We start from the raw sequence: 248,931 nt of genomic DNA, 5'->3' as shown, positions 1-248,931 counted from the left end.
AATAATTCATTTGATTATTTATTGACATATAATATGTTCTTAGATGTTTAAATACAGGGCAGAATAAAATGAAGTTCTTGCGGAACAAAGAAGGCAGGACACACGCGCAGAAGCACAATTGTCAGGAATATTTACTTGTATAAACAAGCCTGTGTAAAGTTTTATTCTGAAATTATTAATAAGGGGGGAAGGCGGGACGGAGGAAGGAGGAGATGCATGAAGGATGATGATCCAGAGTTACTTTTATGACTGTCATGGAGCTGTCGTTTTAAATCCAGATAACCGCTTCAGGAATTTGAAACGATGTGAAAATAAGAGCAGTTCAACTAGCATCAGTTTATTAAGGCAGATACCATAGGTCTTCTATATCAGGAGGAGGACACAAAAATGAATGAGGCTTGGTCCATGCCCTCACTCACCTTATTCAGCCTCAAAACAGCCCTAAGAAAAATAATTATCCTTTGAAAGAGTTTCCCTTTCTAATTTTCCTATTTCTTTTATAGTAACATCATGCCAAGTTTAAAACCAACATCTGCTGCTTCTCTATCCTTCATCTCAAATACTATTGGTTCTGTCCTCAAAAATGTCTCTTGCATCCAATCTTTATTGTCCATAGCTGCCCTAATTAAAAGCCTCATTATCTCATAATTTGATTTTTAAAACTCCCTTAACTGAATTCCTTTCCTCTAGTTTCTTATCCCTCCAAATTATAGTAAACATTTTCAAATTTTTTTAAAACATCAGTTTTCTCATTAGTTTGTTGCTCAAAATTTAAAAAAAAATTCATCTCATTATTTATGTTATAGTCTAAATCTGTCTTAAATTTCTACTATTTGACTTCGCATACCTATACAATTTTAAGTCCCACTATTTAATTCACATAATATTAAGTGCTTATCATATACAGAATATTATATTAGGTGCAACAAAAGATTTTTTTATAAATAGATGAATAAGATGAGATTCCTTCCCTTATGGAACTTATAACTTTGCGGAAAGAAAATAGCATTCGCAAATAAATATACTATAAAATTAAACATGCCAAGTACTGAAAAAATATACAAACAAAATGTTAAGTGAGATTAGGAGCAGAAAAGAACATGGTCAACTTAGAGATCAAGCAGGGTCTCAAAGAGGAGGTAATATTGAGACATATTTGGAAGAATGGGCTGACAAAAATAATTATTGGAAAAACTCTGGGAGAACAGGTACACTATTGGCAGAGCTGTGAATTGGTCCAGCCATTACAGAAATCAATTTGGAACTATTCTAAAAAGTCATTAAACAGCATTTACTCGGCCCAATGATATTACTTTCAAGGAGGATAATTAAAGTGATGTCAATAAAGGAAAAGAAAGAAAAGAAGGTCCCTGAAACATTTTTAAAGCACAAAATACAACAAGGGAAAAAGCAAAATAACTTTGAAACTAATGTGTTCAATGTATTATATACTTTTTAAGAAGATAGGCAGTTTTACATATAAACTTCTTTTTCTGTTCTTTGGATAGTCTCTATGGTCTCTGGGGATTCTTGTCTCAACTCCTTATACTGAACAGGAGCTGTTAGATATCTTCTAACATTATCAGCTTGAGTCTCCATTTAATATGCTCTTTCCTATATCTCTAGTTACAGTTGGTATTGTTCCCATATAATTTATATCTCCTGCCCAAAAAGGGGGGGCATGCTACTTCTATCCTCCTTAATCCCAGGGGAGAATGAGTTCAAACTTAAAGCAATTGCTACAAAGCATTTGTCTTACCAAACCCATCCAGGGGTCCTCAAACTTTTTAAATAGGGGGCCAGTTCACTGTCCCTCAGACTGTTGGAGGGCAAGACTGCAGTAAAAACAAAAACTTTGTTTTGTGGGCCTTTAAATAAAGAAACTTCATAGCCCTGGTGAGGGGGATAAACGTCCTCAGCTGCTGCATCTGGTCCTTGGGCATAGTTTGAGGACCCCTGCGAAACACTAGATAATCTCCTTTGTTGCCTCAGTGGGTCAAGCAGAGCATGCTAAATATTTGAGGTAAGAAATAGCATTGTTAACTGAAAAATCAAGAAAGTTATTATAAAGGAGGTGACATCTATATTGGTTATGAAAAATGAATTCTACCTCACACTACCTCAGTTATTGGGAAAATGACTTGTGCTTAGCTACAAGCAAACTTTAGTATGGACTCCAACTCCTGGGACCCTGATGGTCCTACAAAATTTAAAAGTTTGCAGATCAATCTGTTTTATTTTGTTTCTTAATATTGCTTAATCTAAGAATATGAAAGAAGAAGCACATCAGGGATAGAAATCAGGAGCAACATATGCTTATAGCTTCTTGAATTCTAGTGATAAAGTCTGAGGCCCTAACCCATTGATTTGGCAGTTCAACCCACCACAATTCATGGTCTTCATCCTAATGAAGCCATCTGGAGAGCCTTTTGCAGGAACCTAGTACCATTTCAGTCACCAATTATATTTCTTCACGATGTAGTTAGATAGGATATAACTGCTCTGAATAATAGAACCAAACTCTGTTTAATTAATCAATCAATGAATACGCATTTATTAAGTATTTACTATGTGCCAGCTGTGTTAAGCCCTGGAGAATACAAAAAAAGGGAAAAGATAGTATTGGCCCTCAAAGAGTTTACAACCCTATGGGAGAGACAGTATGCAAACAAATATATATAAAGCAAGCAATATACAGGATAAATGGGGAAAAAAATTAAAGACTAGAATTAAGAGGATTTTATTGGAATTAAAAGGCTTCCAGTAAAAGATAGTATTTTATTTATAACTTAAACTTTATTTAGAACTGACAGGTCAGTAGTTTGTGTGGAAGAAAGAGAGTGTCCCAGACATTAAGGGTCAGCCAGAGAGAATGTTGGAATTGGATAAGAGTGTCATCAATTACTTTCACCAAATTAAGTTCCTCCCAGGACTTCCTCAGAAGTTGTTGTGATATCTCTAGTAGCCATTGAAGTGTGGTCTTGAAAAGCTACTTTTTAATGGAATATTATTGTTCTATATGAAATGATGAGCAGGCTGATTTCCAAAAAGCCTGGGAAGACTTACATGAACTGCTGCTGAGTGAAGTGAGCAGAATCAGGAGAACAATGTACACGGCAACAGCAAGATTATGTGATGATCAACTGGGATGGATTTGGCTCTTTTCAACAATGAGGTGATTCAAGGAAATTATAGAGAGAGCCATCACAAGAGAGAGAACTATGGAGCCTGAATATGGATCAAAGCATAGTATTTTCACTTTTTTTTATTATTGTTGTTTGCTTGGGTTTTTTTCCTCATATTTTTTTCTGCTTTTGATCTGATTTTTCTTGCACAGCATGATGAATATGGAAATATGTTTAGAAGAATTGCACATGTTTAACCTATATCAGATTTTGCAGAGGTTGAAAACTATCTTTTGTATGTATTTGGAAAAATAAAATGCTATTAAAATTTAAAAACTAAAAACACGCAAAAAATCTACTTTTATAAGTTTTTATCTGTTTTTTAAAAACACAGAATTAAAAACTCAACAAAAGACAAGGGTGAAGCACATGTATATTGAATAAAATCTGACAGAAAATTGACTAAAGCTGGGGAAACCAGCTCATAGCAGTATTATCTAATCCACAAAGATGTTCTGAGTATGGCTAGTGTCAGAAAAAGCACTATGATCATTGGTATTACAAAATGAAATCATTAAAATTATTCTTTGCCCCACTAATTCACAAAATACTGTGCAAAATTCTAAGATCTTTTTCCCTCAGTTTCTGGAAGTATTAAAATGTTCTTGTCATTTATATATACATATATGTATATATATATAATTCAAAATGATAATCCATCTTATTCTTGTATGATGCCTCTATTATATAAGCCCCTTAGAATGTTAATTGCACACCAGCCTATATCTCTCTGGAGCATTCTTGCATGAGAATAGAGTTGAATATTAAGAATGTTTCTATCTTGGGCATTTTTTGGTGCTATTCATAAGGAATCTTGTCTAAGACTTGTTCATACACAATATACTGGTAAACTATCTTTTTCAACTTCTAAAGAAGATAGAAGCAGTCTTACTCACAGATGAAATGCCTGATTCGGATGTTAAGAACCATTCCTCAGCTTCCTATATATTTTGGAATTGTATGGTATGGATCTGTACTTTGTTTATTGTGTTATGTCATCTCTTGTCCTTAATATTGTGGCAGTTGTTCTCACAATACTTCTTCACTACTGAAAAAGGATTATAAGCCATTTTCTAAGGAGTATCCTCTATCTGGAATTTGTCAAGTATTTGTGAATGATTAATTAGGTCTCTAATTCATAGTGCACATTCTTAATGAATTGTCTTAGCCTTATCCTTATATAGACAATAATCTCCTACTTTGTCCTTCAAGACTTGTATAACATCTCTTTCTATATCTATCATGCGCTGACATACAAATCTCAGTAATATCTGAGAGATGTTAGCATTCATGAAGATTACAGTGCTTTTCAAGTATGACACTCCTCATGTTATTGACCTACAATGCTAACAATTGATCTATCACCAAAGGAAAGAGAAAAAAAATTACTGAAATTATAAATAGAAATCAATTTATAGAGGAAGAAAATGAAAAGAAGAAAAAAAAAACCATTAAAACAGAAGGTAGAAAACCTTACTCAAATAGTGATTTTCTAAAAAAAATGTTTTTAATATAAAGCATATATTATAATAAATGGCTGATCTGAAAAAACCCATTTAAGGGAGATAATTTAAGAATCATTAAAACCTCAAAAACCAAATTAAAAAACTTGGACACCATATTTCAAGAAAATCTAAGAGAAAATTGTTCAGATTTATTAGAATCAAAGGACAAAGTGAAATTAGAAAGTGAACTCTAGAAAGAAGCCCCAAGCTGAAAATATCCAGGAATATCATAATAATCAAGATACAGACTTAAAAATTAAAAAAAAAAAAGAAACTTTAAATACTCAGAAAAGAGTTCCTCCATAAACAACCGCTATGCTGCAAATGCATTTTAAGAAGAGAAAATCTAGAAATACCGTCTTTCTAAAAGGCAAAAAGTAAAAGTCCTACAAGAATAACTTAACCTATAAAATTGAGTATAATCCTCGTGGGGAAAAATATACTTTTAAATTTCTGATGAAAAGGCCAGATACGAGTATAAATTTTGAAATACAAAAAAAAAAGGTCAAGAAAAACTTTTAAAAGGTAATTACTACTTGAGAAATCAGAAGGGGGTGAACTGTTTATCTTGTAATGGAAGAGAAGGAAGAAGTGTGCTTTCAGAATCCCAGTGTTAGCAATGAACACTGAAGGAAGGAATTAAATAGAAAACAAAACAAAATAAAAATTAGATAAGAATTTTTTAAATTTATCTTTAACATTATTTTCTTTTTAAATTGTGAATTCCAATTTTTCTCCCTTTCATATCCACTAAGAGAGCAAGAAATATGATATCTATTATATATGTGAAATCATGAAAAACATGTTTCTATACTAGCCACATTCCAAAAAAAGAAAAGGAAGATAAATAAAGAACTGGAGAAAATTATACTTCAATTTGCACTCAGAATTCATCCTTTGCTTCTCTGGAGGTGGTTAACATTTTTCCATCTTGAATGCTTATATTAATCAGAATGGACAAGTCTTACATAGTTGATCATCATGACAACTTTGCTATTATGCACGATGATCTCCTGGTTCTTCATTTCATTTTGCATCAGTTCATATAGTACTTGTCATATTTTCCTGAAACCTCCTTGTCATCTCTTGTAGCACAATAATACCCTACCTCAATCATATACCATGAATTGCTTAGTCATCCCCTCATTAGTCAATGAGCATCCCTTTAATTTCCAGTTCTTTGCTACCACAAAAAGAACAGCTACATACATACAGGGAGATAGAAATAGATAAATTGATATGTGTAGATATATAAAATATCTTTTTCCTTGATCTTTTTGGAATATAGACCTAATAGTGATATTTCTGGATCAAAGGGTATGCAGTTTTATAGCCTTTCAGGAGTTTCAAATCGTTCTCCTGAACGGTTAGACCAATTCATAACCAACAACCAACAATGAACTCATTGGTGTACTTATTTTTCACTTATCCCCTCCACCATTTGTTATGTCTGATAGGTGGGTGATACCTTAGAATTGTTTTAATTTACATTTCTCTAATCAATAATGATTTAGAGCATTTAAAAATATTTCTATAAATTGTTTTGCTGTCTTCTGAAAACTAGCTGTTTATATCCTATGACCATTCATCAACTGGAGAAGGGCTGTAATTTTTATAAATTTGATTCAGCTCTATACTCAGCATAAATTTGGAAAATGAAGCTTTCATGAAAATGAAAAACTTGTTCTAAATTTTTTTGATATTGCTTCATTTTCTCGTTGCATAATATAATAACAAAAGGATACTTTTTAGCATAATGTAATTTCCTTAAATATCTCTTTTAATTAGGTCTATTTTTGTTTTTGCTTTGTCTGAGATCATGATTATTGCCCTTGCCTTTTTTATTTTAGCTAAAATTCTTTATTTTAGCTGCTCTGGTCCTTTATTTAACTGAGAGCTTAAAAAACTAAACAAATCATTCTAGGCAGCTAATTCCCTAGAAATAAAGGATAATATTATTAGCTAACATTTTCATAATGTTTTGTAAATGTAATGCACTTTATATTCATTATCTCATCCAGTTCTCTCTACAACTTAGTAAATGGACAGTAAACTATTATTCCATTTTACAGTTGAAGAAACAGGCTAGGAAGAGAAGTAGCATTTCCAATGAAAGGTTAGTAAATGTACATGCTGGTTACAAAATACCAGAATTGAAAGAAATCCAACAAAAATTCTACTTTAAAAAAAAAAGAGAGAGAAAGTGTTTGTGTTCAGTTCCTTCCACTATTGAAAGGAAGCTAGAATAAGTTCTCTCCATATCATTTGCTTGTCTCCCTAGCTAAAGGATTCCTCTAAATCAGTGCTTTTTCAAATTGTACATTAAAAAGAGGCATTCCATGATGAAAAAGTACCTGTTGGGGGTCTATGTTCTTGGGATTTCTAGTCCAGACTGCCATAAACCTTAACATCTTCCACTATTTGGGCAGCCTGTGCCCTCGGTCTAAACTTTAATAATATCCCAACAAGCCTTAGTTCTTCAGGCAGCCTTGGCAACCTCAGCTGTAGAAGTGCCAATTCTCTAAGAGTCATTTGAAAAGTTATGAAACCTGATGCTGAATGAAATGAGCAGAACCTGGAGATTACTATACATGGCAACAAGTCTATACAATGATCAGTTCTGATGGATGTGGCTCCCTTCAACAATGAGATGATTCAGGCCAGTTCCAGTTATCTTTTGATGAAGAGAGCCATCTATACCCAGAGAGAGAACTGTAGGAACTGAGTGTGGACCACAACATAGGATTTTCACTCTTTCTGTTATTGTTTGCTTGCATTTTTATTTTCCTTCTCAGGTTTGTTTCTTTTTTTTCTTTCTAGACCCGATTTTTCTTGTGCAGCGAGAGAACTGTATAAATATGTATACATATATTGGATTTAACATATAATTTAACATATTTAACATGTATTGGACTACCACTATCTGGGGTGGGGGTGGGGGAAAGGAAGGGGAAATTTAGAACAGAAAGTTTTGCAAGGGTCAATGTTGAAAAAATTACCCATGCATATGTTTTGTAAATAAAAAGATATAAAAAAAAGTTGTTAAACCATAACACTCATTTGCTCAACTCTATCCTTCAGCCTCAATTTGTGTTAGAGTAAAGGGAAAATAATTGCATATTAATTTTTAAAAATTTTCAATAGTATTTTATTTTTCCAAATATATATAAAGGTAATTTTCAATAATCATTTTTTTTTCAACATTAAACTTGCAAAACCTTGTGTTTCAAATTTTTCTGCCTCCCTTCTCCTTACCCTCTCTCCTAGATGGCAAGTAATCCAATATATGTTAAACATGTGCAATTTTTCTACATATAGTTCTACAAATATCATGCTGTGATGAGGTACAAATGATGAGGCTAGTGGTCGAGAATTGGGGTAGGGAATCCCCCCTCGTGGGTGCAAGTCCAATGTGAAAGAATTCGCAAATCTGAAATCTATTTGTGGCAAAAGGGATTTTTATTGGCACTGAGAAGCCAGCTTTGCTAGGAAGACAGACTTCTTAGTGGGTAAAAAGTCCTTTTAGGGAAGTAACAAAGGTTAGCACTAAGAAGAGAGTATCTTCACAGTGGGCAAGAGTCCTGGCAGAACAGTTTGCCAAGACAGCTTCCTTAGCGAGCATAATCCTGTTTCAGACTTCTGCATAGATTTGGGGTTCAGAGTTGTAAGCCTTCTGAGGATTGAGATTTCAATGTTGTCAATGCCTGGCCCAGGGGCTTAGATCTCTGATTGAAAAGAGATCACTTAGGAGTTGAGCGACTGGGAGACGCCCCAGACTAATCTCCAGGTGAATAGAGGGTGTGACCACATCTCTAGCCAGATAACTGGGTGTTGTCTGGGAAAGGGGATACAGTTTCAGGGTTCTCCCCCATCAACTGCACAAGAAAAATCAGATCAAAAAAGGAAACAAATAAGAAAGAAAACAAAAAGCATGCAAACAACAGAAAGAGTGAAAATGTTATGTTGTGATACATACTTGGTTCCCACAGTCCTCTCTCTGGGTGTAGATGGCTCTCTTCATTACTGAACAATTGGAACTGGTTTGAATCATCTCATTGTTGAGAAGAGCCACGTCTATCAGAATTGATCATCGTATAATTTTCTTGTTTCTGTGCACAATGATCTCTTGGGTCCTGCTCATTTCATTCAGCATCAGTTCATGTAAGTCTCTCCAGGCCTCTTTGAAATCATCCTGCTGGCTCTCTCTCTCTCTCTCTCTCTGCTGAGGAACTTGGGGTTAAGTGACTTGCCCAGTGTCACACAGCTAGAAAATGTTAAGTGTCTGAGACCAGATTTGAACTCAGATCTTCCTGCCCCATTTCTCATAGAAATAATAATATTCTTATAGAACAAAGTCGTTTCTTATAGAAAAATAATATTCCATAACATTCCTATACCACAACTTATTCAGCCATTCTCCAACTGGTGGGCATTCACTCAGTTTCCAGTTTCTTGCCACTACAAAGAGGGATGTCACAAACATTTCTGCACATGTGGGTCCCTTTTCCTCCTTGAAGATCTCTTTGGGATATAAGCCCAGAAGTAACACTTCTGGATCAAAGGATATGCACAGTTTGATAACTCTTTGGGCATAGTTTCAAATTGTCTAGCATTATTCTTGAGACACAGTACAAACCTAACAAATATTCATTATCTCTTTTAGTTCTCATCTACTGTACTGAAGATTGAAGGCACTACAACTATTATCCCTAAATCACAGAGAAACATCCAAAGAGGTTATGTTCCCATGGTCATACAACTAGTAAATGTTGGAGATGGGATAGGAATTTCCCCAGGCCAGGTGGCCCACCCTCCACAAAGATCAGAGGGACACAGAGCCCTATTACATCAATGGCATCCCCTCCCTAATGTTCTCTTCAAGATAGGATAAATAACAACAATCCTATTTGCAAGTTATATATCATCAAAGTTATCAGTTTGACCAAGGCAATGCCCATTAAGTGATTAAGGCTAGGTAAGAAATAAGGCAAAGAATAATCTCTTTTACCTAGTCAAAAAAAAAAAAAAAAATCAATCTGTAAAGTTAATTTTAACCCAAGGGATTCTCTTCATTAATTTGCATATCACAAAATTCAGGTGTTCTCTAATACCTCAAAGATTCCAAATCTCTTGTTCTTCCAAAAGGAGATAGAAATCTGCACCATCTTGTTCTTGCTAAGGAAAATTCCTCCTCATTCACACTTGATTTCAACTTCTCCAGGAAATAGAGATTCTCCTGTCATCCTTATTATCTTACTCTTATTATTATCGTAAATTTCCCCCAATTTACTGGTGCCCTACCTGCTACTTACCAGTATACAGCTTCCCACTTCTTGAACTAACCATCTCTATTAACTATCTCTCTCTCTCATTTTTTTTTTTTTACTATATTCCTTGAGAAGACTATCTTACAATAGGTGCCTCCACTTCACTTCCTTTCACTCTTTTTAATATCCTGCAATTTGGTTTCTGATCTCATCATTCACCTGAAGCTGTTTGCTCCAAAATTACTAACAATTTCTTTTTCAAATGAAAAATGAAAAAAATTGGTTTTCAACTACATATAAAAACAATTTTAACATAAATTAAAAAAACATTTTAAGTACCAAATTCTTTCCCTCTATATTCCCTCTCAAGAAGGCAAGCAAATTGATACAGATTATACATGTGCAGTCATGTAAAACATATTTCCATGTTAGCCATGCTGCAAAAGAAAACAAAAGTAAAAAAAACAAAAAACAAACCCAAGCTCTAAGAAAAATAAAGTTAAAAAAAAAAAGGCTTCTATCTGCATGGATAGTATTTTTCATCATAAGTCTTTCAGAATTGCCTTTACTGAGAATAATTAAGTCATTCACATTTGATCATCATCAATATTGTTGTCAATGAGTACAATGTTCTCCTGGTTCTGCTCATTTCACTTTGTATCAGTTCATATAAATCTTATTTGGGTTTTTCTGAAACCATCCTGACCTTTCTAAAATCAACTTGTTCATCATTTTTTATAGAGGTTCCTAAAACTTTATGCTGAGACATCAAAGAGAGACCTACTACCTTCAACCAAGAAAAGGTCTACTACTCCAAATCTCTCTCTCTTTTTTTTTTAAATAGCCTTTTATTTACAGGTTATATGTATGGGTAACTTTACAGCATTAACAATTGCCAAACCTCTTGTTCCAATTTTTCACCTCTTACCCCCCACCCCCTCCCCCAGATGGCAGGATGACCAGTAGATGTTAAATATATTAAAATATAAATTAGATACACAATAACTATACATGACCAAACTGTTATTTTGCTGTACAAAAAGAATCAGTCTCTAAATATTGTACAATTAGCTTGTGAAGGAAATCAAAAATGCAGGTGGACATAAATATAGGGATTGGGAATTCAATGTAATGGTTTTTAGTCATCTCCCAAAGTTCTTTCTCTGGGCGTACTACTCCAAATCTCAAAGGCCCAGGGAGTTTAATACTAGGTTCAAGTCAGAACAGTTACTCCAGGACCTAGGACAAGAAGAAGAATCCAAGCATCCCACCCAAAGCACAAAGGGGATTGAGGGAGAAGAACTTGGTCATAGCATAAAACCTTAATTGACAAATTGGAACTACAGCTGGAAAATTAGTAAATCAAAGAAAACACCAAGGAGTATTCGAAATTATTCCAAATTTAACTCTTTTACAACTGTAAGCAAAGACATGGCTTTCCATAAAGATTGCATGAATATTTAGAAGGAATGAAGTAGAATATAAAATATGAAAAAAAGAATTACAAAAAAAGCTTCTTATGGAAAAAAATTGGGAGGAGAATAAGTAGGTTAGAAGAGAAAGAAGCAAACCCAACCACTGGAATCCCTGAAAACTAAGTTAGATAAATCATAAATCAATGATGCCATATAAAATAGCAAGATATAATAAGACAAAATCAAAGCATTGAAAAATAAAAGGATAAAAATGGTCATCTACCTGATATCAAATACAAATGAACTAGAAAGCAGTTCAAAAAGAGAGCATTTGACTCCCTAAAAACCATGATTTAAAATAAAAGCCTGGTTACTGTTTCTAGAAACCATGAATGAAAACTGCCCAAATTGATTAGAGTTAGAAGGCAAAGTGAAAAACAAAAACAAAAACAAAAAACAAAAACTAATAATCTAAAAGAAACCCAAAAAGAAAAAGTTCAGGAATAATAGTGTTCCAAAATCAAAGAAAAAATACTGCAAGCATCCAGAAAGAAACAGCTAGTGTATCAAGGGATCACGGTCAAGTATGCAAAATGTGGAAGTTTTTTACCAAAGATCAAAGATCTTGAAAAACAATATTTTAATAGTCATAGGCTTATAAACAAAAATAATTTACCTTACAAAATTGGATATAATCTTATGAATGAAAATATATTTTTTTAATGGACTAGAAGACTTTCAAGTATTTCAGACAAAAAGACTGGATCTAAGTGGGAACTTTGATATACAAAAACTAAACAAAAGCCAAAGACTCCCAGAAAACTAAATTTATCTAAGTTATTGAAAGAAGCTTTATTTATGATATAATATTAACATTCTAATTCTATATAACATAATAATTCTAATAGGGAGAAAAGAAACAAGTGGCCTCTCAGAAAATTAATATATTTAAAGAGTATTGGAGAAGTTAAATAAGAAAAAGGGGAAGAGGAGATTGATTCTGTTCTGAGGGTAAAAGGAAGAATATATTATTATAGAAAGAAAAGAAAGGGGATAGAATTTGCTACTTCTTATAATTTGAGATATAAGGAAAATATGGAGGAATCTTTGGGAGGAAAGAGCATCAGATGCATATAAAACACTCTTCATGTTCTGTTTTATCTATCTAAATTCTTTGTTTATGTTTAAATTCAGAATTACAAATTAAAAAGAAAAACAATTGATTTTTTTTTTTTTTTTTTGATAAAAAGAAGTTTATTGGGAAGTCAGCCTTTCCTATGCATGAATAGAAAGGCTGAATTCCTTAGTGGCAAGGAACCTGACAGGGGAATAAAGTAGTGGAGGAGTCCTGGCATAGAAGTAAAGTTTCTAGTAGAGAGATCCCAACAGAGAGGTAGCAAATCTTATTAGGGAAATAAGTGAGGGAGATAAAGAGAGGTTAAATGCTGAAAGAGAGTATCACTCCAGCATATAATGTTGTTGATGAATTTTCTCGGAGGTCTCTGGAGCAGCCTTCAAAACAATTGATCTTTGCAATTGCCTGAGACAACATGTGCTTTCTATTCTATCTCATTATGCTCATATAAAACCTAAGGGAATGGGTTAGAATGAGGAAGTGTGAAGATGCCCTATCCCACTGAATGGACTAGATTTAGTCATAAGACTTGACTTACAAATTTACAAGAATATAAATTATTACCAAATTGATAAATAATCAAAGGATATAAGCAGACAGTTTTCAGATGAGGAAATTAAGGCCATCTACAATCATATGGAAAAATGTTCTCAGTCACTTGATTAAAGAAATGCAATTTAAAACAATTCTGAGATACCCCTTCACACCTATTAGATTGGTTAAGATGGCAGGAAAAAAATAATGATGAATATTGGAAGAGATATGGGAAAATCAAAGCACTAATGCTTTGTTGGTGGAACTGTAAACTGATCCAGCCATTCTGATAATAAAATTGGAACTATACCTCCAAAACTGTAAAACTGTATATACTCTTTGATCCAGCAATGTCACTATTGTCTATATTCTAAAGAGATCATAAAAGAGGGGAAAGGACCTATGTATGCAAAAATGTTTGTAGCAGCTCTTTCTGTGATGGCAAGGAACTAGAAACTGCATGGATACCCATCAATTGGGGAATGGCTAAATAAGTTATGGTATATAAAAATAATCGAATATTATTGTTTTATAAGAGATGATGAACAGGCTGATTTCAGAAAAGCCTGCAAAGACTTAGATGAGCAGATGATAAGTGAAATGAGTAGAACCAAGAGAACATTGTATACAGCAAGATTATGTGATAATCAACTATGATAGATTTAGCTCTTCTCTAGCAATACACTGATACAAGACAATTCCAATAAACTTGGGATGGAAAATGCCAATCATATCTACAGAGAGAATTATGGAGATTAAAAAATGGATCAAACCGTACTATTTTCACCTTTTATTTGTTTTTTCTTTGTCTTTTCTCCACCACAAAGAAATAAAATAAGACTTATAAAAACCAATTTAATAGATTTTTATTGATATATTTTATCACTCAGACTTCCATTCCTTCTCCCCTTCCTCCCTCTCCTGGAGAGTCATCCCTTATAATTAAAATTTTTTTTTTCTTAATAAGCAGGCTGATGTCTGAAAAACCTAGAAAGACTTACATGAACTGATGCTGAGTGAAATGAACAGAACCAGAACATTGTACAGAGTAACAGCAAGATTATGTGATGATCAACTATAATGGACTTGGCTCTCCTCTCCATCCCCCAGGAATCTGTTCAACATTTACCAACATAACTGATTATTTTATGTACCATAATTTGTTTTTGCATTCCTCAATTGATGAACATCTGCATTGTTTACAATTTTTTGATACCACAAAAAAAGTCTGTTATAAACATCTTTGGTGGATATGAAGCCTATTTTGCTCCGTGATCTCCATAGAGTATATTCCTAACAATGTAATATCCGAGTCAAAGGGGGTATTTTTAGGCACTTTATTTGCATAATTTCAAAATGCATTCCAGAAAAGTTGTACCAATTCACAGTTGCACTAACAATCCATAGCATGCCTGAATTTCCACAATCGCTCCAAAATTAACTATTCCCTCATGTGTCATCTTTGTCAATTTCCTAGGTGTGAAGTGACCCGATATCAAGCAATCATTTATTAATCACCTACTATGTGCTGATGATGGGAAAAGAGGCAAAAAAATAATATTTGTCCTCAAGGAGTTTACAATCTAATGAGAAAAATAATATTCAAACAATTAAATTTCAAACAAGATAAATATAGCATAAACCTGATTCTCGAGAGTTTTAGTGTTTCTTTGTATCCCCAGCACCTAGCACAGTATCTGACATATAGCAGACATGTATGCTTAATGATTTGACTTGATACCTTTCTAAAACTGGTATTATTGATAGTGAAAAAGGTCCTGGATATAGATTTGAATTTTGATTCTAATATTTATCTGTGATCTCCCAGGTTTGTGTCTCTGCAAGTAGAGATGAAAAAAAAAAATTTTTAATGCCCTATCTCGGAGTATTGTCATGCAGAAAAACTTTTGCAAAGACATATGAGTTGTTTGGATTTTGTAGCATGGAGGGGGAGGGAAACGTGTGTTGGGGGGAGGGAAACATGTGTTGGGGGGAGGGAGGAATGGTATGTAACGTGTGTTGGGGGAGGGGGAATTGTATGTTTGAGGGGGGAGGGAAACGGGTGTTGGGGGGGGGGAATTGTATGTTTGAGGGGGGAGGGAAACGTGTCTTGGGGGGAGGGGGGAATTGTATGTTTGAGGGGGGAGGGAAACGTGTGTTGGGGGAGGGGGAATTGTATGTTTGAGGGGGGAGGGAAACGTGTGTTGGGGGGGGGGAATTGTATGTTTGAGGGGGGAGGGAAACGTGTCTTGGGGGGAGGGGGGAATTGTATGTTTGAGGGGGGAGGGAAACGTGTGTTGGGGGAGGGGGGAATTGTATGTTTGAGGGGGGAGGGAAACGTGTGTTGGGGGGGGGGAATTGTATGTTTGAGGGGGGAGGGAAACGTGTCTTGGGGGGAGGGGGGAATTGTATGTTTGAGGGGGGAGGGAAACGTGTGTTGGGGGAGGGGGAATTGTATGTTTGAGGGGGGAGGGAAACGTGTGTTGGGGAGGGGGAATTGTATGTTTGAGGGGGGAGGGAAACGTGTCTTGGGGGGAGGGGGGAATTGTATGTTTGAGGGGGGAGGGAAACGTGTGTTGGGGGAGGGGGAATTGTATGTTTGAGGGGGGGAGGGAAACGTGTGTTGGGGGGAGGGGATTGTGTGTTAGGGGCAGGGAAGGGAGGGGGAAATGGTGTGCTTGGGTTGGGACCGAGGCTGGCATGCGCTTCTGACTGGGGAGCCCTAAGCTGATTTGGAGAACGAGGAACACTTGGGCAACTCGGGGCAATAAACACTAACCCTTAGGTACTCGGTAACGGAGGCCGAAGCTAGGCAGGGCCGGAGATAGTTTAGAAGACCTCAAGGTTTAAAGGTTTTTTCCCTCCGTGGTGTATGCATTCCTTCCCTCTCTGACGACTTCGGAGAAAACAGCCACATCTAAACGAGGTAGATCAGGCTTTTAAATTCAAGTACTCCGTATGCCTTGAATGACTTTTGTTCATTTCACTTTTTGCACTGGTTTGGGAAAATTTGAAAGAAAAAAAACTACCTGTTTCCCGTGGCCCGTACGGGGATCGAACCCGCGACCTTGGCGTTATTAGCACCACGCTCTAACCAACTGAGCTAACCGGCCACTGCTCGTGAGCGCGTCTCCTTGGCGTCTAGTAGAAGACTCAGACGCTTCTGTTTGTTGGTCTTTTTTCTTTAGTTTTCGAAGCCGTGGCTGGCACTGTTATTGTTTTTCTAAGTAATCTTGGTGTCATTCAGTAATCATTTGGAGAAGACGCAACTGTTCTGACTCGGATAATGGGAGAAGAAGCCGGAGGCTGGTGTGGCCCGCGGCGGTGGAGCGGGCGAGCCCGGGAGCCCTGCGGGGGATAAGGAGGGCGCTTCCCCAAAGCAGCAACGCCACGGCAGGCCCCGCGCCTCTTCCAAGGGTATCCTCGCTTCTGCTATTTTTGCGTTACATTGTAACTAAAAAAGCCGCCTCCCGCCACGCCTCTTCTAAGGAGAGAGAAGCGCAATGTAGTTAAAAACGTATAAGCCTTCTATAAATGAAGGCTGCCATTCTGGAAGGTGCCACACATTTACCAGTCAATAAGCATGCATTAAGTGCTTGCTGTATGCCGGGTTCTCAAACAGCTCTCAGTCACACGGAGCGGACGGCATGCAAGCGGTATAGAATAAAAGGGAAACGCAGCATAAATGGGAGTGTGTGTTTTGCTTTTCTGCGGTTCCTCCGCGCTTAGCCCAGTCCCGGCACCTAACAAGTGTCTCTCGTTCAGTCCTTTTTTCCCTCGTGTCCGACTCTTCGTGACCCCGTCTGAAGGTCTTTATTGACAAAGATAAGTAGAACGGGCTGCCGCTTCCCTCTCTGATCGTTTTACAGAAACAAGCGGTCTGAGACTACATTTGAGCCCGAGATGAGCCTTCCTGACTTTGGGACCTGCGCTCTCCCCTAGCTGCCCTGAGCATCTAAATACATTAAGCAGGGGCAGGCTCTGCTCCAAACCCTCGGCAGGTCCTTCGGGGACTAGGACTCCGATTTAAACACACACTCACACACACATACGCATATATACACACGAAACAAATACAAAAAACAGCCGAACCTTTTAACCGATCTCCGTGCAAAGTCTGCTCCGTCCATCCTCCACGGGACTTCTTCCCACCGCACAGGTTGCACCAGCCGACTCACCTGTTCATTGAGCCTGGCTTCCTGTGACCACTAGGTACAAACCCAGCGTTGACATTTTAAGGTGCTTTCCAAACAGAACACGGCCCACCGCCTGTTTTTGTACAACCTGTGAGCCTAGAAAGTTTCGCTTATTTATTTATTTGCATTTTTCAGCTGTGGCCGGATTTGTCCCTTGGGCTGCAGTCTGATCCACTTGAAGAACACTAAAATCCAAGGAGTTACATGTCTTATCTATCATATTCCTTTTGTTCCTCCTAGAAAGAGAAATTATTTTCTGTTAGGTTTTCTCTTAATTCATTAGTGAAGCTTTTTAACTTGAATCTTTTCTCCAGGGAGTTGAAAAAAGGAGTTCGTTAATACTTTCACCTGGGAATAATGGAAGTTAATCAGGGTTCCTCTGAATTTAGGGTTAGACTGGTGGCAATAGGACAGAAAAATGAGAGAATAAACCCATGGGGATCTAGTGCAAAAAAGCTGTTGAAAGCATCCCAACAGTCTGTCTGTAGATACATTTAGATTCAAGAATTACCCTTCTCTTGCTGAGTTTCTCTCTTATTGGGCTCAATCCATCCTCCCACCTCACTTTGGAGATCTTTGAGGAAATATCTACTGGAAATTTATATAATTCCATCCAACTGCTCTGGAAGAAGACAAAAGCTGGAAAGACAAAGAGATTGCAGAGTGGTTTTTTGAGATGCAAGACCTTCAACGGGAAGATCTGATATGAATGGAAAGCATGCTGTCCATTCTAAGGCAAATATTGTAAATAAGCAGCTACAAAGTTTTCCTGAATTATTTGGAATGGGGAGGAAGGAGAGGGAGAGGGAGAGGGAGAAGGTGGAGAGGAAGAAGGAGAGGGAGAGGGATTTGCTAAACAAACCAAAGAGTTCTTACAATCACCTAAGGAGACCTTTTGGATGAAAGATTTACTGAATTTAGGAATAAAACAAAATTTTAAATAGACTAGAAGCATTGAAAACCCTAGAAGGGGTTCTTTATAATGAACATTTCTAGCACTATGACAAATAATAATGATTATATTAGACCTTTTTGCTTTGCTCCTTATCTTATTGGAAAGTGTTCCAGCCTTTAGATTAATGCTAGATAAATATTGCTTATTAAGAAAAGACTCAGTTATTCCTATGCTTTTAATATTTTTTTTAACAGAACTGGCATTGTATTTTGTTAAAAAGCCTTTTCTATAGCAACTGATTAATCATGCAATCTTTATTATTTTTCAGCAGATAAGGATCTCCCTGTGTTTATAGTAGTCATAATATGGAAAAAACTCTGCATTGTTAATATAAACCCAACCCAGTCTTAGTGTATAATTTTTAAAAATATGTATCTAGAGCCTCTTTGGTAATATTTTAATCAACATTTTTGCATCAATATTCATTTGAGAATATCCATAGTTAAATTGAGTGGATGCCTATCAGTTGGAGAATGGCTGAATAAGTTATGGTATATGTATGTTATGGAATATTATTGGTCTGTAAGAAATGACCAGCGGGATGATTTTAGAGAGGCTTGGAGAGATTTACATGAATTGTTGCTAAGTGAAGTGAACAGAATAAATCACTGTACACAGCAACAGCAAGACCATATGATGATCAATTCTTATGGATTTGGCTCTCTTCAACAATGAGATGATTCAAACCAATTCCACTTGTTCAGTGATGAAGAGAGCCATCTACACCCAGAGAGAGAACTGTGGGAACTGAGTGTGAAACACAACATGGCATTCTCAGTCTTTTTTGTTGTTGTTTGCTTGCATTTTGTTTTTTCTCATTCTTTTCCGCAGCAAAATAATTGCATAAATATGTATACATACATTGAATTTAACATATATCTTAACATGTTTAACATATATTGGATTACTTGCCATCTAGGGGAGTGAGTCGGGGGAAGGAGGGGAAAAATTGGAACACAAGGCTATATGATGGGGTTAATGTTTAAAAATTATCTGTGCATATTTTTTATCTTTTTTATGTTAAACATGGTAGAAATATATGTCAAATTCAATATATGCAATATATTTGTACAATTATCATGCCACACAAGAAAAAAAAAAAAGAAGCAAAATAAAATGTGAGCAAACAACAACAGAAAGGGTGAAAATGCTATGTTGTGAACCACACTCAGTTCCCGAAGTCCTCTCTCTGGATGTAGATGACTCTCTTCATCACAAGATTATTGGAAGTAATCTGAATCATCTCATTGTTGGAAAGAGCCACTTCCTTAAGAATTGATCATCATATAATCTTCTTGTTGCTGTGTACAATGATCTCCTGGTTCTGCTCACTTCACTTAGCATCAGTTCATGTAACTCTCTCCAGGCCTCTCTAAAATCATCCTGCTGATCGTTTCTTATCCAGAGAGTAGGAAAGGCATGCAACTTAAAGATGGCAGCAGCAGCATTCAAAGGGGTGCTGAGTGTCAGAATCAGTTGGTCAATGGTATTCAGGCTGAACAAATATGTCTGGGCTATGTGATGCGGTTTGAATGCCCTCAATTCCTGGTGGTCATGGGATTAGGGCAATAAGAGAGTTATTATAATATCCTCTTAATTGGCTACAGGTTTAAAGGTGAAAGAATCCGCTTATTCCATAATTATTAGTTGCAAAATGAAAGTTTATTGTTGGATAGAAATCAGTTTCTAAGGGACTGACTTCTATAGTGGCAGAGTTCTATTTGGAAATGGAGTTTTGGCGCTGAGAGAATGCTCAGCGGGCAGGGTCCTAGCAAAGTGCATGGGCCATCTATAAAGAATGAATCTGGACACTGTCCTTTTTAAGGAGTCCTGGGGCTTCAGGAGCTGAGGTTCCAAGACATAGATTCTTATCAGTATCCAGCCTAGATCTCCTATTGGAATTAACAATGCTTCAAAGGGGTGCTTCTTGACCAGGATTTCTAATTGAATCAGAGGCTCTAGCATCCTGGAAAGATAACTTATCTGAGGGGGATATGCCTTCCCCAGGAGGGGCTGAGACTCTGAAAGGGATCACAGATCAAAAGGAAATACATTTCTTAAAGGGAACACAACTTTAGTAAAGGAAACAGTTCCCTCCTGCTTCAGTTGGAAGTTCATAACTTGGAGTCTGGAGGAAACAAATCTCACAAGAGGTTAAAATACAGGGGCCAAATATGAGCAAAAAAAAAAGAATTAAATATGGAGTTAGTATGGAGGTTACTAGGAACAGTAGCCAGGAACCCCATTCAGGGGAAGACTTGGGGGATAGATAAGGTTATCATGAATGTCTCTCATCTAGACAGCTTTTCCTAGGGTAAATACCAAAGATCATTTCCCCAAATCCCTGCTTTTGTCTCCTCAAAGGAGATGGGGTAATAGGTAGAATAGTGGCATTATATACAATGAAGAGTGTTCAGGTGGCCTGGAGTGCAAGCACCATAATGTTTAAAAGGCATTAAGCATTGAGTAGAGAGGTTGACATGCAGAGAGGAGATAATATTAAATGGCTTTGATTTTCTTTAGCAAAAACCTCTGAGCCTTTCTTAACCAGTTAGTAAAGGTGACAACAAAAACCAAAAGCAGTTTGAAGTTCTTGAGAGGAGGCATGTATAAAATCTATGTGTATCCCTTTTATGGGTGGACTTCAGGAGAAGCGGGGTTAAAATCCCTTTCAGAATTTACTTGGGCACAAACTGTGCAGAGCTGACAGATCTGTTTGTTTCTCCTAGCTTGTGACTAGTGAAAATAGGTTTCACATGAGATTGAAGAGCATTTTTTTTTCTCCAAATGAGTGGCTTGGTGTAGGCCATAGAGAAGTTTCCACTCTCTGGCTTCGGGATTAGAAGTTGGCCTGAAGGTGTTTGAAATTACCTCAGAGGAGAAAGTGTGTACCCCCTTTCTTGAGAGAGGGCTTGTTCCTGGGAGCTATGAAAGAGTGTAGGAACTGGGGATCTGGGGAATTAAAGGTGCCATGGTCAGAGGCAAACAGGGAACAGCATGGACAACTGAGTCTGAAAGCCTGTTTCCCTTGGCCTAAAGTGAATCCTCCTTCTGGTGTTTTTACAAAACATAACTGAAACCTCTCTAGGTCCATGGACAGCTTGCAATAATTGTAGAATTTCCCCTGAATTCTATTTGTTTATTTATTTGCTTTTTGCTATCAAAAGTCCCTTTTTTCCATATTGCCCCATGAGTGTGCAAAAATATGAAAGGCATATTTAGAATCAGTATAAATGTTTATTCTTATTCCTTTCCCCAATTCTAAAGCTCTGTGGGAGCAAAAATGCTCTGAAGCTGGTTGGCTTAGGGTGAGCTTAGAGACTTCCTCAATTAGAAGGGCTGTGGCAGCTCTAAGGCAAGAGGGCCACCCCAAAAACGCCAAGTTTCTTTGAGAAATAGGCAAGGGGTCTAGTCTAGGATAAGATCCCAGGGAGTGAGTCAAGACCCCTAGAACCTGACCCCACCTTTAACATACAAGGTGTAACATACAAGAGTAAAAGGCTTTTAGGTAGGACTAAGTCTGGGCAAGAAATTAGTTTAGCTTTCAGGGTTTTAAAATCAGGGCCTTATTCAAGGGAATTGTGTCAGGGCCTTGAGTAGAATCATAGAGAAGCTTGGCAATAATTAAAGTTGGGTATAAAATCCAGCTATGCCCAGGAAAGAACACAGCTGTTTCTCTGAGGAAGGTTCAGGGGGGTGATAAGAGGGCTTCCTCTCCATTTGCTGTGAGCAAAAGGGAGGTAGCAGCTAATTCATGGCCGGAACAAACTGATAGGTTGTGTGGGCCTTCAGACAAAGAAACTTCATTCATAGCCCTGGGTGGGAGAAGGGCTGGAAGTTAGGGGTTTGTATGGCTACAGCCAGAGAAACCTCTCGGGTGGGGCTGCAGATCAAGATATTATCTCTATATGGATAGCCAGTGTCTGTGCAAATGTGTGGGGGCTGTCACAGAAGCCCTGAGTCATTAACATGGCTGTCCAAGTTAATTGGTGGGGGTACATTCTCCTAGACTTGCCCCTTCAGGGGCAAAAAGAAATTGTGAATCGATATGCAATGATATGGAAAAGAAAGCATCTTTAAGATCTAGAGTAGAGAACCATTGTGTCCCCTGGGATACTTGTGTTGGGCTCATGGCTTCTACTGACCATTTGCTCTGATTATAGAAATTTTCTAAAAGAGGAAAAAGCAGGGACATGATAATAGCATCAAAACAGGTCCTTGAGGCCTCAGCCTGAGAGCACATACATGACAGGATAAAGCATCCTTAGTTCTATTTAAAAGCCAATCATACAGTAACAATTCCACCTTATAATCAGACTCTGGAATAATCAAGTGGGAAACAAAGAAACAGAACTGAGAAACTGAGTCAGAAGGATCCCGCCATAAGCAGAGGCTAAGATTGTGCTTCCATCTCCTGCCCAGAGAAGATGTCTACCTATGACAGTTCAGGAAGGCATTCTCTGAGTAATTTATGGCATTTCTCTGGAATAATGGACTACCGGCTTCATGATCAGGCAATCAAATTCAAAACTCAAAATATTATCAGTTATGGTCCCAAGAGATTTTATCTGTAATAGCAAATTCTACTAATTGCAGCTTAGGGCTACATACATTATTTTAAAAGTCTACAGGACTTTCACACATGAGATTTTTGTTTAACATGTTTTATATGTTTACATTTGTCCCAGTTCAAAGGATCACTCAATCATTAAACAAACTAAAAGATTCTTAGTAAGCACATTCCTTGTTTAGAAACTATAAATTCTAAACAGGCTCATTTCTCAGGGCTGATGACCTTGCTTTAAACCTTGCATTCAAGAAAACTGGCAAGCTTACAAATTAAGGGAGGGAGGAGGTTGACAGAGACCCCAGAGAAGAGGCTGAGTTTGCTGTTGCTCACCCCAGCTATTCTTAGTGTTTTCATGGGCTGTGCTGTTTGATACCTCCTCCTACTCTATGAAGGGGGAAAAGATGTTACATACCTCTCATACTTGGAGGTGAATTGATAAGGCTTTCATCTCATCCCTCTTTTTTCACACACAGTAATTACCATTTTTAGGGTTAACATGATGACAATAACTCCAAATAATTTAGCTAACAATTTTAGAATTTTCCTAATAGCCAAATAGTATCAGCTGTAATTTCTATTCCCTTCAATAGTTTTTTTTAGTGAGAAAAGAAGACAATTCTTAAAATTGAGAAAGAATAGGTTTTTTAAATGGCTTATCTTTAGTTAATGAGATACCCTAAATACTGATTGAATGTTCTAGACAAACTGAGTTGCTATTTGATTATTTTCCACTTCACACAATCATTTCTCTTTCATGAACGAGGAAAAGGGTAAATATGCCAGTTTTTACTGACAGGGCCCTTGGAAGTCTGACTCTAAATAGTTTATAAACAGGCTGTTTGTAGCCAGAGTTTTAAAGTAGTACAAACTGCTTTTGTTTTCCTAAAGTTCTCAAACTCTTCTGTTAACACTATTGTGCAAATAGATTACAATTTCCACATGCCTTTAATGGGCTTTAATTAGAGTTCCTTTAAAATTGCTTTTACTATCATATCTCAAACAAATTTCCAAATTACTTTACACACACATAGAAATCATTTTTCTGTTAGTCACATTTAAAAAGCCCATAAAATTATCAAGTATGAAGCAACTATATCTAATAAAGCAGTTAACATTCATATAGCATGTTTTATGCTAAATACTTTTGCAATCATGGTTTTCACAACAATTATAATTTCTCTTTACAAATCAGAAAACTAGGCAGAGGAAAAGTAATTTGCCATAAATTACATAGCTAATACATATCCACAATTGAAACAAAATGGTGGTCTTACCAAATGCAGAGGTTGAATGGCTTTCTCACCTCACACTGTCATGTTGGGTGCTGCCAGAAGCACCCAGATTATTTCCAGGCAGTTGCTGGACAGAACCTGCTGAAGGCTGGAGTGACAGGTGCCAGGATCTTCCTTTGATGATAGTTTCAGGTGCCAGGGTTCAGGGAATGCTGACCATGGAACTTGACCCCCTCTCCATCCCAATTCCCCCAAACTAGGTTGTGGAGGTGTTTGAGCAAGGTTGTGTGGGGTCCTTATGACTGCTTTCTCTATTTCCTCAGGTGAATCAAAATTTGACTTTCCCTACATACTTTAGCATTCTCTATTCTTAATCTAATCTGAGATGAGAGGAGTTAGCAAACAGAAGGATTTGGACTATACTGATTTGGTTAGCAAACCCCACAACTGGGATACACTCAGGACCGCTCTGGGGAGTGGAGTGGTGGAAAAGATCCCTTAATACCTTCTGGGGTGCTTCCCCAAAGGAGCAGAGGAGATTTGGAAAAGACAGGAGTCAAAGAAGGTTTAACAAAAAGTTGCTATTTACCTAGTTTTTGTTTTTCTTTTCCTTTTCCTTCAGAATGGGGTAAATTCCTGGAATTATCCCCAATGTTTCAGTTTTTCTTGCCATCTTAAAATGACTAATTGCTAAACTTCTTAATCATTGCTTTCAAAACTTTGATAATTTGGTAAGATGTTATTTTAATTTTAATTAGCTAACGTTTTTGTGTAGCCTGAAGTTTGACCAGAGTTGGTCTATAGGATAATTTAGGCTTTTTAAGAAAATTTCCCAGCATTCTAACTACAGCATAGAGGTTTTTTTCTTGCTGGCTGCATTTTAAATCATTCCAGGTAACAAAATCTAACTCACAGAACAAACATGACACAGGCACAGAAATGCAGACATAGACAAAAATGACATGAAAGAGGACTGTTCCATCTTTGTCAAAAGTCACAAAATTTTGCCAAAAGCCATTCTATAGCACTTTGTTCCCTTTGGCATCCCAGAGAAGCTGAAAAAGTGGCAAAGATTCCCTAGAAACTTTGCCAAAAATTGTAAGAATTTTCAAATTTGGACATCCTCAGTCAAGGTAAACTTGCTAAGCATGGAGCTCACGACCACCTGGACAAACCTTCTCCCAGTGGCTTGGGGTGTCCCAGCTATAGGATTGAAGGAGAAAAAAAATTGGGGATTTGCCTCAACAAGGAAGGTATCAAACCAGGGGAGGCCAGACTCCCTTGTCTGGGCCACCAAATGTTCAGATTGGGAAGGGACCCCAAAAGGTTGGGATTACAGACTGGTGTCTTGAGGTATCTCAAAAGAATTTCCAGGTTTGAACCTATATCCCAAGTTAAGGGGCAAAGTTTATTATAATTGTAATGTCACTTGAAGCAGGCTGAAGTCCAATAGTTTATCAAGAAACCTGAAGCAATGATTTATCTAGTTCTTCATGTTATTGATATACTAATTTTATGGCCTAGAGATTGAATTGAGGAATAGTGTTGGGAATTTGATTATCATTGACCAGCAGACCTAGGACTATCCTAAAGCCAGAAGACTTTAGAATCATTGACAGACAAGATTGTTAGACAGTCTCAGGATCATTAATATATCTTCCCTAAACTTTAGGAAGAAATATTATATTATTAGACCAGAAGACTTTTATAATCATTGACAAAACAATAACATTCTTAGATCAGAGGGCCTCAGGATCACAGATTCCAAAGCCAGAAGATTTAGAATCACTGACAGTTTGTTAGAACAGAAGCCCTCTAAGAACAAGAGACCTTAAAATTATTGCTCTCTTCCCCAGAAGCTATATTTCATCAAAACTATGCATAATGTTTAGATCCAGCAGCATCTCTACTGGGTCTGTACCCCAAAGAGATCATAAAAAAGGGAAAAGGATCCACATGTGAAAAAATGTTTGTTGCAGCTGTTTTTGTAGTGGCAAGGAACTGGAAACTGGAAACCTGTTATGGGCCAGAACTTTGAACTTGAAACAAAGGATGCTTACAAGGTGCTAAGTCAGTGGAATTGATAGAAACAATAGTTACCTAATTTAGCATGGTTCAGTATGACTGATTTAATCCTATAAGGAAATGTTATGGGCCAGAACTTGAAACAAGGTACTAAGTGGAATTGAGGAGACAATGGTTAAATCTATTGATTTAATCCTACAACAATGGTTTCCTAGTGATATAATGATTGGTGTGTACTCAATGCAGAGCATATAAACTAGAAGCCTCAGCCAGGGAGATTCAGAGACAAGCAGGCTGGAGGCTGAAGGCTGGAGCCCAAGTGTAGTGTTCTCTTCTTTTTTATAATATATGATGGTTCTCAGGGAACAGGTTTCTTGGGGAGGTTTTTTGGATGCAGCCTTAGTTTCAGTTCACAGTAATAATCACCCCAAATGCAACCAAGTGTTAAAATCCAAACATTTATTTTCTCCTTCTTCTCAATCTCCCAACTGAATTCTGGCTCATAACACCCAAGCCCTTGGACTCAGACAGATTCATCTCATCTCATACTGCCTTGGTGGCAGGCTCTTCTCCTTCTCTTCTCCATTAAAACCAAGACTCTGGAAGGCCCCCAGAAAACTAGCCAAGACCAAAGTGAAGGAGATAAGACTTTGAAGGAGACAGTAAAGGATTTGGACTTTAACATTTGGCTGTACTTGTGGTGGTTACTGAACTGAAACAAAGGCTGCCTCCAGAGACCCCAAGAAAACCTCAACCCATAACATTACATTTTATTTTATTTTTTTATTATAGCTTTTTATTTATAAGTAATATGCGTGGGTAATTTTACAGCATTGACAATTGCCAAACCTTTTGTTCCAATTTTTCCCCTCCTTCCCCCCCATCCTCTCCCCCAGATGGCAGGTTGACCAATACATGTTAAATAGATAACATTACATTTTATTTTATTTTTTTATTATAGCTTTTTATTTACAAGTTATATGCATGGGTAATTTTACAGCACTGACAATTGCCAAACCTTCTGTTCCAATTTTTCCCCTCCTTCCCCCCATCCCTTCCCTGAGATGGCAGGTTGATCAATACATGTTAAATAGATAACATTACATTTTAGAGAGAACATTACAGATGCCTATCAGTTGGGGAATGATTGAATAAATTATGGTTTATAAATGTTATGAAATATTATTGTTCTGTAAGAAATGATGAGCAGGTTGGTTTCAGAAAATTCTGGAAAAATTTACATGAACTGATGCTAAATGAAGTGAGTAGAACCAAGAGAACACTGTCCAGAACAACAATAAGATTATATGATGCTCAATTGTGATGGACTTGGCTCTTTTCAGCAATGGGGAGAGTCAAGACAATTCCAATAGACTTGTGATGGAAAAAGCCATCTGCATCCAGAGAGACTGAATATGAATCAGATTATAGTATTTTCAGCTTTTTGTCAGTCAGCATATAGCTAGTTCAGATAAAGGCATTTAATGACATAGTAAGAAAAGTAGAAATAAAATGTTTATCACAAAACTGGGGAACAGTATCCCACAAATACACACATCATTAGAAATAACATACATGAAGAACATATATGAGAAACGTGTGACCAGAGTGCCTGCATGGAGAGACACAGATTTGGGAAACACAATATGGAAAGAGAACTCCAGCCTCTAATCATTTAGAATTAATATCTTCTAGTAATGTCACTTCACTGTTTCTGCCAAGCCTGTTCCCCACTTGTCTCTGCCAGACATAAGGTCTGTATGAAATAATACTACTCCACTTGGCATATTATCTTAGACAGATGTTGATTTGTTGGTCAGGCAGTTTTGACTGAATGCTGGTAGGTCCTAACTTACCATGAGGTTTTCAAACTAGTTCTCACTTCTTACTTTAGTAAGTAAGTGACTATAGTGTCATCTCTTCTTTATTAGAAAAACACAATTTCTTTTTTAGTTCAAAATCTGTTTTAGGAAAGCAAGTCCTTGGCCATGAACTAGCAAATGAATGGCTTCCTTAGGAGGGTAAAAAATTCCAAACTTTCTCAACTTTTTAAATAACTTGTACCCTTCTCAGTTTTGGCCATAGATTCTTAATTCCTGCGGAAGATTCTTAATCTCAGGCATCTGGGGGTTTGTATTAGTAGAAAGATTTAGTTCTTTCCCTCAGAGTTTATGGTGAGTGAATGCTCTGATATTCAATCACTGGAATTCTAGACTATCCCTGTTATCATTCAAATAAGGATATCTTTTCTTTGTTGATTATTGCCAATTTTTTTTCTAGCTCCATTGTTCATTGTTGTTTAAATGCAGTATTCTAGGTATACATATATTGTGTTTAACATGTACTTTAACATATTTAACTTGTATTGGTCTATCTGCCATCTAGGGGAGGGGGTAGAGGGAAGGAGGGGAAAAGTTGGAAGAAAAGGTTTTGCAAGGGTCAATGCTGAAGAATTATCCATGCATATATCTTGTAAATAAAAAGCTATTAAAAACAAAAAAACAAAAAAATAGTATCCTATTCCTCAATCCCTAAAGGCCAGGTAAGTTAGAACCATTTTTTCTCATTCTCCTATACTCTTAAGGGGATTAGGGAATGTTTTGATTCTTTTTCGCTCGGCCCCAGCCTGTTCCATGGTGTTCTTTCAGTTATAGGGAATGATCCCCAAATCTCAGTCCCATTAGCCATGAAAGTCCGTTTAGCTTCTAAACAGAAATATTTGCTTAAAAGGTGATCAAAAATATATAAATGTATTCCCACAACATGTGGGGAAGTATAATTTTTTTCTTCCTACTTAATATCACCTCAGTCTTTGGAAAAGAGGGTTAAGTTTATAGTTTAGCTCAGTTCCCATTGAACATGGTTCCATTTCCATGTGCAAAATGCCCTCTTGATCTCTAGTATTTAAGAAAGTATGGAATGCAGTCTCAAGCTCAATTAGAATATTCCTTCATAGGTATCTCAAGTGGCTAAGTCTTTAACCATTCTGATCCATCCTTTACAAGGTTGGCAAAATGATCTGTAAATGTCAAATGTTTGTTGTATCTTCCTACTCAATAAACTCCAGTGGCCACCATTACCTCTAGGATTAAATATATTCCATCTTAGTTTGACATTTAAATCTCTTTACAGCCTGGACTCTTCTTATCTTTCCAGGCTTTTTATACATTAATTCCTTACCTCTGATGAGATTCAGCTCCCCTGGATTCCCGGTCAAGGAACCAAATGATGAGGTTCAGCACCGGGCAGGGAGTTGTGGGAACCTCCTTCTGGTGGTGCAGGTCCTTCATAAATGAATTTATGAACCTGAAAAGTTAAACTGCCAAAAGACGTTTATTATTTGAAATGAGAGGTCAGATTTTGCTGGCTGACTTCCTAATTATTTTTTCATCAGGAATCTCCTGCCTCTGGCAGGGTTATAGATTACTTTCATAAAAATTTTGTAGAGATGGGAATGTAGACATATGCATCAGTAGTTTAAAGTCAGTAATTAAAAGTCAGTAATGAATCAATGTAAAAAGCATTGATTAAGAGTTTACTATGTGTAAAAATCTGTGCTAAGTATTAAGGCTACAGAAAGAGAAACAAGATAATCTCTGATCTCAAAAAGCTCACATTCTGAGAAGGGAGGACAACACACATAGGTGGTTTTGCTGCAAGTCAGATTGAAAGGCCCAGTGGTTTATAGGGTGCAGTGGCAAAGTAAATGGTAATATGTCTTCTTTAATGGGCTTTCCATTTATAAAACTCTCTTTCCAAAGATGAAGTTCTGGGTCTTGAGCTGAATAACCCAAAATCGGGAAGAGGTGTTTACACATCAGTAATCCATTGTAAGTAATACAATAGCCTCCCCAACTGGTTAAACAAAGAAACCTCAAAAACTCGAAATAGATAACTGAGTTATCTTGTCAGAGTTAAGTCCAGAAATAATGGATCAAAACCCATCTCATTGCTGATAGGGAATTTGAATATCAACTAGTCTCTTATTCCCTAGGAATCTTCCTTTCTCTTCATTAGCATGAATCAGAATCAGTCCTAATTAGTCCTTAAGTTTTAGGTCCTCATTCTCTTCCTCCAATCTCTGGTCTCCTTAGACCCAGATAAGAACCATGTATAAATTCACCATTTCTGGGTTTGGGAAAGCATGCTTCCAGTGTTCTAGCAGGGTGCTCAATTCCAATATTTCTCAGTTTTCTTTTTGAAAAAGTCATTCATGTTAAAGTCATGATTGTCTACTATCCTTTGGCCCCTCTTTCTTATTTCAAAGACTTTTTTTGTCCTTCCAAACCTTTGAAATCACCAAGTGTTAGAATTATTTTACTTATATACACACATACATACACACATAAGGACATGTACATACATATAGACAAAAAATTTGTTAAGATGAATAAGATGTTAGAAAGTTTTTTGCAGAATGTCTTAACAAAATTTCTAGAACAGATGCACAAAATGTCATTACATTCATCATGCAGGATCAGATGAGAATCTAGATGAGTATCTCAGAAACAATATTTGGTTTATCCTTCAGATGTATAATAAAATCAATTCTGCCAGCTCAATTGGGATTAAGTGATTTGCCCAGGGTCACATAGCTAGTGGTTACTACATTTTTATTCATCTTTTACCTGCAGCTATAAAAGACATATAATCAGCTGTTCTTTTAGCATTGTTTTATTGTATGATCTTTAATATTCAGGTCGCTTAACCTTTTAAAAATATTTTGTTGTAGAATTTGATATAAGAGGTTGGTCTAACCTTTTGTTACTATACTATTTTCTAGTTTTCCTAGCAATTCTTATCAAATAGAAACTTCTTTCCTAAGTAATTTATGTTTTATAATTAATCAAACACTGAATTATCCTCCTTTAATATCTCTATAGGGACCCATCTAATGACTCGAGGGCTTTCTTTTGCGTTTTTAATAGAATTGTGCATATCAATATGGCATATGAGCAGTCCATTTGTTGTTCCTTTTTCTTGTTATGTGACCTGTTTACCTGTTCTTTTGGTTAAGCATCTCTTGGTGATATTGTTATTATTGCTAACATGCTATAGCATCTTTATATCCATCATGTGTTTCTCCATTGCCTTTTGAGTGATCTGCAATTTTGATTTCTAAATATGTGAAAAATACAAAAGAATAAAGCAAGCACAACTGAAGAAATCCTTCAAGAGTAGACTAAAAAGAAGGTTGGGGGCTGGATTGCATTTGAAAAAGTGAGTAGCACTTCCAGTAATCCCAAAATTTGTTATTTGATGTGAAAATAAACCCATCTTTTAAATGCGGTTTTTTTTTTTCCAAGTCAAATCAACAAGGATTTATTAAGTGCCTCGTATATGCCAAACACTGTGTTAGGTGTTGAGAATACAAAGTGAAAAATAGCCCCTGCTTTCAAGGACTTCACAGTCAAATGTAGGGAAGACTATATGTAAACAATTATGTACAAAGATATAGACAGGAGAAATTGGAAATAATCTCAGAGAGAAGACATTAATAGTAAGGGCAAGTATTTATACAACACCTACTATGTGCCAGGCACTGTGCTAAGTGATTTACAAATATTTCATTTTATACTCCTAACAACCCCTGGAGGTGGGTGATATTATTATCCCCATTTTATAGAAGTGGAAACTGAGGCAAACAGAAGTTGAGTCACTTGCCCCGGTTACATACCTAATAAGTATCTGAAGCTGAATTTGAATTCAGGTTTTCCTGATCCCAGAACCAGAATCCAATGGACCACCTAGCTGTCTAAGTGTCTGAAGTTGGATTTAAACTCAGGACTTCCTGATTCCAAGTCCAACCTATCTACTGAACAATTTAGCTGTCCCAGTAGCATCAAGGGGATCAGGATAGGCTTCTTGCATTTGCTACAATTTTAATTGAGACTTGAGGGAAGATAGGAAGCAGAGGTGAGAAGGGAAAGAATTCTAGGCATGGATAACAGCTAGTGAAAATGCCTAGAGTCAGGAGAGAAAATGCCTAGAGTCTTCTGGGGAAAAAAGTAAAGAATCTAATGTCACTAATGGTTTGGGGGTGAGGGGTGGGAATGAAGATTAAGAAGAATGGAAAGGTAAGAAGGGACAGGCTGTCAAAAATTCCCAAAGTCAAAGAACAGATTTTCTGTTTTATCCTAAAGATAAAGAGTCTTTGGAATTTATTGAGTGGTGTAAGGGGTAGGGGGGGAGAGAAGAAGGAAGGAGAGAGAAGGGGAAGACAGAGGGGATGACAAGGTGAAAGGGGGGAAGAGAGAAAAGGGACAAGGTGGGGGAGAAGAGAGAGAGAGAGAAAGAAAGAGAGAGAGAGAGAAAGGAAGAGGAAGAGGGAGAGGGAGAGGAAGAGGGAGAGGGAGAAGGAGAAATGGATAGCTTTGTGCTTTAGGAAGATCAGTTTTATAGCTAATTGATGAAAAGAGTTTCTTTAAAAAAAAAAAAAAATCAGACTCCACTACACTCTCTTCCCACCCTTTTAAAACCTTTTTCTGTAATAAATATAGCCAACAAAAACAAACCAATACAATCACCACATCTGATAATATGTCCCTCAGAATAATGACCATTCTCTTTTTCATCTCCCCACTTTGGGTACTGAGGCAACAAATATTCACCTTCTCCCCTTGTGAATACCAATTCATTTTGTTAAAAGCTATCTATCTCTATGTCCCTTGGTGATCTTCAGTACTATATCATAATTGGTCACTTTATTGATCAGAATTCTGAAGTCTTTTAGTATTGTTTTCCTTTACATATATTTTTTAAACTGCAATTAGGATTGTTTTCTTGGTTCTGTTTACTAAACAGTATTTTTCTATGCTATATGGATTAAAATAATAAAACACCACAATGAGCAAGTCATTTAACTTCCTTAGGTCCCAGTTTTCTTATCTTTACAATGAATTATTTTGGAAAGAATTTTAAAGACCTGAATAAATTTTGAGAAAAATTAGGTATGGTTGATCTTTGGTAAATAATAAATGAATGAAAAGGAATATACACATTCTCACCTGTACACAGAATCTTTATGAAAATTTATGACAGGACAGAGTATTAAAAAAATTGAATACAAAGGCAGAAAAGCAAAAATCTTTTTAATGACCATAATTCAATAGATTTATATTAAATAAAGGATATTTTAAGAAAGGATTAAAATTTAAATGGAAACTAAGTAACTTAATCCTAAAGAATGAATCTAAGAAGCAACAGATAATTAAAACTTAAAAAAACTATAATGTTGAAATAAAATTTTAAAACAAAAACAACTTTTGATACACAACCCATAGCCCTCCTTAAATTAATTTTAACACTTTCATCAACATTTTCAACCTTTAAACACTTTCATCAAAAAAAAAAGAGAGAAAAAATACTATTTGATGTTGTTCTAGAAATGCTAGCAATAGCTATAATAGAAGAAAAAAGAACTTGAAGAAATCAGAATGAGCAATGAGAAAATAAAATTTGGGAGTACATAATTTTATAAGATAATGGAATGTCAGAGACATCTATCACATATTACAAAGATTTGCCATTTATTACATGAAATAGCTCACAGGTTCAACCAAATATGACTAAGCAAGGCAGAAACAGATTGACTGAACAACATGCTTTTGTGCAGAATGACTTTTAAAGTCTCAGGGGAAAAAAGGGGCAAAGGCATGATCCAGGCAGGAGTTTGGTTCTTTAAAGCTATGTTAATTAAAAAAGTCTCAGAGGTTAGAGACAGGATTGATGGATTAACAATGAACTACAGCTTCATATTATTCTATATTAAAAAGACAGTCTGGGAAAACTGACCTGATTATGATTGATAATAGGAACAGGATGGGCTTGTTTTAGCAATTCCTGAAAATAAGCTGATTTAGAGTTCACATAAATGTGATAGTATAGTTGGAAAAGTATAGATTCAATTTTAAAAATTAGATGAAACAATAATTTTAGCAAAGTAGCAGAATATAAAATAAACCCACAAAAATCATCAGCATTTCTATATATCACCAACAAAGTCCTGCAAGAGAGACAGTAAGAGAGATTCATTTAAAATAACCCAAGACAACACAAAATACCTGAGAATATACCAGCCAAGACAAATCTAGGAGCATGAACATAATTATGAAACACACATTTTATAGAAATAAAGTCAGATTTGTTTGATAAGAAATGATGAGCAGGATGATTTCAGAAAGGCTTGGAGAGACTTACATGAACTGAAGCAAAATGAAGTGAGTAGAACCAAGAAAATATTGTATACAGCAAAAATAGGATTATACAATTCTGATGGACATAGCTCTTTTCAATAGCAAGGTAATTCAGGACAGTTACAATGATCTTGTGATGGAGAGAGCCATCTGCAACCAGAGAGAGAACTGTGGGGACTGAGTGTGGATTACAATATAGTATTTTCACTATTTTGTCATTGTTTGCTTTCATTTTGTTTTTTTCTCATCCTCCCCGCCCCCTTTTGATCTGATTTTTCTTGTGCAGCATGATAAATGTGGAAATATGTATAGAGGAATTGCATGTTTAATATATATTGGATTACTTGCCATTTAGCAGAAGGGGTGGAGGGAAGGGAGGGAGGGAGGAAAAAAATGTGGAACACAAGGTTTTTTAAGGGTGAATGTTGAAAATTATCTATGCATATGTTTTGTTTTGTTTTTAATTATAGCTTTTTATTTACAAGTTATATGCATGGGTAATTTTACAGCATTGATAATTGCCAAACCTTTTGTTCCAATTTTTCCCCTCCTTCCCCCCATCCTTTCCCTCAGATGGCAGGTTGCCCAATACATGTTAAATATGTTAAAGTATAAATTAAATACAATTATACATGTTCAAACAGTTATTTTGCTATACAAAGAGAATCAGACTTTGAAATAATGTACTATTAGCCTGTGAAGGAAATCAAAAATTCAGGCAGACAAAAATAGAGGGATTGGGAATTCTATGTAATGGTTCATAGTCATCTTCCAGAGTTCCTTTGCTGGGTGTAGATGGTTCAATTCATTACTGCTCTATTGGAACTGATTTGGTTCATCTCATTGCTGGAGATGACCACGTCCATCAGAATTGATCATAATATGGTATTGTTGTTGAAGTATATAATGATCTCCTGGTCCTGCTCATTTCACTCAGCATCAGTTCATGTAAGTCTCTCCAGGCCTTTCTGAAATCATCCTGCTGGTCATTTCCTGACACATGTTTTGAAAATAAAAAAGCTTTAAAAAAAAAAAAGTCAGATTTAAATAATTGGAGAAATATTGTTCATAAATGGTCCAAGGCAATATAATAAAAATGAGAATTCAACCTGAATTAATTTAGTTAGTGCCATCCCAATTAAACTGGCAAAAATTATTTAACTTAGCTAGAAAAAGTAATGACAAAATTAATTTAGAACAAAAGTTTAAGACTATCAAAGGAATTAATGAAAAAAAAAAGTGAAGGAAGGCATCTAGTGGTACTAGATTTTAAACTGATTCAGACAGAGATCTTCAATTGAATAAAATCACTTAACTGGAAGTTTGAACTGCTGAGAGTTGTTTGTGGCAATTCAATGGAGGGTGATTGACCAAGATCTCTGAATGAAACCACTTAATTGGGAATTTGCAGGCTTTCCCCAGGGTTTGGGAGCTCCCCAAAGGGGATATGGGCCCCCCCAAAAGATCTGTTTATATCACTTTGACCCAGAAATACCACTGTTAAGTTCCCAAGGCAATCAGAGAAAAAGACTATATTCTAAATATTTCTATAGGTTCTAAAATATTTATAGCAGTTCTCTTTGTGAGAGCAAGAACTAAAAAATGGGGAGATTTACAGCAATTGGGGAATGGCTGAATGAGTTATAGTATATGATTATGATGGAAATATTATTGTGCTATAAAAAATGACAAGTAGACTGGTTTTTAGAAAACATGAAAGAACTTTTAGGAGTAATATGATTCAAATCACCTACAAAGGACTTTATGAATGAAAATGCAATCGACTTTCAGAGAAAAAAGTGATATCTGGATGTATTTTATGTTTTCACATATATATCTGATGAGGTGTAGCTCCTAGGAAGAATGTAACAATTTCTGAGAAACCCTAAGGCTACCTGGCCTTGGGAATGCCACAAACAATATTGGCTGTCAGAGAACAATCTGTGTCAGTAAGCTATAAGATTCAATGAGGAGAGCTGCTCCACCTCTATTTAATACTCTTCAAGAAGTCATAGAATTCAATGATGGGTGCAACCCCACACCTATCATTCCTTAATTGCATCTCTAAGCCATAAAATTAGTATATCAGTGACTAGAACTTGATCTTTGTTTCTCTTTCCAATAAAATTATCTTCCTTTTTCTAATTGCTAAATTCCCTTGGAACTTAGCTCACTAGCAACAAGGTAATAATAAATCTTTGCCTCTTAACTTGGAGACAAAGTAAGTTTGAAAATTCCTTCATCATATCTGGGACACCAATCTGGGGACCCTAATATTGTTGGGGTGTCTTCTGCCTCAACATATCTATATCAAATATTGGTCTTCTCTAATAATGAATTAGGAGGAAGGGAAAGAGAAAACTCGGAACTCAAAATACAACAACAACAAAAAAAAAAACAGAGCAAGAATAAATAATAAATTGAGCATGCAGCTTAAAAGGCAAAAAAGCAACAAACTGAAGAAAAGATAAATGTGAAAAATCAAATTCCCATTGAATTGTTAAATAATAATAGCTAATGTCTATATATTTATATATGTGTGTGTGTGTGTGTGTGTGTGTACAACAAAGCACTTTACATTATTTGATTTCATTTGACAAAGATAGAAATTGTTTTTAAAACAATTTAATAAAACATCCTTAGTTAATCTAATTTTTAAAAAGAAAAGAAAAACCAAATTGCAAATTATACTAGTCTGGTTAAATCATAAAGCAAGTTAAAAAGAAATGTATAAGAACAGTATAAAGATAAGAAAAGGTAATGATGGGATAAATAAGACTGCAACAAAGAGTTGGGTAGGTCATAATGAGGTGTATTATCTGGAGAAAACCTGAATTACTATATACAATCTGGAAGTCAAACTATTCCCTGAGACAAGTAGGGAGGAGCACTAAGAGGATTATTTTGGGGGCCTTAAGTGGGCCTTTTGTTCTTAAGTAGACCTTTTATTCCTTGCAGGGACAAAATTATACTGACCCCTTAGTTTACTGTATCCAATCAGAAGTCCAAGTTATAATATCAATCCCCTAGGTTATACTTTCCCTATAAGAGACCTAATTGTATTGTAAACTTATTTGCTATATTTCTTCAGGAATTTAGCCCATCAGTCAATGGCAGAATCTCCTTCTAAAACTCTTTCTTTAGAAAGTTAGCCCATCTTATGGAATTCACATTCATGGAAACTTGCCACATCATTAAAGTGTCTTCTTCCTTAATGGCATCTTCTCCTGGTTAATTGTGAATTCTGCTAGAGAACTTAGCTTTCATTTTTCCTTGTTAATTGGTAAAAATCCCATAAGAATTTAGTCTGTTGTTAGCATTGTAATAAAACCTTTGCCTCTTGAATTGGAGATGTCTAATCTACAAATTGTTTTGAGACACTTTGTGACACTAATCTGTAACCCTAATATATTTTTAAATTAAATTAAATTAAATTTTTTATTATAGCTTTTTATATACAAAACATATGCATGGGTAATTTTTCAACATTTACCCTTGCAAAAACTTCCAACTGTTCCAACTTTTCTTCTCCTTCCCCTCACCTCCTCTCCTACATGGCAGGTGGTCCCATACATGTTAAATATGTTAAAGTATATGTTAAATCATATATATATATATACATATACATATTTATACAGTTATCTTGTTGCACAGGAAAGATCGTATTTAGAAAGAAAGTAAAAGTAACCTGAGATGAAAAAAACAACAATGCAAGCAAATAGTAACAGAGAGAGTGAAAATGTTATATTGTGGTCCATACTCATTTCCAGTGATCTTTCTCTGGGTGTAGGTGGTTCTATTCATTACAGATCAATTGGAACTGATATGGATCCTCTCTCATTGTTGAAGAAAGACACATTCATTAGAATTGATCATCATATACTACTGTTGTTGAAGAGTATAATGATCTCCTGGTTCTGCTCATTTCACTCAGCATCAGTTCATGTAAATCTCTCTGAGTCTCTCTGTATTCATCCTGCTGGTCATTTCTTACAGAACAATAATGTTTCATAATATTCATATACCACGATTTATTCAGCCATTCTCCAATTGATGGGCATCCTTCAATTTCCAGTTTCTAGACACTACAAACAGGGCTGCCACAAACATTTATGCACATACAGGTACCTTTCCCTTCTTCAATATCTCTTTGGGATATCAGCCCAGTAGTAACACTGCTGGATCAAAGGGTATGCACAGTTTGATAACTTTTTGAGCATAGTTCCAAATTGCTCTCCAGAATGGTTGGATCCGTTCACAACTTCATTTAACAATGCATCAGTGTCTCAGTTTTCCCACATCCCTTCCAACATTCATCATTATCTTTTCCTATCATCTTAGCCAATCTGACAGGTGTGTAGTGGTATCTCAGAGCTGTCTTAATGTGCATTTCTCTAATCAACAATGATTTGGAGCACCTTTTCATATGGCTAAAAATAGTTTCAACTTCTTTATCCAAAAATTGTCTGTTCATATCCTTTGACTTTATCAATTGGAGAATGACTTGATTTCTTATAAATTAGAGTCAATTCTCTGTATATTTTGGAGATGAGGTCTTGATCAGAACCTTTAGTAATAAAAATGTTTTCCCAGTTTATTGCTTCCCTTCTAATCTTGTCCGCATTCATTTTATTTGTACAAAAGCTTTTTAACTCAATATAACTGAAATTTTTTATTTTGTGATCAATAATGACCTCTAGTTCTTCTTTGGTCACAAATTCCTTCCTCCTCCACAGGCCTGCGAGATAAACAATCCTATATTTTTCTAGTTTATTTATAATCTCATTCTTTATGCCTAGATCATGAACCCATTTTGATCTTATCTTGGTATCTATACAGTGTTAAGTATGGGTCTTTGGGTTTATCAAACGCTAGATTGCTATAGTTATTGACTATTTTGTCCTGTGAACCTAACCTATTTCACTGATCAACTAGTCTATTTCTTAGGCAATACCAAATGGTTCTAGTGACTGCTGCTTTATGATATAGTTTTAGATCAGGTCACCTTCATTTGATTTTTTTTTTTCATTTGTTCCCTTGAAATTCTTGATCTTTTGTTCTTCCAGTTGAATATTGTTGTTATTTTTTCTAGGTCATTGAAATAGTTTCTTAGGAGTCTGATTGGTATAGCACTAAATAAATAGATTAGTTTAGGTAGTATTGTCATCTTTATTTTATTTGCTTGACCTATCCATGAGCACTTAATATTTTTCCAATTGTTTAGATTTGACTTTATTTGTGAAAAGTGTTTTGTAGTTTTTCTCATATAGTTCCTAACTATCCCTTGGCAAATAGATTCCTGTAATGTTCTGGTTGGTTTCTGGAGGTCTCTGGACCAGCCTTCATTTCAGTAATCACCACAAGAATAGCCAGGTATTAAAATCCAAAGTCCAAATTCTTTATTGTCTCTTGTGTGGGACGTGGTTAGTTTTCTTGAGGCCCTTCAGGCAGGCCTTGGTGTCAGTAGGGGGAGCAGGAGGACAGGCCAGCCACCACGAAGCTGATGAAGATGGAATGAATGTCTCTCCTTGGCTCCAAGAGCTTAAGCTCTTGCCTCCAGTCCTCTGTCTTCTCCGAGTATGATCCTGGTTGAATTTGTCCCAGCTTATATGCTCTATTCTATCTAATTACATTATCATAGGTGTGAATCTTGTGGAATTATATTAAGTACTAAGTACATATACTGAACTAGGGAATTATTAATCACCATGCTAAACTAGATAACCGTTGTCTTATCAATTCCACTGAGTTAGCACCTTGTAAGAATTCTTGTTTCAAGTACAGAGTTCTAGCCCATAACAGATTCCTAAATATTTTATACTATTGACTGTTATTTTAAATAGAATTTCTCTTTGTATCTGTTGCTATTGGATTTTGTTAGTGATGTATAAAAATGCTCATGATTTATATGGATTTATTTTATATCCTGCAACTTTGCTAAAGCTTTTTGGTAGAATCTCTGGGGTTCTTTAAGTATACTATCATATCATCTGCAAAGAATGATAATTAATTTCCTCATTACCTACTCTAATTCCTTTAATTTCTTTTTCATCTCTTATTGCTGAAGCTAGTGTTTCTAATACAATATTGAATTGTAATGTTGAAAGTGGGCAACCTTGGTTTCACTCCCGATTTTACTGGGAATGGTTCCAGTTTATCACCATTACATATGATGCTCACTGATGGTCTTAAATAGATGCTATTGACTATTTTAAGGAAAAGTCCATTTATTTCTATATTCTCTAGTGTTATCACCGTTACTATTTAATATTGTATTAGAAATGCTAGCTTTGGCAATAAGAGCTGAGAAAGAGATTAAAGGAATAAGAATAGGCAATGAGGAAACCAAATTATCACTCTTTGCCGATGACAAGATGGTATATTTAGAGAACCCCAGTGATTCTACTAAAAAGTTATTAGAAATAATCTACAACTTTAGCAAAGTTGCTGGTTATAAAATAAACCCACATAAGTCATCAGCATTCTTATATATCACTAACAAAATCCAACAGTCACAGTTACAAAGAGAAATTCCATTTAAAGTAACTACTGATAATATAAAATATTTAGGAATCTATCTGCCAAGGGAAAATCAGAAACTTTATGAGCAAAATTACAGACCACTTTTCACACAAATTAAGTCTGATCTAACCACTTGGAAAAATATTAAATGCTCTTGGATAGGGCCGGCAAACATAATAAAGATGACAATCTAATCTATTTATTTAGCGCTATACCAATCAGACTCCCAAAAAACTATTTTAATGACCTAGAAAAAATAACAACAAAATTCATATGGAAAAACAAAAGGTCAAGAATTTCAAGGGAATTAATGAAAAAAAAAATCAAATGAAGGTAAGCTTAGCTGTACCAGATCTAAAATTATATTATAGAGCAGCAGTTGCCAAAACCATTTGGTATTGGCTAAGGAATAGATTAGTTGATCAGTGGAATAGGTTGTGTTGAAGGGACAAAACAGTCAACAAATATAACAACCTAGTGTTTGACAAACCCAAAGACCCCAACTTTGGGATAAGAACTTACTGTTTGATAAAAATTGCTGGGAAAGTTGGAAACTAATATGGCAGAAACTAGGCATTGATCCACACTTAACACCATACACCAAGATAAGGTCAAAATAGGTTCATGACCTAGGCATAAAGAATGAAATTATTAATAAATTAGAGGAACACAGGATAGTTTACCTCTCAGATCTGTGGAAGGGGAAGGACTTTATGAACAAAGCAGAACTAGAGATCATTACTGATCACAAAATAGAATATTTCGATTATACCAAACTGAAAAGTTTTTGTACAAACAAAACTAATGCAGACAAGATTAGAAGCGAAGCAATAAACTGGGAAAATATTTTTACAGTCAAAGGTTCTGATAAAGGCCTCATTTCCAAAATATAGAGAATTAACTCTAATTTATAAAAAAATCAAGCCATTCTCCAATTGAAAAATGGACAAAGGATATGAACAGACAATTCTCAGATGAAGAAATTGAAACTATTTCTAGTCATATGAAAAGATGCTCCAAGTCATTATTAATCAGAGAAATGCAAATTAAGACAACTCTAAGATACCACTACATACTTGTCAGATTGGCTAAGATGACAGGAAAAAATAATGACGATTGTTGGAGGGGATGTGGAAAACTGGGACACTGATGCATTGTTGGTGGAGTTGTGAACGAATCTAACCATTTTGGAGAGTAGTTTGGAACTATGCTCAAAAAGTTATCAAACTGTGCATACCCTTTGATCCAGCAGTGTTACTACTGGGCTTATATCCCAAAGAGAAGGGAAAGGGGCCTGTATGTGCACGAATGTTTGTGGCAGCCCTTTTTATAGTGGCTAGAAACTGGAAACTGAATGGATGTCCATCAGTTGGAGAATGGCTGAATAAATTGTGGTATATGAATATTATGGAATATTACTGTTCTGTAAGAAATGACCAACAGACTGATTTCAGAAAGGCCTGAGAGACTTACACGAACTGATGCTGAGTGAAATAGGCAGGACCAGGAGATCATTATATACTTCAACAACAATATATATGATGACCAGTTCTGATGGACCTGGCCATCCTCAGCAACGAGATCAACCAAATCATTTCCAATGGAGCAGTAATGAACTGAACCAGCTACGCCCAGAGAAAGAACTCTGGGAGATGACTAAAAACCATTACATTGAATTCCCAATCCCTATATTTATACCCACCTGCATTTTTGATTTCCTTCACAAGCTAATTGTACAATATTTCAAAGTCTGATTCTTTTTGTACAGCAAAATAACGTTTTGTCATTATACTTATTGTATCTAATTTATATTTTAATGTATTTAACATCTACTGGTCATCCTGCCATCTAGGGGAGGTGGGGGGTAAGAGGTGAAAAATTGGAACAAGAGGTTTGGCAATTGTTAATGCTGTAAAGTTACCCATGCATATAACCTGTAAAGAAAAGGCTATTAAATAAAAAAAATTTAAAAAAAAATTTAAAAAAAATAGGATGAGAGTTAAAAATAGTGTACCACATACACTATTTTGAAAAAAAAATAAAAGCTTAAAATTGGAAAAAAAAATATTCTCTAGTGTTTTTATTAGGAATAGGTGCTGGATTTTATCAAATGCTTTTTCTGAATCTATTGAGATGATCATATGGTTTTTGTTAATTTGGTTAGTGATATAGTCAATTATGCTAATAGTTTTCCTAATATTGAACCAGCCCTGAATTCCTGGTATACATCCTACTTGGTCATGGTATATTTTCTTGGAGATGATTTTCTGTAATCTTTTTGCTAAGAGTTTATTTAAGATTTTTGCATCGATGTTCATTAGGGAGATTGGTCTATAATTTTCTTTGTTTTCATCCCACCTGGTTTAGGTATCAATACCATGTCTGTGTCATAAAAGGAATTTGGTAAGACTCCTTCATTCTCCATTTTTTTCAAATAATTTATGTAGCATTGGAATTAATTGTTCTTTAAATGTTTGGCAGAATTCACTTGTAAATCCATCTGGTCCTGGGGATTTTTTTTTTTTTTTTAGGGAGTCAATTAATAGCTTGTTTTATTTCTTTTTCTAAAATGAGACTATTTAACCAATTTTCTTCTTCCTCTGTTAATCTGGGCAACCTATATTTTTGAAGGTATTTATCCATTTCCTTTAGGTTGTCAAATGTATTGGCATAAAGTTGGGCAAAGTAACTCATGATTATTACCCTAATTTCCTCTTCATTGGTGAACGTTCTCCCTTTTCATTTTTGGGACTAACTATTCGATTTTCTCTTGCGTTTTTCAAATCAAATTAACTAAAGTTTTATCTATTTTGTTGATTTTTTCATAAAAACCGACTCAATTTTATTTATTAATTCAGTAGTTTTTTTTTTTTTACTTTTAATTTTATTGATCTCTCCTTTTATTTTTAGAATTTCAGGTTTAGTGTTTGATTGGGGGTTTTTAATTTCCTCTTTTTCTAGCTTTTTTAGTTGTAAGCCTAATTCATTGATTTTCTTTTCGTTTTATGCAAGTAAGCCTCTAGAAATATAAAATTTCCCCTTATAACCACCTTGGCTGCATCCCACACAATTTGGTATGACATCTCATTATTGACATTCTCTTTAGTGAAATTATTAATTGGTTCTATGATTTGCTGTTTTACCCAGTCATTCTTTAGGATGAGATTAGTTTCCAATTATTTTTTGGTCCATTTTCCCCTGGCTTTTTATTGAATGTAATTTTTATTGTATCATGATCTGAGAAGCATGCATTTACTATTTCTGCCTTTCTGCATTTGAATTTGAGGTCTTTATGACCTAATATATGGTCAATTTTTGTATAGGTTGCATGAACTGTCAAGAAGAAAGTGTACTCCTTTCTGTCTCCATTCAGTTTTCTCCAAAGATCTATCATACTTAACTTTTCTAATATTCTATTTACCTGTTTAACTTGTTTCTTAATTATTTTGTGGTTTGATTTATCTAGTTTCAAGAGTGCAAGGTTGAGATCTCCTACTCTTATAGTTTTGCTGTCTATTTCTTCTTGTAGCTCTCTTAACTTCTCCTTTAGAATTTCCATGCTATACCACTTGGTACATATATATTTAGTATTGATATTGCTTCATTATCTATATCTTTAGCAAGATAGTGCTCTTCCTTATCTCTTTTAATTAGATCAATTTTTCCTTTTGCTTGATCTGAGATCAGGATGGCTACTCCTGCTTTTTTGGGATTGCCTGAAGCAAAGTAGATTCTGCTCCAGCCTTTTACCTTTATTCTGTATATATCACCCTGCTTCAAGTGTGTTTCCTGTAAACAACATATTGTAGGATTCTCGCTTTTAATCCAGTCTGCTATCTGCCTCCACTTTATGGGGGAGTTTACCCTATTCACAATTATGGTTAAAACTATTAATTCTGTATTTCCTGTCATCTTATTATCCCCAAATTATGCTTTTCTCTTTCCTTTCCCCCGTATCCTCTCCCCAATATTAGACTTATGAGCATCACTTGTCTCATTCAGCCCTCCCTCTTTAGAATCCCTCCCTCCCCTTTGAAGTCCCTCTCCATTTCTTAAAACTTTTCCTTATTATTTCTGTATTCCCTTCTATTTATCCTAACCTTTTCCTTTTCGTTTGTCCCCTCTCACTTTTCAATGAGGTGGGAGAAGTTTCTATGTAAACCAAATATGTCTAATATTTTCTCTTTGAGCCAAATCTGATGAGAGTTAAGATTCACCCTATATTCACCCCCCTCCCTTCATTCTTGTTGGTTTTCTGTAATGTTCTTGTTGGTTTTCTGGAGGTCTTGGGACCAGCCTTTGTTTCAGCAAAGTAATCACCATGAGAATAGCCAGGGATAAAGTCCAAATTCCTTATTGTCTCCTTGCCTGATGCCCAGAATAGCTTGGTCTCAGTGGAGGAAATGTAGGAGGACAGGCCAGCCACCACAGTGGTGTGAGATGGAATGAATCTCTTTTCTTGGCTCTGAGAGCTTGAACTCCCACCTCCAGTCCTCTGTGTTCTCACAGTCTGACCCTGGCTGAGTTTGTCCCAGCTTGTATGCTCTATTATAATTAGATCATTTACAGTATACTGAGTATAAACCAATCATTATATCACTAGGGAACTATTATTTGTTGTAAGATTAATTCAATCATACTGAACTAGAGAACTATTAATCACCATGTTAAACTAGATAACCATTGTCTTATCAATTCAACTGAGTCAGCACTTTGTAAGAATCATTGTTTCAGGTATAGAGTTCTGGCCCATAACAATTCCCTCAGATATCATAGGTTTCCTTTGCCTCTTCATGAGATATAGTTTCCCTCTTTTTACCTCCACTTTTCCCTTTTTCTGGTACAATTTCCTTTCTACCTCTAGTTCCTTTTTTATATTATAACAGTAAAACCAAATTATACATGTACTCTTTATGTATACCCATAACAGGAATACAGTTCTCAAGAGTTCTTTTTACCTTTTTTATGCTTCTCTTGAGTCCTATATTTGGAGGTTAAACTTTTTGTTTAGCTCTGGTTTTTTCTTCAGGAATAAATGAAATTCACCTATTTCATTGAATGTCCATCTTCTTCCCTCAAAGAAAATGCTCAGTTTGGCTGGGTAAGTTATTCTTGGCTGCATACCAATTTCTTTTGCCTTTCGGAATGTCGATTCCAGGCCCTTCAATCCTTTAATGTGGATGTTGCTAGATCCTGAATGATCCTTATTGTGGCTTGTAGGTATTTGAATTGTTTTATTTTCTGGCTGTTTGTAGTATTTTTTTCCGTGGTCTGATAGTTCTGGAATTTAGCCACAATATTTCTTGGAGTTTTGATTTTGGGATCTTTTTTAGTAGGTGATTGATGAATTTTTTCAATGTCTATTTTGCTTTCTGTTTCTATAACATCTGGGCAATCTCTTTAATGATTTTCTGAAAAATAGTTTCTATGTTTTTTTTTTTTTTTATCATGATTTTCAGGGAGTCCAATAATCCTTAGATTATCTTTCCTAGATCTATTTTCCAGGTCTGTTGTTTTCCCAAGTAGGGATTTAACATTTTTTTTCTATTTTTTCATTTTTTTGGTTTTGCTTGACTGATTCTTAGAGTCTTCCATTTGTTCAAGTCTGATTTTTAATGAATTATTTTCTTCATTTACTTTTGAAATTTCTTTTTGTATTTGTCCAATTGAGTTTTTAAATGAGTTGTTTTGTTCTATGGAATTTTTTTCCATTTTGACATTTTTTTTTTTAAAGAATTATTTTCTTTTTCCAGTTCACAAATTGTGTTTTCCTTGAAATTGTTTCTTTTCCAATTCACAAATTCTGTTTTTCAGGGAGTTGATTTCTTTATCCACTCTATCCTTTAATGACTTATCCAGACCCTCTTGGAAAGCTTTCTTTTCCTTTCCCCATTTTTCATTTAGCTCTCTTTTAAGATCCTTTTAAATTTCTTTTATGAGCGCCTTGTGTGATGGGGACCAGATCATATTCACCTTTGGATCTAGAGACAAACTGTTTTTAGTCTCCTCAGGGTTTGAAGTCTGCTCTCTTTCCATATAGAAACTATGCCCACTTTGCTTTTTTGCTCATTTTGAAATTAAAAAAAACCCAAAACAAAACAAAAACCTATGATCTGCTCATCAAGGGCAGTGGGGTATTTCCAAGCTGCCTCTACAGATAGCAGGAAGTGGTAGTGAAGGGGCAGTGGGACAGCCACTGGCTGCACTGGAATTAGCAGTTGTGCTGAAATCAGTGGCAGCGGGAAGGTAGTATCTGCACTGGGAGAAATGAGTGACTGCAGCTGCGCCTGGAACACACTGAGTCACTCCATGTGCTGGGTGGGTATGGCCAGGTCCTGAGAGACTCTATAGCTTTTGGGGTTATAGTCTTTACCCTCTGTGCTTATAGATTCTCTGCTGATCTATTGGCTTGCTGCCAGGGCAAAGTAGCTCACACTGTGGTAAAGTTCTCCCCACAGATTTTCTGCCAGCAGAGACCACACCCTGGTCCCCTCTGGTTTGCTCAGTGTGAGCTGTTTCTCGAGCTCTCACTGCCTTCCTGAGTCTGCACCTGGCCTAACCCCATTCCATCCCCACATGAGCAAAAACAGACCTTTTCTGGAGAATTTTGAGATAACCTTCTGTTGTTTACATGTTGTACTCCCAGTATTCGTGAGTTTTGACAGTCAAGCACTAATTCTGAGGCTGAATTTTGTTAAAGTAGATTGAGGGAAAAGGAGAGTTTAAGAAGATGAGTGTGTCCTCTCTGCAGCTCCCTCCACCCCCCCTCCCCCAATATATTTTTGAGGTCCAACATTTGGTGGAAAAATCCCATTAGTAGGAAAATGAAGTTTAAAGGAGTTTATTATGATCTCAGGGGTAAAAGGAAACACTGATGTCTATAGAGTAGGTAGGACCTACTCTTTAGGAAAATCATTTTGGCAGTAATATATAGTTTGGATTTTAGAAGGGAAAGCCTTGAGAAAAAGATACCAATTAGATATTGTTATACCTCAGTTTCCCTGAATTGTTCTGCCTCAGTCTCCCTGGTGGCAATGCCACTTCCTGGCCATTAGGACTGAGATAATTAGGGCTGGGAGTCCTGACCACTACCATTCCAAAGAAGCATAAATTGCAGATGGCTTATCTCAGATATTTGGGTATCTTCTGCCTCAGACATGCTGGCTCCTAGCATCTTCCCAACTTATCAGAATTTATAATCTTCCTTCTTACCCTCACCCTGTCAGAACTGAATTTATGGTTCTTTCCTGGAGTTCCCATTCACCAGCGCTCTACTCCTCCTTACCTTTGTTTCCCTGGTTGCTGGAGCCCTATAAGAGTTTCTGGAACCCTTTGCTTGTGGTTGGATGCTTTGAGACAATAGTCCCATCCATCTGGCTAAAATGGCTTGCCCAGTCCAAACTCCCTCTAACAAAATATTAAAAACCTCTAATCTCTATCTTGCCTCAGTTTCTCTGGCATTACAAAATCAATTATTACAATCCAGGGAAAGGTAACTGGGCCTTGACCCAAGATAGTGTCTGGGTGACCAGTGCTGATTGAATTTCCATCCTGTCGTTGTCCCATCTCTCATTTTTTCAACAATTACTAAGGCTCTGCTAGGCTAGGCTTCCCATCACGTTGCTGATAAAAAGATAGATCAATTCTTTCCATCTAAGGAGTATAAGGAGCACTTATATAGTATTTTCGTGTTTGTAAAACACTTCATAAATAGGATCTCATTTTAGTCTAACAACCCCCCCTCCCCCAACCTGGGGTGGGGGTGGGGTAAGGGCGATTATTGTGTCCATTTTACTGATGAGGAAACTGAGACAAGGGTCATACAATGAATGTCTGAGGTGAATTTGAATCCAGAGCTTCCTGACTCCAGATCTAGACCTTTTTCAGACCATAATCAAATATAAATCACGAAGAGGCAAAAGGTGTACAAGAAAGGTCCATGAGGAGGATTGTGAGAAATCGGCTGAATGGAAGTGATTCACACTTATGTCTTGTCTTCTGGGATGGTGGTGGGTCTTCAAGAAAAGGAGGGAGAAACAAGTAAAGTGCTCGGGTTAAATTAGAGGTTCTCTGAGAGCCTGGGATCTCAACCACCTTCGGTGAAGAAAATTCTCTTCCGAGTGTTTTTGTCCTTGCAGGAACCCGTAGACCTAACCCCTCCCTTTATGACGCCCAACGAAGTCGCCATCCAGTGGCTTCGGGCGCCTGGAGATGTCGTCACTTCTGCGCGCTCGTGCAGTTCCCGGGTTTTGAGCGCGAGCTCTTGCTCCTGCTCCCGCCAGCCTTCCCGGAGCAGCTATGGCCGAAGCGGAGACCGAGGAGAGCGGCGAAGACGGCGACATCTTCCGGGAGCCGTTGTCCTCATCTCCGGGCCGGACCGCCGTCGGCGTCCCCCCGGCGGGAAGTGTGGAAGCGGCCCCAGTGCTGTGGGGAGAGGCCGAGTCCCTGCAGCCCGCCTGCTTCTCTCCCGCAGCTCCCCTCGCGCCCGAGGACCTCCAGCGGGTTCTGGAGCAAGTGAGGAAAGCGCCACCGCCTCCCCCGCCCCCGCCCCCGCCGCCGCCGCCGCCGCCTCCCCCAAGACCCCCCGGAACTGCGGGCCTCGGGCCCCGCGGGGGCTGCGGCTTCGGCGTTGTGCACGATGCGGCCCGACGGCTGCAAGACGCGGCCCAGCAGGTAGCTCAGCGCTGGGGTCCCGACCTCCCGCCGCCGCCGCCTCGGCTTCTGCAGCCCAAGGTGAGGCATCAGCCCTTTCCCCCGTTCCTCTGCGGTGATTGTTAACGGTATTCCAGGATTTGGGACCCATAGAATCCTTGGAATTGGAAGCGACTAGAGATGGTGGGAACTTTGTATTCTTAGCCCCTTTTGCCGGGAGGGACACCTAGGTACAGATAAACCGCATTCCAAGATTACGCAGGCAAGTAGCTAAGGAAAAGTAACATTTATTAGGTTACAAGCCTTTGATTAAACCGTAACCTGTAATGTTGCCGGGCACTGCTAAGCTGTTTGTAAATATCATCTCATTTGATTTTCACTACAGTCCCAGGAGGAAGGTACATTGTTATTTTCACTTTACAATTGAGGGAAACAAACATACAACAATTAAATGACTTGCTCAAGGGCGCATAAGCTAGTGAGTAATTGAGACTTGTTTTGGGCTCGGGTCTTCCTGTAGGTGCTTAGCACTGTGAGGGATTAGAACTGGGTGTAGACATCTGTACTCGGTTTACATGTTTCTCTAGCATAATATAAGCTGTGATATACTCAGAAGTGATACAGTCCAGTTCTTCTGTTCTACATTTCTGATGAGTAACCCTCATCTTTTATATGAAACTTTTAATCCACCCATAAAATTAAAGGCTTTTCGCAGCTATAATTTTTAGTTTTAATAGGCTTCTCTAAACATTTAGCTGAAGTATATTAAATTCAGCACCGAGTTCTTGTTGATGTCCAGTGCAGAGAGGATTGGTCCTGAGGCTTTTCAAAGTATAGATGGTATTGGGTACCTATCCTCATGAAAACCAGTATAGAAGGAGCAAGCGACATAAGGACATAGAGCCTGAAGAGGTATCATTGAGAAGTTCCATTTGTCTGGCTCATGTAGGGTAAAAAAAAAATAGAAAAATAGGATGGTCAGAGTATAGTATCTTGATTTCTAGACTAAGTAGTTTGATTTTTTTTTTTTTTTTTTTTTTTTGACTGAGGCAATTGGGGCTAACTGACTTGCCCAGGATCACACAGCTAGGCAGTGTTAAGTGTCTGGTACCGAATTTGAACTCAGGTTTTCGCGCATTGGTGCTCTATCCACTGCACTACCTGGCTGCCCCAGAGTTTGATCTTTAGGATAAAAATAGTTGGGATGTTTCTTTGATAAGCAGGACAGATTTCCCTTCAGTGTAGTTCTGCTCACAAAGCTCTATCTTCAAGGTTTCCCTTGGCTTCCTATTGCCTACATAAGAAAGTTTTGACTCTTTAGAATGGTAGTATGTATTATAGGCTGAACTCGTGTCTTCCTGAGGCCATACACTACACCAAAATGCCTCTCCTATGATAATTAAATTCATGAATGCTGATTAGATTTTTTTATTCTATCATTATTCTGTTTTTATTCTATTTTTCTATATTCTGTATTTATTCTATTAGGATTATTCTGTTTTTTATTCTATGATTGGAAAGCAACTGAGTGACAAAAGGGAGGCAAGAAGGGAGACAGGAAAGGAAAGAGAAGAGAGAGGGGGAGAAAAAAAGAAAGAACCCAGGACAAAACTTTTGGGATCTCCTGTAGTTAGAGGATATGATCTAAATGACAAGTCAGAAAAGACTGAGAACTAGTCAGACAGGTAAGAAGAGAACTGGAGAGAATATTCTAATGAAAGCCAGAGAGAAAAGAGTATTTTTGAAAAGGAACATTTTCAAAACCAGTAGAGAGGTAAAGGAGGATAAAGACTAAGAAAAGACCATCAAATTTGGTAATTAAAAGATTGTTCGTTTGGAGAGCAGTTTTATTTGAGTGAGATCAGAAGACAGATTGCAAAAGGTTTAGGAGTGAGATGAGAAGTGGAGGCAGTGGGGGTTAAGTAATTTGCTCCCAGGGTCATGCAGTTACCAAGGGGCAAGTGTCTGAATTAGGATTTGAACTGACTCCAGGGTTGGTGCTCCGTCCACTGTGCCTACTAACTGCTCCTGGATAGCTTTTAAGGCCTTTGGCTGAGAAAAGGAGATACAGAATGATAACTTGAGGTGATGGAAATATCTAGTCAAGGTTCTCTTTGTTTTGTTTTTTTTCAAGGAGAGAAACTTCAAACAGTGTGTTTGAAGGCAATAGAGATGGACAGAGTGGTTGAGAATCAGAAAGAAAAAGGGGTGATGAGAAATGAAATCTGGAGAAGACAGAAATGGGATCAACTCACTTCTATCTAGTTTGCATGGTTTTGAGACTTATTCCACTTATGTTCAGTGGTTTGTGAGTAGAAACAGAATCGCAGAGTGGGAGTGAACCAGAGTCCAGATTTAGCAAGAGTTAAGGGTCTTGATAGGACTATGAAAGCAGAGAATTCAAGAGCAGAAGTTAGTTTAGGATTGGATTGGCTACCATTAAGTTGATGTCGGAGAGGGAGGAAAGTTAAGTCACAGCAAATGTTATAGTCTGAAAAAGTACTGAAAGATTAGTGGTTTTTTGAGTTATAGAGATGAGCTATAAGAGCAGAGGCACAGGGAGAAATAGAATGAGGGATTATTCTTAAACCTGTATTAAAGGTTCTAATTAACGAGATGTGGTTAGTTGTGAGGTCTGGTGTATAACAATAGTTATGGTTCAGATGGAATTGAAGGAGTAGTTAATAGAATTTAAGAAGTTGAAATGGAATGTTAAGGAGTTTGAGAGAGCATCTTTGGAAACATTCCTGTTGCTAAGGAGTTGGGAAGTAAAAAAAGATATAGAGCCAAATGCCAAACTCCTTGAGAAAAGGAGAATGATCTAGGAGTTGTATTATGGGGTAGATTGGGTAGAAAATTTTGATTGTGTGGACTTCAAAATTTGCTGAGGGATAAGGTAAAGAACGAACCAGGAAGTGCTTTTGAGGAGTAATGAGTATTCCAGTTCTCCTTCCAGGACAGGTATGTAACAACCTGTATTAGGGAGGAAATCAAGAAATAGAGGATATCATTTTTTTTCTAGAAAGCCTTGCTTTACCCTTCAAAATCGAAGGAACCTGACACCTCTGAACCGTCAAAAGTATTTGTAACCTTTTTCAAACTTTTATCTGGAATTATGCTTTCAAAACTGAAAAGGTCACTAGAGGTAAATTAAAAAAAAACACACACACACATAAAACCTTTTTATGGATATCTTATTTTTACACGATCTAAATTTTTCTCATGTCCTTTTCTCCTCCCTCTTCCTAGAGTAATTTTTTCATAAGAATTTTTTTTAGAAAGAAGGCAGAGAAGGAAAAAAAAGTGAGCAGGATCAATTAATACATTGAAACAGTTTGACATTATTTGCAGTGTTCCACAACTCTGCATGCAAAGGGCTGAGGAAGGAGTCTTCTCCATCTTTTTTGGGGCCACACCTGCTCTGATTGTTTTACTGATGTTTTGCATTTCTGTTTTGTGGCTTTTAAAAAGGTTTGAGAGGCATAATTTTCCAGGAACTTAAGCATTTTATTAATAGTTTCAGTATTTTAATGAAAGGATGGTCATTTGGCCATTTGTATCTTAAACTAAAGATGGACAGTGGGCTCAGGGATGGTTTATATGCTCATTGGAAGAGAGGTGTTCCTGAGGATGGTAATCAACTCAGATTGGTTAACAATTAATGAGATAATGAATATTACAATGAGTGGCTGGACCTGAATACTGATTCAGTTATTTATTTCCCATCTTGGGCTATAGAATCTATCCCCACTCAAACCTGAATGGAACATAGTGGCTTCCCCATCTGGATGGGGTCTGGATAGAGGAGAAAATTAGTTCAAATTAGTTCACCATCAGAGACTGAGGTCTTGAAATAAAGGTAAAAGAAAAAGGTAGAAATTGGAATCTCTCCAAAGAATTGGTTATTAATAATCATTTCTTTTGATTTTTATTGTAGTCTTTGTACAGTGCTCTGCCAGCTTCACTTGTTCTTGTCTTTCCTGGCTTCTCTGTATTCATCATTTTCAATTCCTATAGTGTAATGATAATTGCATTATATTCTTTTAAAAATGCTTTAATATTTTCATTTTCCCCATTTATGTGTAAAACATTTGATTTTAAAACTTCTAGAGTTCTAGAGTTCTCTGCCCCCTCCCCCATTGAGAAGGCATATGCGAAGTTATACAAAACATTTCCATAAAAAACCATTTACATTACATTCTTGTACTATGACTTGTTATCATCGTTCTCCAATCAGTGGGCGTCAGTATTGTTTGCAATTCTTTGTTACCACAAAAAGCGCTGTTCCAGAAGTTCTTGTATATTGCATATGGAGCCTTTTATGTATGAAGAGGTCATCTGTTTCACCTTCTATCTGAAAGAATTCCTCTTAACAATCCATGAAAATTGTCTAACCTTGTTTAAAGACCTTCACTAATGAGAAATCCAGTTATACCTTACGTTTATTCAGGTAATAGATAAAGTAGAAAGCTTTGCGAAGTATTGGTTTCCTTGAAAAATTGACAATTGTTTTAAATCTAATAAATTCTATCTGAAATCTTCAAGCAGAGGGTTGATGACCACTTTACTGAGTTATATTGTAGAGAATGACCTCTTGTTCAGTTCTTATAGTTGAAATAAATAGTGTTTGAGGCCTTTGAAGTAGTTTCTGCTTCTGAGAATCTGTGATTTCTTTATGCAAACTGCTTTCTGAATGGGGTTTTTATAGATGACAACTATTACTTTTTTTTTTATAATATTTTGTTTTTACAAATACATGCAAAAAAAGTTTTCAACATTCACCTTTGGAAAACCCTGTTTTTCTGCCTCTCTCCCTTCCATCTCTTCTCTGAGACAGTAAGCAATCTAATATAGATTAAACATGTTCAGTTATTCTAAACTTATTTCTGTATTTGTTATGTTATGCATGAAGAGATCAAAAGGGAAAAAACATGAAAGGAAAAAATCCAAGCAAACAACTAAACAAAAGGTGAAAATACTATGCTTTGCCAAGCAAATTTTATTTACAAAACATCTGCATGGGTAATTTATCAACCTTGACTTTGTAAAAAACCTTCTGTTCCAAATTTTCCCCTCCTCCCTATCCCCTGCCCTAGATACCATATTTAACATGCAATACATGTTAAATATGTTAAAATACATGTTAAATCCAATATAGGTATACATATTTATACAGTTATCTTGCTGCAAAAGAAAAATAGGATCTAGAAAGAAAGAAAAAAAACCTGAGAAGGAAAACAAAAATGCAAGCAAACAATAACAGAGAGTGAGAATGCTATGTTGTGGTCTACACTCAGTCCCATAGTCTTTTCTCTGAGTGTAGATGACTCTCTTCATTACTGAACAATTGGAACTGGTTTGAATCATTTCATTGTTGAAGAGAGTCACGTCCATCAGAATTGATCTTCATATAGTCTTGTTGCCATTTATAGTGATTTCCTAGTTCTACTCATTTCACTTAGCATCAATTCATGTAAGTCTCTCCAGGCCTCTCTGAAATCATCTTGTTGGTCATTTCTTACAGAACAATAATATTCCATAACATTCATATACCATAATTTATTCAGCTATTCTCCAACTGATGGGCATCCACTCAGTTTCCAGTTTCTAGTCACTACAAAAAGGGCTGCCCTCCTTTAAGATATCTTTGGGATGTAAGCCCAATAGTTTTTTATTTTCAAAATACATGCAAAAATAGTTTTTAGCATTTACCTTTGCAAAACCATGTGTTCCAAATTTGGTCTCTTTGGGATATAAGCCCAGTTTTTTTTCCCTCTTTCTTTTCCTACTCCCCCTCTTCCCCCAGTAGCAATTAATCCAGTATAGGTTAAACATGTACAATTCTTCTAAACATATTTCATATTTATTATGCTGCACAGGAAAAAATCAGCTGGGGGGGGGGAATCAAACAAATAACAATCAAAAAAGGTGAAAGTAATTTGCTTTAATCCACATTCAGTCTCCATAGTTCTCTCTCTCTCTGGATGTAGATGGCTCTCTTCATCACAAATCTTTTGGAATTGCCTTGAATCATTTCATTGTTGAGAAGAGCTAAGCCGGGGCAGCTAGGTGGCGCAGTGGGTAGAGCACCAGCTCTGAAGTCAGAAGAATTTGAGTACAAATCTGGTCTCAGACACTTAACACTTCCTAGATGTGTGACCCTGGGCAAGCCACTTAATCCCAGTTGCCTCAGAAAAAAAAAAAGAGCTAAGTCCTTCATAGTTGATCATCACATAATTTTGTTAATTGCTATAACAGAATGCTTTTGATTCTGCTTACTTAGCATTAGTTTATCTAAATATTTCCAGGCTTTTCTGAAATCAGTCTACTCATCATTTCTTATAGAACAATAATATTCCATAACATTTGGATACCATAATTTATTCAGCCATTCCTCAGCTGATGGGCATCCATTCAGCTTCCAGTTCCTTGCCACTACAAAAAAGGTTGTTATAAACATTTTTGCACATGTGGGTCTTTTTTTCTTTGGTATACAGACTCAGTAGAGACACTGCTGGATCAAAGAGTATGCATAGTTGGATAGCCCTTTGGAGTCTGCCCTAGATTGACATAGATTGTAGCTCCTCCGTCATTTAATTGATAATTTTATGAAATTCTGTAGGCAAAAAACCAATAAAATAAAAATATCTCTAATTAGAGATGACTTCACACTCCATACTTCTTGTTAATTGTCTTTCATTCTCAAAGAGGACAATTGATGAAGTCAGTTCATTCTCAAAGAGGACAATTGATGAAGTCAGGGTGGCAATTTCTAATTCAACATAAACATGTGACAAATTCACACTGACCATTCACTTCTTCAGAAGGTAGGTGTATTTAGGAGAAGAGGTTATAAACAAAATGAAGAGATAAAATAAGTACCAAGAATGGCAAATATGAAATAGATTTGTGAGAGCAATTGGCTTATCATCAAGAAAAGGTGTTTGGAAGAATCCATTAAAGGAATATGCTATGAAGCTTGGGTATGCCATTGACTGTCAGATTAAATCCATAGAGGAGTTTAGCAGACTAACCAGAGTTATATATATAGTAAGGGAGAAAGCTGTCTTTAGAGGGAAGACACCATGAAGGAGAGAGAGTACCTCATAGTGGGCTTAATCTTGGGAAAGGACTTAGCAAAGATCTTCACCATGAGCAGATCTTTTATAGGGGAAATAAAGCCTTGCGATTTCTCAGGCCAGGGAAGAATTTGGTAGCTCAGAGGGAGAGTTCAAGGAGGAGCTATATGGAATATCTGGCAGATCAGGTTCCAGACCTGTCTAAAAAGATATGCTTTTCAATATCTCAAAGGTGATTTAAAAATGCCTTAGATGTTGGGGGATGGACAGGAGAGGTTGATAGAGTTCCATCTTCATAATCACATTATAAAAACAGGATAGTCTGGAAATTGGTTATGCCTAATAATAGGCAAATGGGCTTCTTCCTGAAAAGGGATGGGTAAATCCACATTAGCAAGACCTGTGAGACTCTGTGGCCAAGAATCCAGGGTTGGGTATCTCCTTATTGTGATGAAGTGTCAGGAGAGGATTTAGGTGCAAGAAATATATAAATATATATTCTGCCTATCTGGACATTACCAAATGAACCAACATGCAGATATATATACATACAGACACACACACACACACACACACATATATATATCTGCATGTCGGTTCATTTGGTTTGAATTACTTTGTTGCTTACTATATGTGAAACTCTTCAGCAAATCATTTAATGTTTCTGAGTTTTAGTTTCTTCATATAAAAATGAAGAAGTTTGAGCAGATGGATTGATAAAGTCCATTCCTGCCCTGAACAAATTTGATACCAACTTTAAACCTTTGTGGATTTTAAAATCTAAATAGTTAGAAGAGACTTTAATTATAATATCTTTGCAGGGCTTGTTTGAAAGTGACATGATTATGATCTTAATGTTGGATTCAAAGTCATAATTCTGTAGCAATTTAGAAAAGAACATAACTTTGTATTTATACCTTTTAAAATTTTCTGTGTTTAAGGAACTTGAAGCCATTCGTGTCAAGGTAAAATCTGGAGAAAGGCCCATGCCACCTCTTGCAGCAATCCGGCCCAAAACGATAACTTTGAGTCAGCCATTCAATGGAAATACAGATTTATTAGGATTAAGTATTGTTAATCCTTCGATTATTCGGATACAGCCTCTTATGAGAACTGAACAACAGACTTTGGTAAATACTGTACCTCCACCTCCTCTTCAACTTCTTGTACAGAGACCACTGCCTCCTCTTGGACCAGTTTCTGTGGAGAAGTTTATGGGACACAAAGTGCTTAATGGACAGAGAACCACATTTGTTCCTTTGTCTGCCTCTAACACTTCCACAATTCCATCAGCAGCAGTTACATCCAATTCAGCAAGTTTACTTATTTCCACACCTGAGAATGAGTGCACTGAGAAGATCAAAAAATCTGTAAAAGTAAAAACCCGTTCAGGGCGAATTTCACGACCACCAAAATATAAAGCTAAAGATTACAAGTTCATCAAAACTGAAGATTTAGCTGATGGGCACCAGTCAGATTCTGATGACTATTCAGAACTTAATGTGGAAGAGGAAGATGACAAAAAGGGGAAAGATACATTATTTAATTCTTCAAGTGATTACTTGAAGCCTAAAACTTTTAAATGTCAGACTTGTGAAAAGTCATATATAGGACAAGGAGGACTAGCACGACATTATAAGCTTAATCCAGGTCACGGGCAACTGGAACCTAAAGTATTGATATCTAATAAGCCTGATGGAAGTGGAGAAGTAGGAGGTGCCACTAGAAATAAAATGACTCCTGAACCATCAATCCCAGCTGCTTTAAATAGTGAAAGTACACTGGCTCCATGCATGGCAGAGCAAGATTCAACATGGAACGGGCAACAGGTAACACCTCTTGATTTTAAAATATATGTATAGCCATTCTTGTATACTACAGATGTTAAATGGAGGCCTAAAATCTTTTCCCATTTTTTATTCCTAAGCCCCCCAGTTAGTAAGAGAATAGAATGTATCAGAGTTTATATACTTAATTTTTAGCTACTAGATGACCTTTAAAAGGGCAGTTTATAGAGCTCACTTTGTCTAAACATATACATACAAGTCCATTGTTATTCTTTTTCTTTAAATAGATCTGATTAGCAAATATTTAGGCCACCATAAATTGCTGTGTTGTAAACTAACTACCATAAATTCTGTGTTACAATCTAGCCACCACAAATTGCTATGTCGTAATTTACTTCATTATAAACACCGTGACTTTTTTTCTAAGTAAGTAGATTCTAAATTCTGACAAAATGTATTTTGAAGAGAAAGGCTAGTCTCTTCTGGAACTATGAGAACAATAGATTTAAGAGAAGTATTATCTCCAGCTGATGGGAAATCATAAGTGTTTAGGGATAGGTTTGGGGAAACCTTTTGTTTAAATTAAGAACTAAGGCAGTATATATTTTATCTATACTTCTAAGTATTGTACCCTAAATGTATTCGTGTATTTTACCTTTGAAATAGGGATAAGGAGTAGACCTGTAATTTTGTTGGTATAGAAAATTCATGGATGAAGAAATTCTCTACTTAATGGAGTTTAGTACCTTCTCTCTACAATTTCCAATCAGGACATTGCCTAGAGCACCAAGAAATTAAATGACTTGCCCAGGGTTAAATAGCTGTTATCTGACTTGAACTAGGCTGATTATTGTGTTAATCATAGTTGTTAAGTTTTTAAGTATATATTTAAATCATGAATTTTATAATTAACAAACATGAACATTCCATGATATAGTTGGAGAACAAAAAAGAATTATATATGAAACCATGAATTTACCAACCACAGGTTTTTTTACATATATATATATATATATATATGTATCAGCTTTGACATAGTAGTACTAACATTACCCTTCTTTGTGTCTTTCTGAACCTCCTTCTGCTCTCTTCTGTAATATTTCATTGATGCTCTTCTTTAGATCCCTATGATTACACCTCATCTTTACCCACATGCTCTCCCCTTCCCCAATGAAACCTCTTTCTGGGAGCAAATAAATATCAGTGAAAACATGTGTATGTCATATTAATTGTATCCAAAAATGAATATCTCATTTTATACTTATAGTCTAGGCAATCATGCCTCCATTAAGAGATAGGAATCATATTTTATCTTCAGTATACTGGAATCATTACTTGTTGAATTGATCTTAAATTCTTAAGTGTTCCACAGTTCTTTTCCTTTCCAGCTCTGTAATTAATGTATACATTGTTTCCCGTTCTGTTTCTTTCATAATATCAGTTCATAAAATCCTCCCAGGGGTCTTTCTCTTCCATTTGACCTGCTGATCTCCATGACTTCTTTTCAATCCCAATTAAAATCCAATTTTTTGCTGGAAACTTTCCTTAATTCTAGTATCTTCCCTCTGTTAATTATTTCCTTTTTATCCTGTATGTAGCTTGCTTTGTATATAGTCTTCATAGATTATAGGCTTCTTGAGTGTAGTAACTGTTACCTTCTTTTGTATCTCTAACACTTGGCATAGTACTTGTACTTAGTAGGTGCTTAATAAATTTATTATTGATTCATTAGTGTTTTTTTTGGTATCTTCTGTTTCTTTTAAGGAGTAATTATTTTGGAATTTTGTTGTTATATTTTCTAAATTGTTGTAGGAAGTAATATTCTTTTTAATGCTTTATTTTGTTTAGAACTGGAAGAAGTCATAAATTAGATAATTCAACCACCTTATTTTATGTACGGACCTTGAAAACCCTAGAGGTTGAGTTATTTGTCTGACAAATACCAAGTAGCAAACCCAGCATGTTGGAAAGTTGGACTATTTTCTTACATTCTCATTGATGTTGTAATTTCTGAGTTATGGCATTTTTTAATTTTTTGACTGGCATTTAAGACCTTTGACAACCTGACCCTACTGCTTTCCTTCCTATTTAGCTGCTTTATTACTATCCTTCCCAAATACATGTACACTGTAGCATATGTTCTTCCTCTTCATCTCCCCTCATGCTTGTGCTTATCTGTTTGTCTTTTGTCATGATGTTCATTAAATCTATAAAGCCTTCTCTTCATCTTTTGAGCTCACACTTTTCCTTTTTAAGGACTAACCAAATGACATTTGTTCTTAAACTTTTTCTTATACTCCACTTTCCTTCATAGTAATATGCTGCCTCCTATGCATCTTCAGATTGCTCATCTCTAATGTACTTATATTGTAGTCATTTGTGGTTTTTTCTTGTTCTCCTAGAGTATAGACTCCACAAGAACAAGCATTGTGGTTGATCTAAAATTGTATCTATTCTAGAGCACACAGCTTGAATGTTTCCCAGTAGAAAGAAGGTTGATTTGTGTATTTTTATTTTATTTTGGGTACTGCTGATACAGAACTGTGATTCTAAAGAAATTGGGACATTACTGGAGTCAGACCAAAAAAATGGATTTCGCTTAGCATGTTGGGGATCCAGGAGGACCAGAGGATCGAAAAGAAGAAAGCTAAAGGCGTCAGCAAAGTCAGGTTGTTCAGGCAAACACAGCAATTCAGTTCAACTTACTTCATGCACAGGTGTAGCCGTAGAACAAAATAAAATGAGGAATAAAGCAAGGCTCAAAGAGGTATGTCATTTTTGGAATCTCATATGATTTTATAAACATTTGTATTTCATTGGATTCTATTTGGGGAAAATTTACTGAAGGCCTGTTTGTCCTCGGGCGTGTGTGTGTGTTTGTGTGTGTATATTTATTTAGCAGTTTTAAGGCATATAGTACTATCATATTTTAACTTATTAGACTCTTTATTGGAAAAATTCACTGTTCCAGTATAATATAGTAACATATAAGGATTTTTTGAGAATGTATAAAAACTGCCTTTTGCTAGAACTTATTGGCATGGTAAATTGAGCTGCAAAGTGGTATTGTCTGAAAATATAATACAACATACAGTACTTTATTTGATCCTCACAAGAATTCTTTGAGTCAGGACTGTTATTATCCCAAGTTGCTCCCCATTTTAATTCATATGTCTTCTTACTGAGGCTCTGTGGTCACAAATCTTGGAATTGATATCACTATGTCTGAAGATTCAAAGTTGTGGGTGACCTAAAAAATCTGTGGAGAAATGCATGATGAATGTAAATAGGTAGTATTTTCTTAATGATGATGATTTAAGAATAAGAAATATCATTTAGGATATGTACTAACTGGAAAGGTTGAGTTTGTAGTGATACCCATGTATTATTAAAGATTTAGAGATCAGCCCTCTAGTATGTCAGGTGGATTTTTTTTTTTTTTTTTTTTTTTTTTTTTGAGGATTTTTGGAAGAGTGAATAAGATTCACAAGGATGACAAGTCATAACTACATGTAATCTGTGCCTGTGGAAGGAATTTCTATATCATTGAGACCACAAATTTGTCAAAGTAGTACTGCCTTGGAAATACTTTTAAAAAAAGAAGGCAGAAAACTTTATAGATAAGATAATCTCCTTGGAGAAATCTGTGGGAGACCATGGACAAGAGTTGCACAAGTTGAGAAGATTGGGTTAGGATATGATCTGTACTGTTAGAGGAGTGTCTCACATTCTAGTTCTTTTACTCCTTTGCTACTGATTGATATTTTCTTTTTAAAGATGGTGAAAATTTTGAAAACTTAATCTCATACAAGGAATAATTCCATATACATGGAATAATATGGTTAGCTTAGAAAAGAAGATATATAATAGCTGTTGTTAGATATTTGAATGTTATGTTTAAGTGGGAATATTTCCAGTCAATAGTGGAAGTAAGAAGAAGGCACATTTTGCTTATGTTTAAAAAAAGACATTTCTAATGACCAGAATCCTCCATAAAAGGAATGTGTTACTTGTATTAAGAATATGGAGTAGAGCTTTAAAATTTGCAAAGTAGTTTGCATACAACATCCCATTTGATCTTCATTAACAACCCTGTGAGGCAAGTACTACTAGCATTATGCCCCATTATACAGATGAGGAAACCTAAGGTTCATAAAAGTTGTGATGTGCATGATTTTAAGATATGGAATTTGAAACCTGAAGTACAAGAAGAGAAAAGTATTACTGGATTGTTGGATATTTAGAAGCACATGCAGAGCTTTCAAAAATTGCTAAGTATCATGTTTTGGTAGTTGCTCCAGCAGTGTGACCATGAAGATTTAATGGAACTGGTTCTACCACGTCTAACTAAGCTTGTAACTGTCTATGAATTTCTTCTCATGAAGGTGAGTATTCTCATTGTTTACAAAATATATACTGCTTCAGATGATGATACTTAATAGTTTAGAAAATTCAATGTTTTCATTTAAAATGAACTAAAGTGTTTGGAATTTTCTGTGCAAAAGATTTCTGCAGATATCATGTCTCTATTTGACATATGTGAGAAAGTGTCTGGTTGTCTATTTTGTCGACTGCGGTAATAGAGACTGAATGGTATAGATATATGTGCTATATAAATACCACCTCAGAGACTTAATAGCTATGTGACCCTGAACAGAAATTAGTCAAGAAGCATTAAGTACTGTTTGACCCAGGCACTATGCCAAGCACTGGAAATACAAGAAAGGCAAAAACAAAAAACTAAAACCCCAAACTGGCTCACAGATTCCTAGTGGGGAGGACAATAAATATTGATTTACATACAAGATAGAAATGGAAGGTGTGCAAGTAATTTTATTTTATTCATTTACTTTTTACTCATGGTGAACATGGATGTAAATCCAATAAAGGCATATGTATTTATACAATTATCTTGCTACATAAGAGAAATTAGATCAAAAAGGAAAAAATAAAATTGAAGCAAACAACAAAAGAAGTGAAAATGTTATATTGTAGTTCACTCTCATTTCCCACAGTCCTCTCTCTGGGTGTAAGATGGCTCTCATATCACCAGATCATTGGATGATCTTAACATCTCACTGTTGAGCAAGAGCCACGTCCATCAGAATCAATAATCATATAATCTTGGCATTGTTTGAATTGTGAGGACAGGAAGGATAAGGAAAAGCCACCACCCCAAAACAAAACGAACCCAAGAAAAAGAAAGAAAAAAAATATGCTTCAATATATACTGTTGAGTCCTTCACATCTCTGTATGGAAGTGGATAGCATTTATCTATCATGAGTCCTTTGGAATTGTATTGATCAGAGATGCTAGTAATTTTGGAGAGAGCAGTTTTGGTTGAAAAATGAGGTTGGGAGCCAGATTGTAGAAATTAAGAAGTGTGAGGAAATACACTGGAAGTATTTATTGTAGACAACCTTCTAAAGAAATTTAGCCACAAAAGGAAGGAGGGGAACTGGCAAGGATAAATTGGGATTTTTTTCTTTTTTTTTTTTTGAGGATTGGAGGCAACATGGATATATTTGTAGGCAGTTGGAGGCAGCCAATAACATGCTACAGAGAGATGAGAAGAATAAAGATTCAGAAAAGGCCATTAGATTTAGTAAAGAAAAATCATTGATAACTTTGAAGAGATAACGTTTAGGTTGAACGATAAAGTGAGTTGCAAATTGCAGAGTTTAAAAGAGGGTCAGAGGGGAGGAAAGGGTCATTAAGGACTGAATTCAAATCTGGTCTCAGACACTTGTTAGTCATATGACCCTGGGAAAGTTACTACTACTACCCCCACCCCTACCACCACCACTACAACATGTAGATGGTATTTTTAAGGAGTTAAGCCATGAAAAAGAAAAAATGGTTGTAAAGAAGAAATCATTAACTTAGTTTTTTAGATATAGAAGAAACATGTGATTGTAGCCAATAGGAAGGACCAAAGAGATTAGAGATAATAGAATGGGAATGATAATAGAGATAATTTTATGTTAGTGGAATCAAGTATACAAGTATATCACTTTCCCTTACAAAATGAAAGGCCATTTCTTCATTTGAGATCATAATCATTTAGCCTTTTGGGGTCTCAATTACTTATCTATAAAATGAGGAGATTGGACCAACTGATCTTCATGGTCCCTTGCAGCCCTAAATCAATGATGTAGTAGGCATTTTTTCATCATCTTGTTTGAGCCGCTCTAGGTACATTTGTAATACTGCTTCTGTCATAGATTAGCACTTTATTTTCCTCTCGTTCTGTCTTCCCATTTTGCTCTCCATTTTCTATCATTATCTCCTCAGACTCTTTAATCTTATAAACCCCACTTCCAAAGATAGAAATTCTGAGTAGGGAGATATTTATCATAATTTGGCTTTTAGTATGAAAAGAAGAGTTGTATTCTGAATGATTAGTAGTCCCAACTGAATTCTTGATGGTTAATTTTAAGAGACACTGAAAAACTAGAACCTGTCCAGAAGGCTAATTAAGTTCATTGTTGTTGTCCAATTCTTTTTTGACCCCATAAACCATAGCACACCTGTACTGTCCATGGGATTTTCTTAGCAGAAATACTGGAATGATTTGCTATTCTCTTTTCCAGTGAATAAAGGCAAATAGAGGTTAAGAGATAGTTTAAGGTCACACAACTAATTAAATATCTGAGACTGAGAACTGGAACTCAGTTCTTCCTAACACCATGCCCCTCTGCAGCCTTATTCCACTGAGCCAACATACTGCATCCAATCAAGATTATCAGCCATGTGGGAACATAAGTGAGGAATGGTCAAAGGGACCAGGCATATTGTACTTGGAAGGTGAAAGGTTTGGTATGGGGGAAGGAAGAGATAGCTTATTGAAAGTCTGTCATGAAGAAAGAACTAGAACCCATGGGTAGATGTTAGACAGAAACAGATTTTTGCTTTGAATAAAGGAGGAATCTTTTAATGTTTATATCTGCCTTGGCAATGCAGTAGAAGGAACACTGGATTTGGAATAAATTGTTTTTGAATCCTTACTTATTATTACCACCAGTGTGATCTTGTATAACTTTTCTGGGGTTAAGTTTTAATGATAGTGTTGAACTGGATAATTTCTGAGTCACTTTCAGCTTTAAATCTTATGGGGGGATAAATCATGAGACATGGTGTTACCTATCACTGGGGGATTCCCCTTCTCTCCATCCCTTCCCATTCTTCTCTCTTAATCATGCCATAGAAACAAGATTGTTCTTGAATGACCTGAGGAGCTAGTATTAATAACTTTTCTGGTCCCCTCCAACTGAAGATTCCGTGATGACTACTTTATTCTAGTTAGAGGTAAAATACTTATGAACTTGTTAATGGGGAACAAATCTGCATTTAAAAAAAAAATGAACTATGATGTTGCCATAATGAACCCTGTTTCCATCCTTTTGACAGAGTTGGTAGGGGACTATAAATGGAATGAAGCACATGCTATCTGATATTTCCAATGAGTTGATTTGCTTTGCTTACTTATACTACTTTGTTGTGAGGAAAAGTTCTTTGGATTGGGGTGGAAAGAGTAATGTGGTTAGGACTTTTTGGGAAAGTAACAGCAATGTTAAAAGTAACAGTAGTTTTTATTTATTATAATAATAATAGATTATACTTTTAAATATTATTGCTTCATCTGTTAGATTTTCTTCTTCTTCACTAAAGGTTGAAAAGAATCACCCAGCAAAGCCTTTTTTCCCAGATGTATATAAAGAATTTGAAGAGTTGCATAAGATGGTTAAGAAAATGTGTCAAGATTACTTCAATAACTCTGTTCTGAGTTCTCAGCAACCCCTGGAAATAAAAAATAATGAGGTAATGGGCATAGGAAAAGGGAGTTTGTATATTAAAGTTATTTTTTTTAAATGTCCTTTTACAAGTGAAGATTTTTTTTGTGGTTAGCTTTTGGGGTTACATATCTTTATCTTGGATAAACTCTATTTAGAATTCAGGACCTTTCATAATTTGATACTAACTTTTCAGACTTAAAATTCTTTACTGCCCTTTGCATTTACTACATTCTGCCCAAACTGCCTAATAAACATGATCTGAGCTTTACTGCATCTCTGCTTTTGTGCATACCATTCCTTATGACTTTTCTTCTCCTATTGAATTTCCATCAGTCAGCAAATTTTTTATTAGTCATCTTATAAAGTTCAACAGTAATGTCACTTCTTTCAGATTGCTGACACACTCCTTTTGATAGTCACCTTCCTCATTAGATCTCACATGACTTGGTCATAATTCTTTCTGTTAGACAATATGATTGATATTTGGCATGATAATCTGTATTTTTCCTCTTTATTCCATAAGACTATATGAACTCACATCTCATGTAAACTCCCCATCTCCTTCACTGTTGAGCACAAATGCTCTCATTTCAGTTTAACTGAGTTGATGTTTAGAGTTATTATGTTGTCTATTTTGACTATTCATTTTGTATTATTTATCATTAAATTTTAATTGAACTAGAATAGAAACCAGGATAAACTGATATATTCTTTATGTACATTATTTTAAGTACCTATGGAGAGCATCTAAAACTTGGTTTATTAAATAGCTCCTTAAAATTTACTAGATGCTGCTCTTAGGTATCTTTAAAAAGGTTAAAAATTATATATTTAAACATTTGTGAGTATTTTTAAAAAGCCTTGAAAACAAGGTGGTTTTTAACATACTGGAGTGAAATGCTAGACTTGCAAATGTCTATTGATAGTAAGGATTAGAACTTTACACAATCTAATAAACAAAACTGAACCTCTAACAAGCTATTTTAATACAAATTGAATGCTAGTGTGATTTTTTTTTGTTTGTTTGTTTTACTTTAAATTACAAAATGTAGACTTCATCCTTTTCACATACCAGAATTTGTCTTGCTCTAATGCTGTATACATCCATCTAAATCCATCTCTTGTAGGTAGCCCATCAGTGATGTAGCCTCTTTGGAGAAATGACATTGCATCAGTTTTTAAGGGGACACTGTCAAGGTTGGTAGGCTCAAAACTTGCCTGAACCCTTTTTCCCCTTCCTCTATTTTCTTTTTGTTTATGTTGGAAATATCTATGTAATTTCCTGTCCCTTCCTTTTCATCCCATGGATTTGAGTATGACAATGGGGAAAAAGCAGTTTTTAACTCAGTTTGCATGACTGTTTTGAAAGAAATAGACCAATGACTGTCCCTAGGAGGAGTAGTCATAGGTATAGAGGTAGCTTGGGAAGAGCCTGGAAACTTCAGTCCCAATCTTGGCTCTGACTTTTACTGTGTGACTTTGAGGAATTCATTTTACTTTTCTGATAACTTCCCCATCTGTAAAATGGGTTTATAATATTTATACTATCTCTCAGGAGCTATTATAAGGAGAACTAGAATGCTTTTTTTTTTTGTTTTTTTTTAAAGAAAATGTAAGCTAGTATTAAGAAATCTGCTTCAGTGCTAAGTCAGCTTCATGATGAACTTTCTCCCTTCCCTCCGCTCCCCGGAAGAGAACTATGAAGTCTTAAAACCTTTGCAGTGTCCTCTTCTAAACTTTGCTAACATTGCAATTTGACTTTTGGGGAATAACCATTTTTACTATTGCTCATTCTAACCTTATATCTTTGTTCCCATTTTATTACCTAGTGACTAACTTAAGAGGGACTCTTTGTGCCAAATTGGGTTTAGTCATGTAGTTATTATTTACTTGTCATTGAAAAGTCGTTAATTTCTTGAATGCTTTTTTGTTATTGTTCCTGAATTCTAGGTTGCTGAGTCACTAGGTATTACAGAAGAGCTTCTACAGAATGAAGAACTAAAAAAGAATGAGATTTCCCCCCAAAGTGCTGTTGAAGAAGGACTAGGTGAAGTTACTGGACAGAAAAGAGAAAATGAGGTAGGTGATTGTGGTAAAAAAGTTGTGTACCATTGATGTACTAGCTCCTGAAGCAGCCTCTCTTGATCCCTGCAATTTGCTAGTGTTCTCCCTCTGGAAATCACTTTTATTTTAAAACATATTTAATTTCCTGTGTTCCAATAGTAGAATGTAAGGTCCTTGAGGGCAGGAATTGGATTTATTTATTTTTTGTATTTGAATTCATATATTCTGGCACGCAGTCGATAAGTACTTGTTCAATTAATTGAAAAATGCAGGATCAGGCTTTAAATCTCAGCTTTGTTAAACTTTCCAGATTTGTAACTTTTTTTCCAACAGTATTTTATTTTTCCAATTACATGTAAAGATACTTTTCAACATTCATTTTTGTAAGATTTTGAGTTCCAAATTTTTTCTCCCTTCCTCTCTTATCTTCCTATCTGATAGAGGTTACAAATGTACAATTATTAAAAAAAACATTTCCATGTTAATAATTTTTGAAAGAAAAATCAAAATAAAAGGAAAAAACCACAAGAAAGAAAAAGCAAATAATAATAATTAAAGGTAAAATTAGTATGTTTCAATTTACACTCAGTCTTCATATTTTTCTCTGGATGTGAATGGCATTTTCCATTCCAAGTCTATTGGAATTGTCTTGAATCATTACACTGTTGAGAAAAGCTAAGTGTCTCATACTTGATTGTCATATAATCTTGCTGTTACTGTGTACAGTGTTGTACTCACTTTACTCAACATCAGTTCATGTATTTTCAGGCTTTTCTGAAATCAATCTGCTGATCATTTTACAGAACAAAAATATTCCATGACATTAATACTTTATTCAGCAATTCTCCAGTTGATGAGCGTCCATTCAATTTCTAGTTCCTTGCCATCACAGAAAGAGCTGCTACAAATATTTTTGCACATGTAGTTCCTTTTCCCACTTTTATAATTTCTTTGAGATACAGACCCAGTAGTGGACACTGCTAGATCAAAGGGTATCCAGCTGTATAGCTTGAGGACATTTTACTTCTCTGATTCATGATTTCTTATAAAATGGAGTTAACTTATTAATATATATATGAATAATAATAAACATTTACAGAGTGTGCTATATGCCAGGCATTGTGCTAAGTTTGGGGGATACAAAAAAGGGGCAAAAAGTAGTGTTTATTCTTGACTTTTGAAAGTCCAGAATTTTTGATTGAATAAATTCATTCAATTAATAGCTTTAAAGTAAGAGAATCAATGAAAAGAAAACTTTGAAGGGAGGCAATGTTACCAGATTTCAAACTATTACAAAATAATCTGATATTGGATCAGTGCAATAGATTAGGTATGCAGCACATGGCTATATAATAATCTGATGTTTGATAAACCCAAAGATCCAGGTTTCTGGAGCAAGAACTTGCCAGTTGATAAAAATTGTTGGCAAAGCTGGAAAGCAACTTTTGTAGACTATATATCAAAATAAAGCCAAAATGGATAAATAATTTAAATGTAAAAGGCAAATAAAGTAAATTAGGGAACATGTAAAAATTTACCTGTCAGATCTATGGGTATGGGAAGTTTATAACCAAATAAGTGATAGAGAGGATCATAAAATTATATATATAGATAATATAAAATGGATGATTTTAATGTGTGAATTAGCCAAAAAATTAGAAGGAAAGGAGTACACTAGAGAAAATCTTTATAGCAAATTTCTTGATAGAAGCTTCATTTCTGAAATATATAGGGATCTCGGCTAAATTTGTAAAAGCAAGAGCCATTCCCCCAATTGATAAATGATCCACGGATATAAACATTTTTCAGGAGAAATCAAAATTCAATTGTCACATGAAAAAAATACTTTAAAATCACTATTGACTAGAGACAGGCAAATTAAAACAAATCTTAGGTACCACTTCTCACCTATGAGAAATGATAAATGCTTGAAGGATCATGAGGAAAATAGGTACACAAATGAAATGTTGGTAAAGTTCTGAATTGGTTCAGCCATTCTGGAGAATGTGGAACTCTGCCCAAAAAGCTATAAAACTGTGTACTTTTGTTCCAACAATATTCCAACCAACTAGGATCATATCTGGAATTGGAAATTGAGGGAAAGTCCACCAGTTAAGCAATGGTTGTACAAATTGTTATACATGATCAAAATTTAATAATGTTGTGCTATAAAAAATGATGAGCAGGATGTTCTCAAAAAATCCTGGGTAGACTTACTGATGCAACGTGAAATGAGCAAAAACAGGACATTGTACACAGTTAACAGAAGTATTGTATAGTAATTGACTGAATTTACCTATTTTCAGCAATACAGTGATCCTAAACAATTTGGAATATAAAATTTTAAAGTGAATGTTAAAAAAAGACCTTGCTACTCTGAAACACTGAAGTTGGTATTCTTTTTGCAGAACTAGACTGATTTGATATGAGATAATATAGGATATTATAAAAGTCTTAATGTAGTTTAAAATTTATAGATATAAGTTGGAATTGATTAGTTAATTATTTCTATAGGAAAAATACATACACAATCTGAATGATTTGTGATTAATTACTATGTCAACAAAAGCCAATTTTTTTCTAAATTCAGTAGTATTTTATTCCAATTACATGTAAAGATAAATTTCAACATTCATTTTTGTAAGATTTTTGGGTTTTAAATTTTTTCTTTGTCCCTCCTTTGTCTCCCCTTCACAAGATATCTGATATAGGTTATAAATGTACAGCAATTTTAAGCATATTTCCATATTTGTCATATTGTGCCAGAAAAATCAGATTAAAGGGCAGAAAAAAAAAGTAACTCTCCCCCTTCCCCCCTCCCCCCCTCCCAAATGAAAATATGCTTCAATCCACATTCAGTCTCCATAGTTAGTTTTCTCTCTGGGTGCTGATGGCATCTTCCATCCCAAGTCTATTGGAATTGTCTTTGATCACTGCATTGTTGAAAAGAGTTAAGTCTGTCATAGTTGATCATTATACAGTGTTACTTTGTACAATGTTGTTCTGGTTCAGCTTGTTTCATTCGGCATTAGTTCTCTGTCTTTCCAGGCTTTTCTGAAATCAACATGCTCATTTCTTTTTTAGAACAATAATAATTTCATTACATTCATATACAGTAACTTATTCAGCTATGCCTCAGTTGATGGGCATCCACTCCATTTCCAGTTCCTTTCCACACAAAAAGTAGTTAGAAGTATTTTTATACAATTTCAGACAAATTCTGTTATATTTATGCTAGTGCATGGGTAGCAATTCATTTAAATTAAATTAAACATTTATGAAGGGATAAAAAGAAAATAAAACTGCTAATCACCAGTCCCTTGACATTTCGTGGGGGGATAAAACATTTACCATAGGTAAATATAAAATAATTTGAGACAGGAGGCAACTCTAACATGTAGGGAAACCAGCTGAATATCCCCTGATATGTTCTGTATAGGAAGCTAATGATTCTTATGAGAAGAAAAGACTTTTTACAGGCATGTAAGACAGCCTGGGCAGAAGATTTAAGTTTAGGAATAAGGCACTTTGGCTGGGACATTGAGTATATGAAAGGAAGGAGTCTTGTGAAATAAAGCTTTAAAATAAAGCTGGAGCAAAAGTGAAGGTCTTTAAATATCAAGTTGAGCAGTTTTCATCTTTGTCTATAAGCAACAGGGAAACTTATCATGCTTTTTTTGAGTAGAGTGATACTATTTATTGCATTCCCTACTCATTGTGTGGAAATTGCTGTATAAATCTTATAAAGAAATGTTATTGCTGTGTCAGGGTTAGTTACTTTTATTTTAAAACATTGAATTGTTGTAGTTTTAAATCTCAAACATTCATAACATTATGACAAGTCAGAAAAGGTTTACATTTTTCATATTGTTTAGTGAATTTGATTTTTATTCTTAGATACTTGAAGTGCCGGTACCAGTCAAAAGAACCAGGATAGAAAGTGGATCCAAGAACATGAAGGATAATTACGCTAGTCACAATGGACTCCAGGAGAAAACCATTCTTTTGTGTAGCCAAGTTAACACTGAAGGTAACATTCTTATGGCACTCAGTTGATTGGATGCACTAATTGTTCAGTATCATTTCAGGTTATTTACAAATTTTTAAAAGAGTAGTATTCTCAGGAATGACCACTTTATTGCCTTCAGTGTTTGAAATGAAACTATCTTGAGAGCATCACTCACTTCTTCTGTAACTCTCCATTGCTTACAAAAATAATTAAATTTTGATTTTTTTTTTTTTTTTTTTTTGGCCCAGCTTGAGTGCCATGTCTTATGAAACCTATCAGGATTTTATTCCACATAAATAGAAGCCCACCTCCCAGTACATAATGTCTCTCGTTTCTTTCACATAATAACAGCAATAGTTCGTATTTATTTGGCACAAAATGCTTTTCATATGTTATTTCATTTGATTCTTATAACAACTCTATAGGGTTAGTACTGTTATTCCCATTTTATAGATAAGGAAACAAACTAAGATTATAACTTGCTCATGGACACACAATAAGTGCCTGAGGTAGAATCCAAACTTAGGTTTTTCTGAATCTAAGCTTTGGTGCAGCCCCCTTACACCCTTTCTTAGCACGTTTAGTTGTATTTATGTCTTACAGCTTACTATCCAGTATTTTACTGGATAGTAAGCTCTTTGTGGACAAGGACATTGTTATGTAGAGAAAAGATAGTCCTTGAGCTGAGTTTTGAGCAAAACTAGGAGTTCTAGGAGAGGTAGAAGTGAATGCATTCTAGCCTTAGGAAACAGAGCCATAGTCATTTAGAATTTGGTTGCCTTGAGTGTGTAAATGAGAGTAATACATGATGTAGCTGTAAAGTTACCTTGAAGCCAGGTTGTAAATGCTTTTAAATATCTATATAGGAAGTTTATATTTGATTCCAGAGGTTAATTGAGAGCTACTGGAATTTATGAAGCTGGGGGGCAAGGGGAGTGACATGGTCAAACCTGTGCTAATAATGTCCTTGCTGTTATGCTCATTTTTTCTCTCTAGCTGGATGACATGGTTTTTAAGGTCTCATATTTTATGACGTGATCCACCAAATTAGCCTTAGGAATCATTTGCAAGCCATCCATTAAATTTTTTTTTTTGTTTATTATTACATTAACAAATTCAACTGTGAAATATACACAGAAAAAAATTGTACATGAAACTATATGTAGAATTGATTTTATTTTTTAGAAATTTTTTTTACTGTTGTGTTGATTTTTTTATTGACTAAATTTTCCTCTTTATCCCTTTCCTTTTTCCAGAAAGCTATCCCATACAATTTTTTTTAGAAAAAGAAAAAAATAGCAAACCAATTGGTATATCAGTCTGATAATATATGCAATTTAATGTCTTTTAAAGCTGTCTGCATGACTCTTGAATTTAGATGTCTTTCTGTTCTCGTGCATTTTTTTTTTTTTTTAAACAGCCACTTATTTTCTAGCTGTCTTTGTTCAACTGGTTTGATTATTTTTAGTGTTAATCTTGTTTTGAGTTCTATCCTTCCTTTCCCTTTATCTGCTATACTGTTTGTCAGTACTCTGCAGGCTAATACAGTGCTAAATGTTTCCTTTCTGTTTTGCTTTTTAGAGTGTCTTCTTGTTGAGGTAGAGATAAGTGAATGGAGAGCTGGCCTAGGAGTTAGGAAGACCTAGATTCAGATTCTGCTTCTGACAGTAACTGTGACCATTGCCAAGACAATTAACTGCAGTTTTATTTATAAAGAGGGGATAATACCTGTTGTACAGAGGGTTCTTAGTGAGGCTTAAATGTCAAAGTTTTTATAAACTTTAAAGCATTATATAAATGCCACTTAGAATAATGATTAGATTCAAATGAATTATTTTTAGCATAATCCTCAGAGTACTATTGTCATGTGAAAATTCACCTTAAAGGCAGTAGTGACCAACACCACAGCTTTGGGCACCAAAAAAATGCTTTCTTCCCCCCCCCCCCCCCCCCCCCCCCCGCAGCCATATCAATGAAAGGCTTATGATCTCTTAGTATAGACATATAAATGAAATCACTCTTAAGCTATTAAAATTATTCTGCAATATGAAGTCTTTGCTAAGGGAGTTAATATAAATTAAGAAAGCTTATTCTTTCTGTGTTTTCACATTAGTAAAACACTTTGTGTGAGCAACTATATGCTTGGCTCAAGAAGAGATACAGAATCTAGATAAGATTCTGGATCCTCCACTATGGAACTGAATATAACACACAAGCATGTAATTGTAATTCAGTATTTTGAGAAGTTAGGGGTTCTGTGATCTAATTGGTGGGAGTATTCCTGAGCCTCTCCTGTCCATGTTCATTGTCTCTAAATGATCTACCTACTGTTTTAGGGAGGCTTTCCTCTATATCTTTTAAAATTTCTTGCATACCATTGTCCTACTTAGGTAGTCAGTTATCTCTTGCTCTTGATCATGGCTTTGATCATCTCTTCTAATAGTACATTTTTTGGGTGATATATTTTATGCTCATTCTTATTTACATTGCATTTTGCAATTGATTTGAAACAATGACAAAATGTTTCCATGTTCAATTTTTCCTAAATGGTTTAGGTTTGAAGCTCCATCTTAATAGGACCACTTCTCAGTCTTCAGAAAAAACTTATAATATGGCAGTCGATTTTGGAAGTCAAATGTTACAGGATGACCAGCTGCCTAAAGCAGTTGCTGAGGTAGAAGGCAAGAATGAGCCACCTAAAGCATTTGCTGATGAAAGCAAGAATGACCCTGCAAGTTCTGTCATCCTGTACCAAGCTGTTAAAGGAACAACAACCTATTCCCAGTTGGAAAATCCAGGTAGCCTGCTTCAAGAACAAACAGAGTTGCTCCCTGAATATTCGGTTCATGATCACCCTTCTGACCAGAATACTTCTGACAAATCTGCCATTTCTGATTTCTGTTGTACTGTGTTATCTGAAAAAGATTCCTCTTGGTCTGGGCATGAAATTCATAACAGAAGAGAGAATGAGGATTGTAAATCTCATCAGGAATTTTTTAATCCAGAGAATGAGATTCATGAGCTAACATCAAAGCCTGGAAAGATTTTGTCAACAGATGTGCCCACAGACAATTCATGCCAAACTTCTTTGGAATCACAGCATCACTCTTTACTAGAAGCATCTATATCCACCGAGGGCATACTTGAAAGTGCTTCTGAAAATTTACATCAATTCCCTGAGTCATTACAGGATGTCCAGATGGAACAGGAGAGTGCAATTGCTGTAGATGACACGTTGGCCTTTGAAATTGCTAATGAAAGCCAGGAATTGAATCAAGAACAAGAACAGATTTTTATTCAAACTTCAGATGGGCTTATCTTGTCTCATCCAGGTACAGTTGTGTCTGAGGCTAATGACATTGTTATAGTAACAGATGTCGATGGTAATACAGTGCATATCAGTACATCTGATGGACTTCCTTTAGAAACATTGGAAGCATTACTGGCGGTAGAAAGAGAGCCAGAGTGAAAACATTTTGAACTCTCATAATTAATAGTATCAGAACCATAGTTTTACATTTATATGTAATTGTCTTAAGAGATTTTTTGTTTCACCAAATGTATATTTTTCTAATGTGAATATTGAAACAGGTGGACCTTTTAACTTATTTATAAAGAATTATTTTGCTTCTACAATGAAATGTATTTTTTTTTTTTTTTTAATATACATCTCGCCTGAACTGAAGCTAAGTATAACCAAAAAACTGTGTTGGTTTTTAATTTAAAATCTCAAGAGCTATTGGTGAATGTGAAAACTGTATTTTCACTTGTTTTGTGCAAACCCTTTACAATTCTCTCATTCTCCTTCCACCTCCCAAAATGTAATTTGCTTCACTGCATTTTGACAATGATGTCTATATTAGAAACTTCTTGAAGGACATATTAAAAGTTTCCTTGGGAAATAAATAGAATATCACCATTACTATCCTACTTTTAAAAGAGATGAGATTAAGGAACTAAGGTTTTTAGTAATTTCTTTATAGTCTATTTCAAGAAAGAATCAGTGTGATACATAGTCAAATTTTACTGGGCTTCAGTTTCCTCATCTGGGAAAACAAAGAGGTTCTTTGATTGAGAATCCTTCAAATTCAAGGATTTGTTTTTAAGTTTTTATAGATTTTTAAAAATGGAATTTGCCCTATTCTGTAGTAATATTCTTCAATGAAAACTAAAATGTTTTAGTCACTATTCTAATAGTCCATGGGAGGAATAATGGAAAATTTTTTTACCTAGTCACTTGTGTCCCACAATGAGAAGTTTAAATGAAACTATTAGAATTATAAAAAGTAGCATCTAATCAAGTGCCAAAATACATGATATAGACTATCATAGTATTTATCTTGTAAATGTAATATTGGATTATCTCATTTGATTTTCACCGTAACCTTTTCTCAGAGAACTGAGACAGATGTTAGGGCATAGTTTCCAGAATCAAGACTAGTACTCAAATTTCTCAGTGCTTTTGCCTTCTAAAACAATATTTTATTACATTTTCTTTATGCTGCTGCCATTTCCCAATATTCATGTGTTACTCCCTCCTCCTCCACAACTGAGTGTTTCATTATCAATTTTAAGAATTTAAAATTGAGCATTACATTTTTCTGAGAACTGAAATGTCTTTTAGTATTTCCCTTTTTAGCATTGTGTAGCATTGTATTTTTATCTAGATTCTATTCTTCTTTGGTCAGTAAAAGCCCTCCCAAGTTAATTTGAATTCTTACATCTATAATTTTTTAATGGTACAAAAATATCTCATTGTATTCATATGCCAGTTTGTTCAATCATTTCCTAGTTTATGGGAATCATTTTTTTCTTACTTCTTTTTGATCCCACTAAAAGTGTTACAAAAGTGTTACTAGATTTAATTTCATTTATATGAAACCTTTATATTTGTTTCTGACATCTTTTAAGCTATACACCCAGTCTGAGGTTGTTTCCCTCTCTTTTAAAGTGTTTTTATTGAAAGCTTTTTAATTATCACTACCACTTCACAATAATGCTCCCTAACCCTGGTGAGACCCTTTGGTGTGTAAACTCACTTTGAAAAGATTGTTTTTCTTTGTAGTTGTATCTCCAATGCCTGATGTCATATTGAGCACTTTAAGTGAAACTTAACTGAAAACAAGTAAGTATAGTCAAACAAAATATTACTACACTGACCCTGGGTTTATAAATGTCAGTATATTCATTTTTTATCTCTGTCCCTTACTTCTTGTGACAAAAGGGAAGTATGGCTTCTTTTGAATCTACAAATGGTGACTATATTGATCAGAATTCTGAAATGTTTTTTTATTTTCCATTATATAGATAGATTTTCTAGCTCTGACATATTGTGCTTCAGGTCATATAAAGCTTTCCTTAAGTTTTCATACTTTTTATTTGTTACATACAATAATTACATTCACATACTATATATATCATATAGTAGGTGGATATCTTACTATATAAGTGGATATTTACTTATCTTCCATTTCATTAAAATTTATGCTTTTATTTCTGAATTTATCCTCCCTCTTCTTACTACCCAGTCAAGACTCCCTTGTAACAAATGTTAAAAAAGAAAGATCACATCACATCAATGCCTTTTGATATGTGCAATATTCTATATCCACAATCTTCTATCTCTAATCCAGTTTTCTAATTAGTACTCTGGATTTAAGTTTCATTAATAAATTAAATAAATAAAACATTCAGAAGACATTTTTCTTTTTTGTTTGCATTGTTAGCTATTATGCATATTATCTTTTTAGTTTTGCTTATTTCACTTTGTATCGGTTTTTTCTTTCAGTTTTTTCTTACTACAAAGTATAACTAGAAATATAGGCTTTTTTCCTTCTGGCCTTGACATCTTTGGTGTATTTTCAAACTAATGCTGCTGGAGTATTTAATTAGATCATTCACTCTGACATTACTTAGTGAGATATATATAAACTAGATTGTAATATTTATAGCAAAGAAATAGAGAAAATTGCAAGACCTCAAAATGTAGCTACAGTGTTTTTGGTGGGTTAGATTTCCCTGCAGTTCAAAGATTTCAAAAACATCTTAAACAGACATAAGTTGCACTTGCACTTTATTTGAGCCATATATACATGGATAGGTACTTCAGAACTATAATCTCCATTTTATAGATTAGCATTGGGTAGGATGAGTTGTGATTTGACCAAGGGGTCACACTGCTAATGTCAGAAGCAGGCTTATGAGCGTACAATATATCCCCAAGTCCCAAATCTAGTATTCTTGTTTTGGGAATGTTTAATTTTCTGAAAAATATTGAGTGATATTAATGAAATAGCTTATTATAGTGACATAATGGTTATAGTTGACCTTGAAACCAGGAAGACTTGAAGACTTGAATTTAAGTCCTGTCTCAGAAGTTGTATGACCCTGAGAAAATCATTTTACTTTTCAGCATTCTAGACCCAGAGATGTTAATCACATAGCCCTCAACACTCATTAGTGCTTCTCTGACCAGGTTAAAATATATTTGGGAAATATTTAAATAAAAATATTAGACATAGTGTAAAATTAAGTCAGTGTGCATCTTGTAAAGATCTTTACGTAAATATTATTGGTTCTCAGTTTGGCACCCCCTGCATAGAAGCTGCCTACCTTCTTTGGCAGAATTTCTGCACTAAGGATTTCATGCCAATAAAAACATCCATTAAAAAAAAAAATTTCTAGTGAGGCTATTGGGGTTAAATGAGTTGCCCAGGATCATGAACACAGGCCAGATTTAGACTCAAGTCCTCCTGACTGCAGAGATGGTACTCTATCCCCTGCACCATGTCTCTGGTACAATTCTTAGAAAACAAAATTTAGTTTAAAAACTGATATATTGTAGCTAAGTGTTTCATTTTTTCTTAATGGAAAAAAAATTGATCATTTTTCTCTAATTCAAGAAAATTATGGTGTCTGAAATAACTTTCATGTACATGTGGCTCAAATGAAAATATAAGTGCTTTGCACCATCTATTTCTATAAGTATGAAGTCTTCTATATTAATTTAATGCAATAAAATATTGTTGCAAGAACTGGATGTAATGTTCATCTGACCAGGAGAATTGGGTTCTGATCCTGGTTCTACTCACTATGACTAGGTAAATCACTTCACCTTTCTTGGCCTAATGAAGGGTCATACTCAGTATTATACAATGGTTCTTAATGTTTTTAGTGTTACTGAGAAGTCTGATGAAGTCAACTCCTCAGAATAGTGGTTTTTAAATGATTTAAGGAAATACTAAATTTTACTCAGAGCTTAGTGGAAATAAAATATTTTTTTCATGCAAATTCACGGAATTTATGCAATCTCTGGATTCCAGGTTAATAATCCTTAAGGATTTAAGGATTTCCAAGGGTTTAGTATAATTCAAAATTCAAATCAATGCCAAATGAAAAGAAATTTAGTGATGAGACTCAAGAGAATGCCTAAATGCCTAAATCATTGAATACAAACATAATTTCACACCTGTGATTTTATTGATCTTTGAGTCTTAGAATTGACTAGAACATTAAAAAGTTAAATGGCTACTGTTGATCATACAACCAGTTCATTTTAGAAACTGAGCTTGAAATTAGTTTTTCTGGTTCTGAATCCACCTGCCTCACCATAGCTTATGATTATAATATTGTATACTGTATTATAATATGTACTATAACTTCAGACAGAAAGATAGATTTTTATTTTGGAAGACCTGAATATTAAAATAGAAATTAACATTGTTTAGATGGCATTTAAAAATTTTTTTTGTTTACCTGTCTTCATCTTCCATTCCCTTTCCTGTTTTGGATAAAGCTATTATTAAATGAACTACCTCAGCCTAGGAAACAAACACATGTATATATGTATATGTATGTATCTATGTGTTCATAATAATATAATTTCTATCCTAGAAAAATAAAGTCATATCCTTGGTAATTTTGTACAAAATAGGAGTGGTTTGAGAAAAGTGACGTTAATGGACCAATGCTACATTTCATTAGTCATAATGAACCACAAGTTTATAGGGTTAAGATACTATAGAGCTAGCTACTCAAGTATTATGTACCTATGTCCAAAGGACCTGTCCCAAGTTACATTGTCAAAAGAAGTTGAAAGTATATCAATTTACAATTTGGTATTTACAATTGGAAAGCTAATCTGTAGTGTACAAAGAAAACTCAGAATTCTATACCTGGAATCATAGAGCTTCTCTGCCATGATTTACCAGTGATCCTTGTAATAGAGTCATGACTTTTTCCTTCACATTATCCTATATTTTACTATATGTTGACTATTTTTTCGTGTATTCCAAAAGGAATAGGAGACCTAAGAAAAAAACCCAATGTAGCATCAAGCAGAAAAGGTGTGTTTTAAAAGGAAGTTTGGCACTCTGAGAACAAGCTAAAGGTTTCATGATGAGTAATGATGACACTCCTGTGGTCACACAGTAACAGCCACATCTAAACCAAGGTCTTTCTGATTCCCAAATCCACCAAACTATACTTTCTCTTGAGGGCTTAAAAAGACCTGGATAATGAGCAAGTACAAAAAAGGCCTGTTTTTTTTTTTTTTTATTTATTACTTTTAAAAAAAAAAAAAGACAGCATTGTTTCTCTGTCCCCATCATCTGTCCCCCCTGTGCAACAAAAAGTTTCACTTTAGCAAGTGAAACTAATAATACTGTTAACACAGTATTCCAGACACCAAAACTACTAACCTGCTGAACACAGTATTCCAGACACCAAAACTACTAACCTGCTGAGAGAAAAATGTTTCAGCAGTTCCGATTAATATTAGTTTATTTTTATTTATTTTTCTTTCCATGAAATATCCCTCTAGATTCTTCTTCATTCTACATCAGTTCGTACAAATCTGCCCTGGTTTCTCTGAATAATTCTGTTTTTTCTTCCACAAAGTGCTGCTAGTAACACAAGGCTCTCTATTTCACTTCAGATCTATTTCACTTCAGATCACTTCAGATTGAGTACTGCTGGTCTGTGATTTTTTTTCTTCCTTCCATTCTTGCTAATTTAATGTGAGGCAAAACTAGTACTGCTAAAATAATGCTCATTTCTTAATGGTTTTCTGTAATATTACAGAAAACCATTTTTTAAATTTAAATTAAACTAGGAAATGGTTTTTACTTTTGTATCAATAACTTTTTCCCAATCTTGGTTTTTGTCTGTGCAAAATGCATTTTAATTTTATATAATTCAAGATCTATTTTTTAATGAATACCTTTATCCTTTGCTTTATGATTCTCCTATATGAGATTCTCCTATATGAAACCTAGAAAGAAAGGTTCATTCTGATATTGGGATTTGGGGCTTAAAAGTGAAATGGTTTTAGAAAAATTATAATGCTCGATGTCCCGTTTCAAGTAGCATGCTTTCCACATCAAGTCTGCTGTTTTCAACATAGGGCTGATACAGCCACATAGACAAGTAGCTTAAAATGAGATCCTGGTTTGTAGCATGGGCGAGCTCTTCAACAATGATGCGTTTGAGTAGTATTTCTTTCTTGTACATTTCTGAAAGCTTATGGGAAACTTCATCTGAAATACATGAGAAATGACTAGAAGGAAGGTTTAAGATAACTCGTGTGAAGCAAAATATATCCCCCCCCCCCCCAACAATCTTCCTATCCCACCTTAGAAATGGGAAACCTAGGCTCAAGATATAGTAATAATTGTAAATTTATGTAGGGATTTAAAATTTGAGACCATTACAAATACAAATCTCCTTCTTGAATCTACACCAAAGAGTTAATAAATGGTCCTAAAATGTAACTGAGAAATCCTTAGCAAATTAAAAATATCACCTAATAATAATCTGTGGCTTTTCCAAGTCAATGTGCAGCCTGAAGAAGGGATCCAAAGGTATTAATTTCTTTTTGAGTTTGACACCACTGCTCTACATTTAAGTGATGACAGCTTTCACAAAGTTATTTCTTATTTCTCAACACCAGCTCCTAGTAAAAAATAACCAGTCAATAATAATAACTTCAAACTCTTTTTATGTCCAGAGTTTATCTTTCTCCTTAAACTGCTCTTCCCTACTTCTCTCTTTTTGCTGAAGGTATGACCATCTGAGGTTGAAAACCTCAGAGTAATCCTTGACTCTGCTCACTTAATTTTTTGTTGTTCAACTGTTTTTCAGTCAAATCTGAGGAAATTTCCTTAATGAGGAAATTGAGGCAAACAGGGGTAAGTTACTTGCCTAGGGCTATATAGCTAGTAAATGTCTGAGGTCAGATTTGAACTCAGTTGAGAGTTTCATTGAGAGAATGTGTGTGTGTGTGTGACTCCCAGGATCAGAGTCACACAGGTAGTAAGTATTAAGTAGCTGTGGCCAGGTACTCCTGACGTTTATGTGTTTTATGTACTGTGCCAGCTAGTTACTATCCCTGTGTGTATCTGCTCTCTTGCTCTCCCCTAAATCCTATTACTTTCCAAGTCTTGTCCATTTAATTTTAGGAGTTATTACTCCTGAATCCATTGTGTTCTTTCTATTCTATCCTAGTCCTGGCCATCAGCTCTCACCAGGAGTACTGCAGTATTTCAACTCTTTTCTATTACCAGTTTCTGCTCTTTAATTTTTATTCCACAATTTACAAAGCTACTATTCTTAAAGTACAGGTTAAACTATCAAGATGCAGCTTAAGTACTATGTCAAAGAATGCTATTTAAATCCCACCTCTGATGCTAATTAGATGTGTAATAATGAATAAATCACTAACTTCAGCATCAACTACTTCATCTGTAAAATGAGGAGGTTGAATTCAATGAATTCTTTTGCTTCTAAGAGATCATTCCCTTCCTCAATTTTGCCTCCAGAATAAAACGATTCTCTGTGTGGGTCCAGTTCACTGGTTTAGGCTTTTTACATTATGCACTCTTATACAGTACATCTTTTGGTTAAATGGGCTAACCTGGTATTCCTTTGACCTTACATGTGATAACCTGCCTATGTGTTTCCTGCCTGGAATGCTCTCCTTCAAATGAAGGAGGCACTACTTTCAGCTCACTTCCTAATTTACCCCTAAAATAATCTCATATTTGTTTACTTGTCATATTCACCAATTAGAATAAGGGCAAATGCAATATTTGCTACTCCCTCCCTCCCCCCATATAAAAAGTAATTTTTTAAATAAAATAAATAAATAATTACTCAATTGTTTAGTTTCACAGGTGTTTCAGATACTGTTTAGAGTGCTGGGCTTGAAGTCAGGAAGATCCATCTTCCTGAATTCAAATGTGGCTGTTTGCCTCAGTTTCCTCATTTGTGATGATCTAGATGGGTCACAAAGAATCGCATATGACTGAACAATGACTTAACATATTACCTCGATTTTGCAGATCAAGACTAATAAATAATAGAGGCAAAAATTGTAGGATTATTCAACTCAAGTTTATCCTGCTTATCGTAGATAACAGAACTGGAAATTAATTGTAGTATTTTGACTCCAAATACAGTCAGAGGGAATCCCACCTGGGTAATTATATGCGTAATTTAAATTGGTTTATGCAAATAAAGCATACAAATGTACACATCTATACACATTAATATACATAGCTATCAAACATATGTATGTATATACATATATGTATATACTAGTAGTAACATTAGTTAGCTAGTAACATAAGCAAAGATAGGATTTGAAGCTTAGAGTTTTGCTTCTATACCCAGATTTCAGTATATTGCCTGTGAATTCCTTAACTTTTGGGCAATGATGAGTTGCAATAAAGTACTTCTTTCAAGCTGTCCCCTCTCCTTCCTAACGGCAGAAATAATCCTATAATCTAACATGTACCTAATCTTATTCCTTCCCTCTTTAATAATCTCAAATATCAGCAATTTTATGGTTACTTACAGAAATAGGTTGTGGGCCAAGTATGGAAAAGGGGTGTTTGATTTCCATTTCCACGATGGTAATTTTCTAGGTTACAAATTCCTTTAGTAGTTGATGTTAATTTTTCCATTTTCATCTGTACCTTAGCCTGGGAAGACAAAATTTTGTTTTAAGAACCTGAGCATCTTAATTTGAAATCTGCTTTGATCTCATAATCAATAACTGAGTTCAGGTTTTTTGAGAAATGTGATTTCTAATTCATAAATTTAAATAAGGCCTTTTTAAATAGTAGGTTTTAAAGCTGACATGCAACATAGCCAGCTTCTCTTTGTTTTTTTATGGTGACAAATTGCATATTCTTGTTTGAAAAGTCAAAGGTTACATAATATTGTATGCAGTAACAGTAACATTGTGCAGTTATCAACTTGAGAAGAGATCAACTCTTCTCAACAATATAATGATCTAAGGCAATTCAAAATGATTCATGATGCTATCCACATAGTATGGAATGTGAATATAGATTGAAACATACTATTTTCACTTATTTTGTTCTTTTTTCTTTCCTGTATTTTTCCCTTTTGATTCCTCTTTCATAACATGAATAATCTGGAAATATATTTAATATGTTTGTACATGCATGACATATATCAGATAGCCAACTATTTTGGAGATGGGGGGGGGGGAGAAAAAAATGGACATCAAAATCTTATAAAAGTAAAGAATGAAAACAATATGTAACTGGGAAAAAGATAGTATTGGGGGTGGTGAGAAAAGTCAAAAGTTAAAGGATGAACAACTGGATGGGGAATCAGTTAAAGTAGTTCAGTACCTATGTCTTGGCCTGGTACAGAAGTTGGACCTAGCTGGATCATTTTTTAAAATCTAGGTTAAAAAATATAAATAATAAGATATTGGGCTACATTACATTTGAGAAACAGTATAAGCTTTCAATGATCTAAAATTGCTGTGATGGGCTTGGCTCGTCTCAAAAATATGTTAATTCAAGGCAATTCTTTACAGTATTTGGAAAAATAAAATACTACTGAGAAAAAATGATCTATTCTTTACAGTATTTGGAAAAATAAAATACTACTGAGAAAAAATGATCTAAAGTTGCTTGGTGCCACAAAAGGCTGTCTTGAACACCAATAATCTTTTGGTGACTCCAAACCCTTTTCCACTGAACCATATTGTGGTGGAAAAAAGGCCCAGAGACAGTAAGTAACTTGCCAGGAATCATACAGTGAATTAATGGTATATTTCCCCTCTGTAAAAAATATTATTACTTAACTTTCTGTTTCTTTTGTATTATTTTATATTTTCCAACACACAAAGCAGCAAAATAATTTAAAAATCAATCAAAGCTGATATATTTTCAAAGATACTTTATCTTTTGATTTGACAGTCATTTTTATGGGTATCTACAAACAATTAAAACACGACAAATATAAGAAAGGTGAGTTGGACAAATATTGAAGAGAGTCCAAAAGACTGAAGGCAACTTCCCAGACAAACTGCTTTTTGAGTCTTCAATGAAGTCTAAGAAGAGGCAGAGTAAGTAAATAGATTTCACTGGTAAATTTTCCCTACAATTTATAAAAATCATACTTGGATAAGACATAATTCAAAGTATCAATCATGTTCTTACCTGAAATATTAATACCATAAATACATGTGTAAATTTAGCATGTCCAACATGCAGTACATGTTATAGAAGACAAAGATGTGTAAAGTGAGCATTGTGAAAGCACTTGGAATAAACAAAAGGCCAAGATTCTTTATAAGCTATAAACTATTGAAATTTCTCATCATATTAATTTTCTCATCATATTAATTCAAAGGTCATTTAGTTAGCTTTAAAAATGCTGTCCACTGCAAGAATATGATCTATAGTATAGATCAATCAATAAATAAACATTAAGTGCCTACTGTGTGCTAGACACTCTCCTAAGCTCTGGAGGCAAAAGACAGCTATTGGCCTCAAAAAGCTTACAATCTAAAGGAGATAAGAGACAACATGTAAGCAAACGATATACACAGAAAACTACATACAGAATAAAAAGGAAATAAGACTAGAATTAAGAAGCTTTGGAGAAAGCTTCCAATAAAAGATGGGACTTAAATAGGAGTGGAGAAGGATGAACTTTATAAGCATTGAAAACAGCCAGAGAAAATGTCTAGAGCCAAGCAGTGTCTTGTTCATGGAATAGTCAGGAAGCCAGTGTCATTTGAACTGAATAGTGTCAGGGAGTAAATTGTAGTGCAAAAGAAGAGGGGCAAGGTGCTGAAGGATATGGATGCCAAACAGAACATTTTGTATCTGATTCTAGGGGCTATTGCCATTAGAGTTCACTGAGTGGGATGTATGTGAGAGATTGATATGGTTAGATCTATGTGTTAAGGAAATCATTTAGTGGCTCAATGGAGAATGGATTGGAGTAGAGAGAGACTTGAGGCAGGCAGATCCACCAGCATGCTATTGCAATAATCAAGACATGAAGTGATGAGGCTCTGTATGTAGTGTCAGAGAAGAGAAGGGGACATATTAGAGATGTTGCAGAAAAAAAATGTGCAGGCCTTGGTAACAGATTGGATATGGGGGTGGGGTGAAATATAGTGAAGAATCAATATGATTGCCAGATTGCAAGCCCAACCAACTGGTAGGATGATGTGGTCTTCTACAGTAATTAAGAAGAAAGGGGATGGGGGTGGGAATTTAGAGGGAAAAGATAATTCTATTTTAGATATATTGAGTTTAAGATGACTATTGAACTTCTAGTTTGAGATGTTTGAAAGGCAAATGAAAATGGAAGACTGGAGGTTACCATAGAAGATTTGAGAATCATCAAAGAGGGGGTCATTAAATCTATGGGTTCCTTATATACCTTAAGTCTTGCTAGCAGTCTAATTGGCAATATTCTTGCCAGAGTCCTTCTTAATTGGCTGATCCTTCACCTGGAAGATAGTCATCTGCACAGGAGCCAGTGTGGCTTTAGAAAAAGTTGAGCCCCATACTCAAGGGTCCAATTCCAGAAAAAGTGTCAGGTACCAGAACAATGATGAATATGCAACACTCATTGACCAGATTAAAGCCTTTGATACTGCCATTTGTGAGGAATTATGGAAGATCATGGTGAAATTTGATTGCTCAAAGAAATTCATTAGTACTCCAATTTCATGATGGAATGTCTCTATGGGTTCTGGATAAAGGGAGATGCTCTCATTCTTTCCAAGTCTTCAATGGAGTAAAGCAGAACTGTGTGCTTGTTTCCATTTTTTCTGCAATTTTGTCACACATCTTCAACAAGGACAAAAATGGCATCAAGGTCAGCTACTGCACAGCTGGTAAACTATTTAACTTGAAAAATTATAAGCCAAGACCAAAGTGGAAGGAAAGCTGGTGCACAAATTTTTGTTTGCAGTTGACTGAGCACACAAGATAGTCTCTGAGGATGAGATGCAACAGAGTATGAATTGATCCTCTGCTACTTATGCTAATTTTGGCCTCATTCATACACGGAACCAATGATCATAGTAAATGGAAAAACTGAATGCTGTGGTTAAGTTTACTTTCTGAATATCAAATTGAAAGTATAAAGCCATTGTACTGACTTTCACTGTTGCATCTTTTCTGAAATACCACGCTATGCCTATGCCAGGCCAGAAAACTTTCTTTTGAACAATTTTAGGAAAATTCTAAAGATTACTTGACAAGATAAGGTACTAGAAATTGAGGTTCCCTCTTTAGCTGAACTCCCAAGCATTGAAACTCCCCAAAGAGTACAGCTCTGATGCCAAATGTGAGCTTATCTAAAAGTATTTTATAGAGAACTTTATAGATCTAGGCAGGTAGCCTAATTATTTCTTTTTGCCTACATTTTCCTTCAGTTTCCCAAATGCTAGCTCCAGCAATATATGCATCAGCCTCATCTTGTGTGTATATCCCTGGAAAGTATATTGCCAAAGTAAATGAGCATATCCACAGCATTCAATAGTTACACTTATGGATGGTGTAGTGATAGCTGGTGGAGGACCTCTGTTTTCTTGGCATTGTCAGGTCAAAATTAGGATGCACTGAGTATACAATGATCTTTGAATAAAAAGTTGTGCACTAACTCTCCCTCTTCTTTAGTCTTGGCTTGCAGCCTTTTCAAATTAAATAATTTGTCATCAGTGTAGTAATTGACCTTGATGCTATTTTTGTCTTTGATGAAGGCTATTTATGAAGAACTCATATCAGACAAGCACAATGATACTAGGACACTGGCACAGGGTCACTCAGCATCACTCAGCCCACATCAAAGAAGGTGCTATATTCTATAAGCAAAGCAGAATCACAGTAGCACAAAGGAAAGATGATCTGTGCAAATCCAGAGATACCTCCATCCAAATGTTCTAATAGACTACTTGTATCTGACCTGTGGTAGAACCTTTCAAACTTGCACTGGATTGATCAGTCATAGCCAAACACATTGTACAATGGCATCAACACTGTGATGTTACTAGTCTTCTTTGAAATGAAGGAAGAACAAATTTATAGGAACTGATAAGAAGGAAGCTCACCAATTGTACTTAAATAGTTCCAGTTTTAGGGAGCTCATTACCTTACAAGGGAGTCCACTTGATTGCCAATTAATTAAATGATTGATTATATTTAAATAATAATGTACTTAACAAATAAATGATGGCCCTGAGTCATCAGATGTTAAAATTCTTTTTAGTACTTTGCCTAATAAGGCTTAAGGTTAAAATGTAATATTTACGAAATCCTTCTTGTGCCATGGAGGTTTAGTCACATTTGAGGAGGTTCATGAACAGAATCCACCAGGTGGTGGATTTCTGAGAGACATGGCAATTTATATCTTGAAGGGATTATGATTTACATAGAAGGTAGGAGTACTCAAAATGACATTGAAGATGCCTGAAGTATTGAAATTTCTAATCAAAACAGTTAAATAAAGCTTAAAACAAATAAAACAACATATTTAGTCATTTCAAGGAATGAGCTTCCTTTGAAGACCAACTAACTTGTATTAATTGGATTAACAATTTAATTTATAAACTTGTGAAGATCTTAGTTTTAGACTCTTACCAAGTTTGCCAAGGTATCATGAAGTTCCTTGCACAACATCTCAAGTTCTTCATTATATTTTGGATGTGCCTTTTGAGAACAAATGCCAGAAGCAATGCTGTTGCATTCTAGTTCTACCTTGTCTTCAGTACTATACAAATATAGAATGCAACAAGAATATAAAAAATTTAATACACTGTTCAGGAGATTAAATGCTAGACAACCAAAACCAGAAATAACACCCCAGAGTTAAAGGGACTTTGTAAATTATCTAGTCTAAACTACAAATGAAACAGTCTTGTTAACAGTATTAATGATGGATCATAAACAGAATACAGGTTTAGAGCTGGAAGGGGCTTATGAAAATGACTCTTAACGTCACCACTTTTTTAGATAAGGAAACAGAGACCCAGAAAGATGTAGTACTTTGTTTAATATCACAAAAGTAGCAGAATAGGAATTTGGACTTAACTTCTTTGACTCTTCCACAACAGCTGAAGTCACCTGAAGAGACAGAAGAGTCATTCATGCAGCATTACCTTTTACTGCTGTAATGAAAAATGCCCCTTTGTGTTTTTTAACTATCATTCCTACTTAATGTGTCTTCTGAGACCAAGAAGACCATATCTAGAACATCTGTCTATGTAAAAAATCCTATAAATTTGTTGCTTCTGAATAAAACTGATTTGATTATTTCTATTTTTGTCAAAAATCGAAAGAACAACCACTCTGCCTTATTACTAACTGGAAAAAAAATTCAAAATGAGGGAAATGTGAAATACATTACTTATGTTTTGAATTTTACATATACTCACAGTGCACTGATTTTGATGTTTCCTATTTTGTTTGCAATAGAAAACCCCACATTGTTGAGAGTCTCCCATTTCAATAATAAATTGTGCCAATCTGCAGCATTGTCCTTAATTTTTCTTGCGCTGACGGATAAGACAGTTCTTTTAGGAGTAATAATGCCAGAGTTTTTCACTATGCAAAGAAAGGGACAAAAAAAAAAAAAATCATGTTTATTTCACTTTATTAAAAACTAGAATATGTTAGACTGGAAATATAGAATTAAACTATTCTCCAGCTCAAGTTAGAGTGGAAGGACTTCAAAGAAGGTCAGTCTCAATAGAGTGAAAGGGGTGCTCAGCCCAGATCAGACCATGTCTGTGAAAACCAGTGTAGAGGGTCTTAATCATAATAAACCAGAACTGAGATCCTTGGTCCTGGCTCAATTGCAGAGAGACCAGTGTGATAGCCTTCAGTCCTAGTACAGAAGGCAAATCACAGCTTGGGAAACTAGCAACAGGTGGGACTAGAGTTGGACTATCCTCTATGAGTAAGATGATATCAACAATGCCCAGTAATAAGAAATAGAGAAATCTCATTTAAAATAACTGTAGATAATATAATATATATATAAAATAAAAAAATAAAAACTACTTGTTAGATAAATCCAAGAACTATATGAATACAATTACAAAACAGTTTTCATACAAATAAAGTTAGATCTAAACAATTGGAACAATATTATACTAGCTAAGCTAATATAATAAAAATAACAATTCTCCTTCAAATAATCTATTTATTCAGTGCCACACCAATCAAACTGCCAAGAAATTATTTTATAGAGCTAGAAAAAATAATTGCAAAATTTATCTGGAAGTATCAAAGGTCGAGAATTTCAAGGGAACTAATTGAAAAAAAAATTGTGACCTAGTCGTACATTGTGACCTAGTCGTACTACATCATCAAAACCATTAGATACTGGCTAAGAAAGAGTTGGATCAATGGAATAGGTTAGGTACACAAGACCCATAGTAATGTGACTATCATAATTTAGTGTTTGATACATCCAAAGATTCCAGCTTCTGGGATAAGAACTCACTATTTGACAAACACTGTTGTTAAAACTGGAAAACAGTGTCAGAAATTAGGCACTGACCAACACTTAATACCCTACACCAAGATAAAAATGGGTTCATGATTTAGATGGACATAAAGGCTAATACTATAAGCAAACGAAGACAACAAAGGATAATCAACCTCTCATATCTTTAAAGAGGGAGGAATTTATGGCCAAAGAAAAACCAGAGAACATTATTATGCAAAATGGATAATTTTTATTATATTAAAACAAAATCAATGCAGTTAAGATTAGAAGGGAAGCAGAAAGCTGGGAAAATTTTATACACCCAATAGTTCTGATTTCTAAAATATATAAATGATTCAAATTTATAAGACTATAAGCCACACAACTGAGAAATGTTTAAAAGATATGAACATGAATTAATGCTAAGTGAAGTGAATAGAACCGAGAGAACACTGTACACAGCAACAACAAGATTATGTGATGATAAACTATAATGGTCCTGGCTGTGATGGACCCTGGAGTGATTCAAAGCAATTCCAATAGTCTTGTGATAGAAACAGCCATCCACATCCAGAGAGAGAACTTTGGAGACTGAATGTGGATCAAAGCTTAGTATTTTCACCTTTTTGTTGTTGTAGTAGTTGCTTGTTTTTTCTTCCCTTTTGTTCTTTTTCTTTTTTGGCAGCCAAAGAATCAATCAGTCAATCAATCAATCTATCGATCTTTCTTTTTATTAAAGCTTTTTATTTACAAAACATATGCTTCAGTAATTTTTCAACATTGACTCTTTTTTTTTTTAAATGCTCTAAATCATTTTTAATTAGAAAAATGCAAATTAAAGAAACTTTTGGATATCATCAAATTGAAAAAATGATAGAGGGAGAAAATGACAAATATTGGAGGGAATACAGAAAAAATTGGGACTTTAATATATTGTTGGTAGAACTATGAATTGATTCAGCCATTTGGGAGAAAAACCTGAAAGTATGAAGGAGAAAATAACAAATAGTTTTTTTTTTCCTTTGCCTTTTGTAAAAAGATTACAAAGTAGTTGTTTTATTTTAGAGTGGAAAAAAATCAACATTGACTCTTGCAAAACCTTATGTTCCAAAATTTCCCCTACTTGTCCCCCTCCCCTAGATGGCATATAATCCAATATATGTTAAAATATATGTTAAATCCAATATAAGTAAAATTTTTATTTATACAATTATCTTGCTGCACAAAAAAATCAGATCAAGAAGGGAAAAAAAAACTGAGAAAGAAAACAAAATTCAAGCAAACAACAATAGAAAGAGTGAAAATGCTATGTTGTGGTCCTCACTCACTTCCCACAGTCCTTTCTCTGGCTGTAGATGGCTCTCTTCATCACAAAATTATTGGAACTGATCTGAATCATCTCACTGTTGGAAAGAGCCACATCTATCAGAACTGATAATTGCATAATTTTGCTGTTGCTGTGTACAGTGATCTCCTGATTCTGCTCATTCTGCTTTTTCTTATGCAGCATGATGAATATGGAAATATGTTTAGAATAATTGCACATATTTAATCTGATCAGATTGCTTATTGTCTAGGGGAGAGAGGAAGGAGGGAGAAAAATTTGGTATACAAGGTTTTCCATAGGTGAATGGTGAAAGCTATCTCTGCATGTATTTGGAAAAATAAAGATATTTTTAAAAAGGAAAACAATTCCTTAAAAATTACAACTGGCCAAATTGGAAAAAAAAAATTACTTAAAGGAGATACAAAAGCTAACTGAAGAAAATCATACATTAAAAACTAGAACCAGGCAAATGGAAAGTCAATGACTCTGAGACATCAAGAATCAAAAAAACTAAAAAGAATGAAAAAATGGAAGAAAAAGTAAAATACATCATTGGAAAAATAGCTAACCTAGAAAATAGATCCAAGAGAGACAATTTAAAAATTATTGGTCTAACTTAAGGCACAATTTTAAAAAAAGGCTGGCTAGCATTCTTCCCGAAATCAAGGAAAACTGCCCATATATACAAGAATCAGAGGACAAAGTTGTAATAGAAAGAATCCATTTATCACCTCTGATAAGAGATCCCACAAGAAAAACCTCAAGAAACAGTGCTGTAATACTCCATAACTACAACCTCAAGGAAAAAATATTGCTGGCTGCCAGAAAAAAAAAAAAAAATCAAATATTGATGAGCCACAGTCAAGATTTGGCAAGTTCTATAATACAGGATCAAAGGACCTGAAATATCATATTCTGGAAGGTAAAGGATCTGGGATTACAACCAAGAATTAACTACTCACCAAGACTGAGCTTCATCTTTCAGGGAAGGAGATGTACCTTCAATGAAGTAAGGAACTTTGAAATGTTTCTATTGAAAAGATCAGAACTAAACAGAAAATTTGATCTATAAAAGCAGAACTCAAGAGAAACACAGCTAAATAGGAAAGGAAAAAAAAAACACATATTACTTGGGAAGGTTAAACTGTTTACACTTCTAGATAGAAAAATGATACTTCTCAGAGTTGTGTGTTAATTTGCATTTCTCTGTAGTGATTTAGAGCACCTTTTCATGTGACTACAAATAGTTTCAATTTCTTCATTTGAAAATTTTCTGTTCATATCCTTTGACCATTTATCAACTAGAGAATGGCTTGAACTATTATTTGAGTCAATTCTCTATATATTGTAGAAATGAGGCTTTTATCAGATCCTTTGGATGTAAAAATGTTTTCCCAGTTTACTGCTTCCCTTCTAATCTTGTCTGAATTAGTTTTGTTTATACAAAACCTTTTTAACTTAATATAATCAAAATTATCTATTTTGTGATCAATAATGATCTCTAGTTCTTCTTTAATCACAAATTCCTTCCACAGATCTGAGAGGTAAATGATCTTAAGCTCTTCTAATTTGTTTATTTCTAGATCATGAATCCATTTTGACCTTTATGTACAGTGTTAGGTGTGGGTCTAGCTACTTTCTGCCATACTAGTTTCCAATTTTCCCAGCAATTTTTGTCAAATAGTGAATTCTTATCCCAAAAGCTGGGGCCTTATAGGTTTGTCAAATACTAGATTGCTATAGTCATTGACTATTTTGTTCTGTGAACCTAACCTATTCCACTGATCAACTTCTCTATTTCTTAGCCAGTACAACCAAATGGTTTTGATGAACACTGCTTTATAATATAGTTTTAGATCTGGTACAGCTAGGCCACCTTCATTTGCTTTTCTCTTCATTAATTACTTTGGAATTCTTGATCTTTTTTCTTCCAGATGAATTTTGTTATTTTATCTAAGTCAGTAAAATAGTTTCTTGGCAGTTTGATTGGTATAGTACTAAATAAATAGATTAGTTTAGGGAGTACTGTCATCTTTATTATATTTGCTCGACCTATCCAAGAGCATTTGATATTTTTCCAATTGCTTTGATCTGACTTTATTTGTGTGGAAAGTGTTTTGTAGTTTTGTTCATACAGTTTCTGACTTTCCTTGGAAGATAGATTCCCAAATATTGTATACTATCGACAGTTATTTTAAATGGAATTTCTCTTTGTATCTCTTGCTGCTGGATTTTGTTAGTGATATATAAGAATGCTGATGATTTATGTGGATTCATTTTGTATCCTTCAACCTTGCTAAAGTTGTGGATTACTTCCAATACTTTCTTAGTTGATTCTCTAGGCTTCTCTAAGAATACCATCATTATCATCTGCAAAGAGTGATAATTTGGTTTCTTACTCTAATTCCTTTAATCTTTTTCTTCTCTTATTGTCAAAGCTAGCATTTTTAATACATTACTGAATAGTAATGGTGATAGTAGGTAACTTTGTTGCACTCCTGATCTTAGTGGGAATGGTTCCAGTTTATCCTCATTACATGATGTTTGCTGAAGGTTTTAAATAGATGCTACCGACTGTTTTAAGGAAAAATCCATTTATTCCTATACTCACTAGTGTTTTTTAGTAGGAATGGGTGTTGGATTTTATCAAATGCTTTTTCTGCATCTATTGAGATAATCATATGGCTTTTGTTAATTTGATTACTGATAGTGTCAATTATGCTAATAGTTTTCTTAATATTGAACCAGCCCTGCATTCCTGGTATAAATCCTACTTGGTCATCATGTATTATCATGAGAATGATTTTCTGTAATCTCTTTACTAAATAAATCTAATTAATATTTACTAAATAATCTCTTTACTTAAAATAATTTAAGATTTTTGCATCAGTATTCATTAGGGAGATTGGTCTATAATTTTCTTTCTGTTTTCATCCTACCTGGCTTAGGTATCAGTACCATGTCTGGGTCATGAAAGAATTTGGTAGGAGTCCTCCATTCCCTATTTTTTCAAATAGTTTATATAGTTTTGGAGTTAATTGTTCTTTAAATATTTGGTAGAATTAACATGTAAATTCATCAGGACCTGGGGATTTTTTCTTAGGGACTTGATTAATAGCTTGTTATATTTCTTTTTCTAAAATGGGATTATTTAAGTAATTTACTTCCTCTTCTGTAAATCTGGACAATCTATATTTTTGTAGGTATTCCTCCATTTCACTTTGGTTGTAAAATTTATTGGCATAAAGTTGGACAAAGTAATTCCTAATAATTGCTCTAGTTTCCTTTTCATTGGTGGAAAGTTCTCCCTTTTCATTTTTGAGACTAACAATTTGATTTTCCTCTTTCCTTTTTCTAATCAAATTAATTAAAGGTTTATTTATTTTGTTGATTTTTTCATTAAACCAACTCTTAGTTTTATTAATTCATTAGTTTTTACTTTCAATTTTATTGATCATTCCTTTTATTTTTAGAATTTCAAGTTTGGTATTTGATTAGGGGTTTTTAATTGGTTCTTTTTCTAGCTTTTTTAGTTGCAAACCCAATTCATTGATCTTCTCTTTTTCTATATTATGCAAGTAAGCATCTAGAGATAGAAAATTTCCCCTTATTGCCACTTTGGCTGCATTCCACAAATTTTGGTATGTGGTCTCATTATTGTCATTTTCTTGGATGAAATTATTGATTGTGTCTATGATTTGCTGTTTCACCCATTCATTTTTTAGGATGAATTATTTAGTGTCCAATTACTTTTTGGTCTATTTTCCCCTGCCCTTTTATTGAATGTAATTTTTATTGCATTGTGATCTGAAAAAAATGCATTTACTATTTCTGCTTTTGATTTTGTGTAATGTCTGGGCTAGCTGTCTGGAGGGCCTCAAAATCAGTCAGTCAGGATCAAAGTCCTTGGTCTTTAGGAGAAGTGAAAAAGGCAGGCAAGCTGCCACATGGCTCATCAAAGATGGATCCTGGACTCTGGAGTCTAGATTCTGAAGTCTTCCCTTCTGAGCTTTCTGTGGCAGAGAGCCTCTGACTTTCTCACTCAGTTCTCCAATCCTTCCCTATGATTACCTCACTATACCACATTCAGTATGTACCAATAGTGAGAAGAGCCATCACATCACTGTATCACCTAACTATGTTTATAGAACCATTATATTACATTGAGTAGGTACTTAGCCTTAAGTACTCTGCTGTTCTGGATTCAAGGATACCTTTACAGAATTCCAGTCCTCTACAATTCTGAGGTCTTTTATGTCCTAATATATGGTCAGTTTTTGTATAGGTTCCATGAACTGCCAAGAAGAAAGTGTACTCCTTTCTGTCTCCATTCAATTTTCTCCGAAGATCTATCATATCTAGCTTTTCTAGTATTCTATTTACCTCTTTAACTTCTTTCTTGTTTATTTTGTGGTTTGATTTATCTAGTTCTGAGAGAGCAAGGTTGAGATTTCCCAGCATTATAGTTTTGTTGTCTATTTGTTCTTGGAACTCTCTTAACTTCTCCTTTAGGAATACAGAATATGTACCACTTGGTATGTATATATTTAGTGTTGATATTGCTTCATTATCTATGATACCCTTTAACAAGATATAGTTTCCTTCCTTATCTCTTAATTAGATCAGTTTTTGCTTTTGCTTGATCTGAAATCAGGATGGCTACCTCTGCTTTTTTTTTTTTACTTCACTTGAAGCATAATAGATTCTGTTCCAGCCTTTTACCTCTACTCTGTATGTATTGCTTTGCTTTAAATGTGTTTTTTGTAAACAACATATTGTGGGATTCTGGCTTCTAATCCAGTCAGCTATCAGCTTATGTTTTATCAGAGAGTCCACTTTATTCACATTTACAGTTAAAACTACTAATTCTGTATTTCTTGCCATCATATTCCCCAAATTATACTTTTCTCTTTCCTTTTCCCCATTCTCTCCTCCCCAGTATTTTAGTTATGAACACTACTTGCCTCAAGCAGTCTTCCCCTTTTCTTATGCTTTCCCCCTACTATTTCTGTTTTCCTTTCTTTTTAGCCTATTCTTTTCCTTTTCCTCTTTCCCCTCCCACTTTTCTATAAGGTGAGAAGTTTCTTAGTAAAACCAAAGTCCTATAATATTCTTTCAGCCACAACTGGTGAGAGTAAGATTCACACAATATTTGTCACTTCCCTTCTTTCCCTCAATTGTAATACCACTACACATCTGTCAGATTGGCTAAGATGACAGGAAATGATAATGATGAATGTTGGAGGAGATATGGGAAACCTGGGACACCGATACATTGTTGTTGGAACTGTGAACGGATCCAACCATTCTGGAGAGCAATTTGAAACTATGCTCAAAAAGTTATCAAACTGTATATACCCTTTGATCCAGGAGTATTTCTACTGGGATTATATCCCAAAGAGATCTTAAAAGAGGGAAAGAGACCCACGTGTGCAAAACTGTGGCAGCCCTCTTTGTAGTGACTAGAAACTGGAATCTGAGTGGATGCCCATCAATTGGAGAATGGCTGAATAAATTATGGTATATGAATGTTATGGAACATTATTGTTCTGTAAGAAATGATCAGCAGGATGATTTCAGAGAGGCTTAGAGAGACCTACATGAACTAAGTGAAATGAGCAAAACCAGGAGATCATTATATATGACAACAACAAGATTTTATGATGATCTCCTGATGGACTTGGCTCTCTTCAACAATGAAATGATTCAAACCAGTTCCACTTGTTCAGTAATGAAGAGAACCATCTACACTCAGAGAGAGGACTATGGGAACTAAGTGTGGACTACAACATAGCATTTTCACTCTTTCTGTTGTTGTTTGCTTGCATTGTTTTCTTTGTCAGTTTTTCTTCCTTTTTGATCCGATTTTTCTTGTGCAGCAAGATAACTGTATAAATATATATATATATGTATATGTATATGTATATGTATATTAGATTTAACATATATTTCAATGTATTTCACATGTATTGGACTACTTCCAGATGGGGAGGGGTGGGAAAGAGGAAAAATTTGGAATAAAAAGTTTTGCAAGGGTCAACATTAGAAAAATTACCCATGCATATGCTTTGTAAATAAAAGTTTTTAATAAAAAATTTTTAAAAAGAAGAAAAATGATACTTTAACTCTTGAGAACTGTATTGTTTATTATGGCAGTTAGAAGGGGCATCCACAGAGGGTGTGGATATAAACTGACTGTGGTGATGACACTGAAGAAAAAGAAATTATGGGATGGTAAAATGATTAGATTAGGAGAAGAAGAAAGGGAGGGTAGGTGAGGGCAGTGTTAGTCAGAAACAAAACACTACCAAGGAAGGACAAGGTGCAGAGAGAGAAAAAAGTATATACAAAGAAGAAAATGGGGTGGAGGGAAATACACAGCTGGTAATCATAATTAAACATGAATGAGTTGAACTCTTCCAAAAAATGGAACCAAATAGAAAATTGGATTAAAAACCAGATGTTTTTATATGTTATTTATAAGAAACACATTTGAAACAGAAAGATACACACAAAGTAAGGATAAAAGGCTAGAGCATTATTATTATGCTTCAGCTGAAGCAAAAAAAAAAATAGGGATAGCAATTCTGATCTCAAACAAAGCAAAAGCAAAAATAAATCTAATTGAAAGACATAAAGAAGGAAGTTACATGTTGTTATAAGGTACCATAGACAATGAAGTAATGGCCAATACTAAACATATATGCACCAAGTGGTGCAGCATCCAAATTCTTAGAGAAGGTAAGTCAAGTCAGTTACAAAAAATAAGACCGCATAACTATACTAACAGGGGACATTAACTTCCCTTTCTCAAAATTAGATACATCTAAGCACAAAATAAAAAAAAAAAGCAGGTAAGGAGGTTATTAGACTCTTATAAACTTAGACATGATATGGCTCTGGAGAAAACTGAATGGAGACAGAATGAAATACACCTTTTTTCTCAGCAGTACATAGCACCTAAATAAAAATGTGTCCTGTCAAATTCCTTTTTATGACACAAATATGGTACTAATACCTAAACCAGGAAGAACCCAAACAGAGAAAGAAAATTATAGACCAATTTCCACAATTAATGTTGATTGAAAAGTTTTAAATAAAATATCAGGGAAGAGATTACAACCATCAACAAGCATTGTATATAATGAGGAAAAACTAGAAGTGTTCTCAACTTTAGATAGTATAAAATATTTGGTAGTGCTTCTGCTAATACAAAGTTACGAAGTACATGAATACAATTACAAAATGCTTCACACAAATAAAATCAGATTTAAACAATTGGGAAATATCAATTGTTCATGGGTAGACCAAGCTAATATAATAAAAATTATAATTCTACCTAAATTGGACTATTTATTCAGTGCCATACCAATCAGATTGCCAAAAAAAAATTTATTTCATAGAGCTAGAAAAAATAATAAACTACTAGGAAGCTCTGTCAATGATGAAAGTCTTAGTGGGGATAATAAAAACACCTTCCTTCCAGGGTTGGATAAGGATCCAACTAGATATTAGCAAAACTCTTGGCACAATGTTACATAGTTGGTACATAGTAAGTTAATACTTCCTCTCTTCCTTAATCCTGAAAAAAGGTCACCTATGTTACTTTATACGTTTCAATTTAGTTCTTTTGATCTCAGTTAGTTCATCAGTAAAATTAAAGGCTGATCTGATGACCAAGCATTGAGGGATAGGGAAAACAAAAAAGAATTCTAACTGAGGGAGTACAGGACAGAGCCCTCTTCTCAATGCCCTCTCTGGAGTAAGCCGCTCCCCCTTTCTGGGCTTCAGAAGGTTCCCAAATATTACAATGGATTTAATTTTCTCAAGTCCAAATTCTAGATGATCCTTTCCTTCTCAAAACATTTGGCCTTCGTGATAACCTCAGAAAAGAGTGGCAATGACAACAGGTGGGGAAACACAGTACAATGCCCAAGGGTAGAAGCATTGGGGTAGCAAAATTTCAGTTATGTTACGACAGCAGTTTCCTGACAAGATTTTTTTCTTAATCTCATACAGCTTCCTCCCCACACAAATTCTCATATAATTTCATACAACTCCAAGTTACTGAGTGACATTCCTGTTAAGGATACTTTTCCCCTTAAAACCTAATTGCCCCCAGCTCTTTTATGTAACTTCTTGGCCTAAGGGCAATAAAAAGTCATGTGGATTCCATTTCTCTCAGATATGGTGAGTGCTGAGATCCTATACAAATGCCCAACTGCCTAATGACTAAAAACATTCTTTTTTCCAGAAAAGTCAGTCCAGAAAAGCAAATTGCTGCTATAGTTTTGTTGTGTATGCTTACTATGTTAGTACAAAGTAAGCTTTCTTCTTTAAATGTTCAGTGATTTACTAGTGCCTCATTTTATCTCAGCCCTGAACCTGAACTAAGAGGTTCTAGGTTTAAAACTGTGCCTATAAAAAAAATTAAAAAAAAAAAACAAAAAAAAAAAACTGTGCCTATAACACCAGGGAAACCACTTAACCCTAAACTGTTGAATGCGAAAATGGATTACCTAATTCTGGGTCACAGACCAAGGCAAGAAAGGACAAATTGTGAAGAAGTAAAGGCCCTGGCTGAGTAACAAGGAAAAAACAACTTTATGAAACATAGCTGTTTGTCTCTGAGCCTACAAGCAGACTGGTAACTCAAGGTTCTAACCTAAAGTAGAATAACTAGAGCAAGAGTCCCAGACCAAAGGGAGACCAATTGTTGAACTAACAGAACTTCCATGGGCTAACAGTGACTCAGTCCAAAAACAGATTCCTGAAACTCAACCAAATACAACTCAACAGACCTAAAATGGACCAGGAACTTATAGAGTTCAAACCAGGAGTATGATCCCCAGATCATACCACTTTGGGATTACTAAAAATTTACAGGTCCTCAGATTAAGTTGTGAAAGTAGTAGAAGGGCATGAGGCCAAAAAAAAATATAAAAGGCATAAAAGAAGCTCAGGCATGCCCATTCCTTCCTCCCCTAATGTGCAGAGCTCTCTAATATAATAAATTCCAAAAGCAAGTATTAGGCTAGATCCACATACAAAAAACTTAAAAGTGAAACTATGATATTAGGGAAGCTTAAAATACAAATGCAGAACAAATGACTTCAAATTATCTACAAGCAAAGCCTCAAAGAAAAATACAGAATGTATTTCTCAAGTTAGGATTATTGTTATTTATTCTTCATTCTTGAAGAAGACTATGACATCGGAGAGGTGATGCCATGACATGCAAGTGAACTGGATTTAAGTGAGGGAGAGCTGTGCAAAATTACCTGCTTCACTTTTCTCTTCAAAGCCATCTAGGTCCAATAGCAAGATATAGATCAGAACCACCAGTTCTGACTCCACACTCATTCAGTGATTAAGGATAAGTAGTAATGGAGGCAAAGAAAATCCTCATTTACTTTGTCAAATAACAAAACAAAACAAAACAACTAAATAAATATGAGAGGAAAACCCTCAGGGTTTCTGGCCAAAGCTGAAATGACCTCTATTTACATTCAATCTGAGTCAATAAGGACCCAAACAATGATCAAATAGGACTTGGCTTTGGACCTATCCATAGCTAATCAATGAGAATGAAAGTGGCTTTGATTTAAGGCATGGTCCTTAAATTATAATTACATGGGATTTGGCAGCTTCTATATAAAAGGATCTGAAGGTTTGGAATATATTCTGGAAGGGAAAGGAGCTAGGATTACAATCAAAAATCACCTACCCACTAAAACTAAGTATAATCCTTCAGTGGAAAAAAATAAATATTCAATGAAATGGAGATCTTTTGAGCACTCCTGATGAAAAGATGAGAACTGAACAGAAAATATGATCTTCAAATATAATATTCAAGTGTAAAAATAATTAACAATTCTATATAATACACTTATTTCAGGGTCATACCAAACTACCAAAAATGCCTTTAAAAGTGAAAAAGATACAAAATATAAATTATTTTATAAAATTATCTTATTATTTACAAATGATAAAATCTATCTGGAAGACAAAAAAGCCAAGAATATCAAGGGAATGGAAAAAAAAAAGCGAAGGAAGGTGACCTATTGTTGTCAATTGTGTCCTCTTTAACTTTGGCGGGAGAGGCAGGATGTAAACTGTGTCCCCTTTGGGGGGAATTCTTGATTCTTAAATCCTGGGAGGGGTATACCTTTCCTTGACAACTCCCAGTTAAGTAATCTCATTCAATTGGAGATCTTGACCTGGGGCATAATCACCACTCACTATTGAATTGGAGATTAGTCCCTTGAATTGCTCCCACCTCAGGGGCCTGGGAAAATCCAGATAAAGCCTTAAAAGGCTAATAAAAGATGATTTGGAACCCTCAATTTTTGCTAATTCCTAATCAGGAGCTATTTGCCCTTCTGGACTTAGTCCACCGCTGAAGACATTTTCTTCTCAGTGTCAATCCATCTTTGCAAAACCATCCCAACAGGATTCTTTGCCCACTAAGAAAGCCGTTTTCTTAGTGCAAATAAATCCCTTTTTGCCACAGACTTCGGATTTACGAATTCTTTTACAAGGAATCTGCAACATCAACCAAAGGGAATCTCTTACCCTCAATTCTTGCAACTCATCACTATTATGGTATATGATTGTGTGTGAAATTAGCCGAGTGAAGACATTCTCATGGGAATATAGCCTTAAACTATACCTTAATAGTGACTCCAGAATTTATAACTTAAAAAAAAAAAATTGCAGGTGTTTGTTTCCCACCACAACTTTATTAGCATTTAAGTACCTCTTTTAAAGGTGATGAAGGCTTTGAATTCTCTCATTGGAGGATATCTGCTTGTATAGCAGTTCTTTAGGGAAATTTAAATTAGTGTTTATTATTATTGACTTGTGTGGTGGTCTCTTCTTTTTTATAACATATGATGGTTCTCTGTGAGAGCAGGTTTCTTGGAGGCAGCCTTAAGTTTCGGGTCAGAGTAATAATCACTCCAAATGCAGTCAAGTGTTAAAGTAGTCCTTTATTGTTTCTTCCAAAATAGCCCAGTTAGCTTTCTTTGGTTCCGAGAGCTCTTGTTGCTACCTTCAGCCTCTCTATGAATCTTGGTTCTGCCCTATTGCAGATTAGCTTCTCAATCTCCCAAACTCAACTCTCACTCTGTCAATCTTCCCCGAAGTAACTTCTGGCTGTAGCTCAACTCCGACTAGTGGCTTCTTCTGAACTGACTCATTGAAGCTCTATTTATGCTCAGTGTAAAAGTGGGATTATGGGAGGTGTGAATTCACAAAGTTAACTTTGTATATTTCCCGTACTTGTGAACTCCAATGTGTGAGCTCTAATGTGTAAACTCTTAAAGGTACAAGCCCAAGCACAAAAGCATTGCTTCCATCAATTCCACTTGGTACCTTCTTTCAAGTTTTGGCCCATAACATCTTCTTGTAGGATCAGATCAACCATACTGAACCATGCTAAATTAGAGAATTATTGTCTCTATCAATTCTAATGACTTAACACTTTGTAAGGATTCCAACAGACTTGTTTTCTTATTTCTGGGATAGATTTCCCTGTTTAAGATGTAAATCTGGACTCCCCCACACAATGGGAGAAAAGATCAAGGGGTGGAAGCTTGTTCTACTTAATCTGGTGTTTTACAGATGCTTTGCACCTTTTGCTGAGAAACACCTTGTCAGATGGAAGATGCTCTTTCTCAGGAGATCATAATAACCCCCTTTTTGCTCTTTCTTATTCTGAGAATCTCTGATTATTTTTGTGGTAAATACTGTCCCACACAATTGTAATGGAATACTATTATTGTGCTGTCAGAAATAATGAGCAGGCTGATTACAGAAAAACTTAACATGAACAATGCAGAGTGAAGGGAATAGAACTAGAACATTATACACCATAACAGCAACATTGTACAATGAACAATTGTGAACCTTTTTTTCAGATATAATGATCCAAGACAATCCCAAAAGACTTATGAAAAATGCTATATCCAGAGAAAGAAGTAACAGTTTGAATGAAGACTGAAGCATATTATTTTTCACTTTAATTGTTTTTTTGGCTTGAGTTTTTCCCCACAAAAGGACTAATATGGATATATTTTACATGATTGCAAATCTATAATCAACATCAGATTTGTGAAGAGAAAACCTGGAACTCAAAATTTAAAAAAAAAAAAAAGATTAAAAAAATCTGTAATTGGAGAAAAAGAAATAAAGCAAACTCAAAAGCCTGAAAAATAGAAGAAAATGTGAAATATCACACTGGAAAAAGACTGACCTGAAAAACAATCTAAATAATTTAAGAATCATTACTCTCTGAAAGTTACAAACCAAAAAAATGGCCTAGATATATAATTTTTAAAACTTGTGTTCATTTTTTTCCTCAATAGTATTTATTTTTCAAAATATATGTAAAGATAGTTTTCAACAATCATTCTTGTAAGATTCCATGTTACAAATTTTGTTTCCCTTCTCTCCCTAATCTCTCCCCTACCCAAGATAGCAAACTGTCTGATATAGGTTATACATGCACAATCCTTTAAAACATATTTCCCTATGTATCATGTTGTGTAAGAAAAATCAGACCAAAAGAGAAAAAAACCACAAGAAAAAGCAAACAAAGAAGCAACAAAAAAAAAGGTGAAAATAGTATATTTTCATCCACATTTGGTTTCCATAAGTCTGTCTCTGGAATTGTTAGACATCATATTTCAAAAAATCATTTAAAAACTGCCCAGATATATTAGAACCTAAGGGTAAATTAGTAAATGAGAGAATCTACTGGTCATCTTTCAAAATGAAAACTCCCAGGAATATGATAGCCAAAATCCAGAGCACCCATGTGAAGGAAAAAATACTGCAAATAGAAAAACTTCAAGTACCCCAGAGCCACACTCAGGATCACATAAAATTTAGCAATTTAGCAAATAAAATTTATTTAGTAATAAAATTACTATAAAGGAATGGAGAGCTTGGAATATTATATTCTGATCTAGAAAACATGACCAAGAATAATTTACCTGGCAAAACTATGTGGGTGTGTGGGTGTCATATAATTGAATGAGGAGCGGTTTTGTAAAAAAAAATTCAGCAACACTAAAAGAATTCTAAATTCAAAAATTTCAAAATCAAACAGGTAATGAGTCTGAGATGCTTATAGCAGCATTTGCCTATATTGCATCATTGTACTTTAGTGCTGTCTTGGTTCTGAACACATGACCCCCCTACTTAGTAGTACTATGTCAAAAACTCCTGGCTTAAGATTTGAGAGGAGGTTGGTAAATGAGTGAAAAGGGATAGAGTGGAAAAAGTTTAAGAAATCAGGCACTAATGTACTGTCCACCATTCTGTACTATTTGGAAGCAATTTGGAACTTAAGTTCCAAAAACTATTATTAAACCCTGTATATCCTTGGACCCCAGTTATACTGACAAGGTCTATAACCCAAAGAGATCAAAGAAAGAATAAAACCCATAACTATAAACATATTTGTAGCAGTTCTTTCTTTTTGTGATAGCAAAAAATTGGAAACTGTGGGGATGCCCATCATTTGGTGTTGAGGGGTTTTCTTGGGGGCAGCCTTAGTCTCAGTTGAAATAAATAATTATTCCAAAATCACAGCCAGCTGGTAAAAGTGCAAACGTTTATTTCTCCTTCCAAAATTAGCCCCGTTAGTTGAGGCCTATCTCTCTGCCTGGCTCCAAGCGATCTTGCAGCTTTGTCCTTGGCTTCTGCCTCTGCTTTCTTCAGCTTCCAGCCAGCTCCGACTGGTGGCTTCTCAATCTCCAGTCTGTTCCACCAGAAGAAGTAACTTCAAGCTTCAAAAGCTCCCTATATTTATGTGATCTCCCAAAGGTTAACTCCATCTTCTGGAGGGAAAGGGATTCTGGGTTATCTCCCAGAGTGCTCTCTGGTCCTAAGGGAGGTGCGAATTCAGCTCTCATACTAGCCCTGAACTCTCCCAAAGGAGTGAACTTCATTGAGTACTCAGATACTTATGAGCTCTTTAAAGGTGTGAACACAAGCATTGTTCAAGTTCTGGTCCAAAATAACTCTAAGATTAAATTAACTCCAATGTCTTTAACACTTTGCAAAGAAATGTCTTAACACTTTAGTAAAGATTCCAACATCTCCCCTTTTCTTTTGATTTAGAACATAGGTGGTCATAACCTCCTTGACTTCTTAAGGAGGTGAGAAGTCCAAAAAGGTGATCATGCCTTCCCTGACATCTCAGGAAAGGAGATGAAAATACCAATAGAAAATCAAATCAGATTAAGGGATTTCTAAAGGGGCTCACTTGAAACAAGGTGTAGATAAATCCATCAGTATGGGAGGCATTACACACAGTTACATAAGCACATAGTAATGTAACACAGGCTAGTAGTAACGTAACAAATAACATGAATCAACATGAGAATTTGTACAATTGTCCATAAGTCCTAGAAATAGTCCCAAAGAAATCCATTGTCCGTTAATGTGCCAAGAATCCAATAATAGATTTTAAAGTTATTTTAACAGTCTCATTATCAGCCATGCTCTTTCAGTATCAGATGTTTCTTGAATCTTCTTCGTTTTGAAGAACTTGAAACAGTCTCTTCTTGTGTTAGAAATCCAATGATTTATGAAGATTTTAAAGTTATTTTAACAGTCTCATTATCAGTCATGCTCCTTCAGTGTCAAATTACACTGTCGAATTCACACCTCCCTTAGGACCAGAGAGCACTCTGGGAGATAACCCAGAATCCCTTTCCCTCCAGAAGGTGGAGTTAACCTTTGGGAGATCACATAAATATAGGGAGCTTTTGAAGCTTGAACTAACCTCAACTAACCGTCAAATTCAGTTAAGCAAAGTGAAACGGGCAGAACCAAGGAAATAATTTTTGTAGTGAAAGTGTTATCTTAAAGATAATTAACTTGGCAGATTAACACAATAATCACAATTCTCAATGAAATATACTAACCATTTTCCGGAGAGAGAGAGCGCTAATGGAAATACATTTTCTCCTTTCATTTGGACTTAGCAAACAAGGGCATTTGTTTTGTGGGACTACATATTCCTAAAAGATTTTGCTCTTGGAGCAGCTAGGTGGTGTAGTGGTGGATAGAACACCACCCCTGAAGTCAGGAGGACCAGAGTTCAAATATGCCGTTAGACACTTGGGCAAATCCCTTAACCCCAATTGCCTCAGGGAAAAAAAAAAAAAAAGTTCTTATTTTTTCAATGATTGAAAGGAATATGCTTGCCATCTAGGGGTGGGGGTGGAGGGTGGGAGGGAAAAATCGGAACATAAGGGAGTGCAAGGGATAATGTTGTAAAAAAAAATTACCCCGGCATGGGTTCTGTCAATAAAAAGTTACTATAATAATAAAAGAACTAATGACAAACTACAAAAAAAAAAAAAGGAATGGGGAAGAGAGAGAACTTAGGACTGAAAATAAAATAAAATATAACTTTTTTAAAAAAGGCAGTTCAGGTCTCTAAATTGCCATTACTCACCATCCATGACTCCAGCGCCTAAGACGCATCCCAGCGTGGACCGGAGGAAGTTCGGAGGAAGTTCCGGAGTCAACCGGAAGTATGCATCGTCATTTCCGATCTTGATTTCCCCTTGTCAATAGCCACTTGTAGCAGTTCGGCCCGAGCTTGCCCCTCCCCTTGCCGAGAGCCTTGACGACTGTTGCTAGCCGGCGCTGACTGGCCCCGCGGCAGTGCTGGGAACAAGCTCCCACAATTCCCTGCGCGCGGGGCTCGCCTTCTTTGCCGTCCCCGCCCACGACGCCCGGCCCGGAGGACCTGGAGCATGAGGGTCCCAGGCCCCTGTCACCTGAGGGAGGTGAGTCCTGTGGCGTCGTGATGCGGGAGGAGGCTAGAGCGAGCATGGGGATCCCGGGAGGTGGTGTTCCAGAGGAAGAGTTTCTCTACGCCCCCCGCCTGCCCATTCTCACCCTATCCAGTCCTTCGCTCTTTCTCATCCCCCCCCCCCCGCCCTCCTCCAGTTTTACTAGCCACCGCTGACCCCCACCTCTCGGGATAGCCGTCTCTGCCCCCTCCCTCCGGCGTCCCATGCCGCTCTCCTCGCTCCCCACCCCCAGTACGGCCAGCCCAGTGCCCTCATCCTCGTCTCCAGCGTAACCATCCCTCCTGTGTCCCTTTTGGGGCAAGCGTTTGTGTTAGACCGTGATTATACCGAGACAAATACGAAAACTGTCCCAACCGCGAGGAACTCTCTAGTCGCAGTGTCTTTTCTTGTCCCCTCATCCCCTAGGTAGCTATTAACACCTCTATCAGTTCGTTCCAACAAAAGATACGGAGGGATGTGCAAAATTAAATGACATGTTTCCCATTCCCACATAGCTCAAACTCTAGCAGAGTATGAAACACACAAATGTGTTACAGAATGATGAATAAGATGTGTATCAGAGAATTGAACAAACATTTAAAATGGGTGGGGGCATTTATGCTGGACTTTAAAAGATGGAAATAGATAAAGAATACATAAGCAAAAATTCCAGTGGAAGAGCATTCTGTACGTGGAGAAGAGGCGTTAATTGTTTAGATCTTACTTTCAAGGAAAACAAGGATTCCAAGATTCAGAGATGAGCGAGAGAACAGCCAATGCAAAGGGAAGCAGGCAATGGGATGTTGTTTGTGGGGAGTAGCAGGAAGGCCAGTGCAACTGGACAGTAGAAGGCATGGAGGGGAATGATGGGTAAGAAGCTAATGAAGATAGCGTGGAGCCAGGTTGTGAAGAGCAATTCGCTACTCACAAGTTGAGCTATATTTGATCTTAGAGGTAATAGGTGGCCGCTGGAATTTGCATGTTCAGACATGAGTTTGTACCTTGGCAGTTATGTGGAGGATAGATTGGGGTGGGAAGACCCTTGAGGCAGGAAGGCCAATAAGCAGGCTGCTGCAGTTGTCCTGGTAAACACTGAGTGGCAGAAAGGAAAATGATTTGAGTATAACACTGACGTGATTTTTTTTTTTTTTTTTTAGTAAAGATATATCCGTGTGATTGTTCTATTTATCTAGAGCTGCTGTATTGCCTTTCTTTACTACTGGGTCCAATCCTATCTTTCCAGCCTGTTTTTCTTTTTTCTCTGAAATGATACTGCATCTATCGTCTCCATTTCTTTTTTACTGGCTGTCCCTCATTCCTGGACTGCACTCTCTCTTCACCTCTGCCATATAGACACTTTTCTTCCTTCAAAATTAAACTTAAGTACTACCTTCTATATGAAGCCTTTCCCAATCACTCTTCTGTCAGTGCCCTCCAACCCAGAATACCTTACAATGAACTACTTTGTAAATATTTGCATTCTCTTTATTTTTATTCTGTATATATTTTTATACATATATATGTGGATCACAACAGGGTACTTTCACCTTTTTTTTTTCTCATTTTTTCCCCCTTTTTCATCTAATTTTTCTTATGATAAGCATAATAAATGTGGACATATATATAGAAGAATTGCCCATGTTTAACGTACATTGGATTACTTGCTCTCTAAGGGGGGGGGGTGACTATGGAGAAGGAAGGGAGAAAAATCTGGAACACAGCATTTTGCAAAGGAGAATATTGAAAATGCCTTTGCATGTATTTTGAAAATAAAAAGGTATTATTAAAAAAAAAAAAAAAAAAGTAGCCCTGGTCTAGATGAGGGATAATGAGGTTCTGGATTAGAGTTATGAAAGAGAAGGGGGAAATATACTAGAGGTATTGTGAAAATAAAAATTGTAAGATATGGGTAGGTTAATTGAGTAAGAGTGAAGAATCAGTGAAACAGAGATAGTGGACCTATTCGTAACTGCAAGTATAGTGATATCCTAAACAGTGATAGGTATGTTTGGAAGTGGGAGAACTTTGGGAAGAAAGATAATGAATTCTGTTTTGGCCCGAATGAGTTTGAAATGGTTATGGAACCATCTAATTTGAGATTTCAAGAAGCAGTTGGAGATTTGTGACTGTAGTTCAGCAGAGAGAGTAGGGAATGATACACATACAAATAATAATTGACTTGAATTTGACCATCAAATAAGATAATATATAGAGAAAGGAGCTCATAACAATCTTGGATGAACCCCACAGTTAAAGGTTGTAAAATGACTGAAGAACTTTCTTTTTCCAATATATTTTTATTTCATTAAATATTTCCCAATTTCATATTAAAAAATTAACATTCATTTAAAAATTTTTTGAGTTTCAAATTCACTTCCTCCTACTCAACCCCCATTCCCTGCAGAAGATAAGCAACATATCAATTATGAAATTGTAATGACAAAGGTCACTTTTAATGGGGTGACCAGTTCCTCCATTTGTCCTATTTCGTATTCTGCCTTAAGGTTCCCTTTTAATGGTTGAGATAAAGGTGTTATAGACATTCCTTAATGTCATTAGAATATCAGTAACCTCCATCTATGAGGTTATCCCCACCTAGGTCTCTGCATTATGTCATTGTTATTATTCCATAAAAGGCTTGCTGTCCTGATACTCTGGGCTAGACTCTTTGAGATGATAGTCTCCTCTAGCCCTGGCATCCAGTGGTCCCAGTATTTCTCTCCATTTAATAAACTATTGAATTGGTCTCTAATCTCTGTCTTGCTCAGTTTCTTTTGACATTATATTTGGAGGCCCCCCAGTGAGATAATTAGAAAATGAGCAGGATAAGAGATGAGACTTTGGGGGTCTCTGCCTTGGGCAGGGTGACTGCGAATCTGCACTTTTGGCCTGGAGAAGTCGGGCCCTCCTGGATTTCTTTCCAGAGCCTCCTGGAAAGAGAGCAATTTCCAGCCACAATAGCCTGATGGTAGACAACCCCATTTCGGCCACAGGAGAGTAAGTTTGTCTGGGTACCTTTTGGGGTACCATGTGGTTTTGTTTGTATGAATAACCGGATTCACCGGGTTGCACGGTTGTACGGTTGTCACTTTTGGGGTGCCCTTTTCTTGGGGTACCGGTTGGTTTGGTTGATTAGTGAGTAACCGGACGCGGGGTCACTTGGGGTGCCCTTTTTGGGGGTGCCATTTGCTTGGTTGATGAGTGGCCTACTGGATGCAGGGGGTCTCTACTGGAGTGTGATGGAATTTTGGACCAGATGCTTTGCTTGAGGAAACTCTTTCTGTCCAACTCTTTTCCAGAGACCTAGGTCGGGATAGCCTCATAGATGGAGGTTACTGATATTCTAATGACATTAAGGAATGTCTATAACACCTTTATCTCAACCATTAAAAAAGGGGATGGTCTTATGACCCATTAAAAGTGACCTTTGTCATTACAAAATCATGCAAAACATTTCTGTATTAGCTAGCCATTTTGAAAAAACAAAACAAAATCACAGGGAAAAAACACCAAGAAAAACAAAGAAATTTTTAAAAATGTAATTCATTCTGCACTTAGAGTTTATCAGTTCTGTCTCTGAAAATGGATAACTTTTTTCATCATGCATACTTTGAAATTTTCTTGCATTGTTGTCTTGATCAGAATAGTTAAGTCTTTCATATTTGATCATCCATATAATGTTGCTGTTACTGTATACAATGTTCTCCTGGTTCTACTCACTTCATTTTGCATCAGTTCATAAAGTTTTCCCAGGTTTTGGATGAAGAAATTTCAAAGAAACTGAGAAGTGGCTATTGTACAGATAATTGAGAGAACCAGGAAAAATTATCAAGAAGCAGAGGATGATCAGCACTGTTGCACATTGTAGGGAAAAGACCATTCAATGTCAATTAAGAGATAATTAGTAATTTTAGAGAAGGCAGTTTCAACTGAATAATGAAGTTGGATTTCAGATTCTAGAGGGTTTAGAAGAGAGCCTGAGGAAGTAGAAGTACTGAGGATAAATGGTTTTCTTAAGGAATTTATCTCTGAAGGAGAGAAAAATAATAGAAGATAGCTAGGAAGGTGGTAGATTCAAGAAAGCTTTTTTAAGGGTAGGGAAAGTATGGGAGCCTTTGTCAGCATCAGGAAAGGAGACTGTATTAGGGAGAGATTGAAATTAAAATGTGTGAATGATATTGAAAGCAATTTGCTTGAGAAGTCAGAGGGGCTAGGATCAAGGGTACATGTAGAAGGATTGACTTTGTAAAAAGGCTGTCTTTTTATCCAAAAATGGAGTCAAAAAGGAAGTAGTAGGAAAAAAAGTCTGAATATGGGGCTGACAAAGGGGAAGGAAAAGCTATTGGTTTATTTTGTTATTTTTATTTGTACGCATGTAAAGGTGAAGTCCTCAGCTTTAACAGTGGAGTGGAGGATGCCATGGGAAGTTTGAGGAGAAATTAGAAATTTGGGAGAGCTGATGAGAGAGAATAAAACAGATAATCTATTAGGGAGGAATAGAAATGCCTTGTTGCAGTGAGGACCCAGTTGGGATTTGTTGTTTTCAGCTCTGTCAGACTCTTTATGATCCTATTTGATGTTTTCTTGGCAAGGGTACTAGAATGGTTTGCCATTTCCTTCTCCAGCTCATTTTACAGATGAGGAAATAAAGTAAATAGGGTTAAATGACTTGTCCAAGGTCACACAGCTAGAGAGTATCTGGGGTCAGATTTGAACTCGGGAAGATTAATCTTCCTTATTCTAGGCCAGATACTCTATCCACTGGTCCAACAAGGTGCCCAGTTGGGATTAGATAACATAAATTTGTAGTTGAACCACTTGATATAATTTCATGATTTTCTTCATGCTCTGCTTATGTTAATAAGGTGAAAGGAGGAAGATAATTTAGGGCTGAAATTGATTGGTGATAAGACAGGGAAATAAGGGAATTGAGAATAGAAGACTAGGTGGAGGTAAGTTGGTTCACCAAAAGTTTGAGATAGGGGAAGAAGGAAAGTATTAGCCATTTCAGAGATAATAGCTTGGGAAAGAAGTGAGGTGTGGAATGAATGGAAGTCATGATAAGGATGAATATGGCTAGAGGTTAGAAGGCCTAAAGGTAGAGTGATAAAAAATTATCCTCAGATAAATTACTTTCAGATTTTGTGAATAAGAAACACTTATGGCAAAGCTAAGGTTCAGACAACTTCTGTGTATCTTAACTGGAATGGAGGAATAAGTTATGAGAATAGAAAAGACTGAAGAACTTGGAAGCTATCACTTTTTATGCTGAGAATGGGGAAATGAGATAAAGAAAAGAGAATATGAGCTAGGCACTAAATCTTTTGAAGAAGAAAAGAGAATGTCCTGGGGTTCTGATGGGGTGAACTTAACTTAGATACTCTGTTCAGGTTTGAGGCTGAATGAATTGAAGCATTCCTGGATCATTAAGCAGTTAAAAGTTAGCCATATCATAGAAAATCCAGCATATCTTAGCATAGTTATATATTGCTCAAAATTATATATGGCTTCCTTCCATATGGAAACACATTTGCTTAGTAGATGAGTTGAAGATTTTAGGATCTTGGGACATCTGCCAAGTGTGAAAGACCTCAACTCTATAGGCAGGTGGCTCTTTTTATGCCTTTAGCTGACCTGAAAGCCTATGTCACTATTGTAGGATACTACTAGGAAGATATCTTATGGGAAGTGGAGTTTGAACCTCATCCTCTCTACCAACCAAGTCCTGGGGATAGACTTGTCACTTTTCAGAGAGAAATTAGCCTAACTTATATTGGGAGTGGGGATAGCAGTAACTCTAGGTTCTATATAGATAATATAGAGATTTTAAGGACCTCACAATCTGGGGTGGGGGAAAGAGGGCAGGGATGACATCTAAACACTTATGTACCAACTGGATATATAGAGGGTAAGTTGGAAAGTCTCATAGGGGAAGCATTAAGATTAAAAGCTAGAAAGGATTTCTTGTAGCTGAGAGACTGAAGGAAGCCAGGAAACCTAAGATATAGAGATGAGCTAGAAGAGAATTTTAGATCTAGGGAGTAGCTGGGGAAAATACTTGGGAAGGTAGAATGCCATGTTCAAGGAATAGCAAGGAGTGATGGGATCACAGTAAGTGGAGGAAGGGGAGAATAGTGTGTATGAAGAATGAAAAGATAGGAAAGGGTGATGTTATGAAGGACTTCAAAAGCCCTTCAGTATTTTATATTTGATCCTGGAGGTGATAAGAGCTACTGACATTTATTGAATAAGGGGAAGACATGGTCAGATTTGTACTTGCTAACTGAATAAAGGATGGACTAGAAGACTAATCAGCAGACTATTGCAATAATGTTTGTGAGGACCTGCACCAAGGTGGTGGCAGTCTCTGAGTAGAAAAGGAGAAATATTATGAACATAGAAATGATAGGACTTGGCAACTGTTTGGTTATGGGCAGTGGGAGAGAGTGAAGAGTAGAGGATGACACCTGGGTTTTGAGCTTGAGTAATTGGGAAGATGGTAGTTTCTGTGACAGTAATAGGAAATTAGGAAAATAGGAAGTAGAGGAGGGTTTGGGAAAAAAAGATAATAAGTTCAGTTTTTGGACATTTTGAATTTAAGATGCCTCAAAACATCTGGTTTAAGAAGTCCTGTAGGCACTTGGAGATGCAAGATTGGAGGTCAAGTGAGAAATTAGGGCTGTTCAAATATATCTGAAAAGAATAAGCACAAAAATTTTAATTGAATCATTGGAATTGATGAGAACACCAAATGAAGAGAAGAGAAAAAGCTGAGGATAGAGCTTTGTTAGAGAAAATATACCTAATCCTCGAAAGAGTATTGTGGTAAGCGGTGTAATAGAGAAAGAGCCATGTCTCAGTGCCAGACTATGGAAAGAATGAGAAATAAAGAGGTTTAAGTAGGCATTCCAGAGTATATAGTACATTAAGTGGGCAGATCTGGAGTGAACATTATGGGAATAGATTGAATGGATGGAAGACAATTTACCACTGTAAATTGAGTATGGGAAATAGAATTTCTATATTGAAAGGCTTCAAAAATCACTGAATTAAGGAGATGAGAGTTTGTTATCCATAGAGCAATACAGTCCAGGCAGAATATATATCCATGAAACCATAATGTGAATGAGATTGGACAAAGCAGAGGCAATCTGAGGAAAAGGAGGACCATTGCAAAATACCTATTGCTTTTAAAAGATTTTTGCCTTTTTTGGGAGGGGGAATCCCTGAACTCTTTCAAGATATCTTAGGGTGGAGCAGCTGGGTGGTGCAGTGGATAGAGCACCAGCCCTGACGTTAAGAAGATTGGAATTCAAATCTGATCTCAGACACTTAACTCTTCCTAGCTGTGTGACACTGGGCAAGTCACTTAATCCCAACTGCCTCGTCAAAAAAAAAAAAAAAAAAAAAAAAGATATCTTGGGGTTAACTGGCTAGATTTCTTAAGAACCATGCCTTAAACCAAAACTACTGATTCTCCTTGGTCACCAATAGGTCCCAGGCCTAGTCTATTTGGTCATGGTTTGGGTCCTGACTTGAGTAATTGGGAAGATGGTTTGTATCAGATTGAATGTAAATAGAAATCATTTTTGCTTTGGTCAAAAACCCTGAGATTTTTCCCCCTTCCAGATATATTTGTTTATTTAGATTTGGTTGGGGAGGAGAGCCAGGTAAAAGTGGTTATTCTTTGCATCAATAGCTATCTAGCCTTAATCTCTGAATGGGTGCAGCTTCAGTCAAACTGAGACTTGTCGACCTTTACTTAAAAAGGCCAGGGTCTCCCATCATATCTAGGGATTTGTATCTGGCCACTAACTCAGATGGATGTGGAAGGGAAAGTGAAGGAGGTAACCTTGCACAGTGCTCCCTCACTTAAATCCAATTCACTTGCATGTCATGGCATCACTTTCCTGAGACCTTGGTCATTTTCAAGAATAAAGAACAATAACTTAAGGGAGCAAGGGAAAATGTGAGAATCTGGCAAAAGAGACAGGAGTATCTTTAGGCACACAGCTTTCCCCAGAAATTTCATAATGAAAAGGAGAAGAGAGATGTGAATGTGGATATAATAAGCAGATAAAGAGAAGTCTTTTTTAGATTTGGGCAGATTTAAATATATTTGCAAGCAGATAGGAAGGAGCCATTGTCAAGCAAAGGCAAAGAAAAGAGACATGGATTGTTGTGTTTAAGGAACAGCAAGGACAACTCCATGCATGAAAGGAGTGTATAATTAACGTAGAATAGTAGATTGGAGACAGATTGTGAAAATCTAGGCATATCAGAGGTCCAAGACTTGAATATGGAAACAAACAAAAAAAATGGTTAGTTGCCAAGAGAAGAATAAAGGATTGCAGGACTGGAAGTCATGATGATGCAGAGGAACAAGTTTAGTGTGGATGAGTCATGTGGAAGGATAGAAGTTGAAGCTAAAGAGTACTATACTGGAATTCAGGAGTTGATGCTATTCTGAGATGGTAAGATCCAAGGCATAGCCATGATTTGAAATGGGATGTACAAGGTTGTTGGAGTTGAGGTTGAAAAATTTTATAACCATTTGTTAAAGGCAGTCATTAACGTGAGATATTGAATATTAATACTTGATAAACTTTGAAGTGTTATATAAATCTCAACTGTCATCACCCACATCATCTTCATTGTTATTTTTATGGAAGGAAAGTGAGTGGAGAGGAGGATTAGGAGGTAGGTGCTAAAGTCATTCAAAAGTTCAAAGTCCCGGTGGTTGGTCTGCTGATTTCAGCAATAGTGATAGAAAGTAGTATAGAGATTTCATAGATGTCAAAAGAGGAAAAGCTATAGCAGGTTGGAGCTAAAAGTATGTTGTAGATTCCAATTTTCCCAGCAATTTTTGTCAAATAGTGAATTCTTATCCCCCAATGTGGTAGTTTTCTGGAGGCAGCCTTAGTCTCAATTGAAATAAATAATTACTCCAAAATCGCAGCCAGGTGTTAAAAAGTGCAAATGTTTATTTCTCCTTCCAAAATAGCACGGTTAGTTGAGGCCTAATTCTCTGCTTGGCTCCAAGAGATCTTGCAGCTTTGTCCTTGGCTTCTGCCTCTGCTTTCTTCAGCCTCCAGTCAGCACCAAGTTGGAAGATGCAATGAATCTCTTGCCTTGAAGATGGGGCTTGTGGGTTCCAAGAGCTCTCTCCGACTCCAAGTAAAACTCTTCTCTCAAGCTCCCAGAGTTTCTAGTAACTCTTCAAGTAACTAACTCAAGTCAGAACCCAAGCTCCAAGAGCTCCCTCTATATATGTGATCTCCCAAAGGCTAACTCCGCCTTCCGGAGGGAGAGGGATTCTGGGTTATCTCCCAGAGTGCTCTCTGGCCCTAAGGGAGGTGTGAATTCGGTTATCTCATTCTATACCCTGACTCTCCCAAACGTGTGAACTCCATTGAGTACTTAGATACTTATGAGCTCTCTAAAGGTGTGAACACAAGCATTGTTTCTATCAGTTCCACTTAGTACCTTGTTTCAAGTTCTGGCCCAAAATATCTCTTTCTAAGATCAAATCAATCACACTGAACCATGCCAAACCAGATAACTATTGTCTCTATCAACTCCAGTGTCTTAACACTTTGTAAAGATTCCAACACCCCAAACTGAGGTCTTTGGGTTTATCAAACACTAGATTGCTATAGTTATTGACTGTTTTGTCTTGTGAACCTAACCTATTTCAGTGACCAACTTCTCTATATTTTAGCCAGTTTCAGATGGTTTTGATGACTGCTTCTTTATAATATAGTTTTAGATCCGGTACAGCTAGGCCACCTTCATTTGCTTTTTTTTTTTTTTTCATTAATTCCCTTAAAATTCTTGACCTTTTGTTCTTCCAGATGAATTTTGTTGTTATTTTTTCTGGATCAGTAAAATAGTTTCTTGGGAGTGAACGAGATGAGGGTGAGATCTTTCAAGACAGTTGTGAAAATCGAGTAAGGTTTCATCTACTTCAGAGTTTGAGTAGGCCTGAAGGACTTTAAGCATTGAGTCAAGGGCATACTTAAGTCCCCTTCCTGCTATCCTCTTATGACATCAGTGTCTCCCTATTTCAGTCAAATATGGGCAACTATGTACTTATTGGTCAAGTTCAATTTCTTGGGTAGTTCCCGAGTTTAGAATGTAAGATCCTCAGCCAATAAGGATGAGGGTCAGTGGTGGGAGGGAGAGGGTATTTGCATTAGGGATTAAAAGTGTTGACCCTCCCCCCACCACGGTGGTTCCTCCCTTTGATTGTCTGATGGATGGGATGCCCAGAATGTATAATAAACTTTGCTTTGCTTCTAAAGATCTCTCCAGCTTTTTTTTTTTATTAAATAGTGACCCCTCACCATTTCTGAACCACACAGGAGTTTGAGTGATATAGCACTAAATAACTAAATTAGTTTAGGTAGTATTGTCATCTTTATTATATTCGCTCGACCTATCAGAGAACATTTGAATATCAGTGAGCTCTTAATTGTCATATCTAATGCACAGTTAACGGGAACATATTTGTCTTCATTTTTCTTCACCTCTTTGCAGTATTTGACACTGTTGATCACCCTCTCTCCTTTCTCTGCAAAACATTTTATATTTTATAGTGATTTACTAGTAATACATTTATAATAATAGCTAGTAACATGTTCAGTATATTAGTTCATTTGATCAGAAGTTCAGCAGTCATTTATTATATATCTTCTGTGTTCTAATTACTGTGCTAAATTCAGGGTATACAAATCTAGGGCTGTTGAATCTTAGAATCCTTTTCTTCAAGCCTGTTCTCTGGTATCATTTAGAAGCCCTTCTGATCACTCTTGTTAATGCTGTCTTTCATCTTAAATTTTCCTGTATCGTATTTCGCTTTACATGTTTGTATTCCTCAGAATATGAGCTCTTTTTTCTTTATTGTCTTTGTATATCTAGAAAAGTGTCTAGAACTAGAAAGTCAAAGCATAGACCCAATTTTATAGTCCTATGGGCATAATTTCATATTGTTCTCCAGAATGATTGTACCAGTTCACAACTCCACTAGCAGTTTATTAGTATTTTTTCCCATGTCCTCTCAAGCATTTGCCATTTCTGATAGGTATGAGGTAGTATCTCAGATTTGTTTTAATTTGCGTTTCTCTACTAGTGACTTAGATCCTTTGTATGACAATTGATAGCTTTGATTTCTTGTTCTGAAAACTATTCATATTCTTTGACCATTTATCAATTGGAAAATGACTCTTATTTTTTTATAAATTTGACTCAGTTCCCCTATATATTTGAGAAATGAGGGCTTTATATAAGAGAAACTTGAAAAAAATTTCCTAGTTTCCCATTTCCCTTTTAATCTTGACTGCATTCGTTTTATTTGTGCAAACCCTTTTTAATTTAATGTAGATCAAAATAATCTATTTTATATCCTATAATGTTCTCTATCTCTTCTTTAATCATAATTTCTTCCGTTATCTATAAATCGGACAGGGAAAATATTCTGTGCTTCCCTAATTTGCTTATAGTGTCACTCTTTATGACTAAATCATGTACCCATTTTGACTTTATATTGATATATTGTGTAAGATGTTGCTTTCTGCTAAACTGCTTTCCCAAGCAATTTTTGTCAAATAGTGATTACTTGTCCCAAAATATTGACTCTTTGGCTTTGTCAAACACTAGATGGTGTTTATTTGGTGGTAATTCTGAGTGGTTGAGTTACATGTAGTCATTAACTACTATGCATGATGTAACTAATCTATACTATTGATCCATTATTCTATTTCTTAGCCACTACCAGTTTTGATGATTACCACTTTGTAATACATATTGAAATCTGACAACAAAGCCACCTTCTACAGTCTTTTATATTTTTTCATTGATATCTTGATAAAATTCAACTTGTATTCTTTTAGATAATTTTTTTTTTTTAGCTCTATAAAATAGTTTTTTTGGAAGTTTGATTGGTATGACACCAAATAAGTAAATTAATTTGGGTAGACCGTTGGTTCTTAAAATTATTTCTCTCATGTAGATTAGGGCTCAAATCTAGCTAAACTGAGCCAACATTCTCTTCCAACAATTTAAAAATAATGCCTCAAATAAAATTTTGGAGTGTTAGAGCCAACAAAACATCATGGTGAGAAATATTTCTGGCCTAAGAAAACTTAAGCGGTTGGCAGAAGAAATCTTTGACCCCAGGGTGGAGACCTGTTTAGAACTCCGTGTATGTAGTGGTGGCAACAGCATCTGCAACATCAGCAGTAGCTTCAGGATCTCTCAGCCCAGATTCATGACAGGGTTGGATAACTGATAAAAGTTTATAGGGGATCTTTTACTAGTATTGGATACAGCTGGCACTGATTGGCAACACTATTGTCCACATGAAGTTCTGGGTTGTAGTTCCAGGGCATAGAGGAGCGCTGATGGTTGGTCACTTTGGAGCTGGGGCCCTGGTCACAGTTACAAAGCAAAGAGGATCTCTAGTGTTTGTGGCTGGTTGCCTCGGCCCGCGAGGCATTGTGTGGACCCTGGAAGAAAAGAGAGATAAGGGCAAGAGAGAGGGGACACGCAGAATGGAGGCAAGACAAATCCATCTGATCAAGCCTCATTTTAATGGGTGCAATAGTACAGATATATATAGCAGTAGAAAAGGAGGCAGGGTTGTGAAAACACAGTATAGGGTGGGGGTCCTAGACAAAGGGTTGGTATCCTGCCCAAGGATGAGCTGCTCAGGTGTCTCTGGGTCTTAGGAAGCTCTATGATGTGATTAGGGGATGCCTAGATACCTGCCTATTCAAAGTTAGGACAGTGCTTGGTCATGTAGGATGTGATTAGGAGATTCCTCCATGATATGATTAGGAGATTCCTATTCAAGGTCTTTTGGAATGTGGCATTATCACCTGTAGATTAGTGCCAGCTCCCTACAGCTGGTCCTGTGGACCAGGAAGCTTCTTAAGCTTTCCTAGTTTCTCTCAAAAACAACATGAAATCAAACCTCTCAATAGAGTCTTATAGACTGGACAGAGCCTATGAAGAGACAGGATGGTTCCAGCTCATGACAAGTTGGAAGGACTTCAAGAAAGGTGAGTCTCATTAAGGTGAAAGGATGCACAGTTTAGCTCAGAGAGCGTCCAAAAAAGTGAATGGAAAGGTCTTCATCACAGCACAGATCAACAACCACGGCCCTTGATCCTGTTTGAATAGAAAATTGATAGAGGAGACCAGTGGGGCACTCTTCAGTCCCAACACAGAATGTAAATTACCAGCCCTCAAAATCGAGCAATCTCCAGTGCTGTGAGCAAGTCACCAAACACAAGGAGCCTTTGTGCTCAGAGCTAAAGCTGCACAAGAAGCTTGACAGTGCCCCTTTGTTCCCCAGGAGCAGAGTTCAAATTTAAAAGTCACAAAATGGGGGAAAGGGGGAGAAGAAAGAAAATGAACAAGAAACAAAAAGGAACTTTGATCATAGAAAGATATTGTGATGACAGATAAGGCCAAAATATCATCATAGAAGAGAACAAAATGCCTGCATGCAAAACCTCAAAGAGGGGGAAATGAGTTGGTCTCAAGCCCAAGGAGCCTTTTTAGAAGAACTCATAAAGGATTTTAAAAGTCAGATAAGAAAAGTAGAAGAAAAATTGGGAAAAGAAATGAGAGGTATGTGAAAGTCAAAAAGCTTGGAAAATGAAAACAATTCATTTGAAAATACATTTGGACTAGACTTGCAGCCAAAAATATCATATCCTGTCAATGAACTTGCAGATTTTCAAGATTTTTTATCAAACTTGAACTTAACAGAAAATTTAACATATAAAAGCCAATATAAAAATCAGTTTAGGGAACTTAACATGGACAAATTGGTTTTTTGTTTGTTTGTTTGTTTGTTTTTTTTAATATAGCTTTTTATTTACAAAACATATGCATGGGTAATTTTTCAACACTGACCCTTGCAAAACCTGTTCCAACTTTTCCCCTCCTTCCCCTCATCCCCTCCCGTAGATGGCAGGTAGTATATGTTAAATCTAATATATATACATATTTATACAGTTATCTTGCTGTACAAGAAAAATCGAATCTTGAAAGAAAAAAAAAAGCCTGAGAAGGAAAACAAAAATGCAAGCAAACAATAACAGAGAAGGAGTGGAAATGCTATGTTGTGGTCCATCGGCATCGCCTATAGTTCTCTCTCTGGGTATAGCTGATTCTCTTCATTACTGAACAATTGAAACTGGTTTGAATCATCTCGTTGTTGAAGAGAGCCACATCCATCAGAGTTTATCATTGTTTAATCTTGTTGTTGCCATGTATAAGGATCTGTTGATTCGGCTCATTTCACTTAGCATCAATTCATGCAAGTCTCTCCAAGCCTCTCTGAAATCACCCTGCTGGTTATTTCTTACAGAATAATAATATTCCATAACATTCATATACCATAATTTATTCAGCCATTCTCTAATTGATGGGCATCTATTCAATTTCCAGTTTATAATATCTTCGACAAAGAGAAGATCTAACTCAGTTCCAGTTGATCAGTGATGGACAGAAGCAGCTACTCCCAAAGAGGGAACACTGGGAAATGAGTGTGGACTGTTTGTATTTTTGTTTTTTTTCCCAGGTTGTTTTTACCTTATGAATCCAATTCTCCCTGTGCAACAAGAGAACTGTTTGGTTCTGCACATATATATTGTATCTAGGTTTTACTGTAACATATTTAACATGTATAAGACTGCTTGCCATCTAGAGGAGGGAGTGGAGAGAGGGAAGGGAAAAGTCGGAACAGAAGTGAGTGCAAGGGATAATGTTGTAAAAAATTGCCCAGGCATATGTTCTGTCAATAAAAAGTTATAATAATAATAAAAAAATCCAGTTTCTAATCACTACAAAAAAGGGCTGCCACAAACATTTTTGCACATACAGGTCCCTTTCCCTTCTTTAAGATCTCTTTGGGATATAAGCCCAGTAGTAACACTGCTGGATCAAAGGGTATGCACAGTGGACAAACTTTAAACATGGACAAATTGTTATTTTTACATAGGAAATGTATATTATATATTTAAGATTCACATCAACAATAGAATAGCTCAAAAGAAAGTGGCATAATTAAGGTAAAAACAGTAATCATATTATATAAATGACATGTAGAGGAATAATAGACACAGAGGCATTAGAGGGGGGAGGAATTCTGAAAACCTAATCACATTGGGAATGTATTTATAGGTAACACTCCCTATATACTATGATGGGTATAATACCCTCAAATATCTATAAAGAAATAAGTGGGGAGGGATGGGCAGACCCGGAAGCAAAGGATATGGGAAGAAGACAAGGGAGGAATCCTTAGGTGGGGGGAGTTTAAGTAATAGCAAGGGCAACTTATAGAGCAGAATATAATTAAAAAATCAGCAGGGATAGGAAAGATGTGTGTGTATGTGGGGGTGTGTGTGTGTGAATGATTGTGTGTGTATGTATTATACATGTCTACATGTATACATAAATATATCTTTATATTTAACTGCAGCTTGCTTGAGGGTGGGAGGGATAAAAGGAGGAAAAAAGAGTAAGATGAATAAGATATATAGCAGAAAACCAAAGAACAATTTACAAGGAAGTAAAGAAAAAATGGACATTCATTAATATAATTAATTCTACTAATATATATATATATATATATATATATATACTTTCTTGATCTGGTAATTTGGTATATATTTTGAATCCTCCCTGATGTTCATATGGGCATGACAATGTTCTCTCTCTCTCTTTTTTTTTTAACCTTATTTTGTTTAATATTCCTTTTCTGTTTTTTTTTCAAATAAAATAAATTTTAACAAAATTTTAAAAATACAATTGGCAAATGTAAAAAAAAAAAATTACCAAAGAAAACACCATCTTTAAAAGTGGAATTAATGAAATAGAAAAGGAGATACAAAAGATAACTGAAGAAAATCATACGTTGAAAAATAAAATTGAGCAAATTGAATCAACTATCCAGCAAGACTTGAGCATAATCTTTCAGGGGAGGAAATGGATCTTCAGTGAAGTGAGGGTCTTTCAATTATATCTAAGGAAAAGACCAGAACTAAGCAGAAAATTTGATCTTCAAACACAGGACTCAAAAGAAGCATAAAAAGGGAAATAGGAAAGAAAAAAACATATTAAAGTTAAAAAAAAAAAAGTTAAAAGAGATAAAGAAGGAAGGTACATCTTGTTAAAAAGTACCATAGACAATGAAGTAATCGCAGTGCTAAATATATATGCACCAAGTAGTACAGCATCCAAATTCTTAGAGAAGTTAAGTCAGTTACAGGAAGAAATAGAAAACAAAACTATACTAATGGGGGAGTTCAACTTCCCCCTTTCAGAATTAAATACATCTAATCACAAAATAAACAAGAACACAGTTAATGAGGTTAATAGAATCTTAAGAAAACTTAGATGATACACCTTTGGAGAAAACTGAAGGGGGATAGAAAGGAATTTACTTTTTTCTCGGCAGTACGTGGAATGTATACAAATTTGACCATTAGAGTATAAAAATCTCACAATGAAATATAGAAAGGCAGAAATAATAAATTCATAATTTTCAGATCATGAAACAAAAATTAATACAATAAAGGACTAGGGGAAAATAAACCAAAGTAGGCTAAAAACGAATTGGAAATGAAACAGTTTAATTCTATTTTTTTTTTTTTTTTATTTTTTTTTTTTTTTTATTTAATAGCCTTTAATTTACAGGATATATACATGGGTAACTTTCCTAAAGGCCTAAATGGCAGGATGACCAGTAGATGTTAAATATATTAAAATATAACTTAGATACACAATAAGTATACATGACCAAAACATTATTTTGCTGTACAAAAAGAATCAGACTCTGAATTATTGTACAATTAGCTTGTGAAGGAAATCAAAGATGCAGGTGTGCATAAATATAGGGACTGGGAATTCAATGTAATGGTTTTTAGTCATCTCCCAGAGTTCTTTTTCTGGGTATAGTTAGTTCAGTTCATTACTGCTCCATTAGAAATGATTTGGTTGATCTTGTTGCTGAGGATGGCCTGATCCATCAGGACTAGTCATCATCTAGTATTGTTGTTGACGTATATAATGATCTCCTGGTCCTGCTCATTTCACTTAGCATCAGTTCGTGTAAGTCTCTCCAGGCCTTTCTGAAATCATCCTGAAACAGTTTAATTCTAGAGATTGAATGGTAAAAACAACAAATCATAGAAACAATCAATAATACCCAGGATAATGATAACATATTAAAACTTAGGGGCAGAAGCCAAAACAGTTTTTTGGGGAAATTTTACTTTAAATGCCTATGTGAATAAAATAGAGAAAGAGGAGATAAATGAATTGGTCATACAATGCAAAAAGAATAAATTAAAGCCTCCTCAATTAAATATCAAATTGGAAATTCTAAAAAATCAAAAGAGAGGAATAAAATTAAAATTAAAAAAAGCTATTATTATTAAAGCTAAGAGTTGTTTTTATGAAAAAACCAACAAAATAAATAAACCTTTGGATAATTTGATTAGAAAAAGAAGTCAGGAGGACCTGAATTCAAATGTGATCTCAGTCACTTAACACTTCCTAGCTGTGTGATCCTGGGCAAGTCACTTAACCCCCATTGCCTCAGCCAAAAAAAAAAAAAGCTTAGATATCATGTTTCAAGAAATTGTCGAGGAAAACTGTTCTGATATCTTAGATCCAGAGGTATAATAGAAAATAAAAGAATACATTGATCACCTCCTGAAAGAGATCCCAAAATGAAAACTCCCTAGAATAGTATAGCCAAATAAAGAGAATACTTCAAACAGCCAGAATATTATGGAGCCACAGTCAAAATAACACCAGATTTAGTGTCTTTCATAGGAATGCTTAGTTATATTATAGAAAGCAAAAGAGCTAAGATTATAATCTTTGCAGGAGAGAAGAGTTCCTAGAGTACCCTAGATCCAGGAGAACGAAGAGAGGTGAAGTTGCAGCTGCCAGAAGGACCATAGAGAGCAAGAGAATTTGCAGGACAGTGTGGCTAGGGGGCCCTAGCCATAGCTTGGGGATAGAGAGAACTGCTCATGGTTAGACCCTGGATAGAGCTCAGAAAATAACAGAAGGACCTGAGGCCTGGAACATTCTTCCCCCATTCCAGTAACAGAATTGATTACAATATATAGTTATCAAAGATTTTTTGGACTACCTCACAGTTGTGACCAAAAAAAAAAAGTCTTGATAGAATAATACAAGAAATTTTTAAGGAAAAATTTCCCTATGATTTTAGAAGATGAGAGTAAAGTAAAAGTAGAAATAGGAAAAAAAAACCATCACCTGAAAGGAATCCCAGGATGAAAATTTAGAGCACTATCGTAGTCAAATTTCAAAGCTTCAAACTTAAGGAGAAATTAATGTAAGCAATAAGGGAAAAAAAAATTTAATATTATGGAGCTGTGATTACACAAGATCTGGCAGTTCTATATTAAAAGACTGTAAGTCTTAGACTGTAATATTTTGAAGAACAAAAGACCTGGTGTTGGGACCAAAAATAATTTACCCTCCACAATTGAATATAATTCTGAACAAATGGGGGGGGGGAGGGGGAGGATGCTCAACAAACTGAAAGACTTTTAAGCATTAGTGGCAAAAAGACCAGAACTCAGTGGGAAATTTGGTATATAAGATTCAAGAGAAACATAATGTAATATTAAAGATCAATTATAAGAGTCTAAATAAGATCAAACTATTTACTTCTTATATGTGAAAATATCATCAGTACCCTTTATGACTTACCCTTACTCGGGTAGTTTGAAAGAAAGACTTGGGCTGAGCTGAGTAAAATAGATTAATTCTAAAAATCAAAACTGAGTAAGGAGAGATAAAAAGAGGCAATTATCTCATATATGAGTCACAAAAGGAAAAATTGATATACAAGAAGCAAGTGGAGGAGGAGGAGGAGGAAGGCTGGTAGAGTTGGAATCTTATTCTCATCAAAACTGGGTTAAAGAGAAAACTATATTCTAAATATATTCTTTCTGGCTGTTTGAAGTATTTTCTCTTTGATTTTGGAGTTCTTAAATTATCTTTCCTTGATCTATATTACAAATTAGCTGTTCCCCCCCCCCCCCCCTCAATGAGCTAGTTCACTTTTTCATCTGTTTTTCCATCGTTTAAAATTTTTTAAATTGTTTCTTGATGTCTCATGGAATCATTAGCTTTCACTTGTCCAGTTCTTTTTAAGGAGATCAAGCTATTAATTCTTTTTTTATAACTTGTTTGCATCCTATTTTTCCCCAGTTATTCTCTGTGTGACCAGAATAGTTATTCCCTATCATTATCTCTTTCTTTAACTTTTCCAGGAATTCTTGTTAGGCTTGGATCCAATTCAGCAATTGTTTTTGAGGCTTTTTTCCCCTTGTAGCTATTTTCACATTGTTTTCTTCTAAGTTTGACTTGGTCTTCCTTGTCACTGTAGTAAGTTTTTTTTTTTTTTTAATTTCAAATTTTTTTTTTTTGTGGTTGTTCATTTTTTTTTTTTTTTTTTTTACATATTTCTGTGAGTCATGTTGGGAGAGAAAAATCAGAACAAAAGGGAAAAGCCACAAGAAAGGGGGGAAAAAAGTGAAAACAGTATGCTTTGATCTCCAACAAAGTTAAAGCTAAAATTAATTAAATTAAAAGAGATGAACAGGGAAACTACTATATGTCACCAGTATTATTCAATACTGTTTTAGAAATGCTAGCAATAGCAATAAGAGAAGAAAAGGAAATTGAAGCAATCAGAATGGGAAATGAGGTAATAAGCTATCACTTTTTGTATATGATTTGATGATACAGTTGGAATATCCTAAAGATTCAACTAAAAAACTAGTGGAAACAATAACTTTAGTAAAGTAGTAGGGTATAAAATAAACCCTCATAAATTATTAGCGTTTTTATATATTGCCAATAAAATCCTTTAAGAAGCTATAGCAAGAAATACTTCATTTAAAATAATTGTAGATAAAATACCTGAGAGTATATCTGCCAGAACAAACCCAGGAACTATATGAACACAATCATAAAACATTCTTTATACAAATGCAGTTAGATGTAAATAATTAGAAAAATATTATTTGTTCATGAGTAGGCAAAGCCAAAATGATAATTTTATCTGACTATTCAATTTGAATGCCATTTATTCAATGCCATTTCAATTCAGTTTACTAAAAATTATTTTACTGAGTTAGGAAAAAAAAAACAATAAAATTCATTTGGAAGAACAAAGGGTCAAGAATTTTAAAGAAACTAATAAAAAAATATAAAAGAAGTAAGTTTGGCAGTACCAAATCTTAAACTATATTATGAGGTGGTAAATATCTAAACTATATGGTTCTATTTAAGAAATAGGAGGGTAGATAAAAAAAAGATTAGAGAAATACAGATTAAAATAACTGAGGAATCACTTATACTTATCAGAAATGACAAATGCTAGAGGAGATGAGGAAAAAATAGCTATACTAATAAATTGTTAGGTGGAATAGTGGAGTGGTCCAATCATTTTGTAGAACAATTTGGAACAGTGTCCAAGGGGCTATAATATTGTGCATATCTTTTGATTCAACAAGACTATTACTAGATGTTTATTCCAAAGAGATCAACAGAAAGGGAAAAGGACTCTATATGTACAGAGATATTTATAGCAGCTTTTTTTGTGATAGTAAAGGATTGGAAATTGAGGAGATGCTCATCATTTGGGAAATGGTTGTTCAAGTTGTGGCATATGATTATGGTGGAGTACTATTGTGCTATAAAAAATGACAAGGAGGTGGTTTCAGAAAAAAATGATAAAAAAAGCTATATGAATTGAAGCAAGGTGAAGTAAAAAGAACCAGGAGATTTTTGTGCATAGTTAACTACAATGTTGTAATGATGATTAATTGTGAAAGACTTGACCACTCTGAGAATGCAGTGGTCCAAGATAATTCCAAAGGACTTGAAAAAATGCTATCTCCCATGAAAGAACTGATGAATTCTTGAATGCAAATCGAAGTATAACTTTATTTTTCTTGTTTTTTTTTTTAATAGCTAATATGGAAATATGCATAATTTCAGAAGTAGCTAGACAAAAACAATGTTTCTGGGTACATTAAGTTAATGCATCAATTGAACTCATATATTTCACTCTTTGGTTTTCTTTTTTTTTCTGATCATTTTCCTCCATACTCTTCAAGAGGCAATTTATGCTTTTATATATACAATATGCACATTAATTCTCTTGACTAAAATCTTACCTTTAATTTGTGGGTATTTACAATACTCCATAGTCTGATAAAATGTACCTATAGCCTTGTTATCTGCATTATCATTTTTATTTTTTTGTAAATTTGCATATAAGCAAAAGGACAACTCCGTAAAGGTAAAAGTCCCTAGAAAACAATAGAGCATGTTCTGTTATCTTCCTTTTTGTGTTAATTATTTTGACATGCCATCTAAAGATGATGGTGCCTGCCAAAAAGATAATAACTGTGCTGATAAGATGCCTTTCTTGGCTGTTTTTTCCATCATTTATTGGAATAAAATGAGATTGTATTGAACTGAAGTTGTATATAGTGAAGTTATTTGTGACCAAGGAGCTTACAGTATAAATCTGAATGTAGAAGTTGACCTTTCTCCTCTCACATATAACTTTTATAAAACTATGTATATAGTCTTAGACCATTTATTAGACATATACCTAAACATTTTCCTTTGAAAAAGACTTCATTTTAGTGCTCTGGCCTACATTTGGAGCAATATGTTTTTTGATGTTAAAAATGGATGGACATTATTAATTTTTTTATGACATGACCAATGATTAAACTATTAAAACTGAATAGCAATTAGAATGTTTCAAAGCTTTAAAGGAATTGTAACAGTTCTTTCTTCCTTTGAGTGATGAAAATTGTTTTCTCTAGAATTGTTTTCTCATCTAATAACTTAAAAATAGCTAAATCTAATCGGTTTTTTTCTCCTTAGTTTTCATCCTTAGACACCTTTGTACTGCTTTTAACACTGCTGACCACATCTTTCTTTTGGGCATGCTCTATTCTGTGGACTTTTGTGATATTGTTCCTCTCTAGGTTCTCCTCCTCTGATCTTTCTGGATCTAACTTCTGCCCCCTCACTGTCAGTTTTCCCCCAAGACTCTATCCTGAGTCTTCCCTTCTCTTTTTGGACTCTCACACAGATAACTTCTAAATCAGTGTATTTGACCTTATTAATCTTTTTGCAGATCTCCTGTTGAAAGTACTATAGAAATACATTGTACATTGGCAACTGCCTATTGGATTTTTTCCCCAGGTGTATAGCTGTCATCTAAAAGACTACATATATACATAAAACTGGACATGTTGAGGGCAGCTAGGTGGCACAATGGATAGAGCACCAGCCCTGAAGTCAGAAGGCCCTGAGTTCAAATCTGGTTTCAAACACTTAACACTTCCTAGCTGTGTGACTCACTTAACCCCAATTGCCTTAGCAAAACAAAACAAAAAACTGGACGTGTTTTCTTCCAACTACTACCCTAATCTAGTCTTTATTCGTTCTCTTGGAGGTACCAATTATCCTTCCATTTGCCCAAGTTTACAATCAGCCTTTTTATTCTTGAATTTTTTCCTTCCTCTTCCTGCTTTTTAAAATTTTTCTTGCTGCATTTGTTTATCTATTTGTTTATTACAGTGGTCCCCAAACTTCTTTTACACATTGGACAGTCATTGTTTTGAGGAATTATGGCACATTGTATGTTGTTGCACTGTGGAAGAATCAAGAGATTACAACTTTTTCTAACAATTACGAGCAATTATTTTTGTTGAGTTCTTTGTGCTTTCTGAGGTTTGATGTTTTTTAAAAAAAATTTTTTTTCAGTAGCATTTCATTTTTTCCAAATAGATATAAAAATAGTTTTCAACGTTAACTTTTGTTTTCTATTTTTTTTATTATTATAGCTTTTTATTTATAAAACATCTGCATGGGTAATTTTTCAACATTGACCCTTGCAAAACTTTGGGTTCCAACTTTTCCCTCCTTCTCCCCACCCCCTCCCCTAGATGGCAGGTAGTCCAATACATATTAAATATGTTGAAGTATATGTTAAATACACTTATATGTATATATATTTATACAGTTATCTTGCTGCATGAGAAGATGGGGTCTAGAAAGAAGGTAAAAAAAGCCTGAGAAGGAAAACAAAAATGCAAGCAGACAATAATAGAAAGAGTGGAAATGCTATATTGGGGTCCACACTCATTTCCCATAGTTCCTTCTCTGGGTGTAGCTGATTCTCTTCATTACTGAACAATTGTTGAAGAGAGCCCTGTCCATTAGAACTGATCATCATATAATATTGTTTCAACATTAATTTTTATGAGTTTTTTCTCCCTTCTCTCTTGCCTACCCTCTCAGGTCAGTAAACAGTCTAACATGTGCAGTTCTTTTAAACATATTTCCATATTTGTCATGTGCAAGAAAAATCAGATCTAAGGGGAAAAAAAGCAAACAAACAACATCAAAAAGGTGAAAACACTCTGCTTTGATAACATATTCAGTCTCCATAGTTCTCTCTGGATGTGGATGGCATTTTCAACATCCCAAGTCTATTGGAATTACCTTAAATCATGAGGTCTGAGGTTTTGATGTTAATGTATGTATATAGTGAGCAGTTTTTGTTTATTTTGCAGATACTATGTTTATATTCTACATATGCTAGGTAAATATATTAAACAAAAATTGTAAATTTTCATTTATTTCAGTAATATAATATCCCACATTTTTTAGCATAATCTTTGATGATCTTTTATTTTTCCCTTCTCCTCCTCTCTTTCTCCCTCCAAATATAATTTGATCTCCTTAAAGTCAGAATTTCTGCTGTTGTTTGTCCTTGTTCTTGAAGAGGACCCTAACATCGGAAAGGTGATGTCATGACTTGCTAGTGAATTGGATTTAAGTGAGGCAGGACTGTGCAAAATCAACGGCCTTACTCTCTCTGGAACCATCTGAGGCCAGTAGATGAGGCGACCTGGAGATGGCCTTTTTAAGCTAAGGTCTTTCCCCGTGTCTCATTTAAATGAGGAAATAGCCATACAGTCATTAAGGGTAGGTTTAAAAAAAAAAAAAAAAAAAAAAAAAAAGGCAAAGAATGTATCTAGTCCACAAAAACAATACGGGAGGGGAAGTTTGGGTTTTCACCAAAACAGAAATAGTTGCTATTTATACTCACTTTAAACTATCAGAGGTCATAACTGTGACCAAGTAGGGTTAGAATCTAGCATCTACTGTTGGTCAGGCATGGTCCTTAAAAGAGCCTAGCTGAACAGGCTGATTTCAGAAAAGCCTAGAAGGATCTGTATGAATTGTTCTAAGTAAAGTGAGCAGAACCTGGAAAAACAAAATTATGTAATGGTCAACTGTGATGGACTTGGCTCTTCTGAACAATGTAGTGATTTAAGGTAATTCCCATATATTTGGGGTAGAAAATGCCAGTTTTATCCAGAGAGAGAGAATTATGGAGACTAAATGTGGATTAAAGCATGGTATTTTCACCTTTTTGTTTGTTTTCTTTCTTGTGTTTTTTTTTCCCCCCTTTGGTTTTATTTTTCTTTCACATCATGACAGGTATGGAAATAAGTTTAAAAGGATTGCACATATTTAACCTATATCAGATTGCTTGCTTTCTTGGGGAGGAAGAAGGTAAAAGAGGGTGTGAGAAAAGTTTAAAACACAAAGTTTTAGAAAAATGAATGTTGAAAACTATCTTTACATGTATTTGGAAAAATAAAATATATTGGAAAAAAATCTAGCCAATAAACCCCAAGATATCTTGGAGGTTTCAATGATCAAAATTTATATTCCTTTGAGCAGGTAAGGACATGATTCCTTATGTGGACAAAGGAGAAGGAGAGAAAAAAGGAGGGAGGGAGGGAAGGAAAAAAAGAAGGAAAGAAGGAAGGAATATCTAAGAAATTAGTTGAATTGAATTTTACATTGTTAAAACATATATGTGTTTGTTTATTTCTCCCTATCAGAGAAAGATATAAATTGTTTACTTTTTGGTTGATTGATGTTTGTTGCACACGTTTAGTTAATTTAAAAATAGTAATTTTATTATACTTAAATTTTTACGTGGAAATGTGATCTCATTAATTTCAGAAATTTGTCCACTGTGAAAATTGCAAGCCATCCTTGCTGCCTGTCTTTTATAAGTTATATTGATATCTTTCCCAGAATTCGCCATATGATGAAAATTGAATAATACAATAGAAAATGAAAAAATAGGAAAAGACTTTTTACTGTTGTAGTTACCCCTAAGGTGTAAGCTTATGATTTTATTAATGAGTTAAGATTGGAATTAATTGAAAAGAAAAGAAAGGGGAAATGATATACAAAAAAGATTCTATGTAATTGAAACAGTTTAAGTTTTGACTATGCAAGACAATTGAAAATAAAAAAATGTGGAAAAAAAACCCCAAAATGACATTGCCAACACCTATAATCTATCTGTGAGTTTAGTCAGTATTAAAAGAAGGTTCTTAGTCAAGAGTACTTTAATCAATAAGCATCAAACTTACTAGTTGTCAAAAGCAACACTGGGTTAGATTATGCATTTATTTATTTATATTTTTTGCTGAGGCAATTGGGGTTAAGTGACTTGCCAAGGGTCACACAACTAGGAAGTATTAAGTGTCTGAGGCCACATTTGAACTCTGGTCCTCCTGAGTTCAGGAGGAGTTCAGGAGCAGGCTGTTGCTCTATCCACTGTGCCACCTAGCTGCCCCTAGACTATGCATTTATTAATTTAGTTAAGAAGGATATTAAAAAAAAAAAGCTTCACAAGGTTTCTTTAAAATTGTTTTTATCTTTCATAGCTTTCTGTTTTGTGAAGTAGTGTTGCAACTTCCTTACACTTAGTAGAACAGCTGCTGATTTGTATTGGTACAGATAATTTCCTTACTGGGAACTCCCTGAACTGATCAAATCCCAGGTCATTTCCCTTCTCCAAAAAATTATAATAGCTTACAGTTTTATAGCCCTTTAAGATGTGCAGAACACTTTTCACACATTAAATTAATCCCAGAGATCAGAATTAGGACTAATAGGTGGAAATTGAAGAAGGGAAGGTTTCTGTTTAATATAAGGAAAAACATAACAGTTTAGAGCTATTAAAAAGAAAAATGGATTGTTTTGCAAAGTATCTATCTCAGATGATTTTTAATCAAAGGTAGGATTGCCAATGTTGGAGAATATTGTAGAGAAAATATCATTTCATTCATCATAAAATGAGGGGAATAGAATCAATGGATTATAAGGTCCCCTCCAAATGTTTTGAATGACCTCTGACTGTATCTTTGAAATAATGTAAAATTTAAATTAATTTTATATGAATATTATTTAAATTGTGTGGTTTGTTTTCTTAACCAAATTTTTTTTTACTCTCCTAAATATATTGGATATGGAGATGAAATGATTAATTTTGAATTCATTTTTTGCTGCACTGTTTATTTGGCATTGAGCCAGCTTTTTTTTTTTTTTTGTCATCTGTAACAACATTTATCTCAGGGTTGATGCGGGGATGAAATGAAACTGTTTTGTTATTGTAAAATGCTTTGTAAATGTGAGTCTTAATAATGATTTTCATTATAATTTTTGATGTTCCATTAGGAAAAACTTGTAGCATTTTTTTCTGTTTCTTCCCCAGGGTTCTTTGGACATCAAAGTAAATATTTTCTTATCTAAAGATCATTGTCATTAATCTTCACCATGGCGTCTGGGAGTGAGTCAGTTATGTTTAAAGAGTTTTGTCCCTTATACTATCTTCTCAATGCCATTCCAACCAAGATACAAAAGGGCTTTCGCTCTATTGTGGTTTACCTCACAGCACTTGACACCAATGAGGACTATATTGCGGTGGGCAGTAGCATTGGGATGCTTTATCTTTACTGCAGACAGTTAAATCAAATGAAAAAATACAATTTTGAGGTAAGTGGTAGTTTGTTCTTCAGCACAGGGCTCAATTAAAATCATGTGACACAGTGGAAATATTGGACTGATTTGTCAACTTATCACTTGATAATTTATCAATTATGAGGTATCTGAATACCTTAAAATATATTTTGTTTTGTAGAAAATGGTGGTATGCAAATTTCATTGAAGGATAGATACTAGAATTAAATCAATGGCTTATTTTATCTTCATCTTATGTCTGAATTGTCTTAATAGTCTTTCAAAAGATTTCCGAATTATTAGGTATCTGATAATATTGGTGGTTCAGAATGAAGATTAATCTTTGGCTCACCAAAATAGGCCATAAAACTTGCCTGCCTTCTGAACAAGCCAGAAAAGTCAAACATTTACCATGTTTCATTGCTTTCCTAGAGGGCAGTAATTGTAATCTGAAAAACCTATGGCTTTATTTTTTTTATTTTTTTTTTTAATAGCCTTTTATTTACAGGATATATACATGGGTAACTTTACAGGATTAACAATTGCCAAACCTCTTGTTCCAATTTTTCACCTCTTACCCCACCCCCACCCCCTCCCCTAGATGGCAGGATGACCAGTAGATGTTAAATATATTAAAATATAAATTAGATACACAATAAGTATACATGACCAAAACGTTATTTTGCTGTACAAAAAGAATCAGACTCTGAAATATTGTACAATTAGCTTGTGAAGGAAATCAAAAATGCAGGTGTGCATAAATATAGGGATTGGGAATTCAATGTAATGGTTTTTAGTCATCTCCCAGAGTTCTTTTTCTGGGTATAGCTAGTTCAGTTCATTACTGCTCCATTAGAAATGATTTGGTTGATCTCGTTGCTGAGGATGGCCTGATCCATCAGAACTGGTCATCATCTAGTATTGTTGTTGAAGTATATAATGATCTCCTGGTCCTGCTCATTTCACTCAGCATCAGTTCGTGTAAGTCTCTCCAGGCCTTTCTGAAATCATCCTGTTGGTCATTTCTTACAGAACAGTAATATTCCATAATTTTCATATACCACACTTTATTCAGCCATTCTCCAACTGATGGACATCCATTCAGTTTCCAGTTTCTAGCCACTACAAAAAGGGCTGTATGGCTTTATTTTTCAAAGGAGAGAAGTTCATTCATATCAATGCTAAAAGGTTTCTTTTTTCTGAATATTATCCTATAGACTTAGATTTGAAAATCATACATTGATTGGTATCATAATTCTAATCAAGTAAATAATATTTTAATAAAAAGTTTTGTGAAATAGAAGTGACTAGTAAAGAAGATTGAATAATGCTTATGACTCCTTCATATAATTTTTACTCAGGCTTTTTATAAATATGAATTTACATTTCTAGGACTATAGAACATCAAAATTGAAAAGAATATAGATTATCAGGAGATGAGAATCTCAGCATCATAGAACCACAAGATACTAGCTTTTAAAAAGTCTAGAAATCTAGCCCAGTTTCTTTTTTATTTTTTTTTTTTCCAAAGGGGATAGGAGGTAGGAAGAAAAGAAAACAGATATTTGGTATTTGAATAAATAAGTAACTGAAATAAATTCAGCCTGAGTATTTAATTTTATATTTGAGAAAACGGAGGCTCATAAAGGGAAAATCAGTTATCAGAATATTTTTTGTTAATAAACTGCTTAAAGTCAATTATAAATTTTCCTTTTTTGGGGAAATCTATGTTTATTGAATGGCCTCAACCTTAATATGTTCCATAAAAATGGAATTTTATTAAGCAAACAACAGAATTAATTATTTTTTTAACATTTATGCTCAAGCATAATGATAGCTCACCTTTATACAATGGTTTATGTTTTACAAAATTTTTTTAAAAGTACTGTTCAGATTAAGTGACTTCTTTCCTTAGAGTCATTAGTAATTGATAGATAAATTTGAATTTAACACCTATATTAATTTCATCACAACAAACATTTAGTTCATTGCTTTTTTCTTTGTCAAGATGTATTTTTGCATCAATTTGATCTCCATGCAAAAATATAATAATCCTTCAAATATTTTTGAGTAGTTACTCTGTGCCAAATATACGGGTATATAAAAAGTATAGTTGCTAACTGGGAATTCAGTAGTGATTTAATATGTTTCTATTGTATGCAAAATATCACATTGGACAAAAGAGGAGACAAAGTAAATAGAACTCTTGTCCCTGTGGTGCTTACTGATAATGAAAATGGTGGATACACAAACACATACATTTTATATACACACATTTTTTTTTGGTGTGTGCATGTATCTATTATCTTTATATCTATATATAACACTGTATGTAGCTCAGATAGGAAGTATGACTTGGGTTTTTCATCAGCAAAGCGAAGGAATTGTACTAGATGATCATTAAGATCCCTTCTAGCTTCACGGTCATCTGGGTGGTGCAGTGGATAGAGTATTGAATTCTTGAGTTAAGAAGACCTGATCTGGCCAAGTTACTTAGTGTATTCAGCCTCAGTTTCCTTAATTATAAAATAGGGATAATAATAGTACATAATGCACAGGGTTATTGTGAGGAACAAGTGAGGTTTTAAAATTTGTAAAAACTGCATGAAATCAAATCACTACATTGATGATCTTTGCTTATTTTTTAGCTTTAAAATGATTAGACTAGTGCAATTAACCTAATTTGACACATAAAACAGGTTTGTTTTATTTCATTAGGGGAAAACTGAATCTATAACAGTTGTCAAACTCTTAAGCTGCTTTGATGATCTTGTGGCAGCTGGCACAGCCTCAGGGAGGGTTGCAGTCTTTCAGCTTGTGTCTTCATTGCCTGGAAGAAATAAACAGGTAAATGCTAAACCTTTTAAAATATTTCACACATTTTGGCAAATTCTTTTTTTTTTTTTAAATTTAATAGCCTTTTATTTACAGGATATATGCATGGGTAACTTTACAGCATTAACAATTGCCAAACCTCTTGTTCCAATTTTTTACCTCTTACCCCCCCCCCACCCCCTCCCCCAAATGGCAGGATGACCAGTAGACGTTAAATATATTAAAATATAAATTAGATACACAATAAGTATACATGACCAAAACGTTATTTTGCTGTACAAAAAGAATCAGACTCTGAAATATTGTACAATTAGCTTGTGAAGGAAATCAAAAATGCAGGTGTGCATAAATATAGGGATTGGGAATTCAATGTAATGGTTTTTAGTCATCTCCCAGAGTTCTTTTTCTGAGCATAGCTGGTTCAGTTCATTACTGCTCCATTGGAAATGATTTGGTTGATCTCATTGCTGAGGATGGCCTGGTCCATCAGAACTGGTCATCATATAGTATTGTTGTTGAAGTATATAATGATCTCCTGGTCCTACTCATTTCACTCAGAATCAGTTCATGTAAGTCTCTCCAGGCCTTTCTGAAATCATCCTGTTGGTCATTTCTTACAGAACAGTAATATTCCATAATATTCATATACCACAATTTATTCAGCCATTCTCCAACTGATGGACATCCATTCAGTTTCCAGTTTTTAGCCACTACAAAAAGGGCTGCATTTTGGCAAATTCTTGATGAATTTTAAATTAGCAGATTTATTTTTAATGCTTCTATTCAGAACAGTTTAATAATAAATAATGTTATAATGCTTATGCAGAATACCTTCAAGTTTTCTTGGATGCATTCTACTTCAGACTGAGGTGCTTAACAAAAAACTATACCTGTGTAAATTAACATTCCAGTTCTTATGTTTTTAAGTATAAGTTCCATTAGTACTGTCTTTCAGACTATTTCAAAGATGTAAAAACTGGTTCTTCCCATGTAAGTAAATGAAGAGTGTTGATTTATGTGTGGACAAGTGTTGGAAAAGAAATGTTAGTAGCTTTTCCTTCTTTCCTTCCTATTCACACATAAATGATTTTTGCACATTCATATTTTGGGTTTTATAACTTTAGTTTTCTTCCTTTCCCCCCATACTTTATTGACATTTGTTCATAGCTTCGGAGATTTGATGTAGCTGGTATTCACAAAAATAGCATAACTGCTTTGGCTTGGAGTCCCAATGGCATGAAGTTATTCTCTGGAGATGACAGAGGGAAAATTGTCTTTTCTTCTTTGGATCTTGACCAGGTACATATGACTATAAAAGTGGTTTTTAACCTTTATATGTTTTTATAAAACCTTAAACTCCAAATTCAAAATAAGTACTTTTATTTTTAACAAGTCATTTAATTATTTTTGAGAATGATTCCCTTTTAATCTCACATTTTTATATTACAACATATTGCAAAATCTCTTCAGATGTTTTATAAAACTTATTTTGTCTCAATGAGAGGATGGCCTGTATCTCTGATGGAATATGGGTGACTTTCCTGTTTTGATAAGGTTCTTGAAGTGAAAGGAAACATTTCCTAAGGTAGACAAGTGTCAAAGATTTCAGTGGATGTTGAACTGGCCACTCAACAAACCATGTTAATGGTCTCCTCCCTACCTTGGTGTCGGAAATGGGGAATTGAGGGGGAGGGCTGGGCAGAAGTGTCAGGGGTAGAAGGGAGGCAGCTGCAGGAGTAACTGGGCATTCCTTTATAGCACTCTGCATTTTACATAGTGCTTACATAGTAAGGAAGACAATTATTTTTTAAATTTTTATAGATGAGGAAATTGAAGCTCAGAGCTGAAATGATTCACTTTAAAACCCACAACTAGTAGGTCATGGAAGTGTGAATTCAGATCTTCTTATTGAAAGTCTATTGTCATTTTGGGCTCTTCCCCATGACACCTTTTTCCCTCATGCAGCTAAGGACATAGTGCCTAAATGTAGTAGATACTAAGTGATTGTGAGGACCATATAAAATAATAGTGAAAATGTTTTGCAAACTATGAAGTGCTATAGAAATGTTAGCTATTGTAATTTTAGTTAAACTCTTATTGAGATGCAATCCTCAATACACAGTTCCAGTTTCTTTATAGTGATCCATTTGAGATGATTGGAGATTTTGAGCTTAATATAGAAGTGCACTGAAGGAAAAATATCCCATGGAACAAATATGAAGCTAGTCTCATTGTAAATAGATATATGGCTTTGAATGTAGGCTCTAGTACTTAATAGTTTATTGACCTAAAAAAGTTATTTCACCTTTTATCCTTAATTTTCTCAGATGTAAATGAGCTAATAGTAGTATATTTCTTTTAAATTTTTTTTTTTTATTAAAGCTTTTTATTTACAAAACATATGCATTGGTAATTTTATAACAATGACCCTTGCAAAGCCTTCTGTTCCAGATTTTCCTCCTCCTTCCCCCCATCCCATCCCCTAGATGGCAGGTAGTCCAATACATGTTAAATGTTACAATATATGTTAAATCCAGTATATGTAGATATATTTATACAGTTATCTTGCTGCACAAGAAAAATTGGATCAAGAAGGAAGAAAAAATAAACCTAAGAAAGAAAACAAAGTGCAAGTGAACAATAACAGAAAGAATGAAAATGCTATGTTGTGGCCCACACTCAGTTCCCACAGTCCTCTTTCTGGGTGTAGATGGTTGTCTTCATCACTGAACAATTGGAACTTATTTGAATCATCTCATTGTTGAAGAGAGCCATGTCTACCAAAATTGATAATAGTAGCATATTTAACCTGATAGTTCCCTTTTGAATTTGAAAAAAAATACCATAAAGTAAAAATTAAATTGATCCATGTTCCCCCCAGCAAAGAATTTCTAATTGAATTATTTTGAATGGGATGTTGCAGAGTTTAAAGTATCAAAGCACAAAATTTTAGCATGTATCAAAGTATTGAAGTATGAAATTGACTCAAACACTAAATTTCTGAATTAGCAGGCATATTTTGTTTTCAAGAATGATAATTGTCAAAGTTTACGTATGTTTAGTTCAAAATTGATGATATATTTATTACCTTTTTTTTGTAAGGGTGTCTGCAACTCCAGCTTGGTGTTAGAAGAACCATCTTCAATTGTGCAACTAGATTACAGTCAGAAAATCCTTCTGGTTTCCACCTTACAGAGAAGTTTGCTTTTTTACACTGAAGAGAAATCAGTCAAGCAAGTTGGAACCCAACCAAGAAAAAAGTAAGATGTATATGTCTTAATTCACTCACTTCATTTGAGTCAGAACTTTATCCTTAATTTCATCTTTTGAAGTAAGTCCCATATGCAGATACTTTAGTATATCTTTAATCTCATCCATGCGAATTTACTGTCTACTCCTACATATGAACTATCTACTCCTCATCTTATGTGATTCTTTTTTTTTTTTTTTTTTTTTTGACTTTTTAAATAACTTTTTATTGACAGAACCCATGCCAGGGTAATTTTTTACATTATCCCTTGCACTCACTTCTGTTCCGATTTTTCCTCTCCCTCCCTCCACCCTCTCCCCCAGATGGCAAGCAGTCCTATACATGTTAAATAGGTTACAGTAGATCTTGGATATAATATATGTGTGCAGAACCAAACAGTTCTCTTGTTGCTCAGGGAGAATATGATTTAGAAGGTATAAATAACTCGTGAAGAAGAACAAAAATGCAAGCAGTTTACATTCATTTCCTAGTGTTCTTTCTTTGGGTGATCTTATGTGATTCTTATCCATTTGTTCTTAAAACCTTTCTAGAAAATCTTCCCAGTGGCTAGGACTTCCCCTAAAACTTTCAGCACTTTCTGAATATCTTTGTAATAGTTGGATTATCCCTTGATTTCTGTGTATCATTAGCCTATCTACCTCCTTTTCCAACATATAATTTCCTAGATTATTTGATTTATTTTGTGTATTTGACTGTTTTCTCCTTACTGAGTTTGGGAAGTCTAAGATAGTTATGTAATCTAAAAATACCACCTGGAAAAGGTGGTGTTTCTTTCCTTTCAAGAGACTGTCAAAGATCATTGTTGATCTAGGTGATTGAAAGATTCAAAGGAGAATCCCATCTGTAATATTTCTAGTCACACACAATTTGAGAATTAGAAGGAAGACAAAGGTCATTTAGTCCAATTTGTATCTGAACAGGTGCCATTTCTATACTATCCATAAAAAATTAGTATAAAACTGTCCTTATGTTTTTATCATTTGAAGGGATTCCTTCTTTGAATCCAATGAGCAGACATGATGTTGAATTGAAGTTTTGTCATTTAAAGAATCCAGAGAGGCAGGTGGTGGCACAGTGGATAGAGCACCAGCCCTAATGTCAGGTGGACCTGAGTTCAAATCTAGTCTCAGATACTTAATACTTTCCTGGCTGTGTGACTCTGGGCAAGTCACTTAACCCCAATTGCCTCAGTAAAACAAAACAAACAAACAAAAGAACTCAGGATCAGCTCACTAAAAGTTTGTTCTGATGATCATTTTAGAGCAAATTTTTAAATAAAACTCTTCATAATGCAATTTAATTAGCAAAGAGCCTGACAAATCATTGAGGCTGCTAAAAATAAAAAAAAATACCTGTGATTTTGTCTTTTGACTATATAAACTTAAACCTCAAGGACAGTACTACATTGAGGGTCAAGCATTTATTTTGTAAAAGTTAGAGTAGTGGAGGAAATGAACAAAACCTATAAAGATCAAGGAACTAAATATAAGCATATTAATACAACTGTGATTTGAGTAAAATTTGGTATAGAATTAGGATTGAGGGAAGAAAAACTGTAGAGGGCCGGAACTCTGGGAAGGTATACTTGAATCAAGGACAGCAGAGTGCTTATAGTTAAGCCCCTACTCAATGTGATTGATGCGCTAATGGTTCTCTAGTTAAACATATACTTAATGTGATGTAATGACATAATCACTCTAGTTGGCATATACTTAGTGTGATATGGTGACAGTTGGCACATGCTCATTTGCTATAGTGATGGTATACGGAGGTATTTAAGGGCTGAGAGGACTGGAAATTGGGAGTCTCAGACACAGACACAAGAGAAGACTCCAAACTCCAGACTCCAGACTCCCGTCTTTGACCAGACTCATGGTGGCTGTCCTGCCTTCATCACTTCTCCATCTAAAGGCCCATCCAGAGATCCTCCAGAAAGCTAGCCTGGACACTACAAAAAGCTATGTGGTAAAGGGGAAAGAACAGTCTATTAAGAGTCAAGGACTTGGATTCTGTTCCTTGCCTTGTCACTGACACTGGAAAAGTTACTTCCCCATCCATCCACCCTCAATTCACCTTCTCTCCCCTGATCAGTTTTCCTCATTTGTAAACTAAAAATATTTTAATAAGAATACTATATTTAGATTCATAAGACGTGGGTTCAGATTTTTTCTCTTGTTACTTAATATTGCTTTGTTCTTGAACAAGTCATTGAACTTGTATTTTTTCCTTATAGGTGATCCCTAAAATCTCTTCTAGATCTAAATTCTATGATCACGTAGAAGAAATTAGATACAGAGTATTTTCTGGATCTCTGGAATTAATCAGCATTATCATAAATATGTGCCAGAAGAATAATCAGTAGAACTTAGTGGAAGGGTAAGGAGGAGATGCAGAGAGGAACCAATGATCACCCTACTGCTTTGAAGCCTCAGGGTAATTCTGATGGTGCTCCTGTTGTTGTTGCATAAATAACACACACATATAAGATAAATATCCTTATTTTATTGTTGAGAAAAACCAAGATTCAGGGAAGTTGATGATTTGGCCAGTCATGTCATTCATTAAGTGCAGATCCAAAACTTGAACCTAGCTAAGTACTTACTCCAAGCTCAATATTCTTTCAGCTATATCCCAGAGATGGTTTTTTTTTTTTTTTTTTTTTTTTTTTTCAGAGATGTTAATAGGTAACTTCTAAATGAGCACTGAAACAGATTGGTCATGTGGTCAACACAGTAATTTTATATTTCACAATAGTTCTAATACTGATAAATTTTGGAGAAATGAAAGCATAACACTCCCACTTTCAGAATTATTTTATATGAGACTTTAAAGAGGATGGACTAGGGATTTTAATAGGTTAGTGTTTTTGACATCTTCCCTATAAAGATGAAAATAAAACAAGTGGTTAAGGGAAAAAATTAATCTCTGTTTAAAATGACCAAATCCTAACTTGATAAAACTGTATAATAGTAGTATTCCCAAATTGAATTTGCTTGTATGTTTTTGGTTTTTTTTTTTTTTTTTTAATATATATATATATATATATATTTCAGCACAGGGAAATTTGGAGCATGTTTTATACCTGGGTTATGCAAACAAAGTGACCTCACATTATACGCTTCAAGACCTGGGCTACGGTTATGGAAGTCTGATGTCCATGGAACGGTTCAGGCTACATTTATTTTAAAAGATGTGTTTGCTGGAGGAGTAAAACCCTTTGAACTATATCCTCGACTTGAACCAGCTGACAAAGGAAGTTGCACTTTCTCAGAGAAACACCTAGGGCTTGTGTCGTGCTTCTTTCAAGATGGCTGGGTACTGAGCTGGAATGAATATAGTATTTATTTATTAGACACTATAAATCAGGTAGGTAAAGGCACTGTGTGTAGATGTTTAAGTTGATAGAATGTTAGTGTGTAGACTTTTATTCTGTCTCATTTGCTGTCTTGCTGTACTTCCTCTTCATTTTTACTTAAAAGTGTGGAAAATTGTAGAATGCTCTGCTAATTTTTCTATTTGTAATTTTTATTTCTTGTTTTTGAAAGTTTAAAAAACTTTTTGTTGATATCTTCATTTTTATAGCACTTTCATCTTCCATTATATCCTTCAAATCTCTATTCACAGAGGCATTTCTTATAATATATAACATGATAACTAATAAACTATTGGTTCAATGGTACATGAAGTGTTTCATACCAATTTCCCCCCATTTCTGTAACAAAGGAAGAAAGAGACATTCTTCTATCCCTTTTGAGGGTACAAGCTTGATCATTATAATTTCATAGCATTTACTTTATATTTTTATTGATTGGGTTTCTTTTTTACATTATAGTCATTGTGTATAATTATTTTCCTGGTATCACTTACTTCACTGTGCATCAGTTTAGATGTGTCTTCTCTTGTTTCTCTGCATTTTTCATAGTCATCTTTTATTACAGTGAAATTGATCACATTAATGCACCACATTAGCCATTTCTCAATTAATAGGTATATATTTTGTTTCCCCCAGTTCTTTGTTATGACATAATGTGCTGGCAAAAATATTTTTATCGAGATTCTACCTTTCTTTCTGACTTTGACTTTCTTGGGATGTATGCCAGCATCTACCCAGGGATCTCAATGGTTAAAGAATGTGGACGTTTAGTCACTTTCCTAGCATGATTCCAAATTGCTTTGCAATTGTAGCTCCATCATAACATTTACCTTTGAAAATTTGCTATATCAATTGATTTGAATTGAAATTATTTTTTCTCTATTCCAAGTTCTCCCTAGTTTGGGATTTCATTTCTCTAACAACCCTTCATTTTCCTTCTTTTTGGGAATGGTATAACAATTGCTACCCTCATTTTTTAAGGCTCTTTACTTTTCATACCCACACACACACACACTCAATTCTATTTAAGAAAATAAAAATTCTTTATGTATGTTTTATTTAAATAGATGCACACTCAATTTTATCTTGATTGAGATCATCAATTGTTTGCCTTTTTGGGGTATATGCCAAAAGTGGGATCTGACTGGTCAAGCTATGGCTATTTTAGCCACTTTCATGGCATGATAGAACATCAGAATTGGAGGGAATCTTAGCAGATATCTGGCCTGCTTCTGTCACTTAATGGATGAGCACATGGGATCATTGCAGTGAAGTGAAGCATTCCCAAAGGCATACCGCTATTTAGAAGTCATTCAGCAAATAATTTGTCACAGTAAATCATTATTTCTGCTTGCTTACATGGGATTCCGACAGATACTGTTTATTTTAAAGTATGGTCTGGTTTTGTATTTTTTAACAGGCTACAATTGCTGGTTTGGAAGGTTCAGGTGATATTGTATCTGTATCCTGTACCGAAAATGAAATATTCCTCTTAAAGGGGGATAGAAACATTATAAGAATTTCAAGCCAACCTGAAGGACTAGGATCAATAGGTTTGTATTTTTTTGAAAACACAATGGTATTTATTCCTTAAAATCATGAATTATATTGGAGATTACAAAATGTAAACATTCTTATTTCGTATGTTTAAAATCTTTCAGATGCTCTCAATTTAAAGGGATTTTAAAACAATTCTCAGTTCTGTTCAGTGTATTCTTTTACTACTTTCAAAAATACTCTGTATTAGTGCTTAAGCAAAATCTTGGGCTTAGAAATTATCTTTGAACTTAGAAAAAAGGATTCAGAATATAGGAAAGAATCTTAGTCTTGAAATCAGAATACCCATATTCTAACTCTAGGTCTGTCACTGACTGACTGACATTGTATTGTTAGATTAATCACAGAATCTAGTTGGAAGGGATTTCAGAGATGATTTATTTCAACTCATAACCAAAAAGGAATCTATTATAACATAATGGACAAGTGGTAAACCATTGTTTGCTTGAAAACCACCCTCCCCAAACCCTCAATGAAAAAGGGCCTCAATGTTTTCATGTGAAAACCCTATCTCCCATCCCTTGACCTTTGTACACATTCTGGCCTCTGTCACATACATCATAGATAAATGAGGGAACAACACTTTTTTCAATTCCCCCAGGCAATTCTAAACTGGTTGATTAAAGGTGAGTTGCTATCCCAGACCCCAGCTTCTTAAATTGTGGGTCCCAACTCCATATGAAACTTTGAAATTGAATGTGGGAGTTGCAAAATTAAGACTTATTATCAATAAATGTTTTATTTGTATGGTTATTTTATATAGCCACTTTTGAACCCAAATATAAACTTTTACATTAAATCCATATTAAATTTTGTCTGATTAGCATCAACCCACTGTTCTATCTTGTCACGATCTTTTTTGTATCTCTGCTCCCTTATGTAGTTTGTTAGCAATTCATTCCATGCTTTGTGCCATCTGGAAATTTTATCATTGACAAAGATGTTAAGTGGCACAAGGCTAAGAACAGATCTCTGGTACTACAAGTTCTAATTGAAGAGACTGAACTAGACTTTAGATTCTAAGGCCCCTTATCTTTCAATTCTGAAACTCTTTGATGCTGTGAATGTGCTGTTGTATCTTTTATTTGATTACAGAAGTCCTCTTTGAGAAGGTAAGCAGGGCTTTAAATGTCAATATCCTCCCTCCTCATTTGGGTTTTTCCCTCTGCATGTCCCTCCCGTATCCTTTCTCCATTGTATAGAATCCATCTCAGTAAGCTTATTCTTCTGTCTCTCCTAGGGTCATAGGATTATAGGGTTAGAGCTGGAAAAGACCTTAAGAAATCATCTAGTCCAACCCCCTCATTTTAAAGATGAAGAAACTGAGGCCCAGAGAAGTCAAGTGACTTGCCCAAGGTCACACGGGTCGTAAGTAGTAGAGCTGGGATTTCAATCCTGGTCTATTGACTCCAATTCCAGTGCTCTGAAAGTATATTTCATTGTTCCCTATTTTTTTAGATATTTTTTTCCCAGATACTTAGAAACCCAAATTCTAGCATTTAAAAAAAATTTTTTTTTAATTTTTGCTGAGGCATTTGGGGTTAAGTGACTTGCCTAGAGTCACACAGCTAGAAAGTGTTAAGTGTTTGAGGTCAGATTTGAACTCAGGTCTTCCTGACTGTGTCACCTAGCTGCCCCAGCATTTTTTATTAAGCAGAGAATAATATTTTTAGGGGTAGGTTTTGCTTTCACACATCTATAATGAACAAATTTGTGACCATAGCAGTTGATTAATTTCTTTGATGGGTATCTAGATCAACGACATAACCTTAGAGAGCATCCTTAAGTTTTACTGGTCACTCTCTTTCATTTTAAAATGAAGGGAGTTTTGATTACATGATCTCTGAAGTCCCTTCCAGCTCTAACATTTTATCATTCACCTTTTCTCTTTTTCTTTTCATCTCTTAAGACTGCTGTCATAAGTGTTACTATTCTCAACATAAACTAATATCAACAAGATGGTATTATGTGCTAAAAGGTTGAAACAGAATCATGAACAAAAATGTATATGATTCATTGCACCCACATAAAAGTATAAATAACTTTTAAAAGTCCTCATTTTGGTGAAAAGTTAAACACAGATAATAATACCACCATTACCTTTGACTATAAGGGATCAACTTGAGTAAAATAATTTTCATTTGCTTCTTTAATTGAATAAACTAATATAATTTAATTAAATCTTCACATTTACTTTAATGTTAAAAGGAACATTCAAAATTATGCTACTTGTGTATTTCTAGATTTTACCATTCAGATATATTGGAGAAGTTTAAAGTTAAAAGAAAAATGTCTGATTAAGTATATTTAGATCCCATACTATGAAGTGTTATCACATTAAGTACAGTCTTAAAAGATATGCAACATGGTATTGTGGAAAGAGCCCTAGATTAGGAGTTAAGAGACTTGGATAACCTTCTGCTTTCTGATCCTTAGTTTCCTCTTCTATAAAATGAAGAGACTGAGCTATATTATTTTTTAGGTCCCTTTTAACTCTTAACATTTTGTGATTCAGTGATTTTGTAGCCCATGGATCTGTAGCCTAAAGCTCGTTAATCTGGTCTTCTCATCTTAATGTCTGCAGGCATAAGTCAGTTTGAGATGGTAGTAGCTATCTGTTTTTCTAGCTTCGAGTTTAACTATATGTAGGGCAGTGTTTTGATAATTAGGGTGCCTCATGTTAAGAGAAACTTAAAAACAATCTATGACTCATCCAAGAAGCATTAGAGGGATCCAACCTAGTATAACTGAAAACTTTTTCACTCTTGATTTGGTAGAATTATGGGACTTAAAATAGCTTTGCCTTTATTTTAGGGCTTAATATGTAACAGGCAGGCCAGAATTAAATAGAAACTAGGTTTCTGTGCACATGTCCGTTTGCATTGTTAGATGTTGAAGGAGATCCAAAAGTTAATAAAACATGGTCCCAACTCTCCTGGAGCTTAAAATTAAGTAGAGATGGATAGAACATATGCCCAAATAACTAGGAGACATTAATGCATGATAACTAATGAACAAGTATTAATTAATTGGCTACTATTGAGCATTGTGCTAGGTGCTGGATATAGAAAGACAAAAATGACATAACTCCTACCCTCAAAAGAGTTTACATTCTGTTGGGCAAGAAAGTACTTAAATATATAAACATATCAAGAATATATACCAAGTAAATATGTGATAGTTTTGGGACATAAGACATTAGTAGCTGAGCAGGATCGGGAAAAACTTCTTTAGAAATCAGAATTTAGACTGAGTCTAGTTCACTTCAAACTTTGGCATTAGTATAGAGACAGAAGATAGAAACTCATGCATAAAGAACAACTTGCATGGCTAGTCAGTACAGTGTGTGGAATGGAGTAATGTATAAAAAAATTGGAAAGGTAGAAAAGAAGGGCTAGATTGTACAGAGCATTCCTAGAGGTAAAAGGGAGCCATTTATTTAATAGGGGGATGACATAATCAGACCCATATTTTAGGGAAATTACCTTGGTGAATGTATGAAATGAGGAAGACTTGAAGCAGAGAGATCAAAGAGGCTACTGCTATAGTTGGAATGAGAAATGATGAGGATCTGAAATAGGCTGGTCACTGTGAGTGCAAATGAGGAGACATGGATGAGAAATGCTTCAGAGCTAGCAAAGAGAAGATTTGACAACTGATTAGATATATCTGGTGAATAAGAGTGAGAAGTTAAAAATGAATTGATATTATGGGCATAAATGACTAGAAGAATCATGGTACCATCAATAGTAAAAGAGAGGTTTAGTAGGTTTGGGAAGAAGATAATGAGTTCTATTTTGGGCATGTTGAGTTTGAGATGTCTGTAGAATATGCATTGGAAAATGTTCAGTTGGCAACTAGTGATGTAACTAGAACTCTGATGAGAGACAAAAGTTGTAGGTTGGGTTGTATGTAAATAAGTAGTAGTAGGAGAAGTTACCTGCATAAATAATGGCATTTAAACCCATTGAACTGAAAAGGTCACCAACTGTGACAGAATATACAGAAAAAAAGAGAAGAGGACCATACAATCTTGATGTATACCCACAATTAGTGAGTATGACATGGATGATGAACCAGCAAGCTGAGGATCACTCAGACAGGTAGGAGAATCAGGAGAGAACCCAGGACATAAATAAATACTAAAAAGAGAGGTTCAAACAAAATTCTGTGGAAGGAATAAGAAAGAAAAGCTTATTTAGACTTGGGAGCAATGGAAAACTTTTAGAAGGGAACCTTACATCATAGTTTCTCAGTGTTATGTTTTTAAAATCAACCTGGATTTGTAATCTTTGTTAGGTTGATAAATTGCTGTTTTGATGTTTTTACTTCAGAAAATTACTTTTGTTATAAATGGCTACAGAAATGTTTTATAGTTTAAATAGCAGTTTTCATTTTACAAAGCAACTTCTTCACAGTCATTCTTTAATGGTGTAGAACAAGAAGAATTATCTTTATTTTTTAAGTAAGAAAACTATAGTTCACATTGGTTAACAAACTTGTCCACTTATTGTACAACTAGTAAGTTGGTAAACTGTGACTTCACCTCAGGTTTTCTGACTTCATATCATATGCTCTTTCCTCTCTATTACATTCCTCTCTATTACATTACATCTCAATTAAAATTACATTTTTCAAATACTTTTTCAATTCTTGATAGTTATATATTGTATCAATAGATACAGTTTAGCTACACCAGTATAAATAAATGGGTTAAATTAGTTTTTTAGGTCTAAGTTGCCCTAGATTTTTTCCTCAATTCACACACATTTATATTCACAAAAATTTAAATAAGAAATTATGATTTGCAGTTAATGCTATTCTTTTTTTATTAATCAGTTTATAATATCAATGAATTCTTTTACTGCTTTTGACAGTTCAGTTTCCAGGGAATCAAAAATTTTTCTTATAATCTTTGTGTAGATTATAGTGCCTCTAAAGCTTTTCATTGGTCTTATTCTAGCAAATATTGCTAGCCTCATGACTTCAGGTTCACATGTTTTGCTACACTCCTGTCCCACATCATCTCTCTGCTTCCTGGCGTTTTGAGAACAAGAAGCTGAAATAAAATAGACAATTTTTCTACCGATAACAAAAATTGACTCTTTTGTTGTAGGTAGAGATGGCACAGAAACCTTGGGATATTCTGAGAAAATCCACCTGCAAAGTTTGGATAAGCTAGGGACCTTTAGTAGTGAAACCAGAAACAGAGGCTCCTCAATCACCAGTGAATCAAGAAGTCGGAGTAGTTCTGTGAATTCTATAGACAGCAGTTCTAGTTTTCTGACAACTGGAGACCAAGGGTCCTCTGAAGTATTGAAAGAAAGCCAGCATTCTCACAGGTTCAGTGTAATTAGTTGTGAAGACTTTGACCAAGAACTTATTGTGAAACCTATTAAAGTGAAAAAGAAAAAGAAAAAACAAGGTATTGTAGCATCTTCTATATATTCTACTCAATCTTCTAATTTATACCAAATTTTAACTGTTGAAAGCCTTGTTCTCTTTTAGAAATGTATCATTTTCATATTTGTTGAATATTTTTATTAATTCATGAGTTGATCAATATAACCACCTAATTTTTTTAATCCATTTATCCAATAAACATTTATTAAATACCAGTTGTATGCAAAGCCATGCTTATGGAGAAGATAAATGCCTGGCCTCTTCCTTCTATCGAATTCCTCTTTATTATTATTATTATTATTATTATTTTATTTAATAGCCTTTTATTTACAGGATATATACATGGGTAACTTTACAGCATTAACAACTGCCAAACCTCTTGTTCCAATTTTTCACCTCTTACCCCCCCCACCCCCTCCCCTAAATGGCAGGATGACCAGTAGATGTTAAATATATTAAAATATAACTTAGATACACAATAAGTATACATGACCAAAACATTATTTTGCTGTACAAAAAGAATCAGACTCTGAATTATTGTACAATTAGCTTGTGAAGGAAATCAAAAATGCAGGTGTGCATAAATATAGGGATTGGGAATTCAATGTAATGGTTTTTAGTCATCTCCCAGAGTTCTTTTTCTGGGTATAGCTAGTTCAGTTCATTACTGCTCCATTAGAAATGATTTGGTTGATCTCGTTGCTGAGGATGGCCTGATCCATCAGAACTGGTCATCATCTAGTATTGTTGTTGAAGTATATAATGATCTCCTGGTCCTGCTCATTTCACTCAGCATCAGTTCGTGTAAGTCTCTCCAGGCCTTTCTGAAATCATCCTGTTGGTCATTTCTTACAGAACAGTAATATTCCATAATTTTCATATACCACAATTTATTCAGCCATTCTCCAACTGATGGACATCCATTCAGTTTCCAGTTTCTAGCCACTACAAAAAGGGCTGCCACAAACATTCGTGCACATACAGGTCCCTTTCCCTTCTTTATAATCTCTTTGGGATATAAACCTCTTTATTATTTAAACCTAAATTCAAACACAATTTCCCTTATGAACTTTTCCTAATATCCCTGATCAGTTAACCAGTTTCTTATTTATTTATTTCTATTCATAGCTCTGAGTGTACTTATTATGTATTATTGTGTTATCATTAATCTGTATTTGTGGCTTAATCTCCTAATAGTTGGTGTCCTTTATTAGGATAGGGACTGTGTCTTAGTCTAACTTTGTATTTTCCTCAATTTTCTTGACACAATAGACATTTAAATCTTTTGTTTTTTGAGTGAATTTTAAATTCCTTTGACTGTCATTTAGGGTCCTTTAAAATTTGGTGCCACTCTCCTCTTTGAATTTCATCTTATATTTCTTTCCTGGAATAAGAAAAAATAAACAAAGGCAGAGAAGTAGGCAAGTACAGAGTGTGTTTTAAGTAATGGAATTTTGTTGGAGTGTAAACTACACAGAACTCTATATACAGGGAAGGAAAGTAGGAATAAAATAGGATGATAACATTGAACTGAGAGACACTGAGACTTGAGTTCAAATATGGTCCCAGAAACTTAATAGATTTCTGACCTTATGCAAGTCATTTTACCTCTTTCTGTAAAATGGGGATAATAATGGCACCTACCTCCCAGGGATGTTGGGAAGATAAAATGAAGTAATATAAATAAAGAGTTTTTCAAACCTTAAAATGTTATGTAAATGCTAGCTATTCAGCCACTTAATCCTCTGTGATCACTGATTAAACCAATTCCCTTTTCCTTGGCCAGAGAACATTCAGGGGATTAAGAATGGATATCTCATTACACAGACATTCACTCATAACAAAAAATAAATTTAGACAAGTGTTATTACCCAGAACAAAGTAATTTAAGACAGAAGTTCACAAAGACACATGTAACATTCTAAAATAATGTACATTGCCAATATTTTTTCCTTAACAAATGATTAACTTTAAATTATAGAATAATAAATTATTTTCCCTTGTGATAAAAGCAGTTATTTGAATTTTTAACAGTTTTCTTAGTATTTCCAATTTTCATAATTTACTCAAAAAAATTTTCTTGTTTTTAATTAGAAAGTGGGACCAGGAAAACACCAAGATCCCTTGAAGGAACTCCATGTTATGAACATCAGTTTTCTGATGAAAGTCCTCACTCAACAACCACAGACCAATGTTCTATGACCTCAAGTTTTCTGAGTAGCAGTCTAGGTCAAACAAGTACAGATTCTCCTGATCAGCAAAGTATATTCAGTGGGGAATTGCATAGTGTTTTACAGGAAAATAATGATTCTGAAACCTTTAGTGTTCTTGAAGGTTCAGAATCTACCCCAGATTTATTAGATTTAGAAAATGAGATTAAATATCAAATGCTAAAATACAACCATGAAAGTGGATTGGACACAGATAATTTAGTTTCTAATCTACCTGTGCCTCTGACTGAAGAAGTAGAAGTTGATGATACACCAGGACTCAAACCCAGACATTTTCTTGAGGAGGATGAGCAAAGTAGTCAAGAATCTCCCAACCAAGAACAAGATGACTTTACTGAATTACAAAAAGCAGATGAAACAATAGATGAACTGAAAATTCAAGATGCTGAAAGCACTTTTTCTCAAAAAAACTGCACGGAAACACAAACAGTGCCTTTGATTCCTAATACTTTATCAAGTGTTGAGAAACTGTTGCCTGGAAAAAGAAATGATGAAAACTGGATAGAAATGCCAGGAATACCGGAATGTTTTTCAGTGAATATGACCCTAGAAAACCTCAGTTCAGATTCCTGCCAAAGCCCCATAAAAGATAATGATTTTGATCAGCAGGAAAAAAAAATACTTTCTGAATTTGATTTTGGAGCAGAATCTATTCCTCAGGTGTCTGTTTCAGTACCCATTATCAACGAAACTAAGATTGAACAATCCCTACAAGAACAAGTGTTAACATCCAGCGATGAAGAGGATATTTATGCTCGTGGTCTGCCTTATTCGTCTTCTGAAGCTAGCGTAGCTGAACTTGGTGGTAGTCTTTCTCTCCAGGATGTGGCCAAAGCAAATCTTGAGGAAACAGTTTTGTTAAAATCAGATCAGGTAGGTAAAATCAAGTCACTTAAAACGAAAGATTTTTTGGAGCTTGAAGAATGATGAATTATGTTAAGGTTTTTTTTTTGTTTGTTTGTTTTTTTACTAGTTGTCCATCTTAAAATATTTTATACTTAATGCCACCCTAACAAAAAGTCTCATAAGGCACAGTAGAAAAAGAATAAATTCTTTGGTCAGAGTACCTGAGCTCAACTCTAACCTCTGATATTTACTACATGTGTGACCTTGAACAATTCCCTTAAATTCCCTTGGGTGTTAATATTCTCATCTGTAAAATAAAGTGGTTGGACTAGATGGCCTCTAAGATCTCTTCAAACTCTAGTTTTGTGATTCTCTATAATCTAGTACTGGGCAAGTTGGCCATAAGGTGATGATTATTTTGACCATAGCAAATCATTAATTTTCTTTGTTTAAAAATCTTGTTGTAGAAGTAATAGCCTATATAGAAATACAAAATCCTCAGTTATCTATGTTACCTTATCCAAAGCAAACTTTGTTTGCATATACTTAGTGATATTGTCATTGCATAATATGTCCTTTCTTTACCAAATCTGAATGTTTGCTTATTTTGGTGAACAGAACCTTGAAAAGTTGGCAAAAATAGTTACTTCAATTTCTCCTTGACTTAAAGAAAGAGAGAATTTATCTGTTTTGTGGAGGCTGCTTTGATGTAATTTTGCATTGGTTTGCGGAATCATGCGATTTCCAGATTGGAACTAGGAAAGGGGGTGCCAATTGGGAAGTGTTGTTGAGGGCATCTAAATGGGAAGTTAGGATAGCTTTCTAGTTTTTTCTGAGTCACACCTTCATAGTGTGGCTTCAGTATTTAGTTTGAATTTAGAAATTCAACCTCACTCATTTCATCTAATTGACAAATTACATTGTAAAGTTAAATATGAAAGATTTTTAGATTATTAGTAGAACTTTCCTTGTTCATCTATTTATTATTTGTGCTAGTAAATAGCAGTAATAATAATAATAAGTGTTGGTTGAAAAAACACTGCTCTTTTGTGTCAGAATCACAAAAATGTGATTTTGTTCCTTTGAGTGGGAGATAAAGGATTGTACTTAGAATCAAAAAACCTGGGTTTAAATTTTTGATTTGCAAGTTACTACATATGTTGCTTTGGGAATGTAATCTCCCTGAGCTTCAGTTTCCTCTTTTTTATGATGAGGATAATAATACCCATACTAATTATTTTGAAGGATAATGTAGATCAAATGATGTGGTAGATGTGAAAAGCTTTGTAACTTATAAGACCTTATAGAAATATTAGGGTTTTTTTTTATCATTATTGTGAAATTTTTCTTTATGTAGATAAATGAGAAAAATAATCATATGCTTTTCTTGCTATGTAAATACCCATTTAGCTTCAAAACTAGCCATATGTTACTCCTGTGGTATGACTAGAGTATTTTCTATAGATTATAATAGAGAATTCTGATATATTAGAAATCTAGCTGTATATTCTTTCTCTAAATTTACAGCAAAGTTATTGCAAAAGCTTCTCATATGAAACTTTTGAACCTCAAACATTTGAACATTAAGAACCTTAAGAGAATCATTATTTTATTTGTGATTTTATTTCCTTTGACAAAGATGATAACCATGCCTGAAGAAGTTTCTCTGACCAAAACGTATTATGTGGTAACCAACCTATTGTTACATGCTTTCCAAACTTAGCTTCTAAATTAGTCTTCAGAGGATTATCACTCTGTCTATCCACAGACCATATGGTGAATCTTTCTATCTAAGAAGGGACCTGCTAGATCTCCTGTGCAAGTGGCTTAGTTTTTGGCAACTAAAGATCTTTTCTGTGCCAGAATGAGGCATTGGTGGAGTCATCAGGGATAACTTAATTGTCCTAAAATACAAAAAAATTTTCTTTGTTCCCATCTCAGAGAAGTTAATATTCACATTGTGAAATTAGGTGCAGGTGGGGAAGTTACCTTTATTTTTTGCAGAAGTACTAAATTGCAAATATTTATCTAGTTCACATTTTAAAAGCTCCATGAAAATTATGATCAGCTTCCCAAATTTCAGTCATTGTTCCCTTATTTAGTGTCTTTGAGTTAGTTGAACACAAAATCCTCTACAGTATCCTGATAAATAGTCTTCCATCTTTGCTTTAATACTTCGAAAATAATTGAGTCAGTACATGATATGGCAACTCCCAAAAGTTAATGTGATCTTCAGCTGTTTTGAGAGTCATTATGCTGAGGATTAGGGAGATGATGTTCCTGCTTATTTGACCTTCATCAGACATATCTACATTGTTGTATTCATTCATATTTCCCCACCATTAGGGAAGAGGGTATAGTTGGAAAAAGTCCAATTTAGGCTTGAGACCAGAAAGCTCTTCTTCACATTTTTCTGTCCAAAAGTGGAATTGGCCATTTATGAAGATTATAAATTTTTCTTTATTCATGATATTCAAGCAAAATTGGGATAACCTTTGTTGAGAATGCTGGAGAAGGAATTTTTGTTTAGACAAAGGTTGAACTTGTTTTTCAATTAGTTCTCTGTCAACTCTGAAATTTACTTCAATGTTTAATGTTATCTGATGGCAGTGCATTTCTCTTAAAATTATTACATTAAGTTCTTTGGTTATAGTTCTTAATTCAAATTTGTTCTTGTCAGCAGTATCTTTTTTTTTTTTTTTTAAGGAAGTTTGATAATATTCTGAATGCCCTCTGATTTCTTTGGAAACATTGTCCATTAAGTTTTGTAGATAGGGTAGGGAGAAATATTTTCAGATACTATGTATGCATTACTTTTGTGTCCACATTTAATGTAAAGATTAACTCTTGTATAAGAGAGTACTGTATCAACTAGAGATTGGACTAAATTCTCAGATTCATTCCTGATTTTGCAAGGAACATATCTGTTGTGTAAGGCTAGGTAGTCTTATTATTATTATTATTATTTTAGCATTTTCCTTTCCAATATATTATGATTATATTAAGCATTAAGGATTCCCTGATTGTAAGCATTATGAAAAATTAGAGCATATTACAACCATTTTCTGAACTTTTGGTGGTTTTTTTTTTTTTAAAGGAAAAGATAGCTGTCATTCTTTGTTAACCTTAGTTACAGTATTTTCCCCAAACAAGGAGATTTGCTTACGTTGTTATGATTTTATAAATTTAAACAAATACTGGCTTTTGGAAATATAGTGATATGTATTGCCTTGTTGCCTTATGTAGAAATCAATGTGGGTCTGTTCTAACCACTATTCCTTAGTTTGCAGAAAGCTGGATGGGATACTCTGGCCCTGGCTATGGAATCCTAAGCCTTGTGGTTTCAGAGAAGTATGTCTGGTGCCTGGACTACAAAGGTGGACTATATTGTAGCGGCCTCCCTAGTGCTGGAATACGGTGGCAGAAATTTGAAGATGCAGTCCAGCAGGTGGCAGTCTCTCCTTCAGGTTAGAATCCTTGGCTTCTAGGTGTCTACCTTTCTTTACCTAATTTGATAAAAACTACCACCATTAATTTTATTAATACTAATATGAATATATGAATATGAGTGAAGGAAAGATAGAAGAAATGAAAATCATTTAGGTATGTACTCTTCATCAAGCATCATGCTAAATTCTGAAGTTACAAATATAAAAATAAGACAGACTCCAATCAGGGTGCTTACATTCTGGTAGAGAAAGACATCATCATCAAAAACATTGTGACTGATGAAGGCTCTTTTGATTTAAGAAGTTACGCAGATGGTGAGTGGCAGCTAGAAGGGAGTCAACTGATAAGCCCTTTCCAGAAGGATTGATAATACTAATTTGATTAGTGGTTCCAGAGCAAGAGATAGAAAGGGGAAGTGGGATATATAATGTGATAGAGTAAGTAGCAAAAAGATGGTAGCTATAGGTCATTGGATGTGATATGAAACATATCAGGAATACACAAAAATATATAGGCCTTTTTTTTCCTTGGCTTTGCCACAGCTTTGAGAATTAAAATACCACATTGATAAAAATCAACTGTCCCAAAATTTTGCATTTCCTTAATTTTCCCAATTTTTGCTTAAAATTCTAGTTTTTTGTCTGATTCTTTTGCTTTCTATTTCATTTATTTTAGGACTTGAAAGGAACTTGCTATGCCAAACTTGTAGACACATCTTTTTTAGTATGTGCTTTTTTTGTTTGTTTGTTTTCAAACATCAAACTTTTAATTGTTAACTGGTAGCTGATGGATAGCCTATTAAATGTGGTATATTCCTTATTAAAATACAATATGTTTCCGTTTTTGGATTTAGTTACTTGTATCATTAAAGGTTCAGTAACAAGTCCTTTTATCTGTTCAAACCTCAAAACATTTTGGATATATTCATATTGAATCATGGGATTTGGAACTGCTGGATGGTGCTTTAGAGATTATTTAGTTTTATCCCATAACTTTATAAATAAGGATAGTAAGAACAGAGAAAGAGTAACTATAAGTAGCAAAGCTATAAACTATACCCTCATATTTCACATCTCCTTTGTACCACACTATAGTGGCTTCTGCTCTGTTTTCTCTTTTATAAATATGTTTACTTTTAAAATAGTTAATTAAGCAATTAAGGTACTTCCTAACCATATATTGTAGTCACATTAATTCTTTCAAACTATCAAGTTACTCTTTCATGTGTTAGAGCAGAAATTAACTAAATGATGCCTAATGGCTTTAAATTATCATTACCATTCCCTCTTGCATGAAGCAATTTAGTTATCTAGTCTTTTTAATGTTAGTAGCTTCTCTCCCTTCTCAAGGAGAGTGAAGCAGGGAGTTAGGATAAAACAGAATGTATTTGCATGCAATATTTATTTGAATTCAACTAACATATTGGAAAGAAATTGGATACATAAAACAGATATATTGGAGCAGGAAAGTATTAGGATGTTTATTTTAGATTGTGTCATAAAGTTCTTATTACTTTTGTTTCCATGGTGTGCCTCAGTTTTCTTTGCTTATAAATTGGAAGCTATGGTGACTACTCATTAACTTTTTGTTTTTAGCATGGACTTATTTAATCATTCATTTATTTTAAAAATTATTTTGTTTTAATCCAGTCAAGATCTACCTTCTTACTCTCTCACCACACATCTCATCACTTCCTACATCCTTGCAATGAGAAGCCAAGAATAAAACCCACTACTAACATATATAGTCAATCAACACATTATCTCTGTTTAAAAAAAAAAATCCTCATTCTGTATTCTGAGCTTTTTCTCAGAAGGTGGGTAGCATCTTTCATCATTATTCTGGAATCCTAGTTACTCATTACACTCTTAAGAATTCAGCAAAATAATATTTTAGCACATTTATGTACCATAACATGTTTGTCCATTCCCACATTTATGGATATTCTCACAGATTCCCATTCTTTGCCACTTCAAAAAGAACAATAGATATTTTTGTACATATATAGAGTTGTTTTGCTTAGGACTAATCCCCTACCCTAATATATCCTCTGTTTTGTTTTCCTACCTCCTTTCCTCCATTTTCCTTTTGTTTGAAATTGATTTTTATACCCAATACTATGTATGTGTATTATTCCTTCTTTTGAATAGTTCAGATCAGAGTAAGGTTGAAGTGTTACCTGATCCTTCTCTCCATCTCCTCCTTGTTTATCTATGTAGTATCTATGTGCACATCCTAATTATATAAGATAATTTTCCCTAATCTTCCTTTCCCTCCTTCCTCACCCCCTTCTATCCAAAGTATTTCTCTTCTCCTTTCTATGAATTCTTAAGATCATCAAGACAAAGAAAAAAACATTCTTAGGGCTTACCTAATTGGACTTTGTCAGTGGTTTCTGATGATAGTAGAATTTAAAGGTGATATGTGTATCATCTCCCTAAATTTGAATGTAAACTATTTATCCTTGTTCAGTCCGGTATCATTATTCATTCATGTTAACTTTTTTATATTTGCTCTTCATTCTTGTGTTTAAACTTCAAATTTTCTATGCAGTTCTAGTCTTTTCATTTATAATGCTTAAAAGTCTTCTATATCATTAAAAGCCCAATTTTTTCCCCCTATGATATTAAGCTCAGTTTTTCTGGATGGATTATTCTTAACTGTAAGCTCATATCTTTTTCTTTCTGTAATATCCTATTCCAAGTTTTTTTTTTTCTTTAAAGGAGAAGTTGCCAAGTTTTGTGTGATACTGACTGTGGCTCCTTAGTACTTAAATCTTTCTGCCTGCTTTCCATTTTTTTTTCTTTTGACTTGAATGCTCTTATTTTTAGCTATGATGTTCCATATAGTTTTCATTTTGGGTAATCTGGGGATTTTCTTTTTCTATTTTGCCTTTTGGTTCTAAAAGGTATGAGCAGTTCTATCTTAAGATCTCTTAAAATAGGCTCTTTTTTGTGTCATAGATTTCTAACAGTACAATATTTTTTAAGTCCTTTGACTTTGTTTTCATATTGTTTTGTTGTTTCATGGAGTCATTTGTTTCTATTTGATCCATTCTGATTTTCAGGAAGTTTAATGCTTGAGCCAAGCTGTTGATTCTTCTTCAAGTCTTTTCTTTCATAGCTTTTATTTTCTACTTTTTTCCCTCAGGTTCTTTCTGTTTATTAAAAAACCTTTATCTCTTCTAGGAAGAGCTGTGTTTTTTCTATAGTTGTTCCTAAACTATGTTTCTCTCTTGTAAACATTATTGCATGATTCTCTTTTTTTGTGTTTGTGCCTTGAGCATCCCTGTAATATCTCATTATGGCAAGGATCCTTTTTTGTTTGCCTTCCAGCCCGTTTCCTGGCTTGAAACATCATGTTAGAGCTGGACTCTGCTACACTTATGAAGGGAATATCTGGAATAGTCCTGTTGTATCTTGGAATATTGACTGTTATGCTATTTTAGGAACTGAGAGACAGGGTAGGGACTTATAAGTTTTCAGTGCTACCAAAGTGGTTCCACTTGGGGTAAAGTCTGTTTGCTGGCCCCCCTAGTTTGAGTTCTGCAAATTCCTGACCTGAGTTTGAGTGTGAGCAAAAGTAGATTGCTGATGGAATCCATCCTTGCCAATCAGTTGAAAAGCTCTTGGAGGTTCAGAGTGGCAGAATTATAAGCTCCCCTTTGGTCTGGGATTCTAGCTATGACTATTCCTTTGCAGGTTGAGCTAGATGCTAGAAGCTGTGGATCTTAGGTCTGAGCTGAAACACTGCTCCTGGTTTCTGAATTTCCTTCTTTTTCGGTATACCACCTGGGACCTAGTTGTACTATCTTGTGTAGGTCTGTGACCCAGAACAAGATAATGGACAACAAAGACTGAACCTATTCCTTGTTATAGTTGCTCCAGGGTGGATTCAGAAATAGCCTGCTCTTGAGTCTGGGACCTCTTCTTGGCCCAGTTCACAACCTGAGCATTAGTGTGCTTTGCATCATGCTACTTCAGGCCTGATTTAGTCCCCAAGGTCCATAGACCTCTCTGTCTCTCATACTATGCTGAATTGAGGTGACCAAGTACTCATTGGCTTTTTCTGGATTTCTCCATTGGGATTTGATATGAAGCATTTTCAAGATCTGTTTGGAGAAGTCTGTGGATGAGCTCACCACAGTGCTTAGCTGTATTATCTTAGTTACCTCTTTAGTCACATTGATTTTTTTTTTTTTAATAAAAGAATTTCCTGTGAAAGTAGCCTTGATAATAAATTAAATTAGAGTTGTTGGTATTTACATAATTGTATATTGTAATTATTTCTCTTTCTGACCATAATATTTGGCTCATCTAATTATTTAACTCTATTTTTCTTTTGATTTCACTGATTTTCTATTTATTTTCTCTTCCTTTTAAGCTTCATATCACAGCAATGTTTATCTTTTTAAGATACACCATGATCATGTCATTCTTCAGCTCAAAAACTCTCAAGTGGCTTTCTATTGCCTAATTCCTTGGTTTGGCAGTCAAGTCTTTTCCCAGTTTATTCTACTATTTTCCTCACCTGATTTTAAATGTTTACTTTTCCAAAATTTTCACTCTAGCTAAACTGAACTACTCACTAGTTAAACTGAACAGTTTTCCTAAAAACCTCTCTTTGCTTTTGTGGCTTTTTTTTTTATTTTTTATTTTTATCTTATTTTACCTATAGGTATACCTATAGGGTAATGTTTTCTTCTCCCTATCTTCACCTATGAAAATCCTAAATATTCTTTAAGGCTCAGTTTAACTACAACCCCTTTTTTCAAGTTTTTCTTGTTTACCCCACTCAAAAGTAATTTCATAACTCTTTAATTCCTCTAGCAGATTTCTGGGAAAGGTGACTGGTTGAATGGAGGCATCTAATGCCCATATATGTATTCCACAAAACCCTAAAAATTACAGCAGATTGAATGATGATCAAGAAATTCAATGGAAAAACTAAAGACTTCATTCCATAAAAACTTGTCCAGAAGCCCACAAATAATAGAAAAGAGGACAGACCCACCAGGACATGAAAACAATATGGAAGACTTTGTGTCAGTACCAGAGATGGGCCAGAGGCAAGAGTATTGAAACTAGCTCTAAGATTCCTAAATTTTCAGTGTGAACATTTATACTTTAGGAATCAATAATTGCTATCCTGATGGTTACTATGAATGTTAATAATACAAATTCAATTTGAAAGTTTTTTGGGCATGCATTTCTTCCCTTCACACCTCCCAAGAGAACGTGGTTATTAGACATTTACCATCACACCCCTATTATATTGCTTGAGTTCAGCAGAATTGCAATAGAAAGCTTAGGGACTGAAGTTCTTGCTAGGCCAAAAGCCTGGTGACTGTAATAATAGTTATAACTGACATTTATGAGTTTATGGTTTGCAGAATGATTTCCATCCTTTATGTCATTTGAACTTTACAATATCATTAAGAAGAGACACCTGTACCTTGCAAGGTATCTGAAGGCAGTCAGAATGGAGCTTTCTTACATATATTATTAATTATTATAGATACAAAGATACCCAACCTAGAAGAAAAGAATAATTCCTCAATACTTGTAAGTTCAAAGGGAAAAATGAATTTTCCACAAGAGGTACATGATTGCATAGAAGAAAAGAGATAAAAAATGAAATAAAGACATCTGGAGGAAAGAACTGGAAAGAAAATAAATAGCTAATAGAACAGAAAACAGTAAACTTTATCCAAGTAATGGACTTCATAAACCTCAGAATGGACCAAACAAATCAACAATTAAATAAAACAAGAAATTTTAGAATGAAATCAGAAAATTGGGGGGGGAGGATCTAGAAGAAAATGAAAGAGGTCTCATCACAAAGAATTTACTTGGAAAACTGGTAATGGAAAGAGCATTTAAGAATCATCATATTCCCTAAAAAAATCATAATAAAAAAAAGAAAAGAAAGAAAGAAATAAGCAAACCTTGGATACTATAGTTAAAGTAATAATAAATGAAAATTGTCAGATCTGTTAGAACTAATCTGCAGTTTTTAGTTTTAAAAATAGAATTCACTGATTATCTCCTAGAAGAAATCCTAATAGAAAATATTTCAGAAATGACATAGCTAAAATACAGAGCTTCCATATCACAGCGGTACTGCAAGTATTCAGAAAGCGTTTAAGTTTCAAGGATCCGCACTTAGGATCACATAAGACTTGGAAACATCTACTAAAAAGGGGAATTCTTGGAATATAATATTCCAGAATTCAAGAGACATAGGCTTATATCAAAAAGTTATTACTGTGAAAAGCTAAATATTATCCTATAGGAGGAAAAATAGGAGGATTTTCAGGCATTCTTGATGAAAAGATTCCAAGTGAGCAGAAAATTTGAGTGGCAAACACAAGATTCAGATGAAACCTGTATTAGTAAACTTAATTCGAAAAACTGAAATGGGCTCTATGATATGCTAACATTCTGGTAAGAGGAGAAAAAACAAACATTCCTTAGGAACCTTAATGTCTTCAAAGAACATTAAAAAGAGTTGAATAAGACAAATAGAAGACCTGAGAAATAAGTTGGTTTTATTCTGAAGGTTTTAAGAGAGAAAAATACTAATGTAAAAAAGGAGGGAAAAAAAGACTAGAGATTTCTATTTTTCATAATTGGAATATATGAGAAGGAAAAATAAAATTGAAGGAAAGGATTAAGAGAGCAGGAAACAGATGAACTCTTATCGGACCTGTACAAAAGAGGATCAAATGCATATAACATGTATAAACATCAGATGCCACAGGGAAAGAGTAGAAGCTAGGGGAAGAAGAGAATATTAATAAGGATAATACTGAGGAGAGAATAGTTGCAAGCAAAACAAACTTCAGCTTTGGAGGGTAGATCCAGAAGGGCAAGAATTAAAGGGAAAAGAAAAGGTGGGCAAGGAGAAAAGATCAATGAAAGGTAAAGCAGATCAGTTGATTTACATAATTTGATTTGATTCATTTTCTTTTTTTTATCACTTTCCTCTTTGTAAAATGCAACGAATTGTTAAGCAATAAAATAGTACAACAGGTTATGAATGGAAGAAAATCAGCAATCATAATAGTGAATGTAAGAATATATACACACACACACACACATATGCATATATATGTATATGCATATACATATATAGAATAGATCCAAAATAAATAGAAAATTTCTTCAAACATATGAAGACAATATTCCTCAGTAGTCAAAGAATATAAAATCACTTTTCAAAGAATGAAACCTGAGCTAGCAACAGCCAGATGAAAAATATGCTCCAAATCACAATACAAAGAAAAATGTAAATTTAAACTATTTTTAGATTCTAAGTTCCCCCCCCAGATTAGCAAAGATAAGTAGGAAAATGACAGTTGTTAGAAACACAGGCGCACTAATGCATTTTATGTAGAGTTGTAAATTTGTTCTTCCGATGGAAATATTTGGAACTGTTCCCCAAAAGTCATTGAATAATACATGTGCTTTACTCTAATTCTATAATAAGCTTATATTCTAAAGAGATCAAAGGGAAAGGGAAAGGACTTAGATATATAAAAATATAACAGCATGTTTTGTCATATTAAAGAATTATAGACAAAGTTGGGAAGTAGTCGAACAAATTGTGGCATGTTAATATTATTTTGCTGTAACAAATGACTGAATAGATGATTTTAGATCATCTTGGTAAGACTTATATGAACTAAGGTGGCCTAAAGTGAGCCAAATCAGGAAAACAATTTAGACAATTACTACAACCTTGTAAAGAAAAGTAGCTTTCGGAGACTTGAGAAATTTAAAAGTAGTGACCAAACATGATTCCAAATAACCTGTCTCAGATCTTGTTACCCATCTTCTTACTGAGAGGTGATGGGACTCAAGGTATAGAAAGAAACATTTCTAGATATAGCTAATGTATAGATTTGTTTTCCTTAATTGTTTATTTGTCACAGTGTTCTTTAAAATATTTTTAATTGAGGTTATGAGGAATTGGGGAAAACATTAGGGATTAGCAGTAATAATACTGAAGAAAAGAAAGGGGGAAAGAAAGACGATTGGATTTAGAAAAAAAAAATTCCCAGTACAAAAGGAAGCACATAAGCAGGACAGCTTTGAAAATATCTTTTAAAAAATAATAATAAAGCAAGCTGTATGGCATAGAGATTTATATCATATATGATCCTTTTTTGGTTCTACTTCATATATGGAAATGCTCGTTTTTGTTACATTCAGAATAATTCCTATAGTACTTATATCATTTGTGGCACTAGCTTATGCTTCCTCATATTGTATCTATTTGTATACTTAATAGATTTGTAGGCTCTTTGAAGATAGTCTCATATCCATTTTTGTATCTCCCATAAAATGTATATTATAGATACTGAGTATATATTTATTATTGACTTTTTTATAGGTGCACTTCTCTGGAAGATTGAACAGAAATCTAACAAGGCATTTGCCTGTGGGAAAGTAACCATCAAAGGAAAGCGGCATTGGTATGAAGCACTGCCACAAGCTGTATTTGTAGCTTTAAGTGATGATACTGCTTGGATTATTAGGACTAATGGAGATTTGTACTTACAAACAGGTAATTAAATTTGGCATTGAATTGTGCTACATCTTCACTTATAAATAGCACTCTTTTAAAAAATATTTTTTTAATTTAATTTTTAAAAATTTTATTAAAACTTTTTATTTACAAAACATATGCATGGGTAATTTATCAACATTGACGCTTGCAAAATTTTCTGTTCCAAATTTTCCCCTCCTTCCCACTATTCCCTCCCTGAGATGGCAGATAATCTAATACATGTTAAATATGTTAAAATGTATGTTAAATGTATACATATTTATACAATTATCTTGCTGCACAAGAAAAATTGGATCATGAAGGAAAAAAAAAACCTGAGAAAGGAAACTAAATGCAAGCAAACATCAACAGAGTGAAAATGCTATGTTGTGGTCCATATTCAGTTCCCACAGTCCTCTCTCTGGGTGTAGATGGCTCTCTTTATCACTGAACAATTGGAACTGGTTTGAATCATCTCATTGTTGAAGAGAGCCATGTCCATCAGAATTGATCATCATATAGTCTTATTACCATATATGATGATCTTCTGGTTCTGCTCATTTCACTTAGCATCAATTCATGTAAGTCTCTCCAGGCCTCTCTGAAGTCATCCTGTTGGTCATTTCTTATAGAACAATAATATTCCAAAATATTCATATACCATAATTTATTCAGTCATTCTCCAATTGATGGGCAACCATTCACTTTCCAGTTTCTAGCCACTACAAAAAGGGTTGCCACAAACATTTTTTGTCATGTGGGCCCCTTTCCCTCCTGTGAGATCTCTTTGGGATATAAGCCCAGTAAAATCATTGCTGGGTCAAAGGGTATGCACAGTTTGATAACTTTTTTTTTATTAATAACTTTTTATTAGCAGAACCCATGCCAGGGTAATTTTGTACAACATTATCCCTTGCATGCACTTCTGTTCTGATTTTCCCTCTCTCCCTCCCCCCTCCCCCAGATGGCAAGCAGTCCTATACATGTTAAATAGGTTACAGTATATCCTAGATACAATATATGTGTGCAGAACCGAACAGTTCTCTGAACTGCAACAGCACAGGAAGAATTGGATTCAGAGGGTATAAATAACCCGGGAAGAAAAACAAAAATGCAAGCAGTTTACATTCATTTCCCAGTGTTCTTTCTTTGGGTGTAGCTGCTTCTGTCCATCCTTGATCAATTGAAACTGAGTTAGATCTTCTCTTTATCGAAGAAATCTATTTCCATCAGAATACATCCTCATACAGTAACATTGTTGAGGTATATAATGATCTCCTGATTCTGCTCATTTCACTTAGCATCAGTTCATGTAAGTTTTGCCAATCCTCTCTGTATTCATCCTGCTGGTCATTTCTTATAGATAACTTTTTTTTTTTTTAATGGCTTTTTATTTACAAGTTATATGTATGGGTAATTTTACAGCATTGACAATTGCCAAATCTTTTGTTTCAATTTTTCCCCTTCTTCCCTCATCCCCTCCCCTAGATGGCAGGATAACCAGTAAATGTTAAGTATATCAAAGTATAAATTAGATACACAATAAGTATATATGACCAAACCGTTAAAACTAGGTATTTCCTTCAGATGGTAAGGGGTGTGTCCTCTTGTTAGATCTTTTCTTAGGACACAGCACTAACTCCAGGTGTTTCCCTTCTGTGGATCCACCTCCCCAGTGCTGAGTGGGTTAGGCAAGGGGTAATTTCAGCGGAGAGTAAACATAAATGACCAGCTTTGAGTCCATAGGTGAAGAAGGATGCAGAGAGAAGTAGAGAGAGGCAGAGATGTAGAGAGATTCAGAGATGCAGAAAGATTTAGGGATGTAGAGAGAGAGAGAGATGTAGAGACATACATATACTTACATACAGGAAGCTCTTGCTTCCTGCTAACCCCTGCTAAGATTACCAATAAAGAATGGCTGTAGTGCTGCTACTAGGCTTATACTCCAAGGAGATACTAAAGAAGGGAAAGGGACCTGTATGTGCCAAAATGTTTGTGGCAGCCCTGTTTGTAGTGGCTAGAAATTGGAAAATGAATGGATGCCCATCAACTGAGAATGGTTGGGTAAATTGTGGTATATGAATGTTATGGAATATTATTGTTCTGTAAGAAAGGAGACCAGCAGGATGAATAGAGAGGGTTGGAGAGACTTGCAGGAACTGATGCTAAGTGAAATGAGCAGAACCAGGAGATCATTATATTAATTCAACAACGATACTGTATGAAGATGTATTCTGATGGAAGTGGATTTCTTTGACAAAGAGACCTAATTCAGTTTCAATTGATCAATGATGGACAGAAGCAGCTACACCCAAAGAAAGAACACTGGGAAATGAATGTAAACTGTTTGCATTTTTGTTTTTCTTCCTGGGTTATTTTTACCTTCTGAATCCAATTCTCCCTGTGCAACAAGAGAACTGTTTGGTTCTGCACAAATATATTGTATCTAAGATATACTGTGACATATTCAACATATATAGGACTGCTTGCCATCTAGGGGAGGCGGTGGAGGGAGAGGAGAAAAATCGGAACAGAAGTGAGTGCAAGGGATAATGTTGTAAAAAATTACCCTGGCATGGGTTCTGTCAATAAAAAGTTATTATAATATAAAATAAAATAAAATAAAGAAAGACTGTTTGGCATCTTAACATTGGCTTGTCTTCATGTATTTCCAGGAAGATTGGTATGTGTGGCCCTGGCAATCAGAAGCCTCAGTGGTAGGTCACACTTTGCCAATACCAAATGGTTTTGATGACTGCTGCTTTATAATATAGTTTTAGATCTGGTACAGCTAGGCCACCTTCATTTGATTTTTTTCCATTAATTCCCTTGAAATTCTTGATCTTTTGTTCTTCCAGATGAATTTTACTAGGTCAGTAGAATAGTTTCTTGGGAGTTTGATTGGTATAGTAATAAATAAATAGATTTGTTTAGGTAGTATTGTCATCTTTATTATATTTGCTCAATCTATCCAAGAGCACTTGACATTTTTCCAGTTGTTTAGATCTGACTTTATTTGTGTGGAAAGTGTTTTTTAATTTCGCTCATATAGTTCCTGACTTTTCCTTGGCAGATAGATTCCCAAATATTTTATACTATCAACAGTTCTTTTAAATGGAATTTCTCTTTGTATCTCTTGCTGTTGTATTTTATTAATGATGTATAAAAAAGCTGATGATTTATGTGGATTTATTTTGTATCCTGAAACTTTGCTATAGTATGGATTATTTCTAATAGTTTTTTAGTTGATTTTCTAGGGTTCTCATATCATCTGCAAAGAGTGATAATTTGGTTTCCTTATTACCTACTCTAATTCCTTTAATCTCTTTTTATTCTCTTATTGCGAAAGCTAGCATTTCTAATACAATATTGAATAGTAATGATGGCAGTGGGCAACCTTGTTTTACCCTTGATCTTACTGGAAATGGTTCCAATTTATCCCCATCACATATAATGCTTGCACATGGTTTTAAATAGATGCTACTGACTATTTTAAGGAAAAGTCTATTTATTCCTATACTATCTAGTGCTTTTAATAGGAATGAATGTTGCATTTTATCAAATGCTTTTTCTGCATCTATTGAGATAATCATATGTTTCTTGTTAATTTGGTTATTCATATAGTTAATTATGCTAATGGTTTTCCTAATATTGAACCAGTCCTTAATTCCTGGTCTAAATCCTACTTGGTCATGGTGTATTATCCTGGAGATGATTTTCTGTAATCTTTTTGCTAAGATTTTATTTAAGATTTTTGCATCGATGTTCATTAGGGAGATTGGTCTATAATTTTCTTTCTTTGTTTTTATCCCAGTTGGGTTAGGTATCAGTACCATGTCTGTGTCATTTGGTAGGAGTCCTTCATTACCTATTTTTTCACTAGTTGGTATTGTTTGGCATAACTCACATGTAAATACATCTGGTTCTGGGAATTTTTTCTTATGGTGTTGATTAATAGCTTGTTCTATTTCTTTTTCTAAAATTTAAGTAATTTATTTCTATTTTTGTTAATCTGAGCAATCTATTTTTGTAAGTATTGCTCCATTTCACTTAGGTTATAGAATTTATTGGCATAAAGTTGGCAAAGTAACTCCTAATTATTGCTCTAATTTCCTCTTCATTGGTGGAAAGTTGTTCCTTTTCATTTTTGAGACTAACAATTTGATTTTCCTCTTTCCTTTTTCTAATCAAATTAAAGGTTGATCTATTTTGTTGGGGTTTTTTCATAAAACCAACTTTTAGTTTTATTTATTTATTCAATAGTTTTTTTATTTGAAATTTGTTAATCTCTCCTTTTATTTTTAGAATTTCAAGCTTGGTATTTGATTGGGGGTTTTTAATTTGTTCTTTTTCTAGCTTTTCTAGAACTTACAACTGTAAGACCCATTCAGTGATTTTCTCTTTCTGTATTTTATGCAAGTAAGCATCTAGATATATAAAATTTCCCTTATTACTGTTTTGGCTGCATCCCACAAATTTTGGTATGATTTGCTGTTTCACCCATTGATTCTTTTTTTTTTTTTTTTTTTTTTTTGCAATTGGGGTTAAGTGACTTGCCTAGAGTCATACAGCTAGGAAGTGTCAAATGTCAGTCCTCCTGACTTCAGGGCTGGTGCTTTATCTACTGTACCAACTAGCTGCCTCTCACCCATTCATTCTTTAGGATGAGATTATTTAGTGTACAATTACTTTTTGGTCTATTTTCTCCTGGCCTTATATTGCATGTGATTTTTATTGTATTATGATCTAAAAAAAAATTCATTTACTATTTCTGCTTTTCTGCATTTGATTTTGAGGTTTCTATGCCCTGACACATGGTCAGTTTTTGTATAAGTTCCATTAACCACTGAGCAAAAAAATAAACTCTTTTCTGTCTCCATTCAGTTTTCTCCAAAGATCTATCATACCCAACTTTTCTAACATTTTGTTTATCTCTTTAACTTCTTTCTTATTTATTTTGTGACTCGATTCATCTAGTTCTGAGAGAGGGAGGTTGAGATTCCCCTACTAGTATAGTTTTGCTGTCTTATTTCTTCTTTCATCTTTCAACTTCTCTTTTAGGAATTTCCATTATACCACTTGGTGTATATATGTTTAGTATTGATATATTACTTCATTATCTATGGTACTCTTTGGTAAGATATAGCTTTCTTCCTTATCTCTTTTAATTAGATCTATCTTTGCTTTTATTGATCTGAGATCAGGATCGCTACCCCTGCTTTTTTTTCTTCACATGAAACATAATATATTCTGCTCCAGACCTCTTCCTTCATTCTGTATGTATCACTATTCTTTAAATGTGTTTCTTGTAAACAACATATTGCAGGATTCTGGCTTTTAATCCAGTCTGCTATCCCCTTCTGTTTTATGGAAGAGTTCATCCCATTCACATTCACTGTTAAAATAACTAATTCTGTATTTCCTGCCACCTTATTTACTCTAAGTTATGCTTTTCTCTTTCCTTTCTCCCTTCCTTCCTCCCTAGTATTTTGCTTTTGATAACCACCTCCCTTAGTATTCCCCCTTTAGAGCCCATCTCCCTTTTTTACATCGTTCCCCTAATTCTTCTGTTTTTCCTTCTATTAGCCCTTCCCTTTTTTTCCCCTTTCCCTCTTACTTCCCTATGAGACAAGTTTCTTTATGATACCAAATATGTCTGATATTCTCTTTTAGAGCCAAATGAGAGTAAGATTCACACATTCCTCTCCCTTCTTTCTCACAATAATAATAGGTTTTCTTTGCCTCTTTGTGAGATGTAATTTCCCTCATTTTACCTTTTTTCTTTTTCTAGTATGATCCCCTTTCTACCTCTAGTTTATTTTTCTTATTATCATAATAAAATCAACTTATACCCACATTCTCTAAGTATACCCGTAACAGAAACATAGTTCTCAAGAGTTCTTTCCTTTTTACCTTTTTATGCTTCTCTTGAGTTCTGTGTTTGGAGATGAAATTTTTTGTTCAGTTTTGGGATTTAATTTTGGGATCTCTTTTTTTATTCATTGCATTCTTTTTCCATTTTTTTCCATTCCTTCTTACAATGTTCTCATTTCATTTCCCCATTTTGCTTCTAACTCTTTTAAGATCCTTTATGCAATCTTCAAAGAAAGCCTTGTGAAATGGGGACCAGCTCATGTCTCTCTTTGGAACTTCTTCTGGAGTTGCTTTGCCTTTAGAAACCTCAGGATTTGAAGTCTGTTCTCTCTCTCCATAATAGCTGTCTATAGTGAGAGTTCTTTTTTGTTTTGTATTTATTTTTTTTTAAGGCTTGAGATCTTTTCAATGTAAAGTAGCTATAACTACTTTAAATTTCCCTGGGGCTGTTCTGTTGATTGAGTTCCAGTGCTGGCTAATGGTGGCTAAGTCCAGCATTCTTCTGGGCTTCAGTGGTTTACAATTTGCCCTTTACAAAAGGCAAATCTGCCAAACCACCTGCTTGCAACCAGGACAGAGTGACCTAAAAGGCTCACAGAAGATTCCCTGGTGCATGGAACTCAATGCTCTGATTCACTGCCCCAGCTCCTTGCTCTAGTCGCCTTGTGCTGTGGTCTGGGCTCAGTAGACTGTCCCCCTGCCCATTTAAAAGAGACCTGTTCTGAAGTTGGAAGACCAAGGTATCTTCTTCTGGGAATGTGTTATACTCCAAATATTTATGGATTTTTTGACTCCAAGACCAGTTTAGAGGCTTAATCTGCTGTTGATTTGAGAGAAGGTTGGAGGAGGTCACAGAGAGCTGTGTCTGCTCTCCACTATCTTGGCTGCCTCCATTTCCTCCCCACCCCCCAACATGCTATTCATAAATAGCACTCTTAGATTAAATTAAAATCTTGAAGACTTTGGAGCATAGCTCATCAGCTAAGGTTTTAGAGGATCAGTTTTAGAAATGATTCTTTTATGTTTTCTTTTTGTGGCAAATTGGTAGCTGAAGAACTTATTCCATCTCCATGCTTGAAATATATTTCCTCCTCATTCTTAGAAGAGATTTCAATACTATCTAGAGTAACTCTCTTGAGGAAACTGAAACTTAGAGCAATTAAGTAATTTGCCACAAGTACCATAGGGTTAAAATACTAACATAATAGGGTCGGGATTTGAACATAGATGATTTGACTCCAAATCCAGGATGCTTTGTAGATTACACCACATGCCTGTCAAATCTTCATTTTTCTGGAAGTCCCATCCAGTTGTCTCTGTTTCTTGAAGTGTCCCTTTTCCTCTTCCACCCAGATAAAATGATTTTGATTTGTTCAAGTTTTCTTAGAATATTTTATCTAGATTCCTTCTTTGCCTCTGTACTTATATTTGTGTTCAAGTTGTATTCTTCCTTTTTTATCCCCTTTTTATTTTGTAAGCCTCTGTAATGAAGGTACTGTTTTGGATTTAGTCTTTGTATTGCTACTACCTAGCACAGTTTCATGCATATAAATGTAGAATTAAGTTGAATTTTCAAATTGTTTAGATCAATTTAAAGTGTTTCTTCTTATAATAGATCTAGTGCAAATCATTTATATTGCCTTGCCAAATCTAAAAAGAGATCATTAAAGTGCAATTAGTAATAGAATAATTTTTCCCCTTCCTAGGGCTTACATTAAGCTATTCCATTTCGTGTGCAGAAACCAAACGGATATTATTTCTGTTAAATAACAATAATAAGGACCAGAACTAGCATGGTTGCTATAGATATAAATGAGAAATTTAAAGTACAGTGATCTCCAAAGAATCAGGGCTTTATATCTTTGTTTTATTTTATTTATTTATTATTGAGGCAATTGGGGTTAAATGATTTGCCCAAGGTCACACACCAGCTGGGAAGTGTTAAGTGTCTAAGATCATATTTGAACTTCATGGCTGGTGCTCTATCCATTGGACCACCTAGCTGCTCCACATATCTTTGTTTTATTTAAAGGTTTGAGTGTGGATCGTCCTTGTGCCAGAGCTGTGAAGATTGACTGCCCATATCCTCTGTCCCAAATCACATCTCGAAACAATGTGGTATGGGCATTAACTGAACAAAGGGCACTTCTGTATCGAGAGGGAGTGAGCAGCTTCTGTCCCGAAGGGGAACAATGGAAATGTGACATTATAAGGTAATATTATACATTGGTTAAGGAAATTCTTTGAAAATTAGACTGCCAAATAGTAGAATGTTATGTATTCATGTGTAATCTAATGTATTGAAGCTGTTTTCTAACTTGAAATACCATGTAATAAACTTTGATAAAATTAAATTCTTCAGAATCTGATGTCTCTTTATTTCCAAAGATTTCTTTTTCCACTTTAGGAAAACTGAGTGGAATCCACATTTGCCTAGTACCAGATTTTCAATTTTCATCTGTTTCTGTCAAAATTAGCCCTTATACTTGATACTTAATTGAAACTCAAAGTATTATTGTTTGCACCAAATAAAGTTGCTAATATGTGTTCACAATTCTAAGAAAAAAAAATAGATAAATGTTTTTTGAACATCCCTAGAGTGCTGAGTTGTCCTTTTTTTCTGAGTTATTATGATGTGGTACCAAAAAATGAGAACTTAAGGAGCTTTTGCTGCTCTTTTGCACATTGACACGTTTTTCCTTGCTCCCTTTTTGTTTGGTGAATTCAAATTCTGGTTCCTCCTTATGTCATAGAGGTGACCTCAGGTTCTCAGAGCCATGTATTTTACTGCATGATAGTGGAATATAAATCTCCAAACCTCTTACTTTGTTGGAGGTCGATTGTTAGGTCCTTAAGGGTAAGACTATGCCCTGGTCATTTTATTCTGTGGACATTTAATTATTGAATGAAAATTTTGGTAATTTCAATATGTAATCTAGTTATTTGCTTTTTTTCCTTCAATTTTTAATGCCTGCAGTGAAAGGCAAGCTTTGGAACCTGTATGTATAACTCTTGGAGATCAGCAAACCATATGGGCTTTGGACATCCATGGAAATCTCTGGTTCAGAACTGGTGTTGTTTCCAAGAAACCTCAAGGAGATGATGACCATTGGTGGCAAGTAGGCATTCAGCTATCAATAAGGGCCACTATTTATCCATAGGTAGTCTCAAGGAGCTCTCAAAATATCTTTCCCTTCCTCTACCTCTCCCTTCCACTCCCTCCTTCTTACCCTCCTTTCCTCCTACTTTCTCCCTCCCACTTTTTCTCCTCCCTCTCCCTCCTCTCTCCTTCCCTCTCTTTCCTTCTCCTTCCCTCTCTCTCCCTGCCTCTCTTTCCCTCCCTCTCCTTCTCTCTCTCTCTCCTCTCTCTCCTCTCTCTCTCTCTCTCTCTCTCTCTCTCTCTCTCTCTTCCTTCCTTCCCTCCCTTCCCCTTCCCCCTCCCCCTTTGTCTCTCTCTCTGCCCATTAAAAGCATCATCTCTGGAAAGATAGCTTGGAAATCCTACTTTAATTAAATAAAGCAGGCTTTATTTTTCCTCTTTAGAAAGGTGATAGTATGTGTAATACTAAAATAAACCTAGTAGCAGCAGACTGAACATCTAGTTAATGATGATGTTTATGTCTGTGGAAATGTATTATGGGGAATAACAGTAGGCATATGTATATATGTATAGTGTTAAACCACAGTTAATGTTCATATGTAGTTACTTAATTAAAAGATTTGTTTGAAATTTATTAAGTGAAGGCAATGTCAGGGAAATTTTAACTTTTTTTCTAACTTTTCTCATAAATATGTTTTGAGTATATAACAGGAAGATGCATCTTAAAATGAACTTTTCTTTCTTCCTTTCTTTCTTTCTTTCTTTCGAGGCAATTGGGGTTAAGTGCCTTGCCCAGGGTCACACAGCTAGGAGGTTTTAAGGGTCTGAGGCCAGATTTGAACTCAGGTCCTCCTCACTTAAGGGCTGGTGTTCTATCTACTGCACCACCTATGTTCCCCTAAAATCAACTTTTTATATGATTATTTCAGTCATTTCTTGGGTATCTTAGCCCTGGAATCACTTAGAATTTAGCCTTCGAAAGAAATTGTTACTTTCCCTTGTTTGCTTTTCTACTTCCACATAGATAATACATGCTTTGGTAGCTTTCATTGTTGATGTAATTTCGTTGTCAATCACCAAGGATCTGTTGTAAAAGTTAATAAAGAGATGATACTGAAATGAAGTTTTTGGAATATGTCATATTTAGGTTCCAAGTTTTTTCAGTATTACTTGTATTTATACAGCCAGCCATACTGCTTATTTTTTAAGTGGTTGTGGGTCCTTTACATGAGCAAAGCCCTTATTGGGCTTCAGTTTTCTTATTTGTCAAATAAGGATGGTTAGACAAAGTGCCCATTATCATCCCCCCAGCTCTAAATGTATGACAGTGAGAATGTGGAAAAGAAGTTATGTTTGATCTTTTGCTGAGTCAGAAAAACAATGATTTTTCTGTTGTCTGTGGGTAAAACATTCTGGGGTATCTAGAATGTTCACTACATAATGTTATCTGCTTATATATTTTATCTAGCACTTATTTTTAACTAAGGTATGCAATGTCAATGACTGTATAATTTATTATCCTATGATAGAATCTCATTTTTTAAAAAGAATTTTTACTAAATACTATAGTGATTCCTTTCACTGTCATTCTTAATTAGGATACAATTCCTTCCAAATTGACTAATTTGTTGTTTTTCATATTTATTATTCTGTCTCCCATTTCTATGCCTTTTCACAGTCTTTCCCCTTCATGCATGGAACACATGTCCCTCCTTATCTCAGAAGGAATCGGTAGCTTTTTTCAATTCATGTGTTTTTCCTGATCCCCCCCACATTTTAATACTTTCTCCTTAAATTCTGTAAATGAACTTATCTATTTACATATTGTTTATTTCCCCTTTAGAAAGAACATTAAGTTGTGGCGGGCACAACTTTTCTTTTTGTTTTTATACTTCCAACACCTAGAACATAATTATCCATAACGGGTGCTTAATAAATGCTTTTTGGATTGGATTAGACTATTTCTTGGGTCCCACTTATATGCTTAAGAATTATTGAGGTCCTCCCACCAAGAATTTTTGTTTTGTATCTCTAGATATTTATATTCAAAATTAAACATCTTTATATTATTATAAAAATAGTTTTAACTTGCAAATTCCCTGAAATGGTCTCATGGACTTTCAGGAGTCTCTGGACTACATTTTGAGAACTGAGGGGGTTTAGGAGGTAAGCATTTGACCCAGTTTTTTAAGAGAATTTGAAAAGAAATTCAGAGAGATGGATGTGGGCTACAGATTAACCATAGAACTAGCAAATGTACAAATGAGTTCATGGCTGCCATGTTCTGTGGTGTTCTTTATAGGTAAGCATCACAGATTATGTGGTGTTTGACCAGGGCAGTTTGTTCCAGACAATAATTCATGCCACACACACAGTGGCAACAGCTGCACAGGCTCCTGTGGAGAAGATGGCAGATAAACTTCGAATAACATTTTGGCCACAGCAACTTCAGTGTCAACCAAGCTTGCTTGGTGTCAATAATAGTGGCGTTTGGATCTCGTCAGGCAAGAATGAATTCCATGTAGCAAAAGGAAGTCTAGTAGGTTAGTGGATTTTTTTTTATTCCTGTTTTTTGTAAAAATTAGCCTTATTCTAAAAGTAAATGCTGAAAGATGAGCTTTAAGTCCTTAGATGAAAAAGATACATATTTTAAATATGGTGGTTTGAGGACATAGTAATAGAAAGGAGTCTTAAAGTTGTATAATTGCTCTTTATTTTTTTAACCTAACATAACATTTAACCTAACATTGAAATACCAATGTCTTGATGGTAAGTGATAAATTATCATCAAAAGTGTATTATGATGTGTTATGAATAGAGCAACTCTTAAGTGACTATTGACTAAATTTTCTGTTTACATGGGAGAAAAAACAACTTTTCCCAACTTCAAACTTTATAAAATCCTAATAAAGTGGAATGTTGTATCTCTGGAAAAAAAAAATAGTGACACTTCTTAAATGGAATAATTGTAAAGGCTCTTCAGAGAGTGTTAGAATGAAAATGTAGCCACAACATTTTTTGTAAATGAATCACTTACTTTGTGAGCCCAACCTCTCTTCTCTCTTGCTTTCAAAAAAGATAGTAAATATCTTTGTGTATCCATCTTGTTAGTACTCTCAAGCAAAACAAACATAAAGCTTCAAATGCATTCTTCTGTATTAACTAGATAATCTACAATTGTCAGAGGTTTTGATTAATAGTCAGATAAGAAAAGGAATTGATTAGTTTTCTCAATTATTTCCAGGGACATATTGGAATAATGTTGTTCCACGTGGTACTGCTTCAGCAACAAAATGGGTATTTGTGTTGGCTTCTGCAGCTCCTACTAAAGAAGGTTGGTCACTTTTTGGTTTAGTTAAGAAATGTAATGCATAATGTATAAATAAGTTAAAGCCAAATTTTATTATTATTTTCTATGTGATAGTGAATGTTGTCATCTTGCAAGCATCTCATTCACAGATATGATAATGCAGTTTTCAACCTATTATTATTAGTCATTGCCATTTGTACCAGCTACATGAACCTTTTAGATTGGGTTATCAAGGGAGCCCGGTGCTTGAGAAAAGATCCTTTTTTCTAAAGTATGTTTATATTTAAAAGCATGGTATTTTTATATATAAAAGCATAGTTCCTTTATCCCTAATATAGGGATAGGTAGAGTTTGTCTTAAATAGACATCAGATAATTTTCAAAAATATTCCTCAAGGAAAATGAGGAGTAGATTTACTTTTGTCCTTCCCAAATCTTTTTTTGTTACTTTCTCTCCTATCAGCCTGTAACACTTATCCTTAAGTATTCAATGCTTTTATTTTCCCTCTGGATATCCAAATCCCATCCCTTTGTCACCTCCACTCATTCCCCCAGTCCTTTGCATTCTTTTGCCCCTCCTCTGCTGTATCATAATCTTCTGTCCTTTCTCATTTTCTTTCTTATTCCTCTGTCCTTAGCATGACTTTCAGTCTTTCACTCTTCCTTTTCTACCATCCTTTATTTTTACATTGCTATACTTTCTTCCTTTCACTATCTTGACTCTGTGATTAGTTCATTTGCATACTATGTTGATGCCTTGTTCTATACTTATTCCTTAATATATGCTAATCTTTGATTACCAACTCCTCATCTGCTTTCTCTACTTTTATTTGGGAAGGGAAGGAAATCCACATTTAAAAACAACAACCCAAAAACCATATCTGATTTTAGGTGAATCCTCACTGCTATGATGCAATACTTATATTCTTCCCAGTGACTCCAATTCATAGTGCATGTTCATCAAGACACCAGCTCTACTTCTTCCTTCCTCTCAGCAAGAAACTTTATTTCCTAGGTTACTGAGAAAACAGAAACTCTGCTTTGAGTGTTTTCTTCTCTGTTCCACATAAACTTTTGAAAATCTTTCTTCGATTCTTGTTTTACTCCAGTCTCAGAAAAAAGTGGTCCTTAATTTTGCCAGAGCCAACTTCTATCATTTACTTGTTGTTTTTTCCATTGCCTCCTATATCTTTTCCACATCATTTTCTTTCTGTCTAGTTATTGACTCTTAATCCCATCTTTGTCCACTATCTTCTCCCTGTTGCTTACCAATATATGCTGGTCTCCCCTATTGTTAAAATACTTATACTCCATCCCTTCAGGCTATTGCTCTATTTCTTTCCTTTATATCCTTCTATTAAAATCTTAAACAGATCTGTTTCCGTTTGTTACTTCCATTTCCTTGCCTTCTGTATGGGGAGGGGGTGGGGGGGAGGGGGTGGGTGTATGTGTGGGTGGGTGGTATGTTTTTTATGATGAACTTAATAACTGATATGTATTTTTTTTAAAGATGCCTTTTAAACTTAACACAGGAGTAACAGAATTGCCTTATTTGTGTTACCTGAATTTCTCTTCATTTTGTTTTTTGTAATTAAGTATTTTATTGATATTCTTTCCTTTCTTCCTTTTCTTCCTCCTTTACTTTTTTTCTCTCTACACCTTTCTTTCTTTCTTTTTAATTATAATTTTTTATTGACAGAACCCATGCCTGGGTAATTTTTTACATTATCCCTTGCACTCACTTCTGTTCCGATTTTTCCCCTCTCTCCCTCCACCCCCTCCCCTAGATGGCAAGCAGTCTTATACATGTTAAAGAGGTTACAGTATATCTTAGATACAATATATGTGCGCAGAACCGAACAATTCTCTTGTTGCACAGGGAGAATTGGATTCAGAAGGTAGAAATAACCTGGGAAGAAAAACAAAAATGCAAGCAGTTTACATTCATTTCCCAGTGTTCTTTCTTTGGATGTAGCTGCTTCTGTCCATCATTCTACACCTTTCTTACTCCAAATTGAAGTCCTCCCGTTAAATAAATAAGTTTATTCAAGTTACCAATTCTTCACACTGACCATATTTGAAAATGTATTTCTTATTCTGTACCACCATCTACCTGTACTGGCACGCTTTGCTGTGATTAGTTCAAGTTATGTAATCATTCAAAGTTATTTTCGGCTTCATCATTGTGGTAATAAAAATTTTTCTCCTGATTCCATTCCTATCCTTCTTTATTAGTCCTTGTAAGTCTTTACATTATTTCTGTGAATATCATATTTATCATTTTTATTGTATATATTCACTGTTTCTTATGCATAACTTTTCACTCATAAAATCCAGTTTATTCATCTTTTTCCTAATTGACAGGGACCTACTTTGTTTCTAAATCTATGATACAATAAAAAGTACTATTAAAAATATTTTTGTACTTATAGGTGTTTTCCCTGTGTCTTTGATTTCTTTGTTATATATGCCCCCACTCAGTTCTTAGCCCCTTTTAATCTAGCTTTCAACCCTAATATTCATTGGAATGAAACTGGTCTTTATAGGACTACCAGTGATTCTTTTAGCGATTTTCTTAACTTCTCTAGCTCTTTTGACTCTAGCCCTCTGGCCTTATTTTACTTAACCATTCTGTGATATTTGATACCATCAGTTACCTTCTCTTTATGTATAGTTTCTCCTCCATTATCATTCATGGCATTATTTACTTAGAGTTTTCTTCCTACCTATCTGACTACCTCTTACAAAACTTGTTTAAAAGATCATCTTTCATTTCCTAGTCATTAAGCATAGGTGGTCTCAATGCCCTGTCTTGGTACCTCTTCACTCTACACATATTCCCTCAATGGTTTCATCAGTTTTTATAAATTCATTTTTTATTATTCAATAGTTTATTATTGTTCTCTTTAAAAATCTTGCTGTCATTTTCTAGTGATCCTTTTGTTCATAACAATCCTCCCTTGTCAAAACAAATGAGCACATTAGCTGTTACTGAATGTGAATGGCTTATTTTGCTTATTTGCTAAGGGGAGAAGAGAAGCTCTACCTTACCAGCAATCTTCCTACTTCCTGATTGATCATTTCATTGCTTAGAATTCTCAAGTCTTCTGATGTTTTATTAATTATATTACATGTGTTATGTTGTATTATATTATTATATCTTTATATTATTGTGTTCATCATGTGAGTTGTTTTTCTAGTTCTTTTTTTACTTCATTCTATATCAATTTATACCAGCTTTTCCAAGTTTATGGAACACTAGACTTCTCTGTCCAATCGCTCTGGGAACTTACCTGATCTTTTCCTTTCATCAACTTTTCTAATTTTTAACCAACACCAAATAGATTTAATGATTACAGCTTTATAAAAGTATAGTTTGAAACTTAAAACAGGGACAACTTTCTTTTGGAATTGGTATCATTAGTGCATAACACAGTGCCTTACAAATAGTGCTTAATTGTTAGTATAATTGAACTAAATTGAACTGTATTTGTTTATACTAAAAGGTATAAGAGTTTGTAGAAAATAAAATTTTTACCCAGTAGTTAAGACTAATAAAGTTCAAGGTTAGTTGATCCTGTGCAAAGACAGGATCTTTATTCCAGCTCTAGTGATTTGGTACAGTCTTTTTGGAGAGCAATATGACAGTATCCAAAATGAGCTTCAAAACCTGTACGCTTAAACAAAAAATAGTCCTGGCACCACAAGCTGTCATAATAAAATCATAAAGAACTTGTGTGTCCAGTAGTTAGGAAATGACAGAATAATGTGGAATGTAAATGTAATGAGATATCATTACATCACAGATGATAAATGTGAATAATACAAAGAAATAAGGAGAGAGTGATATGAAATGGATTGGACCTAAAAGGATAGAACCAAAAGAAAATAGATTTATAAAAATAAAAACAGCAGAAAAGCCAGAAAAAACTTAGAAGGAAGAAAACTCTAAACAGGAGACAGAAATAAACAGGATAATTTTGTAACTCATTTGATAGAGGTAAATATCAGTCTTCATTAACAAAAAGAGCTTGGTTCAGTTCCTGCCTCTGACACACCTGGCTGGATATTTGAACAAGACATGTATGTGACCTCTCTGGATTCCAAGCCTAAGTTGAAGAAGAGATACTAATCTGCATTGGTATAAGAAGTTTCCTTATCGGAGAGTTGACTTACACCATTGAAATGCTAGGCCCTATCCCTTCTGTAAGAAATTTTTTGGGTAAACTTTTTCTCTATCTGATTGCTGCTGTAATTTATGTTGTTTTTTTCTTGTAATATACACATTTTATCAAACTCTGATAAAGAAAGTTGTTTCATGTATAGTCTTAAAAATATTCATGTTAGTATATTTGAATGTGATAATTACTAAGTTTATAAAAATAATTTTTAAATGGGGTTATCATTTTGATACTACTTGTTAAACTTTGCCAAACTTTTTATCTAAAGTAGAAATTGAATATTTTTTCATCTTCATAGGAAAATTAAGTTATTTGAAGAAAGGCAATCCTATGTTAGTGAATGTCAATATTTAGTACTCTGATTCAGAGCTTTCCAGTGCTTAGAGCTATAAAAAGTTCGCTGAGATTTATAGCCAAAAGGAAATTCCTTCCGTTCTTTTCATTGTGCTTTTTCAATAATTCAATTAACATTGAACTCTAAACAATTAAACATTAAACACTATTAGTTTCTTAGGAAGGAAAAAAGTTACTCAGTGAAGTTTAGTCTGGTCAAGAATAGAACATGTATACAAATAACTGTAGTTCTTTCATTAACTCATTCATTCAGTACATATTTTTTATGTGACTATGAGGTCCAAAACACTTTACTTGAGGGAAGGAAGGAGAGAGAAAGTTCCAGACACTGGGCTAACTAAGCACTTTTTGCAAATCTTATCTCCTTTGATCTTCACTAATAACCTATATGAGATAAATGCTATTATCCCCATTTTACAGTTGAAGAAATTGAGGCAGTTTGTTATTTGTCTACTCCTTTGCAGAAATGGGAGATCTACAGATATAACACACTGCATATATTTTCAGATTTTATTTAGCACAATGATTGGTTTTGTAAATTTTTTTTCTCTATTTTTTTTTCTTTTAAACAAAATGATTTGTTATATGAATTAGCTTTCTGGAAAAGGGATAGGAAAAGGAATAGCGTGATACCTTTTGGTGGTATAAAAAACAATATTCCAACCAGCCAATTTAAAAGAAATCAATTCCTGCCTCCATAGTATCAAGTATCAAGTTGTAGAACACATATACAAATAATTATAATACAAAATAATACATAAGTTTATTGAAGAAGTGCAAAAAAAAAAAAAAAAAACCTCTCTTTGAAATGTAAAGGGCAAAAGGGCCTTGTCTTTTATTACTTCTGTTACCTTTCATTCTAGCTGTGTTGGCAGCATTGTTTCAAATGAACTGTATTTGAGTTTGTTAGCTAACTAATAGAAGAATAAGAAGCAATAGAAATCACCAGCAAACTTGCTTTTTAGTCAGTAGCTATACAGTGTTTGTAATTAGTTTGCGTGACATGTGCATAAAAGTAAAATAGTGACTCCGTGTTCTACTTTTGAGCCAGGTGAGTCACTTGTGAATAGTACTTAACAACAAATGTGATTTTTTTTTTTCCCCTACAGGAAGCTTTTTGTGGTTGTGCCAGAGTGCCAAGGATCTTTTTTGTGTGAGTGACCAGAATCCACAATTCCGTCCTTCTACAGTTCAACTTCCTCCTGATACTGAAATGATAGCATACTCTGCCTGCCAGGATGCCATATGGGGCTTAGATAGCTTTGGACAAGTGTTTATCAGAACACTGTCCAAAAGCTGCCCAACAGGAATGCATTGGATGAGGCTGGACCTTTCTCAATTAGGTACGACTATTGGATTATCTTTCTTTAAATTATGATTTAAATCATCTGCTATACTGTAAATATAATATGATGCAGATGTAAGAATGCTGAACTTCAAATCAAAAGATCTAGACACAGATTTTTGGCTATGAAACTTCCTACCTAAATGATCCTAGGCAAATTATTTCATGTTATTTGTTTAAAAAAAAACAAACAACAAAGTAATCATATTTGTACTAACCTGCTTCACAGGGTTTTTTTTTTTTTTGTTTTGTTTTGTTTTGTACTTTATAAAATCTTAAAATGTTAAACAAATGCCCTTATTATTATAATTTTTCCTGTACAAATCGTGTTACCAGGTATTTATTAAACACCATATACCAAGTACTGTGTAAAGTGGCAGAAATACAAATGAAAGCCAAAAAAAAAAAATGGGGGAGACATGTAAATAACTGTATACATACAAGATATATTCAGAATAATTCAGAACGGAAGGCACAATAACTGGAGCAACTAGGAAGAGCCTCTTTCAGAAGTTGGAATTGGGGTTGAAGCCTGGGAGCAAAGGTGAAAAAAAGAGCTTTTTAGGCATATGAGGTATGACCAGTGTAAAGTCATAGAAATGGGAGATGATTTAATGTTCTAAGTAAGGAGCAACAAGGAGGCCACTATAGTTGAATCATAGGATTCATTGAGGATAGTAAAGTATAGGACGGTGAGAAACCTGGAAGGGCTCAGATTATTAAGGAAAGGACCCAATATCACATAAGGATCACATAAAGAGCCACCAGAATTTATTGATTAATGAAGGATAATAAGAGCTTTAGGACAATCACTTTTGACAGCTAAGTGGATAGACTGTAGTGGGAAGGGGAAAGCAGGGAGGACAAAAGAAGCTATTGTAATAGACCAAGTGTGAGAGGTAATGAAGGCCTGTAATGGGAGGTTGGCAGTGTGAGTGGAGAGAAGTAGACTATGTGCGAGATGTTGTGAAGGTAAACAACAGCACTTAACAGATTAGATATGAGAGTAAGTAGAGGTGAGGAGTTGAGAAGGACACAGGTTATGAACCTTATGAGTGATGCCTTCAGTAGTTGGCAGGGAAAGGACTTAAGGGGAGAGAGAGAGTTCTGTTTTTGGAATTGGAGATGCTTATGGAATATCCAGTTTGGGATGTTCAATGAGTAAGGCTAAAATAGGTTATTTACATGTGAAAATCTTCTGTATACAATAAACCTGTGGGGTCCTTTGAGTTCACTTCATGATATAATATATGACAAAAAGAGAAAAACCACCCAAGACTGTATTTTGGGAGGCACTCATAGTTAGTTATAATCAGTAGAGGGTAAAGGACCTTATTGTCTAGTCCCAATGTAAAGTGATAAAAATTCACTTTATTAAGTACTTTACTTTTGTGAAATTTCTCCTGAAGGTTTCTAAAATTTCTTAACAGTAAGTATTTATTAAGTGCTCTGTCTGTATCTCTTGTCTGAATTTCTCTCTTCTCCATTGTAGCCCTTCATATACTTAAAGGCCCTTGATTATTCTCTCCTTATCTAAATACCTACATTTCCTTCAAGCAATCTGCCATCCCTGTTTCCCTCCTTTGGATTCTAGATTACAAATGACTTTCCTAAACTACGTTAACCAGAACTGAACAGAATAATCCATATATGGGCTATGAGGGTAAATAATGAGTGAATATTTTTAAGTAGAAAAATATGATTAAAATGTGCATTAGGAAGTTAAAGCCCAAATTATTTAGTCTGGTCTTTAAGCTCCTTCACAATATGTTAGCTGTCTTTCCAAACTTGTTTCCCATTACTCTTCTACATGTGCCTTATACTTCAGTTAAATTGAACTACTGTTTAACATAAGTGCCCAAGATTTTCCTACCTTACTGCATTTTGTTTATACTATATATCCCCTGTCTAGAATGCCTTCCCTCACTTCCTTCTTGACAACCTTGCCTTTCAAAATTCTCCATATCCTTCAAGACCTTCCTCAGTTACCACTTCCTCTGTGAATTCTTCTTTGTTCCTTTTGGCAAGATATCACTGTGTTTGTTCAGGTTTACAAACTCAGTTATTCTTAATTCTTCAGTTTTAGCCTATATATCCAGGCTGTTGTCAAGCCTTTTCAGTTCTAACTCTATAACATTTGATCCATCCTCTCTTTTCTCCACTCAAAAAAAAAACCAACAAAAAAACCATTAACCTTTTGCTTGGACTATTGCAATAGCCTTCTAATTGGTCTCCTTATCTCAAATTTCTCTTCCTTCTCCAAGCTAATCTCCATGGCTGCTAAAGCACATATTCCTAAAGTACAGATCTGACCATCTCACTCCCCTACTCAAAAAGTTCAATAATTCTTTACTGCCAATATAACCATTCAGTTGAGAAATCTTGTCATTACTATTTCTACAACATTTCTGTGATCATCTCATTAACTCTATTCAGAAAGCCATCACTGTAGATCCTCATTACCCCACACATAGACAATTGCAAAAGCCTCCAGTACAGCATCTCCTGAATTCTGATTTATCTACACTGCTGCTAAAGTAATTTTCCTAATATAAAATCAAGACTCTTAGCACTACCACAATCCAAAAAAAAAAACCCCAAAAAACCTCAGTGGCTTCCTGTTGCCTCTATGATGAAATATAAACCCCTCTGTTTGACTTTCTCTCTCTCTCTCTCTCTCTCTCTCTCTTTCTCTCTTAATTATTAGCTTGACAAAAATCAACAAACATAACTTTACCACATACAAAGAACAGATAAAGAGAATTGTATATGAAACTGGGAATTTCTGTTTATATGCAGTTTTTTTTAAAGTACATAACAAATTTAATATGGTAATTCTAAAAATGCCCTGTTTGTATTTCTCTGAATTTTCTTTGGCTCTCTTCTGTGCATTTCAAAATGTTTCATTAATGTTCATTTTTCTTTTCTTTTTTTAAGTACTGATCACTATTCCCTGCTCTCTCTCACCTCTTCCCCCTAAATAAAAGTCCTTTCTAATAATATTAATCAACACTCATCAAGAATCAGCAAAACAAATTGATACATCACACATGTCTGAAAACAGATATTTTATTCTGCACCGTTTCATTAGTCCATCACCTCCAAATCAAGAGGTGGTAGGCATGATTCAGAATCAGTCTTTTGAGTTGATCATTACATTGTTAAGAATTCTGAAGTCTTTCAGAGCTGATTTCCTTTATTACAATGTTGTTATTATTATACAAAATGTTTTCTTGTTTCTGCTTACTTTATTCTGCATCAGTTCATGTAAAACTTCCCAAGTTTTTCTGGATCTGTTGCTTTGTTCACTTCTCTTTTCTTTCTTCCTTTCATTTTTCTTCCCTCATATTTTAAAACATTTTTATTCTGAATTTTATAGTCATTAATAAATACAAATATTTCAATATACAAAGGACAGAAAGGACAATATCACATATGAAACTATGAACATGTCACATAGCTTATTTTTTAAAAATTATAAATCATTAACAAGTCATCAACAACACTGCCTTTCTTGTCTTTGTCCCTTTCTGAACTTCCTTCTGCTCTCTTCTATGTATTTTAAGATGTTTCACTGATAACTCTTTTCTTCATTTTCTTCTTTTTTAAATATCCGTATCACTGTGTGTTACATTCCTCTAGAATATTATCTGTCTCTTATCAAATCGAAATTCTTTCCCTTGTAACAAATACTTATAGTTAGCCAAAACAAATTTGTGTTATAATGGTAGTCTAAAAAATAGTTAAAGTAGTTCTAACATATTATCAATCTATTAGACATGAAAAGTTTAATAAATTTTTAAAAAGTGAATAATAAAAGGAAAAAACTATTGGATACAAATTGATGAAGTATGAAATAATAGTAACATGGGGTGGAAAATAAAGGAATCACAAGTCCTGATATTTTTATAGCAGTTCAAAATTTGCAAAGCAATTTTCTGTTTGTTTTTTTTTCAATTGATCTTCACATTGACCCCATGATATAGGAGGAACAGAGATGGTTTGTAACTTTCCCAGGATTACACAACTAGTACATGTGAGAAACTATTATCCAATGGAGACATTGTTCTAGCCTCACAAAAATTATGGTTAAATAAGGGAAATATGAGAAATTGTATGCAAATACAAATAGTTAAAATGCAAAGCAGAATGAGATAAGTCATTGAAAAGGTACAGTGTGGTATGGGATTGTTCAAAGGAGAATTCCTGCAGGGTTTATCACCTCACCTTAGAAAGAATTCTGTTGAAGGCCCACTGGGGGTCACTCCTGAGCTTATTTTAAAATGCCCTAAATTCGAAGTAACTCTCTCGTGTGGCTCACTGAAGCTCTATTTATGCTGAGTGTAAAAGGTTGACTCCGCCTTTTGGAGGCAGGGATTAAGGGAGGTGTGAATTCGGATATCTCATACTAAACCCTGAAATCTCCCAAACGTGTGAATTCCAATGAGTACTTAAATACTTCTTGCTTATATGAGCTCTCTAAAGGTGTGAACATAAGCATTGTTTCTGTCAGTTGTACTTAGTACCTTGTTTCAAGTTCTGGCGCATAACATCCCCTCATAGGATTAGCTCAATCATACTGAACCATGCTAAATTAGATAATTATTGTCTCTATCAACTCTAATGACTTAACAGTTTGTAAAGATTCCAACAGCTCCCCTTTTCTTTTGATTTAGAACACAGGTATTTGAACTCAAATCCTCTGAGTCCCTTTTCACTACTCTTGTTCTTAGGATACCCTTTTATTTAAAACAATAACAACAACAACAACAAAACAAAACTCTTATGTGTTGGCTCATTTCCCCCCACCATATAAGGCAGGAAAATAGGTCTTATGGTTTGCTTTTCGTCAGGGCCAGATGTTCCTCAATCTTTTCTCTCCATGTTCCTGGCACTGCTCCCTTATTGGCCTTTGCCAGGCTTAAACAAGGACTCTAAGACCCTTATGGCTGGAGAATAATCATGTGGAAAGTTGTGCCAGCCTCAGCTCGGTGGAGAATTGAACTAGCCAGACTACAGTTCCTTCCCACCCCACACCCCAGTACACACATAGAAGCTGCTTCACTCTTTGACACTGAAGCAGATGCTTCATCCCTAAAACCTAACATCCCTCTTGATAATCAGAGCAAATTGGGAACATTTCTGTGAAAGGAAAGCCTCACTTCTTTGGGATACTGTTATATTTATACTCTTAATTGCATTAGGCTTTAATATGATTTTCTAATTAGTATTAATGTGTTATTTTGGTACTGCTGCTGATTGTTTTTAGGCAGACTTTTTCAATAATACTCTCCTCATTTCAACAAGACATTCTTGATCATATTCCATTTTCCTAGTATTGTACAAGAAGTTGTGGGGAAAAAAGAAAACATTACCTGTCCTCAAGGAACCCATAGTCTGATTGAGTATTTCACTCACACCTTTGAAACAAGATAAAAGAAGGACGTATATATTATTAATTGATCTTGTATTGGAATAGGTAGTTCAGGCACTGTAGTAAGAGACCAGGGATGCAAGAGATCTTTCAGCTTGTAATTGACCCCACAACATTCCCGATACAGTGACATAGTCTTCTGTAGCAACACCTAACTAGTTTAATATATACATCAAAATCATTACAATTTATCAGAAAGTTAATAATATAGCTCTTTCTGTAATCGTCATTATCATACCTTACATTAATGTAGCACTTTACACAGATTTTTGTTCAGGAAAGTTTCATGAGGTACAGGTAGTACAAGTAGTACTATCCCTATCATAGAGATGAAGACATTGATAATTTGAAGAGATAAAGTGCTTTGCCCATAGTGACAAGACAAGTAATTTAATCAATATTTGAGCAACGGATTTCTAATTTATCTTCTCCCTCCACTCTTTCCTTCTCTCTTTACCATTTTCCCATTAATCTACCCACCTTATCCCACTGCCATAAATCTACACACCCTTCTATACATCACTTTTTCCTATTTCCCCCGTGGGGCCCCCCCCCCCCATTTCTTTATAGATTTTGGAAATTGCTATACCCTTCAAGATATATACATGTATTATTCCCTATTTAGCCCATTACCAATGTGAGTAGGTTTCAAGAACTACCAATTCTCTTCCTCTAATTAATGCCTCTATATCATTTCTTCCTCTCATTTGTAGAGTATTATTTTTACCATTTTTTTAGACAGTTGTACTTTTTTTGAGTCAGATCATACTCAGCTCTGCCCAATTTTTCTTTTGAATTATCCAGTTATTGGTATCAGTCTTAAGCATATGGTTTACATTTCCATCTAAAAAAGAAAATAATTTGTCCTTGTTGAAATTTATTCTTGATGCTATCTTTTATATATTAAATTTTCTATTAAGTTCAGGTTTGGTTAAGGCAAATTCCTGAAAATCTGTGAGTTCATTGAATGTCCATTTTTTTGGTTCAATATTATGGTTAGTTTTGCTGGATATGATATTTTTGGCTGCTAGCCTAGTTTTTTTGATTGTGAATATGTATTATTCCAGGACTTGAAGTTAAAACATTTTTTAAAGATGTTTTCATACCACAGTCATTTCCACATATATTTTTGCCCTTTATTCTTCCACTATAGAACCATCCCTAATAATAAGCAAACAAACAAACAAAAAAAACCCAGTTAAAACCAAATTACACAGCACTGGGTTCTGATGACATAATTCCTCCTTGTACTTTCTCTAGCCCTTCTGCCATCTGGAAACAGTGTTGGTTCATTGCATTTAATCCAAAATCAAAGTGTTTAATGTTATTTTCACTTAGATATGTAGTAATTGTGTACTTTTTCCTCTTGGTTCTGCATTCTTCAATCTGCATCAGTTCATACATACTTCTCTAAATTTCTTATATTCCCAATGGTGTGATAATCTTTGTAGTTTTAAATTACCTAGATTGTAAATGCTATGAAGACAAAAGCATAATGTTTGATCTGATAGGCATCATGGTATGATGGAAAGAATCCTGGACCTGATAAGAGGAAACCAGGATTAAATTCTTATCACTTAAAGATATTTAACCCTGGGCAAATCTTTACTTCATAAAGTCCTCTTTCTTTCTTTTTTTTTTTTACTTTCTTTCTCTCTCTCTCTCTCTCTTTTTCCTTTCTTTTCACTGAGGCAATTGAGGTTAAGTAACTTGTCCAGGGTCACACAGCTAAGAAGTATTAAAAGTGTCTGAAGTTAGATTTGAACTCAGGTCCTCCTGACTTCAGGGCTGGTGCTCTAATCCACTGTGCCACCTAGCTGCCCCCCAATTTCTTTATCTGTAAAATTGAGATAATAAAACTTGAACTTTACTTAGCTTACATGGTTGTTGTAGGGAAGGTGTTTTTAAACTTAAAGTACGACCTTGTTATTATGAATTGTGAAATTTTGCAGAAAACCAAAAAGCCAATAAATGCTAAATTCTTCCCCCCCCCCCCCCCCCCCCCCGAGGCAATAGGGGTTAAGTGACTTGCCTAGGGTCACACCTCTGAGGCCAGATGTGAACTCGGGTCCTCCTGACTAGTGCTGGTGCTCTATCACTGTATCAACTCACTGTCCCTAAATGCTAAATTCTAATAAAGTAGTTCATGCCAAATTCTTTTACTTTTTGCTAACAATACAAGCAAGTTTTTTAAGACAGCATAATGAAAAAGAATTCCTAAACTCAATTGATCTGGGTTCAAGTGCTGAATGCTTTGCTCACTACTTATGTGTCACTGGGCAAATTACTTCACTTCTTTGAGCTTTTTTCCTCATGTATAAAATTGACATAACAATCAAATGAGATAATGTATATAAAGTACTCTATTAAATTAATGTGAATTATATATGAAAAACTGAAATTTGATCTTGTCAGAATGAAAAAAGATAGATTTCATTTTGCTTTGAGAAAAATGTTTTAAAAGTAATTATTCTGTAAGCACATGTAGCAATTTTCTACTTTCTTAGATATATTTTCTCTTTGAACTATTTCAGTAATTCTATGACATTTTTGATTAGGCAGTTTCAGGTTTCAAAGTTCTCAAATGGAAAAAAATACATGATCTTTATAATTAATGTGCAACAGAAACATTTTTTCCCATTGTTTCTCTTTTGCTGTAGCACTTTTTGGAAGGACGTTTTCTTTCAAAGTGTTCCTGTTCTGAAAATGCCAAATAAAAACACATTCTTCTCCTGATGTAAATAATATCAAGCAATGATATGCAATTCTGTATTTGATTGCACTGAAGCATGTTAAGGTTAAATCACTTTAACATCTGGGACATCGTGTCCCAGGATCATGTATATTAGACACTGTGTGATGCGCTCTTAAGTTCTAAAATAACATTAATTAAATATCAAGGAATGTAATTTTGACCTTTGAATGTCCCTTCTCTATTCCCTGCAATAATGCAGTATTCAAAAAGGGTTATAAGGACTGAGAAATCATAGTATTTCCTTTTTTACTATAACCACATTTATAGCATTAAATAATGTAAGCTTTGTTTCATGGGATGCCATGGCCAAAATAATTCATTACCTAGGGGTCTGCCTCCTGATAATGAGCCTCTTTCAGCTGGATTTGCGTATGAAAAGCAGACACAGTCTGTTGCCAGGCCCACATTTTAAGTCTTTCAAGTATGGCATAGTCTTCTAAAGCTTGTTCTTCACTGGCATTGCCTTTGAGAACCTAGGGTCAGTTCCATTTGGCATGAGGCATTAGAGGAGGACTTTATGGAATAAAAGTACATGTTATTCAAAGAGCAATTTAAAAAATTCATGGTCTGAATAAGTACTTATGGCATGTGATCAACAATGAAATTTACAAGAGAAGCTGAATATTATCAAAGGGGATGTATGACCAGAAAAGGAGGTAGACTAGTTAGGCACTTTAGAATGAGAGCTAATTGATGGTACTGCCCGATTGCTGCATTGCTACCTCTGTAATGTCACAACATACAGACATGTCATGACATGTTGTGGGTATACCTTGTGGAAGATTTACAGGAAACCACAATCACAAGTCACACAGGATGAGAAGACAAAAGCTAAGATTGTGGTCTGCACCATGGAAAGGAATATACATCACTGGGATCATAGATCCATCCAAATATCATTAATAGCTTTCTCTGTGACTGGCAAAATGAAAGACCAGACATTTTCTTCAGCTTTCATGACCTTCCAAAACACTCCAAAATAAAAATTATTCACAAGAGGTAAAGTAATTGAAGCTAAGGCATCAAGAACCTTAATGAACTAACACTTGATGAATCAACAGCAGAAAAGACCTAATATGCTTGCTTAGTATACTCTCTTCCATCAGTTCTCATGCTCTGGCAAGATAGGATCCGTGAACTCGTGCTCTAAGATCCATCAGTAATTCCCTTGCAGCTGCTATAGCAATTTCTGCCAACACAGCCTCCTCCCTGCCTTGTCCCAATTCTCTCACTTCACCGTTCTATTGTATAAGCAACAGAATTCAATCCTTCCTCCCCCTTCCACCAAAGGTTCTCCCCAGGAGATAAAGATGTATGAAAGTGAAAGGTTGTTCTGTCTGGGGAAGCAGTATGCTGCACCACAGCATTACTTAGCCATAGACTAAAGAAAAGAATGAATTAGGGCAGGATGCCAGTATGTATTTGGGACTCCCCTACACCTGATGAAAAAGGAATTAGTGTCCAGCTGCAGCCTGTTCTTTTGCCTCTGAAGTCACTTGGGAAAGATACTGAAGCCAGTGAAAAATTAATTCCTCAGCTTGAGAAAAGACCGAAACAACTTTAAGATCTGGCTCTTGGGGGATCCATCACCAAAGGGGAAGGATTCAGAAAGCAGCTGGAAATATAAGGAAAAAAAGATTGAAATTACCAAAGATCTCAGAATGAAAATTCATTTGAAAACCCTAAGCACAAACAAATAAATCAACAGGGAAGATATTAAGGATAGAAGGAAAGAGACATCTAATGAGTCTAAACATCTCATAATAAAGGTTGTAAGACAAAGGAAAATGAATTAACACCTGATGAGGCAAGAGATCATATGAACCATATCCAGCAGGATGTTCCTGAATGTTTCAAGAGAGAAATAAGAATTGCGAAAATAGAATTTATGTCCTTTACAACAGAAATAATTTGAAGAATAGAAAACTTGAATTCACAGTGGCAAGCCTCTCCAAAGAATCACAAGAGGATCATATGATAATGAAAAGAAAAGGTAATATTGAACACATGATCTCTATGCAAACAGAAAAAATTATCTTACAGTTAGAATGTTTTGAAACAAGCATCATAGGTCTTCCGGGGAGAAAAAAAAAAACTGTCAAAAAATCTGAAAAGAATAAAGTACAATGAAAATTGCCTAAAATGTGTGAACAAAGAAAATCAGATACCAATCAAAACAGAGTATTTATGAGAAAACAAAAACAAAAATGCTGCGTATTCCAAATCATAGTGATTAAATGAACAATTCCAGTGTTACACAACAATTCTACAAGTAACCACGAGCAAGACTTTCAAATATAAAGGACAAGAATTTTGAACAGCACAAGACTATTTTGTACCCATGAGAAACTACAGAAAGAAAGATAATGAATGTGTTCTGAAGAGCAAAGGCCCTTAATAGCTTCCTCCACTAAAATCTTTAAGTGCTTCATCTTGGTGCCAAGGTAACTGAATTTTCAAAATATATGAAAGTGGAATGCAAATCCTGACAGATTACACACTGTCACAGCTGCTTGGTGAATCAGTTTAATTCTATACTATCCTCTACATTCAATTTTTTTGTCCCACTTATTAACAGTAATTCCTTGCCATACTTCCAACCTGGAATTCCTCCCACCATCTGTTTCTGTCTTTTCTCTTATTCACATGCTGCTGAATGAAGCTAAAAAGAAAGTCATAAAATTATGCTGACTTAGATCCACTACAAATTTGTCACATAATATCAGTTGAGCCCTCACTGCACTAAGAGAATCTTTAGAAATCTCCCTAATCATCTCACTATAACATTTACCACTGGGGAATTTTCCAAACTTTTTTCATTTCTCCTCGAACCTCCCATGATACCCTTTCTGAAAACCATGCCGCCTCCTATTTTATTGAAAAAATCGAGATCATTCTTCAAGAGCTCCACTTCTTTCCTCCTTTGCAGTTCATGTCATTCAGATGTCTTCTTGCACTATATATGCTTTGTACATAGCAAATGTTTAATAAATGATTTTTCCATTCCATCCATCTTCTCTTTCATCCTTGTCTCACATGAAGAGGTGGCCTTGCTTCTTAACCAACACAAATCTTTGATCTCATTCCATCCCATCTTCTCCAAAAGATTTAACTCTTACTTATATCATTTCCATTCTCTCCCTCACTTACACTGTCTCTCCAGACAGAGATGCTCTCTGCTTCTCTGACATCTATAGTTAGTTACTCCACTTCTCTTTTTACTCTCTTTTAAGCCCTTTGAAGTCTGAGTTCCAACTTTATTCAACTAAAATATCTCTCTTTAAAATTACTAATGATTTCTTAATCGCCAAATCTCATGGCCTTTTCTCAATTCATTTCTTTGATTTCTCTGCTGCCTTTGGCCTTATCGATTACCCTCTTCTCCTTGATATCCATCTTGGATTTTGAAAGCATCTCTCAATTTTGAAAGCACTATCTGTCCTGGTTCTCCTTCAAACTGGGACCATTTCTTCTCATCTTCTGAGCTTGATTTTTATCAGTGGCATGCCCACTAATGATGGATATCCCACAAGACTGTGACTCAGATCCTCTTTTCTTTTCCTTTTATACTCCTTGCTTAGTGATCTTATCAGGTTCCATGGATTCCATTAGCAGATAATTCTGAACATCACCTTTTTGCTAACCTTGAGACTCACACTTTGAACTACTTATTGGACATCTCAAACTGGGTGTTCCACAAACACCTCAAATTCACCATGTTTAGAACCAAATTTATTATCTTTCCTCTTAATTTCTTCCTTCTTCCAAATTTCCCTATTACTGTTGAGAGTACCACCATGTTCTCAATTATCCAGGTGTTATCTTTGACACCTCTCCAACCCTCATTATCTAGTCTCTTGCCAAGAGACTTTTGTTTCTATATTAGAAACATCTCTTATATGTCCCTTTTTCTTTTTTTTGACACAACTGCCATCTTATTGTAGAGCCTTCTCACTTCATGCCTAAACTATTGCAATAACCTTCTGGTTATTTTCTCTGCCTCAAGTCTCTTCCCACTGTAGTTCATCATCTACTTAGCTGACAAAGATCCAAATCACAAATTTCTGCCTGCTCCCTATCCCTAGAATAGTCTCCTTTCTTGACCCTACTTCTTTCATATCTAATATTCTTCATTCTGCCAGAGCCTTTGTTCGTTTCCCTCAATACTAGTGCCTTCAGATATTGACTCCAATCTACCTAGTTTTATCTTGTTAATATGTTGGCTCTCCTATTAGAATGTGAGCTCCTTGAAAAAAGGTATTATTTTTGCCTTTCTGTTTGTGTGCCTGGTCTAATAGGAGATAGATAGGCACATCAGCTTGCTTAGATGGCATCTTTACATGTAAAACAATAGGGATATCCTTTTTAGAGAACTGTGATGTCATGTAAGGAAAGTGCCTGGGTTCAATTGGCACATTGACATGACCTCTTCTGACTAAACTGGAAGATGTATCAAGATACTGTGCCTATTATTATAGTACCAGTCTACCTAAATTCATAGAGTTTCATCTCAGAAGATTAGATACAAAATAATAAACTACTAACTACAACTCATATTTGATCATTAAATCTTTTTTTTTTTTAACAATAACAACTTCTCTTTATTTTTTTCTCTTTTTCATTTTATGATACACCATTGATTTAAGTGTTGTTATTTAGCCATTTTTGGTCATGCATGTCCAACACTTCATGGCCCCCTTTCTGAGTTTTGCTTTTTTTTTTTTTTTTAAATCAAAAAATACTGCAGAAGTTTGCCATTTTCTTCTTTAACTCAAGGCACAGATAAGGAAACTGAGGCAAACAGAGTCATGAGTTTCTTTTTTTTTTTTTTTTAAATAACTTTTTATTGACAGAACCCATGCCTGGGTAATTTTTTTACAACATTATCCCTTGCACTCACTTCTGTTCCGATTTTTCCCTCCCGCCCTCCACACTCTCCCCTAGATGGCAAGCAGTCCTATATATGTTGAATATGTTGTAGTATATCCTAGATACAATGTATGTGTGCAGAACAGTTTTATTGTTGCACAGGGAGAATTGGATTCAGAAGGTAAAAATAACCCGGGAAGAAAAACAAAAATGCAAAAAGTTTACATTCATTTCCCAGTGTTTTTTCTTTGGGTGTAAGCTGCTTCTGTCCATCATTGATCAATTGAAACTGAATTAGGTCTCTTTTATTGTTCTGTAAGAATGACCAGCAGGATGAATACAGAGAGGCTTGGAAAGACTTACATGAACTGATGCTAAGTGAAATGAGCAGAACTAGGAGATCATTATATATGATCATTAAATCTTAAAGGAGTTGTGATCCATGTTATTAAAGAAAGGAGTCTCAATATAAGTTTTCACAAACTTATTTCTCCTTATTGGTGGAAATATATTTCTCCTTATTTTGCATATAAAATACTTAGATTTAAAGAGGAGAAATGTCTTAATTAAGAAATACATTAGCCAGTACAAGGAGTCAAATTTTCTGACACCTCGATAGATAGAGAGTACTTTTTACTTGAGTTAACTTGAGAAAATCTAAAATTAAGTAAAAGTCTGTCTACATTTAAATGTCAGTAGTACTTATTGAGGCAGCTAAGAAAGTTCACTGGATGGAACACACAAAGACCTGAGCTCACATTTACCCCTTTTTGATATGTGACTCTGGGAGTTCACTGAACCTCTGTTTGCTTTAATTCACTGGAGAAAGAAAAGGCAAACCACTCCAGTATCTTTGCCAAGAAAATTCCATGAATAGTACTGTTCGGTTATGAAGGATCAGACACAACTGAACAAATATTTATTAAATCCATTGTCCAAAAAATGAATTTTTCCAAATATTCATTATAGTACTAATTTGTAAGTAACACTTAAATTTTCTTTGGAGCAGTGGTGACAAAGTCAAAGAAAAATGGGATGTTAAACTGCATATAAGGATTCTCATGAACCACATGTTAATTTAGAAAACCACAAATTTAAATTATTTGTGCTCTATTGTGTTTTCATTTATTTTGTTAAATATCTGGGGGAAATGACAGTTTTATCATGTCAATTTCCCATTGCAGATAAATATGGATTATAGTAAACATGGCAATATTTAGCAAATTGTTCATCTGTCAATAAACATTTATGTGCCAGGCACTGTGCTAAGTTTTGGGGAGAGAAAAGGGGCAAAAGAAGTCCCTCAAGTTAACCATCCAACAGAGAAAACAACATGCAAACAAATATATATATACAAAACAAGCTATATACAGAATAAATAAGAAATAGTTAACAAGTGACTAGGATTAAGAGATATTGAAGAAGGTTTTTTTTGTTTTTGATACCCAAGACAATTTATTTTTTTTTATTATAGCTTTTTATTTACAAATTATATGCATGGGTAATTTTACAGCATTGACAACTGCCAAACCTTTTGTTCCAATTTTTCCCGTCCTTCTCCCCACATACTTCCCCAGATGGCAGGTTGACCAATACATGTTAAATATGTTAAAGTATACATTAAATACAAAATAAGTATACATGGCCAGTTATTTTGCTGTACAAAAGGAATCGAACTCTGAAATAGTATACAATTTGCCTGTGAAGGAAATAAAAAATGCAGGCGGACAAAAATATAGAGATTGGGAATTCTATGTAATGGTTCTTAGGTATCTTTCAGAGTTTTCTTTCGCTGGGTGTAGCTGGTTCAATTCATCACTGCTCCATTGGAACTGATTTGTTTCATCTCATTGCTGAAGATGGCCAGGTCCATCAGAATTGATCATCATATAGTATTGTTGTTGAAGTATATAATGATCTTGGAGAATTCTTATAGAAAGTGAAATTTCAGTTGGGACTTAAAGGAAGCCAGGTTTGACTTGTACTTTAGGAAAATCATGTTATTGGCTGAATAGAAAATGAATTGATATGGAAGTTTTGAGGCAGGCAGACCCTAGTATAGATTAGTTATTTTCCTGTCACCTCATATAGAATTTTGTTTTGCACCTTTTTAATGTATTATTATATTAACATTATGTACTAGAAATTATCGTTTGATACTTTATCATCTCAGTACTCTGCCAGACCCACAATGGATGGATCAGTTTTCTGTCTTCCCCAGGATCTAACATCATGCTTTGCTTATAATAGTTACTTTCAAAGATTTAAAGACCAATTGAGCCTAGTTTCTGTGTTAAGGCCCAAAAAGTTAAGTCACTAGCTAATATTTGCAAAACTCTTATGAATATCAACTTGTAAACAAAGCTTAAGGTCAAGTTCTGTCCTTCTACTCTCTGTATATCTTGTATTTGCCTAGTTATTTACATGTTATGTCTCTCATTATTATATATAGTTCTTGAGGCAAGGACTGGATTATTATTATTTTTTTTTTTTTTTTGCCTTTCTTTGCATCTTCATTGCTTAGCACAATAAGCACTTAAATGCTTGATGATTAATTAACTGAAAGAGACTGTTACAACTTTTTTTTTTTTTTTTTTTTTTTTTTTTTTTCTGAAGCAATTGCGGTTAAGTGACTTGCTCAGAGTCACATAGCAAGGAAATGTTAAGTGTCTGAAGCCAGATTTGAACTCAGGTCCTCCTGACTTCAGAGCTGGTGCTCTGTCCACTACACCAACTAGCTCCCCTGACTGTTATAACTCTTAACTGTATATAGTCAGAATGATTACTGGATTCCCAGTAAGGAATTGGTTTCAAATTCCATCTCTGCTACTTATTATTATCTGTGTGACCTTGACTCTCTCTGAACCTGTTTCCTTCATTGAGCAGTCAGGCTTAGATAAATTTTATATTCTAAAACCTGGATTTTTCAAATAATAACTTGAATCCAGGTGTTTTGACTCCCAGTTCAAAACCATCTTGTCCTTAAAACATGATTGAATTCCTTTGTTCTATTTTTAACTGAGAACAGGATTATTTTGAATGAATTTTTGAAGTACTGTATCATTTATTTAATTGTCGTCTTAAGGCTAAAAAGTTTGCCTGTCATTCATTATTGGTGTATGTTTATTTTGTAGAAATGTTTACCTTCAGATGCTTTCTGTATATTCTTTGGTAAACATTTTATATTTGCTGGTAACTCTGGATTGTTTTTTGCATACTAACATGTATTTTTAGTCTATGACACAAGCAAGCATTCTGGTAGTATGATCAGCTGCTGAATGTAGTTCAGATTAGGACAGTTTTAAGAGAAGGCACTGAGCTATAAGACAAATAACACAAGATTTGAATTTAGAGAACCAAAGTTTGAACGGCTCCATTATTTATTACCTGTATTGTCTTTTACAACATTTATACCAGCATATAGAGCAGCGAAGAGAGGCTAACTGGATACTTTCTGAATTCTCTTACTCTATTTTGGGAGGGAAAAAAGAGTAAAATGGTGTTTGCATAACATTGTGACAGAGTTCTGTAACATCCAAAGGAGTATCCTCATGCTTTTTATTTTTCTTGGTACCCCCTGCCAAAAGAGCAATAATATCTACTAATAATGCTACTAACCTCATTGGAATGGTTGGCTAGAGATTTACTGCCATTCAAATTGGAGAAACCTTTTTATCCATTTGAAATTGAAAATTGTTAGAAGCTATATTTGTAACTGCATATAGCATACCTTGATAAATTGCAGTAATGTTTTCTTCCAATTAACACCTTTTTCTGTTAAAATGAGTTTCATCAGCAAAGTGGAATATAAGTATAAATCTACTATGTGATTGTCCCTTTTCTTTGCTCCTGTTGGATCATAGTGAAATACTGTATTTAATTCTGGTTCTCACATTTTAGGCAGGATATTAACAAGCTAATTTTGAATCTCATATTTTTTAAATGTCTAATGTTGTCAGGGAGGTGTACCCTTGGTTCTCAAAGACCATTAAGGGGAACACAAACTCTGGCTTGTCCTATTAAGCTGGAAGAGTTTTGAATACAAACAAGAGATGGATTGAGACTCGCCCTAGTTAAGTTCAGTGTCTTCTAATCAGAAGGTTGGCTACTGAGCAATGAATTTTTCAGCCACACAAAATCATGGGAACCATCCACTAAGACATAGAGGGGTTATCATCTTCTACTTCATCCACATCAGTGAAATTACAAATCTTTAAATTATCAACAAGCAAGAATATGTTCTGAAGTGGAAGGTAAGAGCACCCCAAATCATATTTTTTTAAAAAAATTCAGTCAAAATAACTTGAACTTCTTAATTCAGAGAATATTCGGGGAACATGATATATGTATCCAAAAGTTGGAAAAACCATGTGGAGGATTGATTAGATTTATGCTGCTTGACATAACTAGAACTTATAGGTTCAAGTTAGTGGCAGGAAGACTTTTGACTGAATTTAAGGAAGATCAATTGTCTTAACTGTCTAGGAACAAAATAGTCTGGTTTGGGAAAGGAGGGGATTCTATATATTTAGAGAGCTTCTGAGTATAGATGTTGACTTGTCATGGATGTTGTAGGGGTGCTTTTGTAAAAGGAGAATGCAAATGATTTTTGAAGTCTCTTAGATGTAAGGTACTAAAAATAGAAATGAAAAAAATTCTTTGGTAGGTATAAGAAATTAAACTTGATTCCACCTTGGAATTAACTAAAGGCATTGTAAATTAGTTACATTGTAAAAGTTCTACTGTCCAAAATGAAAGAGTTGATATTCTTGTTGCATTTTGCCCTGGTCAGACTACATTTGCAGTATTTTGTTCAAATACATGTTTTAGGAGGCACATTGTTAAATAAGAGAACATCCAAAAGAGAATGATAAGAGAACTTGAGTTGGCATATAAAAGTCTTGCAAGGAGAGCTAGAGAAGGAAGCAATAAGGTAGTTTTCATATGTATAAAAAGATGTGATGGGAAAGAGGGATTATTTGTTCTTCTTACCCTCCAGAATTCAGAAATAGGATCTACTCAAGTACAAGTAGGAGGTGAGAGAATATTCTAGGAAAAGAAATTTCAGTTGTATGTAAAGAACTTCCTAATGATAACAGCTGTCCAAAATGAATTACATAGCAGGATCCCATCACTGTTAGTCTTTGAGGAGGTTGAAAGATCATTCATTCTGGATGTTTACAGAATATGTCTGTTGAAGGTACAGATTAGATGCATGTTCTCTGTATTCTCTATCTGACTTTGAAAATCCATCAAATGTCCCCGTTCTTTGTATTGTGGGATTAATTTTTGCCCCAAAAGGCAAAATTCAGATATACATATAACACAAGAAGCAAAGATTTTTATAGAAAATCTGTTCCCTTTGTATCTGAGGACTCCCAAAGACAGTTATATTTCTATACAGAGCTGCAGTTAGAGGATAGCAACAATCCCCAGAGCTTTGTGTATCATTTCAGCTATAGGAACTTTCAAAGAAGCAAGGCTGTCTTTCCTAATATTACTTACTTGAACCTATTTGTTAAGAAACTTTTTTTTAGAGGGGAAGATTGGGGGAAATTTTTTGTGTCTTTTGTTAGAATTTCACAGTAGGAAATTAGTTTAAAGGTAATCTAGCTCCGTCTCTACTCGGGGTATGAATCCCCCATACATCACTAGCCATCTATCCTCTGTTTAAGCAATTAATTTCCAATATATGTGATTTAGAATTGATTACTTTCTTTTTAAAAAAAAAATAATTATAACTTTTTATTGACAGAAACCATGCCTGGGTAATTTTTTTACAACATTATCCCTTGCACTCACTTCTGTTCTGACTTTTCCCCTCCCTCCCTTCACCCCCTCCCCCAGATGGCAAGCAGTCCTATACATGTTAAATATGTCACAGTATATCCTAGATACAATATATGTGTGCAGAACCGAACAGGTCTCTTGTTGCACAGGAAGAATTGGATTCAGAAAGTAAAAAATAATCTGGGAAGAAAAACAAAATGCAAACCGTTTACATTCATTTCCCAGTGTTCTTTCTTTGGGGTAGCTGCTTCTGTCCATCCTTGATCAATTGAAACTAAGTTAGATCTTCTCTTTGTCGAAGAAATCCACTTCCATCAGAATACATCCTCATACAGTATCGTTGTTGAAGTATATAATGATCTCTTGGTTCTGCTCATTTCACTTAGCATCAGTTCATGTTAAGTCTCTCCAAGCCTCTCTGTATTCATCCTGCTGGTCATTTCTTACAGAACAATAATGGAATTGATTACTTTCTAAAGCATTCCATTATTGGGTGACTATTATGCAGTTCTTTCTTATATTGGGCCAAAATAGACTTACCTATAACTTTTGCTCATTGGTCCTATGTCTTTTCTTCATGAACATGTGAATTCTCTTCTATATGACAGCTGTGCAGATATTGCTAAGTCTTCTCTTTTCCAGTGTGAACATCCCTACTTCATTTAGTTTACTCTTATAAGACATGTTTTTGGAATTTCTTTGCTAGTTAGCTGCCTTCCTCTCAACAAGATTCTTCCAGCTTCAAAAATTTTTAAGCACCTCTTTGGTACAGAAAGCATGTGTTGTATAGTAGGCTCTGGAGGAGAAGGAAAATAATTAGATAATCCATAAGCCCTTTCCTGTGAAGTACACATAGGAAAACACACAGTTCAGTAGTATTGTAAGAGAGCAGCATGGATAACTCTAATGTATTTTATATAATAAACTACAGAATTATAAAATTACAGTATTTGGGAGTTGATAGAGACCTCTTTAGCTATCTAGTCTTAACTCATATGTAAAAGAAATCTTCACTGTTCTTGACAAATAGTCATTTATCCTTTGCTTGAAGAAGTGGAGGAAGGTGCAGCCTACTAGCTCTCAAGACACCAGTTCCACCTTTGAACAGTTGTTCCCATTGTTGGGAAGTTTTCCCTGATGTCGAGACGAAATTGGTTTCTTTACAACTTCCAGCCACTGATGTTGGTACTACCATTTGGGAGCAAACAGAATTAGTTTATTCCCTCCTCCACTTGCAGCCCATTAAATGAGCTTGAAGATATCCATAATCCCACCTTTCCTACTCAGTCTTCTCTTCTCTAGACCAAACATATCTACTTGTATCTCCATGTGACATAGACTCAGGCTTTTTATCATCCTGGTTGTCCCTTCTGTACTCATTTGAATTAATGGTTTTCTTAAACTCTAATGCCCATAACTGGATACAGTTTAAGTATAGTAAGGGCAGAATACAGTAAGAGTGACATCTCCTTATTCCTGGAAGTTATGCCCTTGTTAATGCAGCTCAAGATCACATCAAGCTTTCTTGGCTACTATATCACACAGATTATTCATAAGGAGTTTGTAATGTATTTAAACCCCCAGATCTTTTTTTAGAACAACTGCTGTCTATCATAAGTCCCTTACCTTGTCCTTGTGAAATTGATTTTTTTAGTATACTAGTACAAAAATTTATATTAATCCCTCTTTCATCTTCCATTTTCAATCAACTAATATTTATTAAGCACAGATTACTATGTGCCAGACACTGTGATAAGTTCCGGGGATACCAAGAAAGGTAAAAAACAACATAACAAAATAAACCAATTCCTGGTCTCAAGAAGTTCATAGTCTAATGAGGAAGAAAACATGTAAACACCTATCTACAGATAAGCTATATACCTGATAAATTGAAAATAATGAACAGAGGAAATGTGGTCATTAGAAATAAGGGGAAATCAGGAAAAACTTCACTGAAAGTGGCATTTTAGGTGAAATTAGAAAGTGAAGGAAACCAGAACGCAGAGATGAGAAGAGAGAATATTCTAGCGACAGTCAGTAAAAATGCTTAAAGTTGGGAAATGGAGTGTCTTATTCTTAGAAAACAAGACCATTTCGTATGTCCTTATTGTGTATCTAATTTATATTTTAATATATTTAGCATCTACTGGTCATCCTGCCATCTGGGGGAGAGGATGGGGGGTAAGAGGTGAAAAATTGGAACAAGAGCTTTGGCAATTGTTAATGCTGTAAAGTTACTCATACATATAACCTGTAAATAAAAGGCTATTAAATAAAAAAAAAAAAGAAAGAAAGAAAACAAGACCATTAGATCACAGAGTATAAAGGGGGAAAGTAAAGTATAAAAAGACTGACAAAGTAGAAAGGGGCCAGGAAGGGCATTGACTTAGGAAGAGCAATCTGACAACTAATTGAGGGAAGACTTTGAGGCAGAGAAACTAACTAAAAGGCTATTTCAATAGTCCACACATGAGATAATGAGAGCCTGTACCAGACTGGTGAGTGGCAGTGTTAGAGAAAGTAAGGAAGCATATATAAGAATTGTAACAAAAATAACTGCATAAGACTTGGCAAGAGAGAAAGACTGAGGAATCAAAAATGACATCTAGGTTTCAAACATGGTTAACAAGGAGGTACTCTTATTGAAATGAAGAAATTAGGAACAGGAAAGTCTGTTAGAAGGGACAGTGGGAGATGAGTTGAATTTTGGCCATGTTGAGTTTAAGATGTATATGAAACATCTCTTTCAAGATATTGCTAGGCAGTTGGAGATGTGAGACTGGAAATTGGTAGAGAGATTAGAACTGGATGAATAGATTTGAGTAATCTGTATATGATAATTGAAGTGAAATGAGAGAGAGATAACCAAAACCAAGGTCACTGAGCAAGAAAGCATAGAGGGAAAAGGGCTTAAGAAAGAGTCCTGTGAGACATCCATAGTTAGCAGGTAAAGAAGACAGGAAGAAACATAGATGGGAGGAAAACCAGGAGAGGTGTCAAAAAAAATAAATAAATAAACCTTGAAAAAGAGAGTAACTAGGAAAAGAGCATGGTCAGCAGTGTCAAAGGCTGCAGAGAAATCATGAAGGATGAGAATTAAGAAAGCCGTTAAAATTGACAATTAAGAGATTGTTGGTAACTTTGGAGAGAACAGTTCAGAGCAGTGTTCTAGGCTATCAGGCATCTTTTGGATCCTTCTGTTATCTAGTTTGTTAGCTATTCTTTGTTAGCTATTCCTCCCTGATCTGTACCATTTAGAAATTTGCTAAGTCTTCTATCAGTGTATTTATCCAAGTAATTGATTAAAAATCAGGTCAAAACACACATACTAGGGCTTCTTCACTGGAGACCTGCCTGCCACATTGACACTGAACTATTAACAACACTTTAGAATTTGACTGTTCAACCAGGTCTGAATCTATTTATTCTCATCTAAAACTTATTTTCCCATCTTTTCTACAAGGATAATGTGATATATATGTGTGTGTGTGTGTGTGTGTGTGTGTGTGTGTGTGTGTATGTGTGTGTGTATATATATATATATAATTTTTTTTTTTTTTTGCTAAAATCTAGGTAAACTATGCCTGTAGTATTTCTCATCTACTAGGTTAGTGATCCTGTCAACAAACAAACAACGAAACAAGGTTAGTCTGACATGACCTATATTTGAAGGAGCTATGCTAGGTCTTTCCTTTCTAGATATTAGTCAGGTGTCTCTTTAATGAGCCATTCTAGAATTTTACTAGGAGTCAAAAATCAAACTGAGTGACCAGGTTACTTTCTCCTACTCAGTAAACTTCTATGGTCCTCTGCTACTTCCTGGACATATAGACTCTTATCATTTAAAGCTCATTACAGCTTGTCCCCATTCTACTTTTCTAACTGTATTTTCTATTACTTCTTTCCATATGTTGGACAATCTAGCTGTACTTACCTCCTTGAAGTTCTTCGCACATAACCTACATTTCTCTGCTTTCGCATTGGTTGTTTCCCTGTGCTTAGAATGCTCTCCTCCTCAACACTATCTGTTAGTATCCATAGTTTCTTTAAAAAATCAGCTAGAGTACCACTTTATGCATGAGACCTTTCCTGATCACTCCAGATCTATTGCCTTTTCTCAAAGCTTACCTTCCCTCTGTTTTATATGTTTTGTATATCCATGTTATTGCCTTTATGAGAATGTAATTATCTTGAAGGAGCTATTTACTTTTTTTTTTCTCTAGTACTTAACAGTTCTAGAAACACACTAGGCATTTAATAAATGTTTATTGATTGACGGAATGTGTGCTATACTGGGAAAAAAGTCATTATCAATCAGAATCATGGAAAACTTGTGAAAAATCAGTGAAGTGATAAATTCATTGAGAGCTGGTAGTACAATTTTTCAAAAACTTAAGAGGTTATGAAATAAGTAAAAAATGAGATAAGTCTAGAAAGGTAAACTGGGACCAAGTTAGAGCATCATTATTATCAGGTAGTGCTACTAAAAATTTTTCAATAAAATGATGACATGACCAGTTGAATGTGTAAGAAAGAATATTCTAATAGTGATATGAAGAATGAGTTGAAAGAAAAAAATGAAGGTAAGAAGATCTACAAAGATAGATTATCTATCTTTATCTATTAGATTATCTATCTGTTCCTACTAGAGTAGGAAGTAGTATGAATAGAAAAGAAATTTGGAAAGGTGGAATCAGTGAAGTATGTAATTGCTTAGGTATGAAACAGAGAAAGAAAAATGAAAGGATACTCCAAAGTTATGAACATTGGACAAAAGCTAAGTTTTTACAGTCAAAAAGAAGTAAAGTTAGAAGAACAGATTTAACAGTCTGTCATTCAACAATGCATACTAAGTTTTAAGTATAATGAAACATAAAAAGATATTATATTCATAAAGTACTTCAGGCTTCTCTATATAAATATATTTAGAATAAATATAAAGAGAATAAATACAAGGTGAAGGCATTAGTAGTGGAAGAATTGGGAATAATTTCATATAGAAGGTGGTATTAGTGACAAAGGTTCTGTGAAGCAGATGTGAAGAGTGAGTACATTCCAGGGAATGGAGGTAGTCATTGCAAAAATAGAAAAGTAGGTTATGGAATGCCATATGTGAGGAAGAAAGTGAAAGGTAGTTTGGTTGAATGGCAGACAGTGAGAGCAGGAATAATGTGAGGAAGTAATGTACATATTTTATAAAAGATGCTGCTCTAGAATCCTTTCCCTACTAATCTCCCACTATTCCCAACTTCTGAATCTTCAGAGATCATAAGAAAATCTGCCAGAGGATTCTGGGAAGAAACTCTCCCTGAATTAACCAGTGTAAAGTGCAAACACCTCTAGACTAGCTTCACAGAAACTGCAAGTGGGGTCCCTTGAGGCTAGCTGTGTTTGATTGGAGCCTCAGCAGGAATCACAGAGACTTTTCACCTCCTAAACAGCATACAGAGTTGGGAATCTGAATCTGGGAAGACTGAGGGAACCTCTGCTGATTGTGAATGCCAGGCCCGATTGTGCTACAGAATCACAGTCCTGGGTGAGAAGGTACCAGCACATTTGGTCAGTGTAGAAGCAGTGGGGCAGGGATGCTGCAGACTGTAGGCACTAGCAGGAGGGTAGAGCTCTTGGTTTGGGGTTTCTGATCAGAGGGGAGAGCTGAAGGGAAGCTTGAGACAATATATATCCCCCTACCCCATGATTAGAGTTGTTTAGACTAATACTTCTCATTAAAGAAAAATAAATGAACTGGCAAAGAAGAAAGAACTCAACCATAGAAACTTGCTGTGAGAATAGGGAGCAGACTAGGAGGGTTCACTTGAGAGAGGGACACTGAAAGAAAAAAAAGCTTCTTCTACTCCAAAGAGTAACATTAAATGGCTCCCTGCCCAGAGAGAATTTATAGAAAAACTCAAAAAAGACTTTAAAAATCAAATGAGGAAAAACTAACTAAATAAGAATCATCCAAAAAAAAATTATGAAAGGGAAAAAAAAGTTTAACTAGGAAAGAAGATACAGAGTATTAAAGAAGAAAATAATTCTTTGAAAATTAGAATTGGGCAAGGGGAAGCTAGTGAAGCTACAAGACACCAAAAAATAACAAAAGAAAATATGAAAAATAAAAATAACAGAATGTGAAATATCTTATAAGAAAAACAACCAATCAAGAAGAGAAAATATAAGAGTAATTGGACTACCTGAAAAATTGTGACCAAAAAAAAGGCACCTTGATATAATAGTACAAGAAATAATCCAAGAAAATTTTCCTGGAGTGATAGAACATGAAGAGAAAGTAGAAACTGAAAAAATCCACCAATCATCATCTCAAAGAGCTCCTTTGTGGAAACCACATAGGAATATTATTGCCAAATTTTCAAATCCCTAGATCAAAGAGAAAATTTTGCAAGAAATAAGAAAAAGCAATTCAGATACACTGGAGATAAAATTGGAATTGTCCAGGATTTATCATCAGCCATAATAAAAAACTGCAGGTACTGGAATCATATATACTGTCAATCAAAAGAACTAGGTATGAGCTAGTAATATCATATCCATAATACTGAAAGGAAAAAAAAAAGATCATTCAACGAACTTGCAAATTTTCAGGACTTTGCCCAAAACCTGAACTTAATAGAAAATTCAGCATATCAAAACCACTTTTTATTGGTTCCTATCTTAACTTATTCTTTATCTAATTTTTAAGAATGACATTAGTAATTGGGTAGCTCAAAAGAAAGGTTGGAGCAGAGTTAAGTATAATCTGACTCTAAAAAGCAAAATTGTCCAGGAAAAGTTAAAATTGTGATTTCATTATTCAAATGAGATGCAGAGGAAAAATAGACACAGAGGTATCAGAGGGGGAAGGAGGGCTCTTAGTTTTGAAAATCTAACATTGGGAATGGGTTAAATACACAACAGTATATACATACCATGAAGAGTATCCAAAATCTATAAAGAGATAAGCAGAGAGAGGGAGAAGGAAAAGCAAAGGTTTGGGGAAGAAAACAAAGGAGGGATCCAAGGGTGGGGGAGATTAAGTAATAGCAAGGCAAGTTAGGGAGCAGAATTAAAGTAGAAGAGTTAGTAGAGATCGGAAAGAAGAGATATAATAAATGCTACAATACTACAGGATAAGGAGTAGAATTTATTAGGAAAAAAGTATGGCTGGTAATCATTGTCCAGACAAAATCAGGCTTAAAGATTCAATCAAGAGAATTATCTACATTATATGTCAGCCATGCTATTATGGTTTTAGATGCATATTTATATATGGCTAAATGCATGTGTGTGTGTATATATGTGTCTCTGTCTGTGTGTGTGAATATATCTATACCTAGATATAGGTATGTATATTATATATGTATTGGGTCTGTTGGTGGTATGAATGTATATGTGTGTATCTATATTTGTATGTGTAAACATAACTATAACTATAGCCTGCTTGGAAGAGGTAGTGGAGATGAAAAGGGAAAAAAATAAAGTAAAAGAAGTGTAAAGCAAAGAACAAAAGAACAATAAAAAGAAAGCAAAGATGGACACATGAATATAATTTCTTTTATTATATATGCATTCTTAAAATGGAAATTTATTATTATATGCTTTGAATCCTCCCTGATGTTCTGCTGGGCACATAAAAATGTTATGTTTTGTTTTGTTTTCCTTTTCTGTCTTTTTTTCTCTTCTGTTTTTTTTTCTTTCTTATTTTGGAGGGAGCGTAGGAAAGAGAGAGAAGAGAGACAGAGAAAGAGAGAGAGAGAGGATTCTCTACAGCAATTTAAAAAAAAGGAAACATCTATCATTTCATTTCTGTACTTTGTCCAAGGACTCTTAGGCTTCATTAGAAAGAAAATTCAATAAACTGATTTGCCCAGCTCTTCTGACTTAGAATTTTTGGATTCAGAGAATTTAGAAATCATGTAGTTCAGATCCCAAACTATTCAGATAAGATCTAGCACACACACTTTATATGGTATAGTGCATATGTATATACTTTTGTATACCACCACGTAAATGTATTTGTCCAAATGGATAAAATCAAAGACAGAAAGTGGCTTGCCCAAGATTATATAGGTATAAAAAGGTGAAGCTAGGACTGAAAACTTGGGTTTCTTCATTCTAGGCTGGTGCTCTCTCTACTGTTGTGCTTAATGTTTGATCTCTCTTTGTGCTTAGTGGTGAACTAGTTCTTTCCTCTTTCTCTGATGTTCTTATCTGTCTATGAATGTGCTGCTTAAGTGTGACTTGATGAGAATATAGAATAATCATAGTGATTGTTATTATTATTCTAATTTCTCTAGTACTAAAGTACTAGATTTTTACAGTTATCCCCATTATCTTAAAGTGTTATCTTCTTTTTAAAAAATGAAAAAGCAAGTTCATTCAGACTGTGTGAAGTAGGAAATGCATATATTATTCCATTTTAAATGGGAAAGAGAAATTTACTCAGAGTTGTTAAGTGCAAGGTCATACATGCAGTAACAGCCAGAGCTCAAACTTGAGCTGAGATCTTCTGATTCTAATACTAGGCTGCATTCCATCTTGTCAAGTTGCTTCCCTTGCTAAATGTATCCCTATCTCATATCCATCAACTGGTGTTACTATGTCTATAGCAACAAAAAGATTCCAAAGTATGACTAGAGTTGAAAACAGAAGCCTTTCCTTTCCTTTGAAGAATACAAATTTATGTCACAAGATGAAGAGTAGTCATTTAAAAAAGAGTAATTGTTACTTGTTGACTTTTTAATACTTTTTTCTTTCTATAGGGGCTATAAAATTAATCAGTTTGTCATGTGGAAACCAACACATCTGGGCCTGTGATTCCAGGGGTGGAGTTTACTTCCGAGTGGGAACCCAGCCTCTAAATCCTAGTTTGATGCTTCCAGCATGGATAACAATTGAGCCACCTGCACAGGTAAATGCCTTTTTAAAGCTAGTAAGGAACTTATGATAATGTAAGCATAAATATACTTTTAGAGAAATAAGTACTTTGTTCTAAATGTCAACAGATAATTTCCCATATTTCTGTAGTTTCTGTACCACCAGGTGATTTGTTTATGAACACCCCTGTGAAATGATTGGTTTTTACAAATTTTACAACTGAAGACATTAAGACTCAGAAATTGATTGAGACGCTTAAGTTCACACTTAATAAGCCTAAGAACTAGGACTTAAATTTACTCATTCCAAATCTAGTTTCCTTTCAACTATATCACAGAATTTCTCATAATCCTTTTGTTATAGGCTTTCAGTGTTTTAGTAATAGTTTGCAATTTGTAGTTTCTATTTTTATAGTATTTTTGTGGCACAACAAGACACAGGCATTGTCTTATTTTATTCTTGAAATAAAACAATTAGATGAGGTAGGAATTATCTTCCCCATTTTACAGGAGAGGAAACTGAAGCCCATTGTCTAAGGTCTGTGTCTAAGTAAACCTGACTCCTTAAAACAGTGGACTTTCCATTGTATCATGTTGTATGCCTAAAACTATCACTAGCTATATGAAATGGATTGCAGCATAATGAAGTTTCCTTAGTTAGTGCCTTAATAATTTGGAATTTGTGATGATCAAAGAGTTTTAGACTCTGAAAGGAATTTAAAGATAAGCTCATGCAAATCCCCTATTTTATTTATTTTATAACATTATATTGTTACTTTTTTATATCATCACTTTCCAACATCCTCCTACTCCTTTCTCACCACTACCACCATGGAACTCTTCTTTGTTACAAAAAGAAGCAATTAAATAAAAATGATCAGTTACCATATCTATATTTCATCATTCAATCTCTTGGAATTAAGAGTATGTGATGTTAATTTCCTTTTTGTTATTGTGGTCATTTCATTGTATATCTTATTCTTTGTTCTGTGGCAGTTCTGAATCCAGTGAATTGTTTCTTACGGCACAATCATATTTCATTGCTTTTAAATACCACAGTTTTTTCAGGCATTCCCCCATAGATGGGCATCACTTTCCTTCCAGTTCTTTGCTACCACAAAAAATATAACTGTAAATAATTGTAATTATGAGACTTTTCTCTTCCTTCTTTGACCTGCTTGAGGCTATATGCCTGAATCAAAGGATATGAACAATTTGGTCACTCCTCTCCCATAATTATAAAATTTTTTTAGAATTGTTGAACTAATTCATGACTCTACTAACAGTCATGGCAATCCCATTGCTTGTTGCAACTTCTTTCTGTGGGTCTCTGGCAAAACTCTAGCCCCTCACTGAAGGCCTGCCTGCTGCCCACCTGGCTCCTCCTTGCTCCCTTGGCAAGGTGGTCCCAGATTATAGAGGTCACCGTGTTTTAGCAGTTGTTTGCAAAGGCCCTATGAGGGGCCCCAGAGCAGGTGTTAATGGGACTAAAGGAAGCTCAGGGGAAAGAAGGAAGCTGCTGCTAACCTTGAGTTTAATTTACTCTACAATTCCCAAATATTTTCTGAATTTTGTTATCTTTGCCCATTTGTTGAGTTCAAGTAAAACTTTACAGTTATTTTAATTTTCAGTTTTCTTATTAGTAATTTAAAATGTTTTGTTGATAGTTTTCACTTCTTTTTTTTGAAAATTCTTCCTTTGTCTATGTCTCCTAGGGAATGGCTTTTAGTTTTAATCAAATGTATCATTTCCCTACATATCTAGATTTTCAGACTTTAAAATGTAATGGAAATACTTTTTCTTCAGACTGCAGTTTCCTATTATAGCTGCATTGATTTTGTTTGTGCAAATTTTTTAAATTTTGTGCAATTAAAATTGTTTATTTTATTTTTTACAATTTCTACTGTCTCTTCTTTGGTTAAGAACTCTCCCTGATCATCATTATGAAAGATACTTCCTTCTATTGTCCTCTGATTTTTCATAGGTAATCTCATATTTCATTTGTATCTGTAATTATAATATATATGTACACACACATATACATATATTAAATGATGTATATATAAGCCTATTTTTTGCCAAATCATCAAATTTTTCTACTAATTCAAGTTTATCAAATACTGGGCTAATGGATTTGATTGTTTCTCAGTCTTTGTTATCTAGTCTGTTCCATTCACTTACTTATTTTTTAAAATTCACATTAAATAGTTTTGATTATTATGGCATTACAATAAGTTTATCTGATAATCCTAAGTCCCTTTCATTTTTTTTTTTTTTCATTATGTTCTTTGAGTTTCTGGGCCTTTTGATTCCAATAGACTTGGGATAGAAAATGCCACCTGCCTTGAGAGAGAGAACTATGGAGACTGAATATGGATTAAAACATAGCATTTTCATCTTTTTTGTTTGTTTGTTTCCTATAGTTTTTTCCCTTTTGATCTGATTTTTCTTGCACAATGTGACAAATATGAAAATATGTTTAAAAGAACTGCACATAACCTATATCACATTGCTTGCTCTCTTAGGGAAGGAGAAAAAATTGAAACACCAAGTCTTAGGAAAATAAATGTTGAAAACTATCTTTATATATGTCGAGAATATAAAATACTTTTGAAAATTTTTAAATTGAGATACTAGGCCTTTTGGTCCTACAGACTAATTTTTAATAATTTTGTCTTTAATCCTTGGTAGTTCGGTTGTAACACTACTTTTATAAACTTAGGTAGAATAAGTTAATTTAGGTAGTATTATAATTTTTATCATGTTGGCATGATAGTCATGATCCTCTTTTTTAGAATGAGGAAATTGCTGTTAGAAGATAATGAAATAACTTGGCCAAATTACATAGAATCTTAATTAGAATCTAGTGCTCCCAATTGCAAATTTATTTCTTTTTGAGCAATATTATCTTGATTCCTTCAGTTTTCCCTGGGTATCTTTATGCCAGCAACAAGGTATGCTAAGCAAATTAAACATGAAAACATTTTAGAAGCCATAGTCTGCAAAGGCTACAAATACCAATTACAAATTATTCCATTTTAAACATTTGTTATCTATTATATGCAAGGTACTGTGATAGACAGTGAAGATACAAAATGAAAAATGAAATTGCCCCTGCCCTTAAGGACTTTACATTCTACTAGTGGGAAAATACATTATGAGTACAAATAATGGGGGATTGGGAAAAAGCAATTTAAGGAAATAAAGAAAAATTTATTTGTTTAATTATTTTACATATATATATATATACGCACACATATATCAGAGCATTCTCCAGGAGCTTAGACTTTGCTTGGACATAGATTATATAATTACATGAAACTAGTATCCTTATCATATTAGTATTCTTGACATATAAGTATATGTGTGTGTGTGTGTGTGTGTGTGTGTGTATAATTGATACATAGAACAATATATATACAAATATACATAGTGTTACTGAGAAAAGGGGGACAGAGCACTTGCAATTCTTGTGTAAGGAGGTAATTCTTGAGCTGAGCTTTGAAGGAAGCTAGAGATTCTATGAGTCAGTATTGGTAAGGAAGATATTAAAGACATGGGAAGATGGAATGTCATGTACGTATAACCAACTATAAATAGGTCAGCTTGGCTGGACAACAAAGTACAGAAATCAGTCAACAGACATGAATTTATTAAGTGTCTATTATATTTCAGTCACTGAGAACACAAGTACAAAGAATGAAGTAATTTCTACTCTTAAGGAGTAGGGGACTTACATTTACATATATAAATGTATTCAGAATAAGTATAAAGAAAATAAATACAAAATAATTAAATATACGCTAGGGAGGGCATTAACAATTGGGGAAATTAGGAAAACTTACTATAGGTGGTATGTGCTGCATTTTGAAGAAAGAGATTCTTTGAGGTAAATATGAAGTATAATTGCATTCCAGGCATTGGGAATAGCCACTGGATTGGCACGAGATAGAAGATGAGTGCCATTTGGTCTGGATCATAGAATATGGAAATAATGAACAGTGAGGTTGAAAAGATAGGTTGTGAAGCACTGTAAAAGCTAAAGAAAAGAGTTTGTACTTGATTGTGGAGAGGTAGACACTAGAGTTGATTACATTTAGGAATCACATGATCAGAGAGGATTTACTTTGGCAGCAGAATGGAGTATGGAGAATGGAGACTGAAGAAAAGGAGTTAAGGAGTAGAAATCAAATTAGGATGTTTTAGAATACTCTTAAGTATCAGGTGAGGGCTTGAAGTAGCCAAAATGATGACAGTAATTTGAATGTATGGTAGAATCTGGTGAAGGGTTTTTGTTTTTTTTTTTTTTTTTTTTTTAAGAATTGGGAACATTATGGTATTATGGGAAACTCTGGCATATTTGAAGGCAGTAAGGAATTCTAGTAGACAGGGAGGGAAGGGTTGAAAATGAGAGAGTGGAAATAGTTGAGATTTCAGTCTGCTTGAAAAGATAATTGAGATGGGGTGAAGATAAATATAAAGAAGTTGGTTTTAGTCAGAAGAAAGGCCATCTCATTATCAGGCTATAGGGAAAAAGAAAAGAGAAAGGGGTGATTCAAAGAATTTTGAGCCGAAGAGAATGGGAGGGAAGAGAAAAGGTCTCAGGATGATGGAAGTCCCAGGGTAATAAATGTGAGACTGCCTCTATGTATGATTGAATTGGAGCAGAAGAATAAGATATGGAATTTGAGAATTGGGAGGTTAAGGAGTTTGAGAGAGCATCAATACCATGCAAGTTATAGTCTTTTATATACTAAGGAGTATTTAAGTAGTTGAGAAGAAAAGAAAAACAGTGACACAGGTGCCAAATTTGAGAATGATAACAGTAAATAACAGCCAAAGTTATTTAAATAACGTGGAATAGCCTATAGGCACATTATAATTAGGCTATAAATTACCAAGTAAAAGAACCTGTATTTTAGTCTAGAGGTAGAAGAGAGCCACTGTAGCCTTCTTAAGTAAAGGATTGACATGCTCAGATCTGTGCTGTAGAAATTACAAATGTCAAATCCAGCCCTAGACACTTGAAACTTATTATCTATGTGATCCTAAGAAAGGTACTTAACTCCAATTGCCTCTCTGAGAGAGAGAAAGAGGGAGAGAGAGACAGAGACAAAGACAAACAGAGACAGAGACAGAGAGAGAAGAAGAAGAAGAAGGGAGAAGAAGAGAGGAAAAGAGAAATAACCACTGGAGGACTTAGGGAAAGTTTCATGGAAGATGTAACATCTAAGCTAACTTGAAGAGGAAGCAAATTCCAAGTATGTAAGTTTTGGCAGATTAAATGTATGAAAAAAAGTAGAATATCAATTTGGCAACTCTGTGAAAGCTGAATCAAAGAGGAGGGACACTGGATATAAGAAGACCAGTAAGGAGACTATTCCAATAAGGTAAGGAAAAGATAATGAGGGCAAGAATTAGGATGATTTTGGTCTGAACAAAGAGAAGTTGTTCAATGTGAGAAATGTTTAGAAGTTAGAATGGAAAACATTTGGCAATTAATTAGATATGGGAGCTGAGTGAGTGAGGAATTGAGAATGACTCCTAGGTGTTTGGAAGAATGGTAGTATCTTCTTTAAAAATAAGGAAGTTAGGGAGAAGAGTAGGTTTAGGCAGAAAGATAATGAGTTTGGTTGGGTCCCTGTTGAGTTTCAGGTGCCTGTGGTATGTACAGGTTAAGGTCTCAGGATGATGGAAGTCCCAGGATAATAAATGTAAGACATAGATGACAATTCTATGAAGGATAATGAGATGGATCAGCCAGAGATACATAACCACAAATCCAGAGAGGAAAAAATATTTTAAAAGGGGGGTGAATAATAGTGTCACATGCTGCAGAGAGGTCAAGAATGATAAGAACTTTAAAAAAAAGGTTATTGGTAAAGAGGCTATTGATAACTTTGGAGAGAGAAGATTTTGTTGAATGAGGTCAGAAACTCTGTTGCAAGGGCTAAAGAACTGAGAGAAGAGCAAGTGCAGGCAATGAATATAGTCAGCTTTCTTCCTGGAGTTTGTCTTTGGAAAATGAAAGAAGTAAGATGACAGCTTGAGGAGATAAAAAAATCAAATGGTTCTTTTTTTAAAAGATGATGGAAGACCTAAGCATGGTTGTAAGAAACTGTAGGGAGAAGCAAATGAATTGAGAACCGGGGACATGAAAGTATAATCAAAGTATCTGAGAAGGGGTGATAGGATCAAGACACAAATTGAGTAGTTTGCCTTGCCAAGATGGACCTTCTCATCTTCTGAGAACGAAGGAAAGAATGGGAAATGATTTTCAGATGATTGAGTGGTATTGGAGAGTGGAGGAAGCTCCATAATTGTTCTTTTTTTTTTTTTCCCAATGAAATATGTAATTGGTGTAGTGCGGTGCTATGAGTGGTTCTGAAAGAGAAGGCTTGGAGTAGCTTTCTGTGAGTTAATATATTTAAATCAAGGAAAAATAAAAAAGATTTGCTTACAATAGGGAGAGTACAATGAAATTCTCTAACATCAATTTGTAGTGATTGCCTGACTTTCTCAAGTGGCATTCTGCAATATGAAGGTAGGAATATAGAAGGCAGGTAATGGGATGGTTTTAAGTGTTGGAATTTGGAAAGAAATTAATGGTGATAGAGCAAAAGATCCAAAGGTGAAGAATAGTATAAAATTGAACTGGCAGTTAAAAGATCGAGGTTTTGAAGGGAGCAAAGTGAAACCAAAGCAGGAATAATGACTTGGAAAAGCAGGGAGGGATAGAAGCTGAGAGATAACAGTAAGCACAGAAGATAGATCTAGAATGAATGAGTAACCAAGGAGAGATAGAAGGACAGGAGAATATAATCAAATAGGAATCATGGAAGTGTGGAAAGAGTACATGGTTGATAATGATGAGAATGAGATCATCATGTGACTGAGATGGAGTAAAAAAAAAAATGAAGATTCTAGCAGTAGAAGTAGCTGAAGAACTGGTGGCAGATGTTTTTGATGATCTAAATTGAGGTCCTTAAAAATAAAAGCAGGGGTTAAGACAGAAAAAAAGACTGAAAAAGGGACAGGAGATAAAACACCTAGCTCTTGATAGGGGAACATATTTGGATAGAAGCTCAAAGAAGTAGTCTCAGGATCATAGAAAGAGGGCTTAGAAGAGACCTCAAAGGTCCTCTAATCCAACCATTTCATTTTAAAGAGGAAGAAATTGAAACTTAGGGAAGTTAAGTGACTTGCCCAAAGTCACACAGAAAGTGTTAGGGATGGGATTTGGATGCACATCCTCCAGTTCCTGCATTCTTTCCACCAAATCATGTTGCAGGGAGGAAAAATAGGTAAAGACTGTGCCAAAGTAATTGTGGTAACTTTCTGATCTTTCTTGGCAAAGTGGCTCTGTTCTTTCCTACTCTAAAAGTAACTATTCAACATCCTCTTATGAGAAAGCATGGAGAGGGTATAAGATGTAAAAGGATGGAAGGAGTGACCATATTGCCAAAATAATTTGGTATTTCTATTGAATTATTTGCTTCATGTCTAAATTTCCAGGACCAACAAAGCCCTATAAGGAGTTCCCAGAAAATGATGAGGGTAGATGCTTGAAAATGAAAAGAACTCTCCTCTGACCAACTGTGCTTGATCCTAAATTATCCCAAAACAGGAGATTTTTCTTTACATGGAGTGTTTTATATATGAATATTTTAAGAATTTATAATCAAGGAAGATTAAGATATAATCTTGATTTAAAAGTAAACTGTCAACCCCCAATAAGTATGATTGATGTTAAATGGAAAGCACTTGATAAGTTTATTTTCATTAAGTGTACAAAAAAGAAAAAGAATGCATAAAAATAAATTTTCTTCAATACTTTTTAGAATTTGTCAGAAGAAATTGCTTACCCCAGTGATGTATTGAGTTTAGGTGCTTTTTTAAAGAACTGTTTGAATTAATACAATGATTGACAATGGTTGAAGGAGGGTCCTGGAAGTAGTAGTAAGGAACAAGAGTATGCTTCCTTTCTACTTTTGACTCAGTTAGTTGATAAGCAATTACCAAGTACAGAGTATACATAGAAAGGCAAAAGTATGGTTTCTGCCCTCAAGAAGCTCATATTCTAATAGGAGAGGCAACCTGCAAGTATCTATGTATATACAAGATCTACCGATGTAAATGGAAGATCTCTTAGAGGTTAACAATTATTATGTGCCTACTTACTGTGTGCTGGGCATTGTGCTAAGCTTTGGAGTCAAAAGGAGTCAAAATGCAATCCTTACCTTTAAAAGCTGGCAATCTAAAGCAAACAAATATGTACAAACATCTATATATAGGGTAAATAGAAAATAATTAACAGAGGAGACCCATTAGAATTTAAAGGAGCCAAGATCAGTAGATAGAGATGAGGGGGAACCCTACGAGACATATATAGTTAGAGTGTGTCATCTGGAGGAAGATCCAGCTAAGGAAGCATAGGGGTTCTTAGACAGGTAGGAGAACCAGGATAGAGCAGTATCTTGAAAAACTAGAGAGAAGAGAATTATCAAGGAGGAGAAAGTAATTAACAATATCAATGGCTGCAGAGAAGTCTAGGGGAATGAAGATTAAGAAAAGGTCATTGAATATGGCAACCAAGAGATGATTAATAGCTTTAGAGAGAGCAATTTCAGTGAAATGATAACATCAGATGCCAGATAGTAAATGGTTAAGAAGAAAAAGTAAAGAAACCAATTATAAATAGCCTTTTCTGGGAAATTAGCTACAGAGAGCAGAGAAGACATAAGGCCATATTAGTGAAGTCAGTATTATCAACTGAGAGTTTGAGTATGGAGGAGACATTAGCATGTTTTTAGATGGTAGGAGTTGAACCAATAGACTAAGAGAAATTGAAAATAAGTGATAGAGTGGGAATGACAAGAGAAACAGGATGGAATAGGATCACTTGGCATGGATATGGAACCAGCTCTTCATGTGAAAGGAGTGAGAAAGGGTCAGAAAGCACCTGAATGATTAAAAAAAAAAAAAAGTTGCCTTGTGTTAGCATGATGGGATTTGTTGCTTTGGGTAAGATGAAAGACACCTAGCTTTGCTAGGCAGCCCTTTGCTGCCTTCACTTGGGACATGCTGTGCTTAGGACGAGATGGAAAGGTACAAATAGTGTGGTCAGAGAAAGGTTTGGCTTCTGTTCTACCTAAGGAGGCCGGAGATGAAGCAGTAGCAGAAAGTAGTGACCACCCTGTAATGTGGGAAGTTACTTAGGGGCAGATGAAAGCTGTTGAGCCTATCCCCTTGCTGCCTTCCCTCAGGGCACACTGTACCCTACAAGAGATGGAAGATACAGGGCACTTTCAGAGGAAGTCACTCTTGCTAAAGATCATATTCTGTGGGACTTTTACTAAATAGCAAGCCAATTCGGAAGCCAAGCATTTCAGCATCTGGAAGCATAGAAGATAGACACAGATTCTATAGCATTCGAAAGACATTCCTAACCCTCAGTACAGCCATCTGGGGACTTGAATTATCTATAGGAATGAGCCCATTTCTTGTCTTATATGTCTCCTCATAAAATTTTGAAGTTTCAGAGGCTGCAAAGAGTAGTGGTTTCGGTAGATTGCTGTTAGACTTTGTCACCATTAGTCTGCTGGGAAGTTCTGCATTTTCAGAGTAACTGAACTGCTTAAGTGCCTTTTGGTCTTGTTTTCTTATCTAGGATATTTTACTTCAGGCTTATGTGTGGGTTTCAAGGTTAGAACTGAGCCATTCCCTCCTCCAGTCATCCTCTGCTCTTAGACTCAGATCCACACAGCTAAGTTTTTGGAACTTGTTCCTTTCTCTGTACTTAACTAGGGTCTCTCTCATTCTCAGTTGTTCCTGTCTGTCTTGGAAGTGTGACCTGAAACTAGATAATGAGCAGTAGAGCTGTTAGCAAATACCAGTTCTTGTTGTCAGTGCTTACTGAGGGGAAAGACCCCCAAGATTTTTTTCTGCCCTGGTGTTTTTAGCTCTGGTCATCAATCACTGAGTTCTAAAAGACTTCTGGGCAGCTTCTCTTCCACTGTTCATAGATCTCTTATGTTCCTAAGTTGCCCTGGACTGGAAAATTATTCACTGTTTCTTTTTCTTGGCTTTCCCAATCAGAATTCAATATGGTGTGTTTTCTGGGTTGTGGTGGAGGAGGTGTGTTGGGTAAGCTGAGCAAAAATGCTAATTCTCACTTAGCCATCTTGACTCTACTTCTTGCACAGAATGGTAAATTTAGAGTCAGGAGACTTACTTTAGATACCTATTGGCTATTAAGGTTTGTTGTTGTTCAGTCATTTCAATTGTGTGTAACTCTTTGTGACCCCATTTGAGGTTTTCTTGGCAAAATATTAAAGTAGTTTGCCATTTCCTTCTCTAGCTCATTTTTTTTTTTAAACAGATGAAGAACTGAGGCAAATAGGGTGAAGAAGTGACTTGCCTGGGGTCACACAATTAGTAAGTGTCTGAGGCCAGATTTGAACTCAGGAAGATGGGTTTTCCTGACTCCAGGCTCAGAGCTCTGTCTACTGCACCATCTAGCTGACCTATAAGATTAGCAAGTCACTTAGCCATTCAGAGTCTCATTTTCCTCATCTCTAAATGTCAATATTAATACTTTCGCTATCTGCCTTACAGAGTTTTGAGGGAAATGCTGGGGAATGCTTTGCAAATTTTCAAATGTAAGTTTTATTAAGTAATTTGCTGTCTACTTTGAGGTATATATTTGGAAGCAATAAACTCCATTCTTTTAAAAACATTAAAAATATGATTCAGGCCTTTTATGAATTACCTTGGTCAACTTTGTGGACTTTCTTCCCTTCCCTTTCACTTTTTATTATTTATTCCATTAGTTATGGAATCTCAGAATTGGAAGGGACCTCAGAGATCATCTAGTCCCACCTGTTATTAGAATAGGAAACTCCTCTACAGTATCTAGAGGTAATAACAAGCTAAAACCTGAAGATTCCTGGTGATTAGGGCCAACTGTTGATTTCCCCGTAAATTTCTCAAGTTTCAAGGTGAGAGTGTTGCTGAAATCAGGTGTTTTATAAGTGGATTTTACTATGGTAATTTTGCTGCCTCAAATTGTCCTTTCCTTCTGTATTATAACAGAGTGGTAAAAGCATTGTTGTGGGATCAAAAGATCCAAGATTAAATTTCAGTTATGCTATTTAACTATTTCTATAACCTTAAGCAAGACCCTTCACTTCTCAACTTCAGTTTCTTCATTTGTAAAATGAGTGTATTGGGGTTTATGATCTCTACAGTATTGTTCAGCTCTTGATGTTTTTACTCTAATTTTAATGGTTTTTACAAGCATTGAGTCAGTTAACAAACATACAGTAATAAGTTACTTCATACCAGATAGTGTGCTGAATGCTGGAAATAAAAAGAAAGGCAAGAGTCGTTTCTGCTCTTAAGAAGCTTATAGCCAATGAGAGAGACATAACACAAATAACAACGGGTAAACCAAGGTATAGACAAGATAAAGTGGAGGCAACCGGCAGATGGAAGGTATTAACATAAGGGGGATCAGGAAAGTCTTCTTTTTAGAGGATAAGATTTAATCTGTGATCTAAAGGAAGCAGGGAGCTAGGAAGCAGAGATGAGGAGGGAGAAAATTCTATTTGGGGGTTTCTTTGATTATAACTGTCAGAGTTTTAAACTTGTAGACCTTATTATCCTTTTCTGTTATTAATAATCAAAACTATTCAGCCATGACAAATTGGGAATAAACTTGTTTTTCATTCATTTCCCTTCATGAATTATATTGAGATGTTTTCAAAATCTACATGGTTTCTTAACATAATTTTGCCCATCTATTCTACCTTTTGAGCGTGATTGTGCTTGAAATGTAATGGGTTTTGTTGCTATGGTAAACATGTTTCTAAGTGAATACATACAATTAAGTAGTTTGTTTTATCGTGGGATGTTTATTCAAGGATCCTCATTGTGAGATTGTTGTAGAGCCCATGAGGTTGCTGGGTGCAGAGTTGCTATACAACAGGCATGTAAATGATCAGTACTTGAACCAAAAATGCTTAAAATGAAGAGTGATGGAAATTGAATTTTATATAAGAGTTTGTGGAATCCTCAAGTTCTGAACTTTATAAAGCTTATAATACAGAATGTATATGATAATAGAACCATGTGTTCTCACGAAACTCAATAGCAGAGAAAGAGGTACAGGATTTTATTTTAGGTGCCTAGCATATTTAGGAATAGTAGATTCAGTACTGTGCATAGAGAGAGTACTAGCAAGAATGACAAAGAATAGAAGATTTTATTTCACAGAAATTATGGCAAATTAGAAGAATTTTTTAGTGATCTGCATAATATGTTTGATATTTGTCGTTCTGTCTGATCTAATGACAGATCTAAATACTGATCTAAATGACTGATCTAAATACTAAGCAGTGGTGATAATTCATATTCAGTGAACATTTTTAAGCACCTATTTGCAGAACATTATGCTATATGTTAAGGGAGACATAAATTTTAGATAAGATGATGTCTCTGACTATTAAAGATTATAATCTGTGAGGGAAATGATCATACATTGAAAATAAATCACAATATTACTTGCTTTGTGAAGTCCAAGGAGGATTGTTGCTGACTGCAGTTTTCAGAGAAGACTTCATGAAAGAGATGGCATTTGGAAGATGGAATCAAAAGTTGGCAGATTAAGTCCAGCATTCTTACCAAGTCTTCCTATAGCCCTCCCATAACAACTTTTTTCCAGCCTAGAGTAGTTTTAGAAAGGCAAAGAGGTCTTGCTGACACTGGAATAGGAGCTGGGACTCTACGCAGTGGAACTTTCGTCAGCTGTGAGACTTGTAAGAGGTAGTAACGGGAAGTACCAGGAGTACTCAGTTATGGTAAGGAATTGAACATCTGATGATAGAAATTCCAGAAGACCCCTGTGCTACAACTGAGTACAGGATTGAAGGCCATTTGATAGTTCTGGTGCTGATTACAGTTTCAGGTTACAGTTCTGGGGCAGAGCTTAGCAGTTGCATTTGTGCTCCTACATGGGTTAGAAGCAAAGGGTAGACCAGACGGGCAGTGACCAGACTTTTCTCCAGATCACACCACATTGGAAGTACTGAAAGTGGGTTGTAGAACCCACTATGAAAGTATACTCCATGAAGGTAAGCAGAGCCCAACTCTAATGTAAAGTATAAAGTCAAGAAATAGACCGGAAATATGAGCAAACGACAAAAACAAAAAAAAGAACTTGACTATAAAAAACTACTATGGTGATAGGGAAGCTCAAAACATAAACTAAGAAGAAAGAAGCTACTTAGAAGACAGCAAAATAGGTTGGGAAATTTCAAGCTTTCCAAATTTCCCTCACAAATAGAACAAATTTGCACTTGGGCAAACATAGACTGCTGAAAAATCAAGAAAAGTTGGAGCAGAACAGGTGTCCTCCTGAGACAACCAAAGATCTGAGGAAAGCTCCAGGTGGTATGAAGGACAAACTCCAATCCAGCTCCACAAAAACACCAAGTGAGGACTCCTGGAACTAGGTGAGTTTGGCTGGAGCCTCAGCAGGAGCCATAGAATCTTTCACCTCCTAGATAGCATGAGGAGTTAGGGGGTGAGGAGGGGTCTAAGTGCAGGAAGACTGAGAGAACCTCTGTTGATTAGGAATGGCAGAACCAGCTGTGCTGCAGAGGCACAGTCATGGGTGTGAAGGAACCAGCACACCCAGTGACTACAGAAGCAGTGGGGCAAGGATACTGCTGACTGCAGGCACTTTCACAAGGGTGGAGCTCTTGGTTTGGGGTTCCAGGTCAGAGGGAAGAGCTGAAATGAAGCTAGAGGCCTCATCCTCCTCACCCCACAATTGGAGGAGCTTACACTATTATTTTAAAAAATTATTTTTTGAAAGAACCCAATCATAGCAACTAATATTATACATAGTACTATGGGAACAAGGAAGACTGGGATTCATCTTCAGAGGAGGACATTAAAGTTTAAAAAAAAAAAAAAAAAAAGCTGCTTCTACTCCAAAGAGTAACATGAAAAACTTCTCTGTCCAGAGAGAATTTATGGAAGAGCTCAAAAAAGAATTTAAAAGTCGAATGAGAGACATTGAAGAAAAACTAAAAAAATGAAGATTAAAAACCATGCAAGAAAAAAAAATTAGGGAAAAAAAGTTAACTAGAAAAGGAGATACAGTCTCAAAGATGAAAATAATTCTTTGAAAATTAGGATTGGGCAAGGGGAAGCCAGTGAAGCTACAAGACACCCAAGAAATAACAAAGCAAAATATAAAGAATAAAAAAAATAGAAGAGAATGTGAAACATAAGAAAAAACAACATATTTGGAGAACAAATCAAGAAGAGAAAATATAAGAATAATCGGACTACCTGAAAGTTGTGGCCAAAAAAAGCACCTTGATATAATAGTGCAAAAAATAATCCAAGAAAATTGCCCTTCACAACACTGGGAAATGAGTGTAAACTGTTTGCATTTTTGTTTTTTTTCCCCAGGTTATTTTTACCTTCTGAATCCAATTCTTCCTGTGCAACAAGAGAACTGTTCAGTTCTGCATACATATATTGTATCTAGGATATACTATAACATATTTAACATGTATAAGATTGCCTGCCATCTAGGGGAGGGGGTGGAGGGAGGGAAGGGAAAAATCGAAACAGAAGTGAGTGCAAGGGATAATGTTGTAAAAAATTACCCATGCGTAGGCACTGTCAATAAAAAGTTATAATTTTAAAAAAAGAAATAAAAATGCCTTCCCACTCAAAAAAAAAAAAAAAAAGAAAAGAAAATGTCCTTCAGTGACATGAGGGGAATGTAGAAATAGAAAAAAATCCACCACTCACCCCGCCCCCCCCCCCAACAAGATTCTTTGTGGAAAATACACACAAATATTATTGCCAAATTTTCAAACCCCCAGATCAAAGAGAAAATTTTGCAAGAAACAAGAAAAAAACAATTCAAATATGCTGGACCTCCAGTTAGAATTATATAAGATTTATCAGCAGCCACAATAAAAGACCACAAATCCTGGGATCATATCTGCACAACAATGAAAAGAATTAGGCCAGTGACTAAAATTATCCTTAATATTGAATGAACATTCAACAAACTTGGAGATTTTCAGATCTTTCTATCATCTGAATTTTAACATTTAAGAGTCAATATCAAAGATCAATTTCAAGGACATGGACAAATTGATTGTTTTTTTAACATGAGAAATCTATACCATATGTTTAAGATTGACATCAGCAATAGGGTAGCTCAAAAGAAAGATTGAAGCAGAGTTTTAGGTAAAAATAATTATATTATACAAATGAGGTGCAGAGGAAGAATAGACATAGAGGCCTTAAAGGGGATAGTAAGGCTCATAGATCTGAAAACCTACTCACATCAGGATATAAATAGACAACACCACATATATACTATGAAGGGTATGGCATCCTCCAAAATATATAAGGAAATAAGAAGGGAGGGATGAATAGATAAGGAAGCAAAGGGTTCAAGAAAAAGACTAGGGATCCATGGGAAACTAAGTAATAGCAAGACAAATAAAAGAGCATAATTAAAGCAAAGAATAAGCAGGATAGGAAAAATATGTGTGTGGGGGGGTAGGATTAAAAAAAAAAGACAAGTACTTAAAATCTGTAGGCAAAGCATCAAAGAAAAATGCAGATTGGACAAAAGCTCAATAAGAATTCATAGAAGAGCTAAATGGTAGAAAATGGGAAAGAAAATAAAAGATATGTAAGAAAATTGTGAAAAGAAAAGTAATAGCTTGGTAATAAAGAAAGCACAAAAAAATCTCTGAAGAAGAAAATTTCTTAAAAATCAGATTGGCCAGATGATTTAAAAAAAAAAAAAGGTGAAAAATCTCACTGAAGAAAATTACTACTTAAAAATTAGAATGGGTCACGTGGAACCTAATGATTCCATGAGACATTTAGGAAACAAAAAAAGTAAGTAAAAGAATGAAAAAATGGAAGAAAATATGGAATATATCATAGGAGAAAGAACTGATCTAGAAAAAAAATAATAAAGGAGAGACAATTTCAGAATTTTGGGACAATCTGAAAGCCATGATCAAAAAAAGAACCTGACTTTATGTTGGGATAAATCAGTATTCCTTTGTAAGACCTCAGAATCCTCCTCTATGACATGCTGGGCTAGATCATTTCCAAAGCCCTTTGTCAGCACTGCTGTTTTATGGTTCTACCATCAGATGAATCATATTCATTTTTAATTATCAGATACTCTAGCCACCCAAACAAGTAGTATATTCAATTCATATATTTTCATTGGACCAAAAACTGGAAAGAAACTTCCAACTTCCTAATTGTACAGAAAGAAGGAAGTCAAGGTGACACAGGGATTGTGATTTTCCTAAGATCTCATATGTCTTTGCATTTCAGATACTCTAACTTCCCTTTTGATTTCTGCTTCCCTCTTGATAACCATTTGCCCTTTGCTTACCTCCTTGAATACCTTTACTCAAAGAAAAGTTAGTTAAAAGAAAAAGTTGTGGGAAGGGAATCGATCTGGTGAAATACTTAATTTCCCCATGGTAAAAATAGTTTCTCGTTTGTCATTGCTGTTTGTTCATGACATTTACAGGAATAACTAGCCAAAACACAGTAACAGCTGCAGCTAAGAGAGGAGGGGAAAAAAGCACATGAAGCTGAGTGATGGGAGTGTGAGATTGTCATGTTCAGTTAAGCCAGAGGAGAAAAAGTAAAGTTGCAGTTAAGAATGAATGAGATAATTTTTTTTTTCCTTTTTGATTTGATTTTTCTTGTGCAGCAAGCATAAAAACACCAAAGAATTTAGATATGTAGTCATTTATTGCATGTATTTTATATTAATAGTGATTTATTGTTTATAGTACCTTTTAGCAAAATGTAGTTTCCTTATCGATCTCTTTTGACCAATTCTATTTTTGTTCTTAATTTGATGATGATTGTTACCCTTGCTTTTTTCCCCATTAGCTGAAGTATAATAAATTTTGTTCCAGCTCCTTTAAAAAATGAATGAAATATAGATTAAAAGTCTTGTTTAAAAGTGTTTTGACTCTATTTGATTTAGTGTTAATAATGTCAAAACACTTTTGCATCTTAATATATTGATTTCCTTCTATTAGTAGCAATTTCCTAGCCTCCTTTTTCTGCCATAAGCCTTTCAGAAAACAGCAATTAAGGTCTTTTCCCAAGTATGAACACCATCCTTATTTAACTTCTTCCTCTTCCTCCATAATCTAGGTTCATCACAGTGGAGGTATCTTTTTGAGCTGAGCCCAGGCTGAGACAGGTTTTTTAAAATGCTAATTGCCTATAATGTGCAAGATACTGAGCTACAAACATAAATACAAAATATTCCCTGAGTTGAAGGAGCATATAATCTATTTGGGACTAAGAGGGAGAGGCAATGTTACGCTGGAAAGAGTACAAGATATAAATCAGATGGTCAGGGTTCAAATCCCACCTCTGATACAGAATGACTAACAAGTCAGTCTCAGTTTACTCATCTGTAAAATTAGAAGATAGGCTCTAAATAAATTATTGTATGGCTAGAGTTAAGTTCAGAGTCTTTCATTTGCTGTGTGACTATGGACTAATGACTTCATGTTTTACCCCTCCCGTCTAAAAATGGGATAGTTATACTATCCATCTTGTGGGAATTAACTAAGATAATATAAGCACAGTACATTATGAACTATGCTGTGTTCTATAAGACAAGTCAGCAAATATCTTCAAGACTTAACTCAGATACCACTTCATTTATATGGCCTTTTCTGATATACTCACCTCTGATAGGGTGATTATAAGGGGAATTTTCACAATAGCTCGAGCACAGCTGTTGCTGTAGTATACTAATAAGAAGGTATAGTTTCTGGGACCTGATACAGAAGGGGCAGATTGGAAACTTGTTCTTTGGAGGGAGAAAAATAGTATGAGGAGATAAGGATGAGCTTAGTTATGCCAGAAACAAGTTCCATGATGGACTGTCAAGGAGAGGTTGGAACACTAGCCATCTTTCTACCCTCCTGTTTGTTCACATAACAGGTTGAACAGTTGTGTTCAAGTGACAACTCCTAAAATGCCCCTTGCTTTGGAGGCCGCTAACCTAGGGCACCAAGAAGTTTAGCAATTTACCCAAGCTCCCACAATGTTTCAGAAGGTAGGACTTGAAATCTAGGTCCTGCTAGCTTCTAGGCTGGGCTCCCCATTGTCATTTCCAGGTTCTTCCCTTACCTCCATCAGTCAATAGTCTATCTACCTCTGAAGTTCCTGCTATTCTGTCCACCATCTAATCAAAATCCTGGTAGCTGTTGTCTACAGACTCCCAGGTCACTCCCCTTCCCTCTTCAATGAGTTTGGTACATAGCTCACAATTCTTCTATTTTCTCTTGACTCCTGCCCTTTTACTAGAAGACTTAAACGTACATCTTGGACTCTGCCTCAAACACTGTAACTATTCAGTTTCTCAATCTATTCACTTTCCATGAACTACTATTTCCACCTCAGCCACAAAGATAGCCATACCCATAATTGCCCTCACTTTGCCCTCCCCTAAAAATGTCCTACCTCCATGTTCAAGAGTTCTGAAATCTCCTTATTTGACCACAAAGCCAGTGATTGTTCACCTCTCCCTTTGCTTTCCTTTACAAAACCCTGTTTTGTCCACAGTGTGCTCTGCAACCCCATGAACCCTCAGTTTTCTCTCAGACCATCTCCCCTGCATTAGCCACCCTCTTCTCTCTTCCCCATCTTGACCCCTTAATGAACCTTTTCTTTTTCTTTTTGGTGCTCCATATGTTTTTATTGAATTAAATCAGAAACACAGTCTCTTTCCAGCTTTCTACTGATCAAAGATGTGGACCTTTTGGAGCAGAAAGTGATGTCTTAGAACTCCAGAGGAAAGGGGAAGCCAGGAATCTCATAAGCAATTAAAAATCAAAGAATTTAAGTTCTCTGCTAGGGAAATAACAATCTGAGACTTTTGAAAGTGAATTAAGCTCCAACCAAAAGTATATATTTATTTGAATAATGTTGGTATTTATACAAATACAAAGATCACTCTATCAATAAGTATTTGTGGTGTACTTAGCACCATGCTGCTAGTAAATACTACACTTTACTTGGTGTACCTTTTCAACTCTACACTGTCCTCTCTTATTTGCTGCTACTCTTGTCATATCAGTGATGATATCCAGACAAGCTCAGTCTTGGATCAGTCCCACAATTCATCACTTTCACTCTTGTACATGTGCTGCTGAAAGAAGGTGAATTTAGCATATAGTAGGTACTTAATAAATGTTTATTGAATAATTTTTATTCATATATGTAACAAAGTCTAGATTATCTGAAGCCATGAAAACCACAAAATAAAATACATTCATTCATAGTCCACTTCACAAGATCACCACCTAGTTTTTTTTTTTTTTACTTTTAATACTTATTATTTTTCCATTGGTATTACTTTAGCTTCAGCTTTCTTTTATCAAAGTAGTAATAATAAATATTTAAGTTCCTACTACACATAAAGAACTAGAGGCACCAGAGACAAAAGACAAAAATGAAACAGTCCCAGCTCTCATGAACCTTACATTCTGTGGAAAAAAATAATATGTATCCATAAAAGTATATGCAAAATAAATACAAGATAATTTTAGTGTGGAGTGAGGCATTAGCAGCTGTGGGGAAAAGAAAAGACCTTTTGGTATTTGTGCTGAACTTTGAATGAAACCAGGCAGAGGTAATGAGTGACTGCATTTCAGGTGTGAGAGAGGTTCTGTGAAAGCATGGAAACAGAAACATATGGCAGACCTAGAATTTCAGTCTCAGTTTTCAGATTTTATATCAGGTTTCTTTTTTCTAGGTAGCTTCCCTGTTGTGAGAGAAAATTATTCTTGGCAAATTTGCCACTTGAACAGATCATCTTTCAGTTTACCTCAGCTATTATTTACTAAAGGCCAACTTTTTGCAGATTATTATCCACTTAAGTAAGAAACATTCTGTTAAGAAACATGTCTGTCATACACATGTCTTTGCTACTGTTATCTATAATGAACAGCATTTTGACTACACATTATTCAACAGTTTATGTGCTGTTGATATAAGTTTTGATTTTCTTATTAGGGAAATTGAGGGAGGAGGCCAGCTAGATTCCAATTCATACTGATAGGTTGACTGTGCTAGTCTAAGCCATCATAGCGATAGCTGTGTCAGTCTAGTCAGACTGAAGGTTTGAGTCTGAATGGAGGAAAGGGGCTACATATGCATTTGATCGAAACTTTTTTTTACATGGATCATGAACTCTCATTAACTCTCAGATAAGTTCCAAACATTGGAGTACATTCAGAAGTATCTGCTTCTGATAGAAATTAACAGTCTTCCATTAAGTTTCATAATATTCAAGTGAAGCTCCTTGCTGAAAGGAAGTTAGTTAGAATTTTGTTTACTGTCATTGAGATTTTTCTCCAATTTTGAGCAAGCTTGAGAATGTCCATAAGAAGGCTAAGAATTTATAGATTTTTAGCTTCTAGCAGCAAACATCAAAAAAAACTACAATCTGAATCAGTGAGATGTTAGCATTACAAAGTAAAGAATTATAATTTTCTAATCATAGGCAAACATCATAGAATTCTTGAATGGGGTTTTTCAAATGTAGCCCTGTTCTACATTACAAATAAACCAGTCAAGGTATAAAGTTCTATCAGTCAGATTACAAAAGTATATAGCCTCTCATTTAAGGCAAGGTAGGCATTACATTAGGCACCATTTCCTGAGAGGTAGAAGGGTCTTATCTGGACCAGATGAAAATTGCAAGCACAAAAATGGAACAGTTCCAAGAAGTGTGGAGGGTAGGCACCCATGAATGGGGATATACTCAGTAATGAAACAGCCTGTTGAAATTCGTTTCATAGACCACAAGGACCTATAATGATCAGGTTTTCAGGAATATTACAGTGATCTCTTTAGAATCAGAATATTAGAGTTCGAAGATATTAGAGATAAAGAGTAAAAACTACTTTCCTTTTACAGATGAAACAGCCTATGCCTAGAGAGTTAGTTATTTGTGCAAGGTCAAATAGTAAGTAATATAACTAAAAATCTAATTCAGGTCTTCTTAACTCCAGGTACAGTGTTTTTTCTCCCATGTCATAGCATCTCTAGATCAGGGATTCTTAACCTCCAAAGAATTCATAGATAGATTTCAGGATATCTCTATACTTGGATGGAAAAAATTTTATATTTTTATTTTCATTGGCCTCTAACTGAAATGTAAAATTTCCCTTAATTATGAATTTCTCTAAGAAACATTATTCTGAGACGCGTTCATAGGTTTTTTCAGATTGCCAAGGAATCACACACACACACACACACACACACACACACACACACACACACACAGAGTTAAGAATCCAAACTCTAGATCAGAGAGTAAACCTTTTACATATAAATTATATCCTTAATAATATCTTAGCAATTGACAAAGAATAATCTCTGAGCCCCTAATTTGTAGTAGTACTATATGATTTATTCATTTGGGTTATAACACATTCCTGTAGTAGTATTTTGAGGCCATGAGCTAGCTTAGTTTTTCCTCCCTTGTGAAATTAATATTTAAAGAAAATCTAACAATTTGAAAAATCCCTTTTATATCTGAAAATGAACTTAATTTATTTATTACCATTCATCCCTATGCAGTTGGTAGGTATTGACAAGTATACATTTTGATACACAAAAATATAAAGTGACTTCCTGAGAGTCAACCAACCTATAACATATGATACTATTTAATTTGACAAATAACTACTTAAGAGTCAGAGTTCCTTAGTGGAAGCTCCCTACCCCCTGGAAGTATATAGAATACTGAAGAACTGTAACAGGAACACTTCAGAAAAATTCTTGCTTAAAGTAGAGGTTGTGGTAGATGAGAGCCATTCCAGTTCTGAGATTTTTCAAGTATACAGTCTTTAATAAAATTTCATAAATCATATTTCAATATCTTAAATACATTGTTTATAGTTGTATATGTATATATATATATATATATACACACATATATATTTGTCTTTTCGTTTTAAAGATTGTAAGAGACAATAACTAGAAGGGCATTTCTTTAAATAACCTTTAAGAACTAATGATTTAATTTTTTAAAAAGTTGATCCTATGGGGCAGCCATCTAGATAGTGCAGTGAATAGAGTGCTGGACTGGAATCAGGAAGACCTGAGTCCAAATCTGGCCCCATTCACTTAACGCTTATTAGCTGTATGACCCTGAGCTAGTCACTTAACCCCAGGTGCCTCGCAGGGGGAAAAAAAGTTGATCCTACTGTGCAAAATGCCATACAGACTACAAAAAAACTTTCCTTACCACAACTCTGTGAGATAGATAGTGTAAACATTATCATCCTCATTTTAAAGATGAGAGAACCTAGTTGTATTACTAGGTAAGTGTCAAAAAACTTGAACAAAGATAATTTGACCCCCAGTATTTTCCAACTATACCATTATGTCCTTGGTTTTATCCATGTACAGTGATCTCATTCCATCTTGTCTCTTCTAGCAGATTTTTTCCTCTTGTCACCATTCTTTCACTTATTTTCAATCTGCCTCACAGGTGAAATTTCATTTAAAAAAAAAAAAAAACATAGAACAGTTATTGGGAACTAGATTCTAATACCAGCAGAGCACAAACTTTGGCAAATCCTGCCAAGCTGGAAAGATTTCAAGAATGAGTCTGTCAAAGGACTATGTATCTGCTGTCTGAAGACCTGCCTAGCCTAGTGTAGTGTAGATTGACAAATTTTATGGTTGACTTCTGGATGATGAATTTTTTAGCCACAACCACTCACAAATATCATATAATAAAATAGAGGGAGTTAAGATGGTTGGTGGAGGAAGGCATCACCTGGCATAGTCCTGAAAATTTGATGTATTAAAGTAAATGTTGACCTCATCTTTGTACTCAGTAGGTATTGGTTGTTTCCTAAACAGATATGCTTTATTATCTCCAAATAGATCTTCAGAAACTTGCTCATTTTATCTTACTGATAACTTCTTAACTTCCTATTTCTATTAAAATGCTTTTCTCTCTATTATGCTTTTTCTCTAATTATGCTTTTCTCTCATTCCCTAAATTCATAATTTTTGAGTCATCCTTAATTCACCTCTCCCTTATTTTCTTTATCTAGATAAATTGTAATGGCTCATTTATCATAATCTCCATGGAATCTCTCCTATTTCATTTTCTCAGATTGCATATCTACCACCCTCATTCAGGCCTTCATATCTACTCTAAGATTATTGCAATAGCTTCTTTATTGATCTTCCTATTTTAAGTTTTTCTCTAAGCCATCCTCCATATGGTTACCAAATTGATATTTGTAGCTGTCCTCACATGACTAGACAGGTTTGATTGTGTCACTCATTCAAGACATTTCAAAGACTCACTGGCTGTAGGATAGAGATTTTTTTAAATTGCTTTATTTATTTATTTATGATTATATATGTATTTTAACTTTTTAAATACACATTTCTTTATGAATCATATTGAGAGAGAAAATCAGAACAAAAGGGGAAAACCACAGGAGAGAAATGAACATTATATGTATTGATTTACATTCAGTCTCCATAGTTCTTTTTCTGGATGCAGATGGTATTTTCTATTCATTGGGATTGCTTTGGATCACTGAACCACTGAAAAAGAACCAAGTATTTCATAGTTGATCATCACATATTCTTTTTTTTTTTACACGTTTTTTTTTATTTTTTATTTTATTTTTTTATTATAGTAACTTTTTATTGACAGAATCCATGCCAGGGTAATTTTTTTTACAACATTATCCCTTGCACTCACTTCTGTTCCGATTTTTCCCTCCCACCCTCCACCCCCTCCCCTAGATGGCAAGCAGTCCTATATATGTTGAATATGTCCTAGTATATCCTAGATACAATGTATGGATCATCACATATTCTTGCTGTTACTGTGTAGAACATATTCCTGGTTCTGTTTGCTTCATTCAGCATCAGCTCACGTAAATCTTTTCAGGTCTTTCAAAAATCAGCATGTTCATCATTTTTTATAGAACAATAATATTTCATTACCTTCATATACCATAGCTTATTCAACCATTCCCCAATTTATGGGCATCTATTCACTTTCCAATTCTTTGCTACCACAAAAAGAGCTGCTACAAACATTATTGAACATGTAGGTTCTTTTCCTTCCTTTATGATTTCCTTGAGATACAGACCCAATAGTGGCACTGATGGGTCAAAGGGTATGCACCAGGATAGAGATTTTTAACCTTTTTTTATGTCATGGACTCCTTTAGTAGACAGGTGAAGCTCATGGACACCTTATCAAAATAATAGTTTTAAATGCATATATATATAATAAAATATATAGGATAATCAAGGAAATCAATCATATTGAAATATAATTATCAAAATATTTTTTAAAATCCAAGATAAAGTTTCCTCTATTATTTCTGTTCCTTAGAGTTTGGCTCTGATCTATATTTCCATTCTTATTTCACATTATTATCTTTAATGCATTCTTCATTCTAGCTAGTCTTCTACCTCCTATTGTCCATATATGACTTTTGGCAAGTGCACATTTGGCATTTGAACAATGTGGCCAGTCGTTGTGCTCTCTGCAGTAGAATTGAGGCGTTTGGTAGTTTAGTTCGAGAATGGACCTTATTGTCTGGTATCTTATCCTGCCAAGTGATCTTCAGAATCTTTCTAACACAATTTAAATAGAAATGATTCAATTTCTGGGCATGGTGCTCATATACTGTCCAGGTTTCACAAGCATATAACAATAAGTTCAGCACAATGGCTCTGTAGACCTTCAGTTTGGTAGTCAGTCTAATACCTTTCTTCTCCCACACTTTCCTTCAGAATCTCCCAAACACTGAGATAGTTCTGGAAATATGTGTGACAAGAATAGAGAAAGAAGAGAAAAGGGCCCATTATAGATAGAGACTGGGAGTGGGGCAGCTACAGTTAGTGGGCTTGACTTGAAAGTAAGATCCAACAAAGTGACTGAGGAGTGCTCGGACAAGTTGGGAGAGAATCAAGAAAGAGAGATGTTCAAAAAGCCTCAAAAGGAGAAAATATCCAGATGACAGGCAGTGTCAGAAGCTGCAGAGAGGACAAGAAGGATGAGGACTGAGGAAAGGCCATAGCATTAAGGAAAGATTTTGTTTAACGGGAAAAGTATCAAAAGAAACAGTTCTATTTTTGGTTCAATTTAAAATTACTCTAATATACCTTTCGAACTAGAAAGGTCTAAATTATCCCTGAAACTGAGGACCAGACAAGGAGAAGACAGAGTCACAAAGGAAATCAGTCAATAGCAAAGTAAAGACTCAAGCCTACATATCCTGATTTCCAGCCCAGCATTCTTTTCACTACATTCAGCTGCTAAAGGTGTGATAGTTTTGAATTTCATAGAATCCTGTAATAGTATAGTTCAGAAGTATAAGAAAGTTGGGATATGACAGCAGTGGGAGGCCAAGTGCCACTATCCGCAGCCATGAGCAGGTTTCCTTTGCAAGTGTGTCAAGTATAGAACTAGAAGAGCCCTTCAAGATCATCTTACCTGAACCTACATAGTGCAGTAGAGAAAAATCTGAGTGGTTAAAGGACTTCACTTTCACATGGGCAAGAAATGGCCCATTGCAGTCAGATCTTCTGTCTGAAAATCCAGGACTCTTTCCACTACCCAGAAGGCAGCAGCTGGCTCTAATCAGCATTTTCAGAAGGGCGCATGGAGTAGCTACCCTCATGCACATGGTTTGGTGAAGACAATGATTAGCTATTGTTTGGGAGCAATAGTAGAGAATGGGGATAAAAGTAGCTTTGTGAAAAGCTAATTTTTGGACAGATTCAAAGGAGTGACTTTCAGGGCAGAGATAGTCTGGCATCAGTATCCACAGTTTTGTGTTATCTCTGTGATATGTAAAGGAATCTCTATTGTCACTGAGACTGCACACACAACTTACACAGCAAGTTGACAATGAAGCTGTGATATCAGGACCAGGTAATTGCTGCCTAGGTTTATTGTTCCAGTTGAAGTTTCTGCCTCTTCCTGACACTAGAACAGAGTAGTGGCTCTACCATTTATAACTTAAGCAGGATAACAAAAAAATCATTAGATATTATCTAACTCCTCTATCATTTTTCAGTTGAATAAACTGGTACCTATTACTTTTCAGAGAAGGAGGTAAAGCTTTTTCAAGTCCCTAACATCAGAACACTTTTTAGCTATGTGTGGTTTTGTGTTGGGGCTGTTTGAATAAATGACTGATATTTATAAATTGAATAAATTATCCTATAATTTGTTAAGTTCCAAGTTCATGAAGTAAACTATTCCTAAATGAAAACCAAAAGAACAAAAAGAAAATTCTACCAAAGCTACTCCTGATGCAAATGTAATTATTATTAACAGTAATAAAAAAAAAAGCTTATATTTGTATACTGCTGAATAATTGAGTTGTTTTGTGTATGCGCTCTTAGAAGAGTTAGCAGTTATGAGTCAACAAAACCCTGTGCTTTGTTATAAACATTTTTATTAAAGTTTAGTCTGAAGTTGAAATTATACTGACTTCCATATCTAATTTGTGGGTATGAGCAAGTCATTTCCCCTTCTTACACCTATTTCTACATCTATAAAATGAAAAGGCTGGATATTTTCTAGGATTGTGACTTTCCATGGTTGTGTATGATCTCTCTTGGTATGAGATAAAGCATCATGTAGTGGAAAGAACATTTGGAGTTCAGGTAGCAATTATGGATCTTGGTAGACAAGCCTTCTCCACTTTTTGTGCTTCAATCCCTCCTCTTTAAAATGAGGATTACTGTGATATCTGGCTTTAGAAAGCACTTTACATGCATTATTTCACTTGATTCTCACCACCCCTTGAATTTCCATCTCAAAGGTTCTTCATTTTATAAACGTGGAAACCAAGACCCCAAAAGGTTATGTGTCTGGCCCAAAGTAGCGCAAGGAGTTTTGGACTTGGAATAACAAGATTTGAGTTTGAACCATCATAGCTCTGCCACTGACTCAACCAAGTGACCCTTAGCAAATCACTTAACTGAGGCTTGACTTTCCTTATCTGCAAAGTGTAAAGGTTGAAGTAGTAAGTGACCTGAGTTCTCCCTTCCTATTTGTGATCCTTTGATTTACTATAGATAGTAAATAAAATAGAAAAACTTTCTCACAGTGCTACTGTGATGGAATCATTTACAAATCTTTTAAAAGTCTGTTGAAATATAAATTATTATTCCTTTCAGTCATCATACTAAAATATTATGCTGCTATCTATAACTTTTTGGGGTTTCAGAGGGTTATGAGTAGTAGAACTACTACTCTTCCTTATCTAAGCTCTGATCGTTACTATGTAATTCTTGTTCATGCTTCCAGCCGGTGGGAATCAACTTGGTTAGTGTCCATTCCAGTCCTAATGACCAAATGTTATGGGCAATTGACAACAAGTGGAATGTCTATGTCCGCACTGGAATCACTGAGGAGATGCCTGTGGGAACTGACTGGGAACATGTGCCAGGTAATATTAAAAAAATGTTTTTTCACCCTAATCTAGTTCCTTCCTTCTCCTTTGCCCTCTTCACCTTCCTTCAGTTTCTGCATGCTTACTGTGGCCTCACCATCCTGACCACCAAGGTCCCATTGTGACCTTGTGACATGAGCCATCAAGTCATGTTTCTTGTGCCCAAGATGCTGGGCAGTACCTAACAGCCACACAGGGTTTCCACAAGGACACCCACAGGACACAATGAAAGTCACACATGAGCTCTGGATACCCCAAACTTTCTCAAAAAAAAAAAAAGTCTCACCTAACTCCCCACTGTTCCTCACTTCATCCAAACTGTGTAATAGTAGCAAATGTGATAGACCCTAGCCTTCTAAATCTGAGGATCTGCTTGTTCTCTTGCCTGGTGGCAGCCCTGAGAGAACAAAGCAGAGAGAAGCCTCAGAGCCATTGTTGAAAGCCACCTTGTCCTGCCTCCAAGATTTAGCTGCCCTGGTCATGGTAACAGGTAACTTTTCTGGGATCATCTGCCACAATATTTTTTAACACATTATTAACATTTGTAATTGAAGCCCCTGTGTTCTAAATATGCTGTTGCTACCTTTCCTCCTCTCCCTCCCTTTCCACTTTGGTATTTACAATCTGCCTCTGAGTCAAGTGACAGATTTTGATTGCCTCAGCTAATCAAAACTTAGTTTGTTTTATTTTAGAAATCGTATGATTATATCTTTATATATATATATATATATTTGGTCTTACTAGAAAAATAGTGATCTTCTGAAAAAAATGATTGCTTCCCAAACTACCCATAACATGTGAATAATTGAGAATATACAAGAGCATCAACGTCTTTATTACTATTGTTGTTGCTTTAATTAGTTCAGATTGCAATCATAAGCAACAGAAGTATCAGAGGATCTAGAGCTAGGAAGATCTCTGGAAATCATGTAGTTCATTTCTGTTACTTTGTAAATGAGGAAACTGAGACATAGAAAGGTAAAGCAAATTGCCCAGTTTCACACAGGATAATGATTAAGCCAGTATTTGAATTCAGGTCTTTAAAAAAAAAAGTTTGTAATGACAAAGTGGGTAATACTTTAACTTATTTAATTACTCAGATTCATAGATTTAAAGCTGAAAACGACTTTGGAGGCCCTTGAGTCCAGCATCCAACATCTGAGACCCAGAGAGGTTAATTGACTTAAAGACAGCCACACAGTTTGGAATTAGCAGAAACCCAGGACCTTGGACTTTAGTCTACCACATTTTCCATAAGATAACAATGACTCTTAATTATTATAATCATCTAGCATTCCCCTTGCTGGGTTGAGTGAGGTTTGGAGGAGTATTTATTCTCATGTTGCTATACTTTCTACATTTTGTATTTATTTTTTATAATTTTTCTATCTTCTCTCTCATTCATTAAATTTCTCCTAACAGTCAATACGCTTGCCTCTAGCGGCCCTTCTCCCAGCTCTTCATTCTAAATTGCTGTGGTCTGGGAAACCAAATAAACAGGCTTGTCAGAACTCTATGTCAAAGAAACATCAATAGATTTCTGAATAAGAACATAAGGAGCCCACAAGTCATACATGTGAGCTTTAGTTCAGAAATTTTATTAGTTATTTTAGTTTTCTCCTTTACTTCAGGATTACTGACTGGGTTTCAGATAAGTTTCAGATATTCTAAATGGGCAAGAGTCTTGAATTTTTAAGTGGCTTCTTTCCTTTGGTTATAAATTAAAAAGAGAAGTTTCTTATGCCTCATAGCTCCTAGCCTAGTGTTGGGCCCATTGTAGGTCCTTAATACATCTTTCGTGAATCTCTACATCTTTGTCTTTACTGGTTTAATCAAAAGAGCATTATCCTGAGTCAGGAGACTTGGATTTCAGGCCTACATTTGCCACTAACTGGCAGTGTGCATTCTCCTCTTTAGACCTTAGTTTCTTTATCTGTCAAATGAGAAGGTTGAAATAGATGATCACTAAAATATCTTTAGTTCTGGTATTTTGTCTTCTTTGATAAGGAGGTCTCCTCCGGCTTTGACATATTATGTTTCTATGATTCAGTAAAAGACCTGAAAACAGGGAAGCAATCTAGAACAAAGTTTGTTAGACTGTGGGTTGCTTCCCCCATGAGGTTGCGTAACTGAATGGGGTGATGGGAAGAAACACAAAATTATGATTTATTATCAATAAATGTTTATTTTATATACCTATTTTATATATGTATATACCTAGGGTCTGTAAAAATTTCTCAGATGAAAAGAGATCATGAGTAGAAAAAGTTTAAGATGTCCTAGCATAGAAAACCAAAAACAACTTGCTGAATTTTTGTTAAGGGGAAAACTAGTTCTTATGGAAGAGAGGTAGCCCTTGCATTTCCAGGTTAAAATGTTAGAGCAACAAGTTAGTGTGTGTCATGGAATCTGTCTACTTTAGGATTACAGGCTTCTCATCTGGCTGTAAGTACAAGAACAGTTTGGGCACACTGTGCAAATGGTGATGTGGCCCGCCGGTATGGCATCACTGATAAGAACCCTGCAGGAGACTACTGGAAGAAAATCCCTGGGAATATGTCATGTTTGACAGGTAAGTCATTGTGTATCTGTTTAGCTTTGGGAAACCTCATGAAACACACACACACACACACACATCTTTTTTTTCCCCCTGGGTTATCAGAGCACAAATAAATATGTACTAAAGACAGAACTATAGAAAAAGAAGAGAGAAACTTCCATTATCTTTACCTTACCAAAGTCATCCAAAACACCATTATTTGGATATCCATGGTTGTGTCCCTCTTCCTGCCTCCAAGTTGAGTTTGTAAAGCCATCATCTTGTCAGAAGCCAGTCATCAAAACCTAGATGGGTCTTTGTAGTATTAATAACTGGGTTTGTAGATTGTTAGAGTTGGAAAAACTTTGGGTTTCAGTTCTAACTGTATTTGTCATTATATGTTTGACCCTTCTCTACTTCACATTCTTCATGTTAAAAGTGAGAGGTTGAATTAAGTAGTTTCTAGTACCCCTCCTGTCTCTAAGTTTTAAAATTCCTCTCCAAATCTCTGTTAACCGTCCACACAATGAATACTTTCGTGGGATTATTGTGAATTTCACATTTATACAATTTTTTAAGATTTACAAAGTACTTTCCTTATCACTACCCTATGAGTTAAATAGTAGAGATATCATTGCCTCTATTTTTTTTTTTTTTTTTTACAGAGAATGAACTAATTTGTCCAGGGTTATACATTTAATAAGTGCCAATCAGGATTCAAACACTAGTCTCTAAATTTGAATGCCCTTTTCCATTACATAATTAATCTTTGTGCATTAATATCACTATTAGGCTCTTTATTTAAATATTTATTTTTTTATTATTTAAATTTAAATTTATTTAAATTACATTTAATTAAATAAATAAAAACTGTTTTCTTTTCAGTGACCCCTTTAGATGAACTATGGGCTATTGGCCCATTAGGATATCTTCTCCAGCGTCTTACAAAGACCTTCAGCCACTCCCACATCTTACAGAAAACTGGCAGCACTTCAGTCTTACTTCATCCTGATGACTTTGAAGATGAATGGGAAGTTATCTGAAGGGATCTTTGTGAGGGATTTCTCAAGAATTTCTATAATTGGCACAACTGGCTTCAGTCAGCACCTTTTTGACATGTGCCCAGTTAACATCTGACCGTCCATCCCAAGTGAATCCACATGTTTCAGTATTTCTCTGGAAGCCAACAACTGTGGCAAACTGAAATTAAACTCTTAATTCTAGCAGCTCATTCTGAACCATTAACTCAGTTAATCTCATTAGTTGTGACAACAGCTACTTTTCAGTCTCAAGTACACTAACATCTATAAATATGTAATATCTTTGTGAGAGGGGCTTCTGTTATGTTCAACACATTGTCAACAAATCTCATTGTTGGATAAAGTGAAATTATCTTAAGTTCCTATCATCAAAAATTCAGGTTAAGCTGAAACATAATATGTGTACATTAGATAAAATTTCAAATCTTCAGTACCAACAAAAGGTAGTAAATGTAGATAATGAAGTAGAATTTGTTGTTTTTTGGTTTTATTCTCCCCAAAATGATGGATTAGGACTAGCATGATCAGTTTCCTGTTATAAACATGTAATAGCCCAGGGCTAAATGGAGAATCAGGTTAATGTTCTTCGACCATCACAGCTTGTTCAGATAATGGCTTCAATTACACTCATAGGAGTTGATTCTCCTCCTCTTGGGCAGACTCTCAGAGTTGTTGAAATATTGATGATCTCAACTCCAGGAACTCCAGAGGGGCAAGTAAATGGAGATGAAGCGCAATAGAACAGTATGGGTGAATGGACTCACACAAAGACCCCAGACGGTGCTCTCCCTGACTACACTCAGGGCAAAGTAGTGTTCTTCTCAGTCTCATAATATAGGGCAAGTGAAATAATAATATTTAAGATACATGGATGAAAATGAGATACACAAGTGTATGTAGATACTTGAGATGTGTCTCACAAGCTGAGTTAGTGATGAGATGGGGAGATGTTTTCACTACTGGGAGTATAGCTATGTTAGCTAAATTTAGCAGTGTCTTTAAAGTTATATTTAACACATGTTGCCTGTTGACTGGTTGAAAACAGGCAACATCCTCAGTCAATTAATCATTGCCATTCTTTTAGATTTGCTATAAGCCTCTCTGAGATACCTCATTCTTTAAAAAATTAGAACTAAAGATATAAAATAGAGCTTTTATGTTAAAAAAAAAAAATCATAGTGAACTTTTCCCCTTCTCATACTTTAGATTTATCTTGAATTTGTGCTCCTTTATCAGACTGTCAATTTTAAGAAGGGGAAGAGAGAACTCAGCTTTATATAGTGAGCTCAGAGAAAAGGATCTTGTTATCCTCACACCTAAATCCCCTGTCTGGGCAGCAGGCTGCTTCCCATTCAGATCCACACCTCAGCACAGTTCCCCAGAAATGTTAACAGAGCTTGAGCATGAATCCTTGGAAATTGTTCTCTACCATCTGTCCATCCCCGGCAAACTTGAAAATAGCCTTGTGTCCCATGTAAAGCCAGAACCTCTACTCTTCCCTCTCTCTTCACCTTTGAAAGTAACAGTAGACAGCAATTCTAGTTGAGGGTTTTTGTTGGTTTTGGTTTGGGGCCTTGCTTTTAGACCTCAACACCTATTTAACGTAAGTGTGTCAGGATGTATGAGAATCGCACTCTTGACTTGTGAAGATACAATTCTAGGATAATACTATGGAAGGACCGAGTTAGGGAGAAAGGAGTTTTATGTTAATAATTGTGGAAGAACCAGTGGCCCAATATTCCCCAATGCTCCTAGAACCAGATTTAAATGTAATCAGGTAATGTTTAACAAAATAAATATACCAAAAAATATAGATGTTAATTTGTAAATTTCTAAGTCAATATGTAGCTCACGGGGAACTGTTTGAGTTTGACACCATTGGTCTAAATGATTCTTTAATGTGGACACTTTTATATAATACTTTGTATTATAGCCCCAGTCCAGGTACAAGTTATGTACTATGTTATACACTGTGCCTTGTTTGGTTCATAATGGATATGGAAGCCCTTAAGTCATAGAACTTTTAGTGCAATTCAAATTGAGTCTGGTTAATAACTATAAAAGTCCTCTAGCTTCAGTGCTCTGAATAGTATTTTTATTTGGGTTTTAACTTTTGCTTGTGCTTTGAGAGTGCAATAAACTAGACTTTTTCAAAACTGTATGTGTCAAGTGTTTCAGTAACATGGTGGAGACCCTCACAGTAGGGTTGATTTTCCTTTGCATCTTTGCAAATAAACTTCTAGGCTTTTCCTAACTTTGAAAAGAATACAATGACTGTGAAGAAAATTTTTGAGACAGAGGAGCATGGAAGAGCAGAAAGAACACTGGACCAGAGGGTAGGAGAATTTGAGTTCTGTTCCTAGATATTTTATCTCATCATGTAACCTCAGGAGAAAACCCTTTTATTCCTTGGACCTCAATGTTCTTATCTGAAAATGAGGTGATTGATGTCAAGTTCCTTAGGGGGGGAAAAAAGTCCCTTAGAGCTCTATTTACTTTGTGATTTTCAATTCTAAGGTTTCTTTTATCTCTAATGTTCTCTGTATGATCTGATAGATAGATAGATAGACAGACAGATAATCTATATTAAATTGTTTTTTAAGGGATAAAAAAAAGTTCATTGATTTGCTGAAGGGAAGGCACAAGTTTGATGTTAATGTGGAAATGGTAGTGTCAGAGAGGAACTTTTAATCTGATGTTTTAACATGCAAAGAGAATTCACAGAGAAGACTAAAACACTCCAAACATTGTAGGTAGGCCTGTTTCTGAAAGCATGCCAGGCAGATTCCCTGGAGGTCAAGCCAGTGCAATGTGGTAATAATAATAATAGCTGACATTTATATGTCAGAGGCAATGTGGTATCGTGGAAAGAGGGCACAGGTCTTGGAATCAGATGCCATGGGTTTGTGTTCTGGCTTCCACATTTTCTAGCTAAATGAGTTTCTCAACCTCCCTAACCTTCCATTTTCTTTTCTATAAAATGGGAATGATAATGCTTTCACCATTTCCCATACAGGGTTATTGTCAGGAAAGCACTTGATACATCTTAAAAGTATTATATAAATTTGAGTTGTTATATAGCGTTTCATAATGGCAACATGCTTTTCTCATAGATTGAATTAATCCTTACAACAAACTCTGAGTGAGGAAACTAACTCAAAGACAAGAAATCATTTGCTAGTAAGTACAGAGTCAAGGCTATAAACCAGAAGGCAGATGTGCAATTGCTCTGTTATTATCCAACTTTGCTTTAACTATCTTTTTAATGTTTCTGACTCTTGAGTCACAGCAAGTTATTTATAACTTATGTCTCTATAACTTATGCAAGTTAGATATAATAAAATGCTTTTATATAGGGCCTGTTGTAAGGCTATAAGACAGAAAATGAACTTTGCTAACAAAAAGTGCTAGGTAGCCAAACTTCTATTAAAAGATCAATAGTATTTTTCAGAGTTTTTTATTTTCTATTGCCTTTTTTTTTTTTTTTTAAGTGCTAGGGCAGGCTCAGTAGATGGACTCTAGGCCTGGAGTCAGGAATACTGATTTTCCCAAGTTCAAATCTGACCTCAGACATTTACTAGACTTGTGGTCTTGGAAAAGTCACTTAATCCTATTTGCCTTAGTTTCCTCTTCTGTAAAATGAACTGGAGAAGGAAAGTAGCAAAGTACTCTACTACTTAACTATTCATTACCTTGTCTGTCTTTATATGAGACTTGACCATGAGCCTGACCTTGGCCCGAAATTCTATTTATGTTCTGAGAACTAAAGCTGTGATAACCATAAGTCCCCCAAAATAGAAGAATCCAAATGTATTTGACTACCTAGGCTTTGGGAGATGGAAATGGTTAAACCAGTTTGGCTGAAAAGAATAATTTATGGAAGGTTGTAATATGAAATGAAACTGGAAAAGCGTGCTGGAGCCAAATTTATGGAGGCCTAATTCTAAAGTAAAGGTTTTATATTTTATCCTAGAGGAAATAAAGAACCACTTAAGATTTTTAACAGAGGGAAAAGTGGACACTAATTGGAAGATTTTTTTGACAATTTTGTGGTGAATAAATCTGAGAGGAAAGACCAATTAGGATGCTGTTGAAATATAGGCTATTTCACCAGGGGAAAGGTAGTAGCAGTGAGATTAGGGAAAGAGGAAGATTGAGAAATGTTCTGAGGTTTTGAACCAGGAGAATACAATACCAGTAGACAGTACAATATTGAAGATGGAGGTGGGGTATCAATAAGGCAAGCTCCCAAAAGATACAGGATGAGATGTGATGGGAAGAAGAGGCACCAGTGGAAGAGTTGGCTTTGACAAGGAACCTGAAGCTAGAGGAGAAAAGAATGGTTGTGAAAAGAAAGTTGTGAAGAGAATCTGAAGTGTAGAATGATCACAGTCTGGAGAAGAGCTCACTATAGATAGGTTCAAAAAAAGAACTGGGAGGAATCCAGGTTGAGGATAGTTGAGGAAAACAAAAGAGGAGGTGTACGTGTGAAGCTGTGGAATGATAAGAGTTTGTAATTGGAGAAAGGGATTTCAGAATTTAGTATCTTGAAGCTGGAACAATTTTGGATGTTGATGATCTGAAAATCCTTCCTGTTGTTGGGTGCAATAGAATGGAAGGCAGAGATCATGGGATTTTAAGAAGTTGATAAAGAGGTCTGGATGTTTGGATCATCTGTGTGAATACTGAAGTCAACAAGGATAACAACAAAACTAACAGTAGAAAGGAAACCTGTGGGCCCAGTGCTAAACTCATTGAGGAAGAAAAGAGTATGACTTTAAATTTGGTAGACAATAGAAGCAAGAGTTCTTATTCCTCCAGAAGAGGGGATGAGGTGACCTGAGACTAGGAGGGGAAGATGGTGGTGGACGTGGTAGTTGTTTATCCTTCATTCTTGAAGATGACCATTAAGTCAGGAAGGTGAGGCTGTGACATGTAAGTGAATTGGATTTAAGTGAGGGAGAGCTGAGCAACGTCACCTGCTTCACTCTCTCCTCCAGAACTAAAGTTCCCCTTTATTGTCCTGCCTCAGTTTCCCTAATTGGTCCTGTCTCAGTTTTCTTAATTGTTCTGTCTCAATCCCCTTAGTTGCAAATCCCCACTCTGGTTCATTAAGATTGATATAACTCAGAGGTTATAAATTGTCAATGTATAAACTCAAGATAAGGGGGAGTCCAGACTTTCCGGCTCTAAGATAGACACATCTTTAACTCCCAGTTTGTTAGAATTTATGGTCCTACCCCCCAACCTATCAGAATCAGATTGATAGTCCTTGCCTGGAAATTCCTGATCACCAGAGTTTGGACTCCACCCCCCTTTGTCTTGGCCCCAAGCTAGGAGCCAAGGATATATATGTCATTGAGAACTCACATTCTCTGCTGAATGTTTTGGACATCAGCC

General features: G+C 35.0%; 3 protein-coding genes and 1 non-coding gene across 5 annotated transcripts; 2 read left to right on the top strand and 2 right to left on the bottom strand.

The window, feature by feature from the left end:
• Positions 1-16,080: 16,080 nt before the first annotated feature.
• TRNAI-AAU lies at positions 16,081-16,154 on the bottom strand. Its single transcript has one exon. It is a non-coding gene; the product is annotated as a tRNA-Ile (tRNA).
• Positions 16,155-48,937: 32,783 nt separating this feature from the next.
• On the top strand, positions 48,938-75,775 carry ZNF839 (zinc finger protein 839). The gene is made up of 8 exons (XM_023504232.2): positions 48,938-49,469; positions 57,409-58,296; positions 60,794-61,021; positions 62,547-62,639; positions 65,927-66,076; positions 68,002-68,130; positions 72,013-72,145; positions 74,680-75,775. The coding sequence occupies exons 1-8, from the start codon at positions 49,035-49,037 to the stop codon at positions 75,591-75,593; spliced, it is 2,970 nt and encodes a 989-aa protein (XP_023360000.2). The 5' UTR covers positions 48,938-49,034; the 3' UTR covers positions 75,594-75,775.
• Positions 75,776-79,830: 4,055 nt separating this feature from the next.
• On the bottom strand, positions 79,831-107,808 carry CINP (cyclin dependent kinase 2 interacting protein). Of its 2 annotated transcripts, none has more exons than XM_031953217.1 (5): positions 107,704-107,808; positions 89,844-90,012; positions 89,050-89,179; positions 83,979-84,105; positions 79,831-81,660 (listed from the first exon to the last, which is right to left on the bottom strand). In XM_031953217.1, exons 1-5 carry the CDS (start codon positions 107,708-107,710, stop codon positions 81,461-81,463), a joined length of 633 nt encoding a protein of 210 aa, XP_031809077.1. In that variant the 5' UTR covers positions 107,711-107,808; the 3' UTR covers positions 79,831-81,460. The 2 variants fall into 2 exon arrangements, with proteins under 2 accessions (XP_031809077.1, XP_031809076.1); XM_031953216.1 differs by having other exon boundaries at positions 79,831-81,680; positions 107,704-107,796.
• Positions 107,809-107,856: 48 nt separating this feature from the next.
• On the top strand, positions 107,857-243,711 carry TECPR2 (tectonin beta-propeller repeat containing 2). The gene is made up of 20 exons (XM_031953215.1): positions 107,857-108,040; positions 134,733-135,013; positions 137,696-137,824; positions 138,980-139,111; positions 140,915-141,072; positions 144,137-144,449; positions 145,877-146,009; positions 151,130-151,438; positions 153,511-154,520; positions 157,777-157,960; positions 166,341-166,514; positions 174,403-174,583; positions 175,348-175,489; positions 177,773-178,013; positions 178,715-178,804; positions 184,424-184,657; positions 212,267-212,415; positions 239,808-239,949; positions 242,375-242,524; positions 243,377-243,711. The coding sequence occupies exons 2-20, from the start codon at positions 134,795-134,797 to the stop codon at positions 243,532-243,534; spliced, it is 4,248 nt and encodes a 1,415-aa protein (XP_031809075.1). The 5' UTR covers positions 107,857-108,040; positions 134,733-134,794; the 3' UTR covers positions 243,535-243,711.
• The last annotated feature ends 5,220 nt before the right edge of the window (positions 243,712-248,931 follow it).

This window comes from Sarcophilus harrisii, chromosome 2, assembly GCF_902635505.1.
Source record: "Sarcophilus harrisii chromosome 2, mSarHar1.11, whole genome shotgun sequence".
Classification (NCBI taxonomy): domain Eukaryota; kingdom Metazoa; phylum Chordata; class Mammalia; order Dasyuromorphia; family Dasyuridae; genus Sarcophilus; species Sarcophilus harrisii.
The sequence above is the reverse complement of the archived record's forward strand: the minus strand, read 5'-3'. Positions and strand labels throughout refer to the sequence as shown.

What these genes read in the sequence shown, in the direction of transcription:
- CINP (XM_031953217.1), bottom strand. An exon ending in ATGATACCTTGGCAAACTTG is followed by an intron (nt 84,106 to 89,049) that starts GTAAGAGTCTAA and finishes TTGTCTTCCCAG; the next exon opens with GCTAAGGTACAGATGAAAAT. An exon ending in TTGGCCCACAACCTATTTCT is followed by an intron (nt 81,661 to 83,978) that starts GTAAGTAACCAT and finishes CATGTATTTCAG; the next exon opens with ATGAAGTTTCCCATAAGCTT.
- ZNF839 (XM_023504232.2), top strand. Translation starts at nt 49,035, where the DNA reads ATGGCCGAAGCGGAGACCGAGGAGAGCGGCGAAGACGGCGACATCTTC. An exon ending in ATAAAGCAAGGCTCAAAGAG is followed by an intron (nt 61,022 to 62,546) that starts GTATGTCATTTT and finishes ATGTTTTGGTAG; the next exon opens with TTGCTCCAGCAGTGTGACCA. An exon ending in TAGCCAAGTTAACACTGAAG is followed by an intron (nt 72,146 to 74,679) that starts GTAACATTCTTA and finishes TAAATGGTTTAG; the next exon opens with GTTTGAAGCTCCATCTTAAT.
- TECPR2 (XM_031953215.1), top strand. Translation starts at nt 134,795, where the DNA reads ATGGCGTCTGGGAGTGAGTCAGTTATGTTTAAAGAGTTTTGTCCCTTA. An exon ending in GGTGGCAGTCTCTCCTTCAG is followed by an intron (nt 157,961 to 166,340) that starts GTTAGAATCCTT and finishes ACTTTTTTATAG; the next exon opens with GTGCACTTCTCTGGAAGATT. An exon ending in AGATTTGTACTTACAAACAG is followed by an intron (nt 166,515 to 174,402) that starts GTAATTAAATTT and finishes TTTTATTTAAAG; the next exon opens with GTTTGAGTGTGGATCGTCCT.